Consider the following 288,358-nt stretch of genomic DNA (forward strand, 5'->3'; position numbering starts at 1 on the left):
GTGTCCCCTCATGGGTCCTGCCTCAGCACAACATCATGTGAGTTTGCCTCGGCAAAATGTCACGTGCATCTGTATCACAACACAACCAGAAATTTCTACTTCAAAACTCTCTAGGAATAGCCAACTTTATTCAGCGTATCAGACACTTGATACTCTGAGTGTTAAGAAGAGTCACATAGCCGGGCAGTGGTGGCGCACACCTTTAATCCCAGCACTCGGGAGGCAGAGGCAGGTGGATTTCTGAGTTCGAGGCCAGCCTGGTCTACAGAATGAGTTCCAGGACAGCCAGGGATACACAGAGAAACCCTGTCTCGAAAAACCAAAAGAAGGAGAAGGAGAAGGAGGAGGAGGAGGAGGAGGAGGAGGAGGAGGAGGAGGAGAAGGAGAAGGAGAAGGAGAAGGAGAAGAAGAAGAAGAAGAAGAAGAAGAAGAAGAAGAAGAAGAAGAAGAAGAAGAAGAAGAAGAAGAAGAAGAAGAAGAAAAGCAGCAGCAACAGCACATGAGTAAAGAGTACAATCACAAGGACAGGCTGCACGTGACAAACACATGTTTTTCTATAGAGCTATGTAAACAGCCAGTTATAATGAATAATCTAAGGAACTGTCCATCACTCCTGGAAGGGGCATGAAAACACATCCCAGGAACGACACATGTTATGGAAGAACAGAGATTGCATGACTCTCTTGTTTGATTGGAGTTTTCTCACAAGGTCGTGGAAATCCCACACAGCTTCATTCATGGGCCCAGTTCTATAGTGGAACTTTCTGTTTGCATCTCATGATACAGACTTTGATGTTTTCCTGAAGCAAGACCCATAAGGGGACATGTGACGATTGGAAAAGTCTAAGTAGGACTCTACAGACAGTGGCAACCCACTTGCATTGCTTGCCATACAGTGCTTTGTGGATCATCTTCGCTGATCTTCACTTTGCTGACAGAGGCACAGCAGAGAACTTTTGGTATTCCTGCTGGTTCTGGTTGCTCCCATTGACTCGTGCCAATTAGGTGGAGGTCTGTGGTTTCTGCTGCATTGTGTCACCAGTGCTGACAACTAGCAAAAACAAATCTCTCCCTAAAGAGTCAGTGTCTCCCACAACATGTCAGAGTCTAGTTTCCCCTACCCCAACCTTCAACTTCCCTCCAGATGAACATTCTCAGGACTTAGAGCTGCTTATGTTTTTACTTGCATGTGAGCGTACTGAATGTGTGTATGGGTTCACATATGTGCACATGCATGGAAGCCTGAGATGAAGTCAGGTATGTTGTGAGACAAGGTCTCATGCTGAAGCTGAAATCTATTCACAGCTAGTCTAACCTTTGCCATTTTGATCCAGGGATTCCCTGTCCATATCTTCCATGTGCTGGTGGGCTATCATGCTGCCTGGCTTTTTAATGTGGATTTTGAGAATACAAATCCTGGTCCTCACACCTGTGGATCCATCTCCACAGCTTCTCAGCATGTGTGTGTGTGTGTGTGTGTGTGTGTGTGTGTGTGTGTGTGTGTATAACAGTGTAGTTTTAAAAACTACAAAATATATTGGTATTAAAAATTGAAGTATCAGCCAGGCGGTGGTGGTGCACACCTTTAATCCCAGCACTTGGGAGGCAGAGGCAGGCGGATTTCTGAGTTCGAGGCCAGCCTGGTCTACAAAGTGAGTTCCAGGACAGCCAGGGCTATACAGAGAAACCCTGTCTCGAAAAAAACCAAAAAAAAAAAAAAAAAAAAAAAAGAAATGTCAAGAGAAAAAAAAATAACATGGGGTCCAAAAAATCATGGTAAGAGATAGTCAACAAATGGTTTAGTCTACCTCACCAGTTCAGGATTATAGCACACTTGACCATAGCAACCCTTTTTACAAGGCTGCAATAAGAAGACATGGTAATAATGGTCTAATAGTCACTATGGAGACAGTAACCTAGCACTTCACCAAAGCCAGCCTTTCTTTCCTCTCCAGAAGCCAAACCGTAAGTGTTGGCTCACACCTGTAATCCCAGCATTTGGGGGGCTGAGTCAGGAAGACCATTACGACTTTGAGAACTACAGAGTGACATTCTATCTCAGTAAAGCAAAAACTACAAGAGGAAGCCCCGGTGTCTTCTGCAGCAACATTCCTGTGTGAGGCTCACCGAGGCTTGGGAACATTTGAGAGCTGTCTCAAGAACAGAGTGACGTCTGGAGATTAATACTGGAAGCTCGCTTGGTCTGGATGTCGTTGAGAATCTGCTGCAGTTCTTCATTTCAAAAAGCCCTTCCAGACTTGGAGTCAGAGCTTTGGACTCTTCAGCAGCCTCTGGGCAAAGATTTGCTAAACAGGCTAACTCAAACTTTATGTGGCTTTTTCTGGAGAAGCAAGCGACGAACCCTGGCAATGGTCTCTCTGAAACGGACGTATAGTTTAGGGTTTTCATGACGACCTCTGAAAGCTCCCGCTCATTCTCTGCACTCTCATTCTGCTGCTTTCGATGCTCCATAAGCATGAGCACTTCAGAGTTTAGGAGAATCTCTGTTGTTTCAGTCTCTTTGGCGAAGACACATCTTCTACATCGCCAACCTGCTCATTGCTTCCACCTGCCACCATTGTATAGGATAGACCGCCACCCATTCTCGCTCCTTTTAAAAGTTACTTTTGCATCTGTTCTTTGCTGATCTTAATTCCAGTGGAGAAGGTATGTCTCAGATGTACTTCAGAAGCTGAGGAGTCAGCCATGGCAGAAGGAAAAGGGTTAAGCAAGTGGTCACTTCTGCATAAAGATTCAATTTGGGCAGGCTCATCAAGACTAGACCATGATTAGGAGGACAGCCGGAGTCTCATCCTAAGAAGACTGGGCCTCCCTCAACGCCTTCTAGTCTTGCCTCTGGGTTCTAAGGATGTTGGTTTGGACCTTATGAGAGTGGGTAAAACTGAGTCTGAGTTGGTGTTGAGTTAGATTATACACAGGGAGAGGTGGTGGTTCTGAAGGACATAACTGGATTTTAAAAGCTTGAATGCCTGCTTGATTGTATAACATTGTAAAACAGCCTGGGCAGAAACTACTGCCTGAGTGCTTGGTCCATGAGTATAGACTGGTTTGGGGAATAGGAAGCAATACGAAGCTTAATAGATAGGTTCTGAGTTAGGTCAGTTCTGGGACACAGCATGGATGGCCATGATTCCTCTGAGAATGGAATGCCCCAAGTGACTGTGTCTTTAGATGTGCCTTGGTCATGCTGTCCCTTTACATTGATGTAATCCCAACTAAGACAGAGAGGAAAGACTCTGCTCCATTTAGAGGCCACTTAACATCCTAGTCTATCCTTTTACCTCATAGTTAGCCCAGGACAAGCATCCAGCATCCCAAAGAGGGAAGATAATCCTACTGGATACACAGCCTGGCAGCATTGTCCATCCCCTCAGTGCATGGATTAGAGGTGCTTGAGTCTTTGCTGCCTTTTGAAGGATTTGACAACTGCTATGGAACATAAGGCACACTGGGCTAGAAAGGCTTCAGGGCCCCCGCCTGTGAGAGGATGTCATAGTGAGATATCTATAATACAGCTCTAGAATTGTCTTTAAATTGGAAAGTGATGCCAGCATGAGCTCTTCCTCTTCATGGGTTTTCAAGTGATTGCTGGGAGAGGCGGGTGTAGTCATGGAGATTGGTTTTGAGGATAACAACCTGATCATGAATTCTAGCAAGTGCCTGACCGCTCTGAAACCCTGGAGCATGACGTCGTTCAGGGCAACTGAAGTGTACCTTAGGGTACAAACCTAGAAAGTTTAATCTCTTAATCAAAAATTTACTGTGTATAGATATCAGTGTCCCAAACCCCAGCACTCCTTGTGGTCTAGGGGTGGATTGTACCTTTACTGGCAAAGATTTATTAAATCAGCTCCATAGTCCTGGTAAAAGATGCCCCACCCCCCCAACACCCCCCCCTGAAAGAAGAAGAAGAAGAAGAAGAAGAAGAAGAAGAAGAAGAAGAAGAAGAAGAAGAAGAAGAAGAAGAAGAAGAAGAAACAGGTGTTGTGACATTTCCAAGACAGCAAGGTTCTGTATAAACACAATGTGAGCCAGAGCTGACTTGATGTCTTTCTCCAGAAGTCCAGAAGTTGAGGGTAGCACCCGAAGTGAATGTTTATATTACACCATGCAAGCTTGATGCTTGCTTCCTGATCTGATGCTGTTCCTATGCTACCTAACTTTGGAAACTTTAGATCTCTAACATTTCCCTACCTCTGGTCTGTGCTGCAGCCTGATATTTGATGTTGATATTTGTGAGCCATGATGCTGCTGGTGGTGGTGGGGTCATACTATTCAGAGTGACTTGCACTGCTACCTAAGGTCATGGTAATATCTTGGTCTGTGCTGCTGCAGAGGGCCATGTCTGGGTCTGTGGTCTTACTGTGGCTGGGTCTATACTACTAATGTTTGTGGCCCGTGTTGCCAGTGAATGCTGGGTAGATGCCCGTGTTTTATGCTGTGGCCAGAAGTCATGTTGATGTTTGAAATCCCAGTTGCATCAGAGGGCCTTATCTGGGTCTGTGGCCCTACTGCAACTTGGAGCCCTGTTTGTGGTCTGTGCTGATGCCAGAAACCAAATAGAAATTCACAACCCATGTTGTGATATTGACGACTACAGATGTATAGCTCAGAAAAGACATGGAAGACTTCTGTGACAATCCCTCCCCATCCCTCTCAAATAGTCATAGCCTAGATGGGAAGCCATTAGAGAGAAACTTTTAAAAACTGTGATAGGATGCTAGAGTGTTGCCATCCACAGTAGATGACTTCCATCAGGGATGTAGGACAAGTATGGTAGTTTGAATATGCTTGGCCTAAGGAGTGGCACTATTAGGAGGTGTGGCCTTGTTGGAGGAAGTGTGTCACTGTAGGTGTGGACTTTGAGGCTCCTATGCTCAGGCTCCACCCAGTGCGGAATAAGACCCTCTTCCTGGCTGCTTGCAGAAGACTGTCTCCTCCTGACCCCCTTCAGATCAAGATATAGAACTCTCAGTTCCTCCTCCAGCACCATGTCTGCCTGCATACCGTGATGCTTCCCATCATGCTGATAATGGCCTTTGAAACTGTAAACCAGCCCCAGTGATATGTTTTACTTTGTAAGAATTGTCTTGGTCATGCTGTCCCTTTACATTGATGAAATCCCAACTAAGACAGAGGGGAAGGACTCAGCTCCATTTCAGGGATAAGCCACTGAGAATTTGACCATGTGTAGCTATCACAAACTGAACTTTAAAATTTTTTTTTTTGGCTGGGGGGAAGTTAACAAAAGTGGGGAGAGGATAGGGAAGAACTAGGAAGTAAATAAAAATATTATGTTGAGGGAAAAAAGAAAAGAAATGGTTTTACTTCTAGGCAGCACTGCAGAAATGCACACACTGAAAGTGTTTTCAGAGTAGTCTTATGTAGTTGAGAGGAGGGGAGAGACTCAACTCAGCTTCTTTTGTAGGGTTAGAGTGCTCCTTGTGGAAGTGGGACAGTCTAGGAGTCTGAACGCCCATTGTGCTTCTTTGCCATGTAGGTAAACCTGTGAACTTGATGGGTTCTCTTCCCTCCTGGTCAAAGTCATGGCATAAGTGTAGCTCTACCAGATCAGTATTGCTGGGTGAAGATAAATATGTTCCCTTTCATCACAGTGTCTAGGACCTAAGAGCGCGTCTTAGTTAGGGTTTTACTGCTATGAACAGACACCATGACCAAGGCAAGTCTTATAAAAACATTTAATTAGGGCTGGCTTACAGGTTCAGAGGTTCAGTCCATTATCATTAAGGTGGGAGCATGGCAGCATCCAGGCAGGCATGGTGCAGGAGGAGCTGAGAGTCCTATGTCTTCATCCAAAGGCTGCTAGTGGAAGACTGACTTCCAGGCATCTAGGGTAAGGATCTTATGCCCACACCCACAGTGACACACCCATTCCAACCATGTCATACCTATTCCAACAAGGCCACACCTCCAGATGGTGCCACTCCCTGGTCCAAGGATATATAAACCATCACAGAGCGTTCCACAATCTCCAGACTTGCTGAATGCCAGTATGCCTACAACACCAAAATAGAACTTTATGATGCTTGTAGGTACTTGTCACCTAATTGTCCTTGGATAGTCCAACTGAACTACAAGGGGACACCTGGAAGGGAAGCCATGTTCTTTTGCTTGTCCTGTAAGATAGGCTGTGCTTAGGTCAAGGTCCCTTTGGTGTTGCTAGTTTGGTGTGCAGGGATTGGTCCAAGAATAGGGAAGGTTGCTGTGGCCCAAGAATGTACCTATTCCCCTCTCAGGACTCAATATAGGGGGTTTCTCATCACTGTGGGCAGACTTCATCTTGGAGCCTGGAGACTTTCCAGACAGTGCTTTCCATAGGACACGTAGCTGGTATGCTGTGTAAATCCCTTGCAAATCAGTACCTGCCTTATAGAAAGAAGTCCTGCCTCCTAAACAGTAGCCTTCCTGACCACAGAAGATGCCGTCCTTAGGTTGAGGCTCCTAGTACAGACTGATGTGTTGTAGTAAAGAGACTGGAAAAATTTAGACCCTTCCATGAATAGATGGGGAGGGCTAACAGTGCAATCCATGAATAACTTGGCACTAGCGCCCCCGCCTGCTGGTCCTCCGGGATTCTGCAGTCAGGCCTTAGTACTTTGGGAGGTATGTATGGTTGGGCAGAACTATCACTATGGACTCGCCAAGTTTTCCTGGGTTTGAACAGGGCATCTCATGATAAGGGCGTTCAAAAAGGAGCCCTAATAAGGGTGAAGCCGAAGGATAAAAGTGTATGAGACATGTATGCACGGTGAATACTCTAAGCACTGAAGCCTTGTCTGTAGATTTCATTTATTCCTTGCCACAGGGTGGTAGGTCTGACAAAATCACCATATCTGGCTTGTTAGGTTATTTGACTGCTTAATTAAAAAAAAAAAAATCATGTTGAAACCATCCTTGGAAAACCCAGAACCCCACCGTCCTTTTCTGTTGTCAGGGCTATATGCTCTTCACCCAGACTGTACTTGGGAGCACTTTGAGGAGCACGTGCTGTGCCTTTAGTCTCAGCTGACCAACTCTTGTCTCTCTCTCTGCTAATGGAAGGAATGAGTCTATAGAAAGTAATACTTTACTCCTCTCTGTTTTCAGATAGCGGTGTGAGTTTTGACTTGTGAGGTAACCCTTGGAGACATGTGCATGGAAAGAGAGTAGCACACACCTTGACTTGCTGACCTGTCTTCTGATAGAAAGCTTTCTAAAGGCTGACCCAGGTGGTGAATGGTTGGGTCTTGAATGATGGAGCAATAGATGTTTTCTGATAGCAAGCAACCGTCTAGTGACCAGTAAGAGGAATATCTAAGCAGCTGTGTACAGCCTATGTTGTTAGGGCCAGTCCACCTTCAGCTTCTATCAAGGGCCTGTTCATGTGTATTTTTCTAGGAGAAGAGCCCTAGGATTTTAATGACTCTTTGTCATTAAGATTGTCTTGCCCTTGCCTTTTATCTCGACTTTGTCTGATTTCAGAGGTGGGGCCTGGCTCCTTTGATAAACATAGGCAAGAACCTGCCTCCCCCAAACCTCCACCACCTGACACACATTGAGCTCCCTTGCTCAACATTGGAGTGATGTATGTCATTGGAGTGACATAGGCCATTGTTTCCTGGGGTGGGGGTGGGGGGACATTCTGCTGTGCTGTGTCTTGGCCACCAGGTGGTGCCAAAGGAATCGCACTTAGCTTCCCAGCAGGCAGTCTTAAGGATGGGGTTTGTGAGGGCCATGCTAGGACAGTCTCTAGCTTGTGTTTGAGGCACTTTCCTCTAGGAATTTTCTCATGAAAGACCATCCTCATACAAAGCTAGAATAGCTCTGAAACAGGTGACCATTCTTGTGAGATGAGGCTGCCTAGGGTAACCCGGCATTGACAGAGCTCACAGGAGCCCCAACACTTCTTCACTCAGCCCCCATCTTCCCAGGTTAGAGGATGTGCACTAAGCAAGCAAATTAGTTTCTTAGCAGTATCCTCATGAGTGGACATGTAATTTTCAGGGATGGCTTAGCAACCTGAGACCGTGCTACCTGCATGAGATAGATAGACATACCCATCTGCAAACAAAGCAATGAATCACTCTGACCTAACAAGCCCTAATAAGCTTGCTTACCTTTCAAGCTCAGACAGATTCCAGACCCTATCCGGGAACTAAAGGCATTGCACTGCTGTGGTAAGGATTGGTTTTGGAGGCATGCATGATAAGGCCTGGGATAGGACCTTCTTTATGTCATTATACTTGCCCTCTCTCCGGCTTTCTCCAGTCCTCACATAGTTCAGGGCCTTTGCTTGAAGAATGGTGTCTCAAAATGGGATGGATCTCCCTACATCAGTTAGCAGTTCCCACAGACACACTCACAGGCCAATTTGATCTCAATTTCTCCACCGTGAATCACACTTCAGGCGATTCTGGGTTGTATCACTTTGACATTTTAAAACTAATGACACATGGTAAGGTTTGGAAATTTCCTGTGACTTCAGGTGGGCAGGGATGGCTTTGGGAGATGATTCTCAGTAGGTAGAGGGTACATGGCCCATCTTAGCTACTTGCCGGGCAAATATTGAACACTTCCCCTGTGAAGCTTGCTATACAGGTGCTATATTTGAAGGTAGGATAAGTTTCCAACTGATGAGAACCGGAAAAGTTAGAAACCAAGTAGATCCTGGGACTGACATTCTCCATGGTGGAAGGTCAAGACGTGCTAAATGAGGCTGTGTCTACCTCTTCTAGAAAGCAGTGTGTCCAACGTTTGTAACAGATGCGTGGACATAGTGGTAGCTTCGTGGTAGGTTTTGATCCAGAATACCACAGAGAACTGTAGTTCCTGGGGGTAGCTTTGCTCAGCATGCTATGAAATTAAGCCTTCCCAGACATGAAGAGTCATCTTTCCTGAATTTGTGTAGACAGCTCTCTTCAACCAGTGATGAACCAGTTCATGACTTGGGGCCAGATTGATGAAAAACGTTCTATTTGGCAGGGTACTTCCTGCTGGGGAAGCGCAGGTTCCTTCTGCTTAATTGACAGAACCCCAGTCATGTTTAGTTGACTGAGGGGTCAGGGCTGAGAGCTGCTCTTGATGATGATCCGCATATAAGAAAACATTCTAGAGCGCAGAGGTGGAAGGAAAGCACGAGGGAGTCTCCCAGAGACTGGGGTCTGAACTTGCCGTTTGGAGGGGCCTGGTTAGTCCCAGTCTGCTGCTAAGTGAGGAAGGAACATGAATAAGCACAAAGTGGAGCCCAGAAAGGGCAGAGACCCAGAAGGTTAGGCTTAACCCTGAGGTTGGACTTAGTACTTAACCCTGCAGGAGAGATGGGCTAGTCAGTTCCATGATTGACTTTAGGATGGTGCATAGTGGTCTCCATTGGAAGCAACCTTTATACTTACGTATACGCCCTTGAGGGCATCAGTGGTATGCATTAGGGTCTTGAGGAAGCTGGGTGCCTTCTTGGTCTACTCACCACTGGGCTCTGATTGGGATAACCTTATTTATCATAGTGTATGGCTTGGAGGAATTTCTTAATCCCAAGGATCCTAGCAAAAGCAGTTTATCTGGCCTTACGTATGATGCCTGATTCTGTTACTTAGCTTCAGTAATACTTGCCACAAAGCTACATAATTTCCCCCTAGCAATGTGTTGTGTAATGCAGGATTTTAGTGGGTCTATCTTGATGCTTCCAGATTTGGTGACAACTAAGATTATCTCCCTATATCAGAAGATGGCAACCAAAAAAAAAAAAAAAAAAAAAAAAGGCCGGGCGTGGTGGCGCACGCCTTTAATCCCAGCACTCGGGAGGCAGAGGCAGGCGGATTTCTGAGTTCGAGGCCAGCCTGGTCTACAAAGTGAGTGCCAGGACAGCCAGGGCTACACAGAGAAACCCTGTCTCGAAAAAACCAAAAAAAAAAAAAAAAAAAAGAAGATGGCATACTGGAGAAGCTAACTGTCCTAGTAGAGGGGAGATATGCTAGGGCGTATGCAGTTCTTCTAACATATGGCTCATGGGAAGAGGCTGACTGAAGCTAAGGCTTGTATCCATTATCCAGATTGTAGGGAATACTTGGCTATGATTCTGGCCAGGGGACTTACTCACTAGGACAGACTGCCGCTAAGACTACCCTAGACTGATGATCCAAGACTTCAGGCTATGGACTCATCTGGCTGTTATTGCCTCTCATTTTGGGAAATCCTCTTCATCTGTTAAACTGTCGCCAAGAATTTGAAGAGTGAAGGCAGCAGGCTGTTTGGCAACAGCTGAGAGCACACATCTCAAACTGCAGGCAGGAAACAGTGCACACTCAGAATGGTGAGAGTCTTTAAACTTAAAGAATACCTCTTCTAAATATGCCCAAATAGAAATAACTAGAGATGCAAATATGAGGGACATTTTATTTAAATCACAACAGATTGAAGATTCAGGGACTGATCTGTCTATGGACAGGTCTTCAGGAGGGAGTGGCCCTGCTCTGTGGTTGAGGGGCCTCAACTTTGTGCATTGGCCCACCACCAGTGCCAGGATAATTGTACACAGTCAGTTGATGGCTGAGGTGATCTACCGTTTTTTAAGGTGACATACATTAGTGTCTGGAGTTTGGAAACTGTATTCTTGATTAGACACTGTGATGGCTTTATCTTATTTTTTGAAGCATCAGGGAAATTGTATTCTGTCAGCTTTCTTATAGGGCAGCATCCTGAAGCTGTGGATTGGTTCATTGTCAGGATCTTCTGAACTGCAGTGCATGAGTGGGAAGTCCCCCTAAGGGTACTCAGGTTAGAAATGGTCAATGGTATTGCTTCCACTTTTGCAGTGGATTATCTGGAACAGGCTCTCTTCATTTGGGAAGAGGTGATAATGGGGATAGCTTGTATTTGAAAGCCAGTCTTTAAGATTCAGTAGTATTTGACCATTTAAAGTAGCAACTTGGACTACCTACAGGAGGCTAAGAAAGTCATGGGTCTTGTATTTCTTGCCTTCTCTGCAATAATAACAGTTTCTGCTCTTAGCAAAAGTTCAGGTGACCTGTCAAGCACCCAGAAGAACAAGAATCACTAGACTTATCCCAAGTTTGTGTGATGGAGGGCACACAGCTGTTGAGTTACTGACTAATGATATGGGGGAAAGCAATTTCTTTGATTAGTCTTAATTTCCTGGTGCTATACTAAATTACTCAGACGAAAGCAATTTTAGGGGGGGAGAAGAGAGATCTTATTTATCTCACAGTTCAGGCTAGCAGGAAATGGCAGAAGCAGGAGCTTGGCTGATGAAGCTGGTCATATACATCTATACTCAAGCAGATTAATGCATGTGTGCTTACCTATGCTCAGCTGTTATCTGTTTTGGCAAATCCAGGACACCAAGCCTAGAGACCCACTCCAAGGAAATAGCACTGCCTGTGGTTAAGATAGTTTTCCTACACTAATTAATGTAATCAAGATACATTACCTTAGACATTCTCAAAGGTTGGTCTTGACCTATATAATCTCCCACAAGTCTGCCTAGGAATTTATTTCCTACTGATTCTACATTGTCAAGTTGATAGTTAACACTAGCTGTGTCCAAATACTTTCCCACTAATAGGGAAATAGAATTCTATAATGATAGTTCAAAACTGGTGCTGCAATTTGGGTGCACTCACTAAGTTTGTGTTAGGATTCTCTAGATGAGCAGAAACAATGGGATGATTAGATACAATATACAAGGATTAAGTTGGTCAGTTCACATCAAGATAGCAACAGTGGCTAATCTTACCTGAGACGCTGAGATAGTAGTTGCTGGATCCTTGAGGCTGTGGGTGCATTTGGAGTATTCCCACCATAGCTGTCACTCACTGGGGAGTCCACGAGGCTGAGTACCCCAGAAGTCCTATCTGGTACAGGGAACCCGAAAGGTTCTTAGAGAAACCTCTAATTCCTCAGTCTATGGTGGAAGCCTGGAAATGCTAGGTCTGAGGGTGAATCATCTCAGAAGGAAGAGGGAAGGCAAAATATCTTCTTCTGCTGTATCCTTTATCTAGACTGCTACCAGAAGGAAGATGGTACCCACATCTAGTGGGGATCTTCCCTAATCAATGACAGCAATCAGGGAGACTTCCAACTCAGGTGCTCTACTTGTGCCATTAATGTCATCAATAATGTTAACATTATTAAGACCATAAACTATCCAATGTGGATTAGTCGGCCTTCTCTCCTGTCTATAACAAAAGAGAATATCTACTGTCTACAGAGAGAACATCAGGATCCTGACTTCCTGTCCCATCTGGACAACACAGAGACTAGGGCCCTGGTCCTTCATGGTGGCTGTGGTTGAGATGTCTTTCAAGAAGATGATGAGTCAAGATTTGAAGAAAACCGATATAGGATCTGAGACATAGGCCTATAATGAGAAAGAGGCAGAGTTTGATAGATGTCAGACTAGGACATGAGACTAGCAGTGCGCTCCATAGCAAATAGCTTCGACTACAGCTGTCCTGTGTTAGGATGGCTGAGATTTCTACTCATGAAGTGACACTTAGAGGCCAAAAGCTGCCTCCCAATTAAGTGCCATGTCCTGCCTTGAAGAGGAACTTCATGTTGACATTTGGTGTCTGCATGGCATCCTCCATTATGCACTTCAAGCTAATGCTGTTGCTCAGAATTTCAGATAATTCATCCAATAATACCGGGACGTATGATAAAAGTAGGATAGCCTGTTCCATGGTTCCTATTGAAATCTCAGTTGGTCACTTTTTCAGATGAAGCACATGGAATCCTGAATACAGAGGCGCGGAATGTTAACTTCCTATTTAGTAAGTATCCACCACGCTAGGATGAATGTTCTTCAGGATGGAAAGTTAGACGTTATTGCCTTGCTGATAAGAGATAGTTTACCCTGATGATGGGATGCTAACCTTATTGAAGGGCTTAAACATTATACTGTTGACAATTTGGACTAGTTCATGGGAAGCCTATTCAGTTAAAGGCTTCTGGGATAGATTTCTTGAGTGGAAAACCATATAAGCGGACTGCTTGCCTAGTGGGTTATAGAGCATTCTTTGAATTAATTTCCAACTAGACTGACCTTTGGGTACAATGTGCTTTGGTTGGTGTTTCTACAGCTTCCTCTTGATGCCTGTTCCTCAGAGTTTGTTGCCTATTTTCTATGAATCATGTTTGTGTCTGTGGTACTACCTGAAAAGCAACTTTAAGGAAGGAAAAGGTTGATGAGTCCATGATGAGAGGAAGGTGTGATGGAGTGGTTATCTACAGCACTGAGAATATGTGGCACAAAGGCTGCTCACATGATAGCAGACAGGAGGCAATGTGTACAAGGCAGTGCCACCAGGGAGGGGATGGGAAAGCTCAAAAAGATGCCACCTTATCTAGTAGCAGTCTCCATGTTCTTAAAGACTCTATAGCCTTCAAAAACGCATTATAAGCAGTAGACCAAGCACTCAAAAGATGTGCCTGGGGAGGACATTAATCCATTCATCCAATCACTTACCAGCCAATCTACTTGACATATGAATAAGTGTTTGTATTTTGAGCTTCTTCTGCCTTCCTACAAATGCATTGACTCATCCTCTGCCCACTTGGAATTTTCATGACTTGTTTTGAGGATATCTCCAAAGAAACATGGTAGCACAACCATTTACAATGTGATTTTGTGTTGAGCCAATTCATGTATGAGACAGGACCAGTGTTTGTTCCTTTTCTGGTGTCTTAGGGTTCCTGTTGCTGTGATGAAACATCATGTCCAAAACAACTTAGTTGGATTTTATTTCTGTGAAGAGCCACTGTGGCCAAGGCAACTCTTACAAAGGAAAACATTTAATTGGAGCTGGCTTACAGTTTCAGAGGTTCAGTCCATTGTCATCATGGCAGGAAGCATGGCAGCAGGCACACATGGCACTGGAAGAACCAAGAGTTCTCCATCTTGATCTGAAGGCAGCAGAATAGGGACTGTCTTCTACACAGGGCATAGCTTGAGTATAGGGATCCTCAATGCCCACCTCCTCAGTGACACACTCCCTCTAACAAGGCCATTCCTCATAATAGTGCCACTCCCTATGGGCCAAGCATTCAAACACATGATTCTATGGGAGGACGAACCTATTCAAACCACCACAGGGAGAAAAGGCTTTGATTCAGCTTACAGGTCCACATCACTATTCATCATCGAAGGAAGTCAGGGCGGGAACTCAAACAGGGCAGGAACCTGGAGGCAGGAACTGATGCAGAAGCTGTGGAGGGATGCTGCTTACTGGTCTGCTCTCCATGGCTTCCTCAGGCTGACTTTTTGTAGAACCCAGGACCACCCGTCCAGGGCTGGCACCATCCACAGTTGGCTGGGCCCTCCATTACCAATTTTTAAAAGTGTCTTATAAGCTTTGTCTACAACCCATTTTATGGAGGCATTTTCTCAATTGAGGCTCCTTCCTCTTGGATACAAGTCTGCTGATTGAATATTGATGGCCCAGCACGTTTTTAAGGAGCGCTGCAAGGACACATTCTAGAGCTTCTGAATGAGATGGCACCAGCCCAGGTGACTTTAGCCACTAACTTACCTCTTTGAATGTAGTGTTTCTAGGGTACACATAGCTCATGCTTGGCCCTACTATTCTTATGCTAGATCTCAATGTGGGCCTCATCTTGAAGAGTGTCTTCATGACTGCATTGCTTTTCTGTTGCTGTGATAAAACACCATGGCCAAACACAACTCAGGAGGAAGGGGGTTGTTTTGGCTTACTGTCCCAGAAAGTCCATCTGAGTATCATTACCTCAGCTGTCTCCCTGCGTTCACAAGAAACCCCACAAATTAGCTCAACTGTTTCACATCTTCAGCTCTATCAGTGCTTCCGAGTGCAGCGGAAGCTCATGGAAGTGACATGACTGTGAGCCTGAAAGGCTAGAAAAGACAGTGCAGAGGTGAGACACGGAACAGGTTCTAGGTGCTTCCGAGGCCTGAGGCTCCTAGTTCTAGGTCAAGGGATTTCAGCTGCTGTGCTGATACTCCAAGATCTCTGAATTTCCAGAGTCTCATGTCTGACTGCACAGCCACAGTTGGTGGCAGTGGACACATTGACCAGGGGTGCAATCAACCGGAAGGAAAGGAAACCAGGGCAGCTTCAGGCCTGGAGCAAATGTTTTCCCTGTGTGGGTCACTGCTGTAGGATCTTTCAGTTGTCACATGGAAACCCATCACTTTGCATGGTATTCGCATGCACACCACTATCCTTTGCTCACATTCGTGCTTCTCCAACACTCCCTGCTTTTTCCCCTTTGCCCGATCAGGCCCTTCTTTCTTTCTTAAGTGTAGATTCACATGTGAGAGACCTGCAGTATTCTAACTCACTCATTGCCCCTTATTCCACCCTTCCTCCTCCACAAAGCCCCTTCTGCTTTCATGTTTAAGACATTTTATTTTGGGGGCCAGAGAGGTGGCTCAGCAGTTAAGAGCACTGACTGGTCTTCCAGAGGACCTTTGTTCAATTCCCAGCAACCACATGGTGGTTCACTACCCTCTACAAAGGGATCTGATGGCCTCTTCTGTCTGATGCCTCCTTCTATCATACAGACATGCATGTAGAGCACTCGTATACATAAAATACATAAATGAATCTTTTTTTTTTTTAAAGATTTATTTATTTATTATATGTAAGTACACTGTAGCTGTCTTCAGACATTCCAGAAGAGGGCACCAGATCTCGTTACGGATGGTTGTGAGCCACCATGTGGTTGCTGGGAGTTGAACTCTGGACCTTCGGAAGAGCAGTCGGGTGCTCTTACCCACTGAGCCATCTCACCAGCCCCACATAAATGAATCTTAAAAATACATTTTATTTTTATAAAATTGTTTTGATAATCACCCGTGGATATAATGCATTCTTATTATTCTTCCACTCTCATTTCTTCTCTCTCTCCAGCCCTACTTCCTTATAAATCCATCCTAGATTACTGCTGTCCTGCTGAGTGTATTCTGTGCCATCAATGTGATGACCACGGGTTTGGAATTACCCACTGGGGCCTGGTGGGCTCACTTATGACTGGGTACAAAGTGAATATTGTACCTATGCCCTTTACAAGAATCTGTTAGTTTCCAAACACTTCGACAATAATTGGTAGAATCCTGTACACCCCAACCCACTCCCACAACAAAACAGGCTAAGCCAGTTTCAAATCAGCCCGGTGTCAGGAAGAGCAGCCACTGAGTCGTACTTGGAAGGAAACGGGGTGAAGCTGGTTTATTTTTACTTTGTACACCACTTAGAAAACCTAGTGCAGAGCATAGGAAGGGTCTTTACGGGAAGCTCTGAAGAGCGAGGTGGAAGATGCCTTCGTCCTCACAGCTCCTTCCTTATCTTTTAGGCCTTACATTCTTTGTATCCTCCTCTGTGAAATTTTCTGAGCCTGAAAGGGATTGACTTGTCTTGCTTAGGGCTAAGCCAACTGTCAGTCTTGGTTTCATGTGCAGACAGGAATCTCTGGGTTTGCCCCTGTTCGCTGCAAAGAAGGTCTCTGATTAAGGCTTGAAGTGGCCTTTTGTAGGTATAAGCTTCGCTATTTAGAAAGTAGTTAGATACTATGGCAAGCTCGCTAGAAGCAGTAAGAAGTCTGCTCCTACTAAGGCCATTGGACTTGAGTCAGGTTTTTGACTGGGTTCACAGTATCATAGTATAGTTCTATCTGTGGCACATTGGGTTGAGGAATTTGCAAAACAGTCAAGATAGAGGAACAGCGGTGTTTCCTCCCACAGAGGGGTTGGGACCTGATATTGAGTATTTACCTTTGAAAGGACTGGTATCATCACAAGATACCCCAAGACTAAAATCTCAGCACAAAAGAGATTTTGCCTCAAGGGACAAAGTGCAGGGAATAAGAAACAAAGACAAAGATAGAGGATGAGAGGAGGGGAACGGAACAAGGAAGAGGGGGAAGGGATATTTGAACTGGGGGCTGGGGCACAAAGGTCTATATCCAGATAGAGCTGAGACAGATGTGGTATATAGGAAACTGGTTGTTTATAAAGGTAATTGGGGAACCCTGGAGTTAGGATGAGGTATTTAATTTTAATTGGGCATGTTAATTAGGGCAACCAAAGGGGGCTTTTGATTGATTACTGGACTTTTAATACTCTGATGGCTGGGCCTTGGTAGTCAGTCTCAGGAGGAAGAAGTGACCAAAGAGACCAAATGAAGGATTAGACCTTTTTTTTTTTTTGGACTAGTTTTAGGAGTGTTATCTAATGGTTTTTAGCAAGTGAGAGAGAAGGGCAAGGCCTGCCAAAGCCCTGTTTGTCATGCTAGGGCTGGCTAGAGTCCTTTCAATCTTCACAATGGAGAAGGATTATCTTGTCAATCACAGTGGAGGTTAACTAAGGCTCCTGAATCTCAGTTTGGGAGTGCTGACCTGAGAGTTAGAGTTGATAGTGGAAGGGCCAATCTTGAGATTGAGTTTTAACTGATTCAGGAGTGCTCTGAATTCAGGAGTGCTCTGGTCTGAGGGTTAGTATCTTTGACAGTAAGAGCTGGGTTCTGCATTGCATATGTCCGCAAGATTTTGCTGAAAGCACCCTGATATAGCTGTCTCTTGTGAGGCTATGCCAGTGCCTGGCAAACACAGCAGTGTATGCTCACAGTCAGCTATTGGATGGAACACAGGGCCCCCAATGGAGGAGCTAGATAAAGTACCCAAGGAGCTAAAGGGGTCTGCAACCCTATAGTTGGAACAACATTTGAACTAACCAGTACCCCTAGAGCTCATGTCTCTAGCTGCATATGTAGCAGAAGATGGCCTAGTCGGCCATCATTGGGAAGAGAGGCCCCTTGGTCTTGCAAACTTTATATGCCCCAGTACAGGGGAACACCAGGGCCAAGAAGTGGAAGTGGGTTGGTAGGGGAGCAGGGGTGGGGGGGGGAAGGTATGGGGGACTTTCGGGATAGCATTTAAAATGTAAATGAAGAAAATACCTAATAAAAAATTGGAAAAAAAAAAAAAGAGCTGGGTTCTGTCCCCAGCTGTCAGGAAGGGACTCCAGAGGGTGGGCTGGTAGTGTATCTTGGTGGTACATATGGGGGCCTTCACCTCCAGAGGAAACAGGTTAAAGCTGATTTATTTTTACTACGTACACCACTTAGAAGGTCTAGTGTAGGGCATAGGAAGGGTCTTTGGGAGAAGCATCGGAGAGCGAGGTAGAAGATGCCTTAGTCTTTGGCTCATTAGTGGGCTCAGACATCTGAACTGGGCTCATCTTTCTGTATTTTAGGTCTTAAATATTTTAAAACCCCTAAAGTCTTAATTTGTGTCTCTGGGCAGATACCAAAGGGTATGAACTATTTTAGACTGTTCTAGAAGTGCCAACCTCTGTGTGTTCAAGTTCAGTGCCACTCGCATTTGCAGCTGTGTGGTTCTTTTTAGGACCAGTCTATGCCTTATAGGATTATCAAATTATTTTTTAAGCAGCTTTCCTAACTTTGTCTCGATTCCATAGCACCCCTCTGGAAAATGTGATGGCTGGGAGTGTCTCTCTACATGATGGGAAGTCCTGCACGTGCACCAGGAAGAGATTGAGCATACCATGCAGAGGGCGGCTGGGCTAGCACTTTCCCAGGGACAACAGAGAATCTTTGCAGAGGTTCCCCCAAAGGAGATAACTGGAAGAGGCTAGATGACTAAAGTTGTCACTGACTGCAGAAGTGGGCATTTGGGGTGGTTTTGTTGGAAGCATTGGATGTTCCCCAGGAGATCAGACTCTCTACCCCATTCCTGTAAATCCAGCTCTTGGGCTTCTAATAATTGCCTTGCTGCAAGCTCACACTTTTGAAAATCCCTAGGGCTTCATTGGTTGAGTTAGGTGCAATAACTTGAAGCTTAAATGTTCATGTTCTTGTGTGAGATAGCCAACACAGATCTAAATTTGAATAACCATGTCCTGGTAGAGGGTGTGTTGGGTCCTGTTTATCTGATCTGGCATTGATGCACATGCCTGTCGCTTCTCTGACACAGTCATCTAAGAGTGACAGGAGCTGCAACTCCCTAAGTCGTCACTGCCTTTGCTGGTAGCCCGAGATGGTATCAGACTAGTCCCAGGAAAATGAATGAACTATGTAATCTATTTTATAAATGACAATTGTATGATCCTGCCTTTCAAAGTTTGCCTGTGAAGATTTTTAAGAAGTTGACGTTTGTTAGTTGTCTTTGAGGCTTAAGACAATGTACTGAGGCTTGGGATGAAAGATGGTATATTGCTAGTAGTCATTCTTAGGGAGAGACATTGGAATGCTTACATGGGATTAGCAGGTAGTTTGAGGTCCATCTCATTACAATCTGGATTCAGGCATCCCTAACATGGCTCCAGTGCAGCTGAGTTCTGGATCATCATTTAGCATCCAGAGAATTCTGATCTGGTCTCAAGTGGAACAGGTAATGGTCAGATCAGCATTCTGGCCATAGTAAATTAGTGTCCCCAGAAAAATAAGACAGTACAAAACTTCACCATGTTTCAAGTGTCTATATCCAGACCTGAAATCCTAAAGGTGCCTGTGCACAGCAGAGGGGTGCATCCTGGGAAACTCTAGAGCCCATTAACTCAGCTCTGTGCAGCAAGCTCTAGCACCCAGGGCAGAGAGCCCTTGCGTGTTGCTTCAGCATGCAAATTTGCAAAAATATTTGAGTAACTATCTCCATTTTCTTTAGGTTACATGCCCATTTTGTGTCAAAGCTAGCACTTAGCTTCGGTGTTAAGACTTAGTCTCTCATGTTTTAGGTTGGAATATTACTATTTCAGACTTCTTTGTGATACAGGATATTCAGAAGAATCTGTTGATTCCATTGTTTTTGTAGGCCCCTCCCTAGTTTGAAGTTTCATTGGAGAGGAAAGCATGGCCTACTGGACAAGTCCTAGTTATAGGATACTCAAGGAATACCCGAGTGTCTTAGCCTGTTCTCCTGTGGGCTTTCGTGGATGAAGTTTCTGATGCTAGTAATTCAGGGAGATTTAGGATGTTTTAGAGTGGTCGGCTCACTTCTTTCACAGATTTTTTTTTCTTAAAAATGGTCTGCATTTGGATGCCTAGGATTGACTTCTGCCCCCTCCCTTCAGACATTGTTTAAAATATGTTAACTCTTTATAAAACTTTTGTGGCTCCATGGCATAGTTCCATTGTGTTCCAGCCTGAATGCCTTGTTACTCAGGTCTGATTGAATGACTTTGGTGGCCTCGTGTGAAAAAGGCTTTCCTGCTTAGGCTGTCAAGGTGGGTGAAGATTGGAGTAGATGTGCCTGATGTGGCCTGAATCCTGGTGGGAGACAAAAGGACTGCTCCTTACCTTGGAACTCCTAAACCAGAACCAGTTTAAGAGGACATAGAAAATGCCACTAGACTTTGGATGACCTGACTGCTACACGACTCAGGGTTATTTTCAGGATACTGCTGACAGCATGTGGGTAAGGGATGTCTAACAAAGCCATAAGTCAACTGTGCTTGGACCTCAGAAAAGGTTGGGTGGAGCCTTGGGGATGCTCAAAGTCTCTGTTCATGGCAATATATCAAGAAATCATAGCCCTATTGTTGAGGCTGTTCAACCAAATGAAGCAGGTTTACCAATAACCCAAGATAGTCCTCAAGCAAAGTCAACTGATTACATAATTGCTTCTGCAGCCCTCTCTGCCAGTGCACTTGGGCTAGTGTTGGAGTTTGGGAATGGTATCCGTCTTAGTCATGAAGTAAAACTAACTGATCACTTGTTCTAAATACCTTTTTGTCCTGAGAATCTTCTTTCTGAAACTGGAAAAGAGACCTGGTTTCATTGTGTGTGATTCTGGACATAGATGCATCTCAAAGTCACCAGATATTTTAACTGAGTTTAGTCACCAAGAAGCTCATATACAAGAGTATAAGAAATCCTACATTCTGATCTAATGTCCAGAATCCAAGATGCTGCAACCCACACAGTATAAACTCAGCTCTGGAAGGAGGAGTCAGTGTCCAGACTCTTCTCTCTGGATTATCCTGTTGGTACAGTCTATATCAATTCTATCTAGAACTGTGGATGGTGTCAGTCTAAGATGGTAGGCATTTAACATCAACTAGTAATAGTAACTGAACATCTTTTACCTGACCATTAGATAACTGCAGTTCTTAGTGGGCTGTGGTGTGCGGTTTTGGTAACTAACATGAGGCTAACTTAGAGCAAGGGAATGAAGAGGATTGCTTCACAGATGGAGTCAAGTATTGCTCCATTGAAGAAAACAGATTTTTTTCATTAAAAGTCAAAGTAACAATGACACTTCCATTGCCTTTCTGGCTCTCTGGACCTAGTGCAATTTGGAAGAAAGTATTTTCATGGCTAGGTGTGGTGTGATGGCTGTAGTTCCAGAGCTGGAAGCTCAGAGCAGACATTCTAAGCTGGGCTCTGCAGAGGCTCCATGAAGCTCCATTCAGAAGGTCACTGTTTCCATCCATTTGTGACTGACCATGTCAGATGAACAGGAACACTGATTCAGGAGCAGGAGACAATGATGGCTCTGGAAGTGAGTTATCTGGTCTGGGTACTTTGAAGACTCACTAGATGTGAGAGTTACATTTTGTATCCTTAGTGTGTAGGCTGTCTGTTTGGCACAAGCAAGGATTTTATAAATTTAGTTGGCATTTGACAAGCAAAGTCCTATTTTCAGTATGTCCAGCTATGGAAATGTAGCCTGAGTACAGAATTTCAAGACACCAGCCAAGTTGGAAGAAGCAGAATGTGTTCCCCTGTCTCTTGGTACTCTTATGAAAGAAAGGAATTAGCTTGCCAATCTTGACAGATGCCATGCCCTGATCTGGCTCCTGAAAGGCTCTTGGTGAGCACTGGCCTGGGATTAAGGAAGGCAGAGTCAACCTTGAGCTTTGCATCGAGGGAGCACTTGGTTGGGACCATGGAGCGTGGCGTCCTGGAATCTGAGTCCGGAATGCAACTCTCACTGCAGGTATAGACAGCACAGTGGGAAGAGCTCCCTAGTTTAGTGTCCTTGTCATTAAATGTAGTAAAGTTATCTGCAATGGACCTTGTAGATATCCCGGGTATGTTTCCAACAGTATTTTACAATCAGACTACTGTAGAAGCTTTGGAATCACACAGCCCTGCCTGGAAGCCTTCTCTGACTCACTCTTGTAGAGGCTGCTGTGATACTGTATATCTCCCACCCAGTCTTTGATAGAAATGAGAGTATTTTGACAGGACTGCATATAGACACTCACAAAATGACACTTAGAAAGGCTCCATTGTCACAATTTCAGTCTTGACATCGCCTCCATTAAAATCTGACAGCTTCTTGGTTCTGTCACTGTTTGACATTTTGGAATTTTCTTATGGACTAAAAATCTCAAGGAAACTAATTTTGTGTGTTAAGTTCCCTTCAAATGCTTGCTTTATTGATACATCCTCGTTGTTGTGATAACTGTGTGATATGCATGTGGCTGCAGAACCCATGTTGTCTTTCTGTCAGCAGGTGAGTCTGCCTGAAAATCATTGGCTGCTCAAGGGGTCCCAGTAAGGAATAATTATGAAAACTACATAGACATTTCCTAAACTATGAAGTAGCACAAGAGTGACTGGAAACACAGTCTTCAGCCACCTCAGGGTTAACCTCTTATCTGAGGTGACAAACTGTAAGCTCTGGTGACTTGCCCCTTCATTCGCTCTGGGTTTCTGGGTCTGTGCTAAAATGCAGATATGAGATCTGAGAAGTAAAGGAATGAGAGGTGTGGCGTAAAGGAATGAAGGATGCAGTTCTCTGACTCTAGGTGAGCATCGACAGAGAGATGTACACAGCTCCTCCTGCCTCTCGCTGGCCTTTCGGGGATCTCCACCACCCCCACCCACCCCCCGTCACGTTTATGTGTCTGAGTACATTCCATATTTGAATAGTCCCCAAATGCTCGTCTTCTCAGACATGGCTGGCTGGCTTCTTCTGGATCACTGGCTGAGTCAGTGCTGCCAGCTGATGGATCTCTCAAGTTCTGTGTATACTCTAAGATGGTGGTTTAATATTCAGAGAGAACTGAATACTGATTGGATAGGGGAAAAACTATGCATAGGCATAAAGATTTTGTCTTCAAGATGGTTGGTGAGGCCAGCTGACACAGGAGGAACCCGATGAACGAGGGAGACTCTGGAAGCAGAAACCCATGTTTCATGAAAAGCTTCTAGAAGATAAAGGGCTCTGAATATCGGGGGTCATTAGAGAATGGGGTGCTCTTGCCAAAGTTGGTGCTGCGTTATACAGGCACATCTCTGCTTTTTCAGGCAGTAGGATATGGCTTTTGGGAGTCTGAGCTTTGCCAGTATCTAAGGCACCCGCATGGCCACAGTGCATGCTGCAACATATGGGATCCCCTGTGACCTCACTTTGTGTATTCAGTCTTCCATCTGGCCTCCTGAGTCAGGTGCAAGATCTTGTTTTTATCATAATTCACCATGATAGTTAAACCGTTTGTTTACCCTGTTGGGATTCTGACATCTGAAGATGACACTGCTGCTGTAGAGTTTCCAGGAAGGTTCTGTGAATGGTGACCTCATGGGCTCCTAGCTGGGACATGAGCTTCGTTTCCTTTGTAATTCACCAAGTTCTGGCTAGGCTGGAAGTCTCGATCCTTTCCAAAGTGTTAGAGCTGGGATCATCATCTAGCCAGAGAAACAATTTCCCTACGAGCTGAATTTAAGTGTGTACTTGAGCTAAGCTTTGAGTTTGTAAGTCTAAGCCTATCATTTGCCTTGTGATACCTAATGTATACACAGAATGTGAAGAAGGTGACAAATGCCATCATGGAGAGGACCTGAGGAAATGATATTTGTTCATGATATTAAAACTTCATTTAAAAATGCTTGCAAATAAAATATGCCTTAAAGCTAACAAGATCCCAAATCTATACATCTCAGCAAACTTCTATATACTTAGAACAGCCATTCTGAGGGTGTGGAAGCTCACATCGGATTTTACATTACTACTGAATATATTTTTTATGAACTTATCCACTACCAACATTCTTTCACCCCCCCCCCCAAAAAAAAACCATGACCATTAAGAATAAGAAAACAATTGACTTTATCTCTTCTTCCAGGAGTTAAGGGTTCATTTCTGGGCCACAATTTTTCACAGCAAATATTATTGCTTCAGGGATCTCTCAATTTGATTGCTCTCAAGCTTATTTCCAATGTTTGAAAATAAGATTTCTCTGGAGATGTCTGGATCCTTGGAGTTTCCTTGAATCTCTGGTACTGCATATGGGATGACAGGGATAACATCTTTCATATCTTTGCAAAAAATTAGTCATGTCCAGTTAGATGGCTTTTGTTATCTTTAGAAATACAAAACCATTTGTGTCCCCAGATTGAGTTTCTGGTTTCTCACCAACTTCTTCAGGTCAGTGTAGCTGAGAAAGACAGACTTTTCCCTTTCTGGTGGAGACTACTTATTGTGTGATCTTATTTATGTATTTAGTCTTTTTTAAAAGCAAAGATGATAGTGTCCATTTCTGTCACTGAGCATGGGATGCTCCTGGGAAGACTTGAGCCAGGAGAGGTGCGGTATTAAATACTGTTGCGGTATTCAATTCAACTGCTCTGTAATTCCTGGCGTGTGCACACAGGCTTCTTGCTATTACCCCAGTGTTCTGGATTCCTGAAAGAAAGACACACATATACAGACATAAATATATATTGGTTTGTTTGTTTCTCGAGACAGGGTTTCTCTGTATAGCCCTGGCTGTCCTGGAGCTCACTTTGTAGACCATGCTGGCCTTGAACTCAGAAATCTGCCTGCCTCTGCCTCCCAAGTGCTGGGATCAAAGGTGTGTGCCACCACCGCTGGGCCCAGACTTATATTTTAAATACCTTAAACAGATTAATGGTTGGGCCACTCCCTAACTCCACGTTAGGCTCACACACACTCCCCTCTGATATTCCTGAGTGAATACTTACTAAATCTGTATTTTATCTTTGCTGCCCTGGGCCCTACTAGGCAGCCCTCCTGGGGCTGCTTCCCCCTTGCACCTAGGTGTCGGACTGTCTCATCCTCCTACACCTTTTCGGTGTGACCTGTCTCCTAGTCTCTTGTCATCCTGCCCAGCCATTGGCTGCCAGTCAAAAGCTAACTGGGGACAGGCTTCCTTTAGTTTTACATGCAGGACATTGCAAGAAGGTTTTAAGGTAACATAATTAGCATGAGAACACAAGTTGTTTCAGGTACTCTCCTACTGCTGACAGCATTCTCACAATTGGAAGAACAAATTCCTTCCAGGGAGACTCTGATGCATTTTCCAATCTGCAAGCTTGCTATACCTGTCAAGTAAAGCTTTCAGGCAATGTTTCAAGTTATAATGAATCACAATAAACTAATATGGAATGATTATGCAAGTTAGGTTGCCAGTAGGGAAAGCTCTTTGTTCCAGTGTTCCTAGATGTTTTTTTGTGGTTCATCAAAGTTACTTACTTTAAAGCATAATGATAGCACATTATAGTCATGTAAATTTAGGTAAAAAAAAAAAAAGTTTTGGGATAGTTCTGGGTTTACTCAAGCATCACCAGTCAAATTGGACCCTTATATACCTTATTTAGTTGGAAACTGAGACAGCTGACAATTTCTAGTTCTCTAGAGGACTTGCTGTATCTGGAACTACTATCAGTTCTTTAAAGGATGAAGTATTTCCCAGACCTTATCATGGTTGGAGATTCTCCAGGAAGTGGAATCTGACAGTGTCCTATGCAAGAAACTCACTTAGGATTGTTCTTATGCCTCATGCTTATATAGCTAGGAGATAAAAGGGCAGAGCCAAAGAACCTGACATCCACTATGGGGAAGGGGTTCTACTTCCTTCAGTTGTCCACATAGGGAACTCTGGAGTATACGTGGCCTCAAGTTGGCCTAAAACTATGACTTGATAACTCCAGGAAGTGGGTGTGAGCTGTTCTTGAAAGGTTTCATCTAGGGGAGTTGGCACGCTGAAGCCAAGACCATTCCTGTCTGAATACATTTTTATGGATAGGGAGAGAGCAAAACACTCCTTGATGGAGTATGGGGGATGGTGATCTATTTCTTTATTTACTACAATAACATATTATAAACATGCCCAGGGCTGGAGAGATGGCTCAGTGGTTAAGAGCACTGACTGATCTTCCAGAGGTCCTGAGTTCAATTCCCAGCAACCACATGGTAGCTCACAACCATCTTTTAGGGGATCTGATGCCCTCTTCTGGTGTGTCTGAAAACAGTGACAGTGTATTCACAGAAATTTAGTAAATAAATTTTAAAAAGAACAAAAACCAAACATCCATATCTTACCTTAAAGAGAACACTATGCAGTTTATTAAGCAAAACATGAACGAACAGTTTTATGTTTATGTTGCTACAAAGCCCATGCTCCAATGTTTCATGATGTTCTTATTGTAATAAAACAAAGCCATGAATATTTTTAACCCATTAAGTCTGGCTAAGTGGTGTGTGTGTGTGTGTGTGCTCCACTGGAGATTGGAGACAATCTTCAAATATGTTGGTTGTCAGAGAAGAAAGGTAAACACAAACTCAGCTAACCCCCCCCCCCCCTTAGATCTACGATGGCAACCTGGCCTGAGTGGGATATGCTGGTGCAATAGTGGTTGGTTATAAACAATGTTTGTGCAAAAACTATGACTGGATTTAAGTCCTACCCCATGAGATAGAAGCTATGCCTGTCATTAGGTGGTGACCAAAAACCGGAGACTAAATAGGCCTAGGTGAAATACCTAGGACAAATACCACCATCCTGATAAAGTGATGTAGCAATAAAATGACTCCAGATGACATTCTGCTATTCCAATTGGTCAGTGTCTCATTCAGCCACCGTCAGAGAAGCTTCCTCTTCCAGTAGACGGAAGCTAACAGAGCCACAACTGGACAATGTGCAGAGAGTTGGAGGTTGGGATACTCACTACATGTCCTAAATGGGACATCTTCATCAAACCCCTCTGCTCAGGGTGCAGGGATCTATGTAGAAGATGTGGAAATAGCCTAAGAGCCAGAGGGAAAGAAGGACACTAAGGAAACAGAGTCATCTAGACATCAGGATTGATGCAGATGTCAACTTAGAAACTGTAGTAGCATGCACAGAGCCCACACAGGTCCAAGCCACATGGGTCCCAGCAAGAGGGGGAGGTGGACATGGATTTCCATCCCTAACCAAGAAGCCACCTCCTTTTTTTTTTTTTTTTTTTTTTTTTTTTTGGTTTTTCGAGACAGGGTTTCTCCGTGTAGCCCTGGCTGTCCTGGAACTCACTTTGTAGCCCAGGCTGGCCTCGAACTCAGAAATCCACCTGCCTCTGCCTCCCAAGCGCTGGGATTAAAGGCGTGCGCCACCACCGCGCGGCCGCCACCTCCTATTAATAAATGCTTGCAAAGGAAAAAATATCTTCCTTCAGTAGAATTTCACCGAATATACAAACCACACTAAAGGACTCTAACCCAAGTCCAGCAGTAGATGGTCTATTTGGATTTTGTTTCTTTGTTTGTTAGCTTCATCTTGCCTCATTTGAGCAATTTCAAAAAAATTCTTACTTATTGGTCTTTTGCTTGTATATTATGGATTCTAATTTTGTGTTTATAGGTTTTGCTTGTATGTTTCTCTGTATGTTTCTTGTGTTTTTTTGTCTGTTTGTTTTTAAATTCTATTTTTGTGTGTTTTTTATTTTTGTTTTAATTTGTTAGTTTTCTTTCTGGAGAGAAAGAAGGGGTGGGGTTGGAAGGGTGGTGATGGAGAAGGATCTGGATGGAGATAAAGGAGGGAAAACTAGGATCAGAATATGTTCTATGAAAATAATTATTTATAAACAATGGGGGGAGAGAGAGAGAAAGAGAGAGAGAGAGAGAGGAGGAGAGGAAGAGAAGAGGAGAGGAGGAGAAGAGGATGAACAGTTCACTGGCGGGAGCATCAGATGGGTCAGATTCAGCAAAGCGGGGAGACATGTTAGAGGCCTAAGATACTATTTGATGACATTCTTAGCTTTGGGGCTGATAGAAGCAACATTGTATATCCCAAAATGACTTACTGAATAGTCACAAGACTTTAGGTCTTACACACACAATTAGGCAATGAAAAGCTACTTGTGGGGCTAAAGATGCCCAAGATAATTTAGCTCTGGATCTGCAACATTGCAGCCTCTCTATGGAAAATGATACACTAATCAATTTATCAACCTCAGAGTATTCAGGATAGTTGTTTAACCACAGTTAACTACAATCCATTCTTTCAGCGACAGGAGATCTATTTCTTTATGTTTGAAAAATACGTCCTCCACGGATCAAACTGCTGTCTTCCTGATAAAGCTAGGTTAGAATCCTTAAAGGGATAGACTAGTCACTGCCACTTTAATTGGTCTCACCATCATTTGCAATATTCACAGTCTTCTGAGAATGGCTTAGCTCCATCTCCATCCCACACTTGCTGCTTTTGTTACTGTGGGTGAATTACCCGGTGGCATGCACTAGGCACTTCTCCCCAAGAAGTCTCTTTCTCTGCTAACCATGCCCCCTGAGGTCAGAGTTTAATGATTTCTCTGTCCATTACCATCACAACTGGGAAAGGGGTGCCCACAAGTGCCCAAGTTGGCTACTTGTATGCCAAGCAGTCTCCCTGCCCCAACTGTGGCTCAGGAGCCTCAGATTTTTCTATTGATAAAAGCCAATACTATAAGAAGAAACTGACTGTACTGGGTGCCTGTTGGTTCTTAGACATGAACGACTAGAAGAGTCCCTCAGCAGAAACAGTTTGAACTCTTGCATTCTTCAGGGTTAGAGCTGCTGATTCCTAGGTGTCTGAGGGCAGAAAGCATATGTCACTTGAGTGGGTCATTGGGAATAAGGACAAATGGGTCACTGCTGCAGGTATTCTTAACATAGTAACACAGCACAGGTTAAAGGTACTTGAATCAAAACCTGTGCTGAATTCTGGAGGAGGAGCAATCAGAGGGGGTAATCTTAGATGGGCTACGTAAAAGGCAGAGTTGGCAGAACCTTCTAACTGGCTGGCTGAGGCAGGTAATGGGTAGATTCCTTGATGATTGGTTGTTCCTCTGCCTTCCCCTCTGAAGTGGATGTCTTGATTTGATGATCTTCTTCTTCTTCTTCTTCTTCTTCTTCTTCTTCTTCTTCTTCTTCTTCTTCTTCTTCTTCTTCTTCTTCTTCTTCTTCTTCTTCCCCTTCCCCTTCCCCTTCCCCTTCCCCTTCTTCCTCCTCCTCCTCCTCCTCCTTCCCCTTCCTCCTCCTCCTCTTCTTCTTCTTCTTGAAAAAGATTATTTATTTTATGTATGTGTACAGTGTAGCTGTACAGATGGTTGTGAGCCTTCGTGTGGTTGTTGGGAATTGAATTTTTAGAACCTCTGCTCACTCCAGTCAACTCCGCTCACTCCAGCCCAAAGATTTATTTATTATTATACATAAGTACACTGTAGCTGTCTTCAGACACACCAGAAGAGGGCATCAGATCTCATTATGGGTGGTTGTGAACCACCATGTGGTTGCTGGGATTTGAACTCAGGACTTTGGAAGAGCAGTCAGTGCTCCGCTGAGCCATCTCGCCAGCCCCTGGTTTGATCTTCTATGGGATGCTATATTTGGGGTTTGAATGTTCCAAGACCTCAGGTAGAAGATCAGGTGAAGCTTCGAACCTAGAACATTTAATAGGATGCAGCATGTCCTGTTAAAACCAAATCCTGGCCCTCCTAGGATGGCAAGAATCCAGAGAAGCCAACTTTATCCACAAGTGGCCAGTTCAGCCATGGTAAGGAATGGAGCACTATTCTTCGTGATTGCCCCTGATCACTTTACTGAAGTGAAATCATCTAAAGTGCTAGCAGCTAGGTTAGCCTTGGAAAGTAGTGTCCTTGAATCTATGGCTATGTCTAGCTACCTTGGCCATCCCTTTTTCGTAGGGAAGCTGCCCTGTGATAGCCTCTACCGCACCATCATGATGCTGCCTATGATAGTAAACATGGTCTAGTGTGAGAGGTAGAATGTCATCCTAATCTTGCTTCTGTGCAAGCCAATATATTAGTTACTGCAATGAGCACATATAGGGTATATATTCTCTATACTGTGGGCTCATGCAAGACATAGCAAGTGACAATTTAGAGGATGTTTTCTCATATGCCCAAGCCACTAATTCAGAAAGATGGACATCTTTGGGGATGGCTATCTCCTAAGTTATGGTTCTCATAATCTTGTTAAATTATATATAGTGCTTGAGTCTTGTTCAATTATAATCAAGTTCTGACAATGTATTTTTTTCATGGAAAGTAGACAAAACACTGACTGAAGTACCACCTCCTGAGAGTCCCTTGCTCATTTCTCTCCAGGCCTTTGAACAGACTTTGATTCAGTGACTGTCTATGTATTAGTGCTCCTGGAATGCTGATATCTGTATCCCAACCCTGGTTGGTACATCCTTTTGCTTTGCTAGAAACATTTCTAACAGCAGTAAGTAGGTTGATAGAAAGCTTAGAGAAGCTACAGAGGGGATACCATGGCAGTCTTGAAGCATTTCATGCAATGCTACTGTTTGAGACTTCACGATTAATCCTTTGTTTTGGTTCAACATCATGATGCTTTTGTAACATTGTTGGCAAGGTTTACCAAAACAAACCTCATAAGTTCAGTTATATTTGAACCATCAAATGTTTCATCACATGGGGTGACATGGACAACTTGTTCCTTACCATGGCCCAATAGCAAGACAGAACCAGAAGTTCCTGTTTTGGAGAATGGAATTTGTCTGGTACCTTTGGTGTCTAGAGTATGGTTGTCTTATTGTGACTGCATAATGTTCTGTGTAACATCTGTTTATCAATAACAGTTCAGGAAATTAGCTGTTCTGTTGCATAAGGCCAAGTGGCAGGGCAGCTTACCCTGACTGTCAAGGCCACTCTTGCTGTTCTGAATTCCACTTTAACCTACAGTCAGTCTATGGATTATTTAGTAAATGGGTCTGAGCACCCAAATATGAGTTTGTTACTTTGGAAGTCTAAAATTATGACTGAGACGGAGGCTACCTGCTTTCTGTGGTCTGGCACAAGGAATAACAACTTGCCACTCACTATAGAGAGCATGTTTCTTATGTGCCTAGGCCATGGATACAGCAGGACTTGACTTTTCTGGTATAGCTATTTTCTAACATGCTCATGCCTCATTAAATCATTTAATGTGTGTCCTACTTCTTGGTCAGTAAATCAAATGTAATCCTTCATCGATGGAGCATTTACTCTGAATTCAAGGTACCACTTACTAAGCATGTGGGGCAGTGCATGAACTTCATGAAGGTGTGTTATTTTTACAGACTGGTGAAGGCATCCCTCAACTCGTGGGCTATCCATGGCTACTTTCAGTGACATACACTGTCTTTTGCCTTAGACATTGTCATCTAGATTTAGTACAACATGTGTTAAGAAATGGCAGTATTTTGTATCAGAGGATTCAGAATTTCTTGATGCGTGTCCATTCTAACATTTCTTGCCTGTTTCCTAAGGTGTGGCTGCCTGAATACATCTTTAATAAGTATCCTCTACTAATGGGCGAGGAGAACTGTAATGATTAGGCATAAATGTATTAGAACATTTGGATAGAATTCAACTCCAGATTGGATCAAATAGCAGTAAGTTTCTTCCACTTCATTTGGAAAGGTTGTAAGAAGACATGACTTGTACTCTTAGCAAATGATAAGGTGCACAATGTGGCATTAATTATATATATGTCAAGATTCCTAGAGCTTACCTGTGTTGTACACAGCAAGCAGATCCAATGACTGAAATGGCCTCCTGGTATATCAAAGTAAAAAGTGATCTGGGATTGATACCACCATTTTCTGCTACAGACTACAGGCATCTTTAAAGTAAGATAAGATTTATTACTGAAATTAGGTCACATGGTGATAGAGTCTAGGTCCTAAACTAAGCTCCCTACAAGCTGCAAAGCATTTTAGAAAGGATACTTTGACATACTACTCCACTGTTCAAAAGTGTCAGGAGGGTCTGTTGCAGTTCTGTTGGTCCATTAAACATTCCTAGGGTCCTATGGGAAGGAAAAGACTAACCATCTGAAATTTGGCCCCTGGCAGGACTCTGTGCTACCCTCTAGTAAAGATGCATAATAAGGCTTTGACTTGTTGGAGTTCAGCAGGTTGAGAAGACTGTGCCCATTGTGGTGGATTGAATATGGTTAGCCCATGGGATCTGTGGTCTTGTTGGAGGAAGTATATCACTATAGGGGTGAGCTTTGATGTCCTATGCAAGCCCTGCCCAGTGTGGAGAGAGTCTTCTCATGGTGGCCTGTGGATCAAGATGTAGAGCTCTTGGCTTCTCTAGCACCATGTCTGCCTGCATGCTGCCATGCTTTCTACCCTGATGATAATGGACTGAACCTCTGAAACTATAAGCCAGCTCCAATTAAATGTTTTCCTTTATAAGAGTTGCCTTGCTCATGGTGTCTTTTCACAGCAACGAAACCCAGATAAGACTCCCATTATCATCAATACATATCTGGCATACATTTCTACATGGGATTCCAACACCAACCACCATTGTAAGTGCCACACACAGCTAAATGCATAAGTTAGAGCTGACTTGAATATGAACACTGGGTGTACAGCATGTTATAGTCCTCAGTGAGAATACTGGAATGCTACGCTTACTGCCCCACAGAAGAGGGTAAGTGACCTCAAATAGAACAGTTATCAGAAGGTTACACCCATTTCTGGTTATCATACTAGGATTAAGCTAATGGGAATGAAACTGTTGCCTCATTCTGAACCTTTGATTCTTCATTGGAGCTATGAACCATGACATTGTTGATGGTAGGGCTTGAAAATGAAGTCTCCTTCACAAAGGGATTCCAGACTGGTTCAAAGGGATGGGCTTTGTCTGTGAGGCTGAGTGGACATCTCAAGTTCCAGTGGTAGGAAGGCAAGCAAGGCCTGAAAAACAGAAGGGACTTGATATGGGGTACAGGTGTCAGTCATGATGCCGATGCTTGTACATTATAGGCTCTGAAATATGAGCATTCTTGGGAGAAGACTGATGGCCACCTAATACATCCAGGCCCTCAAGAAGACAAAAGCAAGTACCCAGTGTTCACTTTGTGTTGGTGACATTCCCTCTCCCCTGGGATGACTCCCTTCAGAGTATCTCATTCAGGCCTTTTCTTCCTTCTCCTTCCAAGAAACCCCATCCATAATGGGATGGTTCTTAATTTTAAAATGGAAGTCTGGGTGTTCATCAATGTTCAGGGCTGCTCTTTTGGTCCTAAAACCCCTCTTTCTCTAGAAATAGAGTTGGAATAATGGGGAGATTGCAAGGAGATGGGGGAGAAGGGGAAACCATGGTTGGAATGTGTTATATGAAAATGAATGTGTTATATTAAAATCCTTTATATTGGGCTGAAGAGATGGCTCAGTGGTTAAGAGCACTGACTGCTCTTCCAAAGGTTCTGAGTTCAATTCTCAGTAACTACATGGTGGCTTAGAACCATCTGTAATGGGATCTGATGCCATCTTCTGGTGTGTCTGAAGACAGTTACAGTATACTCATATAAATAAAATCTTTTTTAAAATCCTTTGTATTAAAATCACTCTATTTAAAGAAAAAGTATAGATGACATAATAGAGATTGATACAACACATCACATTAATTGCCAAGAGAAGCTCATAGTGAAGCCAGGAGTGTTAGCTCACACCTGGAATTCAAAACTTAAGAAGCAGGAAAGACAGAATGTAGAGGCCATCTTGGACTACATATGAAAACACTGTTTCTAAGTAGCTATACACTAAAACCCTTTTTCTTTATAGTCCCACAATGAGAGGAGTCAGTATTGTCTGAAAACTATAATTAATTAGGTCTGCCTCAGCCCACATGGGAGCTTGAAAGCAATGTGCTAGAAGCTATCAGCTCAAGTGTGTGTGGGGATGAAATGTCAGCTCAGGGCTCAGCCTTTTGACAGGTGTTTTTCAGCAACGTCATCCACAGCTCTGTCCTGGTGTTCAGAGATTAAAGTCATCTGAAGACTTGGCTTTACTCTCAATATTGGAAGCACCTCCTCTTCATTCTGCAGGCTTCCAAATTACTTTTCATTTGAATTTGAGCAGTCTTTGTATGATGGTTTGAGTGAGAGTGGCCCTAATAGGCTTATATATTTGAATGCTTGAGCATTAGGAGTGCTGTGGGGCAACGGACTAGCAACAGACAGCCTGGTCTCTTTCTGGTTGGGTGGTAAGAACCACCTCTAAGGCTTGTAAAATATCTCTCCCTAGAAGACTGGTGGCTACTTGAGCCATCAGGGTTTATTGTCTATCTTAATGGTTAATTTTGGATGGGAGCCTTCTGAGATGCTGGATACCCATAAGGCTTCTATGGGAGTAGTTATCCCTCTTACTGTCAGGGCTGAGGGCTGCCCCGTCTGAAGTTTGAAGGCTCCAGTGGCTTACCATCCTTATACAGTGGTACAGCATTTCCTCCAATGGTAACCTTTTCTGCAGAGGGGCAGATTTTCTTACTGTGATTAGAATCTGCTATGGGGGAGAGAGAGTTTTATGGGCATTCATCCCTCCAATGTCCTGCCTCTCCACATTTGAAGCAGATCCCTGTTGGAGACCATACGGTGAGAAAGCAAGCCTTTCAACATTCTCCCACCCTAACAAGCCAAATGGCCTGTGCTAAGGAGTTGGTCATCACCCCCTCCTCCTGTACCCTATCCCAGAGTTTGTCTGGTGTATGGATCCACGTGCTCTCCTTTAGTGTTATCTTATTATAGTTCCTTTTAAGGTTGAATTCTGATATAGTTAAGTCTTTGCCAGTGTTCCAACGTCCTAGAAAGACCGTGAAGCTGACAACTTGGAATTCAGTAGGAATTCAGCAAGGAAGCTACCTATTCAGTATCTAATTAAGCTTTACAAAAGATGGAGCCAACAGCTTAGGACTAGTCCACAAAATGTTTACTAGGACAGAAAAGACAGTCTTAACCAAATAAGGGTTTACCATGAGAAAAGTTAGGGAATCCCACTGAGAAGATTTCTTCACTAGGCACTAAGAATTCAGGCAGAACTATAGAGCATAAATAAATTTTATGCCTCAGTCCAGCCTTTCTTTTTTATATTAATAATAGGGAGGAGATATAACCTCCCCTCACAGCCTGAAGCAGGATTGAGCCAGGCTTGACTTGTTGTCACTAGGAGATCACCTGGGGTGGAGCCTGCCTCCCTAGATCACCCTATTGTTCTGCCACTGCCACTGTTCCTCTTCAAGATACTGCTACCTGCTGAGAGGCCCCAGAGCTATTCTAGAAACTACACCTATTCTGCACGTCATCACCTGCAGCTGGTTCCAGGCTCCAAGGATGAACTGGCGAGAATGGACTTTCCCCCTCTCTTTTATAAGGCATGTTCCCCGACATTAAAATTTGAACTTTGGGGCTGGTGAGATGGCTCAGTGGGTAAGAGCACCCGACTGCTCTTCCAAAAGTCCAGAGTTCAAATCCCAGCAACCACATGGTGGCTCACAACCATCCGTAACGAGATCTGGCGCCCTCTTCTGGAGTGTCTGAAGACAGCTACAGTGTACTTACATATAATAAATAAATAAATCTTTAAAAAAAAAATTTGAACTTTGACAGACTATCATGTCTTGGTTCCATTGTTTCTCCACCTGCCTAGGCTCCCTCTTTTCTTCCAGATTCCAAAATGCCTTCCAGGCTCGAACTCGGACATGTGAGCCTCTGGCCGGCATCAACAGATCCCTTCTGTTTTTACTGTTGCTACAAATGCCTGAGCCACGGATGTAACCTGATGTGATATGGTTCCTATATCTCTGGTTGCCATGATCATGATGCTCCTCCCGGAGACCCTGGCAAGCAAGTCTGGATTCAGAGGTCATACCTTCTCATACGATGGTTTTAAGAAGGAGGTCTCTGGCTGTGGGGCTGGAAATTTTTCTTTCTAGGCTCATTATGGTTCTGAGAATAAAATCAGATAGGGGTTCTCCAGGCTTTTGTTGGAGAGAGAGGAGGGAGAAGGCAGGGTCTTGGAGTGAGCCTATCCCAAGCTTGGGTTGCACAGAGGCAGACCTTGCCCCACAGAGTGCCACTACTTGACAGGGATTAGCAGGTATGGCTTTGTTGGAGGAGGTGTATCGATGGAGGTGGGCTTTAGTTTTCAAAATCCCAAGCCAGGCCTAGTGGTGCCCTGTTCCTGCTGCCTGCAGACCCAGAGGTAGACTTCTCAGCTACCATGTGTTCCTGGATGCCACCATGCTCCCTGCCATGATCATAATGGACTGAACCTCTAAAACTGTAAGCCCCAATTAAACCATAAATGCTTTCATTTATGAGAGTTGCCGTGGTCATAGTATCTCTTCATAGCAATAAAACACTAGACGCTGTGCTTATTATTTTGTGTGTGAGAAGGCCCTCATTCTGTAGACTTTGGTGCCTTGTAGTGAGACCTATCCTGGAATTTGTGTACCATGTTGAATTGAAAAGCAAAGTTGACATACTCATTCACACTGCGGCTTGGGTGCATGCACTGTTTGCCTAAGTCTAATTAGGGCAGTTGGGTGGACTTGATACTGTGCCCATCCATTAAGTCCAGTGTGATGCTATAAGGGCAAAAATATTCAAAGCTGTTTGGCTTGGCCTTATTCCCAAAGAGAAGCACGTGTTTGGGGTCAACGTTTCTGAATAACTTAGATTGCCTTCTCAATTGACATCACCCATATTATCTTCCTGTCTCTTACTTTCTCAGTATGCCCTTCCCATACCAGAATGCTCTGGTTGGCTAGCAAGGGTGGTTCAGAAATTCAGAGTGCCTTTGAAACAGTAAACCAAACCCAATGAAATATTTTCCTTTAAAGGAGTTGCCGTGGTCATGGTGTCTCTTCACTAGTACAGAAACCCTAACTAAGGCATCCTCCAAATTCAGAGAACAGGCAATGCAGAACAAACAAACAAATGGTTTTGTGTATATTGCTTCTAGGCTTTCATTTTGAACCTAAAACTCCCTGGCTTACCAAGCTACACCTCTTCAATATCATTTATTTCTCTCACTGGGGCCCTGTGTATACTGAGTACACATTTGTTTTTATAGCTTCAGTAAAAATTTACACAACACTTGGCACTGGAATATGGGTTTGGGAGGAGCGCTTATGTGATTGACCCTGTGGGTGATGGGACCTGCAGTCAAAGCTAAGCTCTTGGCGACCTCGGCATGGCCACCGTTCCCTGTGTATGATCAGGTTGTATACCACCTGTGGTAGCAGCTGCACTGTCCCTGCGGTGGATAGCAAGTCATGTGACTAAGGATCCTTCTGAAGGTGGAATGTGTGGGGGCATGTGGAATCCCAGTGTGACCATTTTACTGTACATAGTACTGTGTGGCAAGTCTCCTAGATGAATAGGTCTACGCAGAGTTGTGGGGGGCCATAGCTCCCCCAAAAGGCTGGACTAGAGGGTATTATAGGCCCCCCCAAATATCACAATGGGCTTATAGATTGTGGTATCGGCTTGATACCACATATCGGCTTGATATGTGATAATGGGCAATAAGACAGTAGAGGCTGAGATGTCACCCAGAAAGAACCTGTTCCCATGAGAGGAATTACTATGAGAAGGTCATATAAAGGCCATCTTCTGCACTGGCTCCTGAATTGGCAGGAAACATGGGGGCAAAGAAAGACAAAAAGAGAGAAATATTAGCTTGCCATTTTTTATGGCTGTGTGTCTGTAAGGGAATGTATACAAGTGAGTACTAAATAGTTCCCCCTCAAGCCAGGCGGTGGTGGCGCACGCCTTTAATCCCAGCACTTGGGAGGCAGAGACAGGTGGATTTCTGAGTTCAAGGCTAGCCTGGTCTACAAACTGAGTTCCAGGACAGCTAGGAGTATACAGAGAAACCCTGTCTTGAAAAAAACCAAAAAAAAAAAAAAAAAAAAAAAAAAGTTCCCCACCGGGATCCAAAACCATGGACTGCATGGACAGAATTGCATAGTGAGATAGAAGGACTCCTACTTCCAGGTTTCTACCTTTAATACAAAGGTGGGGAGGGATCCATGATACAGCATGCCGACAAGTCCAAAAAGCATAGGAAACTGTGATAATCATGGGATATTTTACCTTTGAACTGCTTGAATTAGGAACATCTTTTAAATAAGACTTGAGTCTTTTGCAGCATGGCTTATGAGGCTGTGGGATAAAGCGGATGACATTAGTCTGAGTGCTGGGGAAACAGAAACTAAGGAATTTCACAGCCTACCAAGACAGAGCGAATGATCTGAGGCAATACTAGAGAATGCAGTCACTGATGAACTGGCTCACAGGAACCACTGGAGGCTGGAGGACAACAGAAAAGGCAGGCATTACTCAGAGAACTTGGCAGGAGTAGACAGGTTTAGATGCCAAATTCACCAAGCTGTATATGTCTGGTTCACATGAGAGGTAAGGACCCTGAGGGTGGCAGAGGGATTTAATAAAGGCTTTGCCAAGCCCATGGTGGGAAGGAATTTTTAATGAGGTAGAAGAGGTGTTGGCAGTTCTGTATGGCCTAGACCGGAGTGGAAATTAGCTCAGTAGAATTCCAAAGTAATCAGGAGGGGATGAGAAAAAAAGATGAAGGGGTGTGTCTGGCTTAAACAAACAAACAAACAAACGAACAAACTACAAAAATGGGGGAAGATTTGCCTATGCCAGAGTTTCAAAGAAAATGATAACAAAATTCAGTTCTTGAGTCTTTGGAGGGCTTTGAAGACTGAGCAAGAGTTTTATCAAGGTAGACATGACAGAGCTGTGTGGAAGAGTGACTATGCTTGCCTCAAATTTAGGCAGTTCTCCCTCTGAATAAGCTGTATATGCTCCTTTCCTACAAGACAGCATCCTGGGGCTGGAAGTCCAGCCTGGAGCCACGTATGACTAATAGACAGGGAGCAGGAAGCTACCACTCGGTCTAGAGAGACTGTAAATAACACCCAGGAAGCCTGTACAGGCACAGGTGGTGAGAAAGTACAGTCACACTTCATCCTTGGTTAGCCCTAGACTAGTCAGAGCATTGGGAGCCAACCCCAAACCGGAGTCTGGAGGTGGAGGAGCTACGTGTCAGTCCTGTGGCAGCACTGTCAGGATGAGAAGACAGCCAGCTCATGAAGAATGAATGGATTGTGTGGTGCTAGTTAAGGTGGTAGCTTCCACCCTTACCTCTGCACACAGCACTAATTTTTTTTTTAAACAGGGAAAAATTGGACATGAACAATGGAGTGTTTTTAATTCTGTGTTGGACTTTAATAATTTTCTTTCAGTCTCCTATTAGGGGCTGATTCCTGGAAGGATCTGATACTTGCTTAGCGTGGTGGACTGCTTCAGAGGTCCCACCCATTGTTTGCAAAAAGGGATTTGCTTTATTGATTTTAATGCCACTCTCTCTGAGTGTTTTACAGAATTAAAAAAAAAAAAAAAGCATCTAAATGATAAGCAAGTCCACGCAAGTGAGGATGGGAAATCAGCTCACAGGGTACAAGTCACAGCTGATACACAAGGGAAGGAGAACATCCCTCAACAGCTTTGATATTGGAGGGAGGTGCCTGAAAGAGGTGGCCAGTGGATATGGATGCTGTCTTTCACAGCTGTGCCTGTAACAAGGGAGTCCAAGAGATGTCACTGAATCGAGCAGTCTTCCCTCCACCCTCCCTTTCCAGAAGACGCCATGCCCTGAGATTTTCTTTTAGCGACACAGGGACAGGGTGAGTCTCACTGCAGTAGCCATGTTTGATAGCTGAAAACTGACAGCGTCCTCTGGGATGACCTTGACCTTCTCCTTTGACGAGGGACCTGGCCCAGGGATGGTATTTCTTCTCCTCAGCTACCCTGGGGGCTGAGCTGGAGGAGAACCTTACTGCTTGAGATCATGGTGGTGCTGCTTGTTGCATGGTGCCTGCCATTGCTCCTGCTGACGGAGGCACTGATGACAGGACAGCAGAGGGAGGTTCTGCCAGCAGAGGCCAGTGGGGTTTGTGCGTCCATCCTGCGGATCCACTTCAGGTCTTGGGTGATGATAACGCAGCCTGCCTCTACATAGACCCTTTGCTTTCATTTTCTTCCCTTCCCTTCCCTTCCCTGGCCTGGTGAGCACATCAGAATGTCTTGAGTGCCCATGTCCTTGTCAGGAGCAGGTTGTCCTCATCTAGACAGACACATCTGTTTTGTTTCTCAGAGGCATATGATGAGTGCAACAGCTTGGGAATTCACCTGTGAAGTAACAAGAACTAGAAATAGAACTGTGCGGTTCTGGAAACTTCTCTTGTTTAATGTCATCAGTATTCACTCAATCTTACTTTCAAATGCCTGGGAAGAGTGTTGATCTTGCTCATGCCATGCTTAAGTCCAGAGCTTGAGCCAGCACTCCTCAGTGGTGCTGAGGCAGCTGCTAGAGCTGGTAGCAGGTCTAGGATATCCTTACATTCTTCTCTAGCCAGAGCTCAGTCAATGACGGCTGTGTTCAGAGCTGTTGGTCAAACTTGCTTTATGGAGTGGGATGCAGAAAGAGTCTGCTTTTTGGTCTGCTCTTGTGAAGACAGGGTCTACTGGGGATTGTGAGCCTCCAGTAGTCTTATCAGCGAAGGCTGCAAGACAATGTGCCTGGCTACTTTTGGTCAGTCTTTAGGCTTATTAAGGAAGAGTAAAATTGTGAGACATTTTCCTTCCTGTTGCCTCAAATAATAAGGACCTAACTGGGATCACATCTTCACTGGGATTAGGGTCAAGCAAGGAAGTTATTTGGGTCTATAAAATACTTTCTAAATATAAAAAAGGTAATTTCTCTCATTATTGTACCCATGTTTCAAGGTAATGTAAAGAAATGTTGACAATTGAATAGGATGTCTTCTGTCTTAGTCAGGGTTTCTATTCCTGCACAAACATCATGACCAAGAAGCAAATTGGGGAGGAAAGGGTTTATTCGGCTTACACTTCCATACTGCTGTTCATCACCAAAGGAAGTCAGGACTGGAACTCAAGCAGGTCAGAAAGCAGGAGCTGATGCAGAGGCCATGGAGGGATGTTCTTTACTGGCTTGCTTCCTCTGGTTTGCTCAGCCTGCTCTCTTATAGAACCCAAGACTACCAGCCCAGAGATGTTTCCACCCACAAGGGGCTTTTCCCCCTTGATCACTAATTGAGAAAATACCTTGCAGTTTGATCTCATGGAGGCATTTCCTCTACTGAAGCTCCTTTCTCTGTGACAACTCCAGATGTGTCAAGTTGACACAAAACTAGCCAGTACATCTGAGGTGATTTGGAATCTTTCGGCCAGTTTTATTTTGGGTGGGAGACTCTAAATTCAGTTGGCCTTTCTCCAAAGGCTAAATAAAGACTTTCAGTATAGGGAAGGAAACAAATGAGCAGTCACCTGGGTGGGAGTTTCAATCTACAGACTTGCCTGTTTACAGACAAACTATGTGCCCTACAGTGACCTCCTCTAAGTTTGTTAAGTGGCAGTAAGAATTCTACTACTGAATTGTCAGTGCTGTAAGTTTCCTAAGTGATTGTTTACATGCATAGGGAACTCAATAGAACAAAGCTTATAACCTCCGTGCCTTTTGTAATTTGTTTTATATAATGGCATTTTATCAATCACTCATGACAATGAAAGAGTAGTTAAACACAATGTATTTGCAATACAAAACAACATCTCCCACCAATGTTTTCATTAGAGTTATTTCAATTCAAAAACCAACTCTCATCTGGGATAAGATTTTTGTTGTAGCCGGGCGTGGTGGCGCACGCCTTTAATCCCAGCACTCGGGAGGCAGAGGCAGGCGGATTTCTGAGTTCGAGGCCAGCCTGGTCTACAAAGTGAGTTCCAGGACAGCCCGGGCTACACAGAGAAACCCTGTCTCGAAAAAAACAAAAAAAAAAAAAAAAAAAAAGATTTTTGTTGTTTTTTTTCCAGGATGCACTTATGGGAAACTCATAGAGGAGGGAGTGGAAGTGGAAGGTAATAACGTGGGGCAGTCTGAGATGGACAGAGCCTTGAGCTGGTCATCTGTAGGTTGTATAGGGATTGTCCTAGTGGAAACCTGCAGAGCATTGACAAAGCATGGACCTCAGAGCACCCCTTTCAGACAGTAAGGATCTTCAAGTGCCCTACTCATCCATCTTAGTTCCTTGGTTGGGGTTAACCCACTCTTCAAGATTAGATGTATTTTTGTGCTGAACTGAGCTATCTCAAGACATTCCTCGAAGTTCTAAGAAGCAACTTTGATAGAGGCTGCAGGAGATGTCCTAAGGAGATTGGGCAGTAGGAGTGTTAGTACCCTCCATAACTATGCCCACTACATTGGGTTCTACAATGCCATCCACCATCCAAGACTCTGCCAGACTTCTGCCTTTCTCAGGATTCCAATGTCCTTAGATTGGTTTCATTTGTGTGGGAAAGAGGCCCTGTATTTAAGAGGAGCTTTAGATCCTGATTTTGACTGGGTATTGTGGTTTGAATGAGATGCTCTGTAAGCCTTAGCATTTGAATATTTGGTCCCCAGCTGGTGGCTGTTCGGAAAGGAGTAGGAAGCCTGGCCTGGTTGGGAAAGTGTGTCATTGGGGATGGGTTTTGACACTTCCAAAGATTTGGCACCATTTTCAGTGTTATCTACTTCCTGTTTGCCTTAAAGATGTGAGTTTCCAGCTATTCCTGCCACATGTCACTGCTTAGCCATCAAGGACTCTTGACCTTCTGGGACTTTAAGCCCAAAATAAATTCTTCCCCCTTTAAGTTGCCTTAGTTGTGGTGTTTTACCACAGCAATATTAAAGTAACTGGTCCATGTATTAATCTTTATTTTCTTGCTTTAATCAGAATCTAAGGCAAATTGTTTTCAAAATTGGGCATTATGAAGTATCACATTAGATAACTAATGTAGCAAAGAGTTTAGCACCAGAATGGTGTTAAATACACACTTTTTCTTAACTAGGGCTTGCTATAAACATTATCAACATACTGTAGCAACACTCCCTCAAACTGTAGACTCCTCAAGCCTCTGGCTAATATCTCACCAAAGGTGATGGTTCCTAAAACACTGCAGTAATATAATCCAACAATATTAGAAAATAGAATTTACTTCTCACTTCTGGAGTAACTGAGATTTCTTAGTGGCTTGAAAAGGAGCATCTTTCAAATTTAGGTCACAACCTACCATAACCTCCAAGTAAATGGCAGGAAGCCTGAGGACTTGGTGCCATAGGATAAACATCTGGAATTGCTCACAGCTTACCAACATCTGGAATTGTTCACAGCTTCCAAGTCCTGAACAAAGATCTATTCATGAGCTTTTTATAGGCAGAGCTGGAGTATGAGGTGAGCCTATGGGATCAGGTTGGCTTCATTTCCCTGTTACTCCCACAGCAGAGACAGCTTTTTGGCTCATCTGAATCACTTTAGTATTGAGGGTGGAACATACAGCTCTCTAGAACCCATCAGGAAGTTATCATTGGGCCTCCCATTGTCACCCATACTTGCAGCTCCCCAAGTGTGGTGGCTATTCTTGCTTGTCAACTTGACTGCATCTGGAATGAATTACAGTCCAGAAATGGACGGCACACCTGTAAGATTTTCTGCTTGGATTGAAGTGAGTGAATCTACTTCTAGTTCAGACCTTTCAGGTAGAAAGACACACACACACCTTTCATCTGGATCTTAAGACAGGAAGACACGTCATTTGGCAGTGTCCAGCACATTGAGTGGTAAAAATCCATAGATCAGCCACTTTCTGTGGATCTTTCCTAAGTGGTGAGTTTAGAGTCTTTGTAATTTAACAGAAGTTAATTGGAAAAAGTCTGCAAGTCCAGTAATACCCTGTTGACCGAACATCCTAATCAAATCCTCTGGTTCAATGCCATTGAATCCTCTGGTTCAATGTTCAAGGTTCTGCTTCACCCTGAACAGTGGCACCCCAGTCAAACTAAATGTGCAGTCGGTTTGTAAAAGCAGCTGTCCCTTCTCTGCTTTTACAATGAGCTTTTTGGCAGTTTGTCCATTGTCCACAGGACTTGGCTTTGCCATAGCACTTAGAGTTTTAAATGTTTTTCTGTCCTGGGTATTTGATCTAGAGCCTTGTGCATGCTAGGTAAGTGTTCTACCACTGAGATGTATACCAACCAGTCCATGCTTTACATCTTCTTTTGAGACAGGGTCACCCCAGGTTTCCCAGGCTGAATTTCCCAGGTTGAATCCTTGCAACCAAAGATGCTCCTTGAACCTGTGATTTTCCTGCCTTAGTCTCCCAAATAGATTACATGACAAGCCTGCACCATCAGGCCACAGTGGCTCTTAAAGCATTTTAAAAGACTGACTTTCCTTCATCCCCTTCCTCCTAAATTTTCTCTGCGGGGATAATGTCTTTGCTTTCCTCTTCCCCAGCTGTCTCTTCTACCTGGGATCCTTATTATGTAAGTGCATACATGCTTACACAAAAGAAATCTCATTCTATTTACACAAACTTTAACAGAACAATTCCAATAGTAAGATCATATAGAAACTGAAACAGCAGATGGCTGTCTTTCATTAGAATCTAAGACATTCGAAGTGATGCAGTATTGCACTAGGACACAATTCTTTCAATATGGGGTGCATACGTGCATACTTCCATGCTGCCCAGTGAGTGTGTTAGCTTCAAAGGACTCTAAGCTGCCCTGCCCATTATGCAGTTCTATAAATGGACAGAAGGCCAGGGAAGCGCTGTATTTTAAACAAATTACCTCACTACTTTTTGGAGATAAAGTTGAGAATACCAAGATTCTAAGAACTATATCAAATGGTACTACTAATGACCCAATGAAAGAAAGTCCAAGTGGTGATTTTAAGGTCAAAACAGTGGAAATAGTGTACTTAGGTGTCCACCGGTGATTTTGGTGTGACTTACCCATCCTATAGTCTACTGATACCCACAATTCCACTGAGGTTACTTTCTATCGACAAAGCAGGTATAGGTCACTAATGTTTCTAGGGAGAAGAGTGAGTTCCTGAGGTGAAAAGGCGCCAAAAATTTGCTGGAAAGTATCTGCCATGGCTAACAACGGGGTCGGTCACTTTCCATGAGCAGCTAGCTGACAAGTACGGAATTCTGACTCCTGATAGGAAACTGTATATGAACAGTGCCACCCAGAGGGCAAATTTGGTAGCTGCTTGCTCCCCACGTTTGTTAATAGATCTAAGTCAGAAAGCTGTTCAAAGTTCAGGACGGCCAAAGTAAATGGGGAGGTATCACATTAATTCTAGTGGACTGATTCTCTGACAGTGTGGGAAGCTAACTTCTAGAACTCAGTGACATGAACTGGCTTTTTGTTTTTTGGGGGTTTGGTTTGGTTTGGTTTTTCGAAACAGGGTTTTTCTGTGTAGTAGCCCTGGCTGTCTTGGAACTCACTCTGTAGACCAGGCTGGCCTCAAACTCAGAAATCCGCCTGCCTCTGCCTCCCAAGTGCTGGGACTAAAGGCATGCGCCACCACCGCCCGGCATGAACTGGCTTTTATAGAGAGGAAACAAGACGTGGGAGACCATGGGCAGGAAGGCTCAACAGAGTGTTTTGTCATCTAGGGACCATATGGTCTGTTCTGGAAAGCCCTTGAGATAATGCTTTCTCATGTCATTCTTCAGACAAACATTGCTCTGCCAAGTTACACATCAGTCCAGCTTCTTAATGAAAGAACCAGATTAGCAAGTCCTTGGCCTACACTTTGATATTACTTTAAGGGTACAGGTGTGTCTGGCTCTAAATTAAAGCACGGCTGAAAGAGGACCTATGGTTACATAGTTCCTTTTCCAAAACCAGTTAATAGCAGCAGGTTGTGTCTCAGCTGTCCCGAGGCTGATTCTTTAGACTTTGTGATGCTGGGCAGAAAGAAACAGCTCCTAACTTCACAAAAGACAGTGAGAGTTCATCTAACACAGGGTCTGGTGGTCACAGTGGCATCAGCAGTATCGGGGCTACAGTACCATGTGAGTCAGGTATCAGAGTCAACCAGGCATCACCAGGAACAAAGGATTTGGAGTTCTGGGTAAGAGGGCAGACAAGTGGCTGCCTCTTAGAGAACCTGGAAATAAGCCCACACAGTTATAACCACCTAATGTTTGGCACAACTGTCAAAAACATATATTGGGGGAAAGATGGTTCAGGGAAAGCTAGGTGTCTACATGTGAAGTGAAACTAGATCCTTACCATCCTGCACAAAGAAAACCAAGTTAACATGGATCAAAACCCTTAGTGGAGATGCTGCCACTGAAACCGCTAGAGGAGGATTTGAGTGAAACACCTCAAGACAGGCGAGCATCTTCTGAGAGGACTCATCGGTTCAGAAAATAACCCCAAGAACTGAAGGAGGGAATTGCATGAAGTCCCGCAAAGCAAACAAGTACTGGAGTGAAGAGTCAGGCTACAGAATGGGAAGAAGACCTTTCCAATTATACACACGACCGGATTTAATATCCAGGATATGTGAAGAACATGTGAAATGTAAATCATTCACTGAATGGACAGGCTAATATACAATTCTCAAAAGGAGTAAAACTGTCTGATAAATAGTGTTCAATTTCCTTGGATATCAAGGAGTGAGAACTGCTTTGGGGGATGGGATGTGGCTCCGGTGGTAAAGTGCTTACCTAGCAAATACAAGGTCACAAAACCCTTTCATTCTATATAAACTGGGAATAGTGCATGCCTGTAATTTTGGTACCCAGGAGGTGGAGACAGGAGGATCAAAAATTCAAGGTCATACTTGGCTAACCACATAGTTTGAACCTGCCTTGCTGTCTTAGTCAGGGTTTCTATTCCTGCACAAACATCATGACCAAGAAGCAAGTTATGGAGGAAAGGGTTTATTCGGCTTACACTTCCACACTGATGTTATCACCAATGGATGCAGGACTGGAACTCAAGGAGGCTAGGAAGCAGGAGCTGATGCAGAGGCCGTGGAGGGATGTTCTTTACTGGCTTGCTTCCCCTGGCTTGCTCAGCCTGCTCTCTTATAGAACCCAAGACTACCAGCCCAGAGATGGCACCACCCACAAGGGGACCTCCCTGCTTGATCACTAATTGAGAAAATGCCTTACAGCTGGATCTTGTGGAGGCATTTCCCAACTGAAGCTCCTTTCTCTGTGATAACTCCAGCCTGTGTCAAGTTGACACAAAACCAGCCAGTACACTTGCCTTCATGAGACCCTGTTTCAAAAAAAAAAAAAAAACTAAAACAAAAAAATCTTTAAGATTCTATCTTAAGCAGAATGGCTGTCATTAAGAAAAGAAATGAGCAGGGCTGGAGAGGTAGCTCAGTGGTTAAGAGCACTGACTATTCTTCCAGAGATTCTGAGTTCAATTCCCAGTAACCACGTGGTAACTGGCAACCATCTGTAATGGGATCCAATGTCCTCTTTTGGTGTGTCTGGTACAGTACAGTGTACGCATATACATTAAATCAATAAATCTTGGAAAAGGAAAGAAAAGATATGAGCAACAAATACTGGCAAGGATGTGGAGAAAGAGAAACAGTTATTCGCTGTTGGTGGGAACATAAACTTTGAAATCACTGTGAAAACCAAGCCTGGGGGTTCCTCCAATTGAATACAGACTTACTGTAGGACCCAGTTATACCACTCTTGGAACTAAGTAGAGAATACCTCTCTTCTAAGTCGAAAGGCCAGTAGCCAAGACCAGGAGTGAGCTAGAGGCCAGGTGCTCATGTGCAGTGGGGTCTACATGTCTACTGTTTTCTCATATGTCTAGTCTGTGTCTTTGTTCTTATGTTCTCATTCATTAATAAGCATCACTCCAAAAGTGTTCTTAGGAAGCAGAGGACAGTGGCAGTGCCAGGCTGGGGATATACTCATGGCAGAGCTCCAAGCTAAGGAAGTCTACAGGCATACCTTTCTCTGATCCCTGCTAAATCCATGAAGAAATAGGTTCCCTTCAAAATGGGGAATTGATTTGTGGCTACTTCCTAGATTTAAGTATTTTTGTCTAAAACAAGTAGATATTATGAATTCTGGGACAATGTTTGTTGTTGTTGTTGTTGCTGCTACTACTGGCTTTGTTTTTCTTTTGGGTTAACACATATTTTTTAGTTTCTGTTTTGAGCATATTTCTTCTGTATAACATTGCTAGTTTTTTCAACAGCCAAAACAACCTGCTGGGTGGAAAAAGTTGGGTGTTAGCGTTGGGCCGTAGTGGCGTAGGCTTTTAAACCCAGCACTTGGGAGGCAGAGGCAAGAGAACCTGAGTTCAAGGCCAGCCTGATCTACAGAGTGAATTCAAGGCCAGCCTGGTCTACAGAGTGAGTTCCCGAGAAAACCTGTCTTAAGAACCAACCAAATAACAAAACAAAGAAACAAAACAAACCAACAACAACAATAAACCAACCAAACAAACAAAACCCCTGATGAACTGAGATTTGACTCTCTTTGTGTTTGCTGTTGGCTTTATATTTCTACTGCCCTGTGTCACCTTCTTTTACTAAGAAGATGTACTTAGATATTTTTTTTTACTCTGCTTTCACTCCAGACTTCACTAAGATGATAATGTTTCAAGGTTAGGATTAGCCTACAGAAGTTAAGTTGCCCTTTAAAATGAACAGCAATTATCATCTTCCTCTAGATCAGGAAGAAAATAGAACACTGTAGAAGAATTTTAATCCAGCAACATGGCTGCTCTGACTGGAATTCCGACACACCCTTGTAAGGGTCCACCTTGTAAGGATTCACCAAAGAATGATACCCCGACTCAAATAGTATATAAAAGTAAAGAGTGTTTTATTCTGCACAAGTCCAGCATGTTGGGGTCTCCCCATTACCAAGATAGACACCTAAGTGAGTTTGCAGGCCCAATTTATAGCATATTAGGGGAATTCTGGGGTAGGTGGACTTTGTCTTATTCTATCTCTAAGGACATTCCGTTACCTGGGCATGGGGGGCTATGTGGAAACTGCTGACTCATTGTGTCCTTGCTTCAGGCCAGGTGGTGGAACAGTTTCTGATTAGCTGGCTGAAGTCTAGGTTTTTAGGCCTAATCTCCTAAACTGACAATTTGAGGTCTGTCATGGAATCAGCCTAGCCTTCTTACCCTTAGTATACACCTTTAATCCCAAACAATGTAGGTTAGGTTAGTTTGTAGAAAGAAGCAGCCATGTTTGAAAGTGATATCAATTGAGGGGCAGACAAAGTGACAAATCAGAGAAAGATTTGATAGAGTGAGTCAAGAGATAGGATATGCCCAACTCTCATGAGAACAGACAGGAAAGGGAGGCTATTTAGGGAGAGAGCTGGAAGTTAGTTGGTTTTGTTCAGTCAGTTGAGTTCAGTGTGATGGAGTTGGGAGTTCAGTCACTTGGGAATCAGTGCAGTGCAGAGCTGAGTTCACTCATGAGTCCATGCAGTTCAGGGCAGGTCAGCAGATGTAGATGAAGCCAGAGAATAAGAAGGAGCCAGAAGATTAGAACAAATTTCCAGAGTTAGTTTGAGGCCATGCAGAGCAGTTCAGTGAGATGCTGAGAGAAGCCAGTTTGAATTAGTCAGTTTGGAGAGGAATTGGAGCCATAACAGCTGAGTTGAACCAGCCATCCAGATTTCAGAAAGAACTAGAAAGGGTGAGCCTCTGAGATGACAATTACTACAGGCAAATAAAAGTTACTTTTACAGACCATCAATCAATGCTCTATGATTTATGTAATCCTGTACTGTTTCTGTTACCTCAAAATTAAAAAGCACTGCACATTGAACATTGTTACTTTAAGTTTTTTCCATTCCAAGAATTCCTTCTACTTTCATACCATAAGCATTATAGCATCCACCTTACTTTGAGGCCTTTCCTATCCCATCTAATGGCTTCGTTGTAGCTTCTTGGCTTCTACAAGACCTTCAGGTTAAATGTTCTAGTCTAAGATTTCAAGGTGCTCTCTCTCTCTCTCTCTCTCTCTCTCTCTCTTTCTCTTGGAATTTCTGGGGGCAGGAGGTTCAAAGAATGGAGGATCTGGGGTGAGAATGGCCAGAATGTTAGGGTAGGAGCTGTATAACAAGTGCTTGTGAATAGGGAGGGACTTAAGGACCCTGGTAGGTAGACTTTGATATGCAACCACAGGTATATGTCAATGAAGGCATATATCCCTTCTGCCAGACTTAAGAAAAATGACTTGTTTTAACACATGGGAATTAATTTCACAGGTTGCTAAGGAATGCTAGCTTTTACCTAACCACCAGAAATCCTCCCATAGTGCAGATTAAGCTGTGCCTAGGCTCAATTTTGGACTGAGTGAGTGAGCCTGCGCTTTTGGGGAGAAATGGGGTACCCTTTGGACCTGACAACTATAACTTGACTACTTACCATCTGATGGACATTTAAGCTCATTCCATTTCCTAGCTAGTTCATCCCTAGCAGCAACGAACATAGATGTACAAGCATCTCTGTAGTAAGATGTAGTCTCACAGGTATGTGCTAAAAGTTCTACCCCTGGCTCATAACGGCAGATCTAGTGTTTAGATTGTGAGAAACTGTCACCGTGGTTTCCCAAGTGGCTGAACCACTTTACAACCCACTGACATTGAGTGAGCACTTATCTTTCCTCAGTCTCACCAGCAGCTGCTGTCACCTGCGTTCTAGGTAACAGCCACTCAGACTAGGGAGAGTTGGAAACCCAAAGTAGTTTTAGTTTAGTGTGCATTTTCTTAAGGATATTGCGTACTTTGAAGAATTTATCCATTTGTATTTCTACTTTTGAAACTCTCTGTCCAGGTACATGAGTTCTTTGTATATTCTAAATAGACATATGTTAGATATGTAGCTGGTAAAGTTGTTCTCCCATTCAGTAGGCTATCTCTTAGCTTCGTTATTTTTTTTTGGATGTGCAGAAGTTTTTTTGATTTGACAGGGGACTGATGACAGGCTGAAAACTTCCCCCAGAACTTCAATTTAGCATGGTCCTCACTGTGTGTCTCTAGCCTTATGTTGCCTTGAAAGGCTCTTGCCTGATCCTGCTCACTGAGTCCCCAGTAGCTTTCCAGCCTGGCTAGTTAGTATCTAACCACCTGCAGAGACTGTTTGCATCTGTGTTCAATCATTGCCTTCAGTAATGGTTCTTTGACCTCTACCTCAGTTAAAACTCTTTTACAGCCATGATGTAAGACACACACACACACTCACACACACACACACACACACACACACACACACACACACACTGCATATGATAGAGCGTTAGTAATTAAGTTTGGACTAAAAGAGCTTGTGAAGGCCACCGGCTACCCTAGCAAGGAAAAGCAGGATTACTTGGTAAAGTACAAATAACAAAACCGATAATAACTTGTGGATTTTTTGCTTATTCTAGCATTGTGGAAAGACAAAAATTTGCTTTTTATATAGTTTATTCATTGGCATTTTGGAAGAAGACACTCATTCAACTAAGAAACAAGAGTAGTTCACTTAGAACTTGAGGAAGCAATAGAGAGTTCACGGTTTGGGGCTGGAGAGTTGGCTATGTGGTTAAGAGTGCATGCTGGTCTTGCAGAAGACCAGAGTGCATTCCTAGAACCCTTCTTATTTCCCTCAAAGCCACCCATAACTCTGCCTCCCGGGCATCTGATATCCCTGGCCTCTGTGAGCCCTGCACCCAGATGAGTAGACACACACAGATAAACACATAGAGTTTTTTCTGTGTCTATTTTGTTTTTCAAGACAGTGTTTCTTTGTGTAGCCTTGGCTGTCCTAGAACTAGAGATTTGTCTCTGCCTCCTAAGTGCTGGGATTAAAGGCACCACTGACTCGTCACACATAGTTTTTTTTTTTAAATCAATAAAAATAATTTTAAAATAAAAACAGGAGGCCTTACATTTTGAAGAACAGAGAGCAAAACATTGAGGTGGAGGGAAAACAAAAACCAAAAAACCAAATGCCTTAGGGAGTTGTGGGACACTACAAAGGCCAAGAATCAGGACACTTGGGTTCAAGAAAGAAAAAGAATGATGCAGAAAAATATTGGAGGAAATGAAATCTGGGCTGGGCAGATGAATGTTACAGCTCTGAGGGGAAAGGTAGCCTGGCATTGGGAGCCAACGTGACACTGAAAACGACCTCATGGAAGAGATTCACTGGATAAGACACCGGAGGGTGGCTGCCTCCTCCAGAGAGAAGCCTAGAGAACTGATTGTGAGGCAGACTTTATATAGGGTTTCTTAGACCTGGTGAGGGGAGGAGTGGTAAGTGGAGGGGAGGTGGGGTATGGAGGGAGGAGATGGAATTTTGGGAATGGTCTGGGATTGGTGGAATTTTGTAGCCTGATCTTGGGATTTTCCCCCCTTTGTAGTGTGGAGTTTGGCTGCCTATGGCTCAAGGGGCTGGAAATGGCTGTCATAGCCATTAGAGTAGTCTGGGGGGGGGGGCAGGACCTGGCTAGTCTTGTTCCTTGAGGGGCTTACATTCTCCCCCTTTTATTTCTATTACTAAATAATTAGGGGTCAGGAAAGGGGGACAGTGCTATTAGACTTCTTTTTGCTGAACAGGGGTGTTGTTCAACAGAAGGACAATTTTGATAAAAAGGAACACCAGGGCACCAGCCCCAGACTACTCAGCAGGTATGCAGCAGTAAACTTGAGTTTACTCACAGAGAATCAAGGCATTGGAATGTTTGGGGATGGGGGCTAGGTTGTAATATTAAGGGTTAAGGTATGACTGTAGCCTGTGGAGTTTGGTGTGCTACTAAGTGTGTTCCTGAGGAGTTAAAGCAGTCTGTGATACTGGAAAGGGGCGGGGTTCGTGGGGGGTGGAGAGGGGAAGAGGGAGAAGTGTGGGAGAGATATCTGATGGTAATATTATTCAGCTTAGAGCAGTTAATGAGCATTGAGGTGTGAGAGTCTAATAAGACAATGGGCAAGGTCACAAATGGTGATCATGAGTTTGACCCAGGAGGGACACATAACCACCATTGTCCAAAGTGGTCAGGTAGAGCATTACTCAATAGCTGATACATAGAGGTTAATATTGAAACAAGAGATGGTGTGACAAGGAGCTGGGGATCACTATCCTCTAAAAGGGGTGCTAATAGGGATGGAAGGACCTTTGAGGGGCTTTGGATCACTTTATCTGCTGTGTCTATACGTAAGGGTGGAGAGAGTCAGATGTGTATCCTTTGTATTTTCATCATGCCTGATGAGTGGCTGAGATGCATTCTATAGTCAAGTTTAACAGTGACCCCTGTCTCCCATCTGTGGTGCCATGTGTCATTTATTAGAATATAAATGAGTCAACGTTTTGTGTAGAAGATAGAATGCTTTCCTGAATATGCAGCATGTCTCCTTCAAGACCAATAAGGGCAGCCTCCATCAGTCTCTGGCCAAGGTCAACAGCAATTTTTAGTTTGATCATGGAGAAATCAAGCCTTGGGCACTGATGTTGTAGAAGTCAGACAAGTGTGTCCTTTTGGAAACCTGCTGATAAAGTCTCCAGGACACACCACGTGAGTAATCTGGCTGAGCTGTTAAGTATAGGTTTCCCAAACCTCTGAAATCTGAATATAACAATAGCATAGAAGGGGGAAAGAAATGTGAAACTTTTTTTTATTACCTTAAGTCAGTTTCTTGAACCTTCAGAACTTTTAAAAGTCTCTGCATCCTTCGACCTTGATTCACTCGTAGACTGTCATTGCAATTGGGCTGTGCTTTTACTGATAGCCTCTCCTAGGCTCTCTTTAGGAACTCCAGTCCTGCCACACGGTGCCAAGTCTCAGTTGCTCTTCATGACCTCATTCACGCCTTTTTGAAACTAATACCACCTAGGTAAGTAACTCTTATAAAGTTCAGCTGACTGTGGCTGGGGTACATCTACCTCCAAGAGGACCAGAGGGGTGCCCAGCACTCAGTGGTCACTCTATTGGACTCAGGGAAATGTTTACACTGAATGAAGAGAAAACTTATCTAATTGCCACTGGTGGGTTGGGGTGGTGGGGGTGGTGGGGGACAAGCAATCAGTGAGCTGGTGGACTGGAGATGAGGCATAGAGGCCCAGTGTGGCTTAGACCCCAAGTGGGAAATGTAGGTAGCAGAAGAGCCTATCTGTGTCATAGAACCAATGCAAGTGTCACAGCTCTGAAGGAAATGGTATTCTGGCAGCCAGAAGCCAAGGAACACTACAAAGACATACCACACAACAAACTTCACACCAGAGATTTATTGCAAAAGACACAAGAGAGTAGCCACCTCTGTTTAGGCAAGAAGTAGCGAAGAGCTGAACAGGAGGCAGGGCTTATACATGGTTTCATGTTGGGGTGGTGTCCAGGATGGTCTGGGATTGGTGGGATTCTGTGGCCTGATCTTGGGCTTTTTTGTTCTGTGTAGGGTGGGTCTTGGCTGCCCATGATTCTAGGGGCTGGAAACAGCTGTTATTGACATCTGAGTAGGCGGGGGGTGGGACCTGGCCACTGAGGGACCTACAAGTGGTTCAGTGGGTGAAGTGCTTTCTATGCAATCACAGTGATCCTCATGAGGATTCTCAGAACTCTTGTAAATGTGAGCCCTTGTACTGTGAGTCTGTACTGCTCTGTAATGAGACTGGAAGAGGAGACAGAGTTTGCTGGCCAGCTCACTCAGTGTAACAGCAAATAACAAAGAGACCTTATTTTAAGCAAGATGGAAGGAGAGCACTAATGTTGGGGCTGTAGTCTGACTCCCATACACATGTGTGTGACATAAGCTCATACCTGCTCACATGCATGCATGCATGCACATACACACCATTCATACAAGAATTAAAACTCTCAATGACTTGAAGTTTGGGAAAAGACCTAAAAATGAAGTGAAGAATTAGCAAGTCTTAAGTAACCTAACCCAAGGAACAGAGAGGTAAGGCATATCTTAGGCTAAGGCCACAGAGATGCAGAATGTTGGAATCAGGCAGAAAAGAATGAGACAGGAACAAGGACACCGATGTTTAGACTTACTGAATCCATGGTGGCCCACAGAGAAGATGCTATTGTGGGACTGAATGGTCTATCCACCAGAATTTTATATCCAGCAAAAATCATCCTTCACAATGAGAAATAAGACATTCTTGGAGAAAAATAAATTTAAGAATTTGCTCTCAACATCCCCACAATGTAAGAAATACTAACTGGGGGCTGGAGAGATGGCTCATCGGTTAAGAGCACTGATTGCTCTTCCAGAGGTCCTGAGTTCAATTCTCAGCAACCACATGGTGGCTCACAACCACTTGTAATGGAATCTGATGCCCTCTTCTGGTGTGTTCGACGACAGCTACAGTGTACTCATAAATAAAATAAATCTTTAAAAAGAAGAAGAGGAAGAAGAAGAAGAAGAAGAAGAAGAAGAAGAAGAAGAAGAAGAAGAAGAAGAAGAAGAAGAAGAAGAAGAAGAAAGAAAGAAAGAAAGAAAGAAAGAAAGAAAGAAAGAAAGAAAGAAAGAAAGAAAGAAAGAAAGAAAGAAAGAAAGACTAACGGGTACTGGAGAGATGGCTTAGAGGACTGGAGTTAATTTCTGAGTACCCACAGGAATGCAAACAACCATTTGTAAGTCCAGCTCCAGGGATCTAATGCCCTCTTCTGACCCCTGCATGTGAGCATACACACAAATAAAAAGAAATCTTTAAAGAACACTAGAGTACTTTAGGGTAAGAAGAGGTCAGACTGAGGACAAACTTGAATTTCTAGAGAGGAATGAAGAACACTGGCCATGGCAAATACTAAGTAAGTCCAATCTTTTAATTGTCAACAAAATGGTAACTACCAAAGTATATTTTTTTTATTTCTTTAAGGACTATTTAAAGTACAAATTGTACCATTTTCTTTTATTTTTTAAGACAGGGGTCTTACTATATAGTCCTGGCTATCCTGGAACTTTGTGTAGACCAGATTGGCCTTTAACTCTGATCTTCTTGCCTTTGCCTCTTTAGTGCTGAAATTAAAGATGTGCACCACCACACCCATAAACAGTTTATATGAGATATAAATTATCTGTTGGGCCATGATGAGTATTATCAAGAGGCTATGATGTATAAATTTATCTTTCTACAAGATTTGAACAGTTGGGGGCTGGTGAGATGGCTCAGCAGGTAAGAGCACCTGACTGCTCTTCTGAAGGTCCTGAGTTCAAATCCCAGCAACCACATGGTAGTTCACAGCTATCCGTAACGAGATCTGACTCCCTCTTCTGGTGTGTCTGAAGACAGCTACAGTGTACTTACATATAATAAATAAATAAATAAATAAATAAATAAATAAATCTTTAAAAAACAAAAAAAAGATTTGAATTGTTTAGGAAGCTCTGCGAGGCCAGCTCTAGAGTATGTGGGCGTGGACACAAGAGCAAGCCTCAGGCTGTCTCATGGACTTAACCCCAGTGCTCTTTTTTGCTTCGCTTCTCCTTGACTCTACCCTTTATCAAATGGTGTTCAGGACAGTTCTTTGGAGGTAGCAGAGTCACACAGCAAGTATCCTTGAGAGGGGAAAAAATGGGGTGGGAGCCAATCAGTCAAGCTTTTGGTCTCATCCAAAGATCGGAAGAAAATCACAAGCTGGGTGTGGCAGTGTGCGCCTTTAATCCCATCACTTGGGAGGCAAAGATGGGTGAATCTCTGTGAGTTCAGGGCCACCCTTGAACTGGTCTACATGGTGAGTTCCAGGACAGCCAGGCTTACTTAGAGAGACCTTGTCTTAAAACAACAAAACAGAACAAAACCTTAAACAAACAAACAAACAAACAAACAAACCAAACAAAAATCTCACCTTGTTTACTATTCCTTTAGTTTACTTAAATGTGGTCTTTGATACCGAAGTATGAGTTAGCCAACCAGAGCTCTCGTCCCTGGGCCGTTTATAGACTGACTTCTGAATGCTGCTTGCTCTGTTTCTTCATCACTACATCTCCTGACACTCAGAAGAACTGTAGATTGGGGTACCACCATCCAGATGCCTCCAGGATGGTCTTGAGTGTCCTGGAGCAGTTTGCAATTAGAGCTCTCTTTATCCTATTATACACAAATCCATAAACCAGTGTATCTTGACTAATTGAACACTGCCATCTGGTGGGCACTGATATGTATATAGACGTGATTGTAGAGCAGGGAAGCCCTTTGAAGTATTAAGACAGTTTGTATCCTTTATGTCTTGTTTCTCATAGCTCTGCTTTCCCAGTGAAAACATTCAATATATAAAGTTAAACAAAGCAAAACAATAAAACACCCTCCCCCCCCAAGGAAAAAAATAAACAAAACAAAGAACACACGCACAGGCACACGCACAGTCTTGCCCAGGCCTTTGTGACTTTCTTGGGGGTTAAAGCTCCCGTAGGATTTGTGTAAGCCTCAGACTGAGGAGGGCTTACCCAATGGGGATTGAACAATAGAACTGTAGTTCCCCAGTCAATAGGCACCTGCTTATTGTCCTCACCTTGCTCAGAGTGCCTGGAGTCTCTCTCACAGCTTCACTCTGTGCCTTTCCCTGGAGAGGCTTCCCATGGCCCTCACAAATGAGGAGCAGAGAGCTGCGGGTGCTGAAGTGTGAGCCCCTCCTCTGCAAGACTAGTGTTCTCAGATTGGGGGGTGGGGGTGGAGGGTCAGTGCAGGGATGACACATGAGGATACAGAGGGAACCCCCATCCCCAAGGGCTCCTGCTCAGCCATCTCCAGAGCATGTGGCCTGGTCCCGTGCACGTCTTGTCTTTACGTCCACTTTTATGTGGGAGAGCAGTGCTTAAGAAATAATGCTCTGTGAGTCTCAGCACAGGTCTGATGTGGGAGAGCAGAAACTAAGATGCAGTCAGTATTCTGTTCCCTGGAGCCTGGGCCACTTTGAGCTCCAAGCCAGGAAGTCCTCTTCACTTGTCCTCTTGGATATGGTGACAGGCAGTAGAGTTCTGGAAACTAGAGTTTCTCATCTTGGGAACAGCTGTGTGTGTACCTCACAGACCCTCTATTGCTGTCTGAAAACTTAACAGACTATCCTTTTCCTTTGTGAAAGGAACCTGTGTATGACACAAATCTATATGTGGCCTCAGTGCATATACCCCTAACCCCATGCAAGTACTGGATTCTTCAAACAGGTTCTCTGGGAGTGATGCATTCAGCAAGCTAAGAGGACACACGGTGTGACTCTGAGGCTTATAGAACATGAATGGAAAGTTAGGTCATAAATCCCTTTGAACAACTCCGCAGGTGACAGGCCCTCATCCCAAAAGAGAAGCCGAAGGATGCCCCCATCCTATAGGGATGGATGCAGGGGCTTCCAGATGTCACAGAAACCCACAGCTGGGTTGTGTAAGCATTTCTAATGGCCTTGCCAGCGCTGCACCCAAGTTCTCAAACAGCCAAGATCTGCTTAATTAAGGGCAAATGGCGTGTGCTGGGGAAGCACACATTCTTCTCAAGCAAGCGCAATCATGACTGTTTCTAATTTGGTTTCTTTATGGAGCAAAGATGTCGCCTACTGCCAAGAAAACACATTCTAAAATGAAATCCTCTTCCGTGGAAGAAGAAGCAACAGCACACATTCTTGGCCCCTGGGGCCCTCAGCAGGGCCTCCTGGAGACTTTTCCAGGAGAGTAGAGTTCAGAGTGCAGAAGGCAAGGCTGCACCCCTCCAACTCGCCAGGATTGCGTTTGATGATGAAGAAGAATGCCTCAGAAGTGTAGGGATTTTTTTGCCCATTAAATCAGGAGGAGAGGGCTGGTGAGATGGCTCAGTGGGTAAGAGCACCCGACTGCTCTTCCGAAGGTCCAGAGTTCAAATCCCAGCAACCACATGGTGGCTCACAACCATCCGCAACGAGATCTGGCGCCCTCTTCTGGAATGTCTGAAGACAGCTACAGTGTACTTACATATAATAAATAAATAAATCTTTAAAAAAAAAAAAATCAGGAGGAGAGGAAAAAAAGAGTCTTTTTTAGAGGATTATAGTAAAAATAAATCGAGGCAGCATTTGTATATTCCTTGGCACAAGACTCCACCTCTGCCCCTGCTTTTTAATAGTTTGCGTTCCTTTTCCTGAAGTTTTGTGCTTAGCCGGGTCATTCAGATAGCTTCCCCCAGCGTTTTGAAACACTCATGTTGCCGATGGCTTTTGCCTATTTACCAAAAATCTGGACCTCTTCCCTCACATTCCACACTTCTGAAGTTAGCCCGAGGCTGGTGTCTTTCCAGGGAGTAAGTAGATTACTGTTGCTTTGGTCTATTCACTAGACACATCTCTCTCTGTCTGGTAAAGAAATTGTTCTTCTTTCGGGGGTTTCTCTGACTCCAATTCTTCCCACCAGAGGAAATGATATAAAACCCAGAATCTATGCTCAAAGGAATTCCTCTTCTTTGTTTAGCAATTTTCTGGACGTATACAGCTGATCCTAGTGAGGGCTGTTAATGTTTTTTTTTTTTTTCCCTAAGTTTTGCTCAAAGGCCAAGTTTCCAGTTGTAATAATAGGAAAACAGAACCCAGCGATTTTGACTGTTACATTATAAGGGCATTAGAGTGAGCTGAGGAAGTGAATGGTCATTTGTGCCAACCGTTGAGTCCCTGCATCTAGCGGGGGCAGGTATAACCACAGAGTGTTTCACAACCAAATGAAGGGAAGTAGCTTCTATAATAAGAAACCCGTTGCATGAGTCTGAACCTATGTTTTCAAACCACCCATGGCTATTCAACACGTTAATCCCTCCCAGATGACTCTCCTGTGTTCTTACTTCAGTGTGCTAGTGTTCTCTGATTCCTTGGCATGCTACTTTTCAGGGTTCCCCCACCGTCCCTGGTGCACACAGTTTAGAGCTGCAGGACCTGTCTGCTTCTCCTCTTTGAGGCCCTGGAAGGTGATGTCCTGCGAGAGGCAGGGCTTGTGAATACAAATGAATAGAAATGTCAACGTTTTCCTTTCCTTCCAGCCAGTCACTTTCTCTGTGGTTCACTGACCTTTGCATAAGGGATGCAGAAAACTGAATCCACGGCTCTTTCCAGCCAGAGATCTTTGAAAGGACTGTTAAAGTCTTGGTTCCTGCAGGGTGCTCCGCCTGCATCCCCACCCCTGCCCCGAGGGAAAGGATGGTCTACCACAGCCCAAGCTCCTCAGTGATAAGGCAGTTGCCTAGCTGGCAATTCAAATCCCCGGGAGGGAAATGGGGAAGAGCTTTGTCTTAGGCAAGCTGCTAGGTCTTAGGATAGGAAAAGAGTAGCTTGGGGAATGAGTCTGAATGCCAGCTGTTCCATTTACAGGTGAGGATGCCTAGGCCTGGGCTGGCAAAATCTCGCTCCCAGGATCATTCAGATAGTACTGACGCTTCCTTGGGGCTAGGTATGTAATGCCTAGCAGACAAATCCACACAAGAATGTCTAGCCAAGGATAAGACTGTCCCTAAAATTGTTGTAGCGGGTTCCCCTCTCAGGCTTTAAGCGGTTTCTCTGAGAGGGGTTCCTGTTGCTCATCTCACCACACAAGACCTTTGTGTTCCTCAAAATGGACACATGGAGCCTGTCCAACTTTGCTGTGGCCTGACCTCTGACCTCTGGCCTGGGCAGGAGTGCAGGTAGCAGTCTTGCTGGGATTGGAGTGATAGAGAGCAGCCACTTCAGCAGCAATCCTTCCCTGGGCTTCCCTGCCCCCGGGATGGTGCTCCCTCCTGCTCCATCTTGCAGGGCGCCTCAGCAGCATAGTCTGTGTTTGTCAGTAGAGGGTAGCAGGATGAGTGTGAAATGTCAAGACTCAGAGTTCAGCTAAGAAGGACTCCCGCTCAGTCCTAGCTGTCTTGAGTAACAGAGTGGGTAGTTTAACTCCATATTTTTGTTCCAAAATTGGGAGTTGTTTTTAGGGCCGAGAGGTAGGCCGAGTACCACCTTGTCAGTAACTGGTCAAGGACTCAGGGACACAGATTCTAGCAGCTAGGAAGAAAACAGCCAAGGAGCATGATCTGGACCTCAGATTTGAGAGCTGTGGCAGCTGATGGTCACAGCAGCACACGTGTCTAACAGCTGGTTCAGGCTAATCAGGCCCATGGGCACTCCGAAGGAGGAGCGCTATGGGGCTCTGTAGCTCACCCTAGCTGACCTGTCCATGTGCAGGCATCCTCTTGACAGAGGGAGGATGCCACAAAGATGGAAAGAATAGCCCTGAGCCTCGGTTCAGGCTCTCTTCCAAAAAGGCAAATATTTCCCACATGGTCAACTAGGTCATGGGGGTGGGGGTGCGGGATTCCTGTTTATATTGTTCATCAGCCGAATATGCAAGCCAGGATTTTGATGTGAAAAGATGACCACGTTTTCTATGAAGTCAGCCCCACCATCTGTCCCAGGCTCAGCTTCTGCTTAAGCAGTTCACAGTTTTAATTATAACCAAGGGGATGGGCCAGAGGGCAGCTTAAGGAAATGACAATCAAGTAAGAAGCTAAACCAATGATGACTTCAGTTTGAACAATGCAATTAGATATTGTTAGAGATGGTGGTTAAGATGTGCTTTAAGAAAATGTTTATGTGCACCACGGACATGCAGTGTTCATGCAAGCCAGGAAGGCATCAAACTGCCTGTGATCATGGTGGGCATGAGCCAACTGATATGCGTACTGGGAACTGAACTGCGTCCTCAGTAAGACTAGCAAGGGCTCTTAACTGCTGAGCCATCTCTTCAGCCCTGAGATGGTATTTCAAACTAGGTTGAACCTCAGACAATATCAAGGATTTTTAACTTTTTAAAAAAATGATTATTTTTAGAGATTTATTTATTTATTTTATGTATATGAGTACACTGTAGCTTTCTTCAGACGCACTAGAAGAGGGCGTCAGATCTCATTTCAGATGGTTGTGAGCCACGATGTGGTTGTTGGGATTTGAACTCAGGACCTTTGGAAGAGCAGTCAGTGCTCTTACCTGCTAAGCCATCTCGCCAGCCCAAGGATTTTTAACTTTATCATGTATTATTATTTATGGTATTATTATTTATGTGAGAAATGCCTCCTTTTGAGAGAGATATCTTCTAAACTATACTGGGTCAGCATGTGTTTTAGTTAGGGTTTCCATTGCTGTGAAGGTGTAGCCATATTGGAGGAAGTGTATCACTGTAGGGGTGGGCTTTGAGACCCTTCTCCTAGTTGCCTAGAAGCCAGTCTTCTCCTGTTTGCCTCTCAGCTCCTCCAGTGCCATGCCTGCCTGGAAGCTGCCATACTCCCACCTTGATGATAATGGACTAAGCCTCTGAACCTGTAAGCTAGCCCCAATTAAATGTTCCCTTGGTCCTGATGTCTCTTCACAGCACTAGGAGTGATCGAAATAGCACAGCCCCACACCTAGGAATGGACACACTCTTTTTAGCTCTTTAAATAGGAGCTGTATAGAAGAACTCTCTGGGAGCCTGAATCATGGGGCCAGGAGAATGGGCATTAGAGTCCTGGGTTATATTCTACCAACTTTGAGTATCCAGTCCCAGGAATAGATCCTCTCATGTGCTTTGTAATTAATGGAGGTGCATCGTGTCTATAGTGTTTAAGGCCCTGCAGCCCACTTTATCAGTGCACACTTTGTCCTCCTGCTCGCATCCGAGTTACCTAGGTTAGACTACATATACTAAATAGATCAGTGGGCAAGGTGACTTGCTCCAAGAGCTGAAGTTTTGCTTTTGTTTTGAGCTGGTTCTCCTGTAAGCCACAGGCCTGTGTTCAAGGAGAACAAAGTGTTGTAACCCAGCTTTCGATTCAAAGCACACGGGGATAATCTTATCTCCATCTGCCAGTACAGAAAACTTCATAGCTGTGGCAACAAAATAAGCAATATTAGATGGCAGCTAGGTCTATGCTAATGAGAATAGTCCTGTTAGCAGTCCACACTGGGAGAGATAAAGGATCATGGGACGATAACTCAAGAGTCTACCCTTACCCCCTCATCACAAGAACGTGAGAGGCTAGATGAAAGTGAGACCCTGACTCTGTGATGCAGTTTCCATGATGTCATCATCCATGAGGAGGTGGGAGCAGCTTCTTTGGAGGACTCACACTCCTGTACTTAACCTCTCACTTATGCTCCTGTAAATAAGCCCCCAAACCTCATTGGTTTATCAAGCTGGACTTGGATGGGGGCTCTTACTGTGGTCTGTTGTCATTTCCCTATCTAGGGTGAGTAGACACATTGTTCTATTGAGGAATTGTCCACATCACCCCAGGAAAAGCTAATATATCACATTGGTGCCACCCATGCAAAAATCACAGCTCTTAAAGAAGATGAGAGAGTGACTTTGGCCCAGGAGCAAAGGTTTTTTTTTTTTTTTTTTTTTTTTTTTTTTAGGCTATCCCAAATTCCATATTCCAATGTGGTAATGGCTTGATGAAGTTTTATACTAACATAACAAAAGCAGCTTCCACATTAAGAGCGCTTTTCAAATGTATTGGTGGAAAAACTAGATAGGAAGATCTGTAAAGTTAATATATTCCAAGTGGTTTTATTCTTAGCCATGGGATGTTAGGTCAGACACAGAGGCAGGCAAAAAGCAGTTATTTGGAGTAAAGGTATCCTGAGATAAATTGTAGTTGGGCTTTGGATCTGCAAAATTGCAACTGCTCCACAGACCCTTGAAGTTCTTTTTTTGTTTGTTTGTTTTTGGTTTTCGAGGCAGGGTTTCTCTGTATAGTCCTGGCTGTCCTGGAACTCACTTTGTAGACCAGGCTGGCCTCAAACTGAACTCGAAATCCACCTGCCTCTGCCTCCCAAGTGCTGGGATTAAAGGCATGCGCCACCACCACCCGGCTGAAGTTCTTAAAGGTCAATCAGGCTTACAGAGGATTTAGTGAAAGGTATGGGTATTTTCAGGAACTTTAATTCACATCATTTCTATGTAGGGAACAACAGAATAAAAGATGCGTTTGGAACTGCATGACTCCTGTTTTGGGTTGTAAGTCACACAACCAGAGCTGAACCATCAAAGCCCAAGTTCCTATGGGCAAAATCTGAGGGTGGTGACCTACTACGTGGTAAGAAAAGTCTTGACTTTTTAGTAAATGGGGTCTTCTATGTAAATGTGGGATGCCCTAAAAATGATCAAATACATTGTAATCTCTAAGAAAGATATATATGGGGCAAGATCACCAGTTGGCCACTATGGCAACTACAATGCCACTATTTGCACAATAAGAAGCACAACTGAAATTGCTGCTCAGAGGGAATTTGCAACAATTTTGGAATTTTAGTGTCTTTGAAAAACACAAAAATAGTGTAAGAGTATGTTTTTGTTTTAATCCAAGGTATGGGATATAGAGATCCTTCAGATTGCCCACAGTAGCTGACTATGATTTGCCTCATGCTCTAGCAAGGGAGTGGTTTTACCAGGTGCATATAATTTCTATGATTGTGTGACATTTGGAATTCTGGGAACTTCTCAGAGGATATATAAATGTTTGGACTCTGAGAGGTAGGGATGGGCTGTTGTTGGTCACAGTTTGTTACATCGTCATGTGCAAAGAAGAAACAATAAGAAGAAATTAGATAACTGACAGTGAAGTTGACAGTGAACAAACCTACCCCTAGGAACTTGACACCCCTAATCAGCAGGAGGTAGTCTAATGATTACATCATACCCTTTCCCTTCAATTCTTTTTTTTTTTTTTCTATTCAACCTAGTGTTGAGGAAGGGTGGAAGAAAAGGGTAGAGAAGGGTAGTAGAAAGGAGAACCCACACAGTAGCCAAAGTCCAGCTATAAGTGGCACCTGGAGATGCAGCAAGGCAGAATGGGAAATTTCATTTCAAATGCCATAGAGAAAAATAACAGGAGCTGAAGGGATGGATTTTTTTTTTTTTTGAAGATGCCAAATTATTTTGTAATTGCAACCACTGGGATGTCCCCTGCTTTGCTCCCAGAGGAGATTTTTTTTTCTTTCTTTCTTTTTCTTCTTCCTATATACTGTTTCAAAAAAGGTTGGGAGGATGGCTGAGCAACTAGAAAAATCGTGAGTGGAAATGGAGGGGTCTGAGAAATAAAAATATGGCTGAAATGGGAAAACAAAAGGGTTCTGCTCTTTATTTTCTGAAAGAGCTTTTAGAGTTCGTTGTACAACTGGAAATCTTGTGGATCACCAAAAGTACTGGGGAAGTGAGGGATATGGAAAAGAGAAAACAAAAGGCTAGGTCTCAGTGACTTTGCAAGAGGGAGTGGGAATTTCTTGCAGGAGAAAGAGGGATAGAATCTGTGGTTGGGTCAGAGAAAAGCTTAAAAGGTGGGAGGACAATCTGATGAAACAGTCTGTTTCAAGAGAAAGAGTTAATCTTTAACCCACCTTGCTGCCAGAGTTAGAGGAGCAGCAGCCTGGGTTACAAGATCACCTCCATCAGCTTTTCCAGTAGATGTACAGCATATGCCTGCTAATGTGGAGCAAGGTTATGATGAGATAGGATGGCATCTTATAGAAATGATAGATCTATGGTGTTTTAAAGAGGCCATATTTTCATATGAGATGCACTTGCCTTATGTGAAACAAATTCTTAATAACTGGGCTACTCAAAATAGAATTATTACCCAAGACTTGAAGGGATTGGTTACAGCTGTACTAGAGACTGGTCTGCAGTTGTAAAGACTTAACATGGTGGAGGGAAAAAAAACCCACAAATATTGAAGAGTGAAATAGAGTAGAAGGAATGAATATAGTAAAAGATCGATTGTTGGGTAAAGGGCAGTGCTCTGATATACAAGAACAAATTCAATTTGATGATGCTACTATAGAATACTGTCCCTTAGCAGCTTTAAGAGCTTGGGATAAAGTTGAGAATCTTGGAAAAGGTCCATCTCATCTATAAAAAATATACAAGGCTCTGAAATGTCCTTCACTGATTTTTTTCTTTTTATAAACAAATACAAGTTGCAGCTGTGAACAAAGCCATAGCAGATGCTGGCTCAAGGCAGGTGTTGATAGAGACCTTGGCATATGAAAATTCAAATACCAAATGTAAAAAAAAGTTATTAGACCATTAAAGGCATGAACAGTGCCTATGGATGAGTGAATAAGAGATACAAGTGATATTGGTTCTTATGTGTACCATGCTATATCATAGGTCAAGCTATATAACTAGAGGTCTCTGATATCAAAATGCTAGGAAATATGGTCATTTGCAAAGAGACTGGGATCAAGTCACTAAAGGTCTCAGATCTCAAATGTTCAGTGTTGTGGGTTGATCTGGTCCTGATAGGTATTCAAATGCTAAATTCTATACCCTAAAAATCTGGATGCCCCAAGACAAATGAATTCCCATGCATACCAGCCTTTGTTATGTAAGCTTTGCTCCCCAATTTAAAGTTAATTAGTGAATAAAAGGCTAAAGCCTGTGATTGGGCAGTAGAGAGAGAAAGGCCAGACTTGAGGACTGAGTGAGGGATCTCAGTAGAGACTGGGGAAGAAGGAGAGAGGAGACCACCAGAAGGGGAAATGAATCATTAGCATATGAGCAGGAGAAATGGACCCTGAGAATAACCAGGGCAAGAATCAAACAGCAAGTAACAAGAGATATATAGCTGGGATAAATAAGTTAGAATAGCTCAAACCTGTCCAATATAGGCTTACAGCTTATAAATAAAATATCAGGATTTTGTGTTTTTTATATAGGCTAGCTAGAATATATAATTTATTTTTACAGGTTTGGTGCTTTAATTGTGGAAAATTTCGTTATTTGCAGCAAAATTATGAACAAGTTGCCTCTAAGGGCCATGTTTTTTCTGCATATAAACCAGAAAGAGGGCCTAGGCTTCCAGGGGTGTGCAGGCAATGTGACAAGGGCTGCCACTGGACCAATGAGTATAGGTCCAAGAAAGATATCTGAGGCAATTTCTTATTGTCAGGAAATGGCCTTGGAGGCCTGGCTCGAGGCTCTGCAGCAAAAAGTATGAGCCATTTGCCTCTTGTCAGCCAGGAAATAGCAAGTTGGCTGAAAAACCTCAACTAAGTATTGTAGACCTAATGCATACTACTGTAGGCAGAACTGCTGTAGACTTGGCCATAGATAAAGGTCTTACTTTATTCCCTGAAATTCAATGTTATATACTAGAGTTTATGGTTATTTACCCTCAGGAACAGTAGGGATGATTTGGGGAAGGAGTGAATTTGACTTCCTACAGATTCCTTGTGCATCCAGAATTATAAAGATTTCAAAGGAGAAATTAAAATTCTCAGGACAGCCAGGGCTATACAGAGAAACCCTGTCTAGAAAAACTAAAAAAATAATAATAATAAAAAAAATAAGTCCTATGTAAAAATAGAGATGCAATTTAATGCAGGTGATAGGATTGATCAACTGCTACGGTTTCTCTACATCAAAGGCAAAGCTACTCCAGTAGAAAAAACAGGAGGGTTTCAAAGTATTGGAAAACATGTGTTCTGACAAACAATTGTTAATGATCAGAGGCCAAAATTAAAATTGCAAGTAAATGGTATTAAAATAGAAGTTTTTGTGGGTATAGGAACTGATGTAACTATCATCTCACAAAAACCTTGGAATTCAGAATGACCACTTCAAAAGCTTTATAGCCAGTGTCTAGGAATTGGAAACTTCTATCAGATAACACAAAGTATGTGGAACCAGCAGGTCAAATATGAAAGTTAAGACCTTTTGTGCCAGGCCGGTGAGATGGCTCAGTGGGTAAGAGCACCCGACTGCTCTTCTGAAGGTCCGCAGTTCAAATCCCAGCAACCACATGGTGGCTCACAACCATCCGTAACGAGATCTGACTGCCTCTTCTGGAGTTTATTTATTTATACTTACATATAAATAAATAAATCTCTTTAAAAAAAAAGACCTTATGTGCCTATCATAACCATAAATTTATCAGGGTGTACTTAGATAATATTCTGCAATCCCAGAAACAGCCCATGATGAAATAAGGAGCGAAATGGCAGATGCTCCTGGGGAAGGTATTGATAATATGTCATCAAAAACAACTCCAGGCTGTACCAATTGCCCAGACACAGGGCATAACAGGGATTGAGTTTCCAAACTTATAGGTGGGGCCACTGATGAAATACCAGTGACCCTAGTATAAATGCATCTCTTACTTGCGTCAGGTAATTGTTATCTCTGAGACTTACTGCCTCAGTCTGCTAATCTAGGCCTTGTCCTGGAAGCTTGTAGACTTGGTTCAACCTTATCTAGGCCTAGTATGTTTTCAAACCCTGGTACTTGCTGCTGAATAAGCTTACCCTGACTAGTTCTTCCTGAACTCTTGCTGGCTGGTCAACTCAGCTGTTTTGGCTCATAACTTCTTTCTACCCTAACTGATTCAAACTTTCAGTTTCTCCTGAATTCTCTGCTTGGCCTCTTTGGCCAATCTATTCTCTGCAACCTCTTCCTGTAACTGTCCAGGTAAAACTGCCTCCCTGCTCTCTCTTTTTCTGTACTATTTTCTCTTAAGTTGCTTTTTTCCCCTCTCTCTTCTTGTGAGAGTTGAATATATCCTATATTTTGTCAAATCTTTCTCTGATTTGTTACTTTGTATGCCACTCAATTAGACATCACTTTCAAACACAGTGATTCTACAAACTGACTTTATCTTTATTGTTTGGGATTAAAGGTGTGTACTAAGGGTGTGTCTGTATTCCAGCCAGATAGATTAAAGGTGTGTGATAAGGCTGAGACACACCACAACTAGAAACAGCTTGTTTCGTTGAATAACAAATCTTGGAGCTCAGAGTGTGATTGAATATTCTGCAATACCCTACCCTTAAAACGATTGACTGTGGGGCTGGAGAGATGGGTCAGTGGTTAAGAGCACTGACTGCTCTTCTGAAGGTCCGGAGTTCAAATCCCAGCAGCCACATAATGGCTCACAACCATCCATAATGAGATCTAACGCCCTCTTCTGGTGTGTCTGAAGACAGCTACAGTGTACTTACATATAATAAAAAAAATCCTTTAAAAAAATGGTTGACTGTGTGGGTAGAGCAGCAGACCTTAACTAAGGAAAGAAACTACAGGCACTCGAACAGCTGGTAAGCACTGGAGGCTCAACAGATAGAAGAATCTAACAACACATGAAAATCCCCCTGTATTGGTTAAAAAGAAGAAATCAGGAAAATAGAGAAAACAGATTTAAGAGCAGTGAATAGAGTAATTCAACCAATGAGTTTATTATGATATGGAATTCCTTTACCTTCTTTATTACCTAAGGCGTGGCCTATGATAGTAATTCATTTAAAAGACTGCTTCTTATCTTTCTCCTGTGCACGAGCAGGATAGAAAAAGGTTTGCTTTCACAGTACCTACTCATAATAATGGTCAACCAATAAGACAATATCAGTGGAAGGTTCTTCCACAGGGAATGTTAAACAGTCCAACAATACGTTAGTATTTTATGCAACAACTCCTAAAAATAACTCGTAGGAAATTTCCTCAATCCATTATTATGGGTTTTATTTTGTTGACTGATTCTGATGCAGATCAGAAAACATGTTTAAGGAAATACAAAGAATTCTGCCATGCTGGGGGTTAAAGATTGCTCCTGAAAAACTACACAGAGGATAGCCTATTAACTATTTTGGTTATAAAACAAGTCAACAAAAATTTAACCATACAAGATATAGATCTAAAGAGATCAGTTGCAAACTCTCAATGATTTTCAGAAATTAATGGAAGATATTGATTGGCTATGGCCTACCATTGGATTAACTACTCAAAAGTTAAGTAATTTGTTTCAAACATTACAAGGAGATTTGGACTTAAACAGTCCAAGATGCTTAACAGCTGAAGCAGAGAGAAAGTTAACTCGGGTAGAACAGAGACTTCAAGATGTACATGTGGGTGGCATAGATCCCAAACTTGATTGCATATTGGTTATTTTGCCTTCAACTCATTCTCCTACCGGGCTCACTATGGGAAAGGAAGATAGTATTATGCAATAGATTTTCTTAGCACACAAAATAAAAAAATTACAGACTTAGACAGAAAAAGTTTCTTATTTAATCATAAAAGGTAAAATAAGCCAGGCGTGATGGAGCAAGCCTTTAATCCCAGCACTCGGGAGGCAGAGGCAGGCAGATTTCTGAGTTCGAGGCCAGCCTGGTCTACAAAGTGAGTTCTAGGACAGCCAGGTCTATACAGAGAAACCCTGTCTTGAAAAACCAAAAAAAAAAAAAAAAAAAAAAAAAAAAAGGTTTTGTCAATTGTCAGGGACAGACATAGCAGAAATCATAGTAGTCCATACCAATGCTGAGATTATATTACTATGGGTAAATAATTAATATTGGCAAAGATATTGTAGCTACTATTTGGGAGACATTAACAGCAAATATTCTAAAAATAAGCATCTTCAATTTATAAAAATAACCAATTGAATTTCCCCATGTATTGTAAAAGGAATGCCAATTTCTGAAGCATCCATATTCTATGCTGACACAAATAAGTTGGGAATGGCAAGCTGTAAGTCAGACAAAATGAGTCCAGTAATTCAAAGCCCATATATGTCAGCTCAAAAATCAGAGTTATATGCAATTCTTATGGTATTATTAGACTTTCTTGAACCTTTTAATATAATTACTGACTCAATAGTCAAAAAGAGTTGTTCTCTATATAGAAACTGCTGAATTTATTCTTGATAGTTCAGAATTAACCTTGTTATCTATACAACTGCAATAGGCAATCAGAAATAGAAAATTCCCAGTACATTATCACCTATATTTGGCCTCATACAGGCTTTCCAGATGGCACAAGGAAATGAAGAAATTGACCAACTATTAATAAGAAGCCTTCAAAATTCATGTAAAAACACCATATTAACAGTAAAGGTTTAAAGAAAAAAAATTCTCTAATACTAGGTGACAAGCCAAGGAAATTATAAGATGTCCTACTTGTTCTCTGTCTAACCAAACTCCATTACCTATCAGAAGTAACTCTAGGAGCACCAAAAGAAATAAAAATCTGGCAGATGGGTATGTTTCATTTTTCAGAATTTGGAATGTAACTTTAATTTTTTCAAACCCTGTTTTTAATGATGATTCTTAAACACTTTAACCTTCCTTACAAGGTTAGTGTTTTCCCACCAGTGGTAGTGGAAAAGAAAGGATCCAGTGTTGGGAGAAGTGGACCTGTTTAGAAAGGTTCTTTGAAGCAACTCCCATCTGTCTTGTCTGGAAATCAACAGTTCAGTTCACAGGTTAGCAGGCAGCAGCAGCTCAATTCACTTGCAAACACCTCACGGATACACCAGCAGTCCAGCTCGGTAGAGTTGGGTTAGCAACAGTGGTGACATTACCTAGCAGAAACAGCCAGGCACCATTCTCAGATCAAGTCAGGAGGGACCAAAAGGAACACCAGGAGAGGTTCTCGGCTGTGCCTCTCTCAGGGAAGTGAAGATCAGCAAAGATGGAGACCCACAAGCATTACACAGCTATCTCTATAAGGAAGCCAAGCTCTGTCTCCATCACTCCATGCATCCAATTAGCCCGAATCTGCAGAAGCAGCAATAAACTACAGTACACCACCAGAAGTTTTTTGGTGTGTTTCTTTCTATGGAGTCCTGACAAATGCAGCTCAACTAAGCATTGTAAGGCAGACCAATACTTGTGTGTAGTTAGTGAAGAATCTTTCATCACCTGTCCTTTCATGTGCTTGCTTTAGCAGAACATCCTCTTTTGTTTGTCTGCCTCAGTGAAACATTCCTTCACATGCTTTCCTTAGCCTTTCATACCTGTGTCCACTTCAGCTAATGTTCCTTCATGTGTTTGCCCCAGCAAAACACCATCCAACCGGCTTTCCAAAGAACCCTTAGGTTTCCACTTCATTGGAACATTAAAGCTTGTATATCACGCTATTGATACATATTCGGGGTTTCAATGGGTAGCTTCTGTGAGTTGTGAGAAGGCTAATTCTGGACTTATATATTTACTGGAAGTAATGGCTATTATGGGAATACTGGTACAAGTTAAGACTGACAATTCCCCTACATATGTCAACAGTAAGATGAAGCAATTTTTTGCATATTATAATATAAAGCAAATTACAGTCATACAACACAATCATATAGGACAAGCAGTTGTATAAAGATCTAATTGCACCTTAAAGAAAATGTTTATAAAACTAAAAGGAAGAATAAAGACACCCAGGGGTAGACTAAATAGTACTTTTGTTAACTTTAAATTTCTGAGTGTTAATGAGAAAAAGAGCAACAGCAGCTGAGACACTGGGTTATAGGAAAAACTGTGGAATTATATTAGCCTATGTGCTATAAAAAATATGTTAATATCAGAATGGAAGCCCACAAAAGTTTTGCACTGGGGGTGTTAATTTGTTTGTACTTCCACAGGAAATGAAAAGCTGTGGATACCATCAAAACTGATAAAGTTTAGAACTGAGCAAGAGACTTTGAGATATACTTGTGAATAAGGATAGCAGGAGCCTGGAAGCCAGCATGGGTATTCATATGCTGATAGGCACCACAAGGAACTAACTTTATGCGCCTTTTGCCAGAGATAAGGGGAGTTAAGAAGTCCCAGAGGAATGCTGGCTTTCTTTCAACTTCCAGAAATTCTTCCATGGTCCAACCTGAGCTCATTTCTGGCTATATGAACTTCCTGAGACCTAACAGGGACCTGTGGGAAGAAAAAGACAGCAAGGAGGATAACGTGATGTATAGTGAAGGAAGATATCCCTTGAGCATGACTAAGACAGAGAATGGGAAGACAGTGGTTCAGTATGAGATGGGAGACTCCATAATGGCCCAGACACAGGAAGGCACAACAAGCAGAGCACTCTGCATCTGGACTTGAACTGGGAAGGATGTTCAAGCAAGAAGTGGATAATGCTAGTCCTTGTTCCTGAGCATTATCAAAAACAAACAAACAGAAATGGAATTGGTTGGGAAGAACATATCTCAAACTATATGGTATAAAATAAAAATAAAAGTATCATGCCCAGAGTAGGCTACTATCACTTTGACTTGTTGCAAGGGAGGCCCCTGAGGCTGCACAAATCATAGAGGTTGTTGCCACTGCTGTTGGTTGAATTCTAGAGCTAGGTGTAAGACCTTATTGCTAAAGATACCATGTGTTCTTGTTATAGCACCCAGAGAAATCACAGAGAGCTGGAAGCTCTCTGCCTGGCTTTCATTGTACCAAACGATGTTGTGTGAGCTGCTACAGGATAATTATTCCCAAAAGACCTACTCAATGTTACTCTTCATAGTCCACTTGAGTGGATTTAAAATCCTTCTTGGTGTATCTATGAAGGTGTATATGAAGGAGGGAAGACTAACCCTGAATCTAGATGGTTCTCTACTAAATAGGCTAGAGTTCCAGACTGAATAGAAAGTGAGCCGATGACCAACTTCCTTGTTTGATTTTTGATTAGATAAAATGTGACCAGCTATCTCATGCACCTACATTATAACTTCCCCATCATGGTGGACTGAGCTCTCAGTGTGTGAGCCAAGATACATCTTTCCTTCATTTAAATTGCCTTTGCCAGTATTTTGTCATAGCAAAATGACCAATGAGAAACTGACCAATATAAGTCCTCCCTGGCTGTGGATCCAGCATACTACGTTACTGACATGCTAGGTTAGCTGTATCTGCTGGCACAGTAGTGACACACTGTGCGTGAAACTAGCATCGTTACAATTTAAGGCCAGCTTTACAGGAAGAAACTCATGTCTGTAAGCCAGAGTAAAAGCCTGTTGATGGGGAGCTCATGAGGCCCAGTGAGGGAAGCAACTGACTTTACAAAAATATATTTATTTTATTTTTGTTGAGTAAATGTGACATGCTTTCTAAAAAATTTGTATTCATAACTATAGCTTACTGCTGCTATCATGACAAGGTAGGACGGTGCATCTTGTAGTCTCGCTGAGGCCATGTCAGGTTTAAATAGAATTTGATCTCCTTGATGGAGAATCTTGTGGAAATTTACCTAACTCTATTCTAGATCCCAGCTGACATACCTTACCTTCTCTGAAACTGCCTGATTGTGCAAACTTTCCCCTCCAGCTATCCATTTATCTTAGTTTCTGTTAAAGTGCTTATACAAAAACCTCCTCCTGTAGCTGCCAGGGGAGGTTCCAGGATGTGGTTTTTGCCCTTTAAAAACTCCTTACCCTAAAAACTTGGCACTACACTTGGGTCTAAATACCTGAGTGTCGTCCCAGCTGGCCGGAATAAAGTTGATTGATTGGCTGTGTTTGAGTTATCTCTGGTGGTCTCCCCTTAACACTATTCTCCTTGCTTATAGAGGGAAGCTTCTTGCTGTAGGCAGTAGTTACTTGTGGAGACTTATTTTCAAGTAGTTTAGCTGGCTTGTAAGGGATTATTATGATAACTTGGCAGCCCAGTGCTCAGAAAGGGATCATCCATGTATTGGCCTTTCTAAGGCTCAGAGAACAGCATAGAAGACATGGAAGAAAACCAGTAAGAGCCAGAGGAATGGAATCAAGTGTTGCAGGACCTTTTCCTCTAGGTATATCCTGGTCATCACATCTCCATATGGGAGTATAGATAAAGTCGGTCTGATAGTCATAGAAACCAAATAAATAAGACAGTGCAATGGTGGCTAAATCTGTTGTGACAATAGCTCTGTTAACAATTTCCAGTAGGAGGCAGGGAATGATTCAAGGGCTTTCTCACCCGGGTGCCCAGCCTTTCACTCCTGGTGAAAACTGTTGCTGTGTGCATCCACTCAACCATAGGTAACTAGCAGAGAGAGGGTTCTCTTCCCTGGAGGCCTACAATGAGCACCTTCCCTGTACCCGAATGAATGTCAGCACCCCCTTTCCAATTCTGTCTATGTAATCTTACATAGGTTCACAGTCAACATCTGCCCCTAAGAGCTCTCAAGTATCCATAACAAATGATAGCAAGGCGATCCTGGGCAGAAGCCACATCTTCCACTGAACCTTTCAGCAAGGCTGATTAACTGATAAGAATTTTAGTGGTGGTGGAGCAATTGGAAGGTTGCAAGTCCACAGCCCAATTGCAATTTAGTTTGTGCTATGTTTAGCTCCCTAATAGCTATCCTTCCCCTAACCCATAAGTAACAGATAAAACCTTTTGGATTGTATTAACTGAACAAAACCCTAGACCCTATGAACCAAACGTCTTTAAGAGTGTCTTTAGATAGCTCTAAGGCCTATAGCTAAGGTCTCCCCTGCTTTGCTTCAGCTGTCTACCGAATATTTCCACTAATATATATGAAAGGGCCTTGATTTATGACTTTCCTTGTTCTGCCTCTATAAAGACTTCAAGCTGTTACCATTACTGGAACACAGAATTGGGAGGCAGTCTAATCAGTAGGGTTCCTGGGCCATGGTCACTCATATTCAGCTTCAGAATAAACTAGCTTTATCCCCTTTGAGGTGAGAGTTAGTTTTTTTGTTTGTTTGTTTGTTTGGTTGGTTTTTGTTGTTGTTGTTGTTTGTTTTTTTGCTTTGTCAGTTTCCAAAGAAGAAACAATTCGCAAACACTGCTGAAGTGGATGAGCCCGGCTCCACACTTTGACATCACAACTTTGCAGTGGTCTTTGCCTCCCTTGCAGAGGACAGCCCCATTTGGCCTTCTGTCAACTAATCAATTTGGAGTCATCAAATCGTTCAACGACTAAGCCGTGACTCCTTGTGTGGGCACAGGGTTGCAGCATAAATCTAGGTCTGGATAATAGAGAAAAGGGAAAGAGGAACAACACGGTTTAATGAGTTGGAAATGCCTAATAGGTGTCAGAGGGATTAACACAAAGAATGCCTCTAGTTAGCACTTATTCTCAATGCTCTGAGAATAATTACAGACTACCTGGGTACCTCTGAATTCATTCATCAATGCCAATTTAAACACACACAACAATGAAAACTGACTAAGAGAATTGACAGGTGGGACTCAAATCTAGCAATGGTGACACAACTGCAAAATACAAGCTCAAGAAATTACGAAATGTAAATACAGACTAAAAGAGGAATTATGTTGTGTCACAGGCAATTGACAAGCTGCCTCATCTTGACTTTCAGTATTGCTGATAGGATACCAGAGAACAGAGATGGGAGGTAGTATTGGAAGAAGTCATACACTGTTTTCTTCGTGAGGCTTGGAAGGAACCTCAACATGATTGATAGACCAAAAGGAAGTCATAATTGCCTCAAAGGGTTCCCTGTGGGCACAAAAGCAGACTCAATAACAAGCCTGAGTAAGGATAAAACTCATGCAATCAACACAGTGCAGCTTTGGAAGAAAGACCCTTTAGGAGATCTCTTGGTTGGCTGGCCCTGCAGTCTTTATAAGTTCTCCAGAACACATTTATTACAGCAAACTCAGTGGCGCAAGTTGCAGCAGAGCTAGTGTCTGAGTCAAGGCTAGTCCATGTGGTGAAAGATTTTCCTGTCCAAAGAAAAAACCCAGGAGCAAGTTCTTGGAATCTCTTATTGGAATAGTGTGGGAGGAAGACTAACCTTAGGTAGGGACTCTTGGCAAGACAAGAGAGTGTGCCCAAAAGAAGAGGAGACCACGCTCCGCAACTTGGCTAAGCCTTCCACTGAGCATCCTCCACCAATGGCTTTGAAACTTTGATTACCTGCCTCCGAAGATAGAAAAAGTGTATCGCCAAGCTTTTATGTGCTCAGGGAGTACTGGTAAGGCAGCTCTCTTCTATCTACACTGTTAAGCCCAGCTTGGATTCCTGGCTCAGTTGTCATTGTGCTGGAAGGTAGTTCCTCGTGAGAGAAGATGTGACATCTGGAGAGGGCACTGGAGGAACACTGGAATGAAGAAACAAGGGATTATTTCTCTGTATAAGATTTTCCTGTATGTATGAAGAATCAACAGGATACAAACAAAGACTCTCAAGAGTCTTACTTTTGTATTCTTCAGTTGGGACTTAGGATCTTTCTCAGATTTTTGCTCAAATGCCACTGCTTGTAAAGAGACTCTGAACATCATATATCAAGGAATTTGGCATCCCTCTCTTGGTCACTCTGTAAACACAATTCAGTTCTTACCTTATATGGAGATCTGCTATGAAGAAAAAAAAGACAAATAAATGCCTTATAGCCCAGCTTAACTATAGAAGAAGCTCCATCCTGGGGTGGGCATTTTTTTGTGTATGTCTGTGCTTGATCTATGGTAAGAGTGTTTGTCACAATTCTATTGCAAAAAGACACCATGCTAAGGCAACTTATAAAAAAGCATTCAGTTGGAGGCTCATGGTTCCAGAGGGTGAGTCCAGGACCATCTTGCCAGGGAGCATCGTAGCAGGCAGGTAAGCATGGAACTGGAGTGGTAGCTGAGAGCTTACAACTCATCCACAGGTAACAGGCAAAGAGAGATGTGGGTGGGGATGAGGTGGGGGGAGATGGGAAGAGAGGGAGGCAGAGGGAGAAAGGGAGGGAAGAAGGCAGGGGAGAAAGGGAGGGGGGGGAAACACTAGAATGGCATAGGCTTTTGAAACCTCAAAGCCCAACCCCAGTGACACACCTCAAACAAGGCCACACCTAATTCTTCCCAACCATTTACATCAGTGTGGGACCAAGCATTCAAATATGGCGGTGGGGACCATCCTCATTCAAACTACCACAGTTGGTATTCAGTACGTGTTTTTGTTTTTGTTTTTAGTACTGGGGGTGGGGTGGGGTGTTGAACCTAGGTCCTTATACATGCTAGGCAAATGCTCTATCAGTGAGGTACAACCTCAGTTTCACTAGAAGGAAGGTGACCTTCAATAGTGGGATTGAAATTTGAATCCGCAGTGGACTGTTTTCCCATTCCACTATCTGTGTGCCTTGTCATTGATGCTGTTCCCAAATATTCCTGTCCCTCCCCCATAATACTTTGATGCTTGTTCTTCAGTCACTTTTCATGGATCTACTTTTTTTTTTTTTTTTTTTGGTTTTTTTGAGACAGGGTTTCTCTGTATAGCCCTGGCTGTCCTGGAACTCACTTTGTAGACCAGGCTGGCCTCGAACTCAGAAATCCGCCTGCCTCTGCCTCCGGAGTGCTGGGATCAAAGGCGTGCGCCACCACGCCCAGCGGATCTACAGTTCTTATCTACCTCCAGACGTGAAGCTCCACCATGTAAGTCCTTCATATACTCTTGTTTGAAGATAGGCACCAACCTCAGAGGATTATGTACAAGATTATCCCTTTTACATGTAAGAAAACTGGCGAAAGATGTTCAGTTCCAGGCTCCAAGTCACAGAACTTAGAAGCAGCTGGTTGGTTTAAATCTTGACAGCATCCATAGCGTTATCTTGCACTGGTGTGAGTCGAATGAATTAGATGCTCAATAGTGTTATTGGGAAATGTTTTCATCACCATAGGTCAAGGTGTGGAGTAAGTACCAAATGGATCCTAGCAGAAACCAAATGACACATCTGAGACGTGTGTCCTTGGAGGCTTGGATTAAAGTGCCAGTGGAAGAGGTGACTCCCGGAATGCAGAGACATGTGACACTTTCGGGAAGACTACCAACCATACAGGTAAAAATACTACAGGGCTCCTTCTCAGGCCTTAAGGCTTCAAGCAATATGTGCATGTGGCTGTATGCTTGAATAAAGTTCTCAGAAGTGGGATATTTTCAAACAATTAGGTAAGGTCTCTTCCTCTCCCTCTTAGGTTCTTTCCCTAGCTCTGTCCCATGGGTAGCTGGAGCCCTGAGTCTTGTGCAGTGGGAGTCGAGTGTGGATGTGTTTTACTCTACATTTTAAGTGACTGCCTCACATGTGTCTAGGGACAGTTGTTGTCCACATTGTTATTTTAGAGGTGGTCTCTGGGGCCTCTCCGCTTACCTTCTGAGGTAACTTACAAGGCTTGTGGTACCACACTGCAGAACCATAAACTACATAAACTACATTATACAGTGCAAATGGGTCTGAACAAAGCCTAGCTACCAGAAGTATGTCTAGGAAGGAGAAAGAAAGAATTTGAAATGTATAAAGCCAGAAACTAGTCTGAAAATTCAATTCTTGTGGAACATTGTAAGCAATTCACTTACTGTCACTCTCTGTCCCTGGCACTTCAGTTAGAACTGAAACAATCAGGTGTCCAATTTCACACTTCTTCCATAGAACTCTGACACATCAGTCATGCATTGGTTACAGTGAGCAAGTGGCTCAAATCTGCAAATTGCCTTTCTGTTTTCTCTACTGAAAATAGGGCAAAGCTCATCAAAAAAAATTTTGCATATAATTATGAGGAAAAGATAACTGTACAGGAAGGGTACTAGTGGGGAACTGCATTTGAATTCTGTGAGGTGCGTGTTTCTGGAAGCTGTGTATGTACACATGAGTGCAGGTGCAGGCTGGAGCCAGGGGTTAATATCAGGTGTCTTCTTCAATTGCTTGTGACTTTATTTATTTATTTATTTATTTATTGAGACAGGGTCTTTTACTGACCCTGGGACTGGCCAGCCAGCTAGTCCCAGGGCTCCCCCTAGCTTCACCTAGGAGGCACTAGGATTACAGGGTTAGGTAGCTACATGATGGCCCTTTATGGAGGACTGGGGACTCCAGGCCCTCAAGCTTGTACAGCAAGGGCTTTACAGACTGCCCTGTGCACCTACCCCTACTCAGCAGCTTTTCATTTTAAAAGTTAAAATGTCTCTCCTAACTAGATTTTTTTTCATCTTTGTACTTAATTTACTATTTGCAAATTTATATTGTATTTTTAAAACTTCACCATATATATGTGAAGTTTTCCATAAAACTACCTCTGCCCTTATCCATAGTGTTAGGTGAAAACAACAACAACAACAACAACATCATCAACAACAACAAACTAGACACTTGGGCAGACACTAGAGTGTAGCAGGTAAAGATGTTTTCCTCCAAGTCTGACACCCAGAGTTCAATTCCCATCACATGGTAGTAGGAGGGGACTGAGGCCCGAGAGTTGTCCTCCGACCTACACACACACTAGACTAGCTGTGCCATGTGTGCCCTTGTCTTTGTGCTCACAATAGTAAATATAATAAACATTTAAACCAGACATAGAAGGAAGGCGTTTTCTGGGTGAATGGAAATCATTGGCTGGAACTTAAGGAACTGTGAATGCCTTATTTGCATGGAGAAGTATCCCAGGAATCCTAGGTAATTGTTGGGTGGGTCCTTATTAGGGGAAAAGGAAGTTTAACTTGTAGGTTCACCAAGGTCTATGTGACCTTGCTCACATAGAGGGTGTGGGGATCAGGCTTCTCTGATAAGGTCAAGCAGAGAAGAAGCGCTCCTGGCAAAGGGAGTCAGTCCTCCATTTTGCTCCTAGCTCAGAGGCGCTCGCTCTCCAGACACGGACGACCTTAAATAGCCCGCTTTCCCAACATGGTTTGAATGGGAAATGTCCTCTAGCGGCTCACATATTTGACAGCTTAGTCCCCAGTTGGTGGTGCTGTTTGGGAGGGTGTGGAACTTCCGGGATTTGAGGCTGAGGTTGAGGAAGCAAGTCGCTGGGGGTGGGGCCTTGAGATCTGATCTCTCAGCTTCCTCCTCCTGCGGTTATGCCTCCCCTGCAGGTTTTGGGCATCCAGCCCTCTGGAAACATAAGCCAAACTCTTCCCTAAGTTATTTCTGGTCGTGCTATTTTATCACAGCCACAGGAAGGTAAATCATGTGTGTGTGTTCCAGGGACTGAACCCACTGGGCCACCTTGCCAGCCCTAACTTGTTTATCACGTTCAGCTGTTTCTTATTCCTAGCCTTCTTACACATCTCATTTTCTGTCCTATCTAAGAAATACAATCAATTGGCAGTGGTGAATTTTCATTTACTGGAGACATTTCCGAATTCTAAATGGTAATTACAATTACGCTCTGAGTTCCTTAGTGAAGTTTCCATCCAAGTAAATGAACAAGGACCAGGAAGGAGCCTTTTCCTCCTGAGTGTGACCCGCAGGCCTTTACAAGACCAGCGTTTGTGTACGACTGAGACTGGAAGGAAAGGAACAGTCATTTCCAGGACTCCTAAGACAAAGAGTGAGGGGTAGGTCACAGTTCTCCAAAGACACCAATTGCTCTGACTAAGTAAGTCTCTTGGAGACAAATTAGAGACAACAGCGCGGGGCTGTTGGGGCTGGGCTGGAGAAGGGGCGGAGTCCTCGTACCACCTGCTGAACACAGAACACCTGCCCAGACTCCCTGGTGGGTGTTGGAGTCAATCAATTTAGAGACTCCAGGGACCCGTCCCCTCTGGCTGCTTGTAGGAGTCTGTTAGAAACTACTATTCAAAACCAAATGAATTGAGGCTAGTATGGAGTTTCGTTTCTTTTTTTCTTTTCTTTTCTTTTCTTTTCTTTTCTTTTCTTTTCTTTTCTTTTCTTTTCTTTTCTTTTCTTTTCCTTCCTTTCCCTTCCCTTCCCTTCCCCTTCCCTTTTCCTTTCTTTTCTTTTTCTTCCCTTCCCTTCCCTTTTCCTTCCCTTTTCCTTCCTTTCCCTTCCCTTCCCTTCCCCTTCCCTTTTCCTTTCTTTTCTTTTTCTTCCCTTCCCTTCCCTTTTCCTTCCCTTTTCCTTCCCTTCCTTTCCCTTCCCTTCCCTTCTCTTTTCCTTTCTTTTCTTCTCTCTCTTTCTCTCTCTTTCTTTCTTTCTTTCTTTCTTTCTTTCTTTCTTTCTTTCTTTCTTTCTTTCTTTTTCTTTCTTTCTGCATTGTAGCTATACAGATGGTTGTGAGCCTTCATGTGATTGCTGGGAATTGAACTCAGGACCTCTGTTTGCTTCAGCCCGCTCTCTCCAGCCCCGCTGGCTCCGGCCCAAAGATGTATTTTCTTTAGACACATCAGATGGGGGCGTCAGATCTAATTATGGATGGTTGTGAGTCACCTTGTGGTTGCTGGGACTTGCACTCAGGACCTTCAGAAGAGCGGTCAGTGCTCTTAACTACTGAGCCATCTCTTCAGCCCTGGAGTTTCTTTTTAAAATATAATTGATGTAATATTAATTTTATGTGCATTCGTGTGAGGGCATCAGATCCCCTGGAACTGAAGTTACAGACAGTTGTGAGCTGCCCTGTGGGTGCTGGGAATTGAACCTGGGTCCTCACAACTGGTGCTCTGTACCACGGAGTCATCTATCTCTCCAGCCCCTAGAATGGAGTTTCTTCTATGTGCAAATCAATTTCATTAAAGTCTGAAGGTTACAAATCTATAAGGTTATTTTATATCACTTTAAGAAATGGAAATGTCGCTTCCACAGTTGCTACAAAATGCACCCTCTGTGTGTGTGTGTGTGTGTATAGCACATATACAGTTCATTTCCTGAGCAGTATGTTTTTTTTTTTGTGTGTGTATATATATCTTTGCAATCTATTACATATACTGTCAAAAGAGATGGAAATATTAAACTGTGCAGAATATGTGACCCGACCAGAGTATGTTGGTCAACATAACTCTACCCTAAAGTGATGGATTCCAGTTGTAGTGTGTGACATCTCCTCAATCAGTGATATTAACACATCTCCAAATGTTAACGACACTGACGGTTTGTTTCCCTGGAACATTCTTCATTCTTCATTCATAATACTATAGTGCTGTAACTGCACAGTCCTTTTTAAACACAATTATTTGTGAGGCAGATATATATATATATCCTCTGCCTCACAAATAATTGTGAGCATATATATATATATATGTATATATATATATGTATATATATACATATATATATATACATATATATATATATATATATATGCTTGGCCCAGGGAGTGGTACTATTTGGAGGTGTGGCCTTGTTGGTGCAGGTGTGTCACTGTGGGTGTGGGCTTTAATACCCCCTTCCTAGTTCCCTAGAAATGAATCTTCTCCTAGCAGCCTTCAGATGAAGATGTAGAACTCTCAGCTCCTCCTGCACCCTGCCTGCCTAGACGCTGCCATGCTCCTGCCTTGATGATAATGGACTGAACCTCTGAACCTGTAAGCCAGTCCCAATTAAATGTCATCCTTATAAGAGTTGTCTTGGTCATGGTTTCTGTTCACAGAAGTAAAACCCTAACTAAGACAGATGTTAAATTATTGTTCCAAACACTTTAGTACCCAAGTTTCAGATTACCTTTTAGGAGCTTCAGGGACCCAAATCCTCAGGGGTGACACATGGATGAGAGGTTTAGAGGAGCTAAGTGATATCATCCAGAGAGCTGCAGACTAGAATTCAGGTGACCAGGATGTGAGGCAGCAGATGATGCTGACACCCATCTGAAAGGTACACACTTGGAGTAGCAGGTTCTCGGCACTTCCAGGGCGTGTTTCCTTCATTTCGTTCATGGCTGTGTGGAGATCATGTGTGTATGCCACAGACAAGATGTTAAGATATTCAGTAAATATTTACTAAGTTTAATACATATGATACAGCATGTTGAATGCTTGGATTCATCATAATTCTGCAAGATAGTAAATGTGTTCATTTCGGATGTAAGATTGGGCCAGTCCTTCGAGCCTAGAGGCACAGCGAGGTGGAGTGGCTTGCTCAGAGTTAAGCAGCTACAAGCTGAGTTGCCATTTGCAAACCTACACAGTTCTCCTGCATTCCCTAACCTTTTGTTTTGTTTGCCTTTTGAAACAGGTCTTTTTCTGCGTAGTTCTGGCTGTCCTGGCCCTTGCTCTGTAGATCAGGTTGTCCTTGAACTCTGAGATAACCCTGCCTCTGCCTCCCTGAGTGAAGGGCTGCCTCTGCCTCCCTAAGTGAAGGGACTAAAGGCGTGTGCCACCATCAGCCAGCTCTCAACTTTTAAAACATGTTAGTTGAAGCTATTGAATGCATTGCAGTCAATGAGCTCTGAGGGACGTGGTGACTTTACCCTCCTGGCTGAGGCCTTTCCTTCTTGCTTTCTTTTCGCACTTCCCCCCACCCCCACGTAGGAATGAACGTTGTTCAGGTTGAAGCCGGCTGCACAGAGGGTGCACTCATCCTGCTGATTTAATCCACTTCAGATTTTTGTTTTGTTATCTGGTTACCATGAGTAGCCTGGGCTCAATGTGGACAGAGGCAAATATTTGTGTACTTATTTATTTGAGAATTTGAGGTGCCCTAAATGTAAACACACCATTAGCTCAGTCTAGGTTAGTCATGGTTATATACTCCAGGGGCCGGATCCAGATGTCAGAAGTACTGGGGCTATACAAACCTTATGGGCAGGCTCCTGAGTGGTACCTGAAGGAGTGACAGCTTTTAATGGAACAGAGGCAGGGGCAGGTCTCCAACAGTAGGTCAAGGTCCATTCTCTACATGCTCTACTGCCATCTCTACATGCTCTCGCCTCTACCCCACCCCCATTAATCATCTAGCAATCACCAGTTTTCAAAAATGTTTAAAAGTGGAAACCACACTTTGGGAGGTTTTATGTGTTGAATTCACATACTATAGAATGTTATGCAACCTCTTATAAGAAGGAGCCAAACTGAAGCCATTTTGAATAAACCTTCCATTTTGAATACTGGTCAAATAAAGTTGAAGTTCCCAAGACCTCCCTCAGTAACTGACATCCTACTTGGCAGAAAGAGACATGTGCATGGGTGTTTTAGTTAGGGTTTTACTTCTGTGAGGAGACACCATGACCAAAGCAACGTTTATAAAGGACCACATTTAATTGTGGTGGCATACAGTTTTAGAGGTTTGGTCCATTATCATCTTGGCGGGAAGCATGGCAGTGTCCAAGTAGATATGGTGCCGGCCAAGTTGCTGAGAGTTCTGTATCTTAATCCAAAGATAGCCAGGAGGGGGGTCTCTTTTCCGCACTGGGTGGAGCTTAAGCAGAGGACCTCAAAGCCCACCCCCAACAGTGACACACTTCCTCCAAGGAGGCCACATCTACTCCAACATGGACACACCTCCTAATAGTGCCACTTCTCCTGGGCCACACATATCCAAACTGCTGCAGTAGGTAACTGACAATCTGGTTTTCGAGTTGAAACATGAATGCTAGGCAATTTGCCCGACCACAGTTGAATAAACCAATGGAAACAAGATAAATCTATCACAAAGACGTGTTCTTAAGGAAATCCCCTATCGCTATATTCTGATTGGTTGGATAGTTTGGACAGATAGTTGTGTTTTGGAGCTTAGAAACTGTAGCATTCTGGTTCAGGGTCACAGTTTAGTTCCAAAGTCTGTTCTGTAGCCCTGATCAATCAGTAGTGGCCTACGTACAATAAATGTTTGTCATCTGCCTAAATACTTAACTAAGATGAATGTTTGAAGATGCAGTCAGCTCCTGTTTCTGTGCTGTAGTCCCTGACTAGTCGGTTTTTGCTGTCTAATTCAAATAAAGATCTTGCTTTGCTGAATTCTTGTGCCTGCTTGGGTTGGTTTGGATTTTCCAACTGCAACACTCTTCAGACGTGAGTGTGTTTTTCAACATCTGTTGGTTCATGTAGCAGGAAACAGTTTCTGCATGCAATCACTGGATGTTGGTGGTACTTCCATCCATGTTTTAAAAAATCTAATCTTCAGTGACATAGCATGAGACATCTGTAAGGTATTCTAATTACGAGGGGGAAGTCCTCAAGAGCCACAGAGAGTGAGCTTGCATTTTCCACCGTGAGAGGTCACAGTAAGAAAGTACAGTCTCTGAGCCAGGAAATGCAGCCTCAGCGACATCAGATGTGTTGGTACTTCTATGAGGTCTGTGTATTGATACTAGGAAAGTGGCAGAGCTGGGGGAGGCTGGGAGCTTGAAGAGAGCAGGGAGTCATAGACAAGATGCCCTTCATTCATTCCAGGTGAAGCCTGAAGGCCTCCACACAGACCATTAGCCAGGCACCATGGCATACACTCACCCTGGCATACCTGTACCCCGGCACACATGTAGACCAGCACACGGGCCACTTAGAGGTGAAGGCAAAGGTTTGGAGGAAGACCCTTGACCTCCATGTAATATCGATACAGATCACACAAAAGAAGCACTCTGCCCAAAACAGTTATGTAAGAGATGACTGCTATTTTCTTGTGGTTCCTGTTAACTGTCATTTCAGATGACTCACACTCTACTGCCCCCAAGAGTATCAGCCATGTCTTAGGTGTCTCTCATCAGACTCATATTAGCACCGTGTTGTCCAAATATAAACTGGTCCTTAGAGCCCTCTGCTCCCAGCAACCTTGACTTTGGTTTTTCCAGCTTCTAGAACACCGAGCTTATGTGAGGAAGTGCACTCTGTTAGGCAGGATGACCTAAGTCCCGCAAACTGCCCTTATGCACAGGATCACAGGGATGTCTATCGATATTTTTCTAGGAATGTTAAACAGAATAACAGAGTAAACTGACAAGGAAAAAAAAAAAACCCTGAAAAAGTATATCGTTTATCACAAATATTAAATATTGTAACTTTCCAACTCCACCCCTCCCTACTTTTGTTTTTTGTATGTTTCTGCTAGTCGGTTGAAGGTGGGGCATACCATCTGTCTCTTCCAGTATTCTTTTAAATGCTAATTTCTGGCCTGTATAAAACATACAGGACAGTGAGGGAGTAGGGATAATGCAAACAGATCCCACTCTGCAGAGGGAGGAGTTGTGGAGAATCCTGCAGTGAGAGGGCTGAGAAGAGGAAGTTCATAGGACTCTAGGTGCATTGAGGAAGGAATGCAGAGGCCTCCTTCAGGGTCTGCAATGCCCATATCAGGTGACTTATAACCAGCTGTAACTCCACCTCCAATGGTTCTGGCACCTCCTCTTGCCTCCACGGATCCCTGTGTACGTATCCAACTTACTCCATGCACAGATAGATAAACAATAAAATGAACTGTAGAGGAAAAAAACCCTTTCCTGAAGGAAAGAAAGGTAGGCCACACGGATGAAGAGAACTGGCAGTGCTACAAACTCAACCCTGGTTCTCACAGGGGAAGGGTCAGCACGGAAAGTTCCATTTTGTCATAACCCAGTACTATGGCCAGGAACCATCTTGAGAAGAAACTTGTTGGAAACAGATCTATGGTATTCACAAGGCAGAGAACCTGAAGTTAGTCTTCCATAGCTTCAGGGAGAGCGGGAGGTCTGACACTGCTAAAACAAACAAAACGTGTAAGTGATAAGAGATGTGGCTGTCCTTGAAGCAGCCCCACCCTCAATGGTTAGGCGCTGAGAATACTTTTGGATTTTGATAATCTCAGACCTGATGTCAGGTCAGCCTTGAGGCTACTTATCTGCTATGGAATCTGAGTCCTCTGAACTTCTAAAAACTTGATATCTATATTCTTTCCTGGAGGAAAGCAGGTTTGCACCTGCAGATCCTAAAGCAATCTTGCTTTCTTCATATCCGAAGCATCTGGGAAACTTCTCCTAGGTAGACTGTAACCTCCCCAGGGTGGACTAGCTGGATTCTGGGAGCTGAAAGAACTTGGTTGCCTTGCTTCCCCTCCCCTCAGCCCTGTGACCAAGTCTTTTACAGGAGGAAAGATCCTGAGGTAAAGACAGCTCTTCTCTAGAGCACCCTGGGCAAATAAATCACAGAAACAGGAGGGTTCACAAACCTAGCCCCAGCTCCCTGCAGCCACAGAGAGACTTAAGTTTTAGATGACACATAAAGTTGTTCCAACCCATGTCCCCTCATATTCTCTCTTTTCTTTATAAGACTTTTAAAAGTATTTTGACTTTATGTTTAAAAAATAACTTTCTTTTTTATTTTTATTTCTTTTCATATATTTGATCTGGTTTATGCATTTTATTTGCCTGTATTCTAACCTCTCTTAGTCCCTGATTTCTTTTTATTTTATTTGTAGGAGTAATTTGGTTTTATCTTACCTGAAAAAAAAAAAGTAGGTATTATGGTTTTATTCTGCTTCTTTTTTTTTTTTGGTTTTTCGAGACAGGGTTTCTCTGCGTAACACTGGCTGTCCTGGAACTCACTCTGTAGACCAGGCTGGCCTCGAACTCAGAAATCTGCCTGCCTCTACCTCCCGAGTGCGGGGATTAAAGGCATACGCTGCTTCTTAAGTTTATCTCATTTGTAAATGTGATTTTTTTTTTTTTTTTTTAAATCTGGTCTTTCCCCTCTTTCTGTCTCCTGCTCTTTCCTTTTTTTTTTTTTTTTTTTTTTTTTTTTTTTTTTTTTTTTCGAGACAGGGTTTCTCTGTGTAGCCCTGGCTGTCCTGGCACTCACTTTGTAGACCAGGCTGGCCTCGAACTCAGAAATCCGCCTGCCTCTGCCTCCCGAGTGCTGGGACTAAAGGCGTGTGCCACCACGCCCGGCTTCCTGCTCTTTCCTTATTCCCTTCAGAATACTCCTCCATCTTCTATTTTAGTTAACCCCGCTGCCCCTGTCTCCTACAGTCTATTTATCTCACGACTTACCATTCTTACATTTACATTCTTTTTGCCAATTTCTGTTCTTTGGTCATGGTAATTTGTTCCTGGGCTCTAGTTTAAGTGTATTTTGATATCTTATTACATTTTGTTGGTATAACATTCTTTTTCCTGAGTGTAGTAGGGAGTAAACTAAGACAATTCTCAAATAAAACTGGAAGAGATAGACAGGCCAACACATGTCAACACACACGCAAAAGAAACTCAAACCCAAACCCAAACCACAGGAAGGCATCTGAGGAAGATAAAACTCTTTAATTAAGTGAATTCTGAGTCACTTTGGGCACGATGCCAAAAGTTTACCTGTAAAAATGACCAATGACTTTTAAGAGGCTAACATTTCTAAACAGGTGAGGTGAGGGAATCAAGTCAAGACCTAGAGAAGAAGCCAGCAAGTAAGAAGGTGAGCAAGACAGAGAAGAAAGTCAGCACCATGGAAGAGAAAGTGAGAAAAGGGGCTGAGAAAACCAAACATTTGGAAAAAAAGACAAACAGAAACATTGGGAATCAAAACATCAGTGAGTCAAATAGATAAAAAAACACAACGGGAAGCATCTTGGAGGATGGGGCTCGTGGGAGAGCGCATCCAGCCATTAATTCAGAGGAAATATGTAGACAAGCATGGCTAGGCTATAACTTTTAAGAACTCTGGGATACAATCAAGAGACCAAACTGAGAAGCCATGGGATAAGAAGAGGAACTCAGAAAATGTAGCGAATTTACTCAATGAAGTTATTTCCTAAGTCTTGGTTTAAAAAGGGAGGGGGGCATATGAGTACAAGGGGCATTTTGAATCCATAGTCCTCATGCTTGAAGGAATATTAAGACCATAAAATGCTGACAACAGGCATGACAATGACATCACAATGACATCACAGTGACGTCAGATCTGAATAAAGGTCCCGAAAGCTGAAAAGGCATGGGAAGCATGTGCTTTGTTAAGCCCTGAAAGTAAACTGCTAAATAATACTTTCTGCAGAGCTATCCTTAAAACTTAGTAGAGAATAGGGTTATTATTTCAAGACAAAACCAAACAAGAGCAATACATGTCTACCAGGCCAATATTGCTGAGGCTGGTTGTACTGGTTGGTTTTGTGTGTCAACTTGACACAAATTGGAGTTATCACAGAGAAAGGAGCTTTCAGGTGAGGAAATGCCTCCATGAGATCCAGCTATAAGGCATTTTCTCAATTAGTGATCAAGGTGGGAGAGCCCACTGTGGGTGGTGCCATCCCTGGGCTGGTAGTACTGGGTTCTATAAGAAAGCAAGTCGGGCGGTGGTGGTGCACCCCTTTAATCCCAGCACTTGGGAGGCAGAGGCAGGCGGATTTCTGAGTTCGAGGCCAGCCTGGTCTACAGAGTGAGTTCCAGGACAGCCAGGACTATACAGAGAGACCCTGTCTCGAAAAACCAAAACAAACAAAAAAAAGAAAGCTGAGCAAGCCAGTAAACAGCACTCCTCCCTGGCCTCTGTATCAGCTCCTGCTTCCTGACTTGCTTGAGTTCCAGTCCTGACTTCCTTTGGTGATGAACAGCAATGTGGAAGAGTAAGCTGAATAAACCCTTTACTCCCCAACTTGCTTCTTGGTCATGATGTTTTGTGCAGGAATAGAAACCCTGACTAAGACACTGGTTAAAGGAATTCTAAACACAGAGGAGGGGGAAAGGCAGGCTCAATTATGAGAGCACAGGGAAGCATGAATGTTATAAGTGTAATAGATGAGCGAAAGGAGAGCTAAGAATATGCCACATCGGGGCTGGAGAGATGGCTCAGTGGCTAAGAGCGCCGACTGCTCTTCTAAAGGTCCTGAGTTCAAATCCCAGCAACCACATGGTGGCTCACAACCATCTGTAATGATATCTGATGCCCTCTTCTGGAGTGTCTGAAGGCAGCTACAGTGAACTCACATATAATAAATAAATAAATATTTAAAAAAAAAAAGAATATGCCACATCCAAAACAGTAAACCAGTATTTCCGAACATTAACAGGAAACAAGAGGAAAGAGTTGCCTTTGGTTCTTGGTGTTTTATTACAGCAATAGAAGGTAAACCTAACTAAGACAAAAGTCATGGCAGGAATTCATGAAATGGTCACTAAAAGGACAATGTATAGACTCAGTTAAAGAGTTGATTTTGTTTGATTATTAGTTTGAGACAGAGTCTCATTATGTAGCTCTGGCTGTCCTGGAACGCATTATGTAGGTAGATTAGGCTGACCTCAAACTTACAGAGATTCACCCACCTCTACCTCCCTGGTGCTGGGATTAAAGGCTTGCATCATGCCTTTAATCCCAGCACTTGGGAGGCAGAGATAGGCAGATTTCTGAGTTCGAGGCTAGCCTGGTCTACAAATTGAGTTTAAGGACAGCCAGGACTATATAGAGAAACCCTGTCTCGAAAAAACAAAACAAAACAAAACAAACTAACCAACCAAACAACAACAGAATTGGTTCTTTGAAATAAAATAAACACAATTGACAAATCACAAACTAAAAAGAGATAAGATCCAAGTTAATAAAATTAGAGATAAAAAGGTAGCATAATAGATAGCAATGAAATCAGAAGATCATTAGGGACTACTTTGAAAACTTGTACTCAGAAAAACTGGAAAATTTAAAAGCAGGTAAGTTCCTAGACACATGTGATCTACCAAAGTAAACCAAGTTATAAACAACTTAAGCAGACCCCAAATAAACAAGATGGGAACAGGAATCGCCTTCTAGCAAAGTGAAGCCCAAGACCAGACAGTCACTGGTGAGCTCTATCAAAGCTTGATAGCTGGGTGCAGATGGCACATGCCAATAATCTCAGCACTTGGAAGGCAGAGGCAAGTGGATCTCTGTGAGTTCAAGGCCAGCCTGGTCTACAGAGCATGTTTCAGGACTGCCAGGGTTACACAGAGAAGCCTTGTCTTGAAAAGCCAAAACCCAAAAAACCCCAAAACACCCACCCCAAAACCAAACCAAACCAAACCAACCAAAAACTTGAAAGACTTCACAGAAGTGGTCTTCCAAGTATTCCATAAAATGGGAAAAGACCACATTATCTATCAACTCAGTATCAAAACTGGATTAAAAAATACAATAAACAAACACACACACACATACACAAAAAACCCATAGGCCAACTTGTGTGATGAACACAGACACAAAAATTCTCAATTATAATACTTTTCAACTGAATTAACTGACTGTTGAGAGGACCATGCACCATAGTATGGTGGGCGGTTTCATTTCAGGGATGCTTTGATGGTTCAACACATGCAGGTTAAATGTAATAAAGCCCATGCATAGACTTGAGGACAGAAGGCGTATGATCATCTCCATAAACGCAAAAGGCCTGTGACAAAAACATCCCTTCAGGAACAGGAAGAGCATCCCTCAGTGTAATAAGGCTATCTGCAACAAGTCTGTGTCTAACTACAATATACTAACTGGGCAAGCCATGCCTTTCCTCTAGTCAGTGTGACTATCATGACCACGCTTTCCAGCGTATGCAGTGAATGCAGTGTAATGTTTGACGTTGTAGCTACTCAGGCAAGAGAAATACAAAGCATACAAATAGGAAAGGAAATCAAATTATGCCCATTTTACAGACACGATCTTTTACTTAAAATTTTTCTAGTGATTCTACCAGAAAACTCCTAGACTTCATAAGTATTTTCCACAAACTAGCAGTAAATCAACACACAAAAGCCAAATTTCCGGGCTGGCGAGATGGCTCTGCGGGTAAGATTGCTCTTCCGAAGGTCCTGAGTTCAAATCCCAGCAACCACATGGTGGCTCACAACCACTGGTAATGAGATCTAACACCCTTGTCTGATGTGTCTGAAGACAGCAACATTGTACTTATAAATAATAAATAAGTCTTTTAATTATTATAATAATTAAATAATTATTCATTATAATTAATTTTATAATTATTTATAATTATTTAAATTATTATTATTATTAATAATAAATAAGTCTTTGGGCCAGACAGAGCAGGGACTGAGTGAGCAGGGCCAACTGGAGCGAGTGGGATTTGACCAGAGCAAGCAGAGGTCCTAAAATTCAATTCCCAACAAGCACATGAAGGCCCACAACCATCTGTACAGCTACAGTGTACTTTCATATACATGAAATAAATAAATAAATCTTTAAAAAGAAAAAAAAGAACTCCACAAGTTTAGAAAAAAAAGTTTAAAAAAAAAGTCAAATTTCCTAAATGAGGATGAATTTGACAGTAAGAAACTATGGGGAAAAAAGAAATCCCTCTCACAATGGCTTTTAGAAACACCCAGGAACAAGCCTAATAGAGGATGTGAATGACTTCTTCAATGAGAACTTTAAGACCCCAAAGAAAGTGAAAATATTGGAAGATTTGAATATCTTCCACATGAACGAGTTGGCAGACTCATAGTCAAGTCAACCCTCATTAGAATTTCAACAGCGGGCTGGTGAGATGGCTCAGTGGGTAAGAGCACCCGACTGCTCTTCCGAAGGTCCAGAGTTCAAATCCCAGCAACCACATGGTGGCTCACAACCATCCGTAACGAGATCTGGCGCCCTCTTCTGGAGTGTCTGAAGACAGCTACAGTGTACTTACATATAATAAATAAAATAAATATCTAAAAAAAAAAAACCAAAATAAAGTGAAGTGAAGGAACTGACAATTTGTTTAAAAAAAAAAAAAAGAATTTCAACAGCATCATTCATAAAACCATGCAAAGATGCTAAAATCAATAAGGAGCATGGAAGGCCTCAAGTAGTCAAGGACAGAGATAAGGGCTTCAGGACATCCAACCTCAAATTATATTAGAAGCACATTAACGGAAGGACATGGGATTGGCAGCAAAAGACAATGGCAATAGAATAGGATGGGAAAGTAGCTCCACGCAGCTCCAGTCTTTGAGGAAGATGCTAAGGAAATCTTTATTAAACTGGAGAAACTAGGTATCCACAGAGAGAAGAATGAAACTAAACCTATACTTCTTTCCTTGAACAAAACCAATTCAAAGTGTATCGAAGACTTTAATATAGAACTTAAGACTTTGAAATTACTAAAGGAAAACACTTTGCTATAAAGGCACAGGCAAGGACTTTCTAAAATGGATTCATATATCACAGGAAATTCTAAGAATTGACTGACTAGCTTACATGAAACAAAAAAAAACCTTCTGCATACCAAAGGAAACAGCAGCAAAATGAAGAGAAAATATCCATCAGCTAACAGATTAAGATTAGAGTCTATAAAGAACTTAAAACACACACACACACACACACTCCATCCTACCAATAACAGGCTATCGTTCTCAACAGAAGACATACAAATGGGCAGTAAACATTTTAAATAATGTTCAAAATCTTCAGCTATTAGGGAAATGCAAATTGAGATGCCATTTCCTGTCAGAATGTAGATCACACTGAGAAACAAAGACAAAAACAAATCAAAACAAAACAAAAAACCAATGCAAGTGGAGATGGCATGGGGAAGGAGGAACCCCAGTCCACACTGGTGCAGCCAATGTGGAAATTGGCATGGAGGTTCCTCAGATACTTCAAAAACTGCCAAGCAACGCTGTTATCCCCTCTTGAGCACGTACCTGAAGGAGAGCAGCCCACAACAGGAGAAACTACACATTTACTGCTGCATTCTTCTAACAGCCAAGACATGGAGCCAACAACGGAGTGGCTAAAGCAAAGGAGGTAGGTCATGTACAGAGGCATCTCACTCAGTCATGAAGAATGATCTATGTCACCCGAAGGAAACCCAACAAGGCTAGACATGATAGTAAGTGAAGCGGGCCAGGCTCCAAGGATACATTTTCTATAGGAGGAATCCAGTAAAGTAAGAGAGTGTGTGCATGTGTAAGACATGAAGGCAGAAGGACTTATGGGAGAGGAACACACTAGCAAGAGGGTGGGCTGGTGAAGGTGGGGGTGGGGGGGCACATGAGCAAAGTACAGTGCCACATGTATATGAGAAAATGTCATAGAGCTATTTCTTTGTGCATTTAAAGATTACTGAAGTGCTTTTTAGGGCAAATATAAAGCACTCATCTTAACTGTAGATTAAATTGATTAGACATCTATTGAGAAGGGGCAACAGGGACATTCTTGCCATAACCACTTATTTCAGTCGGATGCGGAGGGAGTAACAGGACTTTTTCAAATATTAAATTTGCACTTGGCAGCTTTTCTGCACATTCCTTCTCATTTGCGAATGCTTTTCTTTTCCAGCTTTTTTTTTTTTTAAATAATCTACCATTTTTTATTGTAGTTCAAATAAAGGAAATAAATTATAAAATGTCATTGGCCTGGCCCTCTTTAATCCCTGCTGTATTTTCCAACCAAAGAAATGGGGATGGCATGTTTACATTAGCGCCAATTTTTCCTTAATGTGTCCAATGTCAGTGTTCATCCATTGACATTGGGGTTCGAGCAGCTGATTTACAAATGCTTAGGGAAGATCAAACAGCCTAGAAATACTGACTCTAGTGGCAGCTTCACAAAGCTATAGAGGGTCTCCTAAGGAAAGGCTCCCTACCTCCCATACTCGTGGTCAGTATTAACTGACTTGTTCTTAACTTTGAAATGGGTTCTGCACACAGAACAGATCCATTATAGATCAATGCCAGTATGAACTGCATATAAAGGGTGACGGCCCATATTGAAACCTGGACTTGCTAGTACTTAGTACCGGGTGCTAGAGAAATGAAAAACATCTACTTGGAATGGCCTTTTGAGAGAATTTCCATCTATTAGGATTAAAATACTTTTCACATAGAAAATAACCTGGGCGCACATTCTTCTGGAAAACATTGCTACAAATCCTTAAAACTAGGAGGTGGTTATAATACTTGTGCCTGCTGTAGTATGGAAGATCGGGTCAAGCACCCCTAGACATCTCCAGCAAGGCCACTGGGCATGACAGCAAAGTCACCACAGCCGTTCAAAGTCGTACCTCTCGTGAATTAGATTCAAACAACTGTAGCATGGATGGGCTCATATCAGGGTTTGCATATTAGGTAGAAAACCTAAAGAGAATTCTTTTTTCTTTATGGACTTCTTCTATGAAGTTTAGTTTCTTTCAAAAGTTTCTAACAACAACAACAAAAAAAAAAGTTTCTAACAGTTCACTAGTTAGTAAAATGGGCAAAAAATGTCTGGTTATTTACAGAAAGTTCAAATATCCAATAAACACTAGCAAAGATATATCATTTCATTACTATCAGAGATACAGATGAGGGCAATATAGGCATTCAACTTTGGTACTGCTAAATATTATGTTGAGGTTGTCTTTTCTCCATGTCTTAACCTACTTAAAAAAAAAAAAGGTTGAGCATGTGTGTAAGTATAAATGCCAGTGTGTCAGAGTATGGCCATCGCTGTGTGGATGGGCCAGCAGGGTTCCACTGGATCCTTGCAGCTTCAGTTTGAAACGTGGATATGGTGACCATTTAAGATGGAAACAATGTGAGACAACTTTCTGTTAAACACCTCAGTGTTTTGGCAAAATTGATTTTGGCTATAGTTTAAATTTTTAACATCAAAATTGAAAATATGGAAACATACCAGATTCCTAAATTATATAAAAAAATACTAATCTGAGCATATTGAAAACAAAGTATTTTAAAGGTGCTGGCAAGGCAGTCATAATTGCCGTTGCATTTTCTTGTTATTGATTGGTGGTTTGTGTTATATTTCTATTGTGGTGACCGTGCTGCGGTCAATGAAATTGAATGTTCCAGGCATGCACCTCATCCTAAAATGTCTGAACTTGGAACCATCAAAGGGAACATCTGAATAGAAGAACCCTCCAGAACATGACAGCTCATTCCTATTAGGTAATGAATTTGCTAGAAAAACTGTTGCATGGAAATAATTTTTTCCCCTTCATTTGGCCAATGTTTACCTCAAGCTCAGTTCTCCCAAGAGCAAGGGAGCAATGAGATTATCAATACTTTTAAAATAGCAAGGCCCTTCTTCCCAGGTTTATGTTTTATCAAGTACAGGGCTGCTGATTTGGACCAAAGATAGTAGCAGTGTTACCACGGCCTCAGGGAAGCTGCCTGACAACTAGATCTTTCTCACCTCAAATCCCCCTCCTTGAGAGGCCACAGGGGCCAATGGGCTTGGTAGGAAATCACTCTTTTGTGAAGTGAAGCCAAACAGAAGGGTTGTGTGGGTTCAAATCAGGGCTTGCATTTCTGGCAAGGTATCTCATATCCTGGTAGAACTAAATGCTTGTACTGTGGGCAACACCACCCTCCCATCAGGAGCACCTGCAAGACTTTGCACTCTGAAGCCGCCCCGTTTAATGTCCGAAATGAGAGAGCAGTGAAGATCTTAAAAGTTGCTTTATTTAAACAAAACAGATGCCAACTTTTCTATCTATATACAAACATGTTTCCGAACCAGAGCGGCAGACACACAAACTGTTCACACGGGAGCTGTAATGCTTGACATGGTAAGACAAAGTTTTCTTTTCTGCTCATAAAGACATTCACAGATTCAAAAGTCCTTCTGAAGGCTGAGCAACACCGTACCTTCATCTTCCGGGTGGCTTATGTAAATTCTAAAGAATGGGGGATGGAACTTTGGAGGGTCAATACGTCGTGTTTAGTTTATGTCAACTATGTGTGACCTATGATGGGGGCTCACAAAATGTTCTGGGCTAGAGATAAAATTTTGAATAAAATATAATCTACTGAGAGGACACTTAAGAGACAGAGGTTTAATTTTTTTTTTTTAACTCTACTTGCCTATATCATAAATATAAGAAGATCCTTTCGTTTCTGGTCCCCCAAAGTAAGAAAAACTAGATTAAAAAATAAGTTTAAAATAATTTCATAAGTACTATCAACAAAATTTAATGACTAGAGATCCTTCGATGTCAAGGTAAGACTATGGAAGGAAGTATCCCATTTCTGTCCTCCTTCCAACCCATGGGAAATGGAGTCCTTCCACACTCTTACCTACATGATAAACTTATGTCTAAAACTCTGTTGGAGAAGTCAGTCACTTTCTCATTTCCCACGCTAAGGGCTTCCAGGAGCCCTCCGAGTTCCTCAACAAGGACTGGAGTTATGAAAATCCCCCCAAAACTCGCTACCTATTCTGCCCACTAACCCCAGCTCCATACAAGTCCTAGCTAGTTTAGATAATACTTGAAAACAGCAGCTGTTGCAGCAGAGTGTAAGGATTCTGTTGACGCTGATCTGTGGCAGCTCTTGGTCTAGTCATCGGGGGTGGGGTGGGTGGGGTGGGGAGCTGTGCGGCAGTGAGGGCAACGAGCGGATCCCACAGCCCCTCCTGCCACATGAGATTCAAGTTTGAGCGGGAGGGTTACCAGGCTGCACCACAGATCAGACTTGAGACTGCTTGGCATCACATGGCCACGGAACAGCAGGCAAGACGAAATGCCGCAATACAGTGACCCGCAGGGGCTGGCTATTCCCGGTTGCTCATGGGAATCAGGTCCCACCAGTTACTGTGCTTTCATTTTCTAAAAATGAGATGAAACCATTGTAAAAATGTTCTTTCAAAATAAATTATTTCTAGAATATAAAAAGCTTTATATTTCCCCAGCTCATGTATCATTATAAAATAGGAAATCAGAAAATTAGCTGTTGCAATTTGCATATGGTAAAAAATATTTATATGTGTACACATATATACACATATATAAAAATGCAACTTTTAAATTAAAATTATCAATTAACAAAACAATCAGGTACTGAACTGTACCCAAGAAAAGCCAAGTATGTATAATGAAAACGAGCTTAAAAGGTGTATCCCAACTGTGAGAGGATGAACTAAGACTTGCCACGTGAAAAGGCAAAGTCCGGAAGTCATCCAGAGATTAGAAGTCACTGGTACCATTTTCAGATCTAACCACCCCTCCCCCTGCTCCCCTCACAGCATCCATCACTAAGTCCCCCCAAGGATGTACACTCTCAAGGTCACTGGCTGGTCACTGGTTAGTGCCCTTTGCTCTTGCCCAGGAAGCCCTACCCATGTAGGAGATAAACTTTCTCCTAATGTGCAAAGGTGCCTTGTAGATCGCTGAGTTTTAACACCTCTTGGAGGAGGGGCAGTCCTCCTAGGAATTGTAAGCAAGAGAGGAACATCTGTGGCTAAGCTAGGAGCAGCCTGTTCCTATCACTGAAAACAGGGGTAGTGTTCTTAAAGCCTCCACAGACAATTGTGGTTTTCTTTCCATGTTGTTGACTCCTGCAGTTGCTAGTGTTCATGAGGAAAAATGTGCACGGAGACTAGGCTCTTCCCCAGGAAGGCCTGCTCAGGAACAGGCAAAAGGAGAACAGATCTGGCCCGGGGAGCAGCCCTATGATTCTATGCTCAAGAGTGTGCTGGCACACTCTCAGGCTTTGCATTGAGTCCCGAGGTGAAGAGCCAGTCACAGCAGACCCCACACAGCCTGCTTTCAAGTCCACCTGGAATGGCACCATTGAGGCCAATCTGTTTTTTAATGAATCTGCTCCTTCACAATTTAAAATGGCCATTATTTATGTTTGGTGGAGTATTAGATGCAAAGAACAGGACTTGATTTTATATATTTTTTTCCTTCTTTATCCAAAACAAAACCAAAAAAAAAAAAAAAACCAATTATGTATCCCCTACCCAACTATTATCCACCAATTATATTTTAAAAGCAAGCAAAAGCTAAATACTGAAAATCTGTCTTTTCTTCTCCTAAAAACTGTTGCTGATCCATGCCCAGTGAAAGCAAAGCTCCCGGCTCTGCAGAGCACAGCTAGAACTCACAGTGGGAGGGGCCAAGTACAGCTCTCTAACCAGATTTAAGATGACCCAGCAAGTAGAAAAATGTACTTTCTATTACATAGCAACTATTCTAGAAGAGTAAAGCAAAATCAAAGTGGATGTGTGCACCAAGACAGGCTTAACCCTTCAGCAGCATTTATCCAAAAAGTGTGTCAATCATAAACCTGCCCCCTCTAAGTGGATTATGAAAGATGTGTCTACTCAGAAAAATAAGAACTAAGCGAGGAAGGCCTCAGATCCCACTGAAAACCTGTGGAGAACATTACATCCTTTCAATCAAAACCAGTAGAATTTCAGGGGCTCCCACCTTTCCCTGGTCCAGCCACAGAGCTCAGGTAAGGACAGGGCTCTCACCCTTCTATGGTGACACTAAGGAATAAGCAACTCCCTTTCTTCTACTGCATCAAAGGTCTAGGGTGCGACCCTAAGCCATGAAAACTAGAAGAAAATCAAATTTCAAAGACCCAAGTTTCACTCATTTGCCCTTGGAAGAGAGGACATCCCAGTCTCTGGTGGCCTCTATCAAATGCCTCTGGCCGTGACTCATCCACTCTTCCTGGTCTTCGTAGAGCCTCCCACAGAACCAGCACTTAAAGACACACTGGGCAGGGTCATCCGGCAACGAGCCCACCACCTGATAGTTGTTTTTATGAACCTTCTTCAGTTTCATTTTCAACATCATCTGCCTCTTCATGTGGTTAGTTTCTGCCACATTCTGGTAGGTCAGCCGCATATGGTACCGCCGGACACCCAGCTGACACCTAGTCCTTTCAGACAGGACAACCTTGAGGACATTGCCTTTGTACTTGTTGATTACCTTCATCACATTGGTCACTTCGGGGGAGTCAACGTCAGGATGATTTAGCACAATGACAGGCTGGTTCCGACGGGGACATTTAATCAACTGATCTGGTTTGGCAGCTATGAGGCGCAGCTGCCTTGCCACCTGAAAAAAGGAGGGGTCTTTGAAATAACGGCCGGGATTGGCCTGCATCTTGTTCTTCTTCTTGGCTGAGTTCACTTGCTTGGTTTTATTCTTGCTTACAGTTAGGTTTCTAGAAATTGGCCTTCCTTGCCTGATGGAGTCACTGCTTCCTGGTGCTGTGCTGTACACAGGGACCATTTTCTTAGCAGTGGCACTGTAGATTGGGTCCTCTTTTCTAGATTTGGGCCGAAGAGATGTCTCCAGACCTGGGGACATGTCTGCTGCTCCACTTCTGCATGTCAAGGGCTGGGAGCCCGAGCCTGTCTGTTGCATAGGGCAGAATGGAAGTGTTCCTGCTAACTGGGCTTCGCTGCAAGGTATGCTAACAGGTGTGTCACAGGTGGCCTCTATGATGTGAGCATCTTCAGAAGAGTTAAGGACCCTCAACACAGCCCCTTTGGGGATCAGCACTGGAGTAGCAACAGGAGTCTTTCTGGTCACTCTGTTTTCCATTTTTCCATCATTAGCACTGACAAACTGGGGACAGATTTGCTGTGGAACAAGCTGTCTGCTGCCAGTAATACTGTCCTCGTTTGGAGGTTTTTGGAGAGGACCCACAGAAGGGCCAGGGGTAGGGCCAGGGCCAGTAAGGGACACACTCATCTCTTGAATAGCCTTGGGAGTTGCTTTTGAAGTCAGCTTTGGTGCCTGACCTATGGAACGTCGATGAGCACTATTGGCAGACAAAGAGGAAGGCTTGCCACAAGATTCAATCAACTGAGCTATCTTTCTGCGCAGCAGCTCAATAGACTTTATTTTGGTTGTTGAACTATTCCATTTAATGCCCTCCGGCACATTTTCAGATCCAGAGCTCAGCGAAAACACTGACGAGATGATTGGGCCTTCAAATGTGGTACCTGCTGTTTCAGAAGTCTTGGGCTGCACAGGCTGATCCCCAGGCTGTTGGGACCTCGCTTTTTCTTCTCCAGTTATGTTTATGTGTAAATACTCTTTATTCTGCACAGAGGAAACCTGGCCTGTATTTCCCACTGCCTTGCTTTCCATCTGCTTGTCTTCCAGCTTCCTATCAGAGGAAACCAATGTTTCAGGACGACTAATCCTATTCCTCGCTTCTAAGTCACTTTCACCTACAGGCAATAAGCCCTTCTCTCCAGAGAAGGGAACCTTTGAAGGCAACGAGGAAAGCGGCAGGAGCTGCTGGGAGTCACTGCGGGCCCCTCTTCTGTCATCAGCAAAAGCAACAGCTGCTTTACTCAAGAAATGGCTCACTGTGGCCCCAGGACCATAGGAAACACTATTTTGTACAGAGGCTGGAGAGTGACTTTTTATGGCAGCAGAAGGAAGGGCTCTAGGTGGACACAAACTGGGAGATTTCTGTAACTCCTTGATTGTATTGGAACCGAGGAAAGATTCTTGGTGACTGTGTACACCAGAATTGGGCATGAAAAAATTGCAAGACTTCACCCACTTCACATTTTTAAGCTGTTTCTGAACCAAAGAGTGCAGACGATCCAGGCCCACAAAGTCTCCAGCATTCCCTTCCACGGCTAGTGACCTCGATGCTTCTGTAGAAAGCCTTTTTTTCTGTTCCCCTAAGCCCTTCTCGGTACTCAGACACTCGGAAGTGCCTCCATCTCCTCGGCTCGTTTCCAGGCGGGCGTTTTCTTCCAACGGAAACAGTTTAAGCACAAGCTGCTGAGCGCCATTGACAACCTTCACGTCCATCAACTGGGCCAGACAGTTGGTGGGGACCACCAGCTCTGAGGGTGCCATAACAGTCAGCGGCATCCCTGGATGCACAGGTTCCTTTGAGGGGGACAGCACTTCAACCTCAACATTCTTGTTCCCCAACAGGCTCACCTCCCTGGGCTCAGACAGGGTCACTTTGTTGGGAATACACACTACATCTTTTTGGTACTTCTTTAGCTCGGGTAATAACATCAGGTTGTGTGTTTTGTCTTTGTTCGCATGGAGAGAGAACCGAGATAGCTGGTCCGACAACTTGTTTTGGAAGGCAGCCCTGGGACTGGGGGCCTTTGAGAGTTCCATGCTTTGCTTTGAGATGCTGGTTCTCTTGGGTTCCAGCTTGGCCACCGTTTTGAATGGCCGCTTGGCCCCAGCCCGCTCGTGGACCCTCCTCCTGTGCTTGACAATGTAGTCATTGCGAATAGCACCATAGTCGCAGTACTCACAGCGATAAGGGAAGATGCCCGTGTGCTTCACCAGATGCCTCTGGAACTCCCCTTTCGTGTATGAGATGTAGCTGCAGTGGGAACAGATGAACTTGATCTCCTCGTGCTGCAGTGTGTGCTTTCGGTACTGCAGCGGGTCCTTTGTAGAGAAGCGACACTTATCACAGTAGTATTTGCCTGGCTTGAAGTTCCTAACCTTAAATTTATTTACAGGACTCGAGATGGTTTCCGTTTCATTTCTGACATGCGCAGCACCAGCGTTGTTGTTCACAAAGTGCAGCTGGGTAGGCACTGCTCGAAGGCTGCACTTAAAGCAGACGTAAGTGTCTTGGCTCTGCCCAGGGCCTTTCCTCAAGTCTTGAGTGGGGATCTTGTGAACACTTTTGCACTGTACACAAGTGGCAATTGTCATTGTGGCAGCCTCTGCCTCTGAACCTTGGTACAATAGGGTCTGAGCTTCCTGTCTCTCCGTCCGAGTTGCTCTATTAGGTTGTTTGGGGGACATGGTCAAGGAACTGGGTCCCCCATTCACTTGTGTGGTATAGAGTTGTTCTCCAATATCCTTCATCTCCCTTATCTGCATATGCACATAGCCACCTGAAAATCAGAAAGATGTCACTCAATGAAACCTTCTGCAGGCATCCTCCCACATCCAGTGACTGGTGGAGCAGCAGGCACTTCGTGGTAAATATTTAATAATCAATCACGTTTTATGTCCTTTTACAGGAATATGTGAGCCACAATATGAATGCTTTCAATTCTGTTTCCAGGCAACACTACAGGGGAAAAAAAAAGACATAAGGAATGATTAGTACAGAGGCTCGAGGGTTAGCTAAGCTACCATCACTTCTACTGTGTTGTAATGGCTCAGTGGACACAGAATCCCCACAGATACTAAACTACTTTGCTGCAGCAATGCAAATACAACCATGCTGCAAGCCTAAACTAAAAACATTCTCTGGCTCAGGTGCTGAAGTCTCTTTCTCTAGACCAACCATGAACCTGAGCTACCTGGAGGAAGGACATGACGGGAGCTCAGGATCACCTTTGACAAGGGAATGCTTTGTTTAATTGATGTGAGTGCATGCTAGCAACTTCAGAGGTAGCTTCATATAAGCCTTGCAAAACATCATAAGGACATGCCAACTTAGTTTTCATGTGTGAATTACCAAGTGGTAGAGCCAGGGCTTACAGTTGGCCATTCGCATGTGCACCTTTGTTATGTCAACCCATGCACTCACACACTCGCTTTTGCTTCCACAAGTGAAGCCAACACCATCGGCTCAAACATAGTGATTTCTCTCTCATCTTCAGGGGCCTCCACCAAGTGCTAGGCTCTCTGTCTGTGAGCTGGAGGGCACTGATCAAGAGATGGCTCAAAGCCGGGCGTGGTGGCGCACGCCTTTAATCCCAGCACTCGGGAGGCAGAGGCAGGCGGATTTCTGAGTTCGAGGCCAGCCTGGTCTACAAAGTGAGTTCCAGGACAGCCAGGGCTATACAGAGAAACCCTGTCTCGAAAAACAAAAAAAAAAAAAAAAACAAACAAACAAAAAAACCAAACAAACAAAAAAAGAGATGGCTCAATGGGTAAATACACTTGGTACCAACACTGTCAGTCAGGCAGGAGAGAACCCATTCCTGAAAGCTGTTCTTTGACTGCCACACATGTTCTGTGGCATGGGTACACATGCAATGAATTTAAGAATGCTTAAAAATGGGCAAATCACTGTCTTCCCGTTATGAAGCCCACATTTGGGAGAGTGGTTCGTTTGTTTATTTGTTAAATGGCAGTTAAAAAACACACACACAAACACCCAAAACTGAGAAAGGAGTATCAAAAAGATACAGTAAAGAGGACACAAGAGCTCCTGCAGGGTGGCTGTGGGGCTGGGTGAAGGGAGGACACCCAGACCTGTGCTAGCCAGGGACTGAGGTCTATGGGGGTCCAGAAAAAAGGATGTGTCAAGCAGAGAGAAGGTAAGATCTGTAAGAAGTGGGCCTGGGGCACTTGGAGAATCAGCTGAGGTGGGGCTTGTAGACTGGTCAGAATGGGACACAGGACAAGGGCTCCTCCTGTATATGTGACAGAGAGCTGAGAGAGAGACTGGATCAATGGAATGATAGGCTCTGATTTCTACCCCAACAACAGCATCCAGTGGATCTGGGAGGACTAGAGTGTATCGGCAGGCTACGATGCTTTGGATTAGAACAGGTGAAGGAAACACGTAGAACAAGGAAGCCTATCCATTCTCATGAACATATTATACAGTGGTTGAGAGTATATAATGTACAGACACTTTTCTCAGAAGATACAAACTAGGAGCCCAACAACACTTGCTTGGAGTCTACTGGAAGCTGGCCTTTCATGATCTCAAACAAACAAACAAACAAACCTGGCATCATTTGAGCAATTTCCCCCATGTTTTCATCCAGCAATGAGAACCGAGGACACTTCATGCAGCCACAGAGCTGCAAAGATGATTGTCTCCACAGGGCAGGATGCACTCAGACACTCAAGGGTTTGGTGATGGGTAGGAAAGTGAGGGAGACCTGGCCACTCCTTCTGTCACAGGATGGTCAAGCCAAGAGCTCCACAAAGCCAGTCTGAAAGGTCAGATCAGGGCAGGCACAGGCCTCTCTGCTGCACATTCAGATGTGGTATAAAACCCTTTAAAGGCAGCTTTGAAAAACACTGGAGACCCTGCATTTAAGGACAAGCTGTGACCTCACCTGCAGTCTTTTCTTTCCTGTCCAGCTCTGGTGAATAATGGTTATCTTCATCCAAAGCAACTACAAGCATGTAGCCAAGCCCTGACGCTACACGCAGCACCAAGGAAACAAAGGCCTTGGGTGCCGCAAGTGCTATCTCACCTTTCAAGCATATACGTATGTCAGAGGAAGAACTGTGGCTTGTACAGAACATGTGAATGCGCCTAACTCGCAGCGGAGACCAGCCTTCCTACTCCACTGGATTCTGGTGTAGACAGAAAGAGGCCTTTCAGGGGCATCGGGAGGGGAAGCAGACATACTGTTTACTTCCCAGATCTCTAAACTGGCACATGTGAAAGGAGACAGGGAAGCCAGGCGTGGTGGCGCACGCCTTTAATCCCAGCACTCGGGAGGCAGAGGCAGGCGGATTTCTGAGTTCGAGGCCAGCCTGGTCTACAGAGTGAGTTCCAGGACAGCCAGGGCTACACAGAGAAACCCTGTCTTGAAAAAAACCAAAAAAAAAAAAAAAAAAAAAAGAAAGGAGACAGGGTGACCCCTAGAACTCCTGCCACACACAAAGTGACCTCAAGCAGTGACCTATGTGCATGTGTTTGCTCATCTATAGGATAAATGCCTTGATTAGGTTTCTCAGCCTGAAGCTGCTGGTCTCTGAAATAAGACTTTATAATAATTTAAGAACACGAGTATCTTCAACATTTTCTCCCCAGCAATTTCATGCAGATGCCATTTAGTGCAAGTACGGCCTGGACAACCACAGGACCATAGGATGCAGAGGCTGACGTCGGTATAGAGCTCATGTCCAGAGGTCCCGAAGCTTGGAGGAACCTAAGAGCCATGCAAACACAGACATTCCAGAGGTGTATTCCCTCTTAGCACAGAGGAGGCTGTTAACACAGCATCAATTAAGGCACCAGGTAACCCTGACAAAAAGCCTGCAGGCAGCTGAAATCTAGCTTCCAGACTCATTTAAGTCCTTTAAACACTGGCTACTCTAAGCCCTCCCCCCATCTTTCCCTCTTCAGGCAGAATTATGTGTTCACTGTCAATGATTCACCCTGAAATAAAAAGGAAGATGCCTCCCTGTAACTCCCCTTCCACTCTGACTTGCAGGCAAACAGAGGACTCAGTCTTGGGCCCAGCTAGTAACCTGCACAGCCCTTCTCATGCCAGGCAGTTCTTGGTTCTCAGTCCTGTCCTGAAGATCTGCACCCAATCACCATGGCAATGGCTGTTCTCATCTACCAGCCTCAGAGCCTTATAACATGGGTAGCAGTGGTGCTGGTGGTGCACTCATTTAAGCGCTTGCCCTGCACAGCTTGTTTACTGATGGTTTCAATGCATCACCTCATTACATGAACATTAACTATAAGTAGTTACCAAATATACTATTGGTTATAGTTAACCAAAGTTAACTATAAGTAGTAACCAAAGTTAACTATAAGTAGTTACCACCTGCAAAGCTCCCTTCAGGTTTTCATATCTCCACAGCCTCAAAGATTCAACACTTTTACCGTGTTCTTGGCCAGGTCCCTTCACATCTTGGAGGCTCCCAATCCTTTTAAATGTTTAAATAGATTTAGCCAGCAGGGTCATGACCATCAGTAAGAAGCAGAGAGCATCCTGAAGCAGTGTTCCTAGAGAATCAGGCCAGCTCTTGAGTATTTGAGGAACAAGAGGGTCCTGTGATACCATCTCTGCAAAACCATCTAAGCTCCCTAACTTCCAAGGGGGTTATAACCCACTGAAACCTGAGACTATCCTAAGAGAAATACAAGTTCAACACACTTGCCTACAGCACTGCATAACAGAGCATAGCCCATTTACAACTAAGAATACTTACATTAGCTAGCACACAGCTAGATAGTTTACATAAAATAACTAAGTCATTCCGTGAACTGAATCCAGTTCATGGTGCAGTACTGATGGCTTACACTTGTGACAGCATGGCTGACCACCAGTTCCAGGTCACAGCTGCCACCTGACATCACAAGAATGCTGTGCTGCATATGGCCCGCTTGATAAAATGTCAACAAACAAACCCAGAAGTACGATCAAGTTGGAGACAACTTGTATTTTAAATTAAGAATCCTTGAGAACAGGCGTGAACCTGTCAGCACCCATCCTTGCAGAGAGAAGCCAGACATCTAGGCTATAAACCATTTCAGTGGCTACATTTTTAAGACTATCCTCAGTATACCATTGCCGCTTCCCCTCTCATGGTGGAAAAGAGGGGGCTTTCTTTAAAGTCCTAGCTGGCTTTTGCAACTTGTGCAGCTGGGTGCCAGATAGCACATAGGTCCAGTGGGTTTTGTTTTTTATTTTTTTGTTTGTTTGTTTTGTTTTTCGAGACAAGGTTTCTCTGAATAGCCCTGGCTGTCCTGGAACTCACTCTGTAGACCAGACTGGCCTCGAACTCAGAAATCCGCCTGCCTTTGCCTCCCAAGTGCTGGGATTAAAGGCATACGCCACTACTGCCCTGCACACAGGTCCTGTGTTAATACTCCAAGGGAAAGCAGCATCAGCATGGGAGATGGGCAGTGGGTGAGGTGGACATGGGGACACTTCTCAGGTACAGTCCACCTGAATGAGAGCATCGACACTTGCACACAAGTCCTTTGTGTGATTCACACACAGCTGCCTGTGAAGCCGAATCCTTCTGGCAAGGTACTGTCAATGGACTGAGGGCCAAGGGTGACATAAGACGCTGCAGACAGAGGGCTGGACATGGATGCACTTAACACCGAAGGCACCCAACATATCAGTGGCAAAGTTCACCGACCTCCACAGTCACAGCTCCTAGGACAAGACGCCATTTTTTCTTTCTTTCTTTCTTTCTTTCTTTCTTTCTTTCTTTCTTTCTTTCTTTCTTTCTTATAACTCAGAAGGGCTCAGTACCATTAACTTAATGGCCTAGAAGGAGATCCATTTAACATTGTCTGTTTTCCATAATCAATGACTTGGCAGCATATAAAGATCTCTTTAACAATAGAATCATCTATAGCAAAAGCTAAAGCCAATTGTCATGTACCAATACATAGGAATAGTTCTGTGTGCCATGTCCTCACTCCCTGCACTGAGGTAGGGATGGGAGTGTACTTGTGTGCCCTATGTGTGAGGTTTTTGTTTGTTTGTTTTGTGTTGTGTTTTTAATTTTTTAATTTTGAGCATACTTGTATTGATTTCTTTTTTTCTTTCTTTCTTCTTTTTTTTGTTTTTTGGTTTTTTGAGACAGGGTTTCTCTGTATAGACCTGGCTGTCCTGGAACTCACTTTGTAGACCAGGCTGGCCTCAAACTCAGAAATCCACCTGCCTCTGCCTCCCGAGTGCTGGGATTAAAGGCGTGCACCACTACGCCCGGCTTTGTATTGATTTCTTACATACTTATTGCAAGATCACAAGGGGAAAAATTTAACTTGAAGATTCAGTTCACAGATGCTCAAAGCTGGTCAGGGACAGGAAAGTTTGTATTCATTGTTAAGAAGGAAGCATACAGCTTCCAAATGCTTATTAGTGTTCAACAGGTCAGAGAGGGCCAAGCATGTAAGGCCAGCTCTCACATTATCAGTCTAGAAACAATGCAGGATTTTAAACGGCAGTGCCAACACTTGGCTGGTGCATGACCTGGGGCACACTGCTTGCTCCTTGGCCTACAGCACAGGGTTGGTGGGTAAGGGCAACCACCACAATGCCAGTGGAAGGTCTCAGGAAAGCAGTTGGTTCACCAGGTCTCACTCGATGCTACTTTACAGTCTTAATAAAGAAAATAAGCCAAGCGTAGGTTTCGGAACTGCCTGGTCGTGGCTCTTTCTAGAACATAGCTGAGCCTCCCTTTACATTTAAACACTGTTTGGTTGTACAGTCAAGACTGACCCAGGTAGAAACTACTTGCCAGCTTTGGGGCAAGTAGTTAAGTTACCTTGAGAGAAAAGACACTGTTGGACGCACACATTACCCTAGGCTTTAGGTGTCAGCTGCTCAATCAGGCTACCTTTCCCTGCCCTCTCTTATGGAAGCACAGTCACTCCATGCAACAGGTCTGCAGCCAATGTCCCCTCTACATGTCAATGAGGAAAGAACGTAGCTGGACAGTGTATCGCACCCACGGCTGAATATGACTGGGAAGCAAAAATCAAACAGCTTTTTGTAGGCGTTCTGGTCCAGGTCTCCTGCCTTTGCTGTGGCTCTGCCCACGCCCATTACACAAGAAGGGGGGCTGGGGGGGGGGAGGCAGGGATTTCGCTTCTGAACCCAAGAAAAACAAAGGATTCTGCTGGAAGCTTAACTCTTCAGCCCTTATTGGCTGGGTCCTTTGGCAAGTGATTTCGCCCTCTTCACTGCCAGTCTGTGTGCCTGCCGCTCACAAGCTATATCTACGCATTCCTTCTGTTTATGACTTATCTCACCTGCCCCTCTATTTGAGCCTATAGTGGCTAGTGGCCTGTCGCTAACACTGGACGGGGAAGATGCCAGCATTAGACTTACAAACAGCATATCATCTTCTGGACCTTTAAATAAAACGACCGCCTTGCCAAGTGCTTCAATGACTACAAATCAGAACTGAGCAGATGGGAAAGCAGGCCTGAATGGGTAGTGTCAATCATTTAGTGGGCTCTTCATGCCCAACCACCTTGCACTCAGGAATGATTAAGGATGACTGTCACCTCGATGACAAGAGGCATGTCCATATGCCACAGATAAAACGCACCGCCCCCAGGGTCTCACTGTCTTCTGAAGGCAGGTGTATTGCAGGGGCAACAGAACAGAGGCTGCGGCAATCTATCTGACTGTCTGCTCCCTCAGGGACTACAATTTAAGAGTGCGGAGCACAGGACCTTGGGAAACCATAGACAGGTAGCAGGCCTTTGGCTTGCTAGCTATCTAGCTATGTGATTTTAGACTTTTAACCTAACTTAGCCTGAGTTTCTGCAGTAGTAAAAAAGGATAATTTGAAGATAAATGAAAAGAAAATCTAAATGCAAGTAGCTAGTAACAGAGAGCCCAGGAAATGACAACATTTTGGTAAGACTTCTTTAAGTGTAAGGTCCAGTAAAGCTCCACATACAGAGGACTTGCTCAGATGCTACGAGCGCCCACCGTTGACAGCGGAAGTGGCTGTGAACTCTACTCCAGAAGACAAAGGGATTTTATGGGCCACTCCTCCCAATAGTTTATGAGGAAAGAGAGAGTAAGGCTGGCGTCCTTCAAGTTCAAGGCTTGTGATTTAAGTGTGAGAAATAAGGTCACTAATGAGCAAACATGCTTATGAGCCTTAGAAAGGACACACGAATGTATGTGCACACACATGTGCCATGGGCGCACACAGACACAAATACAACCAAGGGGTAATAAAAACAGTAGGTACAAACTTCAGATTGGAAACACTCAAAGGGCTCCAAGGTCTCTGAAGATATTTAGTCTGAACACTGTTTTGTATTTCCCTCATTCTCTTTTTGGCCTTAAAGAAAAGTCCCAAAATTTGTAGAATAGTTTAATAAAAGAGAAGCAATCTTTCCTTCTACAACGGGAAACATTGGCCTTGACTATATTAAGAGAAATATGGTCTGGATAAGCCCACGATGTTTAAAGGAAGTTACTCAGGGGCTTTGAAAAGGCTGCTGCTTGGGTCCCATTTCTCATAGACTGGAGTCTAATTGAGGTGGTGGCAGGGCAGAATCCATACATAAGTCTACAAGGCTTCGAAAAGGATTCTTACATACGACTCGGGTTGGGAACCACCTTAATTTTAGGAAAGTGTGGGGATGGCAAGAAAAACTGCCACTCTGTAGACCTCACACCGAAGGTAGGGGCAGGCCACTGCCTTTAGAGTAGTGAGGTGTCTAAACGCGTAAGAGTCAAGGCTTTGCCCCTGACGTGTAGCACGACCTTGGGAATACCAAGGTCTTTGAGAGGTAGACTCTCAGCCATCAGAATGTCCCTGTTCTCCTGCCACAGGATCTGGGCACGGATAAGTGCAAACAGCACAGATGAGAACTGTGCTAGGCCACCCCTGGACGGGTTGCTGTCCCTAAGGAGTCTAAGTGGAGCCAGAAGTAAATGGGCAAGTTCAATGTGGACCCTGTTATCAGGTAGCTCTCAATTGCTGGCTGATTGCCGATGCGGCAGCACCTTGGCCTTAGTCATGAAGGCTGCCTGTAGGAGCAGGCTCATATGGTCCTAGACATGCTTTGAAACAAAACTTCAATTACCTGCTTCTTTTAAAACGAAGGGCCAGGAGATGGTATGTGGCTTTTCTAGGTCACACTGAGGTGGAAAGTGGTGGCAGGCAGCGTCCAGCTAACACTCCCGTCTTGTGAGCTGAGGTCACAGCCAGGATTCCTGGCCTCTTGGGCACTGCTCTTCCAGGCCCAGAAGTCAAGAGTGTGGCAAGTCTCTGTGGCTCTTCCTTTTCTTTCAGGCCTTGTTAGCCACCGAGGACAAGTCTCAGGACTTCAGGCCTGTGGTGTAGACATCTATGCTCAGAAGCCAGGGCTGCGCCAATGGGCCTGCAACAGAGTCAGACACTTGGGTGTAAGTCTGGGATCTGCAAGATGTGGTCTCTTGGATACATTTATTGAAGAAAGGGCAAAACAAATCAACCTTCTAAACGCTTCTCAATGGCAGCCAGTCTAAGCTTAAAAAGGAGGGCTTCCTGGGAACCTAAATGAAATGGAGGGCTTCCTTGCTGGAGTGGGGCACGAGACTGATTCAGAATCCTTCCCAGGCTACCCCGTGTCACCCGCTCCCACCCATGAAGGGACAGTCTGGATTAGATAGTCTCCAGCCACTTTTCTGCAGGTGGCTGGGTTTGCAGGGTAGCAACAGCAAGCAGTGGAGATCAAAGGCACTTTCGGAACAATCAAGGCAGGGAGAATCCTCACTGGGAAGGACCCCCACTTACCACAGTATCAGCAGACTTGGTCATGAAAGGCCGGCCATTGCATTGACTCAGAGGATACAGGAGTGCCTGAGGAAAATGGCAGCCCTCGCAGTGACAATTATGAACCTGCCCTTTGTTCTGCCTCTTGCACAAACACTGTCCCAGGCCCTCTTACTTAATGGCAGATAGACAAGAAAGAAAATATAGCTTTCTTTAAGTGGGCTGAAAATTAATGACTGCCATCTGAGAGGAAGCCAGGAGAAGACAAAGCTTCCCATTACTCGTCCACAGCCACCAGCATAACAGGGCCAGACACATCAGATGCCCCTGCCAGGGCTAACATAACAGATCCAAGAGAAAAACATATCTTAAATAAATGCATGCCTTTGATAGGGATAATGCCTGCGATTTAAAAGGCTGAATATGGCACTCCAAGCATAGAAATATCTCTGGGCTTCCAGAATCCTTGGGAAGGGCATACTCTCCTGTATAGTCCTGGACTGGGCTTAACTTTGTATGTGTGACTTAGACGGACTGAGACACCTTCCCAAGCTAGCTGGCTACTCTTCTGTAGCAAGTGTTGCAAGCTCAGGGAATTGTCTTCGAAGGTGATTTCAACTCTAAACTTAAGGTGTAATGTTTTAAGAGCTCAAACACAACATTGAGTTTGGGTTGATAGGCTATTTTTCAATAGGACAACGTGCTTGATGGTTCACTTTTAAAAATTGATAAATATTGTTGGTATTCTATATTTTTTAATAGCAGAAGGAATTTAATGAGGGTAGATCAAATACCCAACAAACAAGAGGAGTTTGGTATTTCCGATCTTTTGGTTTTCCCTTTTCGGGTCATAAACTTTGCATTGGTTCTTTCTCCTTTTCTGCACCCTTTCCTTAGCCTTAATCTGCACCCAATCTCTTAACTCCGGGCAACTGCATCAAACTGAAAGGCTGTGATGGAGCTGTCCCGCAAAAGGTGACATCAAGACTCATCCCACCCAGAATCAGGTCTTCTGTGGACAGGCCCACCCCGACACCCGCTCCAAAGACAATGCCAGCGTGGTCCTCAAGTTTATTGTTGGCGCGCTCGCAGGGATGCACGCTCTCCCCGGCGAGGCCAGGGCGCCTTCTGGCGCTGAGCGAGGTGCGAGTGCAAGATTCGCACCGTCGCGTCCCCTCAGGGCCGGCGGGTCACAGATGGGGTGTCTTCCAAACGCTGAAAGCCAAAGCCGCGTCAAGCCAGCCTCGGAGGCCGAGAGGCTTTAAAAATGGCCTCCTGACGACACTTCCTGCTAGGGGCCGAGGCATCATTTAAAAAGCCGGCTCAACCGCCCGGCGCGACGAGTCGCGGGGCTGAGCCGGCGCTGCACAAAGGCCTCAGGGTGGGCCGTGGGTCTCCGACCCGATCCGCCTAGCCCTGAGGCGCGCACGCGGAACCGTGGAGCCACGCCCGGCCGCGCCCGCCCTGGTCCCTACCGCCCCGCACCACCACTCACCCGGACGCCGCGGCACCGCACGGTCCCAGATCCCAGCGGACGGACAGGCGTCTAGACCGCCGGCTACCGCCCGCAGACCGCCGCCGCCGCGCCCGCTGTAGGTCCCTACCCGGGGGGGCGGAGTCGGGCCGGCGGCGCGCGTGCGCAATGCGGCGCGACTGCAGCGGAGAGGCGGGCGCCTGAGGTTGCCCCTTCACTGCCCCTGGGCTGTGGGGTCTGAGCTTGGGGGCGATCGCACCCACTGGGTGCAGTGTTTGCATCCCTCCGTCCTGCACGCTCTGCAGCTTCCTCTGCAAAGAACTGAGTGCGCTTCTCTTTGGGTTCAATGGAATATCCATGGGCGCCTGGCCCTCCTTGGGTCCTGCGGAGGGTGGATTTGGTGCTTGCCCTCAAGGAGCATGAAGTTCTACAGTTAAGTCAGTGAAGCGACTACAAATGGGCTCAAGTCTTCAGCCATCACAGCTTCCAGGGGCGCCCTAGTGAAGGAGATGGGCCTGCAGCCCTAGATTTGGATACAGCTAGCAGCTGGCTTAGGCATAGAAGCTTCGACGAAGTCATTTCTAAAGCTAAGGAAGATCATATTTGAAGTCTAAGGCCTCATCTCGTGCACGTTGTGACAGTCAGCAGGGAAAGGATTGATGGAGAGACAGTCAGAAGATGCTATGAGCTCATTTAGTGTGTGGGAGTTTGTGTCTACCTCCTAAGTTTCAATGTCTGCAGGTAAATGGTCCCTTTTCACATTAGGTTCATACCTACAGTCTACTGGATAAAAGACAGTCTTAAATAGTCCCACTCTGAGGGAAGAAGGGAATCATATGGCTAGTGGGCTCACAATAAGTGACTTTGATGCTGCTTCCCCAAAATACAAAACTGTCCCTCAGCAAGGACAGATGGTTGCATGGGAGCAGCATCACTGTGAAGTGCAGATCCTTCATGGACAACAGGCAGACGTTTCCTTCAAAGCTCTGCAAAAGAAGCCAAGACTGGACTCCAGTTCCTTCCTCTGGGTGGGTGGCAAAGATGAGCGCCTAGATATCAGTTGTATGCTGGAAAGAGATGGCGGGCTTTGGCAAAATCCAACCTGGAGGAGCGGAGTTTGGGAAGAAGAGGTAGTCACAATGCCAGCTGCTGGGCAAGCCCCCAGCCCCTGAAAGAGCAGGTACCAGACATAGAAAGTCTGGGCAGAGATTCTTTGCCTTGCTCTTTGAGACAATGCCTTTGACCACACCGTGATAAGCTATCTTCCTGTTTTAGGGTCTTACTGCTGTGAACAGACACAAGGCAACTCTCCCCCGCCCCCCCCCCCCGCCCCCCAGACAGGGTTTCTCTGTATAGCCCTGGCTGTCCTTTGTAGACTAGGCTGGCCTCGAACTCAGAAATTCATATGCCTCTGCCTCCCAAGTACTGGGATTAAAGGCGTGTGCCACCACCGCTCCGCACAGGGCAACTCTTATAAGAACAACATTTAATTGGGGCTGGTGTACAGGTTCAGAGGTTCAGTCCTTTATCATCAAGATGGGAACATGGCAGCATCCAGGCAGGCATGATGCAGGAGGAGCTGAGAGTTCTACATCTTCATCTGAAGGCTGCTAGCAGAATACAGACGTCCAGGGTGAGAGTCTAAAGCCCACACCCATAGTGACACACCTACTCCAACAAGGCCACATGTCCAAATTGTGCCACTCCTTGGGCCAAGCATATTCAAAACATGACACTACCTATCCTTCTTTTCTCTCTCTTTTTTTTTAATATTTTTTTATTACGTATTTTCCTCAATTACATTTCCAATGCTATCCCAAAAGTCCCCCATACCCCCCCCCCCCACTTCCCTACCCACCCATTCCCATTCTTTTGGCCCTGGCATTCCCCTATATTGGGGCATATAAAGTTTGCAAGTCCAATGGGCCTCTCTTTCCAGTGATGGCCGACTAGGCCATCTTTCGATACATATGCAGCTAGAGACAAGAGCTCCGGGGTACTGGTTAGTTCATCATGTTTTTCCAACTATAGGGTTGCAGATCCCTTTAGCTCCTTGGGTACTTTCTCTAGCTTCTCCATTGGGAGCCCTGTGATACATCCAATAGCTGACTGTGAGCATCCACTTCTGTGTTTGCTAGGCCCTGGCATAGTCTCACAAGAGACAGCTATATTTGGGTCCTTTCAGCAAAATCTTGCTAGTGTATGCAATGGTGTCAGCGTTTGGAAGCTGATTATGGGATGGATCCCTGGATATGGCAGTCTCTAGATGGTCCATCCTTTCATCACAGCTCCAAACTTTGTCTCTGTAACTCCTTTGATGGGTGTTTTGTTCCCAATTCTAAGAAGGGGCATAGTGTCCACACTTTGGTCTTCATTCTTCTTGACTTTCATGCGTTTAGCAAATTGTATCTTATATCTTGGGTATCTTCTTTTCTCTTTCTCCTGCTAAATAAACTAAAGGACCCGCTCTCTGGGAACAATAACAAATAGGTTCAAAGTTCAGAGTCTCCCTCAAGAGTAGGCTAATGATGAGTAGAACTTTGGGAATATGTCCTGATCATGCCTGAGAACTTCTAGTGACACAAGGAAGGAAAGTCGGTTATACATAGGAGAACCAGAAGTCTCAGTGCTAGAGAGCTTTTAGCTCCAAGTGTTGTGTCTCCTTTCCATCCCCACCCATACACCACAGTCCCACCTTCTTCAGTCACAGAATTGACAGAAGGATGCTTTTGGATCGTCTGGAAGCTTCTGTGGAGATAGAGCTACTATGGGCCTGCTTCCTAGCCTACTGGATCCCTGGTTTCTCATGCAAAATTCAGGCAACAGTAGGACCTCTCCAACAGGCAGCTGTCTGTGTTCAACAAGAGCATCTAGTCCAGCGGTTCTCAACCTGTGGGTAACGGCCCCTTTGGGGGTCCCATATCAGATATTTACATCACGATTCATAACAGAAGTAACAAAATTGCAGTTATAGAATAATTTTATAGTTGGGGGTCACCACAACATGAGGAACGGTATTAAAGGGGCACAGCGTTAGGAAGGTTGAGCACCACTGGTCTAGACTGTCACAGTCCCTGGCTGTTGAGAAGAGACTGATAATTCTCACAGTTCTCAGAATCCCCAGTGTGGTAAGGTAAAGTGGTTTGCAGAGAAGGGATATTTGCAGCCTGGGAAAGGGCCAGGCGGGGATATAGACTAGGATTCATGAAACCACGAAGGTTGAAGTGTTGCTCCTCCAGGGTCTTTTGATGGCGAGCAGGAAAGAGTTCAACAGACATTCTAAACTGTACCCTTCGGATGCTGCTATCCTCAGCCTCTTCCCCCACCCTCTAGAATACTTCGCCCAAGGACTTTTTTGTTCCAGATCTCTTTGAGGTGGACTGAATTATGCTCCACAGAAAGATGTTGAAGCCCTCTGTCATGGTCCCCGTGAATGTGGCCTTATTAGGAAATAGTCTTTGTGCAGGAAACCACATTAGAAGGAGGTCGTTAGGGTGGGCCTTTGACCAATATGGAAGGTGTCCTTGGCAGAAGACAAGAGGAATGAGATGCCAGGAAAGGTATCCAGACACAGAAGACAGCATTGAAAACAGGCAGAGACCGGTCACATAGTCAGTCAAACCAGCAGTGGTGATCAGAAGCTGCAAAAGCCAAAAAGGACCCACTTTTCTTTAAAGTTTTGGAGAGAGCATGGCCCTGCTGACAGCTTGACCCGATCAGACTTGTTTTGCTTTAGACAAGGTCTCTATGTAGCCCTAGCTAGCCTGGAATTCAATGTGTAGACCAGGCTGGCCTCTGCCTCAGAGGAACCGCATTGTGCCTCTGCCTCTCAAATGCTGGGATTAGAGGTAAATGCCACCACACCCTCCTGCTACTAACCTCCAGCAAGGCTAATCAGATTTCTGTCACTCAGCATTCAGAAACTACGAGCCTTCCTGTTGTAAACTGCTCCAGCTGTAGGAGAGCTGTGAATGAGCCAGTCTTTGGATGTTAAGAGGTGAGAACTGCAGCCAGAGGAGGTTGGCTGACATTTCCTTTGGGCAGGGTTGTGGCTGCACAAACCTGTACGGTAATGGTGTTTGCCAAGGGCAAACGAAACTGGAAAGAGTGCAAAGCAGGACGGTTGTCCCTGGGCAAAAGAAACTGGAAAGAGTGCAAAAGCAGGACGGTTGTCCCTGGGGCTGTGAACGGCTCCTGAACAAGGATTTCTGGTGGTCTGCAGTTGAAAAGAGACCTTAGCAGCAGCGGGAGGAGCATGCACAAAGGCTCTGAGAAGGGGGACAGGGGTTATGGATGTTTGGGGAAGAGAAGGAAGAACGGTATGGATTTAGCTCTTGCAGGCCCTTGAAAGCTATGCCTTCAGGAGTTCTTTGAACTATGCCAAGAACACATGGTCGAAGGACATCTATGAGCCTTTGCACCCAGTCAGCCTTGCCCTATCTCTGTATTTCTTTACTGCACACCACCCTAGCCAGTTTAATTTTCTCTACTGGCCTCTAACATCCCTGAATCCTACACGATTAACTCCCCAGTGTCCCTTAGAAAGAGCCAGTCTTTTGCACGCTGACCAGAATATTCACACTAGTGCTCCCATGTAGATGCCATAAATCTCCGCCATAAATTTCAGATGCTTTTTAACTGCATAAATTAAAGCCCCATGGGAACAGTTTGCCCCACCTTTTTCAAAAAATTGACACAATTTCTAGTAGCTTCTCTCAGTAGTAGTTTTACTCACCCGTGAAAGAGATATGAAGGTCCTTTCGCTCAGGGTCCTTAAGTTGGCACACTACAGACCTAGTGCTCAGTGGTAGTGGCTTTTCTCGAAGTCCTGCAGCGGGTCATAGAAGTGGTAGACTCTGTTCCCAGCTATGTGACCCTGGGCAAGTTAGCTCGGGTCTTTGAGACGTTGTTCCTAGGAGCAGATTTCCTTGGGGATGTTCAGGCGTCCTGTGTGTAGATCACCTTCTTGCTGCTTTTTCCCTCTGGGAGGTGGGGTTCCAGTCTTAGTGCATCCGAAGGCTCAATTCCTGGAGCTGTTGGAGGGTGCAGTGACAGTCGCAACAGGCATGCACGACCGGTGCAGATACTGCACGGGTGAGGCCCGTGCAGTACTGCAGACCGCCTGGGACGTCGTTGCGGAGCCTGCGCTCCTGGCTTCTAGCTGTAGAGTTGGTTCCATCAGCTACTTCCAGGGCCACCCGACTGCCACCTGCTGCGCCGATCCGAGCCCCAGACTCCTCTGTCTCTTCTCCCAAGTGCGTGCTGGCTTTAGTTTTTCCAAGGTCCTGGAGCTGAGCATGCTTCGCTTGGGGATAACCCAGGACTCTACTTGGAAGAGCTCCTGTGGCACTCCCCAGATCCAGGTTGGCACGCTATGCAAAGAGCATGCAATGAGTTCTCAGTGCCAGCTTCTGTTAGACCGGAGCTGCTTCCTCTGGGCTGTCAGCTCCTTGAAGATAAGGTCTGTTTTGTTCCGGAAGTCCCAGGATCTACCTTGGCGACTGACACAGTGGTTTCCAGGGCAGGAATACCAGAGCCACCAGCATTCTTTAGAACAAGAGGATGTGAAATGTGGATGACAGGGGTCCTTCTGGGATAGGTGCAGAAGGGGGTGTAGGTCCAGAAGGCAAGGAGAGTGTGTGCAAGAGTGACGATGGTCGTGGTGTTTATAGAAACTCAGTGAAATCTGTCCACGTTGTGGGCTTTAGAGAGTCAGCACAGTCACTTGTGGCTAGGGGCTGTAGAGATGCAGGCGCTGGGGAGTACGGAATGGGGCAGTGCCCTGGGCCAGGGCTGCAGGAAGATGTAGGCTTATCCCCAGGCTTCCTCTCACCGGTCACTGGTTTTGCATCCAGAGTGGTCCTTCTACAGAGCTAACAGTCAGTCTTCTGTCTACCTGTCGGTCCAGGACCCTGCAGTTTTAGGGATGGGCCTGCCTGAGCCTCTCAAGTCAGTTCCTACTCTGCCCTTCTTACCCTGTAGGTTGGCTTTCCTGCTGGCTCCCCTCTGCACCACTGGGCACCAGACTTACCTCCTGTTACCTGGCCCCAGAGGCCTCTGACATGCTTCGCCTTTGTCCTTCCACCCCTCACATCACCTTCTCAGAGGCTTTGCTAAGCCATCATCCTGTCCTATCCCTGCCTTCACATCCTGTGTTCCATGTTATTCATGAGTGTAATGGCCACTTTCCTGGCACTAGAAATTATCTTTCTCATTTATTGGAAGCCCCCTAAAGAGCCATGTCTTATGGTCACTATTACTGTGATAAGACACCATGACCAGTAACTTGGGAGGAAAGGGCTTATTTGACCTATACTTCCACATCACTCTTTCTTTCTTTCTTTCTTTCTTTCTTTCTTTCTTTCTTTCTTTCTTTCTTTCTTTCTTTCTTTCTTTCCTTCCTTCCTTCCTTCCTTCCTTCCTTCCTTCCTTCCTTCCTTCCTTCCTTCCTTCCTTCCTTCCTTCTTCTTTCTTTCTTTCTTTCTTTCTTTCTTTCTTTCTTTCTTTCTTTCTTTTTTCGAGACAGGGTTTCTCTGTGTAGCTCTGGCTCTCCTGGAACTCACTCTGTAGACCAGGCTGGCCTCAAACTCAGAAATCTGCCTGTCTCTGCCTCCCAAGTGCTGGGATTAAAGGCGTGCGCCACCACCGCCTGGCATCACATCACAGTTTATCATTGAAGGAAGTCAGGACAGGAACTTAAGCAGGGCAAAACCCGGGGGTAGGAGCTGATGCAGAGGCCATGGAGGGGTGCTGCTTACTGGCTTGTTCCCCCTGATTTGCTTAGCTTGCTTTCTTATAGAACCCGGGACCACCATCCCAGGGACGTCACCACCCACAATGAGTTGGGCCTTCCCACACTCTTGCGCGCGCCCGACTGGCCAGGAAGAATGAACGCTGCAACAGGATCCTTCCACACACATTTATTGGGAGAGCTTGATTGCAGAGGCGAAGTGACCTCAAGCCCAGAACTGGTGCTGCTTATATAGGCCTAGGAGAGGCGTTCTCTCTCATCTGATTGGTTAACTTGTCTCTCATCTGATTGGTTAACTTGTCTATCATATGACTGGTTAACTTTGGTTAATTCTCAAAACCTCATCTTGGCAAAAGAACCTTTACTGCCTATGTATGTGAGGTGGCCAGCAGTAGCCAACTGCCACTCTGCAACTGCCACTTTGCAACGGCTTCCCACACCGTTGATTGGTGTGGAATTGGTTAATGATTGGTGAATCATTAACCCATTGCCTTACACCTGGATTTTATGGAAGCAACTCTAGCTAGTCAGTTCAGGTAACTCTAGCTTCTGTCAAGTTGACATAAGACTAGTCAACACAAACTATTTTGACCATTCGTTTATTTAACAGAGTCCAGCAGGGTGAGGCACATTGCCTCTTCAGTAGCAGGCTAGAAAAAGCCTCTGGAAGAGAAACTAAGATTGAAGACCTTGGTGGCCTGGGGCCCTCATTTCCCATTCCTTAGCTGAGAATGTTAACTTCTTGTGCAAAGCAGTTCTTAGGAATCTGAGGTAACTTACGAGGGAAGGTCAGAGGCTGGAGACAAGATGGAGAAGAAGAAAACCTCCTCAGGGAATGGAGAGACGTCCTGTGGTAAGTTCCAAGTTTGGTGGTCACAAACTCTTTAGTATAAACTTTATATAAGAGTTTATCACTTTTGTCCTGATAAAACTTAGTGTCTGTGGTTGTGTTGGGAGCTGCCAAGTTTCTTTCAGTGACCGAACTCCTCTTCTTCCCTAATGGAACCTCATAGCTAGCTAGTTTTGGAAACCCTTTGTATGAGAACAGGTGGCCAAAGGTGGAAAGTACCAAGGCAAAGAGATTCACTAGGGACTTAGAGACAGAAGGGTCCACCACTCCAGCCCGAGGCAGAAGGAGATGCTTCATATGCTAAGATACACTAAAACCAACCTTAGCAGCCAGGGCCCTTCTAAAGACTATTACCGTATTAGTGCCTAGTTAAGAAACTGTCAGGGGCTCACAGGGGCTCACAGAGACTGAGCTGACAATCTGGGAGCCTGTATAAGTCTGACCTAGGTCCTTCGAATATATGTTATGATTGCGTAGCCTGGTGTTCTTTCGGGACTCCTAACAGTGGGAGGCGGGGTTGTCTCTGACTCTTTTGCCTGCTTTTGCTATCCCTTTCTTCCTCCTACTGGGTTGCCTTATCCAGCCTTGATATGAGGGGAGGGGCCTAGTTATTGTAGAAGCTATTGTAACTTCTTATGCAATGTTTGGTTGATATCCCTGGAAGGCCTGCTCTTTTCTGAAGGGAAATGGAGAAGGAATGGATGGGGGGGGGGCAGGGAGGGGAGAGGGAAGGTAGGGGGAGAGGCTGTGAGGAGAGGAGGGAATGGAAACTGGGTAATATAAGGGATGTAATATACGAGAGAAACATAAATAAAAAGAAAAAAGAGAAGAGAACAAGAAGCAGCCCTGGGGTGTCACAAACTGCAGCATTGTTTTAAGGATTTTGTTTATTTATTTTTTTTATAGAGTTTGTAACATGCCTGGTGGGTGGGCAACAAGTAGGTGATGTTCACAATCAAGATGGCTATATTCACATCAAGCTGTATCCTCGCCTTGGACGTAAGGGTACCAGCATCTTTTGGAACACTAAATTATCAACAGTTTGCCCATCAGCCCAGCAAGCAATCAGTTTCAGGTAACTTTGGAAACAGAGTCGGTTGGTCCTTCCCCCAGAACTGTATCTCTTTATTCCTGGGCCCTGCCCCAGGTTCATGCTTAACACACAGCTTCTCGGAATGAGAGACTAAATGCCAGCCTTGCTTGGCATGAGACATGATCATGCCACTAAGGTCTAGTGAGTAGGGAATGAATGGAGAGTGCCCTTCCTGGGATGGATACGCATGGTTTTGTTCCTTTCTCCATTTTGTTGTCTCGGATGAAGGGATGCAAATGTAGGTGACAGCTGGATCTGGAACAGCCATGATAGACTGTGAAGTGCCGTCTCAGTTGGCGAGGATGTCAGAGCTACAGGGTGGAAGGTGCCAGAGGCCTCCTGCTAATCACAAAGTTACTATGATGTAGGTTGACTGCCACCTCTGATCATCTCCTTATAACTTAACTTCGGCAGGGACATAAACTGCAATTTGTTGTGAAGTTGTGAACAAGGGACTCCATGTGTTCATTTTGCATGAACCCCTGAAATGTGTGTACCAGTCCATGACTGAAGATATATTTTAAGCATGGATTGAATTATTCTTTCCTCATTAAGGTTTTCTGCACTAATTGAGAGGTCTTTGATGATTCCAGGAGACATCATAATTGAAAACGTCACATTTCTCAGCTACCAATAGTGGACATTGCTGCTGCATTTACACTAGAAAGGGTTAGGAGTGCAAATCTCCTATCTTAAGGTCCAAGGGGCTTGTCAGAATCCAGATGCAGTGGGCACCACGAAATCCTAGCTTTATGGTGTCTTTGCCTTAGGGCTTAGAATGAAGCACCCTGTCTGGATTTTAGTAATTCCCTAACATTGTTGCTGGTTTGCACAGCTGTAGTATTAGCTAAGACAGTGCCACTAACAACACACAGAAAACAGCAAATCCACTTGTTTAATGGTTGATCCTATCTGTCAGGAGCCTGTTGGCAGGGGAACCCGCAGTGACTAACTAGAGATATGAGGCCACTACTCAGCTATAGGTTGGTTTGTCCTTGTGATCCATTATCGTTGGTATAGCAGTACTGCCTCAGGCCTGTGGCAGCAGCTCTGCCTTGTCATCCAGCATGAAGAACAGAGCTCTACTCTTCCCCTGTGTGTTTAGCCTGGGCACTGAGGGAGATTTGCTAGACGCCTTCTTTTTTGTTGTTGTTTTTTTTTCCGAGACAGGGTTTCTCTGTGTAGCCCTGGCTGTCCTGGAACTCACTCTGTAGACCAGGCTGGCCTCGAACTCAGAAATCCACCTGCCTCTGCCTCCCAAGTGCTGGGATTAAAGGCGTGCGCCACCACACCCGGCTGCTAGATACCTTCTAAATGCTTTCTCCTCCTAGGTCACTGAACAGCATGGTGTGATTTGTCTTCACTTAGGGACAGAGCTGGTAGCATGCCATGTGCTAGAGCCTGGTGTATCCCATGAGGCTCCATGCACGGCCTTCAGGCTTCTCTGCTTCCTGATGGAAAACACTAGGACCAACCATCTCATGCCCCCTTCCCCCATGATTTCTCTGCTGCCACGATGGACTTTACTCCTTGAACCATGAGCCCAAACCTTTCTCCAAGAAGTTGCTTTTCACCACCTGTGTGGTCTCTATGATGAGCCAAGTAACCAAAACATCACTCTGTAGTCTTCCTACTTCAGTAACTACAATTTGAATTTTAGACAGCTTGACTTTAGGGACTACCTTTCCCGAGGTAGAAATTATAAGAGGATATGATATATTTTAATTTTAGTGGAGTTGTCAGTATGTATATAAGTATATAGTTAATTTCCGTATAGTTGCAGTAATTGTAATGTCCACCGTTAGGACAAACTTACACAGCCTGCCATCTCACCCAACCCCCACTCCCCAACCCATCTCCTGAACTCCTTAACACTTGTTGGGTGAGCGCCAGTAGAGCCATTGCTACTGTAATAGACATGTCCTTGATCACTCTGAACCTGGTCTTGTTGTATCTGTCTGTGAACAGCAAGCTTTCCTTAACTGGAATCTTTTACCCTTAAATTAGCTTTTATCTGGGCTTGTGCTAGGGTTCTTTATAGAAGCTATCCATGTGTTTTAGTTAAGAGTTTCCATTGCTATGAAGAGGCACTATGACCAAGGCAACTCTTATGAAGGACAACATTTAGTTGGGATTGGCCTACAGTTTCGGAGGTTCAGTCCATTATCATCGTAGTGGAAAACATGGCAGCATGCAGACAGACATGGTGTTGGAGGAGCCTACATCTTGATCCTAAGGCAGCCAGGAGATTGTCTTCTGCAGGCAGCCCAGAGGAGAGTCTGGATATCATTGGCCAGACTTGCGCATATATATGAGACCTCAAAGCCTTTACTCCACAGTGACACACTTCCTCTAATAAGACTACACCTCCTCCAATAAGGCCACACCTCCTAATAGTGCCACATACCATGGGCCAAGCATCTTTAAACTACCACATGGTGTGTGTGTGTGTGTGTGTGTGTATGTATGTGTGTATGTGTATGTGTGTATGTGTGTATGTGTGTATGTATGTATGTGTGTGTATGTATGTATGTGTGTGTGTGTGTGTGTATGTATGTGTGTATGTGTATGTGTGTATGTGTGTGTATGTATGTATGTGTGTGTGTGTGTGTGTGATATAGGGGTCACTCATCTTACACCCATGCTTCACATACTCCCTACTGTCTGCTGTTCGTCTTCTGACTATGCTTATTGTCTCTTATGTTGAATTTCAAACATTCCCTTTTTGAGTTTTCTGTCTTGCTTGAAATGTCTCTTGCAGCACACACACCAGTGATAAAAACGCCAGAGGATTTTTCAGGAAAGGAGCATTTGCTCAGGTTTCTTCACTTGCAAACCATCTCCCCTCCCCCCTTCTCTTTCCTGGTTCTGGAGATCGAACCTTGGATCTTAGTGCTCTATCATTCAGCTACACCTTCATTTCTTATTGCTATATATTTTTATAATTATAATGTATTACATGTATACATATATTTACATATATACGTATATGCATATATGGTGTCACAAAGCTATTATATAGATGAAAGGAAAGCTGTCTTTTCTTCCCTGTATTTGATAGTCATTCCAGACATGTTTATTTAAGTTAAACCTCCCCTCCTTCTGACATGTAGTACTCTTTCTCACTCCTGTTTCCTGCTTGTGGATTTTCTACCACTTTTTAGTTATAGTGGCTTTGTATTTGAAAACTTGTCCTAGGACAAGCATAGTAGTGCATGTCTTTAATTCCAGGAAGCAGAGCATGTGGATCTCTGTGAGCTCAAGGCCAGCCTGATTTATATAGTGAGTTTCAGGACAGCCAGAGCTATGGAGTAAGATCCTGTTTTTAAAAAAGAAGTTCTAAGACAGCATTGGCTTGCACTCCATTTGCCAATGGCCTCTTTTATACCTCCATTTTTCTTGGAGATTCTTGGATATTTATTAGCTATAGGAAACATATTTTTAACCTCTCAAGATAGGGGTTAAGGGACCACTGATTTGATTTGGCATCTTCTTTAATTATTGCTGGGTCATCTTTATCAGTAAGTTTTAATTCTCAGCAAGGAAGGAAAGCAGCCAGCAAGGGCATTGCAGAAGATGGGCAGGTTGCCCTAGTGCTTGGTTCAAGTGTCAGGCCGAGGGGGCTGCAGGACAGCGGAGGATCCGTTTGTCTCTATAAAGTGTGACATCCCAGCTCCAATCCTTTCATCTCTAAGCCACCCTGTGCCTGTGTGTCAAGGCAACCTGCAAACAAATATGGGAACAAATCCCATATTCTTCCTTTGCAATGTTTTTGCTGCTGCCCTTAGTAGACCTCACGTTGGAAACAGGTGGCCACTTCTCTCCTTTGCTGCTGAACCCTAGCCTGAGATGGTTTACCTGCTAGTTTATTCAAGGTCTCCTAAGTGACTTCTCTGGAGAGTCATCTCTGAAAGACTGAAGTCTGCTTGTGTCTGAATCCCTCCAGGAGTCTCTCACCCTACCCAAATCTGGTTCAGGGTCTTCACAGTGGCTGCAAATTTCCACATGACCTGGTTCATGTCATATATCTGATCTTTCTTTTACTCTCCTACCCCCTCTCCGTTCATTTAATATTTATAGAGTGCCTACTATGTGCCAAGGACCCATTGAGACACTTGGACTACTCTAGAATCAATCATGATCCTCCTCAAACTTATGTTCTGTATCAGAAAGCCAGGGAATATGCAATAGACAAATAGTTAATAGTATTGGAAGCTGGGGACCACTGCCTCTGGCCATGTGGGATTCAGGGACATCTCATATACTAGCCTTCAGTACTGAAGCTGGGGAAAATCTTAGGCAAGCTGGGATGAATAAGTCATCCTAGAAAAGGTGTGTCACTGGGAAAGAAAGAAGAAAGGGGCAGTAAGACGAATGCAAATGTGTGTGTGTGTTATCTCTCTCTCTCTCTCTCTCTGTGTGTGTGTGTGTGTACAGAGGGGGCAGTGTGTGGTGCATGTATGTATATGTGTATGTGAGAGAGAAGGAGATTCAGAACATCTGGACAGGTGAGAGAAGGCTCATGTCCTGTCCTCTAGGTTTGTTTGGCTTGCATCTGCCTCAGGTTATTACGCGTTTCACTTAGCTGTTCTCTCTGACTGGGCTGCTCTTGATCCTAGAACCGACATGGCTGATGTCTGCTCTATCTTCAGGTCTCTAGATGTGTCTCTGCTGTGGCTGGGTGTGGAATTTAATACTCATTGTCATGTATTAAGATGTTAGACGCATACCTATGGTGCTTTAAAGTGGCAGAGCTGAGAGGCATTTCAAATTAGACAAGGTCATTAGGGTGTTGCCGTGGCTATTGATTGTCAACTGGACTACATCTGGAATGAACTAAAACCCAAGGTCATTATGGTGTTGTGATGGCTATTCTTGATTGTCAACTCGACTACATCTGGAATTAACTAAAACCTAAACAGCTAGGTACACACCTCTGAGGATTTTTCTTTTTTTAACCATTTGAAGTGGGAAGACCCAGTCTTCATTTGGGTCTTTTGAGTTGTAAGGTGCGCTTTCAATCTGGGAGCCTATATAAAGGGGGTGGAAGAAGGAAGTTTGCTCTCTTTGTCTTGCTTGCTCTCACTCTCGTTCTCACTAGCCTTGGGGCATACTTGCTCAGGATTCCAGTGGGTAATGAAGACCAGCTGAGACATCAGCCTGAAAACTTGCTGGATTCTTGGAACTTCCTTTAGTAGGCAGCCATTGTTGGGCTAGCTGGCTGGCAACCTAGAAGCTATTATGATAAATCCCCTTTATAGATGTACATTAGTTTTATCAGTTTTGTTAGTCTGGAGCAGCAGTGCTGAATCTGTGTGTCGCAACCAACCCTCTTACAGGGCAGTTTCATAGATATTCTGCATATCGGATATTTAGATCATGATTCATAATTGTAGCAAAATTACAGTTGTGAAGTGTGTGTGTGGGGGGGCCACCACAACATGAGGAACTGTATTAAAGACTTGCAGGATTAGGAAGGTTGAGAACCATTGCTCTAGAGGACTCTAACTAATATAGGTATGTCACCATGATTGCATCTTGGTGGCTTCATAAGAGGGAAATCAAAATGTGAGGTCTCCCAGGACCCCGTTTCTACAGCATGACTTGTCATACACCCTGCGGCTTTTCTGCTTTCTGTTCAGAGCTCTCCCATTGTCTTCATTTATGTAGCTAAAAGTTTATCAATTTTGTTTTTAGAAACAACTTGGTTTTACTGATTTTCCGGTTGTTTTCGTGGTTTCTATTTCTGAATAAGTCTTCTGCTGTCAGGTTAGGTTTGCCCTCTTCCTAGCTCCTTGAGTGGTTTAGCTGTTGATTTTCTTTCGAATGCTAGCATTTCTTTCTGTATCCTTCCCTCTCAATGCTACGTTGGACATCCTCTACAGTTTGAGCCGTCCATCTATATTTCATCTGCTCTCAGCTTAGTTTTCTAATTCTCTTTGATTCATTTCTTCTTTGACCCATAGCCGATCCATTGAGCCAACCCCAGGACTCTAGGGGAGGATAAGGAAATGGGGCCAAAGCCCACTGACATTCTTTTCAGTCACTAGGACAATGAAGTCAAGTCATTCACAGGAAAACTGATGCAACTGGGGACAAATAGTGTTAAGCAAACTAAGCCATTCTCAGAAAGACAAAAGCCATTGCTTTCCCTTTCATTTGCAGTTCCTAGATCTTAAGTGGTAACAAAATATCAGGCATTTTTATGTTAATGAAAGTAGGAAAGAAACTGTCCAGAATGGGGTTGGGGTGGGGAGGTGGCGGTGGTGCTAACTGGGGGCAGAAGGGAGAGGGAGGAACAGGGTTGGGGTGTTTTGTGCTCCATACCCAATACCTGTAGGCAAATAAAAATAAATAATTTGTAAACAATCTAAACTTACTTTAAAAACCAAGTTGCTTAGTTGTCACGTGTCTGTGGATCCCCTTGTTTTTCTTTTTCCATTGATTTCTAGGCTTGTTGCATTTCAGCCAGAGAGGGAATTCCATATGATTTTATCTTTGTTGGAACTTGCTTTGTATGCTCACGTATGACCTGGCTTAGAGGTCATACATGTCACATGCTTTGAAGCTGTTGGATGGCATGTTCTTAAGTGCCTGGTGGGAGCTCTCAGGTTTGGAGTTCAAGCAGGGGGTGGGGGACACTGAGGCAGGCCGTCATTTTGGGTAAGAGATTATTAGAGGAGTTATTAATGCAATAGACACACAGATAGTAACAGAGCTCAGGGCCCACGAGGCAGTGTGTGTGTGTGTTTGGTGCGGGGGGGGGGGGGGGCGGGGGGGGGGGGGGGAGGGAGGCTTCTTAGAGGTCTTTAGGAGAAGGCTTTATACCAGGAGGTTGATGGATAATCCAGACTGTCTCTAACATCTGGAGACAAGGGTAATGGAGGGGCTTTGATTTATTTATCTATTCATCTAGTTATGATTGTTATTATATAGTCTCATTAAAAAATGTACACCTGTTTCCCTTTTCTTTTTGATATTGTTTGTTTGTTTTAAATCATTAGGGTCTATTTTGGTCCAGAGTACAGGTTTTGTGGCAAAGCCCAGGCCCCCACACCTTCCCTCGCCCATGTCTACCTTTCTTTTGCTATTTGTTCTGTCTGTGAAATTACTGTTTTCCACTCCATTAGATTAACTGTGTTTTTGACCCTCCTGTCTCATGTCATCAGCAGCTATGGAATTTGTTGTGTTGTTTCTTCTTCTGTTCTTCTGTTAGTGGTTTGTATATTTGTTTGCTTATTTGTCTTGAAAGGAAGATCAGCATTTAGGGTAATAAAACTCTTTTGTCCTCATTGTTTTAAAATTTATTTAATTCTGCTCCTTATTAATTTTTCCCTTTGTGCTTAATTTGTGCTTTCTTCATAGTTTGTGGTAAAAAGAAAAGTATGACGCTTAATGGTATGTTGCTTTTTGCTAATGTATACAGTTAAAGCTATAAAGCTACCTTCCTTCCTTCCTTCCTTCCTTCCTTCCTTCCTTCCTTCCTTCCTTCCTTCCTTCCTTCCTTCCTTTTTTCCTTCCTTCCTTCCTTTTTTCCTTCCTTCTTTCCTTTCTTCCTTCTTCCTTCCTTTCCTTCCTTCCTTCCTTCCTTCCTTCCTTCCTTCCTTCCTTCCTTCCTTCCTTCCTTCCTTCCTTCCTTCCTTCCTTCCTTCCCTCCCTCCCTCCCTCCCTCCCTCCCTCCCTCCCTCCCTCCCTCTTCCCTCCCTCCCTCCCTCCCTTCCTTTTTTCCTTCCTTCTTTCTTTCCTTCCTTCCTTCCTTCCTTCCTTCCTTCCTTCCTTCCTTCCTTCCTTCCTCTTTCCTTCCATCCTTCTCCTCTCCCTCCTCTTCTTCTTCTTTTTAATATGGAGGGCCTCATAAGTTTGCATACCATGCTCGCACAGAGGCCATGTTAATCTTCTTTGTTTCATTCCAGTTCTGGCCTTTGTGCTCCCAAAGTGAGCTCAGCACACATTCTTGTATCTTTTGTAAGGGGTTGTTACATCTGTTAAATTTTGGAGTGAAACATTTGCTATGCTTATGAGTAAATTTTCCTTTACTTATGAGTAAAAAAGAAATGTATTGCTTTACTTATAAACAGTTGAAGAATTTTCCAGAAACATTGTTATTGGCTTCTAATTTAAGTCCCCCACTAACACCAGAGAAAATAATTTGTGTTTTTTTTTTTTTTAACAGTATGTTTAAGTCTACTGAGATTACTTTAGGTCTCCGATGATCCTTCTTGGTGACTGTCTGGGTGGGCTAGGGCAGTATCTGTATTGTGTATCTCTCATGAACGAGTTGGTAAATGACAGTTAGACCTCACTGGTTGATAGATATGTCACAGTCCCTTTGTGCTTACTCACTTTCACCGTCTCACCCAATGAATCGTCTTGTGTGTTACCACTTCCATTGCTCCTTAGGATTTTGTCTATTTTTTCCTTCCTGTGTTGTCTGTTTTTCATTCTAAATGTCTGCCAATTTAAGCAGCATCCTGGCTCTCCGTGGACTGTCTTGCCTCTCTGGAGACATTCAGTTTAGTTCTCTGTGTCCTCTTCTCCACCATCCTGGGCCACCTCTCTCTTATGCTGTTTTCCTCCTCCTCCTCCTCCTCTTCTTCTTCTTTCTTTCCTTTTTCCTGGTTCATAGTTTTTCTTTCACAGTGGAAGCTCTCTCTCCCTTGTGTGGCCCTTCATATTTAAAGAACAAGGCATCAGAAGATAGACTGAAGAGAGTCTGCATGGCTGGGGTTTCTCTATAGCCCCATGAGAGGGATCTGATTCTGCTACCAGTGACTAGCCCTGTCAGGACTTAGAACAGAATTGTGTTCCTTTGGTTCACAGTTGAAATTCTTTCAGTCTTCCTGAGAGCCCATTGTTTTGTTTTGTTTTGCTTTTGTTTTGTTTTTATAAATTAGGGTTGGGGCCCCAAACATAGGGAGGAGAACTTTTACTAAGCCCCACTGTCCAGCACAGCACTCACCCCACAGTTGCTGCTGAACCTTACAGGCCTAATTTGATGTGTTCCCTGAAGGTGCTTTCTTTCAATGGCCAGCACAGCTAGGCTGGCAGAGTTAACCCCTAACCCTGGTGGAAGAAGTGTTGTTTATAATTGGCTCCTAGAATCGTGTATAAAATCTTTTACCTTTACCCCTTTATCTTTATTTATTGACATTATGTCAAACTTTCCAGTTCTTCCAGACGTTTGTTTTGGAAGTCAGCTTGTGTTTTTCTTGCATCTAGTCCTTCTATATCGGTGGTTCTCAACCTATGCGTCATGACCCCTTTGTGGAGGGGATGTGCTAATGACTCTTTCATGGGGACCACAGTCAGATATCCTGCATATCAGATATCTATATTATAATTCATAACAGTAGAAAAATTATAGTTATGAAGTAGCAATGAAATAATTTTTATGGTTGGGGATCATGACAACATGAGGAACTGTATTAAAGAGTGCAGCATTAGGAAGGCTGAGAACCACGGGGCTAGGCTAACAGTAATGACCCTGTCTGCCCACTTCTGATGGCTCCACACTCAGCAAGGCTGCAGGACCTAAGTTTCAGGCCTGGAGTTTTGTTCTCTGAGTTGTTTATGCCTTTTGTATACACATGTCATGTTGTTTAATTGCCTTTTGGCTTTGCCTGACTCTTGCAAACATTTGCAATTTTGATGTAATGAATCTATCAATCTTTCCCTTTATGATTTATGTTTTCATCCTGTTTAAGAGCACCTTCTCTATCCCAAAGTCATAAAAATTATTAGATGAGAACACAGGACTCAATTCTGACTTTGCTTGCAGCTATTTGATTTATACAGAACATATTTTGTTATGACTTGAAGGAGAGGCATAATTACAGTTTTTTTTTTTCCTTTCTGGTCAGAGAACCAGTTTCCCTAGAACTATTTAATAACTACCTGTTCCTTCCCTGAGAATGCTGCTTCTGATGTCTTCATCTAACCCCCCAACATGTGGTCATTGCTTGACCTGACCCCTGAAGCCTAGATTTTAGGACACAAGGTCACCACGTGGACTAAGTTCTTTCCCAACGCTAGGGGTTCCCTTCAAGTCTCTTCAAATTCAAGCCTGAACATCTCTTCAAAGTTTTCCCTGGCCACACCTCCCAACAAGTCTACTCCTTCCAACCAGTGCAGGGACAGACAAAGAAGGGACTTAGGAATCTATTGTTCTGTCTTGCAGGAATTTGTTAGCTTGCACACTTCTTAAAAGATTGCTTTGTAGACGTGTAGCTGATATGGGAGAGGGGTGCAAACATCACACACTTGATGTGCACATCTGGATATACTTGGAGGCATGAACACATTTCTGAACCCGTGACCGCAATCAAGGTAATGAACAGATCAGTGCCTCCCAAACTCTCCCCTCCCCCCAACCCGGCCCGCCCTCCTTTCGTGGTAAGAGTATTTCACATGAGATCCATTCTTAATCTGATTTTAGATGTGCAATGCATTGCTGTTGACCACAGGTATGATGTTGTAAGGTACATCTCTACGGTTATTCATCTACTATCCTGAGAGTTCTATTTTACATTGATGTGTATACTATCCACCCGTTTCATCCCATGTTGTCGCCTCTAGCCAAGCTTCTTCACTATGGTTGTACAGTGAGGATTCCCTGTGAGGATGTGTGACACATGTTTTTAATCCAGTGGTGAAGGATTAGTCTGATCCTTTAAATCTTGCCTGTTGCAAACAATTCAACAAGCACAGTGGTGCAGACAGTTCTTCAAGGTCCTCCCATCAGTACTTCCGGATAGGCACTTAGGCTTGGCCTGCCGAGTCTACGGGTATGTCTCCTTTTAGTTTTTGAGGAGACTCTAGTGTTGTCTATACTGATTGGAACCTTTGATACGCCTATTAGCAGGCCAAGTTCCCAGCCGACCCCTCCTCTTTGCTTATGCTTGTGCTTTATTTTTTTTTTTTTCCTTTTTTGGCTAGTTGGACAACAATGTGCCTGCCTCTGAGCTGTGAGTCACATGGCCTGTGTCTCTCTCACCTTCATTCCTAGAATCTAGTAAACCACTCTCATGCCAATAACTGCTCTAGAAATATTTCTTAATTTTGCCCTGAGTATGATTCCCAAAGAGCTTGAGAGGCAGTAACTCATGAAACAAAGAAAAATAAACTATGCTTGAAGTCCACCCTTCACAGCTCAGTTGCAGGTAATGTAAGAACATCGAGTTACATATTTGCTTACATTTAAGTTAGCTATCGGTAAACTCCAAATATTCAAAGACAGAAGTGCTTAGCTGGAACACATATTCTGAAGGTGTAAACAATAGATGTATGATCATAACGTGAGTCATAAATAATATAGGCCATCTTTACCAATTGCCTGTGTCCACACACATGGTAATAACTGTATCTGACAACGAGTTAAGCTTGACTTTTTCATCATATTTAGAATGATTAAATTGCTTATAGATATAATGTAGTTTAATCAGTTGCTTTCTTCTTCCCCACCCTTCAAACCTTTCTCTTCTGGAAGAAAAGTCTCCTTTCAACTAAGTTGGTTAAATATTTTCTGGTTTCAGGACTTTTTGAAGTCACATTAAAGGAATCTTAAGAAATATTTAACATTTTCCTCACCTCAAAGATCTCAGTGTTCTATGAACACAGAGCTACAGAAGAGGAAAGGTAAGCAACCTGAATTACCTATTTATTTGGGCACTTACTGCTCTGTGTCTCTCACTCACTCCAATGCTTCCAGCATCTACAGCAGCACCTAGCAACAAGGACACACACAGCATGCAGCAAGGGCTGTGACAGTCCTGCAGGATAAATGGACGAGACACAGATGGATATGCGGACTTGGTATGGATATGTGGTCCAAAGGAAATCTCTGGGATACACAGATGCTGTAATCAGATGAAGCTGAAATGCCACCATCCTGCTTCAGCTAGGCATCAAATGACATTTTAAAAATGGAAAATGAGATAAGGGTTGGGCAGATAAGAACACTCTAGTGTGCAACCCATCACTGATTTTCCATCCAGAGATCCAATAAAACCAGGAAATGGAGAGCAGAAAAGCTGTACTCCCCAGCTCCCACTTTAGCCACAAACACATCGCCATTAAGAGCTAGCCAAAGTGTTAGAAGTATCTATTGTGAGAATAAAATACATTGAGTTTTTCATATGCTATCCTTTAGCTATCTATTGCAAGCAAAATACTCTTATTGTAACAGACACTGAAAACAGCAAACACGGGGGTGTTGACCAGCAACTCGGTGGACAAGTGCCTGGCAAATATTTTCTGTGTCTGCCACAGAACTCAAAGTTCAGATATCCAGTCAATGAGTGCATAGAGAGGCACCAGATCCTGGCCTTTTCTGCTTAGCATGATGCTCTAGTCTATGGGCAAACTCTGGTCTGGATCATATGACAACATGGATAAGACTCCAGAGATGTGGCCTAGGCTTGCATGGCTTCTGCTGTCCCTTTTCCCCTTCTCACGGGTGGTAGCACAAAACATATTCCCATCTCCTCTGCTCATTGCCCCTTCGTCCAGCTTTAGGAGGCACTTTGCTGTCAGCCTCTGTCTATCTGATGCATGGTGTGCCCTTGGTCTTGTAAAGAACACCAAGCAGGTATCTGTGGATAGATGCCAAGAGCCTTTCCCGGAGAGCACCTTGTCTGCCATTTTACAGAAGAGGCAGTGTTGGGATTGCTTGTTCTGTTTTCATTTGATTCTGTCTCTCTTTCTCTGTTTCTCTCTGCCTGTCTCTCTGTCTCTGTCTCTGTCTCTGTCTCTGTCTCTGTCTCTGTCTCTGTCTCTGTCTCTGTCTTTCTGTCTCTCTCTCCCCCTCTTTCATATGGTCTTATATAATCCAGGCTAGCTTTAAACTTGCTATGTAGCCAAGGATGCTTTTGAGAGTCTGACCCTTCTACCGCTACCCCCCCCCACGTGCTAAGATTATAGGTGTGTACCACCACACTCAGTTTTTTACAGGGTAGGGGATATTTATTTATTTATTTATTTAGATACAGGGTTTCTCTGTATAGCCCTGGCTGTCCTGGAACTCACTTTGTAGACCAGGCTGGCCTTGAACTCAGAAATTCACCTGCTTCTGCCTCTTGCCTCCCGAGTGCTTGGATTAAAGGCGTGCACTACCACGCCCAGCAGGGCTGGGGATTTAATCTAGGTGTAGGAATGCATTCTTAGCTACATTTTAGCTACAGCTAATCTTAGTTACCAACTTTGCTACATCTCCTGCCTTCTGTTTGGTTTTATTCCTTCATGAAAACTCAAATTGCATTACTGCTCCATGAATTTTACATGTGGCATTTGGTAATAACTGAAGTCATGGCATAAGGTAATGCTATTTCATTTTGTTGAACTTACTGTAGTATAAGAATTTATGGTGGATAAATAAGTATTTCTAAAGCCTCTCCCCATCTTCATTTTTGCTTCCCTCCCTCCCTCCTTCCCTCCCTCCCTCCCTCTCTCCCTTCCAGAGCTCAATTTAAACATCCCAGAGTGGAGGATATAACTGGGATGATGCAGTGATGTTGAACAGGCAAAATGGGTTACAGTCTGGGCTCGCTTCTCGTCCTAAAAGACATCAGAAACTTGTTTGAGTGTCCACTGCTGCATCTGTGTTAGAATTAGGAGTAAATGCAAATCCTCTTTGCCTGAGAAGAAACAGGATCACCATGTGCTGTGCCGCTGTATGCATCAGCACTGGTTTGAGGACAGCTCTTCTCTTCCCTTGAACAGAAATGCATCATTAAACTCTTAAAAATGTCTTCACTGCTACTCGCAGGAATGCCTGCTTTATGCTTGGGATGAGCCAGGATCCTCTGAGACCCTTGCTATGGATCTGCTGGTTCCACTGATGTCACAGTTCTCAGAGCAGGCCGAATCACGGACCTGTGGCCACTTCACATCATAGTCCACAGATTTCTGCTGTCTGCCTTCAAGCTGGTATTCACAAGGGCTCTTGTTCCTCATGCTGCTCCTCTTCTCTGTATTCACCAACATACAGGACCATCCAAAATTAGCATCCAAGGTCAAGAAGTTATAAAATACAACCTTTGACACCTGATGTCCTGCACAGAGTAACAGTTGGGAGATCTCACACCTTCTGTAAACACTGGAGCAGTCAGATCTTGTCTCATTGCTAATGTATGACAGCCATGTCTGTAGTTTTTCTGTTTAGAAAATGCTCCTTAAACCTAGGTTTAATGCAGGTTACAAATATTTCTTCTATGACTTAAGCTTTCAAGTCATAATTGAGCTTTCAAGTTCCATTACAGAATATTTTTATTTTTTTTTTTTTACAGAGTCAAAAAAAAATCATCCCTTGAAGACACAGAAAATAATACTTTGAGATAAATGCAGATGAAAGAAGAACTGAATCCATTGAGCCAGGAATGAGACAAGGCCCAGGCCACTGATTGATGCGGGGATATCTGGCTGGGCTACTCATGAAGTGCCTGGCTGGAGTACTGAGTGAGAAGGAGCCTGGCGAGAGGCAGTGGCTGGGTGAGGTAGCACTGTTCCCTGCGTGCAGCCTTGTCTTTCCCATCTATTAGCAGAATGGGAAAATACGTGTAGTGTTCAATGATATCTTCCACAGAATCAAACATCTGAAACACAGAAAGAAGAGTGAGTGCCTCTGAGGACATCTGCTGCCTGCAAGTCACGGCTAAGCTGTTGTATGTTGCTCAGGGAAGGTGGACCGGTTTTGTAGTTTTGACATTGTGGAGAGATATATTAGAAAGTATTATTGGTTGTTTGAGATAAGAGGCTCACCCTGAAGCTCAGCCTGGTCTGGACTCTGTAATCCAGATGAGCCTTGAACTTGCTGCGGTCTTCTCACAGCATTATAGGTGCCAGCCAACATGTCTGGCCGTGTCATTTTGTCTTGAGGATGTATGTAGCAAATGAGTTACTGCAGGATGCATGACAAGCACAAGGAGGTGACAATGCTTGTGGACCACAAATGAGCACAAGTAGCTCTTAAGTTTCCTGTCCCCAGAGTTGGTCCCGTGTCAGACCACCTAGCTCAAGATCCTCCCTGATCCATCGCTGCTTTCCCACCCATGACTTAGATGGGTTGTGAGGTCACCGCCAATGAAGGCCATGGATTCAAACCTTGGCTGTCCTCCCATCTACTAACTGTGTGACCTGAGACAAACTTCTTGCACTCAGTTTCTCTGTCTGCCAACAGTGGTGGTGACATTAGGACTTGCCTCTGGGACTCTCTGTGAGCATCAGTGGCGCTCAAGCATAGACAGCATTTGGAAGAAAGTCTTCCCTATGTTCCAGCACACAGCAAGGGTCCGTAAGTGTGAAACCATGGGATGTGCCTTAGACCAACTTCATAAGCCTTACGAAGAAAGCGAGTTTTTGAATTTCACTTCCAGTTTCAAACCATGGATAGGTTTTTCTTCCTCTTTGTTTACATTCAACAAAGCAGCCAGTGCAGAGAACCTTTCTGTGCAGAGCTCATCCACTGAACAGGCTCCCAGACAACTAATGGAGGTTTCGTCTTGGTGGCAGTGGTCAGGAGCAAGGTGCTTACTCTTCTCATTTCTGTTTTCCTTAGCTTTGTTCCAAAGTAATCAATCCGATATCAATAGCCTCCCTCGCTAGTCTACTCCATGAGTCGTTTCTATGGAACCACAGTATTAGGAAACAAGGCAGGTGCAGTAAACCACACTCCCACCCCAGTCTTAGGGACTCTTGTGCTGTGCCCACAGCTGCAATGCTGCCTGAAAAGCCTGGGAGAAGAGCCTGTAATTAAGTTCCTATTTTTATCTTAGATTTCCCCCTAGGAGAAGAATGGATGTCACATGTCCTAATATTAGATTCTAAAGTCTGTTTAAATCTTTCGTGTCTGTCCTATGTGCAAACTGTAGACAGCACTTCCTTTTTTTCCCCTTGTTAGAAAAACAGAGTGGGAGAGGGAGGGAGAGAGGAAGGAAGGGAGGGAGAGAGAGAGAGACAGAAAAAGAAAAGAATAAGGAAGAAGACAGGGGAGGTGAGAAAGAAACCCACATGTTATTGTTAATCTGTCTTTCAGTCTTAGCAGTTCAAGTTGTCAAGTAAACATTTATCATGAATTTTAGAAACTCACTGCTGCTCAGGTGTCTGCAGAAAGGGGCATTGGATGAATCTTGTATCCCTGGGTAGCCATGAAATGGTTGCTGGTCCAGTTAGTGAATAACAGGGCATCTTGAGCTAAGTGTTGTACATTTAATATATCCATGCTTATGACCTAGAATCTACAGCTATTACCCCGTGTGTTGAAAATATCAGTACTGTTTTACTTGGTAAAATGCTCTCTTAAAGGGAGGAGCTTATCCCAGGTTATCATCAGGAGGGGAACAGGTCCACAGTGCAGTCATGCTCAGTATGAGATTCTAATCAGAGAGAAGCCAGTGTTTCCCATGAGGCAGAATGACCAATTGAATGGCCTCCCAGGTTTTTGTTTTGGGAACACATGGCTTTGCTTGCCCTTTGTGTTTGGTAAGGATGGCAGACAGGTAGAGAGCCTTCCCTGGATCTGGCTCAGGTGCTTCTTATAACCCTTGTGGTATGTATGGTCCTCACCTTTGCCTGAAGTACATAGCGTCAAGGAAAGGGCTTTTCAGCATCAGTTCAGATGGGATTGGACACAGCACCTGCCCCTGTGTACCTACAATGGTGTTTATATCATGTCATCTCATACTCAGGTCCCTTGAATTAGGAGCTACTATCTTCCTGTGCCATTACGAACCCCATGAGATAGATGAAAGAAGGACAAAGTGAATATTGTCCCCAGAAGCCCTCATGCATTTTCCTGCTGGTGATGCTCTCTGGGCACAGATGGAATAGCTGGGACTTGGCTTGCATTTCAGCAGAGATTTCTGCATCTGATTCTTTCGATTCTCTTAAGGACGAGAAGATCCTCCGTAAGGCAGGAGGATCAGGCTGAGCTTCAAAGGCACATGAGGACCATCTCACTCTTACCGCAGGGCTCAAGTGCCTTCCAATAGCAGCGGAAAGAATCTCTGTGGGTTGCCATTTCTCATAAGATGCCTGGCACACAGTAAGCTCCAAGTAGATGTTGCCTTTCTCAACCTGCAGGCCTTGGGGGCTGTCATCAGGCAAGAGAGACTATATGCAAAAGCCAAGAAGTTTGCAAAGGCAAGGAAAGGAAATCCCAGGACTGCAGTTTGACTACCATTCCTGGGCTTCGCTTTCACCATCTTTAAAATGGAGATGAGATCAGCCCCTGCCTCTGGGGCAGGGCGGGAGATGGTTAGGAGGGTATGGCTCTGAGAACTCAGGGTACCCATTCATGGTGCCCGTGCATAGGGCATGTATGTGAATGTTCAACAGATACATGAAAAGGAAAATTCATGTCTGGAGGGTGGGAAGAGTAGGGAATTAAGGACTAACACAGAAAGGGGGTTTTATAAATAGTAACTGGTATGCAATAATTGTAACAGTTTGTGCAGATGCTGAAGGTGGAGTCTCTAGGTGGGCTCAGCTGACAGCTCCTTACTTCCAAGGCAGCCATGGGTGGCTCACCATCTGGTAAGATGTTATTAGGATATAGTTACAGAGGTAGGATGCAGCAGGCCAAAGTGTGACATGTTGGAAACAAGACTAAGACCGTAGTACAGGCTCTGTTTCTCCCCCAGAAAACAATAATGTGTCTTTCCTAGAGATGTTTCAAGAGGAGGGGGAGGGGGAGGAGGAGGTGGGAGAGAGGGAGAGGGAGGGAGGGAGAGAGAGGGAGGGAGAAGTACAAATAACCTGGTAGAAGGAGTAGTCATTTCCTAGTTCTATAAGGAAAAAAAATCCATGAGGCTAAAGCATTTGAAAATCATACTTTTTTCCCCCCTGTTGTTGTTGCTGTTTGTTTTAAGAAGAAAAATTCTGTGAGCTGAAAGACATTGAAGGATACTGTGAACTTGAGCTAGCTGGTCCCTTCATGTAGATAGGTTTCTATCTGCCTGCGGCTGTCACCCAGTTAATGAAGGAACTGACTAATAACCACAAGAAATCAGTTACAAATAATTGTGGCAGAATCTGTTTCTGTCTGACTCAGTTCTAGTCACTGGCTTGCTAGTCCTCATACAAATGAACTGGCCACTTGCCTCCTTAGTTTTTCTACAACGTCTTCGGAGTGTGGCTGTGATTGTCCATTTTTGTGGTAACCTACTTAGTTGCTCAGCTCACACATCCTGAGCTGAGGAAAGGCTGCTGTACTGCTCTCACTGTCTATTTAAGTTGCAGTCTCATGGCCCTGCTAAAATACACCCTCAAAAAGCAACTTGATGGAGAAAGGGCTTAATCTGTCAATGGGGTACGGTTCATGACACAGTCCATTAAAGACCAGAAGTCCATAGACCTATGGCTGCTGGCCATATTATATCCATCGTCAGGAAGCAAAGAATCAGAAATGTTGAGTCTCAGCCTCCTTGCTCCTTTTGATGTGGTTCAGAACCCAAGCCTAAGGAGTGGTGTGGGTCTGCACACCTCAATTAATGGAACTAAATCCTTGGGGGCTCGTTTCCTAGGAGATTCTAGCTAGGTCAAGGTAGCAGTATTAACCATCTTATTGCCTCTTCCCAAGTGCTCTCCCCAGATCATGTGTGATTCTCCGAAAAGGACTCTGTGTCAGAGACTGGATGTAACCAGGACTCTTCATGCAGCCAGGTGACAGAATTGTCACTCATGTGCCTGCAGGAAGCACACGCTAAGCCCCGGCGACATTATTTCGACATCTCCTGATAAAAAACAGGTGTCTATGGAAGTTCTAGATTTATACTGTGTGAGTTTGTAAGGGCTGTCATAACAGGGGAAGAAACACCGTCTGTCCTAACAGACTGGGACAAACAATAAAAATGTGTCTTCCCACAAATCAGCAGACCTGAGGTCTCAGGTGTCTGCATGGCTGTCTCTTATGAAGCCTTTCTCCTTGGCTGGCAGATAGCTGACTTCTTCCCATGTCCTCATTCACATGTTATTTCTCTGAGTTAGTTTTTTTTTTTAATCATTAAAAAATATTAGAAATTACTTTGAAATATAGTTTACGGCCAAGTCATTTATAACACGTATACACTGGCGCTCTAGCCCCGGGGTGAACTTGTCAGACAAATGAGACCACAGTGTAAAAAACAGTCTATGTTCTTATTCAGAAAATTTATACTAAAAAGGTCTGGTTTGTTTTACCTTTCAGGGTTATGCATCAAGAATGTTCTCACTAGTCAACTGTGTACTCTAGGCAGGCTTTGTGGGAACAACACAGGGCCAGGTCACTATCAGAACACCTGGCGGGTGTAGATTGCAGAAATGTTTTCTGAAAGCTATTAAATGATCTTCAAAACAATTTCAGTTTTAAAAAATGGGGAGTGGGCTGGGGCCAGAGAGATGGATCAGCGGTTAAGAGCATTTACTGATTTGCAGACGAGCTGAGTTCCGTTCCCAACACCCACATGGTAACTCACAACACAGCTGTAATTCCAGCTTCTGGATATCCGATGCCCTTCTGGCCTCCTGGGCACCTGCGCTTATGTGTGCACACACACAGACACCCCCACCCACAGATAATTAAAAATTAATATTATAAAAGGCTCTTAATATAGCGGTTGGCAGATACCTAGTCACTGCATTTAAGAGATAAGGCCACTGGGTCTCATCATTGGACCCCATTTTGTAAACCCATGCACCTTCCACACATTCTCCATTGTCCTTCTGATATATACTATGGCGTTGGCTTGGATGTCCCTAAACAATTTTAGCTGTCACATGTTTTAGGACCTGGCATATTTTAGTTGGATGCTCATAATCTAGTTCCCTACAATTGATCTATGGAACCATGACTCTCCCCCCCCCCCAATAGACATTAGAAAAAGTTGATTCCTTTGCCATTCCCCAAATCTAAACTTAAAAGGATGCTCAGGGGCTGGATGGCTCAGTGGGTAAGAGCACTTGCTACTCTTGCAGAGGCCCTCGGTTCTGTTCCCAGCACCCACATCTGATGGCTTACAAACCCAGTTCCAGGTGATCCAATGCCCTCTGCTGGCCTCTGTGGGCAGCTGAATGCATGTGGTACACATAACATGTACTCAGGTACACATGCACGTACTCAGGTACACATGCACACATACAAGTAAAAGAAATAAAATTTAAATGATGCTTAGTAGAGAATAGTAACACTTGAGTGCAATTGTGAAGGTGACCTCACAACCATTATTATAGCAACCGTGGTGCGAAACAAGCCAAATGGTTACAGTCTGATTATGTTGCTACATCAGCTAACAGATTTTATGAATTTGTTTCAGAATAATCGGTCACTGTTTGTGAACATAGCTAAATGCAGACATTAGCATTTCCCGTTAGGCCTGTATTTCGAGTAGCTAAGTGCCCTTGCTTATGTTTTCTAAGGGTTAAAGAGAGTGGAAACCAGGCTTAAGAATACATGGTGACAGTGGCTCACTATTCTTCTCTAGTGTCATTCTGATTGAGGTTGTGATAGGGTGCCAGTGACAAGGTTTAATCTGGATCCAATCTCCCCATGGGAATGGAGTGCTAGCATGGGCTGAGAGAAGTTCTCCACAAGGCATAATACAGTTGCTTCCTTTTGAATGGGTTTCTCTAATAGGTTTAAGAGGCAGAGGAATAGAACAACAATATGAACTAACCAATACCCCTGAGCTCTTGACTCTAGCTGCATATGTATCAAAAGATGGCCTAGGCCATCACTGGAAAGAGAGGCCCATTGGACTTGCAAACTTTATATGCCCCAGTACAGGGGAATGCCAGGGCCAAAAAGTGGGAGTGGGTGGGTAGGGGAGTGGGGGGGGGAGGGTATGGGGGACTTTTGGGATAGCATTGGAAATGTAAATGAGGAAAATACCTAATTTTAAAAAAAAAAGAGGCTGAGGGATATTCAGTGGCATGGTGGATTGCTGCATGGTGAACTGAACATGGGCCAGCATGCTCATGAAAGGGGCTGGAAGGATATCACTGCAGTGTCTCTCCTCATGTCTTGTGTTCACTGGTGTATGTAGACAAGGATGTAGCATCTTCTAAACTCTATGTTTGTTTGTTTGTTTGTTTTACTTATAGCCAAGGAAAGGGAGGTGGTTGGGTTGTACATACCTCATTTCCTCGGAGTCCTGTGCCCAGGGCAAACTGTTGATTGCTCTCGAGGAAACGGATTTTCACATTGTAGACCTTGTTCCCATAAAACACCACCAAAACATATGGTTCTGCCTTGGATTTTGTAGAGCAGTCTCGGACCAAAAAAGTACCATCCTGAAGCAAAAGGAATTATGGTTAACTTCTCAGTTGTGCAAGGACCCTGGCCTTAAGGTGATGTCAACAATGATGCTCTTATGAGATTCTTCGTGGATTCAGTTTTGGCAACCTGGCTGCACATTCCATTTACCCCCCCAACCCGCACTCCCCAAGCTTTTACTGAGTGCCGGTTGGGGTTTGGATATGAAGTGTCCCCTTCAGTGTTAGCAGGTGGTGATATAGAAAAGCAATTGGTTCACGAAGGTGCTAGCATCATGAGGTTATTAACCCATTGGTGAGTCAAAGCTGAATGAGATATTTGGAGGTGGAGCCTAGTCTAGGAAGTGATCATCAAGGGGGTGCTTTTGAAAGATGTAGCTTGTTCTTATCTTCTCTCTGCTTCTTGGCTACTGTGTGGTGGGTAGCCCTTCATCCGTGGTGCTTCTGCTTTGCCACAGACCTATCATTCATTCCTGAATTAACTGCCACCTTCCTGTTGTAGTTTCATATTTGGTAGGGGCCTGGTTGATGATTTAGTGGTCCCTTAAGGACAGAAGCTTTCTAGTATTTCTAAGCAACCCAGTGTAGTTCTGTGCCTGGCAGAATAGTCACCCAGTAGACGCTTGCTTTTTGACGAAAGCTGTGGTTGTCATTTGACCTAGTTACAAACACTCGAGTTCTTCTCCATTTTAATGCCATGGTAGGGTGGAACCTCCCTATCCTTTTGGAAGTTAGCTTTGGTCTTGGAATTTGGTCAAGGAAGAGGTAAAGTACGTTACTCTTGGGGAGATGTGCCACCATGTAAAGGTGGACACAGAGTCCCACATAGCCCAAACAAATCTATCTAGAATCTGGTGTGCAGTGAAGAAATGGTATCTTGGGGTAAATGACAGAGATCTCAGGGATATCTGTTACCGCAGCATGACCTGTCATATGCTGGATTGCAACATTCATGACTTCTGTTCCTTTCTTGAAAAAGTCAGACAGAAAGACCCAGTAGTACCATAGGTGTCTGTTTAGTAAGGAGATGAAATTTGAAGAGAACAGAAGGAGGCACTGCCCATTGTGACCACTGCACCCCAGATGCCACATGGCATTTTCTCATGGCCATCTTAGCTCTGATAATTTTTTTTTAAATTCTTACATTCTCACTACAGATCAGTGTAGCTTTTAACTCTTTTTTTTAAAGATTTATTTATTATTATACATAAGTATACTGTAGCTGTCTTCAGACACACCAGAAGAGGGCATCAGATCTCATTATGGGTGGTTGCTGGGATTTGAACTCAGGACCTTTGGAAGAACAGTCAGTGCTCTTTCCTGCTGAGCCATCTCTCCAGCCCAGCTCTGATATTTTTAAAATCAGTTTTTCATTTTATAAGTAAAGAATCAACAACTAATCTTGTTTAGGAACTTGGGAGAGTCAGATATATGACAAGTGGCAAAACCAAGTCTTAGGTCTGAAACCATCTTACATATCTCTGCATTTTCAGAAAATCATTCCCTAATTTCGTCTGTATATTTAGTGTTCTTTTATCCAAGTTTTCCTGGAAGTAACTAGAAACTGTACCCCATTGTCCTTTCTTACCAATTTCCTCTCCTGTAGAACTGCTTCTCCCTAAGTCCCCTTCCTACTTTTGTGTGTGTCGCTGGCAGAAGAAACACACAGCATGGCCACAGAAACAACATAGATGTTCTCTTACCTTGTTCTCTTTCATTAACACATCTTCCACTGCCTGTCGACTGTATTCTCCAATGTACCATTCATTCTGCCAGACATCCTATGGTACAAGTCCAAGGAGGAATGTTTTAGGATCAAAGGGAGGTGTTCATTATGGACTAATTCAAATTCTACTTTTGCTCCACCAGTGTCCAATCACAGACTAATTGATAGATATTCAGTACAGAACATTTTGTTCTGGAACCTGGAAATGCCCACTGATGCTGCGAGGAGATGGACACAGAATAAGCCACTGCAGCTGGGGATTCTGAGGTTGATAGGGATGAGAAGAGAGTGGTCATTGGGAGGGGCCAGGAACTGCCCATCAATTAGGAGAAGTCCATCATTTGAGTCTTGGGAAGCACATACACTCCATCTGTCAATGATTTTATTTAATTTTCTTTTAGACAGGGTGTCATGTATCACAGGCTGGCCTTGAACTCACTATATATCTGAAGATGGCACAGAACTCCTGAGCCTCCTGGAGCTGGGATTACACTCAGCTATCAGTGATGCCTGAATCTGCATGTGGTGAGGTTTTTTGAGGACATGTGTAGCCTGTGACACTGTGCTGTGCTGGTTACTGCAAAAACAGTGGTCAGAGCGGGCTGCTGCAACCCTGTCTCCGTGTATCTTCTGCCTGGAGTCATGTAGTGAAATCGAGATTGGAACTATATATAACTTGGCTGGCTTTCTCCTATGCCGCACTGACTTGTGTGGTGTGTGGTATTTGGAGAATAGACTGTGTCCAGCTCTAAGACACTCCACATTGTGTCGAGAAGTGGCTTTCAGACTGTCACTCTCTGGATGACTTCACTTTACAAAGCATCAGTTGGCTCTCCTTTGAGGAAGGATGACTCTGCATCTTGCTGTGCACAGGGGTGCCACCACCTTCCCAGCACCGACCATGAGGCACAGACAGTTTGTTCCTACCTATAAACCTTCTGGAGTGATTGAAGATGCAAGACCAAGAAAGGATGCAGTGCTCTCACTTGGACCCTGTCAAAGGAGGATCACTAACACCATGATTGGTGGCAACAGCCCCAACAATCTGTCATCTGACCATAGGTACCTGCACCAAGTGACAACAGTCAGGAGACTGCCAACTGTCCAAATGCTCCACTATTTACTCCTTACTCAACCACCATTGTCTGTCGGTCTGTCTGTCTGTCTGTCAGTCAGTCAGAACTTGCACTTGAAGCTCACTTTGGTGTCCTAGGCAGGTGGCTTACCTCTGCAGCTCCATCCTGAGCTTAGCACTACTAACCTGGTATTCTTGGGTCTCTGGCAACAATCCAACTGGGTTCCTTAGTGTCTAGCCTCCTGCAGTGACTCCCTGCCTGTGTATCTATTCTCTGCCCCCACTAGGGACTCTTTAAATTTTGTGGCCTTTTTAATCCTTTGTCACTGCCTTCCTCCCAGTTTATGGTATAATTATAACTCAAGAGTTAACATCAATAATTCATATACACTGGAGTAAAAGAACTTGGGGGTGCTAATGAGCAGCTATGAAGGGAAATCAGGACTACTTAGGAAAGAGCAGCCAATGAGACTGATATAGCTGGTGAGTTTATTACTCAGTGAATTCTGACATTGTAGAAAGATGCAAGTGTGTTCATCTATGCTCCTGGCATGTGTGCCCGTGACTGCATGGTCCTCCAGCCTCTTCACTGAGTTACCACGGTCCCACTGTTGAGTCATAAGGCCCTTCCTTATTCAGCATATCAAACCTTCCACGCACTATTTTTCTGGACTATGCACAATGGATAATGTTCATTCTAGTTGCAGATGGTAACAAAGGCTCGGTGTGTCAAAATCAATCACATAATTGGCAATAATCAGGGACATGAGCTCAAGTCTTTGGTTTCTCATTGCAGTCTCTGTTTTTCCCAGCACCAACATGATCCATCCAGTGATGGGCACAGGTGAACATGATCTGGCCAGCAAGCTCTAGCTCCTACCTAACTGCAGCCTCACTCCCTTTCATGCCATCTCATATTATGGGCATGGCAAGTCAGATATACCTACTGTTCTAACTCACACACGTATGCACGCATGCACGCACCAGCTACCCTAGGCTGGGCACTTTTTTTTTTTTTTGGTTTTTCGAGACAGGGTTTCTCTGTATAGCCCTGGCTGTCCTGGAACTCACTTTGTAGACTAGACTGGCCTCGAACTCAGAAATCCACCTGCCTCTGTCTCCCGACTGGGCACTTCTTATAATCAATCCTCCTGTCTCTGCTATTCAACTCAGCAACTGTGGTCCATTTAGAGTCTAAGGTGGGAGTGGGTGGGTGGGGGGAGCACCCTCATAGAAGCAGGGGGAGGGTGGATGGGATGTAGGTTTGCGGAGGGGAAACTGGGTATGGGGATACCATTTGAAATGTAAATAAACAAAATATCCAATTAAAAAAAAGTCTTAACGCAAAATTAAAGGAAAACACAATCCAGGCAACCACAGGGGGTAAATCTCAAAAGCATTGTGCTCCATGAAACAAAGCCAGGAGCAAAAGAGCCACTCTCTCTGGTTCTGTCTAGACAGGATTCTAGAAAGGACGTGGGGTGTTGATGGAAAGGAGAACTGCTGTTGGAAGCCAGAGGAGAACGAGGCTTCAGAGGGGCAGAAAGGAAACTGGGGTGTCTTGGAAATGTGTTTCTTGAACCAGGACAGTGACTAGCCTGGTATTTTCATTTGTCGAAAGCAATTTCTCATAGATAGTTCATGTAAAGAATATCTTAAGTAGTTCTTTGTAAACACAGACAAAAATTGAAACTCAAACCCTTACTTTCTTTGAGGCCTACTTTGTAATAAATTCCTCTATTTTATTCCACCAACTAGCGGGGACTTAGTACTAAGGAGGCTTCAGTGTAAGAGTTTTAGAGTGTGGGGAGGGTCCAGACCCTGCCCTAGGCAGAGCTCACGCAGGTTCCCAGGAAGAAAGTGAGAACTCACCTCCTTGCTGGAGTTTGAGCCTGCTGATCCCGAGATCACTGTGGTACTGTCTCTGGGGCTTCTGGCCTGTCTCAGGGCTTGGGAGCGCTCAGCCATAGTGAGCCTCACTCACTTATTTGGTCGGTCAAGCTGGAAGATGCCTTAGATTATTGGTTCTCAGCCTTCCTAATGCTCTGACCCTTTAATACTTCATGTTATGATGACCCCTAACCATAAAATTATTCCATTGTTACTTCATAACTCTCATTTTGCTACTGTTACGAATCGCAGTGTAAGTATCTGATAGGCAGGGAATCTTATATGTGATCTCCAAAGGCGTTGTGACCTACAGGCTGAGAACCACTGCCTAGGCTGTTGCGGCTTGGGGCTTCTTATAATATCTCCAGATGTGGTTGTGAGGGGTGGATGGTGTGGGTTAGTGCTTGAGCGAAGGCCTTGGTGGCCTCTGAGTGACAATGAGGAGGAGCTCGTCTTTAGTCCCTTGCTGTCCTCTGAGTGACTGCAGAGTACAGCACTTGGTGTTAGTGTACCTTTAATAGCCCTGACCTTTCTAATCATCCCTGAACAGAGTCATGAGGCCTCTACACTGTGAGCCCTTAGCAGGCTGAGGGGTCCTGCTGTGCCTTTTAAAGTGCACAATAAAATGTAAAGAGTCACCATTTTAGCAACTTGGAGTGCATAACTCATTCCATTAAATGCATTTATATTGCTTTTAAAACCATCACCATTATCCATTTCCAAGAATTTTTCCATCCTCTCAAATCAAAACTTTGTGCTCCTAAAACAACAGCTCTCCATTACTCTCTTCTTTATCCTAGCCCTGGGGAAACCACCCACCTTGCTTGATATCTCTGTAGACTTGGCTGTTCTAGGAGCTATGACTAGCAGGAGGTATATTTGTGTCCGTTAGTGTTTGTCTTTCTTTACCTAGTATTATGTTTTTGTAGTTTATCTATGTAGAACATGCCAGATGTGTGTGTGTATGTGTGTATGTGTGTGTGTGTGTATGCAATGTTTTGTTTATTTCTCTTTCTCTCTGTCTGTCAATGGATGGATACCTTTGTTCTTCCTACATGTTGACTATCATACATAATGTTATAAAAACAAGAACTCAAATTCTCTTAGGCTCTTCTTTCAGTTCTCTTGGGGATATACCCAGTAGCAGAATATGGTAATTGATTTCTACTTTATTTATTTATTTATTTTTGTCTGTCATCTGGAATGCTGCTTTAAAAATGATTAACATACCAATACAAAGTGAACGCAGTCAATTTACAGAATATTACACAGACCTCATTACTGAGATTATTTAGAGCTGCCACAAGTCATAAGACTCATTGAATTGTTGAAAGTGGGAACATCCTGATCTCCTAGCTCTTCTCATGCCCATGAGAAGTTTGATCTGTATTTATTTATTATATGTAAGTACACTGTAGCTGTATCCAGACACTCCAGAAGAGGGTGCCAGATCTCATTATGGATGGTTGTAAGCCACCATGTACCTGCTGTGATTTGAACTCAGGACCTTTGGAAGAGCAGTCAGTGCTCTTAACTGCTGAGCTCTCTCTCCAGCCCCCAAGTTTGGTCTTATATAGACGTTGAGTTAGAGCTCAAGAATCCTAAGGCCATGAGCGCAGCAGAGCAAAACACATCTAGGTGCATGTAAAGGGGAAATGAAAGAGGGTTCCAGAGTCCATGGGAAGAGTGGGAATCCATTAGAAAATTAGGTAGAGATTAATTAAAAGGCCAATCAAAGACATGTGAGGTACTATAGGGATTTCAAGGAATTGATCAGAGATCCCAGATGCTTCACTTACAAACCTTGAGAAGCTCTGGAGCAAGGCACTCATAAGCCAAGGATATGGAATTAGGGTGGCACCATCTTTTTTGGTGCTGTCTTTAGTAAGTAATGTTACAGCTTCTGGAGGAGGGGGCAGATAAGACACAAAGAATACTCATTCTTCTTAGTGGGAACCACAAATGCAGATGGACTGAGAGGTGACTGTGTGACTGGAGCTGATTTTATTTTATTTATTTATTTATTTTTTTTTTGGTTTTTCGAGACAGGGTTTCTCTGTATAGCCCTGGCTGTCCTGGAACTCACTTTGTAGACCAGGCTGGCCTCGAACTCAGAAATCCACCTGCCTCTGCCTTCCGAGTGCTGGGATTAAAGGCGTGCGCCACCACGCCCGGCTAAGGAGCTGATTTTAATGAGAGATCATGAGACATGGGATGGATAAATAAAGCCACTTATTAGCTATTTCTAGCTAGCTCTCTTCTGTGTCAGGAATCTTAACTCCTCACACTGACTGACACACATAATCAGTGCTCAAGAAATGGCTGCTATGCTCAACTGAAGTTTAAATGTGATGTGTGAATCTTTGGATGGAAAAATGAACTCAAATTAATCATCCATGAAACTTAACAAAATGTAAGTCTAAATTTCTCACATGCCCCTGCCCACATAATTAATGAACAGAATATTCTGAGAATTGGGAACACGTGCAGATTGAAAATCTGGTGAAAGAGTAATGAAGTATGACACAACAAAACCTTTTAGAAACATTAAAACCCAATGATTTGTCATTGTATGTGTGGTGGATTGAATATGTATGACCCCTGTAGACTCATATGTTTGAATGCTTGGTCCATAGGGAGTGGCACTATTAGGAGTGTGACCTTGTTGGAATGTATATGGCCTTGTCGGAGGAAGTGTGTCACTGAGGGGGTTGGTTTTAAGGTCTCCTATGCTCAAGCTATGCTCAGTGTGGCACATAGTGTCCTTCTGCTGCCTTCAGATCAAGACGTAGAACTCTAAGCTTCTTCTCTAGCACTATGTCTGCCTGCATGCCACCATGTTTCCCGCCATGATGATAATGAACTAAACTGCTAAAACTGTAAGCCAGCCCCAGTTAAATGTTTTCCTTTATAAGAGTTTCCATTATCAGAGTGTCTTATCACAGCAATGACACTCTAACTAAGACAGTATGGAAAAACAATTAATGGCCACCATAGTAATCTGCTTTGGGCATTCTCAGTGAGCTCTCACTGGATGCTAGAAGGGCTTGCAGAAGCTCTACTGTCTCACCTTCTCATCAGGCTTTGTGGGATCAGGTTTCTCCGAATTTGTGTTTTCATAGGGCAGCATACGAGGGCTGTGGCTGGCTGCAGCTTGGCATCTCTGAGCAGGACAGTGCTGCATGCTACCTGTATGGTCTGGAAAGAGATCACACTTAAATGAAGTTGCATTGCTGTCTCAGTCTGTTTCCTTCCAATGTATAGCTGGGCTCATCACCTCTGCCTGTCTGTGGCCATCTTTGTGGACTAGACAACACCTTCTCGCCAGGAACTGCAGTGATCCCAGGAATACTCCTCTACTTCTACATTCCCCCTCCTCACAGGGAGCCTGAAGTCATCTTCCAGAACTGTACTGTGTAGCTGGGAGAGATAGCTCAGTGGGTAAAAGTGCTTGCCTTCCAGCTGTGATGAACAGAGTTCAAGTCCTCAGAACTCATGTAAAAGCCAGATTCTAGCGGGCAGCTTCAATCCCAGCATTCCTACCAGGAAATGGTAGGCAGAGACAGGAGAATCCCCAGAAACTGAAGGGTGGGGTGGCTTAAAATCCTAGGGGTGTGGCCGGAGTGCCATCTCTCTTCTGGTATACTCATACACATGCAGCAGTCACAGATTAGCACTCTGCACCCCACCCCACAGCTCTGCCTGCCTACCAGGAGGCCAGCTCAAACCGGAAACACACAGCTCCACTTGCCTCCTGGGAGGCCTGCTACAACCCAGGACACTTAGGCCAACCAACACCAGGAACAAACAGATGGTGAAAGACAAGTGTAAGAACATAATCAACAGAAGCCAGTGCAATATGGCACCACCAGGACCTAGCACCCACTGTCCTATTGCAGCAAGCCCTGGATATCCTAACACACCCGAAGAGCAAGACTGTGACCTTAAATCCCATCTCAAAGATGATAGAGGCCTTTAAAGAGGATATAAATAATTCCCTTAAAGAAATATAGGAAAACATAATCAAACAGGTTGAAGCCCTTAAGGAGGAAACACATAAGTCCCTTAAAAAATAAGGAAAATATAATCAAACAGGCAAAAGAAATGAATAAAACAGTCCAAGAACTAAAAATGGAAATAGAGGAAATAAAGAAAACACAAATGGAAGCAACCCTGGAGATGGAAACCCTGGAGATGGAAAGAGAACAGAAACTACAGATGCCAGCATTATCAACAGGATTCAAGAGATGGAAGAGAGAATTTCAGGTGTAGACAATACCAAAGAAGAAAGGATACATCGATCAAAGAAAATGCCAAATGTAAACGTTTCTAACTCAAAACATACAGGAAATTTGGGACACTGAAAAGACCAAACCAAAGAATAATAGGAATAGAAGAGGGTGAAGATTCCCAGTTCACAGGGTCAAAAACATCGTCAACAAAGGAAAAACTTCCGGAACCTAAAGAAAGAGATGGCTATAAACGTACAAGAAGCTTACAGAACATCAAATAGATTTGACCAGAAAAGAAAATCCTCTCACCACATAATAATCAAAGCACTAACTATACAGAACAAAGAAAGAATATTAAAAGCTGCAAGAAAAAAAAGGCCAAGTAACATATAAAGGCAGAGCTATCAGAATCACACCTGATTTTTCAACAGAGATTCTAAATGCCAGAAGATCCTGGACAGATGTGTTATAGATTCTAAGAGATCACAAATGCTAGCTCAGACTACTGTATTCAACAAAACTCTCAATCACTATAGATGGAGAAACCAAGATATGCCACGACAAAACCAAATTCAAACAATGTCTTTCTGCTTACAGAGAATACAATAAGAAAACTCAAACACAAGGAGGGTAACTACATTCAAGAAAACACACGCAAAAAATTAATCACCTTACAGCAAAACAAAAATAAGAGGAACTCAGACACATACACTAATACCTTTAACATTAAAATAACAGGAACTAACAATCACTAGCCATTAATGTTTCTCAACATCAATAGACTCAATTCACCAATAAAAAGACACAGGCTTGCAGACTGGATATGCAAACAGGATCCATCATTCTGCTGCATACAAGAAACACACCTCAGTCAGCTTCCAAATGCTGACACCATTGCATACACTAGCAAGATTTTGCTGAAAGGACCCAGATATAGCTGTCTCTTGTGAGACAATGCCGGGGCCTAGCAAACACAGAAGTGGATGCTCACAGTCAGCTATTGGATGGATCACAGGGCCCCCAATGGAGGAGCTAAAGAAAGTACCCAAGGAGCTAAAGGGAACTGCAACCCCATAGGTGGAACATTATTATGAACTAACCAGTACCCCAGAGCTCTTGTCTCTAGCTGCATTTGTATCAAAAGATGGCCTAGTAGGCCATCACTGGAAAGAGAGGCCCATTAGACTTGCCAACTTTATATGCCCCAGTACAGGGGAATGCCAGGGCCAAGGGGTGGGGGTGGGGGGGTGGGGGACTGGGGGGGAGTGTATTGGGGACTTTTTGGATAGCATTGGAAATGTAATTAAGGAAATTACCTAATTAAAAAAAAAACACACCTCAGCAACAAAGTTCATTACTTCAGATTAAAGAACTGGAAAAAGGTTTTCCAAGCAAACAGACCCACCAAACAAACTGGAGTAGCTATTCTAAAATCAAATAAAATAAACTTTCAACCACAAATCTATCAAAAGAAATAGGCAAAGACACTTCATACTCATTAAAGGAAAAATCCACCAAGATGACGTCTCAATTCTGAACAGCTATGCCCCAATGCAAGGGCACCCACATTCATAAAAGAAACTTTACTAAAGCTCAAATCACACATTGAACCTCATACAATAATAGTGGAGGACTTGCATGCCTCACTTTCATGAATGGACAGGTCATTGAAACAGAAACTAAACAGAGAAACAATGCAATGAACAGAGTTTATTAACCAAATGGTTTTAACTGATATCCACAGAAACTTTTACCTCCAAACAAAAGAATATACCTTCTTTCAGCACCTCAGGAAACCTTCTCGCAAACTAATCATATAATTAGGAGCAAAGCAAGCCTCAACAGATACAAGAAGATTGAAATCACCCCTTGCCGTCTGTCAGATCTTCATGGGTTAAGGCTGGACTTTAACAACAGAAGCAACAGAAAGCCCTCATACTCATGGAAACTGACCAGCTCTTTACTCAATGATCACTTGGTCAAGGAAGAAATATGTTGAGGTTTGCACTGTTGCTATGTATTGTAATGCTAAGTGCAGGCCCCCAAGACTTGGTTGCCCCAGAGATGAGAGAGTACGAATGTAGACCTATGTGGTGCTATGTGAAGTTATTTCTGATTGGTGAATAAAGATGCTGACAGCCAATAGCTGGGCCAAAGAGACACAGGCTAAGTTTGGGATTCCTGGGCTTAGGATCAGAGGTGAACCGAGAAGAGAAGAAGTGAGGAGGAAGAGACAAATGGCATGGGGTAGGAGTCAAGAAAACATGACCCTGAGGACTGGCCAATCAGAGATAAGATCAGCCGACATGAAACATAGTGAGAAATAACTCAGGGTTATCACCAGAAAAAAAAGTAGATTTTAGCAGCATAAAGGATAGAATATCTGCCCAGCTTTTGTGTTGTTTGAGGCTTATCATAAATTAAAAAAAAGTTGTATATCTTTTATCTGGAAACTGAATGATCAAAACAGAGTAGAAACCCTTGGTAGTAATTAAAAATTTCTACAACAGAAATAAATAAATTATTAAGACTTTCTAGAATTCAATGAAAAGGAAAGTACAACATACCCAAACTTATGGGAGACAATGAAAGCAGTGCTCTGAGGAAAATTCATAACACTAAATGTTTTCATAAAGAAATTGGAGAGATCTCACACTAACAACTTAACAGTAAACCTGAAAGCTCTATAACTAAAGGAAGCAAACACACCCAAGAGGAATAGATGACAGGAAATAGTCAAACACAGGGCTGAAATTAATCAATTTGAAACAAAGAGAACAATCAACAGAATCAACAAATCCAGGCGCTGGTCCTTTGAGAAAATCAACAAGATAGACAAACCCTTTATTAAACTAACTAGAAGGCACAGATATAGAGATTCCAAATTAACAAAATCAAAATGAAAAGGAAGACATAGCAACAGAAACTGAGAAAATTCAAAGAATCATTGGGTCTTACTTCTACAGCCTGCACTCCACAAAATTGGAAAATCTAAGTGAAATGGATGAATTTTTAGACAGATACCACATATCAAAGTTAAATCAAGATCAGGTAAACTAAACAGTCTCATAATCCCTAAGGAAATAGAAGCAGTCATTAAAAGTCTCCCAACCAAAAAAAAAAAAAAAAAAAAAAAAAAAAAAAAAAAATCCCAGGGCCAGATGGTTTTAGTGAAGAATTCTACCAAACTTTCTTTCTTTCTTTCTTTTTTTAATTAGGTATTTTCCTCAATTACATTTCCAATGCTATCCAAAGAGTCCCCAATACACTCCCCCCCCCCAGTCTCCCACCCACCCACCCCCACCCCTTGGCCCTGGCATTCCCCTGTACTGGGGCATATAAAGTTGGCAAGTCCAATGGGCCTCTCTTTCCAGTGATGGCCGACTAGGCCATCTTTTGATACAAATGCAGCTAGAGTCAAGAGCTCTGGGGTACTGGTTAGTTCATAATAATGTTCCACCTATGGGGTTGCAGTTCCCTTTAGCTCCTTGGGTACTTTCTTTAGCTCCTCCATTGGGGGCCCTGTGATCCATCCAATAGCTGACTGTGAGCATCCACTTCTGTGTTTGCTAGGCCCCGGCATTGTCTTACCAAACTTTCAAAGAACTGCTAATATCAATACTTCTCAAACTGTTCTGCAAAGCAGAAGGAACACTATCTAATTCATTCTATGAAGCCACAGTTACCTTGATACCTACACCATAGACCTAATAGAGAAAGAGAACTACAGACCAATTTCACTTACAAACACCAACACAAAATATCTCAATAAAATCTTTTCAAACTGAATCCAAGAAAACTTCAAGGACATCATCCACCATGATCAAGTAGGGTGTATCCCAGGGATGCAGGGATAGTTCAAGATACAAAAATCCATCAATGTAATCCACCATATAGAGAAACTGAAACAACAACAAAAATCACATGATCATCTCATTAGATGCTGGAAAAGCCTTTGACAAAATCCAACATCCCTTCACATTAAAAGTCTTGGAGAGATCATGGATTCAAGGCACATACCTAAACATAATAAAAACGACGCACAGTAAGCCAATAGCCAACATCAAATTAAACTTGAATTAATCCCACTAAAACCAGGGACAAGACAAAGCTGCCTGCTCTCTCTATTCAATAAAGTACTTGAAGTTCTAGCTAGAGTAATCGGAGAACAAAAGGAGATTAAGGGGATGCAAATTGAAAGGGAAGAAGTCCAAGTATCACTATTTGCAGGTGATATGATAGTATACATAAGCAGATCCCAAAATTCCACCAGAGAACTCCTACCTGAAAAACAACTTCAGGGAAGTGGCTGGGAATAAAATTAACTCAAAGAAATTAATAGCCCTCCTTTACACAAATGATAATTAGGCAGAAAAAGGAATTCGGGAAACAACACCCTTCACAATAGCCACAGATAATATAAAATAAATACCTTGGTGAAACTCTAACCAAGCAATTAAAAGATCTATATGACAAGAACTTCAAGTGTCTGAACAAAGAAACTGAAGAAGATGTCAAAAGATGGAAGATCTCCCATGGTCATGAATAAGGTAGGATTAACATAGTGAAAAAATGGTCATCTTACCAAAAGCTACCAACAGATTTAATGCAACCCCCATCAAAATTTCAATAATATTTTTCAGACCTTGAAAGAGCAATTTTCAACTTCATATGGGACAACACAAAACCCAGGACAGACAAAAAGAACCTCTTGAGCAATCACGATCCCTGACATCCAGCTCTACTACAGAGCAATAGTGATAAAATACAGATAAACAGTGCAAAGTATGGGTACAGAAACAGACAGGTTGATCAATGAAATAGAATTAGAGACCCAGAAATAAAACCACACCCCCATGGATACTTGATGTTTGACAAAGAAGTCAAAATCACACATTGCAGAAAAGAAAGCATCTTCAACAAGTGGTGCTGGTGTAATTGGATGTCTGCATGTAGAAAAATGCACATAGATCCATATTTATCACCCTGTACAAAACTGAAGTCTAAAAAGATCAAAGACCTCAACATAAAACAGGATACACCAAATCTAACAGAAAATGAACACCAATAGCTCAGGCCCTAAGATAGATAAAAAAAAAAGGACCCCATGAAACTGAAAACTTCTGTAAGGCAAGGGACACTGTCAACAGGATGAAATCATAGCTTACATATTAGCAAAGGATCTCAACTAACCCTGCATCCCATAAAGGGTTAATATCCAAAATATATAAAGAACTCAAGAAGATAAACTTCAACAAACCAAATAACCCAATTTTTAAAATGGGGTGCAGAGCTATGATGGCTTTTTCTGGATGTCAACTTGACTACATCTGTAATGAACTACAATACAGAAATGAAGGGCACACTGGTGATCTAGATCTTGAGGCTGGAAGACACAGGCTTTTGACCCAGATCTTGACATGAAGATCTTCAGGCATAGTGGCCATGAAAAGCTTAGGCTTTGGCAAAGTAGAACACACTTTTAACCCCAGGAGGCTGAGGTGGGCAGATCTCTGAGTTCAAGGCCAGCCTGGGTCAAAGCAAGTTCCAGATCCAGGTCTGGCGGTACACACCTTTAATCTGGGCCATGCCTTCTGCTAGAGGCCCACATAAGGACATTGGAAGAAGGAAGACTCACTCTTCTTTGTCTGCTTGCACTTACTTGCCAGCACATCTGTTAGAACCTACTTCAGGATTCCAGCTTAGACAGAAAACCAGGTAAAGCAACTAGCCTCATGAGGCTGAGCAACAACTAGATTTTTGGACTTCCCATTCACAGGTGTCCATTGTTGGGTTAGTTAAACTACAGACTTTAAGTCATCACAATAAATTCCCTTACCATATAGAGACATTCCCCAAGTTCTGTGATTCCAGAGAACCTTAACTAATACAGGAGCTAAACAGAATTCTCAACAGAGGAATTTTGAATGGCTGAGAAGCACTTAAAGAAATGCTCCACATCCTTAGTCATCAGGGAACTGCAAATCAAAACGACCCTGAGATTCCACCTCATACTAATCAGAATGGCTAAGATCAAAAACTCAAGGGACAGCACGTGCTGGCAAGGATGTGGAGAAAGGGGAACACTCCTTCATTGCTCATGGGTTTGCAAACTTGTGCAACCACTTTGGAAATCAATCTTGCAGTTTCTCATAAAATTGGAAATAATTCTACCTGAATACCCAGCTATATTGCTCCTGGGCATATACCTAAAAGGTACTCCACCATACCACAAGGACATGTGCTCCACTAAGTTCATAGCAGTCTTATTCATAATAGTCAAAAACTGGAAACAACCAAGATACTCCTCAACTGAAGAATTAATACAGAAAAGGTAGTTTATTTATACAATGGTATACTATTCAGCTTTTAAAGACATCATGAATTTTGTAGGCAAATGGATGGAACTAGAACATATCATCCTGAATGAGGTAACCCAAAAGGGCATGTATGGTATGTAGCCATAAAGTATAGAATATCCATACTATACCCCACAAACACAAAGAAGTTAAACAAGAAGGAAGGCCCAAGCAAGGATGCCTGAATCACACTTAGGGGGGAAAAATGGTTATAGCAGGCAGAGGGAGAAAGGGAACTGGATGGGAGGGGGGATGGAAAGAGGAATGGAGAGGCAGGGTCAGGTGTGATGAGAGACAGGAGGGGACCAGAGGACCTTGAGAATGAATGGAAATCTTCAGCTGCAGGGGATGGGCGGGGAGGGGACAATCTCTAGGAAGTCCCAGAGACCTGGGATAGAGAGGCTCCAAGGAGTCAATGCGCATGACCTTAGCTGAGATGCTTAACACTGGGAACATGAAACCCGAAGAGATCACTTCCTGTAGCCAGGCAGGACCCCCAGTGGGGGAATAAAAACACCAATCCACCCACAAAATTTTTAACCTCAAATTTGTCTTGTCTAAAGGAAATGCAGAGATGGAGCAGAGACTGAAAGATAGGTCAACCAATAATTGGCTCAACTCAAAACCCATCCCATGGGCAAGCACCAATCACTGACATTAATAATGATACAGACAGGAGTGTAAGCATAACTGTCCTCAAGGGGTTCTACCCAGCAGTGGATTGAAACAGATGCAGATACCCACAGCCAAACATGTGGCAGAGGTCAGGGACACTTATGAAGAGTTGAAGGAAGGATGGAAGGCCCTGAAGGGGGATGGGAACCCCACAGGAAGACCAACAGAGTCAACTAGCCTGGACCCCTGGGAGCTCTCAGATACTGAGCTACCAACCAAAGAACATACATGGCTTTGAACAAGGTGCCTGGCACATATGTAGCAGATGTGCTGGTCAGTCTCCATGGCTGCCTTGGACTGGCCTCAGTGGGAGAAAAGACTTAGTATGTTGGGGGTGGGGGGAGGGCACCATCTCAGAGGAGTGAGGGAGGGACCTGGAGGGAAAGCAGTGCTTGGGATGTAAATAAATAATTTAAAAAATCTTCTATCAGAAAAAAAAATCCTAGGGATATGTTGATTCCATATCCAGAATCTAAGAGAAATCACACTGGGGCAATGTCGAATGCTGCCCCAAGAGAAAGTCTACAGGCCTTTATTAGTGAGAAGAACATTGGCTTAAAAACTTTCGTGTAAGTTATTCTGGAACAGAATGCGGGGTGGGGGTGTGTTATTTAAATAGCAGTGACTGTCTTTCCACTGTGGCTTGGAACAGTAAGCACGGAGTTGAGAGGAGAAACCGCCGTTATCAGCATTTCTTATTACTCAGTTCGAGCTTGGTGCCCAGTAGAACGCAGTGATCATGAATTTTTCATGATATTGTGGCAACTGATTCATTATTGCTCAACCCCGTATGCCTTGCTTAAATATTTAAGAAGTCCTATTTTTAAAAAGAGCGTTTGGCAATAATTATGCATGTATGGTCTGTTCACAGAACTAGTTAAATGGAACAATGTCAAAATTGCTACGCAATCTCCCCACCCACCATCCCCAACCCCAAAAGGCCACCAGTTTGGATCTGTGTCAGATGACGAGTGCGTGAATGAGTGATTGATTCCAAGCACGCTCTTTGTACCCCAGCCCGAGGAGTCATCGTTTCTACCCCCTCGGAATGAGAGCGGCGAGTCCTACCTACAGGAGACATTTGAGGTTGATTAGCCAACAAAGCCTGGAAAAGGGAGGGTGGCCCTAGCAGAGAGATTGGTAAAAGTCCAAGAGAAGAGTATTGGGGGTGGGTGGTTGACACCCCCAAGAGGCAAAACAGTTTGATTAAAGGAGGCTTGCGTTACCACTGCCAACAACTTCTAATTTTAAATTAAATTCTAGCTTTAATTAAAAATTTAATTTTTATTTAAAACTAAATTTAAATTTTAAAGTGAAATTCTTATGCAGCTCCATGTCCTGGCATGGACTCTGACCCTTGCTATCAGCTCAAGGGTGCTAACTTGTGAGTACAGCAAATATTACCGCAGAGAAAGCTGCACATCCATCTTGGGGTCACTTAAAGGACAGCATTTCAAAATCGGGCATTGGGCTGGAGAGATGGCTCAGCAGGTAAGAGCACTGACTGCTCTTCCGAAGGTCCTGAGTTCAATTTCCAGCAACCACGTGGTGGCTCACAACCATCCGTAATGAGATCTGATACCTTCTTCTGGTGCTATCTGAAGACAGCTACTTAGATATAATAATAAATAAATCTTCAGGCCAGAGAGAGCAGGACTGGAGTAAGTGGGGGCAACTGGAGCGAGTGGAAGTCCTGAATTCAAATTCCCAGCAACCACATGTACTCATATACATTAAATAAATAAATAAATAAATACATACATACATAAATAAGTCTTTTAAAAAAAGGATATTAAAAACCGGGCATTGTGTCAGTACTTATTAGAAATTTTAACTTACATTTATACACAATTAAAAATTAACTTTATAGGGATAAAAGCCATATGCATGTTTTCAAAAACAAAAAAAAATTAAACTAAACTAAAAGCAGACCAAAAAAAAAAATCCACACTTCCATATTGAAACATCAATTTTGTTAGTATCTTGGCATATAATAAAACCCCTCTCTCTTCTAGTATATACATACACATATAATCTGTTTACTTGGATTTTTTTTATGGTTTAGCTTGAGTTAAATTATCAATACATTGGGTCAATTGTTTTTATCTGTAGGGAAACTACCCAGAAACAAAGTAAACATATCCAGGATTCCTTTTCCATTTGTAAGATAAGAATCATGACATCGGCAACCACAGAAATGTAAACCTCACTCTTGTATATGAATGCTCACCCTTAAGGCAGGACAGGACAGGAGTCCCAGCCGGGGCACCGAACTCACTAAACTGAGAATCTGTGAGTGTAAATGGCACATCGTCATCTTCTGCCCCAGTCACTGCAACGTCTGAAGAATCAGAGATGAACTTCCATTCAGCAGGATGGATATTTGCTTAGTAAGCTGATAGAGAAGCGCTGGAGGGTCAGTGGAAGGACAGTGCTCTCCCTACTGTGTATCTTTTGGGAGTGGCCACATTTTGAGTACTGACCATGTGTGTAGTGGGTGCTTGTTGATGGAAAGAGAAAATAGTGGAGACAAGCCATCTCCCGTCTCCTCTAGGCTTTCTTAGGAGCCTAGCTTCCCTTGTGATGTCTTTCTCCCCCAGCAGCCTGCATAGCACTGGCACTGTGACGTAATATTATTTCATTTATGTGGATGGATGCTTTGCCTGCTTCTGTGTCTGTGCACACGAATGATGTTCTGGGACAGTGGACTGGATTCCTGGTGGTCAGGGCCATTCCTGTAACACTGCGGTCCCAGACTCTGCTTGCTTTGCTTTCTTTCTATCCATGCATGCTTTGATCTTTAAGAGCAAGGCCCTCCAATCTGCTCTAAGCTATGCTTCTTTCTAACTCTGAAGCACATGTTCAAAACTCACAAATCAAGCCCTTTCTGGCTCTGTCCATCCCAGGTACTCGCCTCGCCACATTGACACCCCAAACCTTTTTCTCATCTTTGCATGCTTAAATCTGACCTTCAGCACTCCTGTTGCTGACATTGGAGTTTCAGGGCTGGAAAGAGGCCATGAGTTAATCACAGCTTTCTTTGACCACTCAAACCAGGTGTATAGAATAACTGTACACACAGGATCAGGATTTCAAGGCCAGTTTAGGCTATACAGTGAGTTTAAGACCATCTCAATTACATGAGACCTGGTCTTGAAGAGACAGCAGGAGAAGGAGGAGAAGGAGGAGGAGGAGGAAGAGGAGGAGGGTGAGGAGAAAGAGGAAGAAGGTGAGGAGGAAGAGGAGGAGGGGGAAGAGGAGGAGGGTGAGGAAAAAGAGGAGGAGGATGGTGAGAAAGAGGAGGAGGAGGAAGAAGAGAAGGAGAACGGGGGGGGGGGGAAACCCCTTTTGGGGGAAAGTACCATTATTGATGTATACATTGGAAAAAATAAACTTATCACCTGGGGCTTAGCTGCTTTAGTATAGGGCAAAACTGGAATGAGGCATGATGGGAACCAAGCATGTAGCTCTGGAACTCATTGATGTCATTTGGGAAAGAGAAAAAAGGGAAGAAAGAAAAGAAGGGAAAAGAAGGGAGGACATTAAAATAAGGGTGTGTCAAGAAGATGGCTGAGTGTGCCTGGGTGTATATTGTACTGATAATAATATGTGAGGTTTTATTTACATTCTATCAGTGGGGAAGTGTAAGCTCAAAGGATTAACTGGACTTTAGTGGCCCTACTGGAGAGAGAGAGAGAGAGAGAGAGAGAGAGAGAGAGAGAGAGAGAGAGAGAGAGAGAGAGAGAGAGAGGCAGATTTGAGACCAGAGCAGTGGAGCTCTCCCCTTTTCCACTTGCACCCATGGAATCTGCTGCTCTTAGCCTCAAACACTCTTTTCTAGCTCAACAGAGAGACCGGAACACAGTATCTCCCTGGGACACAGAGTAATCAAGAGGGGATATGTACACAACAGAAGTAGCTGAGACAAATGACATGGATAATGCCCAGAGCCCCCGGGCTGGCACAGGGCTGGGTTTCTACTCAGTAGTTTTGCGCACAGATATGTTAGCCTTCTGAGTTTTATATCATGATCACTAAGAGAGATTGTTTAAGTTATTGAGATCATTTAAAAGTTATTTTAAAGATTTCTTTTCTTGAGATAAAGCTGTATTACACCCAATATGTTGAAGAAAATCATCCATAACTGTCGGCGAAGATGGAGAGAACACAGGGTACTCAGGAGATGTTGGTGACTAGCGGTGATGCCACCTCATTTCTGGCACAGATCAGGTGTAGTATGTTCGCATCAGTTTAATGAGTTTAACTGCTACATCTACTTTGCGAAATACATCCGAGGCAGTGAAAGAGACACACAGCTGAAGACACAGATATTTCTCTTTTAGGAAGAGCTGAGCCTACTGTACTTCTGTAAAGACATCAATACTGTGGTTTATAACAGCAATGCTTATAAGAGGATTATTTTATTATGAATTGAAGTAAAAAACTAAGTTATGTCACTTAACAGACAACAGGCAATACTATTGCCAGTGAAAATGAGACAGTCACAACTGCACACACACACACACAAGCATCCAGTCGCCATGTAGGACTCTCATGGAGTGCTGGCTTACCTGTTTTTATCACGATCTTTACTTATAGTGAGTGTCCTTACCTCTGGCTTGTATACTGTGCTTTCCTGGCATGTAGGAAGAGCTAAAGAGAATGTCAGAATTGGTATGTTAGCATTCCTGTGACGACAAAATTCTACTTATGGGCAAAGTTAATGGCAACATCTTAAGGTGACATTTATAAAGTATTCATATTTTACTGAACTCGTTCAAAGAGTTGTTAGTTTTCTAAATAGCAAGACATTGACTTTTTCTCACCTCTCTCAAGGTCTGACAAGTGTTTGCCATGGAATTAAGGGACTGGTGGGCACAGTGTTTCCCTTTGTTATTTCCATGAGAACATGTTATAACTCTTTGCTCTGTTAAGTCGAGTGTGGTCTTGCCTCTTAGCTACACACATAAACACTAACATCGGTGTGCTTGGGGCTCATATTCTCTTGAATTTCTAGTGATGGAGAGTCAGCTACAGATAGGAAGAGGTGCATAGAAGTCCATGCTTTTCTTATCTATGTGAGCTGGATGAGAAAAGAATGCAGGGGATCATAAGGAACTCCACGCAAAATGGGGATTATGAAAATATAACAGAAGGCAATCAAAACAGCAATATGCACTTCTAATTACAAAAGTGGTGTGGCCGGGACGGCTCTCCCAGGTCTGAGCCTTGTACCTCACTGTAATTTTCTAGTTCACTTTGTGTTACAGTCAGCGTCAACGTAAGCTCCAGGTTCTAATAGAATTTCATCTAATTACACGAGTTGTGCTCTATTGCAAGGATTGTGCTACTGATGGGAACCTCTGGCTAATTAAAAGCCACTTGACCTTTTCGTAGTGCTAGTGAAATCAACTGTATCCACTTTTTGTTGTCCCCACAGAAGCCCAAGAACCTTACAGCTGGCTCTATCATTGAAAGGTTATCTGAGGACCAGAGGGTGTGGCCATCACTATTTACATTCTTGACATCCTAGCTCTTGACTGCCAAAACCCACATCCCCTCACAAGAAGCTGAAGTATTGTTTCTGTTAAATGTCTGAGGGGGAAAAAATGAGTCACAAAGTTTCTCTTTGATTTTAAAGAATTTGTAGGGAATACTAAAAGAGGTGGGGTGTCCTTACAGAATATTTTAGGTACCAAGCACATAGTTCATAAGAATAAACATGAAACCCTAAACAACTAAAACGGATATAGAAGTGATAATTCATCTAACAAACGTGTCTAGCACTTTCAAGTGAGCCCCTGTTTGGGAGAACTATAAAATGAAGGAGATATAGTTTCTGCTTTAGTGTGGAGGAGCACATGCAGGGAAATATGGCTGTCAAGAATCCTAATGGACCTGACAGATGTCCCAGGAAAGGTATAAGGTGTCAGCTCCTGTGGTGGCGAGAGGTCACACAGGTGGGACTGCTCAGAGTGTGGAGGACAGGAAAGCATGCTTTGGGGATGTGGATAGCATTGTAGGAAGACTCAGAGAGGAGAAACCACAGGCTATTTCCCAAGATTCCAGGAAGAACATCCCACACAAATGGGGTAGGATGGATACTCTCTGCGTCAATGAAGGCTCTTGCAGTAGTCCTGACAAGAGTTGATGGGGGCTAGTGTATGGGGAGATCTGGGAGGAGAAATGGGTATATTCAAGTTTGGGAATGACATTGGAAATCAGAGCAGATTTCAGCAGGAATCTTGTGATTCCTGTAACCTCTCTAAGGGGAAGGGCTGGCTGAATAATTGGATGCCCAGGTCTGGAGCCAAGCAAGGGGGCTTGGCCAGGAGATGGGGATGTGGGAACCATTGACATGGGGATGCCATATGTCACTGAACCATGAGTTTCAGGCCTTCAGTGACAGAGAAAGGCCATAAAATGAACTCAGAAGTACCACCAGCATTTAGGGCTGTTCTGGGAGATAAGTCCAAAAAGGAAACTTAGGAGAGGCAGCTAATTAGGAGAACAATTAAAAGCAGACTTTGTGTAATAAATCAAGCACACAAAGAAGCTGAAACCACATGAAGTAATGACCACAGGTACCAGCCAGATGAAGAAGCACATTATCCTCTCATCTGAATGTGACTTTCCCTCTTATTAGAAAATTTCAGTAAAAGAGAATGTTGGGTCAGATTGGGATTCATATAACAAATAGCCCCCTAAGAGCGACAGAGCAGTTGCCCTAATCTCTGCAGGACAAAGAATGAGAAGTTTCTGAAGGTACAAAACAGGACAAATTAAAAAATGAAGCAGGCAAAGGGAGTAGGGCTTGGGATGTTCCAAAGTTCACAGTTAATTGTACAGAGAGCAGCTGTTTGCTAGGCTCTTGTTATGTTTAAGGCTTAGACACCAAACCATGCCATTCGCCAGTGGTGACATCTTTCAGTCTGAATCCTGTAGCTCCCTCCTAACAACCCATCTCAACCTACCACTAATGTGGACACTCCAGTAAATACTCATTAAAAATTAAGACTCCATCTCTACTGTGGGCATGCCCCAAAGACAGCCATGTTGGGCAGCATTGCTAGAGTCAAGTTGCTACAGCAGCATGGGATTGGCCTTTGGAGTTGCCCTTAACTTCAGCAGTCAGGGACTGTGTCTCTTGAGACTTCACTGTTACCATCTAAGGAGTGGGTGAAGTGATTCTCTGGCTCTAACCTTGCATGTGACCTATGGAAATAAGTTCTCTACACACAGAGAGCAGTAAAATGGGGGAAAGTAAACAGAAGACTAGATGCACAAATATACATCTGAGAGAGATAGTATGGTGGCTGGAGGGCATCTGATGAGGATGTAATATGTAAAGATGAGGGCTGAGGACTGAGGTCACAGCCATTAGCTGGAGTGCATAACACCAACTCAGAGTCCTGATGTTGTAGGCTCTACATGTGGAGAAAGCCATTAATTATTTATATAGAGTGACCTTGGTCAGGAAATCACCTTTGATTCTTCCTCAGCTGATGTCACAATCAACTGACATCAGAATTATGACACCATCTGCTCACCTACAAGTCCTGTTCAAGTGTGTCTGTGGGCTTTGATGCAGATATGAACTGAGAACAGCTAGAGATGACCCACTTTTTCTGTAAGATTGATGAGAATCTATCCAACTCAGTTAATACTCAAGTTTTTACACCCCTCATTTGCCTGTAACATCCAATCATTTATAAATAGCAGAAAGACATTAGTAAGTCCTAAGGCAGATGGAGGTGTCCATGTTTTCCAGAAAAGAAGGTCAAAAATTTCCTGTTTCTTAGAAGTCTTGTTGTCACTGTCTAAGATCTAAGAAGACACATATCTGCTGATCTGATACCTAATGGGTGTTCCTGACTTCTTACCTGGCAATGGCAGGTAGACTCTTCTGCGTGTTTTGGTTTGATGATGGGCAAGAAGATTCTGGCTTTGTCTGGTGATGAGATTCTGGAAAGCATGACATGTTTGGGTCAGATGGCACAGTGAATACAACTGGGAGCTTTTGGGAGTTCACTGGGATAGCTATAATTTAAATTATTTTATTATTTATCCTGATGCTTTTAGAAATCAGAAGTAGTACCTTGTGGAGGTTGTAAAAATTGCATGGATTGTTTATAATATAAAGCACACATTACCTGATTTTCCCAGAAATACAGAATACCCCACCAGAAGGCATTTTAGGGATTATTATAGGTGGATTTATTTTGAAAGACTTTGGTTTTGTTATGAGCTCATCCACCCACCCCTTTTTTTGTTGGTTCATTCACACAAGTCAATGAGTCTTTTCTGAACACTTATAGAATGGGTTCTTCCCTAGAATCTGGAGTTACAGTGGGGAAGCCAGATGTGGTTCTTAAATACAAGGGGACTATAAGCAAGCAGAGCAGGAAGAACATTTTGGACAGAATGAGTGACATAAGGAAAATACATTATGCTTAAGGATGTACGATTAATCTTGTGTGGCTGAGGAGAGCCTTCTGAAAGGTGACTGGTGAGTGACATTCTGATGAGAGTGTTAAAACCAAAAGAACACTGTGAGAGTCAGCAGGGTCTAGGGATGCCCACTACCTGCACAAACCACTTGTGTTCTCCTTCCCATCCTGTGATAGAGCAAGTGAGTTTCCATGGTTCTGATGTAGGCCAACAGGTACCAGTTGGTTACAACTGGGAATCTGTTTTCTCAATGTTTCCTCCTTGATCATCGTCCTAGGAAAGTTTAACTGTCAATGTCATACATCCTTCAGTCATCTGAAGGAAGAGCCTCAATTGAGGAATTGCCTAGATCAGATTAGCCCATATGTCTTTGAGAGGGAAGGGTTAACTTGTTAATTGATACAGGTGGGCCTAGCCCACTGCGTTCAGCACTACCACCAAAAAGGTGGGGCTGGGGTATCTACAAAAGCTAGCTGAGCATAAGCCTAAGATGTGGGTCAGCAAGTGTAATTCTACCATGGTTCTTGCTTCTAGGTTCCTGCCTTGTTTTCCTGCCCTGATTTCCCTCAATACAAGACTGTGATCTCAAAGTGTGAGCTCAACATCCCTCCCATCATATCCCTCCTCCCCACCCACCCCCCCAAACACAGACGTTGCTTTTGGCCAGAATGTTTAATCATAGCAACAGAACAAGAAAAATCGCCAGGTGCAGCCAGGCTTCTGCATTGGAGTTACTTAGCATGCCATTACTGGTCTTGCTTTTCATCATGGATGAATTGTAAGCAGCCATCGATCCTTATGAAAGACATTGAATATACTCTGATGTGTGACTCATAAAGCACTTTCCCAGTTGTGACAGTGGGCCATATAAACAGAGAAGCATGCACACCTTGACTTAATTTGGGTGTTACTCTGCACTCTGCCCAAGGTTGACCACAGACTGGATATCACTGATTGAAGGGACTCTGATTACTTGAAATGGCATTTGAGTCAGTGATAGGTCCATTAATCACACACCCATAAAATCACTTTTTGTCATTAACAGCTACGTAGAACATCCACCCCTCTGGAGCTTCACGATGCCACATTTGTACATTACTAACATCAAAGCGTGATGCAAGGATACCTGGATGTTTTAGTACACTAAGACTCATCATAGATTTCATTTGGTTTTACAATTGCTAACAAATCCCCAGTTCTCTATCATGGCCCTTGGAATTCACAGACCTGAGTAGGCTCTGCTTCCAAGTGTTTTACCTTCTTCAAAGTACAGGGCAGAGCCAGCTAGAGACCCACATTGGAAATATAACTCAGACCCATGTAATTTTATTTCAACTAGACACAAGCTAGAGGGAACCTCAGTTGAGAAAGTGCCCCTCACAAGATTGACCTTTCAGGAATTTTCTTGATTAATGATTGATGTAGGAGGACCCAGGTCACTGTGAGAAGTGCCACTTCTGGACTGGTGGTCCCCAGTGCTATAAGAAAGCAGGCTGAGCAAACTGTTAGGAGCAAACCAATAAGGATCCTCCCCCAACCCTGCCTCCATGGCCTTTGCATCAATGTCTGCTTCCAGGTTCCTGCTTGCTTTGAGTTCCTGTCCTGACCTCTCTCAGGAATAGAGTATGATATGACCTGAGAGTTTTAAGCTGAAACAAACCCCTTCATCCTCGAGTTGTTTATGGTCATGGTGTTTTATCACAGCCCTAGAAAACCTATGGCACTTGGTGAGTTTGAAAAGGTTTCACAGTCCCAATCCATTTCTCCATCATTGACTAATGAGCTTTGCTAATTCTCTGGAATATGGGGCTGGCCTTTTTGAGTGACAATTAATCATTTTAAACTAATGGGGAACAGGATTTCCAAGGTGGGCATGAAGGGCACTTCCAAGGGCAAGAAGGTATATCTTCTCAGGGTGCTGCTATTTATCAAGCTGTGTGTGTGTGTATGTGTATGTTAATAACACCAACAGTGTGCACACATATGTGTGAGGGCATGTGCATGGGTGACATTGGCCTCAGAATGACATCAAGGTCTTCTCAAGGACTGTGGGAGAGCAATGCATCTCCCAAGTGGCCTGGGGTTACTGTGGCTTCTTTTGGTTAATGCATGTAGATAAAGACAGTTGTCTTACTCCTGATTTTAATCATTGTTCTTACAATAGAGGATGTTGGGATAGCCTGCAAAGTCTTACATTCATCTGAATGACATCACACACACAGATCCCAGGCTTTAAACCCTCACTTTCCATACAATGCTAACCCTATAGAGCTAGACCCAGAACCTAGTGAGATGGCAGTGGGGTTAAAAAAACAAAACAAAACAACAATGTAAACACTTACCTTCTTCTGCTCCAAGGACCTATATTGGATTAGAAAAAGATAGAAAAGATAATGGTGAATGGGTGCAGGTAACAGAAAATTTAACCAACACCATGAATACTGGGAGTCTTATTAGTGGAGTTTGGGGAAAAGTATTTAGTACAGACTTTTAAGGAGATTGCAAATAGTTTTCCTAAAAGACTACATTAAACTCAAGGTATTATCTTCTGTGTATGATGTAACAAATGTACAGTTGGCCAATGGTGTTAAAGGGTGATTTGATTACTAGAGAATACTCACTCACAGTTATCAAAAGTCTTTAAAATATTCTTATTTGAACAACTGCCTTGGTGAAACACGTTTTCTGAGAAACCAAATCTGGCCAAGCTGCAAGGATGCTCAGGACATTGTTCTTTACAGCACTGGAGCACTGGAAATAGTCTGCAGGCCCAGATAAGTAAGAAGTGCTCCCTTGGGAGATAACTCAGTCGCTGAGAGCATTTGCTGTGCAACTGTGAGGACCTGAGTTCTGATCTCCATGACTCTTGTAAAAATGAGGCATGGCTGCATGTGCCTGTGGCTGCAGCCGGGTGGGAGGAGACAGCCAGCCAAGCTGGGTGGATCCTGAGAGCCTCTGGCAAGCTGGGCCTTGCCAAACTTCAGTTTGTGAGGGATCTTAAGGTACTAAAGACAGACAGCAACAGAAGCAGCAGCCTGACTTCTTCCTCAGGCCTTCACATGTACACACATGGGCCTGCATGCCCACATACATACGTACATGCTCACACATACTGCACACTCATATCCATGCACATGTATGCACACATTGCACACAGACACCCATGTACACACAGACACCCATGTACACACACACACACACACACACACACACACACACACACACACTCACACACACACACACAAAACACATGTACTAACACAAGCACTAATGCATGCACTAAAGAATGCATCACACACATGCATGTGCCCTCCACCACACAGGAATTGTTCATTTTGGACTTATACTTGGTTACTGAGGTATTATGCAGGCATAGAAAAAACTCCACACTAAGAACCGAGTAAGAGTACACTATCCACAGGTGGCATGGGGGTTTGTTTTAAGTGTCCATATGTGTGTGAAAGACTTGTGTATGTAGTCATGTTTAACTACGACACTGTGAGGCTTCTTTCCCTTCTTGAAATTTTCATTTTAAAAAATGAACAGATAATGTTATTTTTCTTAAATGCAGGTATTGCTGTTTCTAAACATTTCTTTTCTCTTTCTTTGATTAAAAATTATAGACTTCCTGAATGTGATGAAGAATCTATATGTTTATTGGGCTTGCACTCTGACCACACTACACACACACACACACACACACACACACACACACACACACACACACACACACTTTCTTCTTTGAGACAGGGTCCCAGTATGCATATGAGGTCTCAGTTTAAACAGGCAATCCTTCTGCCATGGCCCCCGTGGCCTCCAATGTGATGGGATTGCTTGTGGGTACCACCATGAACTGGCTCTACCTACGAACCCCAAAGAAGCAGTTCAGCGCCTCGCTGCAAATAATTTCCAAAGTCCATTGCAGACATTGTCTCTGCTACGGAGCCTCCAGGAATCAGATAGACAAAGAATTCATGAACTTGGGGGACAGAAAATTCATGATATGGCTTAGGAACCTTCTGAAATAAAAATGTTCTGATAATAAATAAAATCATACTTTTTTGTGGGCATAAGGAAGATTTATTATACCTTTCATCAAAATTCCAAAGGGCTGTAAAATCTAGAAATATTAGGAATCATTGTTTTATAGATAAGTTACAAAGAGGTGGGACTCTCTGACAAGTTTCCCAGAGTTATCTGGGAATAAGTTGACCTTGGGCCCAGCTCTCTTGATTCCTGTTGGCTCTGGAGACAAGAAATCTTTAGCAGCAGTTTGCTTAGAGAGGCATCCTGTGTCTTGTTTGATGCTAACCAACTGAAGGCCTTTTTATTTTAAAGACCTCAGCATCCCCAGGATTCTGGAATGGAGGCTATGTGTATTATGGATAGCAAATCAAAGCTAATCCGCAGGCCAGGTATAAAGGGTAATGAATCTCTTCTAAATGAGGGGTTTGACCGTCTTCCCACTGGGTATTCCCAGCAGTTCAAAGTGCTCAGTCAGATGCAGCAGGAGCTCTCAGGCTTGTCAAAGGTGAAGGGAAGGAGACCTATAAACACCGTGAGTAGCCTGCTTCAGGGAGAAAGCCCTTGCTCTATTTTGCTGGGACCCAGCTGATTGTTTTGCTTAAGGGCTTCAAATTCCAAATCAAATACAATTAGAAAGCCACAGTGAAATCTCTCTGGTTCTATTGTTAACTTTTTTTTTTCTGTTAGCAAATATATTTGAGTGAGGTAGAAGTGCTTTTCTCCTTTGTCCCGCCCCCCCCCCCCCCCGTTTTCCTTCTTAACCTTTAAAAACTTATTTTCAGTGCCTCTCATTTTCAGGCAGGGTCACAGCTGAAGGGAGCAGATCAGGACAATGGGCTCTCCAGGCATGGTCCCTTGTTCTGCCAGTTGGGACATTCTGACAGTGGATTCCTTCCCAGGCTTTCTTTGCTTAGGGCCTTGTCAAGATCGCATGGGATCCAGTCTGCCCTGACTTGGAAAACTGGAATTCCACCCGAGCTTGAGTCCAGGCAGGTAGCCTGCAACTTTCAGGTAGCCTGAAATAGATCCTTTTGACCCCATGCAACCAAGTAGGGGCTTAGTGAGCCCACAAGCATGGCCCCTGCCCTTCCCAGCCGGCTTCTTTTCATACTGGAGAATTGGTCTCTAGTTGCAGCTTACACAAAAGCAGGCAAAAATCTTGGTAAACGATGAGAATCTGACTGTTAGGGTGAAGCCAAGTTCTAGCAGAAGCCTCCCTCCCCCCAAAAAAAAAGTTTGCAAAGAAAGTAGACAGTCCCTTGAACCTCCTGTGCTCCCTGCTGTCTAAGATGATCAGAATCTTGCTTCTTGCAGAGATAATGCCCCAAATTCCCTCTTTGTTAGACAAAATAGCTACTTACCCTACTGAAGTCTTTTGCACTCCTCTGCCTGTAAAAGAGAAAAAAAAAGAAAGAAAGAAAAAGAAAAGAAAAAAAGAAGGTGTTAAATAAAGGCAACTTATCATGAACAAGATAAAATCATTGTGAACCTTATAAACCTTTGATTACATTTTCATGGCCAAATTAACAGCCCATAGTCCAGTGTGATATTCATCACTGCTCTATAAAATGAAACCAGGCTATTTTTCTTGTAGTTTTCCAAGGGAAGGGAGCCGTGCTAAGCCAGTATGGAAGCTGCTAGCAGAGCTACCCGGAGGACTCATTTCTCACTTTCAGAGGGCTCGAGCCACCCCCTCGTCTTTCCTGACACCTGAGCTTCCATGCCAGGTTTCATCAGCTCACGTAGACCACTGCTTATCCAACTCTCTGATTTTCACTTTGAGAATGTGAGTTTTAAATACAAAGCTGTCAGGGGCACCAAGATCCCTAGATGTTCAGGGAAAGAATGGGGGCAGCAAAGAGAGAATGAGACAGAAGAAAAGCCATGAAACTGGATAGGAAGGACCCGACTGCTAGGTGGATGGGTGTCAGAGCAGGCATTACGCATTCAATATGTGGACAAGCCTCCAGTATTTGTGTGTGCACACACACATACACACACAGACACACACACAGACACACACACATACATACACACACATACGCATATACCTACACACATACACAGACATATACACACACATACACACATATACACATACATACACACATACATACATACACACATACACACACATACATACACACGCATACACACATATACATACACACACACACACACACATACACACACACACACACACACATGTGCTTGTGAATGTGGAGGCCAGAGCTTGGCAGTGAGGTCTTCTTCCTTCACTCTCTTACCCTATCTTTTGAGACAGGGTCTCTCACCGGTCTGCTAGGCTGGCTGGCCTGTGAGCCAGAGGGAATCTGCTTGTCTCTGTTTCCCCAAGTGTTGGGGTTACAGGCTTTGTATGTGGGTGCCTGGGATCTGAACTCAGATCCCCACTCTGTGCTGCAAGTGCTTTACCCCCTGAGCCTAAGGAAAGTTTGACTTGCTGGGATTTGAACCTACACCATCAGCATGAGTGGCACTCGAAAATCAAATGAATTCATTTTACAAAGGCCTTTCAAACATGTAAGAGGAGTTAACCGAGCGTGTAAGCAAAGCTTGTTCTCTGAGCGTCCCTAAGCTCTCTTGCTTGAATTCCTTTATGTGTGTAGGACAAGTGGGGTGGCTGTCCTCCTGTTAGATAAAGCCCTCAATGTATAAAGTCACTGATGTGCCTCACATATTGACTGGGACTCCAACCTCTGCATTTGATTTGTTCTCACCCACAGAATGGCAGCAAGGGCATTCACCCTGACGGGTTACTGGAAGAAGAGCATGAGATAGAAGTGCGAATCTGTGGCATGCAATGGGTAAGAAGAATATCCTATGTGGCCAGACCGGTGAGCAAGGCAGGGAGGAAGTGGGCTGAGGGTGTGTTGTCCACCTGCCTGAGTGTGTGAGTGAAAGGGAGAGCAGGCTGGAAGATTAGGGTGGCTTCACCAGTCTCAGTGAGAAGCCGGGCATCTAGACCTTTGGAACTGGACAGGATCAGGCAGCCTGACCAACCTTGGCTGCTGGTTTCATGTCTAAGCAACTCCTTTGGGAAATGGTACGCTCAAATTACATCCGAAAGAATTAAAAACATACATAAACACTTGTATGCAGAAGTTCATAGCTATGTTATCTATAATAGTCAACAAGTGAAAGCAGGGGCCAGGGATCCCGCTTAGTGGGTGGGTGGGGTGATTGCCTCAGTGACTTCCGTTCTCTCCACCGCATAAACCAGGCATGGAGGTATAGGCCTATAATCTGGAGTAGTGAGGAGGTAAAAGCAGGAAGCTTAGTAGTTCAGGGCCAGCCTGGGCTATGGGAGACAGTCTGAAAGAGAGCTTCCTCAGTCTTAGTGCTTCTCCCAAGTTCCTGTGGGATGGTCACAGGCAAATTAAAGAGATAGTATGGATAATGATATAGAACCAATACACATACTCTTAATTATTTTGTGGCCAAACTGAGATTAGCTTCAGCAGTTTCAGTGCTTGAGATTCTGGTGTGTCAAAGATGCTGGTGGGATGGCTTAATTCAAGACATAGTGTGTACAAAGTACATTATATCCTTGCCCACAAATGGACTCAGGTAACCTTGTACAATGATTTTTTGTTTTTTTAATGCAGAAGCTGAGGCTGGAGAGAAGGCCCAGCAGTTAAGAGTGCTCATTGCTATTTCAGAGGACACATTTGGTTCCCAGCATCCACAGCATTAGTTGGCTCACAGCTGCCTGTAACTTCAGTTCTGGGGAAGAGGGCGGCGCCTCATCTTAGACTCTCTTCTGGCTTCTGCAGGAATCTGAATGCCAGTGTTTCACACACACACACACACACACACACACACACACACACACACACACACACACACACACACACACACTCTCCTTCCCCTCCTCAAATAAATATGGAAAATACATCCTAAAAATCATAGAAGTGGCTGGGTATGGTGGTCCATGACTTTAGTCCTAGCATTCAGAAGGCAGAGGAAGGCAGATCTCTATAAGTTTGAGGCTAGCCAGTCTACAGAGCTAGTTTCAGACAGCTAGGACTACACAGAGAAATCCTGTCTTGAAAAAATCAAAATGAAACCAAACAAAACCAAAACAAAAAAACCTTCAAACCAAACCACCAACCAGCCAACCAAAAATCCTAGAAGTGATCCTAAAGTTGCAGTTTTTAAGTTAAGGCACTCATGGCATTCAGCCCCGTGGAGTGTGTGAACTGTGTCCCAAAGTTCTCTATGGCTACATATTGATTTTACTAAATCAACAAAAATCGTGAGGGGAAGTTTGGCTTGCTAAGATTTGAACCTGCACCGTCAGCATGAGCAGTATTCAAAAATCAAATATGTTCAACCTGCAAAGGCCTTTCAAATATTTAAGTGGATTATACTGAGTGTGTAAGCAAATCTTGCTCTCTAAGATTCTGTACACTCGCTTGATTTCATTTATGTGTGTTGGACAGGTGGGCTGGCTGTCCTCCTGTTAGATAAATCTCTCAATGTATAAAGTCTCCCAATGTATAAAGTCACTGACGTACCTCACAAATCTAATGAACTCCAGGATAGGTCAGCTTTGGGATCTTCCACATTAATAAACTGAGTTTTCAGGAAGAACCCTAGCCCTCTCTGATTTATTCCACATAGAGCAGGTGGGCACTCTGATACCTGGATGGTCCTTTAGCCTCACTGGCTCGTGTTGCTTCATCGAGGGCACCTTCGAGTTTCTTTAGTTGCCCATGCTCTGTCTACCAGAGCTTGTAATTAAAATGTGACCACAAATACACAAAGTTCTAACATTTGTCTCCTTGATATAACAGGTGCTTAGTTTAACTTTAAAGATACTGCCATCTTCTACAGATGTGGACTTTCTTGAGCATTCTTTAGTTATTAGTGTAGTTTGAAATGGATTGGATTAGAATCCTTCTGTGTTAGGTATGGCCTCTGCCATCTTTGATAAAATAAATTTCCTCCCTGAACCCCAAATTTAGACAGCAAGAAAGAGGATTGTTGAAAGTTCTACTGAAAAAAAGAAAACCCCGTGAATCTGTTTCAACTAAGACAGCACTTCCTGTCTGCACACTCTGATGGTTGCACCTGGCTTCATATGGAGTTTCTATTCTGAGATTACTATAGGATGCCCAGTGGGATCTGACATGATTCAGAGATATGCTGTGTTTTTCTACCCAGTTTCTCCTAATAGCAATATCTTATAAACCTATAATAATAATACATATTATGACAATGTGTATTAATAATATATATATATAATAAAATTCATAGAGTAATGATGGTGATAATAACAATTTATGCTTTCAAATCCTTAGTTTCCATTCATAAATATGAATTGGTATATCTCTAACCCACACTTTTTTTCCTTTAAAGGGTAATGCGTTTTGATATTTACAAAGATTGCCTTCACTTCCCAAATCATCATAGTGTACTTTGAGGTGAGCTGGATTGTTTGAACAGATGTGATTCCAGTGTGGCTGGTAGAGAAGGAAGAGCGTTAGTCAGTCACCAGGGTGTTCCATGTCCTAAATATGAGATGCTTCACTTAAATTATGCTTTGGCTTGACCCCAACCCCCCAGCCCACTTAGTTCAGTGAAACTTGAACGACACACCATGGTACAATGAGCTCTGTATTTCTATGCCCTTGGTATATGGGGTGCAATAATACTGTCTTTCACATGGTGTATCTGAGTGACTACACACAGAAGCCTGCACAAAGGGGCTTGGGACATATGGTTGCTTATTTGACGTGTGCAAGGGCCTTGGCTCAATCCTAGGAGCACACACATAAACACTTCATCCAGGGACTGGTTACAGTAGAACACAGAAAAACGTGACTGCTTGGGGTGATGCTGTTGGGTGTGTGGACATTTGGATGAAAATAGCAAAGGGTCCACAGCCATACTGTTATTCCCTTCTATGTTTTCTTTCAGGTTATGTCCAGTGGATGGTCTGTCTATGCTGATTAGAAAGTCCCAAATGCCCATTCAATATGTGCTTATCTTCCTTTGTAACAGAAAGGATTATATCCAGATTCAAAGTTTGATTTGAAACAGCTTGTGTTGGAGTTGTTTATGGTCGGGATGTAAGTCTCTCTTCTGAGAAAAATAATTTTAAGTGGAAAAAAAATAAGTTGAGGAAAAACATGTGTGCATATTGTCAGTTTTATAGCATTAATTGTTGAAAATACCCAGCTAGCATTGCCCACTGTGCCAAATTCTCCATTAGCGTTTGATTGTCCACAGAAGACCTAAAGAACATTGTCCTTCACTGAAATGCTGCCCCTCAGCATTGTTTTGTGAAGTCAAGACTTCGATGTAAAAGAGAGAGTGGCAGAGCTGGTGGAGACAAATGGGGCTGAAAAGATTCCACAAGGAACCACATCTACTATCCAGGGAGAGCAAAGGCGGTGGTGGAGGCCACAGCGGCATTGTCTGCAGTTGGTGCCCTGGGAGCCAGATCTCACAGCCTCTGCTTTCAGGCACCCCTTCCTCAGTGGCTTACAGAGAAGCGGCTGAAAGAAAGGCACAGCCTTCTGCGTAGTTCCTGCTTATGCTCAGAGCTCCTGGGCTCTGCTTACCCAGCGGTGCCTCACATGGCTGTTTATGTGTGACCTGCTTCAATGGTAAAGGTGTTTCTCATGAGAGCTCTGATGGAAGTGAATTGGAGGGCACTGCTCTTTTCCTATAGTAAAGCCCTCCTGTTCATGGTTATGTCCCCAGTCTCCTCCTGGGCTTTGCCTATGTGCATTCTTCAAGATGCCCACCTGATTTTCTTTCTGAATTCTAATGATTTATGGATGTAACATTTACTGAAACTTTGTGCCATCTGCTGGCCTGGGCACCTGTTCTTCTGAGACACTGGGAAGTCATCCTTTTTAGCTCTGCTGAGAGAAGTCGGAGATCACATGAAATGCTCTTTGGAGCTGTTTGTGATGGAAAGATCTTGCCTAATTCTCATCATGTCTAAAAATGATGAAGTAAATATAAACCATATTCCCCGAGAGCCCCAAAATACAAGGCATCCACATGGAACCCAATAACATTACATTACCAGGACTGGGAACATAGAACTGCCTATTCAGAAAATTACTTTTAAAAAAGATGATTAAGTTTTGCTGTATGTATGAACATTTTGACTGTATGAGTTTATATGTGTCACATGAGTGTATGAGGCCAGAAGATGTCATCAAGTCATCTGGAACTAGAGTTACAAATGGTTGTGAGCCACCATGTAGTGCTGGGAAGTGAATTTGGATCCTCTACAAGAACATTATATAAGCTTTTACGAAAAGCTCTTAACTGCTAACCCATGTCTTTAGGCCCCAGAAAATTCTTGATGAAGTAATTCAATATGTTGAAAATGTATCAAAGTTCTGTGACTAATACTCCTGCAGCACAGAGACTGATAGGATCTGGCTGCAGAGGGACTCCAGAAATCAAGGGCATTATCTCAGACATTGGAAACCAGAGCAAGAAGGAGGGAGAAAGGCAAAATAACAGTAAGGATATCTGAAAAAGTCATAGGATTCATACTATTAACTATCTACCTACAATATCTATAATGCACATAGATATTCGTATATAGTTTAAACGAAAATTTCCCACCTGGGCTGACAATGCTTCCTCCAAGAGCCAAAGGCCATCTAATCAAAACCCAACATCAGGCATGCGAGACTCTTTTGAGTTGTTGTTGGTCAGGGTTGTTTGAGAGGCTCCCACAATATTTTAGGCTGTTGCTATTGCCCTTGGCTGCCCCCAGAGGTGGAACGGAAGTTCCTGTTGCTGAAGATACCATGCACTTTGTAAGAAGAAGCTGCAGAGAGCAGAAGGAGCAGGCAGGCTTCTCCTTACCATGGTATAGAACAGGTCCTTTCTTAATAACAAGGCAGGCTTAGTCCTATTAAAAGGAACAAAGCTTTTTTTCTTACAAATGTGGGTTTAATTCATTTAGCAGTAAAAGGGTAGAAGCTTTTTCTTTCTCTATGCAATAAAGATTGGAGCCCATTTTTCATCCAGAATGAGGGAGTTCTTTCTGCCCTGGTGCTTGGTCTTTTGCTCCATATGCATATGTAAGTATGGATGTGTGTAAGTATGTAATTGTGAGAATGCATGCAAGCTGGACCTGACTGGGTTGAATGGAAATATATAAGTGAGCATGCATGAATCTGTATATGAACTTATGTGAGATTATGCATAGTTGCTTATGTAAAAGTTTTTCCTTCTGTGAGTGTTATTTTCTTCTCCTTATTCAATAGAAGTTTATTGCTCCAAACTTCCTCCTAGCCCCACAAGCAAGAGGCATCTGGACCAAAGGGAAAGGGTTCTAGCAATTAATCCTTAATCTCCTGCTGTTTCAGGATGAGGTGCTAAGTGCCAGAGACTGCAGACTCTGGCTTCAGAGGAACACAGAAGGCAGGTCAGCTACAATAGCATAGACTCAGTCTTAGATAAGTAAACTTTTTATTATTATAAAGCAACACTAAATATCTCGTAAGACAAAGTCTTACCGCCAAATCTGTCTCACCTGGGCCCCCTCTGGACTTCTGGAAGGGTAAGTTTTGGAGGGAAGTATGCACTGGTCTCCTCCGGTGGTGCTGGGGGTAAGGGTTGGTATTTCTTGGGGAGAGTGATAGCAGGCCTGTGGGAAGAGTCATATGGATAAGGATTGAGTTGGTCTGCAGCCATGCCTTTCTCAGACAGTGAGTTCACTCTGACCTTCCCTCTCCCCTCCCTTGCTGTGGGTTTGAGGCTCAAGTGTGGAGGATGCTTTCTGCTGCCTAGACCATTTTGGGCATCTTTAAACCTTAGCATCCTCACTCTTCCAGAGTAGTGTGCTCTGATGCTTGGTTTTCTTTGTAGTGTGTGCGACACTGTAGTGTGCCATATGCTTTTCAACATGCTACCCATTTAGACCTTAGGAATCCTGGGGAAAGAGAATTATGTTCTCCTGCTTATTCCACACTGGATGATCTGCATTTCAAAAACTCCCCTAGGAATCACGCAAATGTTTGCAAGTTAATAGATAAGCCTTATCCATCCATGTTCTCCAGCCATCCATGTACTTATCCACAAAGTCCCTCATGCAGTTTGGTGGATGCTGATGTTTTGAAAGGAAATAAAAAAGACAGTCCGTGGCTCAAGATTCTTTCCACCCCCATGCAAGGGAAGGGTAGGGACTGAAGCGATGCTTTGTCTGTCCTGATCTCATGAGACTGGGCAGCTAGGTGTACCTACAATATGCTCTGTCTGGGTTTTGGAAAAAAAAAAAAGAAGAGCATATCATGTTGGTATTTAGGGAGGAAGAGTCTGGGAAGAAAGAGCAGTCAGTGTAGAGACACTTCTACAGAAATGGGTACCTTCATGGTAATCAGAAGGTTCTAGGTTAGTGTTAGGCATTTACTAACATTGTATAACACTATATGCCTGATGCATGTTTGGCCATCTTGGTCTTGGGCTGGTGAAATGGCTCAGCAGGGAAAGGTACTTGCTGTCAAGGCTGAAGACCTGAGTTTTATCCCGAGGCTCCAACTAGTAGAAATAGAGGATCAACTCCCGTATGTTATCCTCTGGCCTCCCAAGTGCATGGTGGCAGGTGCACACTACCCACCATAAATAAGCAAATGTAAAAAATGGAAGTTATTTGCTCCAAATGTGTGTACTAAGAAAGGAAGACGAATGGAGGGAATTTTGCTGACCACGGAAGGACTGTCTGACGATGTGAATGGATGGAGGCTTGCTGGATCTTGTTCACAGAGCTTCCAAGGCCAAATGCCTGTGCTTCTCTTTTTCAGGAGGTGGTACAAATCATTTAAATTAACAGCAAAACAAAATGATTAAATTCATAAAAATCGATTTCATATGTATGAGTGCTTTGGCTGTGTGTTGTCTGTGTCTGTGGAGGCCTCAGAGCCCCTGGGACTGAGCTACCATGTGGGTGCTGGGGATCAAACCTGGTTCCTCTGAAAGAGTAGCTAGTGCTTTTAATCTCTGAACCATTGCTCCGGTCCCACAAATGTGATTTTTAATGTCTTACCGAGGAGGTGGCAAGGGAGTCTGTGAAAGGAAACAGAATCAGGAGTTAAATTCACTATTTTTTGGGCAGGACCACTGATTAAAATTTTCCTCCTCCCCCTCGCCCTCCCCTTTCACCCCGCTTCCCTCTCCCCTCCCCCTCCCCTCCCCCTCCTCCTTCTTCTTCTCCCTTCTTTCTTCCCCCTTCTTTTCTTTCTTCCCCCTTCTTTCCCCTTTTCTTTCTTCCCCCTTCTTCCTTCCCCCTTCCTTCTTCCCCCTTCCCCTCTCCCTTCTCTTCTCCCTTCTCCCTCCTCCTCCTCCTCCTCTTCCTCCTTCTCCTCCTTCTTCCTTCTTCCTCTCCTCCTCCCCTCCTCCTCTTATTCTTTTGTTTAGGAGCAGAGGATGGAGGACCGAGACCTTATGCTTGCTAGGCAAGCACTCTACCACTGAGCTAAATCCCCAACTCCAGAATGTTTTGATTTACCAATGAAAAGGAAAAAATGTTTGAAATTCCAAAACAGTTTTCCAGTGACATTTAAGCTGCATCTTGCTGTGTCTGTATGTCTGTGCCTTTGAAGAGTAACAAGTACATTTTAATATTTTTCACTTACCTTGTTCATTTTTGTGTATTTGAATCCTAAAACAAGACAGAGAAGCCTGTGAGCCCAGTGGAAAACTGGAAAATGTCATTAAATCCTCTCGAAAGGACTCTGGACAGCTCAAGCGTGGTGGAGAGCTTGTCTCTGGCAGGTCTTGCCCTTCCTTCTCTCCTTTCCCTTTGTCTTGCTAAAACCCATTAGATTACATTCCTAAAGCTAGCCACCAGGGTGCTTTCCCTTCCCTTTCACTGCCTCCTCCTGAGGCTGACTATCAAGGTCTAGCTATCAGAGCCCCCTTGGGCTCACCCAATTAACATGCCCAATTAAAATTAAACACCTCATCATAACAGTGTTTGTCATTTTACCTTTATAAACTGTTATTTTCCTATGTGCCACATTTGCCTCCTCTCTGTCCTCTGTCTCCCAGTGACAAATACCCCTCCTCCCTCTTGCTTGTTTCCTTCCGCTTCTCTTTTATCCTCTTTTTTTCTGTCTTTGTCTCTTATTCCCTGGCCTCTGTCCCTTTAGGCCAAATAAATGCTCCACACTGCTGGTTTATCCATCAACATCCCACAAGGCAAATGGTCTGGGGTGACCTTAAGGGTAAGCACACTGGAGGGCCACAGGCCTCATCAGGCCGGATCAGCGCCAGGGTAGCAGGAGCGCAGGGTTGCCTGACACCCGCCAGCTACCCACGACCCCCGCCGCAGGATTTTGGGACTGCTGGTGAGTGGAACACAGCTTCTGCTCCAATCCAATTGCGCGGGACCTGAGACTGTATTAGTTAGGGAAGCAGAAACCGGCCTGAGTAGGAACACAGGCCTCATCCGGCCGGATCAGCGCCGGGGTAGCGGGAGCGCAGGGTTGCCTGACACCCGCCAGCTACCCACGACCCCCGCCGCAGGATTTTGGGACTGCTGGTGAGTGGAACACAGCTTCAGCTCCAATCCAATTGCGCAGGACCTGAGACTGCATTAGTTAGGGAAGCAGAAACCGGCCTGAGTAGGGCCACAGGCCTCATCAGGCCGGATCAGCGCCAGGGTAGCAGGAGCGCAGGGTTGCCTGACACCCGCCAGCTACCCACGACCCCCGCCGCAGGATTTTGGGACTGCTGGTGAGTGGAACACAGCTTCTGCTCCAATCCAATTGCGCGGGACCTGAGACTGCATTAGTTAGGGAAGCAGAAACCGGCCTGAGTAGGGCCACAGGCCTCATCAGGCCGGATCAGCGCCAGGGTAGCAGGAGCGCAGGGTTGCCTGACACCCGCCAGCTACCCACGACCCCCGCCGCAGGATTTTGGGACTGCTGGTGAGTGGAACACAGCTTCTGCTCCAATCCAATTGCGCGGGACCTGAGACTGCATTAGTTAGGGAAGCAGAAACCGGCCTGAGTAGGGCCACAGGCCTCATCCGGCCGGATCAGCGCCGGGGTAGCGGGAGCGCAGGGTTGCCTGACACCCGCCAGCTACCCACGACCCCCGCCGCAGGATTTTGGGACTGCTGGTGAGTGGAACACAGCTTCCGTTCCAGTCCAATCACGCGGGACCTGAGACTGCTCTGGTTGGGGAGAGAGAAATTCGGCCTACATAGGGCCACAACCCTCTTCCGGTAAGAAAAGCACCGGGGCAGCTGGGGCGCAGGGTCGGCTGACACTCACCAGCTACCCACAACACCCACCACAGGATCTTAAGACTTCTGGAGAGTGGAACACAGCTTCTGCTCCAATCCAATTGCACGCGGGACCAGAGACTGCATTAGTTAGGGAAGCAGAAAAACGGCCTGTGTAGGACCACAGGCCTCTTCCGGCTGGACCAGCACCGGGGTACCGTCAGCTACCCACGACCCCCGCCGCAGGATTTAGAGACTGCTGGTGAGTGGAACACAGCTTCTCCTCCAATCTTTAAACAGTGACAACGATAACAACTAACCCCAGAGATTACCAGATGGCGAAAGGTAAACGTAATAATCTTACTAACAGAAACCAAGACCACTCACCATCATCAGAACCCAGCACCCCCACTTCGCCCAGTCCAGGGCACCACAACACACCGGAAAAGCTAGACACGGATTTAAAAGCATATCTCCTGATGATGATAGAGAACTTCAAGAAGGACTTTAATAACACACTTAAAGAAATGCAGGAGAACACTGCTAAACAGGCAGAAGACAATGAAGAGAAAGCACAAAAATCCCTTAAAGAATTGCAGGAGAACACTGCTAAAGAGTTACAAATCCTTAAAGAAAAACACGATAACATAATCAAACAGGTAGAAGTCCTTACAGAAAAACAGGAAAACACATCCAAACAGATGATGGAAATGAACAAAACCATACTAGACCTAAAAAGGGAAGTAGACACAATAAAGAAAACCCAAAATGAGGCAACACTGGAGATAGAAACCCTAGGAAAGAAATCTGGAACCATAGATACGAGCATCAGCAACAGAATACAAGAGATGGAAGAGAGAATCTCAGGTGCAGAAGATTCCATAGAGAACATCGGCACAACAATCAAGGAAAATGTAAAATGCAGAAAGACCCTAACTCAAAACATCCAAGAAATACAGGACACAATGAGAAGACCAAACCTACGGATAATAGGAGTGGATGAGAATGAAGATTTTCAACTCAAAGGACCAGCAAACATCTTCAACAAAATTATAGAAGAAAACTTCCCAAATCTAAAGAAAGAGATGCCCATGAACATACAAGAAGCCTACAGAACTCCAAATAGACTGGACCAGAAAAGAAATACCTCCCGACACATAATAATCAGAGCAACAAATGCTCTAAATAAAGATAGAATACTAAAAGCAGTAAGAGAAAAAGGCCAAGTAACATATAAAGGCAAGCCTATCAGAATTACACCAGATTTTTCACCAGAGACTATGAAAGCCAGAAGATCCTGGACGGATGTTATACAGACACTAAAAGAACACAAATTCCAGCCCAGGCTACTATACCCAGCCAAACTCTCAATTAACATAGATGGAGAAACGAAAGTATTCCACGACAAAACCAAATTCACACATTATCTCTCCATGAATCCAGCCCTTCAAAGGATAATAACAGAAAAAAACCAATACAAGGACAGGAACCACGCCCTAGAAACAACAAGAAGGTAATCCCTCAACAAACCTAAAAGAAGACAGCCACAAGAACAAAACGCCAACTTTAACAACAAAAATAACAGGAAACAACAATTACTTTTCCTTAATATCTCTTAATATCAATGGACTCAACTCCCCGATAAAAAGACATAGACTAACAAACTGGCTACACAAACAAGACCCAACATTTTGCTGCTTACAGGAAACTCATCTCAGAGAAAAGGATAGACACTACCTCAGAATGAAAGGCTGGAAAACAATTTTCCAAGCAAATGGCATGAAGAAACAAGCTGGAGTAGCCATTCTAATATCTGATAAGATTGACTTCCAACCCAAAGTCATTAAAAAAGACAGGGAGGGACACTTCATACTCATCAAAGGTAAAATCCTCCAAGAGGAACTATCAATCCTGAATATCTATGCTCCAAATACAAAGGCAGCCACATTCATTAAAGAAACTTTAGTAAAGCTCAAAGCACACATTGCACCTCATACAATAATAGTGGGAGACTTCAACACACCACTTTCACCAATGGACAGATCATGGAAACAGAAACTAAACAGGGACACAGTGAAACTAAGAGAAATTATGAATCAAATGGATCTGGCAGATATCTACAGAACATTCTATCCTAAAACGAAAGGATATACCTTCTTCTCAGCACCTCATGGTACCTTCTCCAAAATTGACCACATAATTGGTCACAAAGCAGGCCTCAACAGATATAAAAATATTGAAATTGTCCCATGCATCCTATCAGATCACCATGGACTAAGGCTGATCTTCAATAACAAAATAAATAATAGAAAGCCAACCTTCACGTGGAAACTGAACAACACTCTTCTCAATGATACCTTGGTCAAGGAAGGAATAAAGAAAGAAATTAAGGACTTTTTAGAGTTCAATGAAAATGAAGCCACAACATACCCAAACTTATGGGACACAATGAAAGCATTTCTAAGAGGAAAACTCATAGCTCTGAGTGCCTCCAAAAGGAAACTAGAGAGAGCACACATTAGCAGCTTGACAACACACCTAAAAGCACTAGAACAAAAGGAAGCAAATTCACCCAAGAGGAGTAGACGGCAGGAAATAATCAAACTCAGTGGTGAAATCAACCAAGTGGAAACAAGAAAAACTATTCAAAGAATCAACCAATCAAGGAGCTGGTTCTTTGAGAAAATCAACAAGATAGATAAACCCTTAGCCAGACTCACTAGAGGGCACAGGGAAAGCATCCTAATTAACAAAATCAGAAATGAAAAAGGAGACATAACAACAGATCCTGAAGACATCCAAAACACCATCAGATCCTTCTACCAAAGGCTATACTCAACAAAACTGGAGAACCTGGATGAAATGGAGAAGTTCCTAGACAGATACCAGGTACCAAAGTTGAATCAAGATCAGGTTAATGATCTAAACAGCCCTATATCCCCCAAAGAAATAGAAGCAGTCATTAATAGTCTCCCAACTAAAAAAAGCCCAGGACCAGATGGGTTTAGTGCAGAGTTCTATCAGACCTTCAAAGAAGATCTAATCCCAGTTCTTCACAAACTATTCCACAAAATAGAAACAGAAGGTACTCTACCCAACTCATTCTATGAAGCCACAATTACTCTGATACCTAAACCACAAAAAGACCCAACAAAGATAGAAAACTTCAGACCAATATCCCTTATGAATATTGATGCAAAAATCCTCAATAAAGTTCTTGCTAACCGAATCCAAGAACACATCAAAACAATCATCCATCCTGACCAAGTAGGTTTCATCCCAGGGATGCAGGGATGGTTCAATATACGGAAATCCATCAACGTAATCCAGTATATAAACAAACTCAAAGACAAAAACCACATGGTCATCTCGTTAGATGCGGAAAAAGCATTTGACAAGATCCAACACCCATTCATGATAAAAGTCTTGGAAAGATCAGGAATTCAAGGCCCATACCTAAACATGATAAAAGCAATCTACAGCAAACCAGTAGCCAACATCAAAGTAAATGGTGAGAAGCTTGAAGCAATCCCTCTAAAATCAGGGACTAGACAAGGCTGTCCACTTTCTCCATACCTATTCAACATTGTACTTGAAGTCCTAGCCAGAGCAATTCGACAACAAAAGGAGATCAAAGGGATACAAATTGGAAAAGATGAAGTCAAAATATCACTTTTTGCAGATGATATGATAGTATATATAAGTGACCCTAAAAATTCCACCAGAGAACTCCTAAGCCTGATAAACAGCTTCGGTGAAGTAGCTGGATATAAAATTAACTCAAACAAATCAATGGCCTTTCTCTACACAAAGAATAAACAGGCTGAGAAAGAAATTAGGGAAACAACACCCTTCTCAATAGTCACAAATAATATAAAATATCTTGGCGTGACTCTAACTAAGGAAGTGAAAGATCTGTATAATAAAAACTTCAAGTCTCTGAAGAAAGAAATTATAGAAGATCTCAGAAGATGGAAAGATCTCCCATGCTCATGGATTGGCAGGATCAACATTGTAAAAATGGCTATCTTGCCAAAAGCAATCTACAGATTCAATGCAATCCCCATCAAAATTCCAAATCAATTCTTCAACGAATTAGAAAGTGCAATCTGGAAATTCATCTGGAATAACAAAAAACCTAGGAAAGCAAAAACTCTTCTCAAGGATAAAAGAACCTCTGGTGGAATCACCATGCCGGACCTAAAGCTCTACTACAGAGCAATTGTGATAAAAACTGCATGGTACTGGTATAGTGACAGACAAATAGACCAATGGAATAGAATTGAAGACCCAGAAATGAACCCACACACCTATGGTCACTTGATCTTCGACAAGGGAGCTAAAAACATCCAGTGGAAGAAAGACAGCATTTTCAACAAATGGTGCTGGCACAACTGGTTGTTAACATGTAGAAGAATGCGAATCGATCCATTCCTATCTCCTTGTACTAAGGTCAAGTCTAAGTGGATCAAGGAACTTCACATAAAACCAGAGACACTGAAACTTATAGAGGAGAAAGTGGGGAAAAGCCTTGAAGATATGGGCACAGGGGAAAAATTCCTGAATAGAACAGTAATGGCTTGTGCTGTAAGATCGAGAATTGACAAGTGGGACCTCATGAAACTACAAAGCTTCTGCAAGGCTAAAGACACCATCAATAAGACAAAAAAACCACCAACAGATTGGGAAAGGATCTTCACCTATCCTAAATCAGATAAGGGACTAATATCCAATATATATAAAGAACTCAAGAAGGTGGACTCCAGAAAGTCAAATAACCCCATTAAAAAATGGGGCTCAGAACTGAACAAAGAAGTCTCGCCTGAGGAATACCGAATGGCAGAGAAACACCTGAAAAAATGTTCAACATCCTTAATCATCAGGGAAATGCAAATCAAAACAACCCTGAGATTCCACCTCACACCAGTCAGAATCGCTAAGATCAAAAATTCAGGTGACAGCAGTTGCTGGCGAGGATGTGGAGAGAGAGGAACACTCCTCCATTGTTGGTGGGATTGCAAGCTTGTACAACCACTCTGGAAATCAGTCTGGCGGTTCCTCAGAAAATTGGACATAGTACTACCGGAGGATCCAGCAATACCTCTCCTGGGCATATATCCAGAAGATGCCCCAACCGGTAAAAAGGACACATGTTCCACTATGTTCATAGCAGCCCTATTTATAATAGCCAGAAGCTGGAAAGAACCCAGATGTCCCTCAACAGAGGAATGGATACAGAAATTATGGTACATTTACACAATGGAGTACTACTCAGCTATTAAAAAGAATGAATTTATGAAATTCCTAGCCAAATGGATGGACCTGGAGGGCATCATCTTGAGTGAAGTAACACAATCACAAAAGAACTCACACAATATGTATTCACTGATAAGTGGATATTAGCCCAAAACTTAGGATACCCAAGATTTAAGATACAATTTGCTAAACGCATGAAACTCAAGAAGAATGAAGACCAAAGTGTGGACACTGTGCACCTTCTCAGAATTGGGAACAAAACACCCAGGGAAGGAGTTACAGAGACAAAGTTCGTAGCGGTGATGAAAGGATGGACCATTTAGAGACTGCCGTATCCAGGGATCCGTCCCATAATCAGCCTCTAAACGCTGACACCATTGCATACACTAGCAAGATTTTGCTGAAAGGACCCAAATATAGCTGTCTCTTGTGAGACGATGCCGGGGCCTAGCAAACACAGGAGTGGATGTTCACAGTCAGCTATTGGATGTATTACAGGGCTCCCAATGGAGAAGCTAGAGAAAGTACCCAAGGAGCTAAAGGGATCTGCAACCCTATTGTTGGAACAACATGATGTACTAACCAGAACCCTGGAGCTCTTGTCTCTAGCTGCATATGTATCGAAAGATGGTCTAGTCGGCCATCAATGGAAAGAGAGGCCCATTGGACTTGCAAACTTTATATGCCCCAATATAGGGGAATGCCAGGGCCAAAAGAATGGGAATGGGTGGGTAGGGAAGTGGGGGGCGCTAGGGGGGACTTTTGGGATAGTATTGGAAATGTAATTGAGGAAAATATGTAAAAAAAAAAAAAAGGGTAAGCACACTGAATCATACAGGTGAAGGAACTCATCGCATGGCTATCAGCTCTTGAGACAATTGAGCTAAAATCCTGCAAGGTTCTTTATTTTCCACCAGGGGGCCTTGTTTAATAAAACACTAACAGGTCAGGTATTTGTAATAATGAGGAAAAAAAAATAAGATTTGGACTGGAATTTTGGTCAGACCAACCTTTACATTTTTTTTTTTTTTAATTTAGTAGTTCACAGATCAAACTCAGGACCTCAGGCCATGGTAAGCCAGCAGTCTATCCACCTAATCACCCCTCCAGCCTGGCCCTGACTCCTGGTTCTGCTATTCACTATAGATTCAGTCAGTAGTAATTGTTGGCATGTAGTCTAGGCTCCACCCCCATAGTTATCTGGCAATAACCAGTTGTGCCTGGGAGCTGCTTGCCCCCTCCTCTCTCTCTTGCTCTCTTGTACTTGCTTTGTCCCCTTGTCCCTGCTCTCCCTCTCTTCCCATACTCTTCTCCCTCTCTCTCTACATGTTCCTCTACTCTCTCTCTGCCTTTCTCTGTCTCTACGTTCTCAACTCCCCTCCCCATGTCCTGAATAAACCCTGTTCTATACTGTACCATCCATGTGGCTCTTCCCAGCATGGGCCCGCAGAGGCACCCCTCCCCCGCACCTGACTGCACATCCACCAAACATATTCCTCCTCTCTCTTTATTTTTATAAAACACAACAATAATGAAACAAATTCCTGGACTGAGGAATCGGTGGGCATCCCCACCCACAAACAGGGAGATTTCTTATATTGCCTTGGAATTAATAGGTGGGATAAAGGAATTAGACAATGCCAGGGTATGTTTCCTATTCTTAAAAATCTGTTATTACACCTTTTCTGCCTCCTCTTCCATGGGGTTCCCTGAGTGCTGAAGGAAGGGATTTGATGGAGACAACCCATTTAGAACTGTGTGTCCCAAGGTCTCTCTATGTGTAATGTCTGGCTGTAGATCTCTGAATTTGTTCCCATTTGCTGCAGAAGGAAGCATCTCAGAGAGAGAGAGAGAGAGAGAGAGAGAGAGAGAGAGAGAGAGAGAGAGAGAGAGAGAGAGAGAGAGAGATTTATAAGTGTTAAGAGCCAGAAGGATGGAGGACACCAGGAGAATCAGACCATATGAAAAAGCTCCTATGAACTCACAGAGACTGAAGCAGCTTCATACTCCTCTGAGTATGTATTGTAGCTTTCAGTTTAGTATTTTCATGGGGCTCCCGAGTGTGTGAACAAATGGGTCTCTGTTTCTTGTGTCTTCTCTTGAAGCTCTTTTCCTTCTGTTGATTTGTTTTGTCCAACTTCAATGTGATCAGTTTTGTTTAGTCTTATATACTGTTTTGTTGTTTGATTATTAAAACGTTACTAATTTTTAAAAACTTTGAGGCATAACTTTTGATGCACACTTAGGTCATATTGTGCAATAGGAGGCCAGAGGGGAAATTTTGGTTACTTTTCCGACGAAATCCACAGATGCTCTCTCCAGTGCTGGGAAGAGTTTCTTGTCACTCAGACCAGAGGACCTACAGGGTCTACCTTGAGGAATTTCCCCTCCTAGTGTGAGGAGGTGGCTGGCATGTCTGCCCTCTAGTGGCCAATGCTGTAATCGGCAGACTGGTCCTTCCATTTTCAGTTTGGTGCTCTCATCTCCAGCCAGGGGTCTTGTTTCTGAGGATGTGATTGGGGAAGAGCATATCTGTGGAAGCTAACTGGACCTGGGCCTGACTATTTTAGTGCCTAACCCTGAGGAATCTAATGGTATAGTGTTATGTGAGGTTGAAGCAGAGCTTCCTAGAGAGCGGGAGGCTTTTGAGGTCTGTTTGAGAAGGGCAAATGTGAGAAGTGGCTTGCAGTACACTGTAAGACCTGGATGTTAAATGGGCAAGGCTTCTGTAAGCTGGTGTTAAACACAACCATTGTTAAAAATAGATCATAGACTTGTGCACTCAAAACAAAGATCATGAACAGCAATACACTGCTTCTTGTGACTGTGTTATTAATACGTTCCACCGAGGTTATTGCCCATACTATGAAACAGTATCTCTCCCAACACTGTGTTCATGAGCACTCTGGTACTTGAAGCCTAGCATGCTGGGAATATGTCCACCATGGGAAATGCTATAGAATCAGTGGATTTATTGTTTGGACATTTGCCTGGACTTAAGAAAGTTTTAGAGGAAGTGTTAACCAGGCATTCTGCACTTGGAGTTGAGAATTGCTGGAGTTGCATTGCTCATAGGAGTCACACCCTGAAGAGTGTGCCTAAGGAAATATGCACCAAGGACTGAATTTGAAGTAAGTTTTCCGCTTAGCTTAGCTAAGAAATCCTCCACATCAATAAACCCTGGGAGCTGTGATGTATCTGTCAATGCAAGAGCTTGGCAAAGTCAGTCAGAGCTGGGTGTGGTGGCTCATGCCTGTAGAAGGTGGATGTGGGAGGATCTTAAGCTGGAGGCCAGCCTGGGTTCAGGGGAAGCTGGACTGCATAGCAAGACCCTTAAAACATCAAAAAAAAAAAAAAACAAACAAACAAAAAAAAACAAGCACATTTGGCTCTATGAAATTGGGATAAGTTAGTATTTTAACTCATACTGTTACGTTAAAGGTGTTATATACCGCTCCATCAGTAACACATAGAGTGACCTCATTTATGTATGTGCTTGGATTCTCTTTTTCAGATACCAAACTATTGAGGTTTCGCAAAGCTTGTGATTGAGTTTTGCTGTTACCATTAAGGAGTGAGCAACTTGACAGAAATTACTTAGCCTTTCTGGGCTTCTTCCATCCTTATCTGTGATTTTTAAAAGATGAGAAAACAAGACACATAGGAGCCAAGACCTGATCCCTTAATTGAAGACACTAAGTGAAGTGGCCATAGATGGGACTTGTGAAGCCATTCCAGTTGAGGGTGAACCTGTCACTTACTGAACAAACTTAGTGACTTAAATGTTAAAATGTAGATCAGCAAATTTAATTCCTTGAGGTTTCAGGATTAAATAAAATAATATTTAGTGTTCACCTAAGCTTTCATCCATTGTGTGCTGAGCACAGGCACAGCTCAAATAATACTAGCTACCTCAAAGTGTACACAAGCAAACACTCCCAGAAACAGAGCAATTGTGTCATGTCCTATAATTAAAGAAATGGACTTGGAAGAAAGTTAGATGAAACTTGGCCTTAGTCACAAAATTTATCGTGTCTAAGACTTTTATGACACAATGTACCATTAGCATTTTGTGTCTTGTTGATTAACTATGGAGGAGTTCAGAGAAGAGACCTATAGTCCCAGTGGCTAGAAATGTCCATTTGGCAGGGCCTGCTGGAGAAGCATCTTCAAGTCCATCAAAACCTTCAGAGATTAATTGCAGCAATAAATTACCGAAGCCATCTTTTGGGAAGCAGTGGAAAGGGAACATGGTAGGCAAAGCCAAGAATGTTGGGGGAACTGACAGGCTCTCACATCCCCTTTGATAACATCAGAAGGCACTGCTTTTAGGAACAAGCATTTCATCAGCTTTCCAGTTGGGACGAGTGAGGAATGTGAGATGGAACAATTCTTCCAGCTCAAGCCTGGAGGGAGGTGCTTTCTGCTGCTTCGGGTGTGTCTGCATGCAGATGAGTGGGCAGTCAGGGTAAAGTGATGGACAAACGTTAGGAAAGGGGTAGTGTGGGTTCACAAAGTTCTAGAGAACATGGACTTCTGCTCCCACAGCTGAGATGGGAGGGTCCAGTGAAGGGACAGGATGCAGCTGAATTTGGAAGCACAGATGGAGATGGAGCTAGCAGTAATCAGAGCTTCTTGATTTGCCCCTTTGCTGGTCCCCACCTAACGAGACTGTAAGGCATAGGTTCCTCCCTGGGTGGTCACCAGATAGTGTGGTGATGCTTATCTAAACACTATTAACACAAGTTAAATCATACAAGGAATCTTATAAATGTCTGCCACATGTTCACAATGTGTCCAGCAAGGTGTCACACATGTGCTGTGGGAGATGATGTCATAAGCCAGGCTCTCTGTGGCCAAAGCCTCTGGCTCACTTTTAGTCAATTCATCCACAACAGCTTTACTTGCATGCTAAAATCCAAACTCGGTACACAGGAGATGGTTTTAGTCTTCAGGGGAACTCAGGAGAATGTGACAATGGGAATAGGGATCCAGGGATCCAGGGTGGGGTGGTGGTGGTGTGCAGACCAGCACCTGAGGGTTAACATCATCCCAGTGATGTGGGTTTCTATTTGTTGCTTGTTCTGAAGTAGACAAATGTCCTATCAATGTGAGAAATTCAGGTTCAGTCCCCAAGATACTTTTAGATCTTCTAGTTGGAAGTAGTAAAGTCAAGGTCAACGGTATCCAAATCCAGTAGATAGTCAGTCACAATGTAGCTTCTAACCACCAAAAATTCTGTTTTCCTTTCTTGGGTTCATTGTCCCACGTCTCAATTCCCCGTCCCTTATTCCTGAGAATCTTCTGGGAGATACAAGGCTTTTATCAGTGGGAATTAGTATGGTTTCCTTAGTTATTTTAACTCCTAGCAAAGAACTCAACACATCATGGACGTGTGAAGTGGAATCCTCCTGGAACAGCATGGACCACTAGGACCTTGAATCAGATTCATTCCAAAGTGACCCCTGATCGCTTCAGCATCTGAGTTCCTTAAAAGCAAATTCACAGGATCCCTCTGGAGGGCACTGTGTGGAATCTGGTTTGCTCCTCTCAAGCAGCTATGCTTGTATTTTTGATTTACTTGTTCAGTCACCTAGCATAATTCTTTTTCTTGGATGGTTTATTGTATTTCTTTATAAAGTGATTCCTGAATAGAGTATGCAAGTCACTTCAAGAAAAATTGGTTTAGGGTTTAAGCTTGGTTTGCATCCCAGGAGCAGCGATGCACATTTGAGCTGCGTGTGTTCTCAGCTGCAGATCTCTCAGGAAGCTAAGCCTTGCTTAAAACTATGGCACTCCTTGGAAAAGAGAAGATGTCCTCTGGATCTGCAGTGATTGCTAGTGGTTCATCTCACACACTATAACAACTTTTACCTCCAAATAAAACGTTTGCCCGTTTCTAGGAATGAAAGCAAAGCAGAGCAGAGCAGAGCAGAGCAGAGCAGAGCAGAGCAGAGCAGAGCAGAGCAGAGCAGAGCAGAGCAGAGCAGAGCAGAGCAGAGCAGAGCAGAGCAAAGGAAAGGAAAGGAAAGGAAACCCCTCAACCTTCAGGGAAGATAAGGTCTTGAAATTTGATGCTCTCCAGATAATAATTGCAAGAAAAAATGTCAGAAGACATTTACATAAAATTGTAACAGCTCAACTTGATGAAAAATGTCACCATAAAATCCCCCTGTTTTTGAATCAACAGGTGTTTCTTTTTCCTGTGACATTTTGTGAGAATATGTGTTTGCATCAAAAATACAGAATTTTATAATGAACACAATTCATACTGGCATTTCCTCTCCAGGTCCCTGATCCTAAAAGCAGGGCATCTATAGTCACTTCCTCCTTTCTGTCTGTAGTATCTGAGTTCTCAGGGTGATGCTGGAGAGCCATCAGTTCTAGAAGTGTGGCGAAGGACTATAGTCGGGTAGCAACTGTCATGGAAGATTCTTTCCACAAACCTCCCCTGGCTTTAGTGAGCCTTGCTCTCCCTGAGTTACTGTCTCCAGTGATGGCCTTATGGGACACTCAGGGCTCACTTTCAAAAGCAGCTTTGTAGCTGTGTATCTTAGTCATTTTTCTATTGCAGGATAAAATAGCATGGCTAAGACAACTTATAGAAGGAAGTGCTTATTTGGGCTTATGATTCAAAGGGATAAAAGTCCAATATGGCAGGAAAGTGTCAGGCATGTTGTGGCTGGAGCTGCAAGTTGAGAGCTTACATCTTGTGTTGCAAGCACAGAACATTGAAAGGGAGAGGGAGAGGGAGAGGGGGAGGGGGAGGGGGAAGGGGAGGGGGAGGGGAGGGGAGGGGAGGGGGAGGGAGACTTTGAACATTTCTCTAGGTGCTTCTCAGCCATTCAAGATTCCTCAGTTGTAAATTCTCAGTTTAGTTCTATACCCCAGTTTTTGATTGGGTTGTTTTTTTTTGTTGTTGTTGGGGGGACCCTCCAGAATGCATCAGAGACCTGTGAGGTGAGAAACTCTCAGGACTCAAAGGGAGGGACCTTAGATGAAAGGCCTGACAGTAGGGAGAGAGAATTTATAGAGCCCACCTCCAGCAGGAAGATAGAACATCAAGTGAGGGATGGGGTTGCAATCTTACTGTCACAACTCTGACCCATAATTTTTCCTGTCTGAAAGAATTACAGGGATAGAAATGGAGAGAAGCCTGAGGATAAGAAGGTCCAGTGACAGGCCCAAAGTGGGATCCAGGTCAAGCGGGGAGGGAAGATGGGATAGGGGGTTTCTGGGAGGAGGAGAAACCTGGAAAGGGGATAACATTTGAAAGGTAAATAAAGAAAATATCCAATAAAAAAGTAAGCATAAAAGAAAAAAGAGTAAAGTATACTACAGTCACCAAAGACTTGTGCATATTCAATGATCAGGCCCTGGCCCGTGAGCCCTGGGGGCTTCTGTTCCCTTTCTCTGTCAGAAGTGGAAAGGCTTTTGCACAATTCACCTCAGTGTTTTTTAAGAATGGAAGGACGTCAGCTGATAAGAGTGGAGCTGTAGTCAAGTGGACAGAGTAGTTATTCTTAAAGGATCTAAGAAGCACTGAGAAGATAGTGTCTCCCTGTCACGTTGGGGAGACCTATGGAGTCACATGGGGATCCGTGAGTCTGTGTGGATTGCAGAGGAGCTGTGGTCTGGGGTGTTAGAGTCCTTGAGGTATGAGAACCTCACTTGCCTAAGTGCCATTGGGTCTCCCATGCTGCCACAGCAGGAGTGAGTGGGCTTGTGGACTGCCTGCTCTAGATCTCGAAGAGAAATGCAAATCAATTCTCCTCAGGAAGGTTAGGTACCTTCTGCAGGTCTCATGCCAGGCAGAGGCTGAGTCCAGGTTGATGCCCTTGCTCTGCCCAACTTGCTTCCTGTTGTGAGCATCCTTCTCTTTCTTCATTCTGCCATCAGCACTGTGGCCCCCTGTGGACTTTGCTGGGAAGCCAGGCAGGGATGCAGAGGGAGGCTAGGCATTTACTCTCTTGGTTCTGGTCATGGTTTATATCCCTTGTATATTAACTGTTCACCAAAGACTCATGGGTAGAGGCTTGTTGTCAGCCTGTGATACTTTTGGGAAGTTCTGGAGATCTTAGGAAGAAGGAAGGAGTTAGGGGAGGAAGTTAGGTCATTGGGGGCCTGTCTTTGTTGGGGATGGTACTCTACCCATGTTGGGGGTACTTTGTTGGGGATAGTTGAGATGCTTTGCTTCTCAACTATCCTCAGATCATGAGATTTTTCTCTAGCAGCACACTATTCACATGGTGCTTTGCCTCACTCAGTCCCAAAACAGCAGAGTCACCCAGATGTGGCCCAAGATCTCTGAAACTATGAGCAAAAGCAACCTTCTAACTTGGCTTTCTTACAGATTTTTTTTGTTGTTGTTGTAGCGGTGGGAAGGTGGGAAGCTGACTACCACAAATCCCTCCCTGGGAGGTCCTCAGCCTCCAGTCCCCAGCCCCTTGCCCCTGTGGCTTTCGGTAGCTCCTCCCCATCTCTCTGGGCCTAGGATAGGGGTGGTCCCTGTTGGTGTCAGCCCTGCATCTACAGTCTACATTCTTTTGTTCTTTTCCTGTGCTCAGCACACTTCTGTACGTTTTCTTTCTAAGTAAACTTTCTTAGATTACCTTGCTTACCATCTGTCTCCTATTGGGACCTATAGTGGTGCCCTTCCTCAATAAAGGTGCATTGTGTAAGACACTTTGAGATTCAGCACTAAGCACATGAATGGTGAAGCTGGTGGGGCTTTAGTTATCAGGGACTGTAAATCACAAGACATCTTTTTCACTGGACATTGTAAGAGGAGATGGGGGCACAGGAAGATGATGAGATGGGAAAATGATGAGACTGAAAATGGATATGGTCCAACCAAATTTCTCTGGCTGCCCTTAGTTTCTGCTTCTAGCATTAGTGGAATTGATTGCTTCCTTTCAGGCTTGTACCTGGGCTTCTGTGTTCAAATTGAGTTGTTTTGCCTCAAGCTGGAAAGCCCATTTTCATATTCATTAATCAACATTTTAAAATTAGATAGGAATATCTTGTAATTTCTTTCAGGGCAAATGCTTATAGAAATGACTTATTGGAGCACAATCCATATGTTTTTGAAACAATTCCTTCCTCATATAATGTAGAACAGAGTATGAATTTTCACAATCAATTTCTTGGTCAATAAGGTAAGGCTGTAAAAGAGTCAGGAGGCATGCTTGACTGCAGAATTGAACAGTCTTTTCTCAGAGCAGAATTCAACACAGCTCCTAGTATATGGGAGCCTGTGGCCACAAGCAGGACACAGACCATAGGAGCAGGGGAGGTAGACCGTGGGGCTTTAAACTCTTGAGACCTTACCTTTAATGCGTTGGCTTCTGACATCCTTGAAGGTAGGCTTGTCCACCTGTAAAAGACAATGTGGCACCATTAGCTTCAACTGATCATGCCACAACCAGGTGTCCAGCTACTCTATATTATGGCTAGAGTCCTCAGCATAAATGCATGTTTCCCTGGGCCTACTGATCTCTGAGACTGCTGTGTGCACATGGCCAGTGGTTGCTAAACATCTGTGAGTATGTGGATTGCCACCAGAGAAGGCCTTGGTGATCCTAGTACTATTTGTCATAAAATCCAAGGTTTGAAATCCCACTTTGCCTCTTTCTGCTGTAAAGGCTTGGCACCCAGGGTCTTAATGGTCTCAGCTTTCATGTCTTTATGATAGACAAAATAAATAGCCAGTGTATGCCACTGGATTATAATGAAGACCAGTGTACACGGCCAGAGTGGGCCAGCATAGTGGAGTGTGACCTTTAGTGATAGCTCAGGTAATGTCATTTCATTTCTGTCATGTGCCAGCTGTGAGGGCATGGTGACACACTTGTCTCTGTTCTGTTAAATTAAGGTGGAAAAAACCAACCAAACAAAAAACACTGCTTCCTTGTCAGGATGGTGTGTGTGTGTGTGTGTGTGTGTGTGTGTGTGTGTGATGATGTGGAGCTCCCAGAATGTGAGACTTCACTCTGACACAGCACAACAGTAGTGTCATCACTGGGGTCATAAAGAACTGTTAATGACAATGGGATTAGAAGAAATGAGGGAAGATGACGATGAAGTGCCACAGCCTTGGAAAGACCTGCCCAGCCAGCACTGGGACCTTAGTATTTGTCTTTACAAATGCTGACTGGGCTGGGCATGGTTCCTGAGCAGGTCTGAATCTACTGAGCCCCAGTCCTTACACTTGGTGAGGCTACCATTCTGCACGTCAGTGTGGTTGGGACCCAGTGGTGGCTGGGTTTTTCTGTGACCCTGTATGCCTTCATAGAGCCATCAACTTCCAGTTGCTATCTTGGAGAGCAGCTGAGGGAGGGCTTTTGAATGTTATTTCTGCGCCTCAGCTTTCTGACTGTGTGAGTTGACCATTCACCTCTCTGCCCACACCCCATCACCAGCCTGGTTAGGGCAGCAGGGAAGGCTCTCTCCACTGTACATGGGCTCTGCATGTTTAGGGTTTCAGGGTCAGGTCTCCTCAATGTCCCTGCCTGTGTAAGGTTTTGGTGACATCTGATGGTGAGTATGAGTGTGCAAGCATGTCAAGCATGTCAGTATGTGTGTGTTATGATGGATTGATGTATATGTAGTGTGTATGTATATGTGTGTGTGTAGTATGTTGTGCTAGTGTGTGTTAAATGTTGGTGTGTGTGCAGTTTGTCTATGTGTGTGTAGTATGGTATATATTGGTGTGTGTGTTTGTGTGTGTAGTATGGTGTGTGTGTTTTTGTGTGTGTAGTGTGTCTATGTGTGTGTAGTGTGGTGTGTATTGGTGTGTGTGTAGCGTATATATATAATATGTTGGTGTATGTGTAGTGTGTGTATGATACGGTTTGTGTTATGATGTTTTGGTGTGTGTGTATGCATGTGTGTAGTATGGTGTGAATGTTGATGTGTGTGTAGTTTGTATATGCATGTGTGCTATGGTTTATGGTGATATATTGTGATATTGTGTGTGTGTGGTGTGTTTTCCCTTGGACAATGCAGTATCCACTCTTTGCTTTAACAACTAAAAATGTCTGTAGTCTGAGCCAAATGTCCTGAGGGGCAAAATCTCCCTGTTGAGAACTACTGATTACAACACATGTAATAACTATGGGTGAATAACTGCTTTACACACTTCTCCTAGACGTCGAGACTACCATCTCAACTTGTCACTGCCTCTTTCCTTAGACTATGTGGTTATCCACTAGATTGTGGGTGCTGACTCACTTCTATGCTTCCATTGTTGAGCAGAGTGTTTGGTATACCATAAGTGCTTAATAGTGGAACACTAGTTTAGGGCAACATAGTTAAAATCGTCCCAAGAAACTGAGATAAGAAAATCCTTCCATAAGGGTTATTGAAGATCCAGTAGACAGATAGTTTAATCTCAAAACTAATAAGAAGCAGCTCCTGGAAATAAGGTTGTTAATGAAAAAGCTAATCTACTTGCCACAAAAAGTTCCTTACTTCATCACGGATGGCTAAAATAAAACTATCTGAGCCGGGCCAAGGCCTTACTTAATTTATCAGAAAGTTTCTCTCCTGGCAACCCTTTGTCCTTGCCTGCCCTCTCACTCGGCTCAGCTGATTTACAGTGATGGGATCATGGTTCTGCTGTGAAGCGACCTGTCAGAAAGAGGAAACTGAGGCAGTGTAGAGGCATGGACCGTGAGAGACTCAGATTCTTCCATGGTTGGGTTTAGACATGGTCTTCTGTAAGCATACAAAGGCTTACAGATAATCTGTTATGTCAGCACAAGACAGGCTAGTGTGTGGCCAATATCAAGAGAACCAGCACGTCTAATGAGCAGAGGGGACATGCCACCAGGAGAGTTGGCGGGATATGCAGAAGCATGCTCCCATCAACGGTGTAATGGGACAAGAATCTAACAGTGAGATTCCTCTTCATATAAAACCCTTGAGTACACCAGAGCTATCTAGTTTTGTTGAGACTTCCTTGAGTTGGGTATGTATGGTTCTGTAGAACTTCTGGAAGGGCACACACTGACACAATTTTTACATGTGCCTTAAGTCTTTAAAACTTTCTCATTAAGTGTTGAGTAAAATTCTGCCAAATTAACCACAATTCTGCAGGGGGAAATGCATAGCTGTACAACTATGTGGATAAGCTCTTGCTCACCACATTGCAACTTATTTTGTGAGTGGATTCAGTGTGAGAAGAGAGGAGCTAGGTCATATTAATGCAAATAATATTCTGTGTATGATTCTGTCTCTATAGGGAATGCTGACCTGAAATGTGTCAGAATATTATCACCAATCACATGCAGACCAAGGGGGTAGGTCTTCTTTATTTTTATGTATATATATTATATATAATATATATATACATATATATATATGTTGTATATATTTTTATTTGACTTTTTAGACAAAGTTTCTCTGTGTAGCTTTAGCTGTCCTGAAACTCAATCTGTAGACCATATATCTATCTATCTATCTATCTATCTATCTATCTATCTATCTATCTATCTATCTATCTATTACATTTTATTTAAACAAACTACATATGTGTCTAGCACATTTTCATTTACAGGATATTTCCATAAAATTATCTGCGATTTCCCTTGATACCCTTTTAGGCCAGCACATAGAATGTTCCTATCCTGTTTGTACAGGTATTGCAGAGGTTTGATGATCATGAGACTTCTCACTGCTCAGGTTAACAGTTGGCAATGGTGGGCTGAGAATCTTGGCAAAATGACATTATTATCGGAAAGATTTGTGTACTAATTCAGGGTCTGAAGAATGCAAGGATAATTAGATAAGGTGTAAATTCTTTAGCCTGATGCCTGACTCATAGTAAGTCTTCAGCAAATGTAAAGTTTTGTTCCTTCTAGACTCCTCTAAAGGTCCATGAGCCCATAAGTCACACAATTCAGCTCCTCTAAGCCTCCCCTGACTGGCTCATCTGTTATGATGCTGTGTGGAAGGAGAACGGGGGGTGCATATGTATGTGAGCTAGGTAGTGCCCTCCATGCAGGCTCTCAGGGACCCTTTTACTCACTTCTTCCTGCTGTGTCATCCTCACATCCCTGGTTTGTCTCTCAGTGGAGACAAAAGCCTTGGGAGGTAACAGAAGGGGAGCCTCCATCGTATTCTGGAAATAGCGTGTATCTGTGGAAAAAGAAAGATGGCAAGCTTGTAACTTGGAAGCTGACTAGATTTGGCACCTTGAAGCTCATAAAGTATTCACACATCCTCACATTCATGGGGTCATCAAAGCTCGGGCGCCAGGCAAACACTTCTCTTGTGTGTGGGGGGGTGGGTTTCAGGGAGGAGGGCAGAAGACAGGCAAATTTTATTATAATATATCATATGGCGCTCTCAAGAGTGAGGGTGGGCAAAGACCAAAGGGACTATTGTGGAAGAAAGAAAACACTCTCTAGTGTATAGTGTGACTGAAGGGTTCTCCATGGAGGAAAAAAAATTCTCCCACAGAAGCAAACGATCCCACCTGAACCTGCCAGAGCAGGAAGCTGAGTTTCATTGTAGACTTGCTTGTTTTCATTCACAGCAATCCTACCAAGGATGGCCTGACTACCCTTCAGTGTTTCCGCACCTGAGAAATACTACCAGCTCTTGCAGATTAATGTTATCTATCTATCTATCTATCTATCTATCTATCTATCTATCTATCTATCTACTATCTATCTATCTATCTATCTATCTATCTATCTATCTATCTATCAATCATCTATCTATCTACTATCTATCAGGTTTGTTTCAGACAGGGTCTCATAGCATGGCTCAGGCTGGGCTGGAACTCACTATATATAACTCAGGCTGGTCTCAAACTTGTGGCCATTCTCTTGCTTCAGCCTCCTGGGTGCAACTTTGGAAACAAGTCAGTACATCTGCCCCTGGAGTTCATCATCAAACCCCTCCCACCTCTTTATTCTACTATTCTCTTATGCCTTTTTCTGCTATCTCTCTCTATAACGGTGACCACTGCAGTGTATTCAGTCAGTGCTTTTGAGTACCGAATACAATGTAATCATTATCATTATATTATCAATATTGTTATTGTTTGGAGTCAAGGTATCACCATGCAGCTCAAGCAGGCCTTGAACTTTGGATCCTCCTGCCTACCATCTGAAGTGCAGCAGTTAAGGATGTGTGTCACTTTAACCAGTTCATCATTTCTTACAGAATAGCTCCCCCAAAAACATTTCTACAGATTCATGTCTGTGAGCCAGGTAGGCCGTCAGAAATCACGTGTGGCTCCTCCTTCCCTTTACAGAGGCATGGAGAACCTGCTGACACTGTCCAGGTGGAAAAAGGCCAGAGTGGGTACAAAGCCAGTGTCCTTCCCTCCTGATGGGTGGGACTTTAGTACTGGATCCATTTGTAGGCTGGCAACCTGCAGAGCGAATCAACTGAGTTAAAGTTTTCTCTTTCCCTGCTCTCACCACCATTCAGACTCTAACCTCACACATCTCACATTCCTGTCTTCCTGTCTGTCCGTCTCTCCCATGTTCCCAGCACAGGGACAGGCGAAAGGCTCAAGCAGAACTCTGCCTTGACCATGGTGGTAAGCAGGAACAGAGTTCGACTCCATATGTCATTCATACCGTCTTCAGAGGAGCTCTCTGAGGTTGGTTCTACTGTGAAGCTTGTATTCAGACAAAAATCTGAGCTCTAGAGTGAGTCTGCAATCACTCTGTGATGCTGTGCATGGACATGTCTCTTTGGAGCCCCAGCATACCTGCGTATTCCGATTCCTGGATAGGTCTGGCTGGTAAAATTTTCATTGATGGCCATGCCTTCAGCAGCTGGAACTCAGGATCTTCGTAGTCGTTGCTACTGTTGCATTTTTCTCCACCTGGGACCCCAGCCAAGTTCCTTCTCTAAATGGGTGGAACACTGGACTAAGTCCAAGGGAGGGACCATGTGGACAAAGGTGGCATGTCTCAATGCTACCTTAGGGAGCAACAATGACTGTTTTTGCAGCAGGCATTAAGATTCTGGGGTCTAGAATCTTACATAGAAATGTAATTCTTGTGATAAGGGAGACTTCTAAAGATGTCTTCCAAATACCCTCATCTCTTTGATCATTCAATCAAAGACCTATCTTGTTCTTCTGTGAGGGAATAGGGCAACTGTAAGTTGTTAATGAACAGACTTTAAAGCACAGAGGATTCTGGGTCATCTCAGTGGGCTCAGTGTTTTCTGAGCCCCAGAAAGCAAGAGGGAGACTGTCAATGAAGTGGTGCTGTATGTGGAAAATCAAGGACCAGTGAAAGCGTGTACAGTTTAAAGGTGTAAAAAGTTTGGCAAGGGTCAATCCCATTCAAAGTTCAGTTTGCTTCTATGCAATGGTAATCGTGGTTTTCTATAAACGACTGATAACAATTTGACAATAGAAAAGAAAAGAAAGACAGAAACATAGGAAGAAGAACAAAACGCTTGAGTACACTGACCCAGAGAAGTGAATCTTGTGCTAAAAAAATCCGAAGGCATGCTGTTGAAGATCAAGGTCATGTAAGAAGATGCTAGCGATTGAGAAGAGGCTCACTCACTGTTCACTGATTGGAGACTTAACGTTGTTAAACCAGAATGTGTTAAAAATTGATGGATGTATTCAGTAGGATTCATATACGAATCCAAGCTGTGTTTCTCAGGAAATGACAGAAATTTTTATAAAATTCAACAGGCAGATGCTCAAATCCCTATGATAATGCCACCCCTGCCCTAGTCACATCCATGCACCAAGGGAAGGACACAGAAGATGCCTGTAGTCCTTACCAACCCTTTGGCACCTTGAGTTTGGACTTCTGGTTTCCAGGGCTGAGGTACAATCAGGTCAATGACAATGGTCTGGATTCAAGGCTATCCTGGGCCATGGAATTTTGCTAGGCTAGCCTGAGCCATGGCATTTTGCTAGGCTAGCCCAAGCAGGCTAACAGGTGCCCTCATCATAGGTCTGGGTCTGAAGTCTGTGGATGGCAGGAAGGGGGAACCAAGTCCCACATAAATTCTCCTTGAGTCAGCACAGCTGAGTGCGTACCTTCAGGTTGGATCTGCAGCCAGCAGCTGCTCTGTGTAAGCAGGGACCTGGCAATCATGAGGCACAGCCATCAGGAGTCACTCTAACTCCCTGGATCTCAGAATGCCCAATTCTACCTAGAACAAACGTTAGTCTTATTTGAACCTAGTGGAGAAATCCGGGTGCAGGGTGGAATTACATCTTTAAATGCTGACTACTTTAGAGGTCTAAGGACTGCTGTACTGTGCCAAGAATCCCAAAGGACTCTGCCTTATTAAATGTGTGTTTCATGCACATTCCTCAGGAGGTACCTCAAAATAAGGAAATTGCCTCTTTATCTTATGAATACAGAGACTGACATTGGTAACTTTCCAAAGTCACACAGGTTGTAGGTGGGCAGTATTTTTCCAACAGCGACACCCAACCCAGCACCAGAATTAAAAATTATTCTTATACCTCAAGATGAAGGGTAGATCTCACTGAGCACAGGGACCCCAATGGAGAGTTAGGGGAAGGACTAAAGGAGATGAAGGAGCCATATCTGACATCAGTGGGAAGGGAGGCCCTTGGTCCTGTGAAGGATTGATGCCCCAGTGTAGAGGAATGCTGGGGTGGTGAGGCGGAAGTGGATGGGTTGGTGGTAGAGCACGCTCATAGAAGCAGGGTAAGGCGGGTTGGAATAAGGGGTTTGCAGAGGGGAAACCTGGAAAGGGTATAACATTTGAAATGTAAACAAATAAAATATCCAATTAAAAAATAACAATACTAAAAAAGTCCTCTATCAAAAAAAAAAAAAAAAAAAAAAAAAAGAAAAAAAGAAAAAAAGATGAAGGGTAGAGAATCCAGGGCATTGCAGGGGTGGACCACTACCCAGTCAGCACAATGACAGATGGATAACATGGTTTTGAGCTTGGATCCTTCCTCTGTAGAGAGAATTCTGCTTCACAGATGGGGCACCCCTAGAACTCTGTTTTGGATTCTTAATATTTTATAGTCCAGGGTTGAAAAAAAAAGGTATAAAATTGAAGTTGTTGCTTTATAGTCCTGACTGTATCTGTGGCTTTCCATAGTATATTCCTGATATATGGTCGGTAAATAAAGTCATAGATTTAAATAAGGCAGAGGATATAATTATTCCTAAGGGTGCGATTTAAAATATTTATGTTGTAATTTGTCTAGTTATTAGGGTCCAGTTTAATTTACTTTTGGGTTAGATGGTCAGATGTATACTCCTATGGGCAAGTCGAGTAATTAATTACAATTATACATACTTATCAAATGGAGAAGCTGAAGTAAGAGCACTTATGCACAAAACTCCTCTCAGTCAGGGTTCCGACTAAGGCTCTGACTGGCAATATCAGAGACTGAGGGAGGAGCAAACCTGTCTAGCTGCACTCTCAATTATCTCTGGAAAGGTAGAGAGAAGTCACAGGGGAGCCCAGTTTCCAGGTAGGCAACAGGGCAAGATAGACTTGCCAGGCACACCGGCAGAAGAATCTCTGGGCTCTCGTCTAGCTCAGAGCAAGGGTGTTGACCATGGCTTAGTAAGCAGTGGTCTCCACAGAAAAGCTGGGAGATGGGATGAGTCAAGTGTTAACTTCTCAGCGTGCTAGTCCACATATCCAACAAATGCTTCCCGAGGATAGCCCAATCAGGACAGGCGTGAGCTGAGGACTCAGGTCAGTTATCAAGATTAGGTTTGACAGATCCTTTGGTGCCCAAGCCAGAGCAGGGTAGAAGACCAGAGCTTGCTACAGAGCTTCATGGCGGCACTGGAGCTATTCCTCAGAGTCCAGGCAGTTGGCCTTCCTGTTGGGTCTTCAGAGATAAACTAGGCTATGATGGGACATTTTGGTTGGGAGAATATTGGTGACAGCGTAGATTGCCACTATGCCCTAGACCTAAGTTGTAGAGGCCATGCTCTGACTACAGGGAGGACATTTCATTTCCCTAATGCAGATGGAGGTGACTAAACCAGCTTATTTGGCCGGAAGCTGAGAGGACATATAAAGATTCTTGGACCTTAGATACTTTCCTCTGATTGTCGATGGCTTCTGTGAGGCAGAGGCAATTGCTTAGAGTTTAGTGGAACTCTGAATGATTGACAGGGTTTTCCCAATACACACAGTGCAGGGACAGGTGGGCACAGGCTCCAGGCTCCTGGAACTGTCTATGGAGTGAGAGCAAGCTGGCTCGTGGGCACAATGGATAGAAGAGGCCAAAGGGCATCTTTGTGTCCTGTAAGATACTTCTAGTATTTTCCAGGGAAAGCTTGGGACCCGCTAGAAGAACTGATGCCATGAGTTGGAGTCAATTTGACATTTCACCCTTTGGCTAGTGTTCATGGGGGCAAGAGGGGGCAGGAGGTAGGATGAAGGCTGCTGTCACCTAGGAATGGAGAGAGTGTTCATTGACTTTGAACTCACTGCCAGAGGAACGACCACAAACAGCATGGCTTCCCGTTTCCTGAGAGGGGTTGGTTTTAAATATAACAATTTACATTTGTCTCTCTCTTACTATTCATTACATGTCTTCCTCAGGAGTCCAAACCTCAGGTCTGATATTTTTTTTACTCACGAGCCATTATGTAAAAACAAATGTTGTATATGTATGTGTGCATGTGTCTGTGTGCACATTCATGTGTATGTGTGTACGTGTGCTCATGGGTAAGGGTCCATAGCTTTAATTAAAAATTTAAAGGCATATGTCAAACAGTAAGAAGCCATTTTTTAGATATCATCTATAGCCATGCAAAATATGTAAATTATATGAATAAATAATTTAACATAATTACTTATAATGTTTGATATTTGGGTTAATGTTTGGAATTTTAATCTTTTTCTTTAGTTGTTAAAATTCTGGCCAGTGCTTCTAGTAGCTTCACGAGATGCTCACATGTTCAGTAGTTTCAATATTTTCAAATGTTTAGTGTGATTTCAACATGCTGTTATTGAGACTATGTTGCAAAATATCAGTGAGTTTGTTGAAATATTGAAATATTGAAATATTGAAATGTGTACTGCTTCTTTGTTTTAAACTCTCAAACATGAAGTTTTAGGGCTAAAAAAAAGAGCATATTTTTATATTATTAAGTGAACATCATTGTGAAATTACCTTCCAAATGTTTGTTTCATTTTAAAATTTCACCATGGATGTTGTAAAGCACACATCTGGAGATGCACGCACCAGACCTGTGTATTAGTTTTTTTTTTTTTTTTTTTTTTTTTGGTTTTCTGAGACAGGGTTTCTCTGTATAGCCCTGGCTGTCCTGAAACTCACTTTGTAGACCAGGCTGGCCTCGAACTCAGAAATCCGCCTGCCTCTGCCTCCGGAGTGCTGGGATTAAAGGCGTGCGCCACCACGCCCGGCTAGTATTTTTATTTCTGTCAGCTTTAGCAAAAAGACTGAGATTTAGAACACAGGCTGAAAGGCGGTTTTCCCTATCAGGAGAATGTGCCGCGTAGAAGAATTTTTTTTTTTCTTTTAAATTCATTGTGTGACATAATAAAGAAGCCCAGACAACAACACTTACTTTGTAAGGATCAGAGACTGACTGTTATAGAACACAGCAGACTTACGTGATCCGGAAGTGGTTCCAGAACAGCTCGACACCGCCCTGTAAGAAAACACAGATCACGTGTCACTGCAAACCCTCTGCCAGCGCACGGCATCAAAAGCTGGACCTTCATTTCCTCTAGGAATCCTGCGTGCATTTCAGTTCATTTTTGTGACCCCAGTACGTGTCTCATATCTCATATTTTAGCTGTTGATCAGGAAGAACAGAGTATAGAAAAGGAATACAGAAATCAACCCCCAACTCAGGGTGACTATGGAGGCAAGAAACTCTCTTCTCATAGCAGGTCGGCATTCTCCCGGAAATAGAATCAAATGCTTGGTGCAGTGGCACACCCCTGGAATCTCAACACTCAGGAGGGAAGGTGGAGGCAGGAGGATCACAAATTCAAGGTTGCGTAGTATGACCCCGTTGTAAGAAACAAAATCGTGGCCTGTGAAAGAAAGTGCTGGGAGTATTGAGCACACACCTAGGCCCTGGGTCAGTCTGCATCACGGAGGAAATAGCAGCAAGCAGGGCTGAGAAGTTGGCTCAGACTGTAGAGTGTGCCTCCCTGGCCTGAAAACCTAACTGGGATTCCTAGAATCAGTATAACAAAAAGCCCTGCATGGTGATGGCTGCTTGCAATTCCAGTGCCCAAGGGTGCAGTGGGGGTGGGGGTTGGGGGATGGGAGATGTCAGGGTGGGGGTTGAGACAAGCAGATCTTGGGAGCATGTTGACCAGTCAGCCTACTTTGCTTGGTAAGTTTCAGGCCAGTGAGAGAGAGACCCTGTTTCAACAAACAACACAAACGAAACACAAGCAAAATGGTAGATGCATTCTGAGGAGCCTGTCGTCTGGATTCCACAAACACGAGCACACATGCGAACACAAGCGTGCCCTCCTCACACTGCCCAAACTAGAAAACAAATCAACAAACGGACGAAACACCAGGAGATGGAAGAGGAGTGCTGTGGAGCATCTGCCCCTGCAGTCAGGACCAGGCAACTGAGGAGGGGGCCCGCAGCCGCAGACCCAGACCATTGCAAGTCTCCTTTAAAGAGCTCTGACTGTGCACCTGCCTCCTCCAGTGCAGGGCACTACGTTGTGGGCAGAGCTCATGTCTCTTCACGAATCTGTCCCCAGCTCCAGGCGCATGCCCCAACATCCAGAAGTCGAGCCACTGCGCTTTTGTTAGACCAGTAGAGTCGAGGTTTCTCTCAGCTCCCCAGTTTGGACTCGTTTACGAAAACGGCTTAGATCGCGCAGCCCACTCAGTACACCGTTCTAAAATTTCCTCCTAGATTATACAAAACCTCCCAAGAACTGCTCATATGGGTGGGGAGTCTGGTTCCTCACAGACTGAATGTTCCTCAGCTGTGTGGTTATTTTGTAGGCATTAGTCTTGGTTGAGGAATGTAAAGGAAAAAAATATCTTTAAGACCTCATCTTTTTATTAACACACATGGGAGACATTTTCCTTTAGGCTTTAAGAAGCTACAAGCATCTTAGCAATGAGTCCACTTTGGTCCAATGGCAAGCCTCGTTTCTAAGAATGCATGCTCTTCCCTTTTCTTTTGGCTACTAGGAACTTTAGGACTCCTCGTGTATGGTCATCCTGCTACTGTCCCCACAGAGCACAGACCCAGTGTTCCTAGGTCTCCCAAATGTACATGTCAAGTCCCCTCTGTGCCTGCTTGTGTCACACACCCTTAGTTAGCTTCCTGTGCTAAGTATCCATTGCCATCTGATGTCTGCTTGCTGGAGCTTCCATCTTCCATCTTGGACCATGCAGGCCTCATTAGTCTCACTAAATCATTCAGCACTCGTGTTCCATCTCCTCCAGGAAAGAGGGCAAGCATCCGATGATTTCCTTGTTGGGAGTCTACACTGTAAGACTGCAGTGTCTCCATGTTCCAGATCCTCTAAATGTGCTCCCACTGGGGCAGAGTTTTAATACATAATTTGGAGGATGGTCTTAAAGATGTACACCCATGGGCTCAGCAGTTAAGAGCACCGACTGCTCTTCCAGAGGTCCTGAGTTCAATTCCCAGCAACCACATGGCAGCTCATAACCATCTGTAATGGGGTCTAATGTCTTCTTCTGGTGTGTCTGAAGAGAGCAATGATGGTGTACTCATGTGCATAAAATAAGTAAGTCGATCTTAAAAAGAAAAAGAAGTACACCTGTTTATGGTCCCCTTGAGACTGGACGGACAGTCTGGGTTCCCTGAGTTGGCCCTGGAGCCTTGCATCTTGCTCTCCTTTTCACCCTAGCCAGCTCTTCCTGGGTAAGTCTATTACCTATTCTTTATTGCTGTGATACACACTGAGAAACACCGCTTGTGGGAGGAAAAGATTTAGTTCATCTTACAGCTCATAGTCTATGTGAAGGGAAGCCTGAGCAGCACCCCAAGGCAGGACTTGCAGCAGAGGAGTGCTGGCTAACTGGCTTGCACCAGGCTCATGGTCAGCTACCTTTCATAGACCTCCTGAGATCACTGAATGAGGGGTGGCATCGCCCACAGTGGGCTGGCCTCTCACACATCAATCATTCATCAAGCAAATGCACTACGGGGTTTGCCCAACAGGCCAGTCCGAGGGAGGCATTTTCTCTGTTATGTTTCCATCTTTCCTGATGACTCTAGTGTGTGTCAAGTTGACAAAAAATAAAAAACAAACAAATAAATAAATCCAGAACAGTACAATTCTCTCTAAGTCCAGGTCAGCTCCTCAGAGCTCTGCCTCAGATTGGCCCCGCATTCTCAGCTTCCCTGTTTGTCTCTTTGTAGTCTAATTTTAGCAAGAACCCTACCAAGTCTGTCTAGCCAGAACCCCCTTCCGTGTCTCATCACCAACGATATCTAGTTGGGGTCCACATCTTTGACCATCTCCCAGGGGACATCTCTTTTCCCTGGCTGGCCTTTAGTAAGAATCCCGTTAGGGTTCTTTTATCTCAAATGTTTCTTCTTAGTGATTTTCCATTGTTGTTGCAACCCTGAACATGGGCTGTGGATTCCCTTTTGTGTTGTTGTTATTGTTGTTGTTGTTGTATTCATACTGAAGTCACTTCCTCTCTCTCCACTGCCCACCCCCTTCACTGTAATCCCTCTTCTGAGGTGGAGACAGTCAGCAATTGCTCCTTTAAAGCTATTTGAAGGCTGCCTCCCTCCTGCACCCCTACCCTCTTCTCCCTGAACTCCACACACAGCAGACGGTTTTCACATCGCTACAGCACCCCATGCATCTGCATCAATAACACAGTGCATCTTGTCTCTCTGTCTAGAATATCCCTCTCCCCCAGCTTTGCCCATGCCTATATCCTTTCTGATCCTCAGATCCCCTTTAGAACATCATCTCCTCTGGTGACACCTCTGGCCACCAACCTTAGTTGCTAAGTCAAAGAGCAGAGGTCCACTCTGCTTCCTCACCCTGCTCTTTGGAGGACCCTGCAACCTCTACATGCCTCTTTTTCTCTCAGTGGATGCTCCCACTGGACCACTTCTTAGCAGTTTAGGCACTGGCAGGGCCCAGTATGTGTTGTATCTTTGGGGATGTGGTGAGTGAGATAAATGTCCTTGGCTTGCTGGGTCCTGTACAGGACAGCTTTGCTTCAGCTAGTGGCAGAGACAGGGATAGCAGGTCCCAAGGTCCTGAGGTACCTAGGAAGGCATTGGGTAAAGGTGCATTCACATCAAGTTGGGATGTGAACAACAAAGCTGCCTTGTTTTTATCGCACCCTGACATTTGTAGTTCATTCATTATAGAAGTGAGTCCTGACTAATTAATACAGCTTTTTTCCATTAGCCTAGAACACCCAGGAATGAAGCCAGGAGATACATTTTATAGTTACAGATCATGGCGCCTGCCCCTTGATAACACCTATAGCCCAGCATGTCACAGAGACTGGTGGTTTACAGCAAGTGGCATACCACAAGAAGAGTCCTGTGGCCTTCTTCATTGACAGATAAGCTTGGATTTCACCCTTCCTCTAGCCAGGCCCCAGATCTCCACTATAGTGGTTCATTTTCTTTGGAACTCAAGCATTGACTGATCCTGTAGTTTAGACTGTGAGTGCCTATGGTTCATGTGTGTGTGTGTGTGTGTGTGTGTGATGTGTGTCCGCGTATCTGTGTGTATGTGTTAATGAAATCTTTCTGAGGTGGGGCCTAGTCATTGGACATATGCCCTTGGAAGGGATTTTGGGACCCAGCCCCATCCTTTCTCTCTTTGCTTCTGTGCTGACACGAGGCAGGTAGCTTTGATTCACAAGTGCTCCCGTCATGAAGGTCCTTCTCGCCACAGATCTAGAGCAATAGAGACAACTGACCAAGTACTGAACTCTCTGAAACTAAGAGCCCAGACAAACCTTTCTCATCTTATGCTAATTGTCTCAGGTACTTTGTCACAGTGGCCAACAGCTAACTAACATGGCTGGCTCATAGAAGAAAATAACAGAGGAAGGAAGCTGTTTAGTCATCTTCCACATTGGCTCGCAGATGTGAGGGGTGCCATGAGGGGAGTTACTCATCACCCACAGGCCCTGATCCACTCCAGGAAACACCACTTCTGTGTGCCCCTCAAGGAAACCACCCTTTAGCAGAGAACATTCCTTTGTAAGTTGTTTTTAAGAGGGATATGAAGATGAATTTGTGTGATGTAAGGCCCAGGGATCTGCAGGGGACAATGACCTCAGCCTCACAGCCATCAACTTCCACAATTGACCTCTTGCTTCCAGAAGCAGAGACAATGATGATGAAAGCACACGGCCAACATCTTTCAAGGTTAGCTCCATTGTCCATGGCACGTGGTGTATATCAGGTGTTTAAGCAATGAGAAATGAAAGAAAAGAAGGGGGGGCGGGGATTGACCAAAGGCAGGGCCCTCTGTAAACCTGAGGAATGGGGTCTACTTTTTGTACAACTTTCCAAGGTGCCATTCTTTCAACTTCGAGAACTAATGATGGAGAAGTTGCTGCCTTTGCATAACTGTCAGACAGTCGTCAAGTTGGACATAGAGACTCAGATTCTGTTCATGTGTAGACCATCCTGGAAGCACAGATATCTGGAGTTGCAAGCCTGGTCCATCTTCTAAGTTACCCTGGTTGGTTGCCATGGAGATAGCTACTGGTGAGGCTGTTAAAAGCAGGTCCCTGGACAGGATATGCTATGTAATAAATAAAATGGGAGGCCTACAGAGCCTTAAAGCTGTCTCTTCCCTCAGGAAGCAGGGCTGTTAGCAGGTCTCAGACAGGTGCCTTATCAAAAAAAAAGTTTTTTTATTTCTGTTATGGGAGAGTCAGGTGATTGGAGAGCAGAGCAGGGCACAATGTTTTGGGTTGACCCCAGAGCCGCAGGCTACTGGTTAGACTTACCCAGATATGTACTGAAAACCAAAGGCTCAGAGATGGCCTCTGTAAACCTCTCAATGTGCCAGAGCAAAGGCATCTGGGATCTCCCTGAATCTACTTGCCACTTGAGGTCTGCGGGGTTGCTGGCTACCTGGTGCTATCTGTGGCCACAAGTCCAAGTTCTGGTCAATGTAATTTAGGCAGCGAATCAACTCACAGCTGCCAGGAGCCTTTCTTAAGTTGTGACTCACTTTCTTATCTTCCTCTAGTTCTGGGGTGCACAGGCATCATTATTGTGGGCTCATAGGGTTCAGGCTAACACAACTGAAGGAGCAATAAGATTGGGGGAATGTTTGGAATCACCAGGGCTCTCAGAAGCAGAGATACCCACAGGCCTTAGGCAGGTTATTTCTGGATTTGCCTTACATAAGTAAAGAGAAATATATAATAACTATTTCTCATGACTGAGTCTCTGCTGAAGTTTTTACATGGCTTGCAGTCTTTAATGGTTTAGCTCCTTAGAGATGTGAGCTTTAGAGTTTGCCAGTAACATAGTAGAGCCCCTAACCAAAGAAGGGAGAAAGGCCAAGATGTTTCAATGGGGGCTAATGAGATGTTTTAGGTTCAAATCCTCACCCGTCACTTTCTAACCATATGGGCTCAGGCAAATGCCCTCCCTTTCAACTGTGGTTAACTGATGTTACCCTGTGGAAGGGCTCAACAGTCTATATCCCACATGGCTGCTGAGATGTTTTAGTCTATGTTATCCTGGTAGAAATTCACAGCTTCAGACAGTGTGTGATTTCTTGGCTCAGTGCCCACGAACAATGTGCTGTCCTCTGTGTTTGTCTTTTCAAGTTCAGTCCAGCAGCCAGGAGTTTCTCACTCAGCCCAAGCCGGTAGCCCTGCTGACCTTTCACAGCGATTCCTCAAGCTGGCTCCTCCTCGGCAGTGAAGCTCAGGGATTAGTGGCCACTAACTTCTGGTGATCCCTTTGGTAAGGGCCAAAAGACTGAGGTTAAAGTTGTTTGCTATACAACCCGAAGTGCATTTTGGGGGTGGGGAGGACTGAGTTCTCCTTTGCTGCCTTCTTGCCCGCCCATCTAATTTCTCTTGGGCCCAGTTAATCTTATTTATATGTGAGTACAATGAAATCAGTCCAACGCAAGGTTATAAGATGCCTGGCGCGAGCTTTTCTGGGTCTTCCAGCTTTATTTGCTCATCTGCAGCCCCTTTGATACCAAGAACTGGGAATTCAGAAATCTCAAACAGTGAGAGGAAACTCGCTGGAATCTGGGGCACAGACCCAATGTTCTCACCAGCAGCCCCTGGAAAGTCACCCCCTTCCCTAAGTTTTCATCTCTTCTTTTATAACGCACATTTCCTTGTTGGGTCTGTCAGACTTTAATGTTTTCTTTCTCTATTATTGTGGTTGTCCCATGGGCCAGGGGTAAAACTGGCTGACTGCTTAGACAGATGAATGAATGGGTGGGAAGGAGAGGCAGCCTACCTCACTCCTAGGAGCTCTTCAGGAGTCCTGGACTAACACTGTGGCTGTCTAGACCACCGACAGAAGCTTCTAGATACTCGGAGCTTTCTTTCCTTTCTCTGTCTCAGCAAGTGGTTCTCTAAATCACATTCTACAGCTTCCTGCGCTGGAGTTAGTGATACTTCCTTGGATTCAGCAAAGGCCAGCCAAAGTATAAACCCCAGGGTGGGCTGTTGACTGGATTCTTCTGCTGTGTTTGAATCTTGAAGGCAACTCCACAAACTGCGTTTTGTGCTTCTAGGAATGTGGCGAGAGCCTCACTCCGGCTCAACTGTCTTCTTGATTTATTCCTATCCAGTAGTGTTCTGAAGTCTTGGGAGAATAGGGTTAATATCCTGCTCATTTAGCAGTTGCTGCAATGCATAGAATTGGCCAGCAGAGGGCACTAGAGGCCCACATATTTTGTACCTGCTGGTTTGGTTCCCAGTCTTAAAAATCTTTATTACTTTTCCTTTTTAAAGTGTGTGTGTGTGTGTGTGTGTGGGGGGGGGGGATATGAACCTTTAACACTGGTTACCTTAGAAAACTAGAATAAAAAACCCCAAATGTTTCCCTCAAAAGAAATTTTTTGTATCTTTAATAGAATCAACAAATACCTTTCCTCAACCCCAAGACTATAGAGACTTAGGACAGAGGGACAGACACACTTTCCAAATAAGGTAGTCACTTGTCCACAACTTCATTCCTTAGGCACAGGAAGGAGATAACTAACATGTTCATCTTGTTGGACAGTGTAGCACCATGCATGCCACTGAGGGGCAGCTACACTGACCCATCATTCACACGCCACACTGTATCTGTCCATGGAGGACTTTGTTAACACTCAGCTATTGAGACATTGTTTCTACTCTATAAAAATGGATGTTTCTGTGGAAGGAATTATAAGATGCAGACATTCAAAATAGAAGCAGTGTTGCTTCACTGACACAACTGATACAAATGATTGACTGCCGACATCCTCACACCGAGACACACAGATACAAATAGAGGGATACATACAGACACTCACACTGACAACCACAGACAGACAGACAGACAGACAGACACACAGAGATACATACTTACAGATACACACAGATACATAGATAGAGACACAACACAGCAGTGTGTATCTTTTCATATTGTGAACATCCTGTGAGACACACACACACACACACACACACACACAACCACTCTTCACCGTGTGCATCAATATACCTGTTCACACTGTGCACGCTGTTTTCTTGCCTGCTTCTTTTTTTTTCTTTTTTTTTTGATTTTTAATATTTTTATTACATATTTTCCTCAATTACATTTCCAATGCTATCCCAAAAGTCCCCCATAGCGCCCCCCACTTCCCTACCCACCCATTCCCATTCTTTTGGCCCTGGCATTCCCCTATATTGGGGCATATAAAGTTTGCAAGTCCAATGGGCCTCTCTTTCCATTGATGGCCGACTAGGCCATCTTTCGATACATATGCAGCTAGAGACAAGAGCTCCGGGGTTCTGGTTATCTTGCCTGCTTCTTTATGAACAAGTTGTCAACAATTTCATGAGCACAAATGGGCTTCCCCCAGTTAAGGCTGCAAAGCACCCGCTCTCATGGATGACCTACTATGTTTTTAACGAAAACATAAAGAAAACATAGGACAAACATAGGGGAAAATGCAAACACCATAAAAAACCTAGGGTGTGTGTGGCTGTCTTGAGAGAGCCATTCCCCTATGTCAACCTTCATGTATGTCCTTAGTTACTTCAAGCCCGTCAGAGTGTTTCAGACATTCCAGTGGTCTGTGATAGCACCTATGTCTGGGCAAGCTATTTTTTTTTAATCTCTGTTGATTTCTTAAAAATCTTTCTTTTTTTTTTTTATGTTTCTATATAGCTAGCTACACTGACATGGCTTCCAAGTTACCAGCTCATGTATCCAATTAACAGCTTTATTGCTCTGGACAAAGCCCCTTCCAATGTCCTAGTCTCTTCCAGGATTCCCGTGGATGATGGGAGAGGATGAAAGGTGTTGAAAAGATTGCATATTTGAGACCAAAGACTCTAGAACAGTTTGGAGGCATCCACCTTGGAGGACTCTGACCTGGAGGGGAACGCACCAGGGCAGCCGGAGGGAAGGAGGCGGGTGCTGAGGATCATCCACTGGTTAGCCTCTTGCTTCACTTTGGGACTGCACCTTGGCTTTTGTGCTACTCTGTTGCAGCCCATGTTGGGTGCACGGTGCATGCCGTAAGCTGACCTGCAAGGTACCTCTCCACACCAGGTACAGAGCTCTCTAAGATTCACCCATTCCCTTGACATTTCTTCCAGCCTACTGTTCCATTTCTCTCTTATTTCAAGCCTCACATCTAAGTCCCAATTTTCTAGTGGAGTTCTATGGGATTTCCTATTTTTCTATTGCACCCATTTTGGGGGTGGGAGAGAAACCTGTCAAAGAGAGTTTAGTTTAGTTGACTGGGTGCTAGTGAATAGCTCAGATCTGTACCTACTTCACAGAGGAAGGAACTTGGGCTCAGAAAGCAGCCCCCTGCTCAAGGCTGCACAACTAATGAGTGACCACTGGGATCCCCACACATCTGCAGATTTGTGGGCCTGACAGACCAGCTGTGCTCTGGGGCAGCAGGAGGGAAAGGCTGCAAGAAGTTGATGCATGTTACCGGGTGCCATTCTTGTCAGTGGAAACACAGCCATCTGAGATGAGTGAGTTTTCTGAAAGCTAGGCTAATGTGTTTACCTGGCCTGTCGTCCAGAACTACACTGGACTGATGCTCCAGATGCTAGACCACTGGGAGTCTGTAGCTTCTGTCCTGGCCCCTTGAGTTGCTGTTCTTTAGGCTTCCCCTCTTGGTATGCAAACTCTGCCACCAGTGTGTTATAAGCTGAACCCAGCTCAAGGGCTCTAGCCTTCCAGTTGTCAATGTCCAAGTACCAGTCACCTTAGTGAAGGACATCCCCAAGCTGTCCGAGTCTTCTCCATAGAGGCCCAGACATTAGAGCTGGGCAGAGAGAGAGAGAGAGACAGCCACTGCTCCTTCACATGTATATCAAAGAAAGAAAATCAGAAAAGAATAGATAGGAAAGCCCGATGGGCTAGACTGTCATTGCATCACTTAGAGAACACAGGACGCATGACTCACCTCTGGCACTGCTGAGGCTTGGCCATGACCTAGGGTAGGAAAGAGAACAAACATGAGCATTGGCTACCGAATCCATCATGGGCTCCAAAAGAATGAACACTCAAGAGATGCATGCCGTGGTTAATTCTGTGCAGATTGGGCAAGTGTGTTCATATGTGTGCAGGTGCACAGGCACGAGTGTCCATGTGTAAACAGTTGTACTTGTGTATGGATGTGTACCCTTGTGTGAGCATGTATGTGGAGGTCAAAGGACACCTCAGCTTGTTCCTTAGTTGGCTTTGACATTTGGAGACAGGATCTGTCGTTGGGGTGGAGCTTACCAGGTAGGCCGGGCTGTGGCCAATGAGCCCCAGGGACCATCTCATTCCTATCTCCCCAGTGCTGGAGTATAGTCACCTAGTCACCTAGTCACCTACTACTGCTTCCTGCTTGTTAAAAACTATTTATTTATTTATTTATTTATTTATTTATTTATTTATGTGGGTTAGAACTCAGGTTTCTGCAAGGTAAGCACTTTATCCTCTGAGCAATTACCAGCCCCCGGTCTGTGTAATACAAACATGAAGCAAGCTCTTCATGTTTATATAACTGTAGACTTGAGGTAACATTTTATTAGAGATGGTATAGAAAATAGAAGACATATGTAAGGAAAAAAAATCATTAAAAAAAAAAAGAAGAAAAAATCAATACCGTGTTCCTATGTGTATGTCTGTAATGAGGATACAAGCATACTTTTATAATCAAAACAATGTATTAATGTATATGCATGAATAATGTGGGTGCATGTGTGTGCATGTGTGTGTATGTATGTGTATGTGTGTGTGTGTGTGTGTGTGTGTGGTTGCCATGGCACATATGTAGGGATTAGAGGATAACTCTCTGGACTTGGTTGTCTACTTCCACTCTACCAAGACAAGGTACCTCATTTCTCTGCTTCCTGCTCTAGGATGACCTGTCCTAAGAGCTGCCAGGCAATGCCCCTGTCTCCACTTCTCATCTCCCCTTAGTAGGGCAGCAATTACAGATGCCAGTCACAGCAGTAGGCCTTTTGGGTGGGTTTTGGGCATGGAACTCAGGTGGTCAGGATAGCATCAGTGCTCTATGCACACATTAAGGCACATAGGTGTTTAGATGTCTTCATGTGAGTGTGACACTCTATTCATTACGCAGTGTTATTGAAAAACACATTTGTTGGCCACTGTGGCACTTTTGGAGAGGATTTAGGCTCTTGCTAATTATTGAGTATTATAAACAAGATTGCAAAACCCATCCTTTCTTGCATTTCAGTCTCATCTCTGAGCATCTCAGCGGGCAGACAGTAATCCAGTCCAAAGAAAGCACCAGAGTGGGGCATTCTCAGTCCCTGGTTGCACATTCCTCAGATGCTTTCTGGATGGCTTTGTATTGATTCATATTAACTTATGTTTTTACCCATTGAACATGAAGTGGCTGCCCGCTGTGTCTCACCACCACAATCCATGTTCCAACCCCACTTTACCCTATTTGACACTTGATCCTTATTGTTCCAATTTTGTTTCTGAGATGGCTACAACGTTTGAATAATTACACGCCTCTCCTCTTTGGTAAGTCACTTGGGCACATCTTTGTTCATTTTCTGATGACAAGCTCTTGGCGTAGCCACAAACGTCACCCTTGGACGGCGTTCCCTTGGGTGTAACTTTTCCCTAGACTTGGCTTCTGGCCGGAAAAACCCCAGGGCAATGGAAAGCTCCAAGGACTGCTGCTTCCGTGAGCTGACTTGTTTGCGCCTTTAATAACCGCTGGCCCTCTCTGCACACCTTTCCTCCGAGGCGCTCTAAGTGCGTCACAGCTGCAATTAATTGAGCATCGCAACACACATTGCGTGTAAATATTTATGAGGCCTATCTGTGGCTGGGATGTTGGGCACACAATAGTTAAGCAATGAAGCATTAGTAACCAGGAAACGGGAGCTCAGGAGTCCGGATACTGCCTGTTCGGACACTGCCCCTTCCCTAACTTCATCTTCCAAATGACCTTGGGGAGCCGATGCCCTTCCAAACAAGAAACAGGGCACAGGGATGCACAAATAGCCCAATCCAGGCAGTTGCTGAGAGGCAAGGAAATTGCTTTAAGCTTTGCTGCTACTCCAGCCTGGCTGTCTCCCTCCCCAAGCCTGTGGGATGTGCTGAGTCTCACGGGGGAGCCACCATGCATCTGCAGCCCAGAGCCCTGTGGTTAGCAGTTGGTGCCCTTTCAAGTATGCCGAGCTTCAGCAGAAACGAACAGTAAATTACCTAGTGAGATGAAAACTCTGTATGTGGGGCCTGCTAACACACTCTTGTCCACCCTAGATACACAACTTCTCCCCGTACCCCCACCCCCACTGGAGATCATGGCGTCCAGATATGTAACTTATGACATGTGCAATATAGAAGGAGTTTCTATGACCGTGGCCAGTGAGTTCATTAGTAATGGAGCAAATATCCAAGGGACTGACTCCAGGCAGGGATTCTAAAGTGGGCCAGATGTATGTAAGAACTTCTATGCCAAAGGCAAAGTCTTCTGCAGGTCCCAGGGAGGACTCTCAACACCCACTGCCTTCTGCCTTTGGCCTCCCCAGGATCTTAGAATGGAAGGCTAGGCAGGAGAGTTGAGACCTGAGCCACGGTAGTGTTCTTTCTCTCCCTGGACTCTGGGATGAGGCCTTTTGGTATACAAGTGAACAAAAGATGACAAAAAACCATTGCTCATCTGTCTGCCTGTCTGCCTGCCTGTCTGGGCACTGAGCAATCTTTTCAGCAGAGGTTAACACACTTACACTTATATTCTCAATTTCTTTTTTCCCTCGAATGCAATTTTTTTTTTTTTTTTTTAGTTTAGATTTCTGGATTGATCATTTAATAGATTTTTTTTTGAGACAAGGCCCATTTGGCCTTGCTTTGAAATCCCCATCTCCTGTTTCAGCCCCCCAAGTGCTGGGACTGCAGATATGTAACAGCCCAGTCCTCACTTTTCCTTTTGACTTCCAGAAAGCCATAGGTGTTACTACGCAGGTGCTGTGAAGAGCCTAGTGCTATCCAGCATTGCTGTTCTGATGACACAGAAAGGAAGGGTGGCTGCCTGGGGGGCAGGAGAAGGGTGGAGCATTTAAGGGTACAGTGTTTTGGTTTTTACAAGAAAATAGGTCTTAGGGGTGGTTTAGTAGCTTCAGCATGCGCATAACTAACAGAGCTGTGTGCACAGCTCAAATGTTTGAGAGCTGATCTCATGTTATGGGTTTTTATGTCATACCAAGTAATAGTTATACACAGAGATGGGAGAACATGTTTGGAGGCAGTAGATACTGGTTTCTGCCATAGGTTTTAAGCCAATGAGATCTCTATCTTCTACTCAGCAGATGTAACTAAAACTTAACCCGCCTAGAGTGGCACAACAAACTACTGCCAGAGTCAGGTTTCCACCCTGAGTTTCATGTTATTCCCAAGCCTAGAGCAACGACACAGCTTGCAGAAGGCTGTGCATCTGGAAGCATCCTCCCCATTGCCAAGGCTGTCTGAAAGTGGCTGATCTGCTTCACTCTGGGTGGGGTTCCACAAGATAGTCGGGTATTCATATGTCATGTCCTCGGGGGATTCTGCACCCTAGTGGCCCTCTGTGCGTCAATGCAAGCATGTGAATTAGCAGAGGAAGTCTCAGCAAAACAGGGAAGGGGGCCGTTATTCCAGCTGAGCCTGCTGCTATGATCCAGAGAACTGGAAAAAAATGAGTTTGGGGTGGGGAGGCTGGCACTGTTACCGGAAATAGAAGAAGAAGGAGGCTGGGAATTGTGGGTCTGTCTGGATGGAGTGTGGACATCATCCTGACACTAGCAGCTGCCGAGCTCTCTGGAAAGGCTCCCGTGTTAATGCTCTTTGCAGCCTGACAGCCGACGGTGACGAATGAAAGACGCTGCTAGCTGACTTTGTGGGGATTTGATATGCTCTGCCTGGGCTCCAGTGAGGGCAGCATGTTAGCAAGCTGCCCCTTGCCAGGGAATCACAAGATGTATTCTGGCTTCCTTTTGTCAACAGCATCAACAACATAACCATGTGCAAATGGACCACAGTTGGAAAGAGCACAAGACTGGCAGCATCCTCTGCCCTCATTCTCCAGCTATAGACTTCCCTTCACATCTGGGCCTGAAGGAAGCAGGTTTTTCCTTCCTCTGCATTTCCTGCATGTGTGGCAGGTGTCATCACTGTGGCAGGCAACTTCGCAAACTATAGGATGATCAAGATTTGCCCTCACACGTTTGTGGTTTTCTGATATGAAAGCTTATTACAAATCAATTTTAAATCTGGAATTATTTTTAATTTTTAATTCTTTTAAATAATTGAATGCATTTAATGAGCTTTAATTTTTAAAGAATACTAAAACAAACACTCCCCTCCCCCACTTCTCCTGCTGCCTGGCACACTGGATGTGAGGATACAGACAGTGTACTCCTATCCACGGGAACACGGGTGTGTTTTCTGGGTCCCGTGGAGATGGGACTGAGCCTTGTCTCCAGGGTTGAACTCCTGGAATAGAGACTAATAACTCATTGCTCCCTGGAATTTGGTAGCAAACCCTTAGGGAAGTGATTCATGTGATCTTACATCATCAGCCTTTTTCATCACCCAAGCTTCCAAGCGCTACTGGTTCTAAGTCTACATCTTATTTAACCGCTCTTCACAAAATTGGAAGGTTACTCCGGAATAAAATTCTGTAGCTTTTGAAAGACAGCTGATGTGGTTAGAAGGTACTAAACTCGTTTTAAATATAAAGAGAAGTGAAAGAGAACACAATTTCTGAGTTCAGTCCTTTCCCCCCTATTAATTTGAATGTCTGCATTGGGAACTGAGTGTGTTGAAAAAAAAATGAACTCACACAGTCTGTCCTGAGGAACAGTGTCTTTGCCTCCATCCTCAGACTCTCATAGAACACTTGTGCCAGATGGCGAATTAGAGATGTTAGCAACTCCTTTCATTTTGCAGGTGGGTGACAAGATGATTGATTCCCTCTGGAGCCAAAGGTGCTGTGCTCCACACCCAGACTGGTGAACCCTGTTTAGAGGAGGAAGTTCTCACTGGAGAACTATGGGCCTAAGGTTTGGATACACACGGAATAGTCAGAGGGTGGAGAACCTGGAGGACTCAGCAGGCTGGTGTGACTGGAGGTGTACAGTGGAAAGTTTGGCGTGGCAAAGATGTGCAAAAGTGTGTCTCAGTAAGGTAATCTAGGAACACACAGAGTGGTTGGAAAGGGGCCAGCTGGGATGTCCAATGGTCTTGGGGGATGGGGGAAGAGCATAACGAATGGATGCAAGTGCCTTTCTTATTTCTCAAGTGATCACAAAAATCTCCTGTATTTCCTGGATGTACACACCACCCTTGTTTGACTGAATTCAACCATACAACTGGAACAGAGCCCATCTTGAATTCTCAGACTATCTATAGTGGTCCATAAAAGGAGATGGGCACCTCGTCTGGGGCCCAGAGCTTGGTCTGTAAGTACAGGCATATTGGTGAATGAGCAGGACTGAGTAAATGGGTGAGAGAATGCAAGCCATGCGCACATGCTCAAGGAGGCATGGGTCCGAGGCATCCCATGAGGATGTAGGCTTGGAAACGCTTTGTAGTCACGTCCAATCACAACGAGGCTAATAGAATATCCAAACATAGTAGTAGTCTTCTACACCAATTCCCTTGGAGTGGGGAAGGTCTACATTTTCACAATAGTGGAGACTGGGGAGGGTCCCATGGTCCTTGGAAACTAGTGAAATTTATTCAAGGTGAAATTGTATCAGCTTTCTATTTGATAAGTGAACAAATGGTCCTGCTGTTTTTTCAAACTTCCATGGTGAGTTTCTAGAATCTTCCTCTTTTGGACATACCAACTATACACATCTGTGGCTATGCTGATACACATATACTCTACACTATTGAAGTCCAGAATGCTTTTATTTGATTAATTCCTGTGAACACTGTTTGGGGCAAATGGCTTGAGAAGTCCTCACATATGGTACCACCCATATGTCCCTGAGCTTTCCCTTACCCCAGTAACCATCTGGATCACCTGTCTTCCAGCTCTTGTGCAACTTCTTGCTCTAGTGATATATCTTAGCAAAGTTAGAGAGCTACATGCGATTATTTACATGCCACTTATATTGATGAACTTCTGAGGACAGACAGCATGCTCTTGAGTGTTGCGGTCCTCTTCATATTAGCAGGGAATGCTTCTGACAAAGACTCAAAACTGACGATGGAGCTGGTCACCTGGATGGGTGCTACCGCAGGCAAGTCAGACAGCAGGATGGCTTGTCACACCCATTTTAGCTGGGGCATTGCCTCAGTTGTCTGAAGAATTGGAAATCCTCTCCTTCTCTTTTTGATCTCTGCTTGGTCTCTGCCTTACATTCCCAATCCCCTCTTTCCTTGTCCCCAGGTTAGAGTTCTCTCTGCCATCCACTTAAATGTATCCAGTATACACTTGACACTGAAAACGCCTCTGGGCACAGTGATGTGTCCAATAACCAGGGTTTTCAGCACTACAACGCTGTCATGACTTAACTTTCACCTTACATTTCCTTGGTCCCTTTCATCGGATGCTTATCCTGGCACCTACTACTAAGGGCTTGTTGTGTGGCTAAGACAAAAGGTGACAGACACCCCAGTGGATGCTTGCATCCTCAGAGAGTGTGTTGGGTCACTTGGAAGCTTATTTTCTGTACCATGGAGTGGATACACTAAATGACCCTCACCAGTGCTGTGAAGCCCCAGAGCGGCTGTGTTTGGCAAGATGAAACCTGAGTCTGGAAGAGCAGCCAGGCAACAGTGCTAGCCAACTCCCGTTCTTACATGTCTCAGGGGCATAGCAGTAGGTGTCCTTGACTCCTAAGGGTGAGGACTGCCCTTCCAGTGTATTGAGATGTCACAGCCATCTGCCACTTGTTCCCTGGAGAACAGGTTTGGAGCAGGAAAGGGAAATTGCTTTGTGGAAAGCAAAGACAGAGATCAGAGTGTTGGGTCTGCTACTGGCTGGAGTCTGGATTTGGCTAGACCTTCAGTTGACCAAAAGATCCCATTTCCCTGGGTCCCTACAGAGCCAGCTTCTCTTCTGCCATGTGCAGGACTTATTGCCTTTCTGTTTTTGCATCCCCAACCCTCCCACCCCAGCAGAGATCAAGCATCTTCTTGGCCAAAGCTGTGTTTTGTTCATTCCTTAAGGAGGCCCACGTAAGAGTCAGAAATGATTGTAGTAGGAGAGCCACTGACGTCCTTCATGATATCCTCTTCCTTCCATCCATTTGATGCTGTTCAGCCAGAATGGAAGCACAGAGACGAGACCAGAAGCCTCTCACTTGGGCTCGAAGGCTCGAGCAGGAAAACTGAGGTCCTTGAATCTGAGTGTGCATCCGAGTCACAGGAGGGCTGATGTAAACACAGGGGACTGTCCCTCAATGCTTGCACTTCTCACAGGATCTCAGAGTCTGAGAAAGTACCTTTCTGAGTTCCAGTGCATGCTAAGATGGCTGGTGCCAGGCCCAGCCTCTAGAGACATCATTGCAGGAGACATCACCCTTATCATAGATATGATGTGATAACCAGTCCTGTGATACCCATGCTCCTCTTTGATGGGGTTTGCAACAGGAGTAGATTAGTGATGCTTAGGGACAGAAAACCAAGCACACTTGCCATTGGTGTCTTCAGGCCACTGCTTCCTCAACCTCATGGATTCCAGAATCTATGGCTCTTGAATCTCTTTTTAATAAATACTTTGATATTTGTGTTTATCTAACCGTATGCATTACTCCATCTAGACTTTCAATCTCTCTAGATTACTCACAGTAACTAATACAATATAGGCATGGTGTGAACATCTGATAGGCAGCAGAATAAGGAAGAGAAAACACTGCACGTGCTCACTGCAGAGTGTTTCTGACCTACGGCTGGTTGAATCCCTAAAAGGGGAGTCACAGAGAAGATCAGCTGTGTGCTGATCGTTAGGGTCCAGTAGTGATAATGGCTTTGAAGTTCAGTTCTGAATTCAAATCTAGCTATCCAGACTTACTATTTCTGTGATGATGACCGCAGTGGGCTACATCCTTAGACTGATTTCTATACTTAAAAATAGGGATACAGATGTCTGATTCAGATCAAACTTGTGAATGTTTGAATTTACACACTCCTTTTATGGTGTCTGGTGCATGCCAGTGCCGGATACTGATTGAGTGTGGTCTCAGCTGGAAAGATCTCACTGGTGTGTTTCAGTCTCTATGTTCATGGGAAATTGTACACAAGAGAAACGGTTGTTGTCAATGGAGCTGTCTTAGTCAGGGTTTCTATTCCTGCACAAACATCATGACCAAGAAGCAAGTTGGGGAGGAAAGGGTTTATTCAGCTTACACTTCCATATTGCTGTTCATCACCAAAGGAAGTCAGGACTGGAACTCAAGCAGGTCAGAAAGCAGGAGCTGATGCAGAGGCCATGGAAGGATGTTCCTTACTGGCTTGCTTCCCCTGGCTTGCTCAGCCTACTCTTTTATAGAACCCAAGACTACCAGCCCAGGGATGGTCCTACCCACAAGGGGCCTTTCCCCCTTGATCACTAATTGAGAAAATGCCTTACAGTTGGATCTCATGGAGGCATTTCCTTAACTGAAGCTCCTTTCTCTGTGATAACTCCAGCTGTGTCAAGTTGACACAAAAATAGCCAGTACAGGAGCCATGAAAATACCTCGAAGGCACCATTGCATACACTAGCAAGATTTTGCTGAAAGGACCCAAAGATAGCTGTCTCTTGTGAGACTATGCAGGGGCCTAGCAAACACAGGAGTGGATGCTCACAGTCAGCTATTGGATGTATCACAGGGCTCCCAATGGAGAAGCTAGAGAAAGTACCCAAGGAGCTAAAGGGATCTGCAACCCTATAGTTGGAACAACATGATGAACTAACCAGTACCCCGGAGCTCTTGTCTCTAGCTGCATATGTATCGAAAGATGGCCTAGTCGGCCATCACTGGAAAGAGAGGCCCATTGGACTTGCAAACTTTATATGCCCCAATATAGGGGAATGCCAGGGCCAAAAGAATGGGAATGGGAGGGTAGGGAAGTGGGGGGCGGTATGGGGGACTTTTGGGATAGCATTGGAAATGTAATTGAGGAAAATATGTAATAAAAAAAAAACAGTAAAAAAAAAAAAAAACAAACAAACAAAAAAAAAAAAAAAAAAAAAAAAGAAAATACCTCGAAGGGTTGCAAGACTCTCTTATCTTAGTGTTGTATGTAGATTATGGATGTGGAATGATCCGCACAGTTTGGGCCATGTGGCCCATGTGTGCCCCAGCACTAAGCTTAGCAAAACACTTTACCAAGAACTCAGTGGGCATTTGAATTCAGAGGAGGATGGAGACTTAATACCCGTGCTTAACAATATAAAGGCAGCAGACGTGAGCTCAGGGCTGTTTTCTATCTTAGTGACAATGATGGCTCTGAGGTTTATCGCAATCATGTCACGACTAGCTTGGTAGACTCAGAGAGAATTTTTAGTCTCTTTTTACCTTTAAATGGGAGACTGACAATCTGATTAGCTGGGTTCAGAACTAATTATAAGTTCTTAAGTTGCAACCTAGAACATATTGAGTATGCACAGTCTATTTCTTATTGAGAATCTACTATTGTCTAGGTGTTACAGAGACCATTGGTTCACTCTCCAAATATCACACTGTGTGGAGTGCAGGGCACTCAGCTATAGAGGAGAGTCAACCCTTCCCAAATAACATTACTGAAGTTCACAGCTGGAGATAGCTCCTAGAAACCACACCATCAGTTAGCAGGTTGGCTGAAATTTTGGCTTAGGCCTAGGGGATGCAGTGTGCACGGTGACACTGCCCATCATCAGCATCCTCCCTCCTCTGTTGCTCAATGCGAATGATTGTCATTTTATATGGGAAATGAACATGTTGGTTTAATAGATACTAAAGTAAAAGAGTGGACCGAAATATGTCGTTTTCAGACATTTTAATTTGATTTATATATCTCAAAAACTAATTTATATTCATATAATGCTTTCATTATAAAATATGCAGTGGTAGAGAGATTTGTGTGAATATGGGAATTTTAAAAAAATTGGTTTATAAATGGCCTGGAACAGGTTGCAGAAGCGCCATCAGTTGCTCTTTTTAATATATCTTGAGCATGCTATGACACATCCTGAAATAATTTGCTTCTGGGGGAAAAAAAAACACTACTCTCCTCTCTGTCTTTTCCCCCTAAAATGTAACTGTAAATATTACTTTGATGTATGTAATTGCTTCAACCCTCTCTCTCTTGGAAGGAAGGCTTCTAACCCTTCCATTTCCCATCTCTTGCTTTTGTCAAGAAATAAGAAAAACAGACTTAAAATGCATTATTCAAATGTGTGTAATGTAAACATTAAAGAAGTCTGAGCACAGCTACAAATTTCCCTTTTCTTAAAATGTTTGTGAAAAATAACTTGTCTGTTCTGTCTGGAGGGCATTCATCCACTGTGAAGAGGGAGTTGACTTACTGCGGTGTACCTTACGATGGCAGAGCTAAGGCAGAGTGGCACATAGTAGGACCTGGAGAATGCATGGATTGGCTTGAACTAGATGAGGGGTGCCAGAATGCAAAGACCTTTGGGTACTGCTGGAAAGAGAGGCTCTCCCTGGAGGACTCGGATGAATGACATGTTCTAAGCATCAGGTTTGAGTGTTAGCATCCACAACCCATTATTCCAGTCATTCAGGGGGCAAGGGACACACCATGGTTCCGGGTACTCAGAGGGAGAGGGATAGATGATCCCTAAGGTGTCTCTCTTGGGCTGTTTAGAGACTTGGGTGAACTGCAGGAGAAACCCCGGCCAGCAAAGCTATGGAGTCCAGGGCCCCTCAGGCAAGGCATGTATCTACACCCTAGCTGGCTATCCAGCTCCCCTCAAGTCTTTTCTTCGACTTTGTGAAGTAATCCAATGAGAATAACATTGTTTTTGTGTCTATGAGTCTATGTATGTGAGTCTCTGTGTGTCTGTGTGTATGAATCTCTCTGTGTATGTGAGTCTCTTCTGTGTGTATGTGAGTCTCTGTGTGTATGTATATGTGTGAGTATGTATGTCTCTGTGTGAGTCTCCCTGTGCATCTGTGTTTGTAGAAATCTGTATGTATCTGTTTGTGAGTCTCTGTGTGTGAGTCTACATATGTGTGAGTTTCTCTTTATGTGTTATGTATATTGAATGCAGGTGTGCGTGTGTGTGTGTGTGTGTGTGTGTGTCAGCTTTACCTGTCACAGAATTAAGACTTTCACTCCTCTGATAATAAATAAATAAACATCCTGACCTATTTTTCAGCAGAGAGACGTTCTGGAATTTCAGATCACCGAATCCTTCTTTCGTTGTCCTTTTATTGCCCCTGGGATGAGAGAAAATGGATTATAACTGGGAAACAGCAAGGAGTTGGAGGAAAAATTAATGAAGTGCATTCATTCATAGAAACAGCCCCCCAGTCGGATTTGAGTAATTAACGCCTTGCACATCTTTCTGGCGTTCTCTTTGCATCTCCGCTGGGGCTAAAAACATGTTTAAAGAAACTTAATTACTTGCAATTGTGTTTTGGGGCACCATTTTACCGGGCAGGGCTAAGATGGAGGAAATGCCTAGGTCAAGGTGAAGGTGAGGCTGTCTCTCCTTCAGTGCCTCACTCAGTTGTCTGTAAGCTTGGTGAGTTCCTCTGCCTGGGAAAAGCGCAGACTGCTACGTTGCTGACAGGAGGCCGTTAAGCTACTGCGAGGATGACAGTGACTTGAGCCAGGCACAAGTCTAGCTGTTTTACTGCGTCAGCTGAATTTGAGAAAAGTCTAGCAAACATCATCCCACGTAGAAAGGCAGACGATTTAGCAAGCACAGCTCTGATCCAAGTAATATTTAGGCACTCTGCTAAGGCATTTTCCACAAAGAGATTAAATGATTTTAAATTGAGTTAATTTGTTAAAATTCATTAAATACATTTACTATCATGAGCCATCATTGTTATGCATCTTAGCTCATCTAATTAGTCCGGTTCCACATACTCTCTTCTCTTTGCAGACGTTGCCTGGGCTTTATCAAATGCTTCCTGGGGGATTCTTTTCCTGCACAATTGCCCCTTGACAACTAGTTAGTTAGCTGATCTAACTTCACAACCCTCATGCTCTCTCCGCATGGCTTAACCTTGTGCCTTTGTCCTTGAACATCCTCTACTCCCTGCCACATGAAGCTCTGCCTGTGACAGGCAGGCCTTGTCTTTTCTTTTCAGCTTCTGCTTCCACGTCAATTCCACTTGCTTCTGTCAGGAGCCCTGTCCCCATCCTGACCTCTCAGGCTACCTCCTTCATGGCTCCTAGCTGAGTTTTTATGTTTCATACTTCTATTTACTTGTTTACTAGTCTCTCTCTCTCTCTCTCTCTCTCTCTCTCTCTCTCTCTCTCTCCCTCCCTCCCTCCCTCCCTCCCTCCCTCTCTCTCTCTCTCTCTCTCTCTCTCTCTCTCTCTGTATGTGTGTGTCTACATGAGCATTCTGCATGCTTGCCCATACATGTATAGGTGGAGGCCAGAGGTGGATGTGTGTGTGTGTGTGTGTGGATGTGTGTCATGCACATAGGATGTACTTGGAGGTCAGAGAACAATTTGGGGAGTTGATTCCTTCCGCCACCTCTCCCCTGCACACCCCCTTCCCCACCACGCACACACACATGGCTTCTGGGAATGTCATATTTGGCATCAAGAGCCTGCACCTGCTAAGTTCTCTTGCCAGTCGCACCAATGGTTTTTTGTGTGTGCCTGTGTCGGGGGCAGGGTCTATTACGGAATGTGGGGCTCACCATTTCTGCTATATTGATGGGCCACTGAGTCACCATTATAGAGCTGTCTCTGCCCCTCCCAATGCTGGGGTTACAGACATCTACAGCCATTCTCTGCTTTTACAAGGCTTCTGGGGATCCAGAGTCTTATGCAGCCAACCCTTTACCCACCGAACCATTGCCCCAGCCCCTCTCCTGTGTTTTAATGTAGAGCTGTCCGACGAAACCCTTGAGCTTCATCTCAACTACTGCAGAGACTTGAAGGCTTGTCTTCCTGGGTCTGGGTTTGTGCCTGACTTACAGTCAGCCTATGTGCACTTGTGGGAATGCACATAGAACTTGGGGCTTCTAAGACAAACCTCAGGATCAGCTGAGGTTCCCTGCCTACCTAGAATTTCATGATACAACACTGATACACAGGATACAATGGGGTAAGTACACGGAGCAGGAATAGCAGGAATTGTCTCTGTGGAACCTGACCCGTTAGAAGCTGACTGTGCTACTTCATGGTTTCAGTTACGTGTTCCATTCCCACCCCACCCCCCGCCTTTAATTCAAAATGATCGGATGATTGTATTATCCCTTGTAGCTTTTTATTTTATTATTCTTTTTCCTTCTGAGTAAAACGGATTCTTAAATCTAGTTTACACATTGAAGTTTCCTCCAAGTTCTGAATGTGAATGACCAACTGTTCTCTACATCTTTCTTTTAGCGTACTTCAATAGACCCAGGTCTTCATCCTTGAGAGACTCCATTGTGCATGGTTTAACTTCTAAATGAGCATCCCAGGCAGTGAGCGTGGGCGTGCCCTCCATGCCATCTTGCTGACTTGTTTCTGGATCCAAACACGCAACTCCCAAATGGCCTTTCAACTTCAGACCTTCCTTTTCACTCCCATAAGCCAGTCTCCTCTGAATTCTGCTTTTCATGCCTCCAGCTTGGCCTCAAGCATCTGCCCTCTCATCTTTTTTTTTCCTGGCCTCCTGGCCTCCAACTCATCTTCAGAATCACTGCAAAAATTATCTTTCAAGCCGTGCGGTGGTGGCGCACGCCTTTAATCCCAGCATCCAGGAGGCAGAGGCAGGCAGATTTCTGAGTTCGAGGCCAGCATGGTCTACACAGTGAGTTCCAGGACAGCCAGGGCTACACAGAGAAACCCTGTCTCGAACCCCTACCCCCTAAAAAGAATTATCTTTCTACATCTCAAAACACCATCAAATATCCCTCACACCTTAAAATTCCTTCCCAGATCACTGTTCCTGTAGGACAAAATCCAAACATTCAACCACACTAGTCAAGATTCCTGGCCCAGAGTCTTTAAAGTCATTACTATCACAGTGTTCTCCAGCTGTGCCCTCTGCTAGGTCAGACGCTGTGGCCTCTGAGCTGTCTCTTCTCATACTTTGACAATCTAGATCAGATCAGTCTCTATGTCCTCCACATCTGGAAATACCCACCATTCTTCCAGGTCAAATTCAAATACATCTTCCCCATGAGTTCCTCCAATTATTGTTCCCTCTCTGAGTTCCTTCGGCACATCTACATTGCCATTAGCTTGTTTGTAAATTCATTCTTCATTCATTCATTCACTCATTCATTCACATAGCAAATAACTACTGGATTCCATCTATCTAAGGCAGTAGCCAAAGAAGATAGCAGGAACATGTGCACGAAGCTTCTATTATAGTTGGGGAGCAGACCCTAACTGACTAAACAGTCTTAGCAGAGCTTGTGCCCAGGGGTGCTCACGTTCTCTCTGAGTAGATCCTATGTTGGATATTTCTCCTAGAGCACAGGCTGAGTTGCCCCCACCTGCTCTCAGAAATGCTCGAATGATAACTAATATGTTCACAGATCAAACAGATAAACCATCTGCCAGGGTTCACCACACGCAACCATGAATTATTTTGCTGCACAAGGTCTTCTGTGTCTCTGTGACTAGGGGTCTCTGATTGGTCCTTACACTGAGCAAGTTGTTCTGTTTCATCCCTCCTCTGGGTCATGAGCATCAATTCTGAGTTTTGACGGTACTCCCAACACAGTTCTCAGTGGTTTTCAGTGGGCAGATTTCCTTCTTAGCTTTGCACAAAGGTCAGGAAACAGAGAATGGTGAGTGGAGATTTGGTTGCAAGCAAGCAGTAAGTGCTTGTCTTGCCCTAGTGTCAGTGTGCTGTGGAGGAGGCGAGGGCAAGTGACTGATACTGCTCAGGACATCCTAGGCTAAAAGCTGAGAGATACCCAGAAGGAAAGGATTGGGAGAGGGAGAGGGAGAGGAGAGGGAGGACTGGGGAGGGGAGACTTTACTGAAGAGAGTTAGCCAAGGCACAGAGTAACAAGGCTAGAAAACCAATGGTTTTTTGATTTGCATGGCAAGTAGTTAAAGCTTTTTTTTCAATTTTTTATTAGATATTTTCTTCATTTACATTTCAAATGCTATTCCAAAAGACCCCATCCCCTCCCCACACCCTGCTCCGATACCCACCCACTCCCATTTCTTGGCCCTGGGGTTTCCCTATACTCAGGCATATAAAGTTTGCAAGACCAAGGGGCCTCTCTTCCCAATGATGACCGACTAGGCCATCTTCTGCTACATATGTACCTAGAGACACGAGCTCTGGGGGTATTGGTTAGTTCATATTGTTGTTCCACCTATAGGGTTGCAGACCCCTTCAGCTCCTTGGGTGCTTTCTCTAGCTCCTCCATTGGGTGCCTTGTGTTCCAATAGCTGACTGTGAGCATCTACTTCTGTATTTGCCAGGTACTGGCATAGCCTCACAAGAGACAGCTATATCAGGGTCCTTTCAGCAAAATCTTGCTGGCATATGCAATAGTGTCTGGGTTTGGTGGCTGATTATGGGATGGATCCACCGGTGGGGCAGTCTCTGGATGGTCCATTCTTTCATCTCAGCTCCAAAAAAAAAAATAAGAAAAAAACCTTTCAGAGAGCAGGGTCATTAATAGGCTTTCTCCGTGCTAGGTCTTTCTCTGTCTTAAATCACTCATTAGAGCTCAGATTTTAGATATAAACATCAACCACCACCACCACCACCACCACCACCACCACCACCATCACCACCATCACCACCACCATCACCAGCATCACCACCACCATCACCACCACCATCACCACCATCACCACCACCATCACCACCACCACCACCACCATCACCACCACCACCACCACCATCACCACCACCACCACCACCATCACCATCACCACCACTACCACCACCACCACCATTACCACCACCATCACCAGCATCACCAGCATCACCAGCATCACCACCACCATCACCACCATCACCACCACCACCATCATCACCATCACCACCACCACCACCACCATCACCAGTATCACCATCACCACCACCATCACCATCACCATCACCACTACCACCACCTTCACCACCATCACCACCACTACCATCACCACCACTACCACCACCACCACCATCACCACCACAATAATAAAAACCATCTATAAAAATAAAGTCTCAGACTGCCCTGAAAATATTATGATAGGATTTTGAAAGCATTTATTTTGCATGCTTCTGACCTTAGACAGACAGGGCTCTGTAATTGAGGAGGCTGGTGCAGCTTACAACAGTCTTATGAGGAGATAGATGCACTGTTAAAGTTACTGCTAAGCATAGTCCCGTCAAAGGCCACAGTCAACTGGCTCCAGCGGAACTCCATGGGGGTTACTCAGTGTGTCCCACCTAAGCAGTGAAATAAATTACGTCTGCATTCGTAAGTTGCAGGTTTATTAGCTTGTCAGTGACTCCTTAAGTGTTCCCCAGGGAAGAAACCTAAACTAAGTTGTTACACACAAGACTTTACATGCTGCAGAAGAGCTGGAGGTGCCAAGGCCTTGCAGGGAAGCAGGCAATGAATTTTGTGGCAATCACCTCTCAGTTTGTGGAAACCACATTGCTCCCATACTCCTCATCCTCCCAGCTTTCCCTCTGACTACCCTCCCCCACTCCACACTGAACACCTTCTGCCTAGGCTACCTTTGTTTTCCTCTTTATTCTTGAGCCTTCCTTCTAGATCATTGTGCGTGGGGTCCAGTTCACACGGCTTTACTGCCTTTGGTGATTTCATTACGAATGCTCTCACAGTCACAGATTTTTGAAAGCTTAGTCACCAGGGAGTAGGGCTCTTTGAAAGGATTAGAAGGTGTGATCTAGACACAACACTCCCCCTGCCCCTCAACTCCCTGGGACTGGACCACCAACCAAAGAATACACGTGGAGGGACCCATGGCGCTGGCCACATATATGGCAGAGGATGGCCTTGTTGGACATCTGTGGGAGGAGAGGCCCTTGGGCTTGAGGGTGTTCGATACCCCAGTGTAGGGGAATGCCAGGAAGATAGGAGGAGGTGGGTAGGGGAACACCCTCATAGAGGCAGGGGGAGGGGGATGGGGTAGAGAGTTTCTGAAGGGGAGACCTGAAAAGGGGAAAACATTTGAAATGTAAATGAAGAAAATAGCCAATAGAAAAAAAAAAGATAGACAGCAAGCTGAGCAAGCCAGAAAGCAACATTTCTCTGTGGGTTCTGCTTTAGTTCTTGCCTTAAACTCCTGCCCTGGCTTCCCTGACTTGACTATAAGCTATAAGATGGAATAACGCCCCCCAAAAAGGTGTGGCCTCTGGGAGTAGGTGTGGTCTTGTTGGAGAAAGTGTGTCACCGTGGAGTGGGTTTTAAGGTTTCAAAAGGCCATGTCAGGTTCAGTATAGTAACTCTCTGTCTGTCTGTCTGTCTGCCTGCCTATCTTTGCTGACTTGTTGTTGCTCTTGCTAGCAAGATCATTTCTTTTTCTTTTCTTTTTTTTTTAAAGACTTATTTATTATTATACATAAGTACACTGTAGCTGTCTTCAGATGCACCAGAAGAGGGCATCAGATCTCATTACGGATGGTTGTGAGCCACCATGTGGTTGCTGGGATTTGAACTCAGGATCTTCGGAAGAGCAGTCAGTGCTCTTAACCACTGAGCCATCTCTCCAGCCCAGCTCATTTCTTCACTGTCATTGGAGTCTACTTCTTCAGGATTTGGCATACACTGAATACTGGCTGAGACACCAGCCTCATGGACCAAACAACTACTGGATTCTTAAATATTTTGTTGGTAGACAGTCATAGTTGGAACACCTGGACCACAGCCTGCTAGCCATTCTGATAACTCCCCTTTTCCTCTCTCTCTATTTATCTTATCAGTCCTGTTCCCCCGGAGAACCTTGACAATGTTTATGTTTCATTCTTTCTCTTATATCTACCCCTCCCCTTCACTGTTGGATGACCCTAGCAGGAGCTACTTCTGTGATGTAGATTCATTATGTGTCAGTGTCATGTCATGTAGTGTGGCGGGCGGGCAATGAAATGGTCATGTCCATGGGCCCTGGGTGTGTGAGTGAGAAAGGGATATCTTAAGATGTAATTAAACCGAGGACTTTGTGGTAGCCTGAATGTGAAAAATTTCCCGTAGGCTCATGTGTACAATATTTGGAGCTCAGCTGGCACCTGGGACCCTTCTGGGACCCACCTGGGACCCAGCTGGAAAAAGTGGGTTATGGCAGACAAGTCTTTGGGTTACTTGTGCTATTCCCATTCATTATCCACTCTGTTTCCCACCCATGGGGGGAGGGGTAGAATGTCATTAGCTACCCTACTTTCTTCCTGTTGTCATGCCTTCTCTGTCAGGTGGCTTTTCCCTTAAACTCCTTAAAGTTGGTTCGTAGTGCATTGTCCCCTTGAGGTGGAGGTTACCCTTTCACATAATAGACTCTTCAACCAGGTATGGAGTATGGGTATCAGTTACCCAGATATGAGGCCACATCCCAGATCTCTTTATTTATCTAAAGAGTTGTTTCTATCTCTATTTCTTTTTTTTTATTTTAATTGTTTTTAACTTTATGTCCTTATTACATTATAAACAAAAAGATGCTAAACAAAGCACCTTTTAACTTGAGACCAAGAAAATCAAAGAAAAGAAAAAAGTCTTTTGGTGACACGAGCTTTTTCTAGAATAAAACTGAGTTGTACAATTATTTCCATATTTTAGCCTCTTCTTTCCTTGGGGCTGTGCCCTGGAAGGTCTTCCCATGGGAACTGAGCTTTCTCCAGATGCAGGGACTGTATCATTGTTAGCTAGCTTAATTGCTCAATATTTTTGCAGGTAAACTGAATTCTGTATTCCATTGTGTCCTTTACAGCAGGAACAGTGGCCTTGTCAGCTAATGTCACACCCACGCTGAAGCTTATGTCCTTGTCCTTAACTTTGGGTTTCTTCCCAGTGTCTGTTGAATGGTTTCAAATGTTCCAGCAAAATTCTGCACAGCTTCATCTGACCAGAACACATCTTTCCATGTCATGATGTGCTCAGTAACTCTTTGTCACCACACTTTTGAGGTATAAGACCCCTACCTCTCATGATACCTCAAAAAGCTTTGAGCATGAGAGAGCCTTGGTACACACCATTTTTTGGTAGGAATCAAAGTCTTTCTTTGTATGCTTCACTGGCATGCAATGTAGAGAGAGTATCAGTGCTCCTGTTTTACTACTAAGATGCTGTCATCTGCGTGGCAGGTGCTCCGCTCACTGTACCAAGAGGAACTGCATACAGAGTGTGCATCCCCCTCCACCTGGGGATGATCACTGACCATCCTGGACTGCCTTCTTTGCATTCTAGGTAACTGCACACAGTGCCTCATCTAATCACCCAGCTCTGAACACTGACACATTTGGACTGCCCTCATTGCATGCACTACACACACAATGGCTTATGCTCCCTAAGATGGAGCCCCTGTACAGCCCAATGTCATATGTAGGCGATCTTCAGCTGCTGTTACATTCGTTGTCATTACAGTGTGCTGAGTAATCATGGCCATTTCTTTACTCTGGTCTTTCACCACCTAACAAATACTCTACCCCACCGGAGTCTTTCTAATCCACTGGGAAGTCCATGAGATTTTCTTTCTTAGAATTACCCAAGGGTTTTCCCTTTCTTCAGGCAACGTGTCAAGTCTCTCCCTGTTGAAATTGGCTAGGACTTGCAAACACCCAGAGAGAAATTCTCTAAATTAAAGTGTTCAAGCTAACTTTTCAGGAAAGCTTTCAGAATCCTCTCAAAGACAACCGGAATCCAGCTTTTCTTTTTTTTTTTTCTTTTCTTTTTTTTTTTTTATTTTATTTATTTATTTTTTTTTTAATATTTTTATTACATAATTTCCTCAATTACATTTCCAATACTATCCCAAAAGTCCCCCATAGCGCCCCCCACTTCCCTACCCACCCATTCCCATTCTTTTGGCCCTGGCATTCCCCTATATTGGGGCATATAAAGTTTGCAAGTCCAATGGGCCTCTCTTTCCATTGATGGCCGACTAGGCCATCTTTCGATACATATGCAGCTAGAGACAAGAGCTCCAGGGTTCCGGTTAGTACATCATGTTGTTCCAACAATAGGGTTGCAGATCCCTTTAGCTCCTTGGGTACTTTCTCTAGCTTCTCCATTGGGAGCCCTGTGATACATCCAATAGCTGACTGTGAACATCCACTCCTGTGTTTGCTAGGCCCCGGCATCGTCTCACAAGAGACAGCTATATTTGGGTCCTTTCAGCAAGATCTTGCTAGTGTATGCAATGGTGTCAGCGTTTAGAAGCTGATTATGGGACGGATCCCTGGATACAGCAGTCTCTAAATGGTCCATCCTTTCATCACAGCTACGAACTTTGTCTCTGTAGCTCCTTCCCTGGGTGTTTTGTTCCCAATTCTAAGAAGGTGCACAGTGTCCACACTTTGGTCTTCATTCTTCTTGAGTTTCATGCGTTTAGCAAATTGTATCTTATATCTTGGGTATCCTAAGTTTTGGGCTAATATCCACTTATCAATGAATACATATTGTGTGAGTTCTTTTGTGATTGTGTTACTTCACTCAAGATGATGCCCTCCAGGTCCATCCATTTGGCTAGGAATTTCATAAATTCATTCTTTTTAATAGCTGAGTAGTACTCCATTGTGTAAATGTACCATAATTTCTGTATCCATTCCTCTGTTGAGGGACATCTGGGTTCTTTCCAGCTTCTGGCTATTATAAATAGGGCTGCTATGAACATAGTGGAGCATGTGTCCTTTTTACCGGTTGGGACATCTTCTGGATATATGCCCAGGAGAGGTATTGCTGGATCCTCCGGTAGTACTATGTCCAATTTTCTGAGGAACCGCCAGACTGATTTCCAGAGTGGTTGTACAAGCTTGCAATCCCACCAACAATGGAGGAGTGTTCCTCTTTCTCCACATCCTCGCCAGCATCTGCTGTCACCTGAATTTTTGATCTTAGCCATTCTGACTGGTGTGAGGTGGAATCTCAGGGTTGTTTTGATTTGCATTTCCCTGATGATTAAGGATGTTGAACATTTTTTCAGGTGCTTCTCTGCCATTCGGTATTCCTCAGGTGAGAATTCTTTGTTCAGTTCTGAGCCCCATTTTTTAATGGGGTTATTTGACTTTCTGGAGTCCACCTTCTTGAGTTCTTTATATATATTGGATATTAGTCCCTTATCTGATTTAGGATAGGTGAAGATCCTTTCCCAATCTGTTGGTGGTTTTTTTGTCTTATTGATGGTGTCTTTAGCCTTGCAGAAGCTTTGTAGTTTCATGAGGTCCCACTTGTCAATTCTCGATCTTACAGCACAAGCCATTACTGTTCTATTCAGGAATTTTTCCCCTGTGCCCATATCTTCAAGGCTTTTCCCCACTTTCTCCTCTATAAGTTTCAGTGTCTCTGGTTTTATGTGAAGTTCCTTGATCCACTTAGACTTGACCTTAGTACAAGGAGATAGGAATGGATCGATTCGCATTCTTCTACATGTTAACAACCAGTTGTGCCAGCACCATTTGTTGAAAATGCTGTCTTTCTTCCACTGGATGTTTTTAGCTCCCTTGTCGAAGATCAAGTGACCATAGGTGTGTGGGTTCATTTCTGGGTCTTCAATTCTATTCCATTGGTCTATTTGTCTGTCACTATACCAGTACCATGCAGTTTTTATCACAATTGCTCTGTAGTAGAGCTTTAGGTCCGGCATGGTGATTCCACCAGAGGTTCTTTTATCCTTGAGAAGAGTTTTTGCTATCCTAGGTTTTTTGTTATTCCAGATGAATTTGCAGATTGCACTTTCTAATTCGTTGAAGAATTGATTTGGAATTTTGATGGGGATTGCATTGAATCTGTAGATTGCTTTTGGCAAGATAGCCATTTTTACAATGTTGATCCTGCCAATCCATGAGCATGGGAGATCTTTCCATCTTCTGAGATCTTCTATAATTTCTTTCTTCAGAGACTTGAAGTTTTTATTATACAGATCTTTCACTTCCTTAGTTAGAGTCACGCCAAGATATTTTATATTATTTGTGACTATTGAGAAGGGTGTTGTTTCCCTAATTTCTTTCTCAGCCTGTTTATTCTTTGTGTAGAGAAAGGCCATTGATTTGTTTGAGTTAATTTTATATCCAGCTACTTCACCGAAGCTGTTTATCAGGCTTAGGAGTTCTCTGGTGGAATTTTTAGGGTCACTTATATATACTATCATATCATCTGCAAAAAGTGATATTTTGACTTCCTCTTTTCCAATTTGTATCCCTTTGATCTCCTTTTGTTGTCGAATTGCTCTGGCTAGGACTTCAAGTACAATGTTGAATAGGTATGGAGAAAGTGGACAGCCTTGTCTAGTCCCTGATTTTAGAGGGATTGCTTCAAGCTTCTCACCATTTACTTTGATGTTGGCTACTGGTTTGCTGTAGATTGCTTTTATCATGTTTAGGTATGGGCCTTGAATTCCTGATCTTTCCAAGACTTTTATCATGAATGGGTGTTGGATCTTGTCAAATGCTTTTTCCGCATCTAACGAGATGACCATGTGGTTTTTATCTTTGAGTTTGTTTATATACTGGATTACGTTGATGGATTTCCGTATATTGAACCATCCCTGCATCCCTGGGATGAAACCTACTTGGTCAGGATGGATGATTGTTTTGATGTGTTCTTGGATTCGGTTAGCAAGAACTTTATTGAGGATTTTTGCATCAATATTCATAAGGGATATTGGTCTGAAGTTTTCTATCTTTGTTGGGTCTTTTTGTGGTTTAGGTATCAGAGTAATTGTGGCTTCATAGAATGAGTTGGGTAGAGTACCTTCTGTTTCTATTTTGTGGAATAGTTTGTGAAGAACTGGGATTAGATCTTCTTTGAAGGTCTGATAGAACTCTGCACTAAACCCATCTGGTCCTGGGCTTTTTTTAGTTGGGAGACTATTAATGACTGCTTCTATTTCTTTGGGCTGTTTAGATCATTAACCTGATCTTGATTCAACTTTGGTACCTGGTATCTGTCTAGGAACTTGTCCATTTCATCCAGGTTCTCCAGTTTTGTTGAGTATAGCCTTTGGTAGAAGGATCTGATGGTGTTTGGATGTCTTCAGGATCTGTTGTTATGTCTCCTTTTTCATTTCTGATTTTGTTAATTAGGATGCTTTCCCTGTGCCCTCTAGTGAGTCTGGCTAAGGGTTTATCTATCTTGTTGATTTTCTCAAAGAACCAGCTCCTTGATTGGTTGATTCTTTGAATAGTTTTTCTTGTTTCCACTTGGTTGATTTCACCCCTGAGTTTGATTATTTCCTGCCGTCTACTCCTCTTGGGTGAATTTGCTTCCTTTTGTTCTAGTGCTTTTAGGTGTGTTGTCAAGCTGCTAATGTGTGCTCTCTCTAGTTTCCTTTTGGAGGCACTCAGAGCTATGAGTTTTCCTCTTAAAAATGCTTTCATTGCGTCCCATAAGTTTGGGTATGTTGTGGCTTCATTTTCATTGAACTCTAAAAAGTCCTTAATTTCTTTCTTTATTCCTTCCTTGACCAAGGTATCATTGAGAAGAGTGTTGTTCAGTTTCCACGTGAAGGTGGGCTTTCTATTATTTATTTTGTTATTGAAGATCAGCCTTAGTCCATGGTGATCTGATAGGATGCATGGGACAATTTCAATATTTTTATATCTGTTGAGGCCTGTTTTGTGACCAATTATGTGGTCAATTTTGGAGAAGGTACCATGAGGTGCTGAGAAGAAGGTATATCCTTTTGTTTTAGGATAGAATGTTCTGTAGATATCTGCCAGATCCATTTGATTCATAATTTCTGTTAGTTTCACTGTGTCCCTGTTTAGTTTCTGTTTCCATGATCTGTCCATTGGTGAAAGTGGTGTGTTGAAGTCTCCCACTATTATTGTATGAGGTGCAATGTGTGCTTTGAGCTTTACTAAAGTTTCTTTAATGAATGTGGCTGCCTTTGTATTTGGAGCATAGATATTCAGGATTGATAGTTCCTCTTGGAGGATTTTACCTTTGATGAGTATGAAGTGTCCCTCCCTGTCTTTTTTAATGACTTTGGGTTGGAAGTCAATCTTATCAGATATTAGAATGGCTACTCCAGCTTGTTTCTTCATGCCATTTGCTTGGAGAATTGTTTTCCAGCCTTTCATTCTGAGGTAGTGTCTATCCTTTTCTCTGAGATGAGTTTCCTGTAAGCAGCAAAATGTTGGGTCTTGTTTGTGTAGCCAGTTTGTTAGTCTATGTCTTTTTATCGGGGAGTTGAGTCCATTGATATTAAGAGATATTAAGGAAAAGAAATTGGTGTTTCCTGTTATTTTTGATGTTAAAGTTGGCATTTTGTTCTTGTGGCTGTCTTCTTTTAGGTTTGTTGAGGGATTACCTTCTTGTTGTTTCTAGGGCGTGGTTCCTGTCCTTGTATTGGTTTTTTTCTGTTATTATCCTTTGAAGGGCTGGATTCGTGGAGAGATAATGTGTGAATTTGGTTTTGTCGTGGAATACTTTGGTTTCTCCATCTATGTTAATTGAGAGTTTGGCTGGGTATAGTAGCCTGGGCTGGAATTTGTGTTCTTTTAGTGTCTGTATAACATCTGTCCAGGATCTTCTGGCTTTCATAGTCTCTGGTGAAAAATCTGGTGTAATTCTGATAGGCTTGCCTTTATATGTTACTTGGCCTTTTTCTCTTACTGCTTTTAGTATTCTATCTTTATTTAGAGCATTTGTTGCTCTGATTATTATGTGTCGGGAGGTATTTCTTTTCTGATCCAGTCTATTTGGAGTTCTGTAGGCTTCTTGTATGTTCATGGGCATCTCTTTCTTTAGATTTGGGAAGTTTTCTTCTATAATTTTGTTGAAGATGTTTGCTGGTCCTTTGAGTTGAAAATCTTCATTCTCATCCACTCCTATTATCCATAGGTTTGGTCTTCTCATTATGTCCTGTATTTCTTGGATGTTTCGAGTTAGGATCTTTTTGCATTTTCCATTTTCCTTGATTGTTGTGCCGATGTTCTCTATGGAATCTTCTGCACCTGAGATTCTCTCTTCCATCTCTTGTATTCTGTTGCTGATGCTTGCATCTATGGTTCCAGATTTCTTTCCTAGGGTTTCTATCTCCAGTGTTGCCTCATTTTGGGTTTTCTTTATTGTGTCTACTTCCCTTTTTAGGTCTAGTATGGTTTTGTTCATTTCCATCATCTGTTTGGATGTGTTTTCCTGTTTTTCTGTAAGGACTTCTACCTGTTTGATTATGTTATCATGTTTTTCTTTAAGGATTTGTAACTCTTTAGCAGTGTTCTCCTGCAATTCTTTAAGGGATTTTTGTGCTTCCTCTTTATTGTCTTCTTTTTTTTTAGCAGTGTTCTCCTGCATTTCTTTAAGTGTGTTATTAACGTCCTTCTTGAAGTCCTCTATCATCATCAGGAGATATGCTTTTAAATCCGTGTCTAGCTTTTCCGGTGTGTTGGGGTGCCCTGGACTGGGTGAAGTGGGGGTGCTGGGTTCTGATGATGGTGAGTGGTCTTGGTTTCTGTTAGTAAGATTATTACGTTTACCTTTCGCCATCTGGTAATCTCTGGGGTTAGTTGTTATAGTTGTCACTATTTAAAGATTGGAGCAGAAGCTGTGTTCCACTCACCAGCAGTCCCAAAATCCTGCGGCGGGGGTCGTGGGTAGCTGGCGGGTGTCAGGCAACCCTGTGCTCCCGCTACCCTGGCGCTGATCCGGCCGGGTGAGGCCTGTGGCCCTACTCAGGCTGGTTTCTGCTTCCCTAACTAATGCAGTCTCAGGTCCCGCGCAATTGGATTGGAGCAGAAGCTGTGCTCCCCTCACCAGAAGTCTTAAGATCCTGTGTCGGGTGTTGTGGGCAGTTGGCGAGTGTCAGCAGACCCTGCGCCCCAGCTGCTCAGGTGCTTTTCTGACCGGAAGAGGCTTGTGGCCCTGTGTGGGCCGGATTTCTCTCTCCCCAACCAGAGCAGTCTCAGGTCCCGCGTGATTGGACTGGAGCAGAAGCTGTGTTCCACTCACCAGCAGTCCCAAAATCCTGCGGCGGGGGTCGTGGGTAGCTGGCGGGTGTCAGGCAACCCTGCGCTCCCGCTACCCTGGCGCTGATCCGGCCGGGTGAGGCCTGTGGCCCTACTCAGGCCGGTTTCTGCTTCCCTAACTAATGCAGTCTCAGGTCCCGCGCAATTGGATTGGAGCAGAAGCTGTGTTCCACTCACCAGCAGTCCCAAAATCCTGCGGCGGGGGTCGTGGGTAGCTGGCGGGTGTCAGGCAACCCTGCGCTCCCGCTACCCCGGCGCTGATCCAGCCGGATGAGGCCTGTGGTCCTACTCAGGCCGGTTTCTGCTTCCCTAACTAATGCAGTCTCAGGTCCCGCGCAATTGGATTGGAGCAGAAGCTGTGCTCCCCTCACCAGAAGTCTTAAGATCCTGTGGCGGGTGTTGTGGGCAGTTGGCGAGTGTCAGCAGACCCTGCGCCCCAGCTGCTCAGGTGCTTTTCTGACCGGAAGAGGCTTGTGGCCCTGTGTGGGCCGGATTTCTCTCTCCCCAACCAGAGCAGTCTCAGGTCCCGCGTGATTGGACTGGAGCAGAAGCTGTGTTCCACTCACCAGCAGTCCCAAAATCCTGTGGCGGGGGTCGTGGGTAGCTGGCGGGTGTCAGGCAACCCTGCGCTCCCGCTACCCTGGCGCTGATCCGGCCGGGTGAGGCCTGTGGCCCTACTCAGGCCGGTTTCTGCTTCCCTAACTAATGCAGTCTCAGGTCCCGCGCAATTGGATTGGAGCAGAAGCTGTGTTCCACTCACCAGCAGTCCCAAAATCCTGCGGCGGGGGTCGTGGGTAGCTGGCGGGTGTCAGGCAACCCTGCGCTCCCGCTACCCCGGCGCTGATCCAGCCGGATGAGGCCTGTGGTCCTACTCAGGCCGGTTTCTGCTTCCCTAACTAATGCAGTCTCAGGTCCCGCGCAATTGGATTGGAGCAGAAGCTGTGCTCCCCTCACCAGAAGTCTTAAGATCCTGTGGCGGGTGTTGTGGGCAGTTGGCGAGTGTCAGCAGACCCTGCGCCCCAGCTGCCCCGGTGCTTTTCTGACCGGAAGAGGGTTGTGGCCCTGTGTGGGCCGGATTTCTCTCTCCCCAACCAGAGCAGTCTCAGGTCCCGCGTGATTGGACTGGAGCAGAAGCTGTGTTCCACTCACCAGCAGTCCCAAAATCCTGCGGCGGGGGTCGTGGGTAGCTGGCGGGTGTCAGGCAACCCTGCGCTCCCGCTACCCTGGCGCTGATCCGGCCGGGTGAGGCCTGTGGCCCTACTCAGGCCGGTTTCTGCTTCCCTAACTAATGCAGTTTCAGGTCCCGCGCAATTGGATTGGAGCAGAAGCTGTGCTCCCCTCACCAGAAGTCTTAAGATCCTGTGGCGGGTGTTGTGGGCAGTTGGCGAGTGTCCCGGAATCCAGCTTTTCAAGAGGAGATGCACAAAAGCCAGCTCACTGGGCCAATGACTTTTGATTTTTATTATTTGTGTTTTCTTTAGAGACAAAGTCTTTCTATGTAGCCCTGGATGCCCTAGAATAAGGCTGGCCTTGGACTCAGAGAGACCCAACTACGTGTGTTGGATTTAACACTATTTGACATCTTAAGATCATCTTCCTTCTTATTACCCAATAATCAAACAGCGTTTCCCCTCTCCCTTCTGTGCCACTGGGGATGCCAAGGGGAGGTTCTTCTTGGCTTCTGGTTCCTTTATCATTGATTGCATGATAAAGCTTACTCTTTCTGCAAAATCCTGATGTGCAGCACGGTCTCTTGCTCATGTCAGCCAGGGGCCCTTCCTGGATATCATTGTTGTCAAGATTTTTCCATTGCTATTCATAAGCTTTAGTGAGCTCACATAATGTTTTGTTTCCTTCTTAGGAATTGCCTACTGTACTAGTCCTTAGTAACCACAAAAGAGCATTACCACAAGCCGAGATCATAAAGAATGCAGTCAGCAAGTTGGGTAGTAGTGGCACACGCCTTTAATCCCAGCACTTGGGAGGTAGAGGCAGGCAGATTTCTGAGTTCGAGGCCAGCCTAGTCTACAGAGTGAGTTTCAGGACAGCCAGGGATATAAAGAGAAACCCTGTCTCAAAAAAAATGCAGTCAGCAGCCCAGGCTTTCCCCTTTGAGGCTGTATCCAGGGTGTGAGCTAGAGCTGGGCCCTCATCTGAAAGCTCATCTGGGAAGGGTGTGCTTCTGGGTGTCTTTGTTTTTTATCACAAGGCTTCATGTTAATGAAGTAAGTGGCTTTGGAACGTTTCTAGTTTAGATGACCACCAAATAGGGCATGGGGCTTGTTGCCAAGGGAACCAACCATATGACTGAAGGTTTGGAAGTCATATCTCCACTTCTCAACCTGGGAAGAAAAGGGCCTGAAAACTCAACAGATTAAACATGGCCACCATCCAGTCCTTTATGCCTAAGCAATGAAATTTCCACAAACACAAATGATATGGTTCAGAGAGTGTACAGGTTGGTAAATAGGACATAACCAGGTGCCTAATGCGTAGCACATCCCAGCTCCACAAAGTGGGAGCTGCTGTGCATGACACTATTCTATATCCAAACCCACATACACATTTTTCTGACTCTATGTAGTCTTGAAAATATCCTTTGCTATAAATGGGCACATGCATGTAAGGTGCTTCCATGAGTTCTGTGAGCTGGTGTAGTAGGTGAACTGAACCCAGAGGAGGCATCCTGGGAACCCCGATTTATAGCTGGTTATAACCAGAAGCTTGGTACTAGCTCATGAAATGAGGCAGTCTTCCGGGACTGAACTGAACCTTCAACCTTCATGGTTGGATGGTTCTTCCATGTGGCCAGGTCAGAACCAAAACTAGGGCACAGCTTCAGGCACAGATGGAACTGCTGGAGAATTGAGCTGATTACATGTTGTGTGTAGAAATGGGCCCCCACAGTTGGGGAAGTCTCATGTATTGTGCTGAGCATCTTGTGTGAAGCAGCTAGTCTCCAGCTACCCGAAGGGTAGAAATTGCACAGTGAGGGGAAGTTCCAGGATGTGGAGACATTGGTGGGAATTTTAGTTCATCTGTTCCACATAGTGCTTACACTGCAGGGACTGAGGAGTGAACATTACACTCGAGTAACTCAAGGGTCTCATCAGATCATACGATCAGTTAGGATCTTCTATAACCCATTTCACAATCATCTATATCTTTTGTACCTGTGAGTTCAAGTACCACCAGGTTTTCAGCAGGGTCCAGCAGAACAGAGCAGCCTGCCTCTCTAACCTCCAGCTCTTGCATATGAGATGCCAGTGTGATCCTTATGATAACCCAGTGCCCATGCTTCCAGCTCCCTTGAAAGAGTCACCTCAGCAGTTGCTGGAAACTTCTCTAAGAGCTAAATGATTCTTTTGTTCTTTCCACTGGGTCTCTAGGCAGTAACAGAGGTATGTGTGAACTCTTGCAAGTACAAGTTCCTATACACAGCTCCATCTAAACATAGAAAGTTATTGGTGTTCTCTTGGGCATTTGTACTAATCTCAGTCTTTGGGATGTCATTCGCCAGGCTCCAGGTGCCTCACATGTCCACATGCTTGCATTGTCCAGCTCAAAAAAAATGAATTGCTACACAGCATACCTACACCATATCCCCCCTGCCTATTTGTTTGAGTTCAAGTATACTTATTTATTTTTCAAAATATTTACTTTATTTTAAATTATGTATATATGTGTGTCTATGTGTAGGTAGGTGAACATAAGTGCAGGTGTTATAGAGGTCACAAGTGTTGGATCCTTTGAAGCTGGAATTACAAATGTGAGCTGCCTGGTTGAATGTTAGGAGCTGAACTTGAGTCCTCTGAAATATCAGCCCACTCTTAACTGTGGAGTCACCTTTCCATCCTTATCAAATATCCTTATACAATGCGTTCTCTCAAGTCATTTCATGAAGCCCTAATATCCACTTCCTACCATCTCATATTTTTCTACTAGTGGACTGGACCATGAAAATATAGTTTGTGGTACTCAAAGAGAAGCTTGAGAGGAAGCTCTACTTGATAATGAGCTGACCACACTAGTGGTCACACTAGAGTCTTTACTTTTTACCTCTCTTCCTTTTACCATTTCCCCGTTCTGTGATGTGATGATTAATTTTATGGGACAACTTAACTCCGATGTTGCCTAGACGGTGTCTAGATGCTACTATGTCTAGATGCTACAGTGAAGATGTTTTTTTTTTTTATTGCAATTAACATTTACAACCCCTCAGTGATTTCTGAGTCCAGCAGGTTACTCACATAACGTGCTCCATCTGCGCTTTTAGGATCTTCTAAAGCTGAAAGCTGAAGCTGAAGATCCCAAGAGCAAAGGCAATTTTCCTGAGTACCATGTTGTAGATCCGGAATGGTCCAAGTGCTAAAGGCTCACTACCAGCCTGTGATACTACTAGAAGGTAGGGGAACCCTTAGGAAGGAAGTGGGACCTAGTGGAAGGAAGCTAGGTCATTGGGAGTTGCCTTTAAAGGATCATATTATGACCCAAACTCTTTCCAGTTTCTTTCTGCTTCCAAGTCCCCAGGAGGTGAATGGACCCTCTTTGTTGGGTGTTCCTGCCATGATGGACCGACCTGTCACAGGTCCAAGTAGTGGAGCCAGGTGATTGGTGAATGGTTCTTCTAAAACCATCAGCCCCAGTAAACCATTCCTCTTGGTAAGTTGATCTCAGTTACTTTGTTACAGTGACAGAAAGCTGACTGACATGCCAGAGAACAAATTCTTCATCAAAACTGTCACATAAAAAGCTCCTAATCACCAACCTGAGGAATTTGGATTCAAGATGACAATATCAACTGTTAACCTTAATCTCCAAGTTCAAGACAGACTTGCCAGCTTCCACAAACTTGTGAGCCAGTTCCTAATGATCTGTGTTTCTGTCATTCTGTACATGCTAACACCACCACCACCACCATCACCACCACCACCATCACCACCACCTCCATCCTCACCATCATCTTCCTCTAACTATGTATCTCTGTGAATCTATACATTTATATCGATACCCATCTACAACTTGAAGATCCATCCATTGGGAACTACATTCAGGCAGAGATAAGAGAAGGGAACCACATTACCAGACAGTAAACACATATCTTCCTATAAATACTACCTTGATTACATCCTCACAAGCCCTCAGAGTAGACACTCATCTTGTCTCCATTTTGCAGAAATAGAAAGCAAGACTCATGGTTCTAATCACTCAAGTCCTATAGTTAGATACCTCTCCCCTTGAAAACTCTAACATTCAAAGGACTGGATGGTGGGGTTGGGGTGGGGTGGAGAGGTGGGAGAGTTGTTTTAGGACCTTTGTGAAATCACAGTCCACCAAAGATGGGAGCAGTCCCTGATCTGCCTAGAAATAGAGCTAGATCAGAAAGTGTGAATAAATTATATCACTATAAGCTAAATTCCTTCCTATTTTGCAGCAGCTTCAAGTTTGGGGGTATTAATCAGTGGTCCAGCACTTCCCATCTATGCTGATTACACTGACTGTCTGGACTGTGGCTCTAGGAACAGCCAGCTAAAAGTGAGTGAGAGATTAGTGTGTGACACAGACTAGAGCCCTAACTATTCTACTGACCTTTGTCATCTCAATGAAATAGTTCCAGAATTTTGTGTCCTGTTACCTTACCTATAAAGCCAGGAGGTGGGTCAGGTGTGGGGGCAAATGCTTAAGCACTCAGGAGGCAGAAACAGAAGCAGGCGGATTTCTGTGAGTCCAACACCAACCTAGTCTATATAGTGAGCTCCAGGACAACTGGGGATACATAGAGAGACTCTGTCTCAACCAACCAACCAACCAACCAAGTAAAGAAAACCAGGGAGTGGGGCTAATTGTGTGATTTATGATAAATAGCTATTAATCTTGTCCACATGAAGCCATGCTCCTGCCTCTGCTTTAAACACAGGAGAGAAAGAATCCTGATTCATAAGCTGCTGAATGAGGTAGACAAAGTCCCACCACCCTGTGCTAAGAGATGTAAAGTAGCAGTTTGTTAGTTCAAGAGTCTCTAGCTTATCAAAGCTTCCTTGACCCTTCATTCAGACTGAAAGGCTCCTTTGAATATCTTGACCCCAGTCTCTCTCTATTCAAAGGTCCCCTACTAACTTCCCAGTCATTATTTCATTTTACAAGCCACATGTCAGGGAAGTGGGGCCTCTTGGTGACCCTAAAGATGGTGACTGGAAGCATCCTTTAACATCTCTGGCTGTGAATCCATTTTTCTTCTACTCGAGTTCCCCACCTCAGATCCCCCAGAGTCTTCTCAGTCATCTGGCCTCTCTAGGAACCTTCTCTACAGGTGAATGTGCAGTGTGTTGTCTGTCAGCCAGGGTGCTGCTTGCTCTTTGTGGTGATGACTGTCATGATTCCCAAGATCCCACCTCTATCCTCAACCTGACCCTTCTCCTCTCTCTCTCAGAGTCAAGGGTGGACAACACCTCTGGGTCTGAAGATTTTTCTCAGCTGAACTGAAGTGGGAAGCAAACGCAGTGCCCTCCTCTAGCCAAATATTTCCCGACTAGTGACTAAGATGAATATTGGATTACCTCTTGTCTGAGCCCATTCATGGGGGCTCTAACAAATTATCAGCCTAGGGCCTTAAACAATAAACATCTATTGTGGTACCAATGAAATGTATTAGACATCATCTTTCCATGGAGAGAAGAGGGTTAGGCTACTTAAGCTCTTTCCGCACTCATTTGTTGAGGACATGGGTGAGAAACAAAGAAGCCTGGATTAAGTGTTGCCTTGTGCTCAGGAGATAGCTCTTTCTCTGGACTTACAAATATGCCTCCTCTAGCTCCCCTGACTCAGAGGGATCTCCGTGTTCTATGTTAAAATGAATCAGGCCTTAGTTCTTAGTGATTTTCACCTGCATAAGTCATCCTTTATAAATGTAATTTCCACCCTAACTCCCGAGATTCCTAATATTAGGGCCTTTTGCTCTCTCCTGCTTTTTGCTGTACAGAATGGCAGGAGAGGAAATGTTCGTGCAGGAGAAAATCAACAGATATGGACAAGAACCTCTCCTAATTCCTGTTTGCTAAGGCAAAGAGGAGGTTTAGAATATTTTAGACTGGAACAATTCTGCTTTTGGATAAAGCAGAGCTGTCTGAACTTAGCTCTTCCCTTCCTGGAGTTAGGCCCTGAAAGATTGATTCTCAGATTCTCAGAGCCTAAGGCTGGGGAAAAGTGTGTGTGTGTGTGTGTGTGTGTGTGTGAGAGAGAGAGAGAGAGAGAGAGAGAGAGAGAGAGAGAGAGAGAGAGAGAGAGAGAGAGAGAGAGAGAGAGAGAGAGAGACTTTCTCAGGTCTGATGTTACAAATGAGAAGGGAAATGAGCTGTCAACTAAACCAGGCGCTGGCAGAGGGAGGGCTGCCCGCTGTTTTCCATGATCCTTCTAATCAAACCTTCTGGTGTCTTTTATGTGAATGTCCCTCAGTGTAACTCTCATGATGTGAGAGAGAGACAAGAAAAACCCCTAATAAACCAACTTAGAAAATTAGGAAGGCCTGCTGAATTCTTCATGGCCGGTTTCAAGAAAACCAGTAACATCTTTTCCCACCTCCTTTCCTTTTTCTTGTTTAATTTTTGATTCAGCAAAAAGAGAAATGAACCAAGGCAAAGAGAAGCCTATGGCGTGTGCTCAGGAATGCTTCCTCCTCTCTCTCCTGTCTCTCTCTCTCTCTCTTGACTGTCAGGGGATGGAGTAGCAAATGAACCACCAGTGTGTGCAAGAGCACACAGCACACAGTCACAGCTGAGGCTACCCTGTTCATAGGCACCCAGATATGTTCAGAGTAGAAGTTATTCTCTAGATGGTCATGCCCCCCCCCCAAATTCTATGTTCATGGTAGAAAATATGGAAAAAGACAATATGTGCCTTAAAAACAATACCTTTAAAAGAGCCCCTAAAAAGCTCCCTGATTTGTACCTAGTGAGTCTATCATAGTAAGTCCCCCATCCCCTAGAAGAAGGGGCACACCTGACCTGTGGCATATACAAGTGCTGGGAGATGATGAGAGAGCAGGAGAGACTTCCAGGGAAAGGCACATAGACCACGGATTTCCCTCTGTCCCTCAATACAACACTTTCTGACTCCACAGAGTCCAAAGGAAGGAAGGAAACCAAGGCTGGGGAGGGAAAAGAAAAGCTACAACAGCAGCTGCTTGCCTCAGTTTACCTCCTCTCCTTGGGAGTCTCTGGCACTCACTGTGGGATCCTCTCCCCTTCAAGGACACCTCGCCTCACTTCTTATCCACATCTTATGTAGCTTCATCTAGCGTGAGGTGCTCAGGGTTCTCACTTTAAAACTTGGCATTTCCATCACTTGGGGGACACCTGACCACAGTGCACAGGCCTTCCACAGCCTGGGCCCTGGCACTCTGAGCTCCATTCGCTCTCCTTAGCCAGAACTTCATGCCTCCATAGCAGCCATTGTGAAGAACTTGCCTATGCAAGGTACATCTGGCTTTCCCAGTGTCTTTCTAGAAGCAGAGAAATGAGTACAAATCACAGTCTGAGTCTTCCCACAATTTCTACAAGATCCATGGATTAACATTTAACACACACACACACACACACACACACACACACACACGTTCTTATTCCAGACTCATCTTCTTTTAGCCTCTCAGCGACTGAGTGTTGAGAGAGCTTAAGTCAACTACCCTTATCATTCAGTGAAAAGATGACATTTAATGCATGCCCATGTCCCTAGCTCTGAGAATGGGGACTCACTCATAGGGACAGCAGATGACTAGGATGAAGTGATAGAGAAGTGCTTTAATACAATTCCGCCCAACATTACACAGTCTGAAGGAGGAGGTACGGGTTTAGAGTGGGTCCCTGCAACAAAAGTTAAGGTACACATTGACCCATGGAAGGCAGTTTACACTGTCTTACTACGTGTGCATCTGCCACTTGTCTCGATTATTCTTATTCACAGCATTACTTGTTAAGCCACAGTTTTTCACTTTACAGATGGAGGAAAAAGAAGTCTAGAGAGGTAACACATTTCATGGAGATGGAGGGTAGCCAGGATCCCAGAGTCACCCTGGAATTTGTATGTCTTTCTTTGAATCAGCTCCTTTCCCATGCTGGTTCTCATGAGCTTGGCAAGTAGATCCATCTTATCATGCGTCTGGCAACCCTAGTTTTCAAAGCGTTCATCAAAAGGCAATCAGACCTGGAAAGGCAGGGTTGAAGCTGATCATTATAATATGTCCCCTCATTTGCGCTCTCTGGGGCTTTTTAATAGCATCATTTGGCACCGGGAGTGTTCAGCCTTTGCTATATTTTTAAGAACACCGTTGGCATTAAATGAGATAATGAATGCAAAATGCTTGGAATGGAGTAAGTTCTCAATAAAAAGTTAGACTTGCCATCTTTATCAAAGTCAATTCAAAACCCTCTGTCCTCTTTAATTTGTCTTGTGAGGCAGGAATTGTTAGTGCCTAGACTGTAACAGTGATCAGAACAAAGATGGACATCTCTGAAGTGAAGCAGAAGGGACCTTTGTCCATAGAGTAGAGAGCAGAATGACCAGAGATGTGAGGACACATTGGAAGATGATGAGGCACCCTGGGGAAACCACAGGAAAGGTGTAAAGATGACAGACAGCACCAGATACCCAGGTAGAATTGGAAGGAATCGATCAGTCCATGCAGCATTGAGACCAAGGCACAGAATATCAGTCGTGTATCCAGACGATCCACATGGCTGCTTTCTGAAGAACAGATGTTCATTGGAGAAACTTACTGCGTGAATATGCACCCCAGTGTTCAAGAGTTGGAATGTTGACCCCTAGATTTACATGATAGTGGCATTTGAAGGTAGAACCTTTGGCTTAGGCATTGACCATGAGACTACATGATGAAATTAGTGACTTCATAAGGAGAGAGAGAGAGAGAGAGAGAGAGAGAGAGAGAGAGAGAGAGAGAGAGAGAGACCCAGCACACTTGTTCCATCTTGCCATGTGATGGTCTCTCTGATGCTCTGAGGTAGCCAGAATGCCCTCACTAGATATAGCACCATGCTTTTGGACTTTATAGCCTTCATACCTATGAGCTCAATGAACTTGCCTTTGAAAATTGTGTGCAATTGTGTGGCAGGTATTTTGTTATATTAACAGAAAGCCAATGAGACAGATGATAAAGGAAGTGTTGAGACAACTGTGACAACCCAAGGCAGGAAGTGACAAGAGCTGAGGGGAGGGCAGAGCAAGGGAGTGCTCTCTTTTAGTGACATCAGCCATCGAGGAGACTCTGACACATTCTCTTGTATTTTCCTTCCCAAATCTGTCCCCAGAGTTCACATCTTTCGAACAACCATTCTTCTCATTTGAAATCAAAGTTTCCAACACTGTCTTTTTCTCGGCTTTGTCTTGTAGAACATATCCACCTACTTGGCTTTGCTATTTTACCTCTTCTGGGATGTCCTATCTCACCTGGAATATATAGTGTATAGGATTCCAGAGGAACCAGAGAGCCAGGGGGTGGCATGTGCCATCCTCCATGGTACAATCACAAGAGCATAAGAATGGCAAAAACAGCCTTTGACTGATGCTATGCTTGCTTCTACAGAGCTTCATTATCAAGCTGTTAATAAAGAACTCAGATGGGGGCTGGTGAGATGGATCAGTGGGTAAGAGCACCCGACTGCTCTTCCAAAGGTTCGGAGTTCAAATCCCAGCAACCACATGGTGGCTCACAACCATCCGTAACGAGATCTGAGATCTGATGCCCTCTTCTGGTGTGTCTGAAGACAGCTACAGTGTACTTACATATAATAAATAAATAAATCTTAAAAAAAAAGAACTCAGATGGTTTGAACTCAGGGATTCCTGAAGCTCAAACTTCAAAGTAGCAACTTGTAATGTCTAGGTAAAGTCCTCAGGGCATGGCAGAGATTCCAGTCACCAAAGAGACACTTTATGTCAGACCCACATGGAAGGGAAGAAGGCAAGCATGGGGCGCCTGCTAGTTACCACAGTGATGGCACTTGTGTGTGGAAGCTGGCTTATCCCTGCACCGCAGAGCTGAGTTCCATGTTAAAATGCAAGAGTCTTGCATGCTAGCTCTTAAGTATAACTGTGTAGAAAGTAAATTTTATAAAATTATAACTGATTAAATTATAGTGAAAGCAAAGTTGGTAAATACACAATGTGCATCAAGAACTAGACCTTCTAGAAATTAAGCACTGTCTAGATGGCATGCTCATCTCATTTCTTGGAGATGGAATCTTGCCCCTTCATGACTCTGTATTTAGTGATACCAAGTTAGTATCTTGACATGGGTCAGGGTGGGAAATTTACACAGAAATGCACATGCTCCAAATCAGGACTTGGTTTGCTTAACACTGCACACCAAGAAAATAGTGGAGGAACCATTAATGAAGCAGTCTTAATTTTCAAATGTGTCATGTCTATAGCTATAGTGAATATCACCAAAGACAGTCTCAGAGTGTTCAAACTGTTAACTAATTCAATGAAGATTTGCTTATTCTGCAATGAACAAGGGAGCTTCTGACATATGTCTGTTGTTTTGTTGTTGTTTTATTTATTAACATAAAGGAAAAATCCCTTTCCTTTGTATTGGAAAGGAAATATTGATGTCAGAGTTATCTATAGCCATTTGTCAGTTGTAACCATAGATTTGCTAAGGATATGAGTTCAGCACTGATCAATGAAGTCACTCTGGGGGAATCAATTAGCTATATGGCATTGACAGTAAAACACACTGCATATTTCATTATTATGTGTAAGTTACATTCTATAAATCTCTTATAATAGTAAGATAGATGGAACTTGTATAGCTACACACAAATTTTACCCTCCCCCATCATACTCTGAATTGTATGTTAGACATTTATTCGCACCACTGGCTAGCCACAGCCCACTTTTCACTGCACCGTGGTGGGCGGATCTCTGGCCAGCACCAATTATTGCTGATGTGTGGCTCATCTTAGATTAGACCCTGAACTTCATTGCTCTGGCCCACACATTTCACAGCTCTCAGGTATATAACAGTCATATTTCTGTGGTTGTCCTGTGGGGTTGGTGTACAATGGAAATTAATTCTACTCTCTTTCAAATATAGAGACACAGGAGGAGCACACACTTGTGGAACTTCCTCCTCAGCCCTTCCCTGATGTGGTAGCATTTTGTATGTGTCTTCAGGATTTTTGTCTTGCAAGTTTCGTGCACCAGGATCTATCTGTTGTTCATAACTAGAGGAACTGTAAATACGGGGCAGAATCAAGTTCAAGTTTCCCTTTCTGTTTCTGTAGTATCCCAAGCTTAGTCAACAGGATTGTTAGGAGAAAAGACCTAAAATCTTTTTCTTCTGCACCAAAACTTACAACATAGTTGCAAGCTATAGGCTCAAGTCATCATCTCGACTAGTTATACACTTGAACGTTTTGCCTACATCCAACTTTCTGTGCTCAGCCCTTGGTAGGCATCCAAGCTCTGTCATCAATTAAACCATAACTACATGATAGTTAACTTTCCTCAGGACATTAAAAAATAGTGTTTAGCTAGTGATCCATAATCCAAGGCAATCTTTAGAAGCAACAGTATGTCCTGCTCTTCCTGTAGACGGCTAGTATTTTCTTTTCTCTGAGCCATAAAGCCTAGAAAGAGAAGAAAGGTGAAAAATGCTTTCTTTCTTTCCTGGCAGGCGCACTTTGTGGCTCAAAGCCTTCACGTCTCTTGCAGGATGAGTGCAGTCAGGCGAGAGGAGCAACTCATGTTTGTGTTTCTCATTCTAGGCTGTAGAGAGAGGTGTGCACTGGCATGCTTCTCATGTCTGAACCACAGGCACTTTTTGTGGGGGGAGCAAAGAAGAAATGAGCACCTGTGGAGGCATCAGGATCTGGAGACAGTTTTTTTTTTCTTTTAAAAGTGAAATACAAATCAACTATACTAGCAGTACACCTCACCCTTAGGTCCACCTGAGAGGAATGCAAACGTCTAAAGACCTGTGCACCAGTGTTCTTAGCTCTATGAGTTACATGAGCCAAATGGGGAAAAGACTTAAACGCCTATCAATTGGTGTGAGGACACATTCGGGTGTACTCGTGCAATGGGTGGCTAGTTTGCAATAAAACAAACGAGCTCTTACACATGCTGCCACACCATCAACCTCAAAACCTCAAGAAAGCAGCCAGGCAACAGGGCCGTGTAAACCGCTGCTGCTGGGAAATGTCAAGGAAAGGGACAAATAGATGAGCAGTTGCCTGGGAAGCTATGGAGAAAGTTGCTAAGCAGTTGCTTGGGAAGGTGTGTGTGTGTGTGTGTGTGTGTGTGTGTGTGTGTGTGTGTGTGTGTGAGCAGGGAGATACTGGAGCATGAAGTAGCTTATGAGGGTGATGGAAATATTCCAAAAGCTAATTTGTGGTGGTAAATCTGCTACAAGGACGCCAAATTATATATTTTGAACCTGGTGGCTTGTAGGGCATGTGATATACCTGAAATCTGTTTATTATTAAAAGGGCAGCTCGGCCTTTAGCTTTGAGCAATCAATGAATGTCTCAGGGTTTTTCCCCCAACAGAGTGTCTCTGGTATCTGTGTTCTGCACACTGCCTGCCACTCCACTGAAACCTGATCGCATCCAGTCCTTTCATAGCTGTTGAACCTTCTATAGGTGTTGAACCCCGAGGCCCATGAGCTGTAATTCATGCTAACAACGCCCAGCTCTCTCTGAAGCCATCAGAGTCTTTTCATGCCAAATTAGAGTTAAGCACAGTTATCACCTGTTAGAAAAATTAAGCTCTGGTTTCGGGAGCTTTGTGTTTTCAAATCAGTGGAGCCCCTTGAAGTGCTGCCAGCAAATCAGCAGCAGACGTCAGTGGGAGACAGATGGAGTCTGTGGGCCTGGGTTTGCCAATAATGAGATGGTCAATACCTTGCTGGAAATAAAATTAAACATTATGAGCTACCGTCCCTCTCAGAGCACCTTGGCTGCTCTCTGTGTGACAATGACCTCACTAATTGCTTATTAGTGTGAGTTTTATTCCTGTAAGAAGCATTGGCAAGTGTGGTAGAAAAGGGGTAGGAGCTGGGCAGCCATGGAAAGCAGAAAGGAAGGGAAGGGACCTTCAGGGATTCAAGGAGGTTACAGTAGGTCTCTATTAGGCTTACAACACAAAACAGCAACTAAAAATGCTGCCTGTAAGCTGTTCTGTATAATCTGTGGAATCTTAGCCATCTCTCTCACTCATTGGGCTGCCTTTCTTATTTGCATTTTTAGATAGGGAACCAGAGGCAAATGACGTCAGATACCCTGTTCTAGATACACGGTGAAACTGGACAGCTGCAGGTCAGTTTTATTTGTAGGTGGCTCCAATCCTAGGACTCTTCCTACAGTGCTGGGACAGAAAGAGGGGGCCTCCGTGGTGGCCCAGCTCATTCTTGCTAAGAATCTGTGTAGCCTGGACTCTTCTTGTTCCTGGTAGCCATGCCAAGTACAAGATCCTTTGAGCAAAGGAAAGAGAAGATGACTAAGCCTGTGTCACATCTTTTCATCTCTGCATATTCCACTCAGACATGCTACCCTGTGATAATGAGAAACAGGAGGACCAGTCATAGGGCATTGACCCCCAGGCTACTTGGTTAGGCAGTAGCCATAGCTCCCTCCATTCTGGAACCATACTGTTTTCCCAAGGCTGCCCTTCACTTGGAACAGCCACTCTGCTGTTTCAGCTGGGGTTGGCACCCTGAGTATCTATGTCAACACAGTGTCAGAGGAATAGCTATGATGAAGTCACCTCACACAGACACTGACTGAACTCTCACAGGATCTCTGATGATTCTGTCAGCCATGTGTGTGGGCTCCCTCTAACCTCATTTCCCTTACCTTTATAGACCATAAAGACACATTCACCCTAGCCCTGGTGCATAGCAGCATCTTATATGAATAAAACATCTCCTGCCTGGGCTCTGGGCTTTTCCACACTGCCTAATTGAGCTAATTCTGTGGTACTCATGCTGCTCCTGTCCCATGACCCTGCTCTTTCAGGGTGCTCTGTGCTCACGTCTTTTGTAATGCTTGCTGTATTGTACTGAGTCTGTTGGCTTGCTTGCCCCTGTATCCCTGAACAAAAACAAAGGCAGACATGAACCCCCAGAAACATTGTCCCTGGAGAGGGAGGACTATGAGCAAACCATGGTGAACACCTTCATAGACTTCTAATTTCTAGTTCTAAGCACAGTTGCTGGGAGAGGTTTGTACTGGTGGATGTTTATGGGAATAGATGTCTGGGTCTGCGACTCAGTATGAGAAATTTTGTAATAAGGTCCTTCCACCCTGGGGTCCAGTGGTGTTCCCTCTGCATCAAGAGCACAGCCTTCTTGGTGAATTTTCTTTGTACTCAGTGATAAATTTCTGCACGGTAGCCCATTGTCCTGTGATTAGATGCTGGGGCACCATAGGTGAGAGAGGAACAATTCTGGGAGTAATTGGACACAAATCTTCGCGGTGGATCAGCACTGTGCTACACAGCCTGGTATTTCTGTGATTGCGATTTCTGAGAAATGGAGGGGGAGGGGCAAATGGTTCTCAAATCACTCTTTGATTGGAGGAAAACAGGGCTTGGCATGTGTAGTCCAGGTGACCATGGCAGGAACAATAGCTTCGTAGGGACTGCGGCTGGAGGCAGTGTATGTGTGTGTGTGTGTGTGTGTGTTGGGGCAGGGAGAAATGCTCCCATGAGCAATTTGAGTTTTTTTAGATGTAGGCATGGAGGATTAGAGAAAGTAGACACTTTTTGAATGTATTTGAGTTCTCTACCCTTTCATTGGGTGAATGTCATTACAGTATAAGAAATATTACTCCCATTGTACAGGTGGGGAGGTTGAGTCCTGTGCTGAAACAACTTAGAGAAGATTGATTCTAGGAGACAAATGTGCCCATCTGATTTTAACTCTGTTGTCTCCAGACAAATACATCAGTTCTTTCTTATTTCTCTAAATACATAAGGAAAATGACATTTTTCTTTGAGTTTTCTATTCATGAGGAGACATGGTCTGGCATATTATCCCACAGATACTTGGCACAGCTGGGCTCTCCCTTCCTCCCCTGAGCCACAATCCCCTACTATCTCCTTAGAACCGCTGCTCCCTTAAGAATCAATGTTTCCCTGCATGGGGTTCCCGTAGATAGACAAGTCCTTTGTTTATTTTTGCTTTGCTTCAGTTGGCCTTTAGACCTTGACTCAAATTGATATACCAACTAAGATGAAATCAATGCCACCTCTCATGAGCCTTCTCCAAACTTACTGGAGTTTTAAATGTTTACTTGTGAAACGAGTTGGTTTTCTCTGAATGAGTGCAAAGTGTGTAGAAGGCAACGTCATGTTTCTTTTGCTTGCTGGTACGTGTCAGCCATTAGAGTGAGTCTCCCAACACTGAGATCAGAGCAGGCAGTGTAGGCATGGTTGACCCAGGGGCTTCAGAGACATATGAAGATGGGTTGGAGTGTTATCTCCCACAAGATGGGTAGAGTTGGCCTCTGTCCACACATCCTTCCCTGGGGACAACCATGTCTTGTGAAGATACTTCGACCAATCACAAGTGGTTCTCATTAGAGCTGTCCTAGCCAGGAGGAGAAAAGAGGGGTGTGGGGTGGGGAGGTCACCTCAGGACATACTGACAGAGTGAGGCTCAAGGGAGTAGATTGCTCACTTATGGTGCAGTCTGATCCCTACAGGTCCCAGGAGCTGAAAGTGAGCACAGATCCTGTAGGGAAGAGTGGGGAGACACTGATACCTACCGTGTTGGGGAAATAATCTTAACACAAGGTTCAGCCCTCAGTGATCCTCTGAGAAGTTTGCCCACTCCCCGACTCAAGGAAGGGACCAATGTTTCATCAGTTCAACTAGGATTCAAAGCAATAGTGTCTTGTCTATAGAATATGGTCAAGGCATCACAGTGTAGACTGGCTGATGATCACTGTACTGCTCCTGGGGAAAGGTTTTCACAGACATTACCACTGTCCTTCCCAAGACATAAGCATTAGCTCTTATAAGGGTGTGTCTACATTATGCTCAGGGTTTTTCAAAGCTTCAGAATAGAAATCAACCTTCCTCGTTAGCCCCCAGCCAGCCACAATTCCTCCATGGTGGGAGAAAGAGTGCACGGTAGACTTTCTGATAAGTTGGGGAATAAGATGTAGGAAGACAGCACAGGATGGTAAGATAGTTAAAGGATAGGGCAGAAGGGAACCCGCCCTGTTGCTGCACCAGGAAACTTGGTCCTTTTCTATGGAACGTCTTCAGCTTGTGGACACTGATTAAACATCTTTAGGCTGGCTTGCCCTTTTTTCTTGCTCCTCTGCCTGCTGACTTTGTTCCAGTAACTCTGCCTTTGCATTGTGCTTGCTGGTTGAGGAGCTGCTAGGATTCACATTGGTCCTCACTGACGCTGTCATCACTGTCATCTCACAGAGGAGCAAGTGCAGACTACTGGGCTCCTGGGACTGGTCATGGTGCGCAGCTAGCGTGTGGCAGGGTTGGGATTACACTTTCATCTGTTTAGCCAGAAAGAAGCCCTGGGTTATTCCTAGCCTTTCTTACTGTACACCAAGCCCTGTGAGAGCTCTGTTCTATGGACTCAGAAATTACGGAGTCACCATCTTTGCAAATGGGCTATGAACTCTGGGAAGGGAGAAGGTACTAATTACAGCAGAAGAGGGAAGGTTTAAGGTCTCTGGCTTGAGGCTATACTATTCTCTACTCATATAATTTGAGCAGCTGTCATTTTCATTCATATTAATCCTTTCATTGATGACTTTTTCCTCAGTCATTCTCTTACTCATGAAAACATTCATTCATTCTTCCATGTGTTTACTAATCTATTCTTTCATTAATAAATTTCCACTCTTCTTTAGGAATTACATCAAATAAGTCACTTTTAAGGGGTATCAGCCACAGTTCGAGCACTTTGCTAGGCACTATTGTCCTACAATGAGCCATAGTGGACAGCCCATTATAATAGGGGCAATACTGAAGATGATATTACTCTTAGTAAGCCCAAGCCATTTATTTTCTTGCTCAGTGCTCAATGAATGAATAAATGAATAAGGACAGCAATAATTGTATTTTGAGAAATCAAGAAGGAGAAACAGAATAAGAGACTTTTCAACCCACACCACCTTCTGCTACACAATAGCAGGGTGCCAGATGCCAGGGCTGCTTCAGGAAATCACTGCCTCCTGATCCACTCACAAAGATTAATGAGAGCCTCTCTCTTTCCCTTCCATTCCCTTCCTGATCCTCCTGATGTCAGGCAGTCTTTGGGTCAACATGATGAGGTCAGCCTCTGAAGAGCTCTACAGGGTATAAGCAGAGCCTGAATGACCCCTGCCCAGACTGTATTGATTGAAAAGTGTTTCCAACTGCCTAAGGTCTGCATCCTCTCTCATGAAGGGCCAAGCACTCCAGATGCCTTCTGTAGGAAGTCATTTAATTGTGTTCTGTGCTGGGTTGGGTAGCCCTAGATAAGCAGAAGGCTGGAAACTAGAGACAAGTGGCAAAGGAGATATTGCTTCTGCCCCATCTGCTCTGACAAAGAGAAAGGCAACACAATATCTGGGGAGGAGAGATCACAATTATAGAGGGTTTTGTTGTTTTGTTTTTCAGATCATTGTTTGATCTGAAAATATGATATACACTTTGTAGATAGACAAGTGAACAGGTAGGTAGATAAAGACGTAGGTAAATCGAAATAGATGCCATTTGATAGAAGGTGCTGTCTTTGTCACAGCTGTACTGCTGTGAAGAGACTCCATGATCACAGCAATGCTTATAAGAGAAAGCATTTAATTGGGAGCTTGCCTACCGTTTCAGAGGCTTAGTCCATTATCATCATGGTGGGGAGCATGGAGACATGCAGACAGGCACTGGAGCAGAAGAGCAAGAACAAGAGTGAGAGCATTCGGGGTAGGGGGAGAACGAGTGAGACAGCGAGTGGCACTAAGGGCATGGTGTGGACTTTGGAAACCTCACAGCTCATCCCCACTGACTCACTTTCTCCAACAAGGTCATACCTCCGAATCCTGTTCAAACATTCACCTAACTAGGGATTAGACATTTATATATATGAGTCTTTGGGGCCCATTCTTATTGAAACCACCACAGGTGCCAAGTGACAAACAAACAAACAAAAAATGTTTTAAAGCTCCATGATAATTGTTTTTATCTGATATTTGGTTGCATGATACTAATAACTAACTAGTCTTACACTGGTGACTGATTCAGTCCCAACAGAGAAGACAGCAAAGGAAGAAAATAGAGAGAGGGACTTGTTTCCTTTCCTTCTCACAGAAGCTCTGTGAGGTAGGACTGGGATTTTTCAGTGTTATTTAATGGTCAAAAGTATTTTTGAAATTGTTCATCAGATGCCATGGAGTAAGGGGACCTGGAGCGAGGAGCCAATGGTCATCTTGAACTCCTAACCTCTTACTTTGAATAAAAGAATTTGTCTGCCTGTCTGCCTGCCTGCCTGTCTGTCTGCTTATGAATGACCCAGTTCATGGATTGAGTTATAGTATTAAACAGTGGTGCAAATCATGGGTACATTTGCAGTGTAGACACTTTCTCTCTCTAACTGGGTGTCTGATGACCACCTGAAAATTAAAATATCCAAAACAAGACTCATATTTTCAAGCTCCACCTCTCCAGGATTCCCCAATGCTTTCTTTTATCCATCCTGCAGCATAAAATCCCAGGAGTCTAAGTCTTCATAAGTGTAATTGTTTTTCCTCCTGTCTAAGTCTGATGAGGCTAGACAATTATAAAGATATTCAGTTGGCCCTACTGTAATGTCTGGAAAAATATTCCTTCCTTGACCAAGGTATCATTGAGAAGAGTGTTGTTCAGTTTCCACGTGAATGTTGGCTTTCTATTATTTATTTTGTTATTGAAGATCAGCCTTAGTCCATGGTGATCTGATAGGATGCATGGGACAATTTCAATATTATTGTATCTGTTGAGGCCTGTTTTGTGACCAATTATGTGGTCAATTTTGGAGAAGGTACCATGAGGTGCTGAGAAGAAGGTATATCCTTTAGTTTTAGGATAAAATGTTCTGTAGATATCTGCCAGATCCATTTGATTCATAACTTCTGTTAGTTTCACTGTGTCCCTGTTTAGTTTCTGTTTCCATGATCTGTCCATTGGTGAAAGTGGTGTGTTGAAGTCTCCCACTATTATTGTATGAGGTGCAATGTGTGCTTTGAGATTTACTAAAGTTTCTTTAATGAATGTGGCTGCCTTTGTATTTGGAGCATAGATATTCAGGATTGATAGTTCCTCTTGGAGGATTTTACCTTTGATGAGTATGAAGTGCCCCTCCCTGTCTTTTTTGATGACTTTGGGTTGGAAGTCAATCTTATCAGATATTAGAATGGCTACTCCAGCTTGTTTCTTCATACCATTTGCTTGGAAAATTGTTTTCCAGCCTTTCATTCTGAGGTAGTGTCTATCTTTTTCTCTGAGATGAGTTTCCTGTAAGCAGCAAAATGTTGGGTCTTGTTTGTGTAGCCAGTTTGTTAGTCTATGTCTTTTTATCGGGGAGTTGAGTCCATTGATATTAAGAGATATTAAGGAAAAGTAATTGTTGTTTCCTGTTATTTTTGTTGTTAAAGTTGGCATTCTGTTCTTGTGGCTGTCTTCTTTTAGGTTTGTTGAGGGATTACCTTCTTGTTGTTTCTAGGGCGTGGTTCCTGTCCTTGTATTGGTTTTTTCCTGTTATTATCCTTTGAAGGGCTGGATTCGTGGAGAGATAATGTGTGAATTTGGTTTTGTCGTGGAATACTTTGTTTTCTCCATCTATGTTAATTGAGAGTTTGGCTGGGTATAGTAGCCTGGGCTGGAATTTGTGTTCTTTTAGTGTCTGTATAACATCTGTCCAGGATCTTCTGGCTTTCATAGTCTCTGGTGAAAAATCTGGTGTAATTCTGATAGGCTTGCCTTTATATGTTACTTGGCCTTTTTCTCTTACTGCTTTTAGTATTCTATCTTTATTTAGTGCATTTGTTGTTCTGATTATTATGTGTCGGGAGGTATTTCTTTTCTGGTCCAGTCTATTTGGAGTTCTGTAGGCTTCTTGTATGTTCATGGGCATCTCTTTCTTTAGGTTTGGGAAGTTTTCTTCTATAATTTTGTTGAAGATGTTTGCTGGTCCTTTGAGTTGAAAATCTTCATTCTCATCCACTCCTATTATCCGTAGGTTTGGTCTTCTCATTGTGTCCTGTATTTCTTGGATGTTTTGAGTTAGGATCTTTTTGCGTTTTACATTTTCCTTGATTGTTGTGGCCGATGTTCTCTATGGAATCTTCTGCACCTGAGATTCTCTCTTCCATCTCTTGTATTCTGTTTCTGATGCTCGTATCTATGGTTCCAGATTTCTTTCCTAGGGTTTCTATCTCCAGTGTTGCCTCATTTTGGGTTTTCTTTATTGTGTCTACTTCCCTTTTTAGGTCTAGTATGGTTTTGTTCATTTCCATCATCTGTTTGGATGTGTTTTCCTGTTTTTCTTTAAGGACTTCTACCTGTTTGATTGTGTTATCCTATTTTTCTTTAAGGACTTCTACCTCTTTGATTGTGTTATCCTGTTTTTCTTTAAGGACTTGTAACTCTTTAGCCATGTTCTCCTGTAATTCTTTAAGTGAGTTATTAAAGTCCTTCTTGATGTCCTCTACCATCATCATAAGATATGCTTTTAGATCCATGTCTAGCTTTTCCGGTGTGTTGGGGTGCCCTGGACTGGGTGAAGTGGGAGTGCTGGGTTCTGATGATGGTGAGTGGTCTTTGTTTCTGTTAGTAAGATTATTACGTTTACCTTTCGCCATCTGGTAATCTCTGGGGTTAGTTGTTATCGTTGTCACTGTTTAAAGATTGGAGCAGACTCTGTGTTCCACTCACCCGAAGTCTCAAAATCCTGTGGCGGGTGTCGTGGGTAGCTGGCGGGTGTCAGCCGACCCTGCGCTCTAGCTACCCAGGTGCTGGTCCGGCCGGAAGAGGCCTGTGGCCCTACTCAGGCCGGTTTTCTGCTTCCCTAACTAATGCAGTCTCCGGTCCCGCGCAATTGGATTGGAGCAGAAGCTGTGTTCCACTTACCAGAAGTCTTAAGATCCTGTGGCGGGTGTTGTGGGTAGCTGGCGAGTGTCAGCCGACCCTGCGCCCTAGCTACCCAGGTGCTTTTCTGACCGGAAGAGGCTTGTGGCCCTACTCAGGCCGGATTTCTGCCTCCCCAACCAAAGCAGTCTCAGGTCCCGTGTGATTGGACTGGAGCAGAAGCTGTGTTCCACTCACCCGAAGTCTCAAAATCCTGTGGCGGGTGTCGTGGGTAGCTGGTGGGTGTCAGCCGACCCTGCGCTCTAGCTACCCCGTGCTGGTCCGGCCGGAAGAGGCCTGTGGCTCTACTCAGGCCGGTTTTCTGCTTCCCTAACTAATGAAGTCTCAGGTCCCGCGCGCAATTGGATTGGAGCAGAAGCTGTGTTCCACTCACCAGAAGTCTTAAGATCCTGTGGTGGGTGTTGTGGGTAGCTGGCGAGTGTCAGCTGACCCTGCGCCCTAGCTACCCCGGTGCTGTTCTGACCCGAAGAGAGCGTCTGGAAAAATATAAGCGGTATTACACTGTGTCTGATGAGGGTCTCCTGGTTATCACAGCATGGTGGATGGTGCCACCATATGGGGACTGGATGGGGAGAGAGAGAGCGAGAGCGAGAGCGAGAGAGAGAGAGAGAGAGAGAGAGAGACAGAGAGAGACAGAGAGAGAGAGACAGAGAGAGACAGAGACAGAGACAGAGAGACAGAGGGACAGACAGAGACAGAGACAGAGAGAGACAGACAGAGACAGACAGACAGAGAGAGAGAGATCTCATACACACAACAGAGAATGGAAGGAAAGGGTCTATTGTGAGCTAGTCTGCTCCTGTGAGACTTGATCTATCCTGAGAGACCAACATTAATTCCTCCAAAAGTATTAATCCATAATCGTCTTTCACTAGACCTTTCTCTTAAAGACCTATTGCCTACAAATATCAGTACACTGGAACTCAAACTTTCTATGAGGCAATCTGAATTCAAACTACAGGCCTCTGTCCACCACCATCATCTTTGCCTCTCATTCAGTCCACGATGAGAGGAGTTTCCACAAACAGTTATAACAACTAATGTGGTAAAAATTAGAACTGTCATTTTATAGTGAATGGCAATGAGAACCAGGGTGGTCTGAAGTCACCTATGTAAGATCATGAAGATAAAGCAGAGTCCAAACTCACAGACTCACCCTGAGCCTTGCGACTGAACCTCACATGTCACTCTTCTTCTGGCCACTGCTAGTTTCTTAAGGGTGTCAGAGCTCAGAGAAGAACAACAGAGGTCACCAGAATTGTCAGTAAAGGCTCATAGAAGAGAGGAGACATTGAGGAGATGTTAAGAGAAGACAACTGAATTTTTACCCCTCTCCCCCAAAAATAGGTCCACAGGAAACTTTAGATATAAAAAGAAACATCTGGTGGTCACTTTGGGAGATGTCCCACATGCTAGCCCTGGGTCAGTGGGCAGGCCAGGAGACCCCACTGGTTCCTAGTCAGCCTGCTGTGTGCACTCAGCTTGCTGTCATCTGGGGGAATGGAGTTGACGTTAATTAGCTCTGTTTACCACATTTGCCTGTCAGTTCTCCAGCAATTCAAGCTTTCATGCTCTTTACCTCTCCACACTCGATCTCAGGAGAGAAGAACCCTGCAGCCTGGAGTCCACACTTGGCTGGGGTGGCTTTTGGAAAGTTGTGCTGCTAATTACTCTGATTCCTTCTACCTGCCAACCGCTCTGCAGAGGCACTTCTGCATGCCGATGTACCCCCAGTCAAACTGTGCTTCTGAGAGATGCCCATCATTGCTCTACCTCCTGGGGTATTTGTGCTTTCTCCCTGTGCAGACCACCTGGAGAAAGCCTGGACTTTTCCCTTCTTGTTCATATTAGTGAAAGTCACCAAAAGGAATGGTGGCAAAAATGTGACATTTGATTGGGTTTTCACAGGAGATACTGAGGTCTTAAAAGAAGAAAGCCTTGCTCCTTCACCCTCTTACGTGACTCCTCTGCTGGAGTGCAGGAGGCAATGTATGCCAGTCAGTTTTAACTGCAATGCAGCCTACAATCATCTAGGAGGACAGCCCCAGGAATTGTCTAGATCTGGTTGCTCGTGGGAGATTGTCTTGATTGTTGATAGAAGTGGGAAGACCCGTCCTGCATGTGAGCAGCATCGTGTCATGAGCAGGGCTCAGAACTGTATAAGACTGTGCATACTTTTTCTTATCTGTGGATGTGAGTCTCTGGAGATACTGAGAGAGAGAGAGAGAGAGAGAGAGAGAGAGAGAGAGAGAGAGAGAGAGAGCATGTCAGACATTGTCCCTACAAGGTTTCTAAGTGAGCTGGAGAGGTGTGCAAACTCCTGACTTCTACACTGAGACAGATGCTGCAGTCATGGAGTACGGTGTGTGACTCAGGAGAACTCAGAGGTGGGACAGGGTATTCTGCTCCAACAGGAGGCTCTGTTGTCATAGGTTAAATTGTGTCCTCTAAAAAGATACATTGTTTCCCTTTGACAGATATCTGTGAATATAAACTCATTTGGAAATAGGATCTTTGCCAATGTAACAAAAGCACCGGTTGCATTCATGCTGGCCTTTAGTCCACTGATGTCTTTATAAGGAGTGACTACAACTCAGACACACAGGGAGAGGAGAACACTGAATAGAAATGTTGCATGAGAAAGGTTCCCATAGACTCATATTTGAACACTTGGTCTCTAATTGGCAGAACTGTTTGGGAAGGATGATGGACGAGGTGTGTCACTGGGGGCAGGATTTTAGGTTTCCAGAGTCCATTCCATTCCCAGTTATCTCTGCCTTGTGCCTGTATCTCCAGACGTGAGCTCTCAGCTACTGTTTTAGTTTCCTGAATTTAGCCATGCTTCTTCCCATGATAGTGATGGACTCTAACCCTCTGAAACTGTAAGCTTTAACTAATCTTTCTTCTATAAGTTGCCTTGGTTATATAGTTTTATTACAGCAATAGTAATGAAGTAATGAAGACAGCGATAGAGGCAGAGACTACAGAGATACAGTTGTAGATAACTCAGGATTTAGACTTTTGCTTCTTAAAACTACGAGAGATTACGTTGCTGTTGTTTTGAACCACCCAGCTGTAGGCATGGTGTTTTGTATGCTGTGTAAAGTTTACTCTTGGGTTATTCAAAGGCTGATTTTTCTGCCATCATATCTTGTTTCAATCTGGACATGGAGTTGTAATGCTTATACCAAGAATCTACTGTCTCAAGTTTGTGTAAACATTTCTTACCATTTATTTTCTGCCTTGTCAATAGATACTGATTGTCCAGTGGGTGAGCAGAATATGAGAATAGGGTGGGATATATTCCCCATGTCAGCAGAAGAAAGAGACAGGGAGAGGGGGGAGAGGCAGATGAGTGGCAGGATGGAGGAACTGTAGCCATAAAGAAGGGGACCGAAGAGCCAGATCAATAGTAATATGCAAGTGTCATGGGATGGTGCAGGAAGGTAGCTAGATTAGCATAGGAGGTAAAGGTAGATCATCTAATTGCCCAGTTATTGAGGTACAGTTTTGAATTAATTTTATTTTATTTTTCTGTGTGGTTATTGGGTAATAGTAAAAGAAAAGAAATTTAGCAGCCTTATTAATTCATCCTTTATATTTACACAAAGAATAATTCATTTACACTCAGCTTCTGGTTATTTGCTATGGCAATCCTAGGAAAATGACACAGGCAGAAACTTCCTAAATGCCAACACTATTACTGTGGGGCCCTTATGGCACTGGGCAGGAGGGAGGGGAAGATAGCCATGATAGAAGGGACAGTGCTGTACTAATCATGGAGGTAGCTCCCCAACCATGCATTTGGAGTACGTCTGGGTCCTAGGTGTGCAGGTAGAAGACTGCAGTCTTGCATGGAGACACTGGGACAAAACTGGATTTTAGGACAAGGATGTCCATCATTGGAAAAAGATAGTAGAGGGTACACTTAGCCTCTTTGTCCTCCACATCAAGGCTTTAGTGCAGGAGGACATTAGTAACTCAACTGTTTCTCAGAATGGTACATCATCAAGCTAATATAACTCCCTAGTGTTTATATATGCAGTCTCTTCTTGCTTAGATGGCTTTTGATTTTGAGGAGAGCAGTTGAGACCAAATGGCTCAGTGCAGGCAGATGTTGCCATGTAGATTAAGATCTCCCAGGGCCCACCAAAGGCTGACCTCAGGGCCTTCTTTGGTAGCAATGAAGAGAGCACATGAATATTTTTGAAGCAGCCCTTGAATTCTATCTTTCTCATCTGCAGGCAAGTGTCTTTTCTAATAACAGTCTATCACAGCTCACACTCTTAGAAGAGGAGTTTGTTGTTGGTCAAAGATTCATGGGCTGGCCCACATTTTCTAGCTTCTCTGAAGTTGTGCAGGGCCATGAAAATAGTTTTACTCAGTGGATGTGAAACTAACTATCCACAGGATACCCATTCCAGTTAGTGGGGCTCAAGACACAACACAGAATCCCTGTATGACCATGTGGATAGGATCTATCCCCAGAGAACTGTTGGACTCATGCTTTGTGCAAACAGAATAATAAACCTGTAGATGGTAAATAGCTGATGTTTACATTGATAATGTGATAATATTTGTATATGCTTGGCCCAGGGAGTGGCACTATTAGAAGGTGTGGCTTTGTTGGAGTAGGTGTGTCATTGTGGGCATGGGCTTAAGACCCTCACCTTAGCTGCCTGGAAGTCAGTCTTCCCCTAGCAGCCTTCAGATGAAGATGTAGAACTCTCAGCTCCTCTTGCATCAGGTCTGCCTAGATGCTGCCATGCTCCCACCTTGATGATAACGGACTAAACCTCTGCACCTGTAAGCCTAAAACCCTAACTAAGACAGACCATAACAAATTAAGTACATAGTTTGGATGTATTGGGGGGGCACACATATTTCCCATCTCTCCAAAAGATGTTAAGCTCTTGGGACATGCCAATCATCCCTTGTCTACTGGCTGCTCTCTTATGCAATCCTTTAAATGTATTGAGTGCTTATTGAATTAGCAAGAGAACGAAGGCTGGCGTGATCTAGGGATTATCTAGCTTACTTTCCTCATTTACCTTAAGCTCTCTCTCTAAGCCAGTGGCAAGGCCAAGCTAAGACACTGGTCTCTTGAATTGAGCCCTGACTGTGCCTCGTTCCCTATAAGGCTGTACGTCACAGAGGCTGTGCTTGCATCCACCAGGCTGCCTGTGAGAACGCTGACCACAGCGAGGAGTTTCCTTACCATATTCACAGCTGCTGTGCCCTAGCATGGATCTGTAACCACCTGTAGAGAATTTCTACTATTGATTGTGGTATAGAGAGAGGGAGACCAGGTCACGATTTGTATAAATCTAGATATTTGAGGGAATGAGAAGGGGGCATCATCAAGAAATCAGGTGGGGGAAACAGTGCATACTTGATCTTTGTTTGGAAAATTGGGTCTCGTGGTTGGCACAGTCAGAGGTAATGCTGTTGAGCACAGATAAGAGGAAGTGGTGCCTTGGGGTTCAAGGCACTATGAAGAAGTCTCTGGTATTTGTGGTCTGGCATTATTCATGACTGTTTTTGTCTATTCAAACAGGCCACTTTGCTTCCTGAGTTTTCAGTTGCCCCTCTTTGAAGCAGAACAATGATTGTTCCTCGTGAAGAGATAACCTGAGGATGTACTGAAAAGACCACGTTAGTCGTAAACAGTGGGATGTCTGCGTTTATTGTTCCTGCAGTTACTGCTGACCTTGGGACTGTGCTGGCTGCTGTTCCTTTGTAAAGTGGAGTGAAGGTTCTTCGGTATGTCTCTTGTTAAAATTACCTGGGCAGATTTGTCAAATAAATGCTGCATTCATTTGTGTGGGCTGCCATATGGGAAACTTTTAACAGCAGAAACTGACCATCTTTTAATTTTGGAGGTCAGGTTCAAGGTGAGTTTAGAGCTCGCTGACAAACCTCTGTGTCTTCACATGGCCTTCCACAGTATTCCAAGTTTCTTCTCTTAATATGGACACTTTTGTTAGGGACTATCCCAAGTCCTAATTTTAAATTACCACTTTCTGGGAAGGCCTTGTCTCTTCCTGTTCCTGAACACAGACAGACTTTTGGTGCTGGAAGTCTAGGCTTCATCATTGTGAGTTTAGGGGATACCATGTAACCTGTACCAGCTGCTCTTCTTCCATTGCTGAAAAATTCCTTTTAAATGGATACTTTTTCATTTGAGAGAGGGTGTCATGTAGCTTAGGCTGGCTTCACACCCACTATGTAGAGAGAACGACCTTGAATTCTGATCCTCCAGCTTCCATCTCTTAGATACTGGGATTAGAGAGAGGTACCAGACGTTTAAATGGTGCCGGGGATCAAGTCTAGGATTCCTTGCATGTTAGGTAAGCACTCGGAGAGTTGAGCTCTAGCTCCAGCCTGACAATGTTGCCTGCAAGGTCTTGAACTGCTGTGTGGAAAGGATAATGCCTTTCTCAGCCCTCATCAGAGAAGCTTCTCCTGGCAATTGCGACAGGTACTCACAGCTCTAAATGGGACACTGTATCTCACCCCATCCTTCCATGCTTCAGGTACCATCAGAGATGGGGGGTGTGCAGAAAGATTTTAAAAGCCAGAGACAACAAAACTTCCAGACATGGCAGGGACAGTTGCACAGACCGCGGCTGTGATTAAATGAACAAGACCCAAACAAGATAAGTCAGACACAATTATAGCATGAATTGGAAGGTGGTCAGAAGTCCCTCCCTAGCTAAAGAGTCATTGGCAATTAATAGCTGCCGAGACAGTCAGTTTTCTTCAGGGATGCAGCCCCTGAGAGGCTACTACGGTCCAGCAGATGACCCTACAATGATAATCATACAGGCAGCACTAAGTGGACTTTATGTTATAAAAAACAGAACAAACCCACAAAAATATGTGAAATCAGGAGGGGATAGTGGTTTGGAGGCTAGGGGAGAGGTAGGAGGAAGGGGATTGGAGACAGACTTGATCAAAGCATATTATATGCATGCACCCAATTCTCAATAAATAAAAATGTACAAAATATTCTTGACCTGGTAAATGGAGTCATTTATGACCAACACAAATAAGAGTCTAACATCAGATTTCTATCCTTTTCAATTCATGCCTACTGAGCTTCTGGGAGCTGCCATGGTCCTATGAGTCTTTCATCCAGCCAGTTCCTTCCTGTAGTGATGGGAAGTGGCTTGCACAGCATGTTTTCAGACCGGCAGAGCAGATAATTCTTTGCCCCAATGCATGGGACTCTTTTAGCTGGAGGGGGCCACTAGCTTTAGGGTTTGAGTCAGAGCTGGTAAGAGGGTTGAGAAGCAGCTTTTCCTGACCCCCCAGCTTAGGACCCAGCTAATGGTAGGAGTTCATCCTAGGGAAATCTCCTTGGAGCCTCTATTTACTTATCAATAAAATAAGAAAACAAGAAATTGGAGTTGCCGCCCCTTGGAGCTTGGGGAAGAAGAGAGGAGGCAAGATTGTAGGAGGCAGAGGGGATGGAGGGCACCAGGAGAACATGGCCCACTGAATCAACTAAGCAGGGCTCACATGGGCTCTTAGAGACTGAAGTGGCAAGCACAGTGCCCACATGGGTCTGCACCAGGTCCTCTGTGCATATGTTATACTTGTTAGCTTGGTGTTTTTGTGGGACTTCTAACAGTGGGAGCGGGGCTGTCTCTGAGTTTTGTCGGCTCTTGGGACCCTTTCCCTATTGAGTTGCCTTGTCCAGCTCAGTATGAGGGCTTGTGCCTTGTCTTATTGTATCTTGTTTTGTTGTGTTTGGTTGTTATCTTTTGGAGGCTCACTCTTTTCTGAAGGGAAACAGAGAGGGAGTGGATTTGGAGGAGAGGAGAGGTGGGGGGAAGCTGGGAGGAGTCTAAGAAGGGGAACTGTGGTTGGGCTGAAAGCAGAATCCATTTTCAATAAAAAACATAAACAACCGAAAAGAAAACAAGAAAAGACATTCTATAAGGTTGTATGAAGGATAAAAAACATGAATGTATAGTTTCACATATGTCACTAACCCAAAGAGTCACAGGCCCAGGTGGCTACTCACATCCAGATATTTTCAAGATTACATTTCAGGGTCTCTTACCAATCCCACTTTCTGTTTCATGGCCGCCATGAATCCCATGGAGACAGCTTGAAATTGGTGACCATTTCTTTCATCACAGACAGATTCTTTATGGGAAAAATGGTCATCATGTAGGTGACAGTAAGCACTGAAGTCCCTGTCATCATGTAGGTGACAATAAGCACTGAAGTCCCTGTCAAGTTGCTTCTCTTCTACCTCACACAGTAGCCACTGGGATTCAGTCCCAGCCCTGCTCAGAGAGAAAGTCTGGGCTCCGTTTCAACAAAGCACTTTACACCTCCACAGTTTATGGATGGACCGGTGATTTTTCTTTAGTTACTGGGGACAGCACTGCAGTGCAGCTTCTTCATTTCTCTTATTGAAAATAGATTTTTGTTTCATGCAATAAATTCTGATTATGGTTTCCTCTACCATAGCTCCTCCCCCTTCACTACCTACCCAACTTTATACCCTTTCTCTTTCTCACTAGAATATAAGTAGACTTAAAATAATAATAATAATAAATTATGGCAGTGGTGATGATGAAGAACAATAAGGTAAAATAAAAACAAACAATCCAGAATAGGACAAAAGAAACAGAGAACAAAGAGCCAAAGAAAAAGCATAAGAAACATACAAGATGCTCAGATAGACATAGACACACTCATGCACACACACACACACACACACACCGAAAATCTGTAAAAATAAAATCGGAACGAATACCATAGAAGCAAAAGATCCATAAGTGTAAGTTCTAAGGCAATGAGCGTACTTCCAACTCCAGGAATTCCAAGGAGACACAAGACATTGTTGCACTGGGCAGAAGCTTTGGCTGAGGTATTTGAAGAAGATCTAAAGGTTTTTTTCCCCCTGGCTCACTCGATTTTGCACACAAGTATTCACACAGGCTCGTGCTTATTGTACATGCACACACAAGCCTCTTGTACGCTCATTCCTCCTCTGTTGTCAACCGCTGTTGAACCTGAAGGCAGAGAGACAAGGGGTGCGCTGCACCCACTTCCACTCCCATTATCCAAAACATGGCCCCACCCATCAGTTATCACTTCCAGTGACCAGAGCCGAGACCATACCTGGCTGTTTCTGGCATTCTCACTCTCCCATCCTCACACACGTGTCTTCTCTGGAACACTGAAGGCTTCTTCCTCACTGCCCCAAAATTGTCCTTGCCACAAGAACTATGGAGAACAAGTCGAATCCCATGCAGAGGCAGATAAAAAGTGACTGCTGGGAGCTTACACTCCAGTTTCAGAGGCAGACCTTTGTTTCAGCAAGAGGGGAAGCCACAGTGAGGGGATGGTGGCAGCTGCTTTTGGAAGTTGCCCACCCTCACCACTGAGTGTGGCAGGGCTCTTTTTCATATGAAAGAACACTCAAGGTTCAGATGTATTGGGACACATTTTTGCCTTGGGTATCTTGAAGCTACCAATGTTCCCAAACTTCATGATGCTTTGGCTTACAACTTTTTGGCTTGCTGATTATAGGAAAGAGATATCTCTCCAGTAGAAGCCATGCTTAGTTTCTTGAATTAGATTTTCTTTTTCTTCTGGGCTGTGAGTAGCATTTCCTGGTCAGACATGGCCATAAGGGAAAACAACCGAGGCTCTAGGACATCAGTTCTCAACTTACCTAATGCTGTGACTTTTAACATAGCTCCCCATGGTGTGGTGACCCCCAGCCGTAACATTATTTTTGTTGCTACTTCTAACTGTAATATTACTACTATGATGAATTTTAAAGTAAATATCTGATATAAAAGATATCTGATATGCAATCCTTATGAAAGCGTAGTTCAACTTCCAAAAGGGTTCAACCCAAAGGTTGAGAACTATTTCTCTAGCACTTAAATCCAACCTACAGCTTAGGAGCTGCATGCACCCAAGGGTAGATATACATATATGTCAATACAAAATCATAAACTTACTTAAAATAGAGTGGGACTTTGTTGTCATTTATTCTGTAACCCAGCTGCATAGTTTTACAGCATGAAATCTGTATGTGACAATGTGACATCCCAGAGTCAAGAGGTTGGACACACCTGTGTGTGTGCTGTACTGAGAGACTACAATATTGGGTAGGTTAGTCATTCAGTCTACTCTGACTTAGACTATTTGATTTCTCCACAGTTCTAATCTGTCTATAACCACGTCTGGAGTGGGAAAGCCTTTGTATACCATGAGATGGTACTTTTGAGGGTGATTCAGACTCCCAAGAAGGGGGAAATTTCCACCCCCAGAGGCAGCTAGATTTATGCACCAAGGTGCTGGCGGTCTGGGCTGGGATACAGTGGCAACAGATGCTATGGAAACAGAGGCAGGTTCTGCAGGGTCCCTGTGGTGAGTTATGGTAAGCTGGTTCTACACTAAGGACTTAACTGAATTGACCTTTCCTGGGCTGGAGCATACTGCAGGTACCCTTCACTTAGCGGGTCCCTGCTGTCCTGGGGAAATAGACCAAATATGGTGGTGGGTCTCTCTGCAGATGACACAGTGATGTGTGGCTCACTACCATGAGATGGAAGGGCTTTCTCTTCAGCTGCAGGCAATACTGTTGTAGACAGTGTTTGGCTGACATATCCCTTCATCTGAATGAATGAGTAAAGAGAATGAATGAATGAACGCATGGATGAATGCAGTCCATCCTCTCATTGTTTAGTATTCTCAACAGCACAACTACAGTCACATGCAAAGCACAACACTTGTGAGCTAAGTTTGGAAAAAAAGCCCAAGGAACAAATTAAATGAGAAACCTGACAGCTACACAGAAATTTCCCATCATCAGCTTCCACTGACAGGTGCGTTCTGACTGTAGGTCAGTTTCTGCTGCCACGTACCTGACAGATAGCTTGGAATTTTTCTGCCACGTGCAGAGATAGTGAAAGCGTTGCACTTGCCCTTAGAGAGACTCTGGTTGAGTTGCACAGGAAGCTAGAACTAAGAAGTCAGCAGGCGCAGAGAGGAGGGTCTAGGAACTCCAAAGATAAGAGATGCATCTTTCTTTTCTTTTTTCTTTTTTTCTCTTCTCTTCTCTTCTCTTCTCTTCTCTTCTCTTCTCTTCTCTTCTCTTCTCTTCTCTTCTCTTCTCTTCTCTTCTCTTCTCTTCCTTTTCTTCTTTCTTTCTTTCTTTCTTTCTTTCTCTCTCTCTCTCTCTCTTTCTTTCTCTTTCTTTCTTTCTTTCTTTCTTTCTTTCTTTCTTTCTTTCTTTCTTTCTTTCTTTCTTTCTTTCTCTCTCTCTCTCTCTCTCTCCCTCCCTCCCTCCCTCCCTCCCTCCCTCCCTCCCTCTCCCTCCCTTCCTTCCTTCCTTCCTTCCTTCCTTCCTTCCTTCCTTCCTTCCTTCCTCTCTCTCTCTCCCTCCCTCCCTCCCTCTCCCTTCCTTCCTTCCTTCCTTCCTTCCTTCCTTCCTTCCTTCCTTCCTTCCTTCCTTCCTTCCTCCCTCCCTCCCTCCCTCCCTCCCTCCCTCTTTCTTTCTTTCTTTCTTTCTTTCTTTCTTTCTTTCTTTCTTTCTTTCTTGTTTTTTTTCCCATCTTATAACTTGTACCCTAAAGGTAGACAACTTGAGGAGGGGAGGTTCTTACAAATAGGATTCTAAGACCAGAAGCAAGGAGTACAAAATGAGGCGTTGTCGGACAAACACATAGACATTAGGAGAAAACCCAGGCTGCCCAGCTCTGTTTCTGTGAGTCCCTATTGAACAACCAGTGAGGCCTGTGGATGCTTGTAAAGGCACAGGATCTCAGGTGTCAGTATTCCCATCTCTATCATAGAACATGGAATGAACAAAGCAAAGCAAAGCAAAGCAAAGCAAAGCAAAACAAAGCAAAACAAAACAAAACAAAACACGGTCCTCTCCACCTGCCAGGACTGCACTGTCATTTAATATGTGGGTCCCAGTCACCTTAAGTTTGAGGTGAGAATGATCATGTCGACCCCTGAGACAGACAGAGCAAACAGAGGCTATGGAAGAATGTTTAAAATGTTCTATAGTGCAGAGCTGTTTGTTGCCATTTTTAGCAGGTGTCTGGTAAATTCATACTGATGGAGGACAGATAAATATCTACTATGAAACAAGGCGCGTGCACACACACACACACACACACACACACACACACACAGTGCGCAGACAGACATGATATTTACATTTGTGCAATCTACCTTTAGATTCTTTGGGTTTACAGTTGTTGAGTGATTCTTGCTTTTGGCTTCTTTTTTGGCCATTATTTATTTATTTATTTATTTATTTTTTGCAATTTGTATTCCCATTTTATTTTGCTCCTTCATATTTGGAGTCTTCAAACATGACTTTTCTATTTCTTCTTACATTTATCGTGTGCTTGTAAACTACAGCCACCCCTTCGTGCTGCAGAATACTACAAGGTCTCCTGCCTGAGTTTGGCCATTATTTATAACTCCTGTCACAAGGAGAATACACCTTCCTGAAAGGTTCAAATGCCTCTTCAAGTGTTCTTAATCCTAGGATGGCTACAGACAAAGAGATCATGTGACTGCAAGTTATGAGGACTTTAGGTTTCCCTTATTCTCCAGTCAATTACACTAGCAGTATTTCAATCAACATATGTTGTCATGTCTCTGGGCCTGTGCTATGTCCATGGGATGCAGTAGGGAGAAAGACAAAGACGGTCCTTTTCCTAATGGTGTCTACAGCTAAGAAGAAGAAACAAGTCAATCATGACTATGCAGTTTTTATAATTTTTTTCTCCTCAGTTGTTGCTAATATCTCTCAGTTGCCTGATTACCCCACTGTTAGTTTAGAAGGGAGATCACAGAGCATAGGAGAAAAGAGTTCATTGTCTTGCACATAGGGAGGTAGGCAGGGGAAAAGGAGGGTCTGCACCGTGTCTACAAGGCCTCTGCTCCTCTATGTCTTCAACACATATTCAGCACCAGGTCCTAACATTCTAAAGTAACAACACAAGTATAAAATATGCACCCCCAGGGAATGTCCAAATATCCTATAAAGAAATTTTAGCCTGAAGTTTCTGGGCATCATCCCAGAGCAGTATCTTAGACCCCTGGACTCGTTTCTGCTCTTACATGGTTCGCTAAATCCTGCTACATGGACGTCTCATTTCTCTGTTGTGAGCCTTTGGTGAGTTGGCTTTGTGCAGCAGGATAGAAACCTGGTTAGAGTAGCTCTGCATATTCCACATGTTATAGAAACTGATCTGGGGAAGAGGGTGAAGAGGATGTGTTGCTGAGGGAAGAGGGGTGGTCACTGAGATGTGAGGAGATAAAGCATCGTTGGGAAGCACAGGACATGCTCACAAGGAATGGCTGCATCCATTATGTGACTGTAATTGTTGCTGGTGCACAGCATGGAGCTTCCAACTTGTTTTCTTGCTGGATCTCCAAGTGGAACCTGGGCTTGTGGTGGCTATTGCTATGGTGATGGGGATGAGTCTCAGAAGGTAATTCCTCATTTATTCATGTGCTATTGTAACTACCTACATCTATGTTTTCTCAGTGATGTAGGTAATTACAACAGCAAGGCACTGGCTGCCTTCTCCAATAGTCCACCTGCTAACTCAGCTGGACCTCATGACTTGCTAGCCTTGTGCCTTTTCCTTTTCTTTTTTTACAGAGGAAACTCAAACAGCACGAGCCACGGTAATTTGTGGGAGAACTCTCTACCAATAGGAAGCAAGGCCAGGTTTGAGTACAGCCTATGTCTCCCCTGTAGCCTGAATGTAAAGAGGACTCAGGGAAGAGACCAAAGTGAAAATCAAGGTGTTGTGCTTACCTTTGTAGCAAAACTAAGGGGTTATTCTTAGGTGCCTTTTCTGTTGTTATAATAAAATACCCTGACAAAGGCAACTTGTGGAAGCAAAGATTTATTTTTAGCCCACAGTTTAACTTTTATAATCCCTCAAAGCAGGGCATTTAAGGCTACAAGAGTCTGAAATAGCTGATCACAGATCATCCATAACCAGGAAGCAGAGAGTGCTGAATGTATGCTTCAGTTTATCCCCTTTCTCTAGTTATATAGTACAGGATCCTGGGTAGGGAATGGTCCTACCCATAGTGGTTGAATTTTTTTTCCCATCTCATTAAACTCAAACAAGATAATTCCCCCACATACCCATTTCTCAGATATCTTCAGATTCTCTCAGACTGATAATTACAAGCTCCCAGAACTATAAGTTCAATGCAGTATTTTAAAGTATGAAAAATTAATGCAAAAATAATTTAATATCATTTCCTTTTTCAATATGGCTTGCCTCCTTTTTTCTCTCATTTTCCTTCTTCTGCTTTGTCTTCTTCCTTTTTAGGCACTAGGAATGGAACCTTCTATGTGCTAAATATCAAGTCTATGACTGAACTACATGCCCAGCCTCATCTTGTCACCTGTCAATTCTTATCCTGACAGATCTGGCCAAGGGGAATGCAAGTCTGAACAGCATGTTAGCTAATGCAATTCTGTACAGCAAGAGACTTATGTTGAGCAGTCCTGTAGTTCATAGGAATAGCCACAACCTCTTATAAAACACACAAAGTAGTCAGCGCAAGTTATAGCCATATTCCAAGGGTGAGAAGGTCCTTATGGAAAGCCAGGTCTCTACCATCCTTCCCCAGTGCATTTTCACACTCCCTTTGCTCTTCTTGTGAGACCTACATGGAACCTTTAAGATTATCTGGGGATGACTAGAAGTCATAGAAGGATGTGGGCTACATGATAGAAATACTTTCTCCAAAATATCTCTTTGACCACTTTCTGTCTGGGTTTCCATTCCAGCCTGAGCTGGGTGTACTTTGCATGTTGAGTGTCTCTTGCTGTCCTCTGTCATAGAATGTATTGCCACTAGTAGCTAGTAAGGTGGACTGAAGACAGTGAGTGGGTGATTGACAGAGTGAGGCATCTCATGTCACTGTCCCATGCCCGGCCTATAATAGAGATTCACATAATCTCTGAAAGAGAGTAAATGTGCTTCTGGGGGCACATTTAACCCTATGGTTCTAAGATTCGCCATGTCTCTTGAAACAGCAATTCCTTTGCTTTCTCGGGGCAAAAACTGTATAAATTTTCATATGTAAGTAGAAATGACATATGTGCTTAACTCTGATAGACTGGAGTTTACATACTTAACTGCTTAATCTTCCACTCTGGAGATGATACTACATGTAATCCTCAGTCAGTCCTCAGGATGAGCCTCTGACTTAATCAATGTATTTGCTGGGTATGTAGTATTTAAAAAAGTCTCTCTCTCACACACACACATATTAAAGCTGCTTGTATCAAGACCTGCTTTGATAGTCTCAATTTTGAATTCTATCCCAGTCCATTTGAATGATTCTTTTAAACAAAATGCAATCCAAACAGATGTAAGCATTCGAACCTTGCTAAGCTAAGGTTTATTTTTAAATCCAGTGAGCTTTGGTGTTTGGAAGGACAATCCGTGGCACTTGCTTGTCAGCTCAGGAAATAGGTACAAGAGTTGAAGTGCAAAGTGAAGCGACCGGACGAAGGCTTTTCTAGGACACACTATCAGTTTGGAGCAGACATGCCCAAGCCAATCCATTATGCCAAGGAGAAACTTTTACGGCTGTGAAACTGGCCTCCGAAAGATGGAAGTGGAGAAGACGGAAGTGGGCCACCGAGCTGTGCCCTTCTTGTCACAGAGCACGACTTCCCAGCTAGAGTGCAGCTGAGAAAGTGCTGGGCTGTCTCCTGTAAGCTCCACAGTGTGATGGCTGTCATCTGTACTTTTCTTTTCATTGTCTATGAACTTTGAACTTGCTCATGGATAAATGAGGCTGACAAGCTAGAGTGCAAGTGCTGGCTTTCAGCCGTTCTACAATTCATCCCTCTTAGATCGACTTTAAGCAGATAGCAATGGAGTTGGCCTAAAATCATCTTCAGGGCTTTGGTCTTGGTAACATAAAGGAACCTCGTGGACTCTTGCTGAGACCATGCTAAGGGATTATGACTCGAAGGCTGCCCATTTCTGGGTAGGTCCTTCCCATGTTGTTCTTGTTGTTCTCTTGAATGTGGTACATATTACCACTCAGTGTGGCACCACAGGTGGGTACCTTTCAGGTACTGTGAGACCCTCAGAGGCAACAGTTTACTCCTCCATAAATATGTGCATCCAGGTTGGATATGATACACAGGAGAAACAGCTCATCCCAGGCTGTCCCTTAAGCTGGCTCCAAGTATGTTGTCCATCTGGAGGACTGGCCTTCTTTTTATTCTTCTGTGTTTCTGGTGGAAAGTGGGGCACTTCAGAACTGCAGTCTCAGACTCTCCAGCTTGTGGGAAGGTCTTAAGTGTCTCCTGTTCCTTTCTCTGATCAGCTTACCTTTCATGAGGCGTGAAAGTTTGTAGATCACAAATCTGAAATCTTTTAGGGCTGAGAAACAGCTAGACATCTGTCCCTTTGGTTTTTGAATTGTTGGCAGTAGTTGCTTATTTTCTTTTGTTTTTGATCATTAGACACATTGAAGAAAAAAGAACATTTAGACACTGGCCTTTAGTACTGGAGTGGCACTTATTTATAGATTTGTGGTTAGGATCTCTCTGATGGAGCTGGCATGCCAGTGTAGATGGGGAACACCTCAGAGGGTCTCCCTCCTATGAAGGTATATAGGCAATTGATGGCCACTGTGAGATGGAGAATCAGTTTCCTCCAGAGATGAGATCCCTAGATAAGGTTACCTATTCCAAAATACAGCCCTAAGAACATATATACATGAATAACAGTAAGTAGACTCAGCAGGCTATACTTGTGTGCATACATATGTATGTATGTATGTATGTTATGTATGTGTATATGCTGCAATAATAATTAAAGGAGAAGAGGTCATAAAGTTGAAAGGGAGTTGAGGGGGCATGGGAGGAATTGGAATCAGAAGAGTTTGAGATGAAAAGGAGGTAAATACAATACCCAGGTATAAAGTTCTCAAGAAAATTAGATGCAAAAATAAGCTTTTAACATTAAAGCAATTGTAAATAAAGAAATAAAGAGCACAAAGAAAACAATCTCTTTGGTGGTACTTGTGGAAAAAGACATAGAAGGTCCACCCAAGAAAGAGGTGTGTGCTGTCAGAAAGAGAGAGAGAGAGAGAGAGAGAGAGAGAGAGAGAGAGAGAGAGAGACTCTATATTGAGTATCTTCACATGTCCTAGCTGAGGACATGGGACATTTTCTACCTCTCTTGGTAATTCCAAGATAGAGTCATTATATGACTTTACAGTAGGGACAATAACTAAACCACTGCTTCATATGCCCTCCAGCTGACGAACGGAGACAGCTCTAGGTTCTAGGTGACAGAGGTGTATGAACAATGAGCACATTCTTGTTGGCAACCCAAAGATAAGACGTGCTCCTCCTTGGAGTCTCAAAAGGAAGGCACAGATTAGCTTCTTAGTTGGATGTCAAGATTCCAAATTCTATGCCCTGCTCACCTCATCACACTGCGTGCTCCTGGGCGCATCCTTCCCACCCTGACCTCTCTCTGGACAGTGGCAGGTGCTGGAGCATGAACCTGCCTAAGCTGGAATCTAGAGATGAATATTTCACTGCTCATTTCACGTGTGCTCTGGTTTAATGAGCAAAGCGCACAGACATTTCTCTGATATTCTCATCTCATCTTAGTGTACAAAGGATCAGCTGATTAGATGCCAGCTCTTTCTGGCCCTTTGGAACCACATAGACTTTTTCCATGTGTTATCTGAAGTGTCACCAGTAAATCATAGTCTTGTGAGACATATATTTTTGTTCTTTTATTCTATAGATGATGAAAACAACCAATTTAATCTGAGCCTCAAACACTACCAGGTGCTGCAGATGTTTTAGTTTAAGAAAACTTCATCAACTCCCAGGCACAAAATGCTGGTAAAATGCTCCTCTGGTCTAGCAGGTGATGGGGCCAGATTGGAGCCAGTTGGCTCTAAAGCTTAATCTCTTTCTTATCATTGGCTTCCACTGTGGATACAGCCATCTATTTTCCTGGTCAACAAGTCTAGCTTCTACTGTTTAAAACATCTTCCTACCAAAGATGGTTGGTGAAGTTGGTGAGTCTTGTGTGAGTATCTAGAGCCAATGAGGGTTGAGTTTTCTGACTCTGGGTCAATGGCTTCTACATTCTCCACCTTTTTATCAATGCTCAGAATTGACACAAATTCTTCTCGTGATGTCACAGAGACCTCCTGGATCTTTTTTATGTCAGGAACTTAAACAACATAAATTGGAGAGATGCCCTTCTCTGAGAATGAAGGAATTTACTATGTTGTGCTTAGGTACCTCACTAAAGCTATTATTTTCATCCCTGCCCCTGATGTATGGAACAATTTCTGTATCCTTTATGTAGGAAGATTAAATCAATTCAAGATAATTGTTCTTCCAGGAGCTGCAGAAGTCTGGCACATAGTACTGCTTAACTCTCACATTCACAAACCTTGATGCATCCCATGGAGCTAAGCATACCTAGACTGCTTTTCATTATACAAAATAAGAATGCCACTCACAAACCTGCTCATGGAGCCATCATTTCTTCTATTTAACCTTAAATTTTGTTACAACATTTTTTAAAAATGGAATTTCAACTGTCTTCACTCCATTTCTTGTCTGTCTCATATTAAAACACACACCATGACTGGAAACGTTGATACAAAACAGTTTTTTTTTTTTCTTTAAAAAAAAAAAACTACCCTACTTTTTGATTACTAGCTGGAAATATTTAAGAATTCATCAAAGTGAGACCAAAATGTCTAAGCAAGTAAATCAAGGGGAGGGCCCAGAAAGAGACGAATAGTGATATGTCATCTTTCTCCTTGGCTTTGCTTAACAGAGAATGGGGTGGCCCCTTCACTTCCGTGGCCCGGAACAACACAGGGAATCTAAAACAAGCTCAGGTCAGTGATGTGATGGAGTAGTCTCAGTGTGTGGAAAGGGAGTAGAGTGAACAGTCTAGCAGGGACCTCACCTCCATGAAAAAATTGTAGTAGTAGATTGACAGCTGACTGAGTACTCATGTAAGCCAACTCACTTAAGCCAAGAACTGGCAGCTCTACTCTCATTCATACAAGCCTGCCTTCTGCACTCTCAAACACAAGTGTGTAAGAGAAATTTCTCCACCAGGAACTTATAAACACAGAGATTTCCTGTTAGCAGTTACTCAAGGCTCCGCCCAACAGTTACCTAGCAACAATCAGGAAGGAGCCTGACTCACTTATAGTAGGATCTCTGTCTCTCTCTGTCTCTCTCTCTCTTTTTCTCTTTCTCCCCCCTCTCCCTCCCTCCTCCCTCTCCTCCCTCTCCTCCCTCTCCTCCCTCCCTCTTCCTTCTCTCTCTTTGTCTCTCTCTCTCTACCTGCCTTTATCTCCTTTCCCCTTCTTTCTCTGACTCTCTGTCTCTGTCTCTCTGTATCTTTCTGTTTCTCTCTCCCCATATGTTCCTGGCCGGTCTCATCCCTTCTTTCTCTCTCCTCTCTCTTTCTGTCCTTCTCTGTCCTCTTCCTTTCTTTCTTTCTTTCTTTCTTTCTTTCTTTCTTTCTTTCTTTGCCTCTACTCTCTTCCCCAGACCTCCTTCCCAGGTCCCAAATAAACATTCTTTTATACTAGACCAGTGTATGGCAGACACCTCGGGAGGATGCCTCAGCATGGGCCCACTAAGGCACCCACTCCTGTCACATCATACCACCGAATTGTACAAAACATATCATTTCCAGCCTGGATTTCCTGAAGACCATCAACCTGAGTTGTGTAAGTAAGTCTTGTAATTTCTTTCACTTTTGAGCAAGCAAATACAATTCTCTTCTGGGAGCTCCGCCTCCCTGCCTCCTTCCTGAGCAGGACCATGGGGGCAGCCTGGTGAGGTATCTTTAATAAACATTTGAGGTTCAGCTACGGAATTTAGATGAAAAAAGTTACTGTTATCTAACTAGAGTTGTGGGAGTTGGTGAGTGAGAAATGAGAAGAGGGAATAAAGTGTTTAGAATAGGAAGTCAAGATGTCCTATGCATAAAAATCTAGATTAATAACAAGCAATGCCATCTATGTTCATTGTGGTGATACTGTCTCAGAAACAAGTTCCACTTTGTTGGCAGGATCAAAACTGAGCTCCTGTTCCCAGGCCCTGGAACCCAACTCCTGTCCTGCTTCTTCAGATGTTTCGTGTTTGTCTGCTAAGCAGTAAAGGATAGAAAGAGATGCTGTGACCCCATTATCTAAACTAAGGCATGAAAGTCATAAATGTGCTGCCTGTCTTGACTTAATTGACTACATGCAGCTTGCCACTCCTTTGTTCCCTGATCATTCTAAATTCCAGGTCAGAATCCAGGAGGGGGTCAGGCTGCAAAAGCTGACTCAAGGACCCTGAAACCAGGTGACCCAAATAAGGTCCAGCCACCAATGTTAACTTCCTTGCTTAATCCCTTGTGTCAACATATGATTGGTCAAAGCAGCAGTTCACCCCTCTTTCACTTGCTTTGTGTTCCCGTCCTATAAAAATGTGGTACAGTCTCCCGTCAGGGACTTCAGATCTTGAACTGGCCACTTCCCTGCAAGCTCAGAAAATAAAGCTTTCATTTTTAAGCTTCTGTCTCTGAAGTGAGTTTTCTTACTTCAATCCAACAATACAGCAAGAAAATCAAATACAAAGGGAACAGTATTGAGATGGAAAAGAAATATCTTATTAAAAACAATAAACTTTGTATCAGCATCAAGAGAACATGGGAAAACGATAATTCTGAGAAAAAAAAAAAAAAACAGTGCTACCCTGAGGTTATCTGTCCCTGAGGTTATGCTATCATTTTAAAAGCCATTTGAAGTCTTATTTTAATATGAAAAGTATTTTTATCTAATTTGTGTTTATTTTTCACAATAGACCTCAATATAGCAAATTTCAGATTGAGATTTTGATGTTGAATGGAAATGATGTTTGTAGTTAGGTGGTTTTTTTTTTTTTAATTTTTATTTATTTATTTATTTTTTTGGTGGTGGTGGGGTTTCAAGACAGGGTTTCTCTGTGTAGCCCTAGCTGTCCTGGAACTCACTCTGTAGACCAGGCTGCCCTCGAACTCAGAAATCTGCCTGCCTCTGCCTACCAAGTGCTGGGATTAAAGGCATGTGCCACTACTGCCTGGCTGCAGTTAGTTTGAGATATAAAGAAGAATGACCAAAGATTATGTTGCTATTTGGGTATATACTTAAAATCCTTGACTGTCTAGAAAGTACT

At 43.9% G+C, this 288,358-nt stretch overlaps 2 protein-coding genes, 1 non-coding gene and 1 pseudogene across 3 annotated transcripts; all 4 read right to left on the minus strand.

Moving 5' to 3' along the window:
* Nucleotides 1–2,155: 2,155 nt before the first annotated feature.
* Nucleotides 2,156–2,579, minus strand: LOC110294207 (DNA-directed RNA polymerase II subunit RPB4 pseudogene; annotated as a pseudogene).
* Nucleotides 2,580–96,558: 93,979 nt separating this feature from the next.
* Nucleotides 96,559–113,358, minus strand: Znf518b (zinc finger protein 518B). The gene is made up of 3 exons (XM_021163113.3): nucleotides 113,259–113,358; nucleotides 111,093–111,389; nucleotides 96,559–102,932 (listed from the first exon to the last, which is right to left on the minus strand). Exon 3 carries the CDS (start codon nucleotides 102,737–102,739, stop codon nucleotides 99,494–99,496), a length of 3,246 nt encoding a protein of 1,081 aa, XP_021018772.1. The 5' UTR covers nucleotides 102,740–102,932; nucleotides 111,093–111,389; nucleotides 113,259–113,358; the 3' UTR covers nucleotides 96,559–99,493.
* A 16,409-nt stretch (nucleotides 113,359–129,767) lies between these two features.
* On the minus strand, nucleotides 129,768–129,874 carry LOC115031156 (U6 spliceosomal RNA). Its single transcript, XR_003836779.1, has one exon. It is a non-coding gene; the product is annotated as a U6 spliceosomal RNA (small nuclear RNA).
* Nucleotides 129,875–135,858: 5,984 nt separating this feature from the next.
* On the minus strand, nucleotides 135,859–232,464 carry Clnk (cytokine dependent hematopoietic cell linker). The gene is made up of 19 exons (XM_085836356.1): nucleotides 232,253–232,464; nucleotides 230,039–230,110; nucleotides 218,683–218,711; nucleotides 208,681–208,718; nucleotides 203,822–203,963; nucleotides 202,121–202,230; nucleotides 198,421–198,466; nucleotides 182,240–182,265; nucleotides 181,651–181,670; nucleotides 180,142–180,255; nucleotides 172,967–172,994; nucleotides 169,922–169,940; nucleotides 167,012–167,093; nucleotides 163,741–163,781; nucleotides 150,933–151,060; nucleotides 144,875–144,952; nucleotides 143,034–143,189; nucleotides 136,356–136,519; nucleotides 135,859–135,895 (listed from the first exon to the last, which is right to left on the minus strand). Exons 1-19 carry the CDS (start codon nucleotides 232,462–232,464, stop codon nucleotides 135,859–135,861), a joined length of 1,542 nt encoding a protein of 513 aa, XP_085692482.1.
* Nucleotides 232,465–288,358: the final 55,894 nt, after the last annotated feature.

This window comes from Mus caroli, unplaced genomic scaffold (genome assembly GCF_978045245.1).
Source record: "Mus caroli unplaced genomic scaffold, Mus_caroli_1 scaffold_4, whole genome shotgun sequence".
Taxonomy (NCBI): Eukaryota; Metazoa; Chordata; class Mammalia; order Rodentia; family Muridae; genus Mus; species Mus caroli.

Bases quoted from the DNA above. Each gene is read 5' to 3' on its own strand.
- Znf518b (XM_021163113.3), bottom strand. From the start codon at position 102,739: ATGCAGATAAGGGAGATGAAGGATATTGGAGAACAACTCTATACCACA.
- Clnk (XM_085836356.1), bottom strand. From the start codon at position 232,464: ATGAAAAGCAGAATTCAGAGGAGACTGGCTTATGGGAGTGAAAAGGAA. The intron at 203,964-208,680 runs GTAAGTCTGCTG...CCACCCATTTAG, and splicing joins TGGAACCACTTCCGGATCAC to AGAAGGAACTTGGCTGGGGT. The intron at 163,782-167,011 runs GTAAGAAGTCAG...CATTCTCTTTAG, and splicing joins AGTCTACCTGCCATTGCCAG to CTCTTCCTACATGCCAGGAA.